At 40.8% G+C, this 260,004-nt stretch overlaps 1 protein-coding gene across 3 annotated transcripts; it reads left to right on the top strand.

The window, feature by feature from the left end:
• The first annotated feature begins 24,410 nt into the window (after positions 1–24,410).
• KCTD16 (potassium channel tetramerization domain containing 16) lies at positions 24,411–247,070 on the top strand. Of its 3 annotated transcripts, XM_037154089.2 has the most exons (4): positions 24,411–24,803; positions 25,154–25,231; positions 25,605–26,736; positions 237,945–247,070. In XM_037154089.2, exons 3-4 carry the CDS (start codon positions 25,905–25,907, stop codon positions 238,397–238,399), a joined length of 1,287 nt encoding a protein of 428 aa, XP_037009984.1. In that variant the 5' UTR covers positions 24,411–24,803; positions 25,154–25,231; positions 25,605–25,904; the 3' UTR covers positions 238,400–247,070. The 3 variants fall into 3 exon arrangements, with proteins under 3 accessions (XP_037009984.1, XP_053522479.1, XP_037009983.1); XM_053666504.1 differs by lacking the exon at positions 25,154–25,231; XM_037154088.2 differs by having other exon boundaries at positions 24,411–25,231.
• The last annotated feature ends 12,934 nt before the right edge of the window (positions 247,071–260,004 follow it).

Raw genomic sequence — 260,004 nt, 5'->3', positions numbered from 1 at the left:
AAAACTGTACTGGAAAAATAACTAAATAAAAATTTAAAAAAAAGAAATGGACAGGAGCCTGGAGATTCTTCATTCTCCACTCTCTGATTTTACAAATGAGGATCTGAGGCAAAGAAAAATAAAGGGATATATTCAAAGACCTCACTTTCAAGTGCTGCCTTAACATTTTTGACCCTTTCAGGGCCCCCAAACCTAGCCATGGGCTCCTCTGCTCTTGTCAAATGTGCCCCCTACCAGGGAGGAAGACTTCCTACCAGCTGAGCTCCCCTGTCCACTGTGCTAGCTACTCCCTACCTGGTCCTCAGCCTGACTGGTTTTACCTTCCTTCAAGCTGGTGAAATAATTCAAACAAATCATTTTCGCCCATCAGAAGCAGGGATCACCCCACCCTGCTGATATTACAAAGTCTGCCCCCCACAGCCCCTGCTTGCTCACTCTGTTCCCAAGCCCAGTTGCCATGTGGCCCTGTGTGGCTTGTGGTGTCCTCTTCATAGGGGCTGGGAGTGTGTGTGGTTAGTAAACAGCTGCCAATCTCATCTATTAAGTGTCAGGGTTGTATGTCCAGCCAATCACTTCTTCACCAATGGGATAAACAGAGGGTGTTCAGAACAAGGGATCTGATCAATTTTACTAAGATGGCTAATGTCAGATTCATCCTTGTATCTTTTTTGTGACTTTCAGATGGTAGATGACAAAAGGTGAGATGATAAATAAGTTGTTGTGACCATGTAATTACATTGGAAACTCTATTAGGAGAGTGGTCATGTTATATTTGCTTTGTGTCCCAACTGTAGGGTGTGGGAAAATGTTGTATTTGTGGCATTTATTCATTGAACAAATATTTATTGAGAATCTACAATGCACCCATCAGTATATATAACAAGCAAGACTCTGTGTCTGACTCTTGGTGTTTCCAGCTTAAGGAAACTGTGTTCTCCCATCTCCCCTGTGGGTTGGCTGCAAACTAGCCATCTTCAGACATCTGGAAAGGAAAAGGGAGCTAGACTCCAAGTTTTTTTTAAAGATTTTATTTATTTATCTTTTAGAGGGGAAAGGAAAGAGAGAGGGAGAGAAATATCAATGTGTGATTGCCTATCGTGCGTCCCCTGCTGGAAACTGGCCTTCAACCCAGGCATGTGCCCTGACTGGGAATTGAACCTTGATTCTTGGTTTGCAGACCCATGCTCAATACACTGAGCTACACCAGCCAGGGCTAGACTCCAAGTTTTGATAAAAGACTGTCAAAGATTTTTTACATGGTTTAAACTACCACTTCCCAATAGGATACAAGTGGAAAAAAAGAATAGTGCACATTTTCTTTTGTAATCGGAGACATACACATTAGTAGTGATGAAGCAGAATAAGTGAAAGAAAGAAAAATCCTAAATGTGTTAGATTTTGACATGTGAGTTGAGGGTTACTTCAAGAGTGGGCATGTTGTTTGGTGTTTGTATTTCTCTAGATATGGTATTATTATATGTATTTAGGGATGCTATTCCATTACTAATGAATTATTCTGTTTGTAAGCTGCTATTTCTCAAAAAAACATGATCTCTAAATCAAATGCTTTATTTATAGAATAAAGCACATTTAGATAACTATTCTGTACAGCTCTTTTCTTGAGTATAATGATGCAAACATTTGCTGCGTGCTTATTTTTGTCATGATGCAAAAAGATGGCTCCTTTTTGTTTCTAGAATTTCCCATCAGTAGAATGTTTATGCCATGCTCATTTTGCCCCCTTGTGGCTTCTTATGTCATCATTCCATATTTACATTTAATTTTCAAATCTTTTAGAATGCGAGAAGTAAAAGTACGTTTGTCCCCACCCTGCCATGCGTACCTCTTTTTACAGATGAGGAAATTAAGACCCAGAAAACTCTCAGGACTTGTCTGATGTCACACATCCAGCCAGGACTAGAAATGCAATACTGCTGTCCCATTTATTTCACTAGAAATAAGCCCCATTAGGGCTGTCAGTCCCATTCACTGATGAACAAGAATAGCGCCTGGCAAGTGGAAGATGCTCAGTAAATATCTGATAAATGATAGGAGTAAATGAATTAATGAATCAAGACCAGAATGGGCATCTATGGATTCCTTGCTTGACACTTTTTACTGTGAAATCTGTCTTATTAATCTCATCATAAATCTTTCACATGGCACTTGACACTCGATTCCATTTCCCTCCACGAATATTCCAACTCCTTGACTCCCTTGCCCTTCCCTCGTTTTGTCGTGAGCTGATCACATGATCCTTCCTTCACTCATTCCATGTTAGCACCAGCTGTGTCAGGTACCATGCTACCTACAGGGCTACAGAAAATGTACTTTAAATTTCTTTATTTACATTTTTATTTTCAATTATAGTAAAATATACATAAAATACATAATCTTAACCATTTGTAAATGCACAATTCAGTCGTGTTGAATATATCCACATCGCTGTATGACCATTCTCCAGAGCATTTTCACCTGACCTGACTGAAACTCTGCATCCACTAAACAGCTTGCCATGGTCCCTCTCCCCAGCTCCAGCCCCCACCATTCTGCTTTATCTTTTTATGCATTTGACTGGTGTAGATTCCTCAGGCAAGTGGGATCATAATGTGCTTGTCTACGTGTGACTGCCGCTTCACGTTAGCAGTGTGCTCAAGATTCATTCGTATTGTAGCACAGATGTCAGAATTTGGTGCATCTTGAGGACTGAAAAATGTTTACCCATCAGTGGACCCTTAGGTTGTTGCCACCTTTTAACTATAGTGAATAATGCTGTTTTGAAGACAGCCTACATGTATCTCATTAAGACCCTGATTTAAATTCTTTCAGATACACCCAGAAGTGGAATTGCTGGAGCATAAGTCAGTTCTGTCTTTTTTTGGAAAGCCGTCATGCTGTTTTCCACAGTGGATGTATCCGTATTCCCATCAACAGTGCACGAGGGTTCCTGTTGCTCCACATCCTGGTGAACACTTGTTCCTGTTTATTTGATGATAGCTATTCAATGGCTGTGAGGTGATATTTCATTATGGTTTTGATTTTCATTTCCTATTGAGCCTCTTTCTGTATGCTTGTTTGTTGTGGACCACTCTGCCTAGTTCTAGGAATTGCAACTCTCTGCCCCCTGTGGCTAAGGATGAAATGAATGAGTGACCTCTGGAATTCGAGCTGCGGGAGACAAAGCTTGTCTGTGGTAGGAAATGCTGCCTCAGTTTCCTCTCTCTGGCCCCAGAGCTTGGTCGGAAGTCAATGCCGGGTAAGATCCCTCACAGCAGGGAACAACCTAAGCCAGACTCCATCGCTTGGGAGGCCATCATGGAAGGACTCAGGGGCTGCAACAGAGAGGGAGCCATGGACTCTCGCCACCCTGTGGCTTTGACATAGCCTGAGTCCCGATGTCCTCTGGGAGAAACACTTCCTGGCTCTAATCCCCTTAAGCCTGAACACTTGATGGGGAGGGGTGCAGCTCCTTGCCTTGCTAGAGCATGTCCTAAGGAAAAATCTGGCATCACAAAGACTTCCTGATAAACCCGTGAAATCTGCTCTGCTGAGAGTGCTTTCATTCATATGATAAGGGTCTGAGCAGGAAATGAGTATGTCTCCCCAAAGTTCTGCAACCCTCTTTCCTGACAGACACTGACTCACACTAAGCCCTCAGATTTCTTCGAAATGTTACCTACTGTTTGATCCTTGCCATCCTGTATTCCTGTGTATTACAACCCAATAAAAGCCCCTGGAGGAAGGGGCTCCAGGCCTTTTTTCCCTGAGAAACTGGCCACTTCTCCTTTCCAAGCAGATCACATCCTGTCTCAGTCATGTTTACTCTCATCCATGGCACATGGCGGGGGGGACTCGCCAGGAAAGTCACCCCCACACTTGTTGGCAAGTGGAAAGCATATATCGTTTTTTTGAGAAATGTCTATTTGAGTTTTTTTGATACAAAGAGGCCCTTTTAATTTATTACTTGTTTTCTCTGTATACAAAAAAACTCTCAGCAACATACGAGCCATTTTCCCTTATTTTTCTTTGATACATTATATCACCATTTATTTAATACCTGGCTAATAATGATAGAATAATAACTACAATTTACATCACATCTGCACCTATTATATGCCAGGCATTGTTCTAACTGCCTTGTACATATTAATTTATGTAATCCTCAAAACACCCCTATGAGGTGGATACTATTACCATCCTCATTTTACACAGGAGGCACAAAGAGGTGAGTGGCTTGTCCAATTTGCTTCATTTTGAAGACTGGATAATATTCCATTGTATGTATATATCACACATTGTTTATTTGTTCATCCATCAATGGACCCTTACGTCATTAACACCTTTTAACTATGGTGAATAACACTATTATGAACACAGCCTACTTGTATCTCGTTGAGACCCTGATTTAAATTCTTTTTGAGAATATACTATGGCTGCGAAGCAGCAGAGTCAGGATTTGTACCTGGGCAGTTAGCTTCAGAGTCTGTGCACTGAACTACACATTATTTTGTCTCTCTGACACCTACTCAATCTTTTTTACAACACATGTTTTTTTGTCATATCTTCCTGGACATCTCTGCTGTATAACTTTGGAATGTAGATAACATAAAATGAAATGCAAATCATTGCATTGTAAGAAGGAATTCCTTTCCTACATGGATGGCAGGTCTAGGGCACATCTAGCTTCAGATATGTTTGAATTCAGTGGCTCAAACAATTTTATATCTCCCAATATCACAGCAAAAATTCTCAAATCACATCTCTTTGGCTCTGATTGAGCCTGTGGATGTTGCTGAAATAACCATGGTGGCAGGGAGCATGGATACTCTGATCGATCTGCCCGGCTAAGTCACATGCCCATACCTGGAACACAGGTGACGTCAGTACAACCTGAACTGCAGAAATGTGCGGAGGGGGAGGGGTGGTCCCCACTCAGTATTACTAGATTCCTGTTCACATTTTATTGGTGTTTTTTTGAAAAATATAAATATATATTTTTTGTTCCAAGTTTGCGCCAGGCACTAATATATATTTTTAAAGAATTGCTGATAGTCTTCATTCAAAGTCTAAGGGGAAAATTTTCAAAGTTAAAAAAAATTTCCCCGACCAGTGTGGCTCAGTTGGGCATCATACCACAAAGCAAAAGGTCACAGGTGTGATTCCTGGTAGGGGTGCACGCCTGTGTTGTGTGAGTTTGGTCCCCCAGTTGGGGCATGTGCGAGAAGCAACCAGTCAATGTTTCTCTCTCACATCACTGTTTCTCTCCCTCTCTTTCTCCCTCCCTTCCCCTCTCTCTAAAAAAAATAATGCAATCTTTTAAAAAAGTTTACAAGTATTATGCTATCAGTCAGAAGTTTTCATCATCATTAGCATTGACCATTGTATTTATAAGAACTTTGTAACATTCTAGTTTTGCAGTTAAAAAAAATATAGGTAAAGTACCTCTCATACATTTTTCATATCTTAAAGCAAAAAGAGTTTTTAACTAGTTTGCTGAAGCAAATGCAAAACTCTCTTTGCAGTTCCTTCTTTTCTCTTCAAGGCCCTCCCAATAAACAACACCCAAGGTTACATACCAAAGGCATGCTAAAGCTTTAATATCTTGCAAAGATTATTGTGGTAAGGGATTTTTAATATTTACTTCTAGAAGCATTGTATTTTAATGCAGTGATTAGAAAATTGCAGAAATTGGCAGTTCCTCTTAATTAATTGGGAGGAGGCAGAGGATCCTAGAGCCAATTTTCCCACTAGATGTGTGATATTAGCTTTTAGCTTTTCTTGGCTTCACTTTCCTCAACCAAAAAATGAAGGGAGAAGAACTGGAATGGACTTGTCCCAATTCATCCATTCACTCACCAGCCCTTTACTGAACACCTCTTCTGTGGCAGTCACGGTGCCAGCGCTGGGAATGGGGTGTGATGATGAACAGAACTAGGTGTGCTTCCTGTCTCTTCAGTGTGTACAGTGTCATTGGGGGAGACCAGCTTGATTCTAGCAGTCACTCATCACATAGTCAAAGGGCCGCTTAGGACTTCTCAGTTCCTAAACCCCATGCATTCATAAACATAAGGAATAGTTTATAGAACACAAGTTGCCTTATGTGCTTATTAGATCTGATAAATCTCATTTCATTTCTTAGATTACTTTTTTCCAGACTGTTAACCATGGATATTGAAAACCACTCATGACAATCTTCCACCTGTGAATGACATAATGCATGGTCTTGGATCATTATTATGACAGTTACTAGGCATATTTAATACATAATTTCAAATAATATTTTAGTTTTCACTTTTATCCCATTATTAAAAATGGTTTTTTCTGAACAGAGAGAGATTGAAAAATAATAGCATCTCACCCTGAAGTGTAAAAACAGTTGTGATGTCAATATTTTCTTCAAATAAAATTTAGGGTTTTAAGATGAGAAGGAGAGAAAGAGATGTTTCCATAGCTTTAATACAATATCCCTTGTGTTTTCCCTTCAGATTTAAATTTGGTTGATAGAACATAGATAAAAATGTAAAACAAGATGTCTTTACTGAATCATTGATAACCTGAGGGTAGCAGGAGCTAGACTTTTTAATTGCTTACTTGTTTGTTGAATTCCTTACTTGGCAGTTGATCTCTGGATTGCTTCATATAATTCAAGTCAAATTGTTAATTAAATGTTCTGTAAAAGTTCTGATTTAACCTGTAAAAACTATCATATAGCTTCCACAGGCCTCTAAGTTGGGCTGATGTGTGAGGGGAGGAGGCTATGTATTGAGAGCCAACCAGCAGCCCTGTTGGTAATGTTTTTTGTCAGCAGCTATTTGACCTTAGGCTGGATTCCATGAAAAGATAACTGTGCTCGTCTGCTTCAGTCCCCACTCCCTGACCTCAGCCCCACGGGAAGCAGATGCGTTTCATTCAGTAGGTAGATGTCTTTCCTCCGAGTCCAGCTTATGCATACTGCCAGACCGAGAAAGTGTGTATCTGGAGCCTTTTGTCACTGGGGCAAGCAAGAGGCTCTGATAGTCTGCAACTGTTATAGCTTCCTTGCTCCTTGTTACAGTAACAAGGCTCCTCTGATGTAGAAGAGTCGAGATACATTTTTTGGTTGATGAGGAACTTGTCCAAACCTTAAGATTTCATCTGGGTTTTCCTGTTGATGTGATCCTTCTCCAAGTAGTTCCCTTGGTGCTTCTGAAAAGCTAATACCTCCATTTTATTACTACCAGACTTACTGTTATCTTGGAGTAGAGAATTATCACGACCAAATTATCATCTTAGATTTAGTTTTTTTCTTAACTCCTTTCAGTATCATTAAAATACAGTCAGTTTTAACACTTCAGTTTTTAGTGGAAGTTAGAGTAATGCATCTGGAGGTGAGCTTTGTAGTCCTACACTCTTTTCTTAATCCTGAAAGGATACTTAATACAAAGAGGCCAGGCCAATGGGTAGCAGTTAGGACATTTCAGGCTCTGGCAAATCCTCCTTCAAGCAGCATAAAAAGACTGGAGTAGGGGTCAGGGGTGGAGAAGGGATGGGTGGGAGGGTGTGTGCAGCCTGATGATGTGAAACTGTCCTTTCCCATATTCATGCCTCCCCTGCCTCCCACCCCACACACAGGTGGGAACCAATACTGAACTAGAGCCTCAGAGAGCTAATCCTCTTACACAGAAGTGCCAGTAGAAGGGCAAAAGGTTGGGTATACACAACACAGTCAAAGGCAAGCCCCAAAGTCAAGGCTTTATACTCATATGGGCTTTGTACCCGGTGGCCCTGCTTATTTGTAAGCATTTGGGTAAAAACCAATGATATCAAAGCATTTGTCTGAACTTTTGGAACCTTCTAAATTATGCTGGACTCTATATTGCTCATATATTTCAATCTATTGGAATAGCAGCTCTCAAAGTGTTTAATGCTAAGCTCTTTATAATACTGTTTTAAAGTTTGCATGAACGGTGGAAATCTCTAGAAAATGCACCACAGTTACATAGAGCTTTACACACAATTTCAGGGGATTCAGAAATTTTGTACAGTCCATACATGGGCCAGGTTAAGAATTCGATGTTTAAAGCAAGCAATGCTAGGTGTGAGGATATGGCTTTTCTCACCGGGGGACTGTTGTCACCCACCTGCTCAACACAGGAGGGGCCCAGGCTTTTCCAGGTGGGTGGCCAGAGTCTTCTCCCCTTTCTTTTCCACTATAATATGGCACAGTCACCTCATTTTAATAAACCTGGTTGTCACATTCCCCACCCACTATAATATGGCACAGTCACCTCATTTTGATAAACCTGGTTGTCGCATTCCCCACCCTTTCCTTTTTTTTTTTTTTAAGATTTTATTTATTTATCTTTAGAGGGGAAAGGAAGGAGAGAGGGAGAGAACTGGCTTGCAACCCAGGCATGTGCCCTGACTGGGAATCGAACCATGGTTGCTTGGTTCCCAGGCCCGCGCTCAGTCCACTGAGCTACACCAGCCAGGGCTTCCCCACCCTTTTCTGAGTGAAGGTAAGGCAGATTGCTGTCTGGTTATTTTTCTTCCTTCTCCAGAATGACTTAAAGGCTTTATGTGGCCCCTGTGTTAGAACTACTTATTGTGTGCAGGATGAGGTTCACTAACCACAACCTGTGAAGACAGACTGGGGAAGTCCACCGGAAAGAGGCTTTGGAAGGTACTGCAGATTTGTTGTGGGTAACCAGGCCCAGAAAGAGCAATGAATTACATGAACACAAATGAACATGTCTGCATTTTGGGACACCCCCCCCAAATTCCCCACCCCACCCCACCCACAGTCAGGCACTTAGTCACTCTTTCCTCTGAGTCTTCTTAACTTTATTATACCTCGATTATAGCTCCTATCACTGCACTGGAATTATTTGTTTATGAGTCTGTCTCTCTTACTAGACTATGAGCAATTCCAAGACAGAGTGTATGACTTATTTAATCTCTGTACCCCAATCTAGTGTCTGGGTTAAGAGTTCAAGCTTTGGAGTCAGACCGTCTGCGTTCAAATCCATGTTCTGTACATATGAGTAGGATCTCTTGGGCAAGCTCTTTGTCTAAGCTTTGCTTTCTTACTCTTTCTTTTTTCTCTTCTTTTTCCTTCTTTCCTTCCTTCCTTCCTTCCTTCCTCTCTTTCCCTTCCTTAACCTCAATTTGATTTGCACCTAAAAATATCACACTAATAACATTTTTGGTTTATTGTGAGGAATAAATAAAATAATGCTTAGGACAGTGATAGTCACTATAGATAAAATAAGGCAGTACCTATTATTATATCTATTACTAGTACTATTGATTGTTGATTCTCTTTCCTTACTATAGCTCACCTGTCAAAAAAAAAAGCCCTTTTAAACTTATACTACTAAAGAACACACATCTCTCCCTCCTTGTCCCCTTTGCCCTCCCCTGCAGCATGGTAATTGATGTCCTCCTTATCTTACTTTACTTTTCACACTTGTACTTATCATCTAACATCTCATATGCTTATTTGTTTATTGTCTAGAATGTAAGCTTTGTGAAAGTAGGGTTTTTGGCTATGTTGGGTTTGCTGTTGTATTCCTAAAATCTAGAGTGGTTCTTGGCACATGGTGAACAGATGGACACACACACACACCTCAGTGCTCCTAAAGCATCCTCACTCTCTGCTGTAGGTGAGCCTCACTGATTGTCACTCAATGCCATGCACTTAACGTATACATTCCCTTACTTTGCCAAATGGGAATAGAGCAGCTTTTCCCTTTATTTCTCTTTCTTCCATGATTGGGGAAGGGAGGAAAAATATTTTCCAAAAGTGTTACAAACACTGACATGATGAGAATTTCAATGTCAAAGGCACACCCTTCAGTAGGGCTATTGATAGAAATCATTGAAGGGTAGGTCCTTTTTTTGAGCAGTGGGAAAGGTGACCACCAGGAGAAGGGTAGGTGAGTTTTCTATTGCCTTGTAGAAGTGGCTGCTATTGAAACACTTGTTTCTGTCATTTCTGCTAAAAACAACTTTCAATAACCACTCATTGTTTACAGGTTTAAGTTCAAGCTTCTTAGCAGCTCCCTTACTCTCTTCCTTCATGGTGCCTTTGGCTATAGTCAAAGTTACCCCAAGTTTCACCATTCACCATTCTTGCCCCAACTCCTACACACGCGCACACACACACACACACACACACACACACACACATACTTTCAACTGATTTTTTCCTTCCTCACAGAAGCTTAGCTTCCATTTTTCTTGATTCCATTGTCCCTAAGGACCAATTGTAACATTATCTAGTTTCTCTCCCATTCTTCCACCTTAAACTCTGAAGACAGCCAGTTGAGCTCTTTCTCAGGTTCCTTTCTTTGTGTGTGCTTGCCAGCCTTTTCCTATGTAGAGCTCTCTCTTGACTTATCTGTTAAGTTGTCTAGAGGGCTGGTACTGCTTCCTTTTGTTTTTCTATATATACCAAGCATTCAGCAAATGTGTTTGAGTAAGTCTCTGGGTATATATCTGCATACATTTATTTTCCTAGTAGTACAAAAAAATGTTTAAGGCCTGTTTGATGATAATATGCGAAATATAGAGTATTTTTCTAATATGGTCAGTACAGGTGAATTTCTTTCACCATTCATTCTGTAGAAGGCAAAACCAATAACTAATGTAAATACAGAGTGTGGTTTGTATTTCTTGAGCTCACAGTGAGACAGCATCTGTGGGGGTGACTTTCCTCACAAGTCCCCCTGTGTGCCACAGATGAGAGTAAACATGACAGAGACATGATGTGATCTGCTTGGGGAGGAGAGGTAGCCAGTTCCCCAAAGGAAAAAGGCCGTGAGCAGTGGCCAGTTTCTCAGGGGAAAAAGGGATTGAGCCCCTTCCTTTAGAGACTTTTATTGGGTTCTAATACACAGGAATACAGGGCAGCAAGGATCAAACAGCAGATAACATTTCAAAGAAATCTTAGTATGAGTCAGTCTGTCAGGAACAGAGTTTTAGAGTTTCCTGCTCGAACCCTTAACATATGAATGAAAACATTCCCAGCAGAGCAGATTTCACAGGTTTATCAGGAAGTTTTTGTGATGCTAGATTTTACCCCAGGACATGCTCAAGCAAGGCAAGGAGCTGCACCCCTCCCCATCAAGTATTCAGGCTTAAGGGGATTAGAGCCAGGAAGTGTTTCTCCCAGAGGACATCGGGACTCAGGCTATGTCAAAGTCGCGGGGGTGGGGGGGGGCGAGAGTCCTTCGCTCCCTCTCTGTTGCAGCTCCTGAGTCCTTCCATGATGGCCTCCCAAGTGATGGAGTCTGGCTTAGGTTGTTCCCTGCTGTGAGGGGTCTTACCCGGCATTGACTTCCGACCAAGCTTTGGGGCCAGGGAGAGGAAACTGAGGCAGCATTTCCTACCACAGACAAGCTTTGTCTCCTGCAGATCGCATCCCAGAGGTTGTAGTTTGCCCTTAGCCACAGGGGGTTGAGTTACAATTCCTGAAACCAAGCAGAGAGGTCTGCAACAAGTCATTTTCTCAAAAGGCGTGGCAGGGCGTATCTGGGTGGTAGATCAGGGAGGAAACTCATTGCTCACTTTGTTTTGAGTCTTGGCGCTTAACAAGCAAAAAAACAAAAAAACAAAAAACAGGCAATGAAACGAGCCTTACTTCCAGATCCTGCACACAGGGAGGAACAGAGCTACTCTGCACAACTTTTGTTTCTTTTGCATCGAGTCCATGTAAGAGGCTGTGATAACACTGCCCTCTTCTGTTACTCTGCATTGTTAATACTGGGGCCTCCTCATGTCTGGTTTGATGAACCCGGCATGAATTTTCAATTTCCAAAAAATGCCTGCTTGATGCAGAAAGAAAAGGAAATTATATATACAATGTAAGGCATGATTTTATTCTATCAAGTTCTCCATTTTAACAGTTGACCATTAAACTTTATTATGAGGTATTCATTCAGTTGCATTATAATTGGAGATCAGATTTCAGGAAGTGTATAAAGTCAAGGATCATAACAAATTAACCAATTTATTTATGAGTGTTTGAAGGGGTTACTTAATTTCTTCTAGTTACTAGAACTTCCCTTGGGTGTTAAAACATCACTCAGTGGGTTGGTGCATTGTGGCTTTTTTGTTTAGGAATTAACTTCTCAGATTAAGAGCAGGTTAAAGAGTTATGAATTATGGTTCTTCACATATCAAAAGCCAGCACCACCTTCTGTGAGTAGCACTGTCTTGTGTAATGACATCTCAGAACTTTTGATCGGCTTTGTTATTATTTCCTTTTTCTTACAAAGTCCCTCTGTATGTATCTTTAAAGTATTTGAGGCCACATAGCCTAGGATTTAGAATCTATACAAAAAAGGGTAACCAATTAACATATCTGGGTGAAGGGTGGCGTCCTTTGAGGGTGACATCATTTGTGTTGAATGAACTGAGATGGAAAAGCTTGGAAGGAGGGAAAGCCTTGGCAAATACATACAGTAATACTGTCACCAGGACCTCCACAATGCACCCAGAATCCTCACCAGTGTCTCATCATCTATCCTCCCTCAACCCTAGTCTGAGCCTCCAGCATCTATCTCTTGGATTCCAGTAACGCTCTGCCCCCTGATGGCCCTGCAACCAATCTTGCTGTCCTACAATTCATTCTCCCCACAGCAGCCAAGGTCAGCTTTAAAAAACAAGTAAACTAGAACATACCACTTAACTTTAAATGTATTAATGACTTCCCGCCCTGGTGCACGAGGCCCAACACAGTGTGACCTCTGCTTCTGGGACCTTGGGCCTGCGCTCCCGCCTCTGCTCACTGCGCTCCAGCCCACTGACTCTCTTGGTTACTTGAACAAGCCAAGCAGAGACTGACAGACATTGGAACGTTTATTTTTCCTAGTCCATCTTCTTAACACATTCTGTTCTCAGAACTTCACATGGCTGGCTGCTTGCCTCAGCTTAAATATTCCTTCCTCAAAGAGTCCCAACCTGTCACACCTCACCTGCTCTTTGTCGCTCCCCTCCCGGCTCAGACATGCTTTTCATAATACCGTGTTCTATTTTATTCATATCCCATGTCACTATTTAAAATTACTTGTTTACTTATTTAAAATCTGTGTTTCTTGCCTAGAATGGAAGTAGCATGCAGGCAAGAACCTGTCTACCTTGTTCATCTCTGGGTCCCCAACATGGCAAATGCTCAGTAATTACTTACTGAATAAACAAATCTGGGTAAAAGGTAACGAGCAAGAGCCAGGCAAATAGGAATCAAAGAGAAGAGATAGTGGAAAGAATTATAACAGAGCTAAAGTGGATTAATTTGATTATTAGATATTAGGAGCCAAAGAAAGGGAAGAGTCAAATGATAGGTTTTCACTTAGATGATAGAAAAGTGCCAGTGATACCATTAACTCAGAGAGAACTTGGTGGACTATAATGGAAGGGAGTGGCAAATGGACAGTGGCTTTGAACTTGAGTGACCTGAGCGTGAGATGCTGATAGGTCTACTTGAAAATGCCTAACAGGTATGTAGAAGTTGGCAAGAGGCCAAGGCCAAACGTTTAGCTTTTGGAGTCATTTCCATAACGATGACAGTCCACTGAGACTGAGTCAGGCAAACAAGGGACAGCAGGTAGAGGGGCAAGAAGGGAATTTTTTAAATGTACAGATTTTTGCCCAAATGTCATTGTATGCCAGAAACCATGCTGGAGTAAATGACATCTAACACACGAGGAGCAAGAGCTAATGCTTCATGGGGCCAGAGATAATGACACGACGATTTGGCAGTAGAGAGCGTGTCAGGCAGACCAGGAATATTGTAACACTGCCACATGGTGCCCTTGGACCTGCCCAGTACATCTCTCAGTAGGAAGCTCTGCATCTCAAAGGGAGTCTGTGTAACTTCTCTGGTTCTTTCCCTGCTAAATCTGTAACAGGTCCAGAGTGAGGACTGGCTAAGGTTAATGATGAAGTTCTACCCTTTGATCTAGGGAATAAATAATTAAAATGGTTTGGCAAAAAATATATTTAAAAAGCTACATTTCTTGAGCACTCACTACTGGCTTGGTGATGACCTGGGCATTCAACATGCATTTTCATATTCAGTTCTCACAAAATGTCTATAAAGAACAACAATTATCACCTTCTTTGCAGATGAGAAACTGAGGTTGGAAAGGTAATGCAACTTTCCCAGCTGGTAAATGATGAAGTTGGACTTCGGCCCTAGAACAGCCAATCTCAAAGCCTGCACTTTTCACCATGATGCCCTAATACTTCCCTACACAGGTAATAATCATTATGAGTACTTAAATTTTGTTTCAGTATTTCTCTGTATGTTTCTTTCCTTATCCATCTCAATGTTGTGGATATCATGTTAATAAATCAGACAAACTTTATTAGTAGAAATGGAAGGTGTCTACAATTACTCAGAAAGCTGTCCTTTTGTGCTGAACAAAATTAACTTTTGCTCTTTTATTAGAGTTCCTCTGTGTTACACAATTGCCTTAAAGAACTGCTGTTATGTTCAGAAAGTCAACTTCCCTAAACCCTCAGGATATCTTTAATTACAGGGCTCCGAGGGCATCTGAAATAGAAATAGTGTTTTAGATCCTCCTCCACGTCCACTCCCAGCATTAAATCATAGGCATACCCCGTTTATTGTGGAAACTTGTTTCTGGAAACTATTACATTAACTAAATAAGTGCTATGAGGATTATTACACAATGATACCTCGAAGATTTGCTACCGATGTCATACTCTGGCAATTGTCCTTATTTGTCTTCATATCCTCTGAAGTCGTGATATGCCCCCTGTTAAGATTTCTGTCTATTTCTATTTCTTCTGTCTACTCTCTGTACTGTTGTCACTCAGTTTTTCTGGACTGCAGGGAGGCTTACGCTTTCCTTCCAGTGTCAAAGGATTTCTCTCAGGCGGCAACAGTCTACCAGTGTGGGCTGCTTGGACCCTCTCCTGGGGGGCATCAGCAGCTGCTGCAGGGAACGTTGTTCACTGTCATCCAGAACCTTCCTTGATCTTCTGTAGAACTTCAGCATTGTAACTTATCAGCCCTCTCGAGCCAGTTTCATTGGCACACAGATGATGGCAGAAAGAGGGACCTGGTAGAATAAGTAAATGATTGGGCTGGGCCACTCAAAGGGCTCTGAGTCCCCTTTGGCTGAGAACCAAATATGGATTAGCTGTACAAACTAGTACTGCAATGGGCTTACATTTATGTACAACCATAAAATATTTCTGAGATGGAGAGAACTCTAATGAGTCAGCTCAGTTGGGGGAAGTCCTAAATGAACTCTAAATGAGTGCCTGACTTCATGTCCGGTAAGTGTGTGGTGATACAGGGTGGCACTTTCTTTAATCCTTCAATAATTTATTAATGGGCACTTTGTGCTAGGCATGATGTCCCTTCGGGTTTCCAACAGGACTTCATTTTGGTCAGCTCCATGCTTCTCCCATAAAACTTTTCTACTTAGCAGCAGTCCCCACCTCTGTGCATCACTCGCCTATCTCCAGCTCAGACACAGAGTGAGTGCTTTCCTTTGCTTTGCTCTGTGGATTATCAGTTTACTGGGGGTAGGTCTCATGTCTGACTAATTAGTGCATTCTCTACAGAGGCTAACATAGTTCTTTGTTCAAATAGATATGTAAATAACTGAATAAATGAATGAAGATGAGACACAAGGAGCAGAAGAGGTGTTTTAAAGGAGCTCAAAGCTTCTTTTCTTGGGCTCCAGCAACTTAAGTTGTTAATGATAGGGGAAGGACTATATGCTGACCTGATGAGTCAGAGGCTCTGCAGGTAAACTTCGGGGAGGTGGGAGTTATTCTAGTAAAGCCCTGATGTTCTCCATGTGGACTTTGTTGGTCACATTCACTGGGAAGCTATTTTCTCTCTTTTTCCTTATAATTATTGGCAAAAATGTCTCTGGGCAAAGTGGCAATAAAAATTTAGAGTACATTTGCTTACTCTCTGTGCACATAAAAAATCCATCACTTCTCCATCCCTAGACCATTTATCTAATTTTGTATCTTAATTTATGATTTTATTTAATCCTATCGAGGGATAATCTTAGCTTCTGTGTCCAGTATAATGGCACTTTAACACAATAGATGTATGTATGTATGTAACTGCCCTCAAAATCTCATTTAAGTATATGAAAAATTCAAGGGGCTGGTCAAGAGACACCAGATTGAGTCCAGTTTCTATCAGATATATAAATCTTTTGGGAGTCCACCCATTTGTTCATCGGCATGGTTTTTCCTGATGAATGTCAATCGGATTGATCACATTGTATATCAGGAATATATACAACACTGGGTGCATTTCAAACAATTGCCTGATATTATTTGACAGCCACTGGAACCACACATTGCAAGTGAGTCTGTCATTTTGAGGGTAACTGTGAGATGTGCTTGGGGTTCAGATCATTGTCTATAAAGGTAACATGCAATTTCCTTGGCAGAAGCTGTGCAAATGTGCATTGTACAGCAACAGAGTACAATCACAGAGTGATGTTTCCCAAGTCACATTTCAATTGTGTGCTTTGGCCCCTTAAATTTTGTGTCCAGTATGTGTGTCTGTACAGATTAGTCATTACCCGGCTTTCCAACCCCCACCCCACTCCATACACACTTTTGGAAAAGATGCAGAGTGACTGATGCCTAAAATAAATGGATTAGGATTGCCTGGTAAGATAATTTTTAAGTAAATCATATTTTTCAGCATTTAAACACCTTTTAAAAACCTAGGATTATTGTTCTAAGGGAGCCTTATCTCAAAAGCAGTTAGTTTGTTTCTAAAAGCTTCTAAATTCTGGAACATAAAACACATACATTATATTACTTATCCTTTTGGATTCATGAAGGGCCAATTCTGTAATGCTGTGATTACAAACTTTTTTTTTCATCTTTGGAATCATTTTCCTATTTAGACCAACATTTCAGGCATAAAGAAAATTAGACAAGCCACATGAGAGCAGACTCTTGCTATATCCAGTTAAAATTTCTGGATACCATTGTCCCAACTGATAGTTCATCCGTCTGTCCATCCATCCATCCATTCATTCACTTGTTTGTCCAAACAAATTCTTGTAGAGTACTTTCTCTGTGCCAGGCACTGAACTAGGACTAGGGATATAGGATGATCTATGACAATAATGTTGTTGCTCCTGGTTCTGTGTGATGTCAAATCCAAATATTGGGGGCCTATTTAGGACAGTTAATAAAAGGAACTTTATTGCTGGATAAGTTTCAGGTACTTATAAGGGGGCTTTGAGATTAGGCAAGCTGGGTGTGACCTGTTGTTAATTACTTAACCTTTTGGAGGACTTTTTATTCTCCCTACAATGCCAATAGTTGAGGATTACTGTGGGAATTAAAAGAGATAATGTATTTGAAAATGTCTGGCAGAATTATTTGTTAATTTCATTAATTTGTTTGGCCACAAATGCAGTCATTTGTGCGTTTTGTGCAGTCATTTGTGCAGTCATGGGCGTTTTGACTGTATTAGTGTCAGTGAAATTGTGAAACTGGAAACTTTTTGATTCCTTACTCTTCTAAGGATGTTTCTTTTAAGGATCTTTCATTTTCCCATTCTGGTTAGACATCATACTGGGCACTTGAATGACCTCAGCTGTGGTGAGTTACAAAAGGCTGGGTTTTGCAGTCAGCTCTGGGATGTGACCAAGTGAAAATGTCCCTGCTCACAAGGAGAACTCCATGTTTTGAGAAATAAACTGAAATTAACTACCACGTATTTTCAACCAACAGCGCACTCTGACATGACCCTGGAAGCTTCTTACATACCATTTTCTTGGACCATTCTAGGAATATTCTCTTGTTCCTGCAATTCAATTCAAAAAAAACATTTATCAAGCTCTTCCCAGATGCCAGAATGCATGATACCTGGGATACCAAAATGAGTGAAAAACAATTCCTGCTTCATGGATGTTTTAAAAACAACTCAAAAGGCAAGGGAAAAGGTGTCTGAATGCCAAATGGTATTCAGAGCATATCTGAAATTACCAACTTTGACTTCTCAAGTCTTCTAGTAAAATAGTTCAATTTTGTTCCTTGAGCTAAATCTTTAAATTTTTCATATGGTCTTTGCCCTTCTCTGTTCCTGCTCTTCCCCGTGTGCAGATGCCACTGGTAAGATTCATTTCAACCTACAAGTGTGTGTTCGGATTTCATTGTGAAAAATGCCTTCTACAATCACTACACCACAGTGACTGTGCTGAATCACTGTAAAATGGTAGGAGATATTTTTAATAAGTCAGCTTGTTCATTGACTTTCCTCCATTTATTTTTGAAAGGTATAGCTAATGTCTAAGGCAAGAAAATGAACTAATTATCTATCTCCAAGGACAAATGTGCTCAGAGTCCCCAGTATTTCCCAGTATCCCTTTCCTTTCTCCTATTCCCCTCCCAGCAGCTCCAGCAGACTGTCAGAAAAAGGACCAGTCTCATCAGCAGCATGAATGAGTAATATGGTGCCCTCTTGTCCACTCATTCACAAACACCCATCGGGTGTGGACAGAAAGCAGGGGAAGAGAGGCAGAGGACTTGATCGAGCCAAGCATAAATATCATCACATTGCCCATTACTTATTGAATATTGCTGTGGACCAAGCACTTTCAGAGCATTATCTCTAACCCTTACATCAGTCCTGCATAGTGCATATTCCTATTTCTAATAATATGTACACAGAGAGACAGTCCTCACTGAGAAAAAGTGGTCAGCTTGTCATCCCATAGCTGGTGGGTGCCTCTTTCAAACCCTGCTCTGCCGATTCTAAAACCTGCTCCTTTTCATTATAACCTGAATTTTTCAACTATATTTCCTGCAAGTTGCTTCTGAAGGTTCAATAAATTTCACTTATACATGCATAAAACTATTGAGGAAAAAATCAAAATGTACTCTAGAGACCACTGATATATTATTGCAATTTTTGACTGATGGTTTTTACATAAGTGTTTTTGAAATTAACACCTAAGCTTATTCTGCTTTGATACAGCTTGCATATTTTGGAATGACAACAAAGATGCCATTTGAAAAATGGGGTTCCTAGGTAGGAGATAAAAGGGTTACAGTTACTGGTCTACAAGTTACATTCCTTCTTTACCAAGAGGTATATTACATACTACCTAGCAAACTTAGTAAGAACTCTGCTGACATGTAATGCACTGTCTGAACCAGCATCAGACGGCGAACAATGCCATGCCGCACAGCACGTGTATTTGCTGGAACCAGCTGTTCCATAACTGGGCAACTGATTCCACTTTTTTCTAATTGGCCAATCCTTTGTAAGAAATAGAGTCTGTATTCCTGTTGCTTAGGTTTCATACCAATGAGGATCACAGTTTTTTTATTCTTGTCTGTTCTATTATGGTTGTCTGTCCCAATTTTTCCCCCTTTGCCCTCCTCCGTCCAGCCACCCCCTGCTCCCACAGCCCATCTATATGTTGTTGTCCAATTTTAACACACACACAGGGTGAGGTAAAAGTAGGTTTATATTGTGAGTTCATGAAACAGAGTTTATTCTTGGATTATTATGTACAAATTATTGTATCATTTTCCATATTAACAACTGTAAACTGAATTTTGCCTCACCCTGTGTGTGCGAGTTGGTTTTATTTACCTTCATGGCCACATTGTACACTCATGACTTGAACCACTTGTTCCAGAAAAAGTTTCCTTGTTTGAAGAGAAACCTAAAAGGTGGCCACACATGTGTTCCTACTATGAAAATGTGTATATTTCCTACACACACACACACATACAACCTTAGACCCTAGTAAATAGTCAACAATGTCACCTTCGTACCTGAAGAGCCAAACTTCTTTTTAGATCAGCATAAAAAATATACAGAAACTCAGCTCTCCAAATGACAGTTCACATGGAAGAACTTGATTCTGCAGATTTCCATTCAGAGGTGCTGCAATGATGCAAACAGCTCCAGGTACTATTCCTGTTTTATGAGAGTTCAAGAATATTTTCAGGGAGAGTCTATGAGAGAAGTGACTACACTGAATTTTTGCTGTTGCCCCAGACTTTAGGTGAATCTGAGGCTGCAGTGGATGATCCCAAAAGGTCTCTCTCCTCTTTCAACTTTAAGATTACACAAGTCTAATTCCAATTCTTCCTTGGAATGTTTTGTATAACAAGAGAGAACACTATTTGTTGGTTTCTTTTCTGTTTCTTACCTAACAAACTACTTTCTAGTATGTCTCTGAAGATTTGACAGTTGTATTCTATCTTTATTTTGCCACCAGACACAGTATCTTTAGAAGGGGAGACGACTTCATTGTATGGATGTGGAAGCAGAGACCACTGGAGGTCAAGTGGTTTGTCCAAATCATGAGCGATCTATGTAGGGCCAGTAGCTGAATACAGCAGTAAGTGTCTTTCTGCAAATAAGAGGCAGTGCTCAAAAATCTAGGAATTTTTAATCTTTGTTTTCCATTCATAGGATTTTGAGTAGGAGTTGATATGTATTTCTATGTGGGTGTTTGAGTTCAGAGGTTGTATGAAATTTGGTATTTTAAGTACCTAACACTGTGCTGGTCATAACCCAGACACTTCATAAATCCATGTGGAGTGAATGAAAGGACACCAGAAATGTAACCTTGTCTGGCAGAAGGTAGTGGCATTTTCATTTTTAACACTGTGGAACTGATCGTTCTCAGTTTCTCATTTTGCAACCCTAGCTCCTTGCCAAAGCCTGAAACCCCACCCCCATTATTAACAAATACATCTGTAATAAGCTACCACGTTTAACTGAGGTTGCATGGTGGGAAGAGTGATTTCCAAAGTAGAACTGAATTTCAGTCTTTGGACATCTTTGGTAACTTCTGCATGCCTTCACTTGAATCTACTTGTACTGCTACTTCTGCTGTCATGAATACTATTGGTCTTTACTAACCATTCACCTAGAGCCAGGGAATGTGCCAGGGGGTCTTACATGCATCATAGTATTTAATCCATCCAACACGCCTGGAATCCAGTCTTATGGCTTCCATTTTACCCTGCCCAGAGACACTGAGTCTCCTGTCAATGTTACACAGCCAGCTGGGCAGCTGGAAGAGGAGTAATGACTGTTGAGAGAGCTTGAGGCCACACCTTCCATCTCCAGTAGCTTTTATGATAATACGGGAATCCTTGGGGCACCTAATACAATGAGAATACAGCATCTTAGATGAATTAGTTTATGAGATCAATTTCTTCCCTCCCTGATAACAAAGACAGTCAGCATAAAAGCTGTCTCTGCTCAAGGGAAGAGGAGTCTTAAAGATGGGTTGGGGATAGAATGTGGGAAGTGATCTCATTGTTCCAAAATTAAAATTGTCCTTTTGAGAATGTACTCTTCAACATTCAGCTATGGGGGAGTGTGACCATGGGGAACAGGAAACAGTCTAGGACACATTTTAGGATTTCCACAATTTACCCAGGGTGTGTCTTGATATGCTATGTAGGCTTGACTATTACTAAGCACAGGACAGAACATTCTTCCTTGGTCTGCCCTTAAGAGAAATCTGTTGCTATATGTTTAGCCTTTGGGCCAGTGCGGCATCCCGCAGCGTTTCGGTGGAGAGCTGGCAGAAGAGAATCATAGCACTAGCAGTGTTAACTGCTGACACAAAGGACAGGAATAGGCTTACAGCCTAGACTTGGCTTCTTGCCTCTCGTTAAGGCACCCAGCAGCCAGCCTTACTGACAACCTCCCTGAGACATGCTTGCTTACTCCAGCACTATTCGAATCTCTCCATGTGTTATATTGCTTTGTTTCTTTCAAGGCTATTATCTTTTTAATCTCAGTTCTCATTTGTTTACCTCCTCAATACCAAAGGAACAAGAAAGAGTACAGAACAGAGGATGTTAACCAATCTTGAACCAAACCCCTGATCTCTCAAAAAGGTGGGAGAGAGGCATTCTCCAGACATTCTCCATTTTTTGAGGCTTCAGGTAGATTAAATTAATTAAGTATGCCTAAAGGGGGCTAGCAAAAACAGTTGCTTATTTTTTACACACTTTACTGAAATAAATGAACACTTTAGCACAAAATAATATAAAGCAATTCTGTGCAAAGAATAGGATATTTACAGTAGTTATTAAAAATATGAATTCAGGTTGTGTGGTCCAACCAGGGGTCACAAGGTGAAGGTTAACTAGTGTAGCTTTTATTTTCCCAGCCCTCAGAGAGTGTATGTGTAATCTCATTTCAAAGAGAGAGCTCATAGTCAAAATTTGCAGATTGCTGAAAATGCGCGTCCCTGGTTCCTCTCTTTACAGCTTTTCCCGAGTCTCTGCCCCAGACATGGGATGAAAACTTTTATGTTTGTGTTCATTTTCTAGATTTCAAAAGCTTCTCCAAGCAGTCCATTCTTCAAAAATGGTTAAGAACTATTCTAAAAGATTAGCATAACCTATGAAACTGGGATCAATGATCAGAGCTCCTCATTTTTGAATTTCAAAGTACTCTTTTTTATTACAAACGTTTTTAGCCTTGCATTCTAACTTGATATTAAAGTCTTTTTTAATGACTCGGTCTTTTTGTTCTCAAATGTATAGTGGCTCAAATGCGTAGTAATCTTAATTCTTTTCTTTTTTTTCCATTGCCTCTCCTCTATCCCTATTCTAGGATGTATACGTTAAAAAGAGGACATTGATCATACTGATCAGGCAGTGGTCTCAACTTCATTCACCCTGCTGTGCCATGGCTGTGTGACTCTGCAAAATGCTCTCTCTCTCTGGTCCTCAGTTTCTCTAAGATAAGATGGCGATTTCCATTCCTCAAGTTCCTTTTAATCTAAAAGGCTACAGTTTTTCTTACTCCCAGCTTTCACTTCTTCTCAAACTGTCTCTGGAATTTTAATATCCAATCTCCAAAGCTCTTGTCATGGTACACTGGCTGGCCTACTTTGTCAGAAATAAAACATTTGTTTACTTTTAACCACAACCAAACCCAATACTTAATAGCATGGATTCAGACTTATTTTTCCCTTGACCTGATGGAAACTAAATGTTTATTTTGTTATCAAGGTGAATGGAGTGTTTCCTGTATTAGTCAAGTCAGTAGAAAAACTTTAAAGTCAAGAAAAAAAATCTAACTTGGCCCAGCTAAGCTGCCAGATACAGATCGGCACTGACAGCTTAGGGACAGTAGATGGCGATATGAGTGCATCAAATAATAAACTTTTCCTTGATTGGTTCTTGATTAATGCCAATCATTGGTATTAATATCCCAATGATTGAGGCCAGAACAGGTGATAGGGTTAAAAGAACAAAGGCAGATACAATCAGATGTTAAGAGTGCTAGCTAACACTCTGAGTGTGTTTCAGTGACCTGATAGTCACTGAAAGAAAAGATTGTTAACCTAGAGATGCATCCCGTTGCTGCATCTGTATTCGAGCTAAGTCTTCAGATGAGAGTTGGCAATAAGCACATGTATCCCACAAAATGTATCTAATTCATATTTTCCTATCCATTTTTGGTGTTTATATTTTTTAAATAGCAATTTTGGGGGATGGAGTGTGGCTCACATATATTATTCATAGATGAAGTACTATGTTCTTACTGAGAATGGGAGTCCGAAAACGCTGGGGTTTTGAAGGGGAAATGGCGGACTTACTGTAAGTTGTTGGCTGGGCCATTGTTGACTGGCAGGATCAACTGGAAGCACTTTGTTAGTGGATTAGGTTGCCCTGGAAATGCCTTCCTGAAACTCTAATGATGCACTTAAGGGAGTCCTCTGGGACAGGAGCAAACTCTTAGCAGGCATGTCTTCCACCAGAGACCTCTGAGGCTGAGTGCGGAGGGCGGGCCTGGGGGCACACCCAAGAAGATGCTCAGTGGGAAACCGCCCCAGAGAAAGATCGCACGTTACAATTTCTAACAGGTAAGTTAAGACGACGACTTGGTGGTGCAAACTGTGAGCTTTCTGAGGGTATCAGTGCTTCATGTATTGTTTTGAAAAAGCACGAATTCCGGAGAGACTAAATATTTACTTATTTGCTGGGGGCAGTGGCGGAGAGATGGAGCAGGAAGGAAAAAAAGAGGGGGGTGTTTGAGAGAACATGGTTTAATCCCTTGGTGAAAAAACAAACCCCAAATACCAGCTAATTTATAGTTTGAACCTTGGGATCATTCGGTGTGCTTTGAGGGGGAAAAAAAAAGCAAGCTTTAGAGGGGAAATTTGCCCTTCTGCAAAAATTCAGTGATCTCTCCACTGGTTTGGGCTTGTTTCGGGGTTGCAGGGAGGCGGCGGAGGTATAAAGAGAAGAAAAGACTAAGCAAAGGCCCTGGGAAACTACAAACGTCCCAGCCGGCCGGGCAGGGAGGGAAGTGGCCGCGCCGCGTCCCCGCCCCGAGCCCAGAGCGCTTGGGAGTCGCGTGCCCACGGCCGGCGCCCTGCGTCCCCGAGCAGTCCCGGCAACCTGTCACCGAGGAGGACGTGACTCGGAGCTGCCTCCGCTTTCTCCAAGCCATATTCCTTTAAGATGATGTAATAGTCATTTCCCTGGATGGTTTTTTGCCTGCACTGCTGAAACAACAGCAGTCCGACTGCACTGGGAACTGTGGAACCGCCCAGCTCCGTCGCCCGCCTTATCAGCCAGAGCCCAGGATCTACCGGCATCTCCGTGCTTCGGCGGCACCAGCTCCCACCCGCTCCACCGGCTTCCACCACCTCCCACCGTCTCCCAACGGCTTCCAACGGCTTCCAACGGCTTCCAACGGCTTCCAACGGCTCCCAACGGCTCCCACCAGCTCCCACTAGCTCCCACCTGCTCCCACCTGGCTGGGAACATGGGAGCCCCTTCGCCCTTGCCCTCAGGTGGGATGGCTACCTGGGACCGCAGCAGGGCACCTCTTTCTGCCTGCGTCTGGGCTTTCTGAAAAGCTACTAAGTCCTGGTACCTCTTGCAACTAACTCGCTTCTGTTTGAAGGATTCTTGTTGAGGCTTTGATTTTTTTTTTTCCCTTTCTGGAGACGCTTTGGTTGAATATTTGCCTCTGCTTTTCAACCCAATCACCTCTTACCACTGTTTAACTTTTTTGTGACTTGCTTTAATGAGATTAAAAGTGAATATATATGTTCATACATGCAAATATACATTTATATAAAAATATAATCTTTTCTGAGAGCACACCTCTCTACACCTCTCTGGCACTTTTCATTAATAGGCTCCATGTGGCTGTGCATTCTGACTGCTTTGAAAATGGGCATTTCTTCACAGGACTGAGTTTCCAGCACTCAATGAGGTAAGTAAGTTCTGAGGTTTATTGATTTTCCTGTCCAGCTGAAAAAAAATCCCCTTTTAGAAGTTGAAAATTGCATATTCCTTTTAAATGCAGAAATACAAATAGAAATGTTTTTAATACTAATTGCTGGAGACAGACATATGGATAAACATTGTAGACACAAAATAGCTTGAGAGAAGCTAGTGCATTGGAGAAAGGCTGAAATCAGTAGTTTCAGGGCTGCTTATGTAAAATTATCTCTCCCTCCCTCACACCCTCCCTGTATCCCTCCCTCTCCCTCCCTCCCCTCCCTCTCCCCTCCCCTCTCCAGCAGCTCTCTCTTTTTCTGACTCATACTGGGTTTGAGGAAATAATTTTCTCTTTTTTCCTTTAGACAGATCTCTGACTAACTGGGACTTGGCCTGCCTTCTCTACTGAGCCTGGGGGAAGATCAAATGGAGATGAGTTGATTATATTCCATGAAGTAATAGCTTACCACCAGCCAGGGTTTAAACTACTTCACCTGTGGACTCTTCTGAATTTTGCTTTCTTGGGGAAAAATACGGGGTTAGGGGAGGTCATTTTTAATACGTGTGCATCCTTCTCCCTCCCTAACAAGTTGATGTGAAGGGTAAGGCTGTGCGTTCTTGGGATTGCACCTTCAACTCAGAATAGGAGGAAGAAGAAAGGGACAATGGCTCTGAGTGGAAACTGTAGTCGTTATTATCCTCGAGAACAAGGGGCCACAGTCCCCAACTCCTTCCCCGAGGTCATGGAGCTGAATGTTGGGGGACAAGTTTATTTCACTCGCCATTCCACATTAACAAGCATCCCTCACTCCCTTCTGTGGAAAATGTTTTCCCCAAAGAGAGACGTGGCTCAGGATCTGGCCAAGGACTCCAAGGGAAGGTTCTTCATCGACAGAGATGGATTCTTGTTTCGTTACATCCTGGACTATCTCAGGGACAGGCAGGTGGTCCTGCCTGATCACTTTCCAGAAAGAGGAAGACTGAAAAGAGAAGCTGAGTACTTCCAGCTTCCAGACTTGGTCAAACTCCTGACCCCTGATGAAATCAAGCAAAGCCCAGAGGAATTCTGCCATAGTGACTTTGAAGATGCCTCCCAAGGAAGTGACACAAGGATCTGCCCCCCTTCCTCACTGCTCCCTGGCGACCGCAAGTGGGGTTTCATTACTGTAGGTTACAGGGGGTCCTGCACCATGGGCAGAGAGGGGCAGGCAGATGCTAAGTTTCGGAGAGTTCCCCGGATTTTGGTTTGTGGAAGGATTTCCTTGGCAAAGGAAGTCTTTGGAGAAAGTTTGAATGAGAGCAGAGACCCTGACCGCGCCCCAGAAAGGTACACTTCCAGATTTTATCTCAAATTCAAGCATCTGGAAAAGGCCTTTGATATGTTGTCAGAGTGTGGATTCCACATGGTGGCCTGTAACTCCTCAGTGACAGCATCTTTTGTCAATCAATATACAGATGACAAAATCTGGTCAAGCTACACCGAATACGTCTTTTACCGTAAGTGCAAAGGGTTGTTTTTATTTTTCCTGTGCACCGATTCTCTTTACAGATGTGTATGGTCTGCATGTTCAGTGTCTAAGGAATATTATTTAGGAATTCTTTAAAAACTTGAGGTATAGCTAAAGTATTAGAGGTTGTTATTCAACTCTCAAGTCTTATCTAAGGCAATTTTTATGTTTTTCCAATTGAAGTCACAGAATATTAAAAGGCTGCAAAAATCACTAGATGCAAATGATATTGGTATAGGTATTATGAGAGATGAAAACAGACATGTATATCTGTTTGCCAGATATTGAGTTGTGAAGAAAAGTGATGATTAGAACTTGGCCCTTGGTCCATGGAGGTTGTTAGACTCAGAATGGATGAAGTGCTGCTGTCTGTTTTTCTTATCTAAACTTTGGGGGTCTATTAAGCTAGTTGCTGAAGACGTGCTTTCATCAGGGGCTTTGAAAACACAAGTGGATGTTGTACTGAATGACGTGGTTTTGGCTAGATGGCAGTCTAGACTGATGAAAGACCCCCTTTCTCCCTCTCATGATTCTTTCCTAGTTTGTACTGGGACTTGACTTGCACTGCCGACTCAATTAAGCTGACTTCATTTAAGTTCTATCTAAAAGGAGCTAGATCCTTGAGAATTGTCAGTCACATGCAAACATCCTCCAGTTAGCTGAGGTGGAGGTGGTAGAATTACTGACATACAAGGGAAAAAAGGGAAGGAAACTATAGTATGGAAGCTTTTTAACTCGGTTTCTTAGAGGTCAGTCCATTGCTTAAATGACAACTTTCAGCACAGATTGCCTTCTTTTGGAAAATGGCATATTTTAGATGAATTATAAGCCATTCACCTTTGAAAGGAGGGCAGTGAATCAGTCGTAAAGTTTAGTGCTTGATTTAACTGCTTATGTTCAACAGGCCTGGGAGTAGAGAAGTGAATTCCATAAAAATGTTTCCATTGTTAACATTCTATTTTCTCTCTTATTTTAAGGCAAACCCATACATTTAGGGGGTTGAAACGCCAGAATTTATTTGAATATAAAGGTACAAAGGAATTTCTTAGACTGATTTTCGCCTACAGTTGTGCTTATTTCTTTGTAGATGGTGCTGGGAACCTTGGTGAATTGGTCAGTGGGAAGTCAAGTTGTTCTGTACTGAGTTGTCACATGCTGGGCTTTTTAGAGGTGAAGTCATGTGGGTTGTGTAGAAAGGGCAGCCTGTGGAGAAACATGAAATCAGCTCTTAGTTCTGAAGTGTATTGATATGTAGTAACAAGCATGATTTGGTCTAATAACCCCATCTATGGCCTTTATCTGTAATCTGTATTTCCCCTGTGCTAGAGCTCAGTCGCAGATACTGTTCTTCTTTCTGGTGAATTTCCCACTAGTGTAGAGGTAAGACTCTAGCTTTTTAGCCTTCTGTGGAGGAATTTGACATTATCTGTGATCCTGTAGGACAAATATCTTTCCCTCACCTTTTGGATGAAATGTACTTTGGAGTTCAAATCTAGGTTTCTGATATTTACCTTGTTCTCCTATTTGAGAACAGCATCTTAAAATGCTTCAGCCAAATAAACATACTAGCTCTGCCCCCCCTCAAAAGACTATGATAGATTTCTAATCATTTGTTCATTTAAATGAGGCCCAAGCCCTGAAATGTATTTGCCTGCTAGCTCAGTGTCATTTGTATGTCCATCAAAGACTCATCATGCTTCTGACACTGTGCCCTCTTTACACTCCTCTAGACAGGCTCTGTTCTCTTGATCATATAATTGTTCTTGCTATGTTAGACCGCTGAGAGGTTGCTGAGGAGCATTTTGCTCTCCATCCCTCCAAGGACAGACTAGCACAAATTCACAGAAACTTTATATTGCATAGCATGTACGTTACATATAATATACTTCCCCTGCGTACCTAACATCCAGAGCTCAGGGTTAACTCTTTCTCTGTCTTAGGACCAACAAATCTGACAGCTGGCTTTCTAGGGTGCATAACAGCTTCTTTGCAGCTGCTTAGCCATAATTATTTAATTAGAAGCTGCCAACTGTGCCTATATAAGCATTAATTCATCAAGCTGTTGTGCTCTGGTTAATGGGCTGAAACTGTTGGGAGGTGCCCTAAAGCTGACTACATGCAGTCTTTGGCAAGCCAGTGCTAGCCCCACAGAGCCCCACCAAGAACTACAGAGCCCCAGGGTAGTGTGCACAAGTGGAAGAGAGAACTTGGAGAACTAGGGCTCCTGCCTTCAGAGGGCTGAAGGCAGGAGGCCTAGCCTTCCAGATTTGAAAAGGCAGCATGCATCCCAGGTAGTGCCCCTGCATCCTTAAAAAACTAACTGGCACACACACACAAAGATGCTCTCTGCAGAGCAACTCGACTTCTTCTTAGGTTAAATTATATACACACATATATATGTATATATGTAATATATAAATTTTATATATAAATAAATATGTAAGTTTTATATATACATATAGAATGATTATATGCAATTTTATATATAATTCAAGTTAAATTTATATTATAATATATAAATTATATAGTGATAAATATATAAATTTATGTATATAAAATTTATGTATACACATATATACATGTATGTGTGTGTATATATAAATATATATATACAGAGAGAGAGAGAGAGAGAGAGAGAGAGAGAGAAACTCCTTAGATCCAAGACCCAAGGAATAAACTCCACACAATCAGACTCTTCTAAAAACCCAGGGATAATACAGGGTCACTTTGCCTGGATCCATATCTCCAGTAAAAAATAATTAATACATTGCAGCAGCTGACAGTCATGGGGAGAGACCGCTTCTTTCCCTCTTTACCCGATTTTCCCCCAAGTTCTCCAAGGGACAATTGGGAGACCAAAATCTCCATGTATTATTAACAGGCTAGATTCTTGTTTCATTTTATCTTCGTGTAGACCTAGAATTGATGGTCAGCATCAGATAGTTTTGACTGAGTATTAATGCAGGATTATGAGCAAGTCAAGTCAACAGATGTCTATACTGTGTGCTTAAGGGGGCAATAAGAAATGTTTGTCTACATTGCTTACACACTAAAATATGATATGTGAAGTGCTATGGATTATGATTCACATATTAGCAACCAAGAAAATGTGATATGGAAACATAAAAACACTTATATAGGACTGCCTCACGAAGCATTTTAGATACTTACTTTGTTTTAACTTCAAACGAGAAAGGTACCTTTCCTCCTTTCCCACCCAACTAGTTAAATAATTACCTCTTTTCTCTTCAAGTGTTTTATAGAAGGCAATATCATAAACATCAGAGAGTGCCTTCTTGAATCTCCTCTGAATGAAATGGGAGGTAAGTAATTTGCAAAAGAGAAGTCCTGCTTTTGAACCAGAAGCTCAATAGCTATTCATACCACTTAGGAACAAAATCACAGGTGCATGGAAATAAATGAACCTCTTATTTAGAGCCGTCTTCCAGTCCCAGAGAGAGTAGGAAGATTGTTCTTGTTTGGAGAGAATTATGCACTTTTCCTTAATCCTACTCATGAGTGAGTTACTTTCGACAGATGCCTGAAAGCACTCAGATTGAAAGGCATTTACCTCTCAGAGAACCTTGATAACATGACCTCAAGTAGGAAGTTGAAGTCATAGGATGCTTGTTCTGTGAATTATAGAAACTGATCATCATCTTTTCAACACATTACTTCTTGTAGGTACATTTTAACCTTTCTTCTCTTTACTTTGTTTCCTTAAATTTAAAGGGTTGTTGCCACAAAAGTCTCTAAGACTTTTGAGGTGAAGTGTTGGAGAAAAGTAGATCAGGAAATAATTTCTCAAAGATTTCAGGGGCTCAGCCTTGTATTGGGAAAGAATATATGGTTCTGGCCACTGAATAATCAATCCAACACTGACTTTAAATCTTCAAGAAGTAAAATCATATGGTATTTATTTGTCTTTCCCTAAGTTTTCATTTAGCTTAATACCATCTAGGTTCATCCATGTTGTCATAAGTGGTAAGATTTCATTCTTTTCTATGGCTAAGTAATATTCCACTGTGCTTATGTTTGTGTGTGTGTATGTATGTATGTATGTCTTCAATATATCACATCTTTTTTATCCACTCATCATGGCACTGCAATATGTACGGGTGCATATATCTTTTTGAATCACTGTTTTGGATTTCTTCAGATAAATACCCAGAAGTGGAATTCTGGGTACTGAATATCAATTGTTAATTGAAAAAAATTTTTAAAAGCTTCAATAACAGAGTGTGTTTTTCTAGGAAAACAAGGGGAAATACAGCTTTCCTGAAATGATTCTAGCTCTTTTTCTCCTGGTTACTTGAAAGAAAGCAATGATAACTTCAATTTATTGCCCATAGAGATATATGATATTGGCACATTCAGAATGAAACAATCAGTGTAGTCAAAACTGTGAAGGTTTGGTCTTTACCACCACAGACATCTCTGTCTGCGATGACTTTTGCCTTATCTACATTTTTGTCTTACATTTTCCTCCATTTTAGTCATTCCTGCTTTCAAGTTCATTCTCTCTATGCTCTAATCAACACTTGTTGCCAGTAAAAATTCTGTTCTGTTATTATATTTAGAATACTTCTAAGTCATGGTGTTACTTTTCTCAGAGTTTTTTGTCTTTTTAACATAATAAACCTTTTAAGAGTTGTAGATCAAGTGACTTTGTTTCCAGAAGGTAGTGTTCTTAAGGCTTGAGGTGTTTTATAATTTAAAAATATAGCACAGTTTATGTGTAAGTCGGCATCCAAGTCATTTAGACCTGTGGTTGGGCAGATATGGGATGGTGATGGTGATGATAAAGGGCAGGGATGGTGGGTGTGACTTCTTCTTTCATCTTTAAGATGCTGTGCTCTGATCACTGGGCTCAATATAATAGTGATATATGAATGTTAGTTAAATATTTTATTATATTATTATTTTTTATCATGCCAAACAAGATGTATTAACTAAGCCCATCTTGTGGCAGGTGATTGAAGTATTTTCTTCCTATACCTATAGCAGCACTGAATGAATTTGTCAGCAAAAGAAGTGTCTACATGAGGCTAGAAGAGGAAGGTCTCTGAGATTGCCCCCCAAAGGCCTTGATATGTTTAAAAAGAAAAAAAGAACATGACTGGAAAGAGAAGACAAAATGCTCCTGATAGCCTAATGAAGAAGAGGTTTGAATTTTAAAAAAGGGATTAGAAGTGGAAATAGCTGATAATTTGCCACAAAGCAAATTATCATTTGCCACAAAGCTCCATTTGTAAGACCTCCAGACACAAACTGTGGAGAGGAGTGACTTGCATGGGAGAGAGTCAGTCCAATGCATAACAAAGTTCCTTCAGAAATTGATAGATGAATGCTCATTTCTATATCATAACTGACTGTTGCTCTTTTTCTTTGATCTTTGCTGGAGCTTTCCGCAAATACGGGATTTCTTGGCAAGTCAGTTAAAAGATTTAGTGCAGAAATCTTTATATGCATCCAAATGTCAAGACACAAGCTCTAATAATTATAATTATCATTATAAGACCAATCTTGTATCATATCTATTCTTACCTACTTTCCTTTCTATCTGCACTAGATTATTTTGAAGCAAATTTCATATACCTATTATTTCATTTGTCTACAAATATTGTATTATATGTTCCAAAATAAAATAAACTGAAAAACCCACAGTATAATACAGTTATCATATGCAAAATTAATACAGTGAGTCTTCACTTAACATCATAGATAAGTTCTATGACTTTTAGTTGAAATGTGTGGCAAAACCAACCTTACCACAGACTAATTGATATAAACAAGGGTTAAGTTCCTGTGGGATCTCATCACCATCACGACAAAATGATGTTGAAAAAATGACATTATTTGAGGACTTGCTGTAATTCTTTACTATAATTTAATATCTAGTTGTTCAAATTTTTGCTTTTCTCACAATATTTTTTTAAAGTTGGATTGTTTGAGTCAACATCCAAATGAGTTCCATTCATTACCTTTGGTTGCTATTTTTTTCGCTTTAAAAATAAAAAAAAATAGTGTGTAACTTACATTCAGTAAAGCGATAATATGTATATCTTAAGTATCTTTTAATCTCTCCCTTTCTTTTCCCTTTTCTCCCCTTGCTTTTCCAATTTGTTTGATGAAACCAAATTGTTTATGATGTTGAATGTCCCACATTCTGGGTCTCGCTGACTCACCTCTATGATCTCTGTGATACCATAAACATATTTTTCTGACCCCTGTATTTCCTGTGAATTCATTTTATCTAGACTATAGATTCCAGAGACTTTATCAGATTCAAGTTCATTGTTTTCAGTAAGAAATCTTCATAAGTGATGAGAAGTTCACATGTAATTTGCTTTGGCAGATTGAAATGCTATGTGATATAAGGGCAAGGAAGGACATCTTTTTATGGTTAGTTTTAAATATCATATAGATAAGTAGCAGCTGGGATCTATTTATTATCTGCATTGTCCAAGTTAATTCTGATGATTTGGCAAGCAATGAAAGAGACTCCTGTTTGTCTTCCTGGTCATTCATGCACTGTCTACTATTCCACTGCCGGGGTCATCATTAGGTTGGTCTCAGTGAGCCTGCCCAGATGTGTGCACTGGGCCTGCACTGCGGGGAGGAATCATTTTGGTTGGAGGTTGCAGCCTGGCTGTTCTAATTTTGTATTTTTGGATTCTTTCAACTATGCTGATGCTTCACTGACCTTGTCATCTGTTTTTTTTCCCAAACCACTTCTTTCCCCATGTTCTTCATCTCCATAAATGACAATTCAGTCATCCAGTTGCCCAGGGAAGAATAAAACCTGGATGTCATCCGTGACTCTTCCTTCTACCCAGCCACTATCTCCAATCTGTGACAAGTCCTATTGGTTCTTCTTCTTCCCTCTCAAGTCCATTCATTTCATTTCCACTGATGCTACTACTCTGGCCGAGACCACCAGCACTGCTTTTCTAGATGACTGCAAAGACACTTAAACATTCCTCCCCACCTCACATCTGGTGGTGCTCCTTTTGAATCTGTTCTGTTGGCTGCAAACATGATGGGATTTCTGTAATGTGAGTCTGACCATGTCACTCGGCTGTCTACAGTTCTTCCCTGCCTTACACTGCCCTTAAATTTAATACGGACTCTGCCATGCATCACAGCTCCTCATGACCTCTACTTTTCTTCTCTGAATGTTCTGTTGCCATACTGCCCCTTGGATTTTTAACTTCAGCTATATCCATGACTTCTTTCAGTTCCTGGATGCTGTTACACACTTGCTTATTCTGCGAATAGGAAATGTGACGTTTTCTATCCTGCCTTCACCTGCCTTGATTAGCTAAATACTCCAGGACCCATTATAGAGGTTACTTTTGGGGGGATGCCTTTCTTAGTTATTGTAGTTGGATTAGGCATCCCTTATCTTTGCCCCATATGGCCCTATTTTTCTTTACCATGACACAGATAACATTATATCACATTTGCTTATTTAACTCTGTCTTTCCAACACGAAGACTGTAAGCTCTGGCAGTAAAGGAACTGTGTCTGTCATGTTCATCGTAATAACTGGCACAGTACCTGGCAAAAATGTATGTCCTCCATAAATAGTTCTCGAAAGGACAACAAATGAATGCTCACTGCAGAGTTCTGTTGTGGTTGCAATATGGCCCTGCCGTGACTGTGCTGTCATGTTAGCCCTTAACGGAAGAATGGAAGAGCAGTGGCAGTGTGATGGTGCATTAAACAATAGTAGTGGCATAGTGGTATCTCCTCATACTACTCTGTGCTTCTGGTACTGGGCTGAGCACTTGAATACAAACTGGAGTTCTCACCAAAAGATGCTCTGCTCTTCGCACATGCGCAGAGATTCTAGCTCAGGAGAATTGAGAAAAACATGAGCAGCAGTCTTCTAGTTGGTTCACCCAAGCAGGAGCATGTAGAAACTGCAGGGAGGCCCAGATTTAAGGAGTAACCCAGTGGGGATGCAGGATTCAGAAAAGTGCTACAGGTGGAGAAAAGAGCCCTAGTGGGAAAAGAAGCTTGCTAGAGTGCAAAATGTGCAGTGAGAATGACCAAATCGCCTTCTTAATTTTGTTACTGCTAAAGTATTTCGTTTCTTCCTTTGCTCCCTTCTATAAACAGTAATGGTCATTTATTAATGTCAGAGGCAGCATAACATGGTTTTGGAGCCTACACTGCCTGAGGGTGAATCTCTGGCTGTTTGATCATTGGCATATTACATCTGTGCCTCAGTATGCTCATTGTAAAATGGGGATGGCAATAACAGTACTTGCCTCATAGTGTTGTTGTGAAAATCAATGGCTCGATAGGTATCGAGTGCTCATGACAGTGCCTGGCACCCAGTCATTGCCACGGAAGTGTTAGTACATAATAACAAATATTGGATGAGACATCTGTGGTTCCTCCTAATTACTCACCTGATTCTTTCTCCTATGTCCTCTTGGATACTTTGCCCAGTTTGTTGATTCTATGCATGTTGAAACAAACAAACAAAAACTGCCCCACATGATGAAATTTTTACTTTTCTACTTTTAGTCCTCTGTCCCATTCCAAATCAGAAAGTTCTAGTAATTTAACCCCCATAATTTATAGAGACCTTTTATTCTGAGTATATCTACTATAATTTGATAGTGAATTAGTTATGCTGATGAAAATAGGAGGCAGCCCATTTTACATGGCTCAGTGGCACATCTAAGAGACTTTCAGACAATTGTATACTGTTTAAAACAACAATGTAGACTGTCCAGATTAACACTTCTAAACAACTAAATAGAGAAAAGGATAACTAGGCTCTTGTAATGGTGACTTTTCTGTTAAGTGGGCCCTAGAGCAACAGAGAAATTCCAGTGACTGGAAGAGGGGAAATGGACACACGGATGTTAGAACGTGGCAGAGGCATAAAGTTAAAACTAAGGGAATGCTCTAGGCTTGGAGAACTGTTGCAGAGTCCTGAATATACTCCAAACAGAAAAGGAGCTGGCCTGCAATGCAAAACACATCAATCAGCGGTCAAGCATCATGGCTAATTTTCTTCCAGTCAGGTGTTCAGGTATATCAGGTGCAGAAATTTTCCTATGGGCCTGTGCCTGCAAATTTGCACTGTATTGCAAATGGAAAATAGATTTCATTTTTCATTAAGTTGCTTTCCAGCTAACTAGGTGAAATATCTTTTTTTTCTCTTTAAACAGAGGGATACCTGTGTGGAGTTGTAAAATTTTCCAAGCTGCAATGAAATAGGAAAGTATTAATCCTACTTGTGTAAGAAAAGTATGCCTTAGAAAATGAGCAGCTCTGCCTGGGTTTTCTGGATAGATATTCCTGTGGCATGATGAAGTAATGAGTGATGCTATAATGTGTGAAACTTGCAACATTTTAAAGTCCATTTTTAGGCCCATGGGGGCTTGGTAATGTAAAATATTTGTTGGAAAAGATCTGATTGCTTCACATTTACTGAGGACCTGCTTTATTATATAAAGTACCTTTTTTAGGGTTTTTCAGTTGAGGTAGATAAAAATGTATCAGTATATAAAGAATCAAGATATTTTCCCCATTTACCAAGTGCTTTTCTTTAATTTTTAAAACTTTTCCAGTTACAGTTCACATTCAATATTATATTAGTTTCAGGTATAATCTAAATAGCTTAACAAAGTGACCTCCCTAAGTCTAGTGCCCACCTGATACCATACATAGTAATTACAATATTATTGACTACATTCCCTGTGCTGTGCTTTACATCTTTGTGACTGTTCTGTATCTACCAATCTGTACCTCTTAATCCCTTCACCTTTTTCACCCCCCCAACACCCTCCCACCTGGTGAACATGAGTATGTTCTATTTACCTGTGACTCTTTATGTTTTGTTCATTTGTTTCTTAGATTCCACATATACATGACATCATATGGCATTTGTCTTTCTCTGACTTATTTCACTTAGCATAATCCCCTTTAGGTCCATCTGTGTTGTCACAAATGGTACGATTTTCTTCTTCTTTTTTCATGGCCAAGTAATACTGTATACAAATACTGCATCTTCTTTATCCACTCATTTATCAGTAGGCACTTAGGTTGCTTCCATATCTTGGCTACTGTAAATAATGCTGTAGTGAATATAGGGATACATATGTCTTTTTAAATGAGTATTTTGCATTTCTTCAGATAAATACTGAGGAGTGGGATTGCTGGGTCATTAGGTCTATTTTTAATTTTTTATCTCCTAGTGCAGTACATCTCCACAGTCATCCAGGGAAGAAATTCACAACGTGCTCAGATCCAACTGCAGGCCCTTCCCACTTTTGTTCATCTGCACCTTTCTGTAAGATAAATGTGTGTGCGTATATCTTATTTTTCTTTTTTAAAGATTTTATCCACTTATTTTTAGAGATGGGGAAAGGAAAGGAGAAAGAAAAAGAAACATCCATGTGTGGTTACCTCTCACATGCCTCCTACTGGGCACCTGGCTCACAATCCAGGCATGTACCCTGAGTGAGAATTAAACCAGTGACCTTTGGTTTGCAGGCTGGCACTCCATCCACTGAGCCATAGCAGGCAGGGTTATCTATCTTATTTTGTAACAGATCTTGATATTCCTTCATCAGAAGGACCTCCTTTCATAGGCAAATTTAGGTCTAGCCTCAGTTACTTCTCCAGAAATGTTTGCTACCTTCTGTCCATGTGAGTAAATGTGAGGCACTGCTTTGACCTTGCTATGCCCTTTGCTTTCATGTGTTAGCTTCCTACAACTCTGCAGTGGTTGACTCAAACACTCCTCCTAGAAATATTAATTGAATACTTACTCTGCACTTGAGACTGCATGCAGTTCCAGAGTCACCCATGAACAAGCAGCATTTGGTCAATGTATTCATTGAACAAATGGTTAGGAAAAGTTTAGACAAGTAGGTGGCCAATTTCAGTCCAGTGTAATGGACAAGTGTAAACTGGTATGAGAATGGAGAGGGGGCTCCTAATCTGAACTTGGGATATCAGAAAATTAAAGCAGATTTTATGTTAATGCTAAGCAAGAAAAAAATGCCTAAGTCTTTAATGCATTGCTGACTTTAAAATACTAGATGGCTGATGAAATCATAAATGTTATAGCCCAGGATGACTTAGAAGAATATTAAGATCATTAGCAATCATTTCATGTCTCATCAAATGGGGTTTTCTCCAGTGGTAGCTGTGTGAATGATTTAGTTTCTCTGGGAACCAATACTTTCTTTTCAACTCTTTAGTTCTCTCTTGCATTCAAACCTTTGTCCTGTGAAAGTGCGATGTGCAAATCCAGGAGCCACACTATAGCCTTAGATGACCAGTAACTCATTTTAAATACACTTTACAATTATGTTTGCAGTCTCCTTTTATGATGATTCTCAAAATGGTATGTGTCGTTATTATTTTAACCTTATGGATTCGTTGGTCTCACACACAAGAAGTCATTTTCTATAACTGCCACAGTACTGAACACAGGGGTGCTTAATAAGCATTTATTGAATACATAAATTTATAACACTACATTTTAAAGCAAGAAAATGTGAAATGTAAAATGAACAAAATTTGCCCCCAGTTTTACTTGATATTAAGCTTTAACCAAGGACATGCTCTATGAGAGACAGTGAAAATATGGTTGTATACACTGACAACATTAGACCTACCTGGATAAAAATCTTAGTTTTGTCACTTCATACACACACATACACACACAGGTGTAGATATACAGGATCTGGCACAAATGACACCTCTTTTTATTATAAAACCTTTTATTACAAAATCATAAGCATGTAATTTGGTAATATAACAATATGAAACTCAAGCACACCATATAACATTTTAAGTGAAATGTTCAAATTAAAACTATAAATGATAACACTTACATTACTGCCCTACCAACCACACTGAAGCAGGTGTTACTTCTGCTGGACCCTGTATATTTAAGGGGAGATTAATCTCTGGCTACTATAGTAGACATGATTGAGGGGAAAGAAGAAAAGAACAACTTAAACACTGAGAGAGAGGATAGAAGGTATAGACAGTAGCAGAAAACTGGCTTTAATGAGTCACTTAACCCCTGCAACCCTCTGGTACCTCAATTGTGTAACAAGAATAGTGGACCTATTTAATTACCTCATAGGACACTGAGTAGCAAATGACATGACATATGAAGTGACTATGGTGCTTGATTAGATGTCTGCTATTAAGACAGATTTTATCTCAGCCCGAGAGAACATCTAGAGAATGTCTTAAGGAAAAGTGACCACACCCAAGAAGAGGGGGATTAAATGCTTATTTAGAAAGTTGTTAAAGCATTCAGACACAGATGGTCACAATAAGAAGACAGGTTTATGTGGGACTGCAGCGCCTGCACTGCTTGGGTCTTCTCCACTTTTGTAATGATCATCCACTTATGCCTGGAGGTGCTGGCCGAACGGATACAAGCAGATCCCTATGGGAGCCCCATCAATGGTAGTGTTGAGTGGGAGCTGGAAGCATATCTTTAATGCTAGAAGGAGTACCAACTGGATGTACAAAATCAGAGCATCCTGGGTGGTGAGGGAATCTCGTGATTTCATGATCGCTTCCTCTCTTTGAGCCTCCGGGCTTTAAACGGAGGTCTTGATGGAAGCCAGCATACAGAATCTTGACAGTGGTGGTGTTTGGATTGTAGTGGGGATTGGGTGTGAGTAAGATACTCTTCCCTAGTCCTTCTTTCTTTTTTTTCTGGTGGCCCTTGGGAAGGTTACAGGAAATCTAGGGCTCAGTGGCACTGTTTGAAAAATCGTATCCCTGACATTTTAATCAAATGTTGAATTTACATCTTATGAAGAATTGCCTTTCTACATTTTTGATCAGGTTCTTAGCTGTGTATTTCTTTCTACTTCCTTTATTTTCATTAGACTTACACTAGTACTCAGGACCTAAGTTTCAGTGAAGGGTGAACTGGAAAAAGGCAATTATTAGAAAAAGTAAAGAGCAAAACTAAATTAATTTTGCTTCTATCTTAGGTATGTCACAGAGAAGCCACCTTAATTGTCCACTTTACATCTCTTTTTTTGGGGGAACACTAGCAATGAGAGTTATTGCAATGGAAAGAAAGCATGGACAGTGGTCTTCACAACCAACTTTATGTGCTTTCTACCTAGTAGTTTGGAATTGTTTCCTAATAAAGCCTAAGGCTAATATATTATTCTATTAGATCAATATAATGTATATTTCCTCCACAGAGCTTAGGGGACAGTGGTAAAATCTCTGATTGAAATGGTGCTTCCTATCCTGACATGCAGAATTAATGGTAAACAAAAGAGTATTTTGGGGGTGTTTGCAAATAATCCTTCATACCAGCCATATTCTTCTGTATAAAAACACAGGACTACTGTCTTTTTATCATAGCTATATTTTTATGTTGTTTATAGCCTGTGAATTGCCTTGGTAACTTGCTTCCTTTTATGGGAAAACAAATTTTCCTCTAAACAAGCAGATGCAATGTAATCAAATAATTGCTATCTTAATTTGCAGCTGAGATCCTCCTGAGCAGACATAAAATGTAGGTAAGCAGTGGCATATATTTAAACTCTGAGATGTTAACAACAACGATCATAGCTATCCTGTATTGGACTCTATCTACATCAGGTATCAAGTCAAGGTTTTCTCATTTTATCTTCATGAAACCTTGATGACAAGAATCTGAGGCTCAGAGAGGTTTCACTTGCTCAAGGTCACAGTTAGTGGCTGCTACGGAATTTTGTATGGGAAAAACCTAGTAGTGTTAAGTTTGAGAAAAGTTCATTCATTTATATCAAGAATGGAGGTACCAGTAGACTGATGGCAATCAAGGGTGTGTGATAGATGGGGATGAATTTTGAAATAATCCTCCCTACCCCATAGACCCATGTTCTTGCTACGTGATCTCCTAATTGATGAAGCAGAATTCAAACCTCGGTTGCCCTGACTCTACTTCCAGCACTCTCGACTGTTATGCCATATCTGAAAAGATAGAAATGCCAGATGGCAGTGCTATCTTTTTCAAACTGCCAAAACCAGCTCTTCAAGAGAACTGCCTCCCATGATTAAGTGAGGAGCCCACACAGCCTCCAGCAGGGGTGGGATGGCAGAAGGTGCTGGACAGGCCTGGTTTCCCGTTCTCTCTCCCCTTCAAATTTCATGATTCTCCCCATGATACAATCTTAAAAAATTAAAGCAGATTGGGCTGAAATCTGCAGATTTGTCCTCAGTTACCCACACAGAACTTCTGGGATACAAACTCTTTTTCCAGAGACTCCTACACAACATTATTTTTAAGAATTTGATTGCCTAGGTACCACATATGTGAAAAGGCACAAGATTTCATAGTACACAAAGATGTCAAAAGAATTTGAAATGGAATAGGAAAGACTAATTCTTGTTTCCTCTACTCCACCAAGTACCCGAGAAAAGTAAAAAAAGTAATAAAAATAATAAAAATGCTAGAGATGCATTAGTAGTTTCTGGTTCTAGAATCAGTAGCACAACCGAGATGAGTGAGGTAGTCCTAAACAAGGTTAATCCAGATGCCCGGACAGGCGCTGTTGGTCCCCAGAGAAAAGGCACACTCAAGCATGAACCTGTGACTAACCTGAAACTCTGTTTCAGTAATAAACATACTGCAATGAGCTGCTCTTTTAACAGCTTGCCTAGTTTTAAATTTGGGGAGAGATACTTAAGAATATAATTTTGGTTATAAGTATTTTATGTTACTTCAGAATTATCTTTCCATTATACAACAGCAAGGCTACAACCAGACCTAAGAAACATGATTTTTGGTTTTAAAATCAATTGACCCTCTCAACCCCTTTCCATGTGAAATCTCAGTGAAAATTCTAAAACCCTAGAGATGAGGAAGTCTTGTGTGGCACCATTTTTTATAGTTTGTGTTTTTCTCTACGTAATTGTTTACTTTTCTCAAAATCAATTTAAACACTGCTGACTGAGGGCACATCACATGGCAGACATAGCACTTTGTAGATACTACAGTGTTCTCTCTTTAGAACAATCTTAGGTGAGGATTAGTTTTTCTGTCTCACAGATGGAAAGGTTGAGACCTAGGGAAATCTCAGGCTCACAACTAGTGAATAATAAAGTCAAGATTCAGATTTTGGTCAAATATCTGACTCTGAAGACTAAATGCTTTTTAATTGCCAAGTTACATCAGATTGTCTAGATAATACAAGTATTTTTCTACAAAGTGAAATATAGAAATCAGAAATATAGAAAATGGGATCAAAAGAGGATTTTTTAAAAGATGGCAGAATAGCACATTTTTTGTCCAGTGGGTAGGGAAAAATCAACAATACAGGGAAGGAGAGAGAGAGCTGGAGTGTTATCCTTGGGTAAGTAAGAACAAATGGGATCAAGTGCAGAAAGAGTTTATTCTTTGTTACGAGCCTTGTCAGTTCATCTATAGGCTATGTGAATACAGAGAGGATGTGTCATAGATGTAATAATAGCATTAATATAACAAGTAGTAATAGAACATTTGGGTACAGACAGTTAGTTGACATGGTTTGGTGGCAGCTTGTTGATGATTCCTTTAGTTTGCTTCTATTTGCTGAGGAAAATAAGCTGAAAGACTGAGGATGGAGAAGGAAGTATTGAGGTTTGAAGAGAGAACCTCTTCAAACCTATATACCTATACCATCTGGTATAAAGTAGTCATCTAGGACTGTGGAAGAGTGAATGAATAGGGAAGTGAATTGACCTTCCCTGAAGCAAATGGCCATGAATTTAAAGTGAGCATGGCTGTACATTTTTCTCCAGCCAAGTCCAGCTGTGGGGAGCAGGCCCAGATTCATCCTACGTAGCAGGCAGAAGACTTGAAGATGTATTCAAGAGTTATTAAAATATTGACCATTAAATTTCATTTCATAAAGAAATCCAGTGACATGAAGGAGATGAAGGTCACTATGGAGTCAACGTGTAGTTGGAATCTAGTACTTGAGAAAATAAGCTATAAAGATAGGAGGAGTTGGTGGGATGTTTGCAACTGAGCTTACAGAGGGTCAGTCAAGCAATGAAGAACAGTTCAGGGTATATGACCTTGAAAGTGAATGGCTGAGGGAGTGAGGAGGATGTGATTGTGGGAAGAGAGAGTGGTTGGGAGAATTCAAAAGTCTGTGCAGATGTAGGAAGTGCCAAGAATTATGTTATTTCAGCTTCATAACAAGTCTTGTTATTCTCCTTTTAGAATGAAAATTGAGGCTAAGAGTTGGTAAATTAAGCCCAAGATCCCATAGGTAGGAGGCATTAGCACTTGCAATTTGAACCTGGTTTGTATGACTCATCTCTCTTACCCACAATGTGCAATGGTTCCTATGTGTGGTATGTTTTTCCCTGCCTCTAAGTGGTGCCTAATTAAAAGGAGTTGAGGGGGCACTTGGAGTGTTGTCCTGTACACCAAAAAGAATAAGGTTGCAGGTTTGATTTCTGGTTGGGGCACAGCCCTAGGTTGTGGCTTTGATCCCTGGTTGGAGAACGTATGGGAGGCAAACAATCAATCAATCTCTCTCTCTTCCCCCACACCCTCCACCTCTCCCCCCTTTCCTCTCTCTCTAAAATCAATGAATACATATCCTCAGTGAGGATATAAATAAATGAATGGAGTTGGGGTATTTTCACATGTTTGTGTCATCTGTATACCAAACCACTCACTCAGTGACATAGGTTTTATTAAGCACCTACAGTCCCCCAAGTGCCACGTTGTCCCGTGTTCCAGTACTACGGGATGAAAAGTATTGTATGCAACTGTAGTTGAGAATTCAGCTTCAGCTGCATTATTGTCTGTCAGTATGAACATGCTTGAATATTTGAATATTTTATTGCATTTTGCCCTTATTATTTTATAAAAAATGAGTAGAGAATAGAAAGTGAAAATACTGATATTGATGGTAAGAATCATATATCTCATAAGCTTAATATAATTGACACAAGGATGGAAATCTTTAAGCATGCTGAAAGAGGCAAATTTTTAGCCTCAGGTGAATAGCACTGAGTGTAAGCCGGTTGAGTGAGTTTTCAATTCAGAAGGGAAGAAAATCTTAGTTAAGAAAGGTATGAAATATAAGAACTCTGTTATAAAGATTCTGTCAAAAATGAGCAGTATAATTAGGATATTACAATTATTTTTTTCTTTTTTGGCAGTGTCCATCATGTAAAGTGCAAATCTCCAGTTTGATAGATGCAACTAGACATTTACATGTGAGTTAAGGGATGTATTATGTATGACTATGTGGAACACTTGTCTAATAAAGCAATGACACAGGTATTAGAAAAAACAGAAAAGGAAATACGTAGTTCAGTGGGTGATTAGGATGTCTTTCCTGAGGAGACAGTTCTTGAGCAAAGTATGAAGAATGAGTTTATCAGGCAGACAATATAAGGAATAGCATTAAAGGCAGTAGGACAAGCAGGTGCCACAGCCTGGGAAAGAGATCGAGCATGGCTTGTTTTCTGAAAGTCAGGGCTAGAACTTCAGGGCAGGGAGCAGACAAAAATTTTCTCTAAAGCTAAGTAGAAAGCAGATAGATGGTGAAGGACTGTAAATGACATGCTAAGCTACTGAATGTTATCCTAGATGGTGGGAGATCTGTAGGCACCTAGTATCCATATAACATTCTTATCAGTGTCCTCCTTCTGTTTTCATTGCTAATTGAATGTTAGCTAAATTTACATCACTGTTGCTTGATGCTTATGTAATGCCCTGTGATACCTGATTTGTGGTATACTTTTCTGGTCCTGTTCTCATGAATTTCTTCTTTTCAGAAATATGGCTTACTGAGTCTCTCTTCATTCATTTATTTGATAAATGTGTATGGAGTACCTGCTTTCTACCAGAGGTGTTCTAAGTACTAGGGATTCAGGCATAACAAAGTTTCTGTTCTCATGAAGCTTACACTTTAGAGGTGGACATAGATTGTCAAATTTACATGCAAATATTAATGTTATTTTAAATTGCTATTTCATACTAATATTGTAATTCCTTTCTAACTAGGTTTTAACCTAGTAACAGGGTCCATAGTATTTACTCCTATTCTGTAGGTTGGAAAAGCCAAAACAGTATAAACTTAAATCACTATCCATAAATAAATACTGCTTATAGGGTTTGCATAGGCTGAATAGACGGAAGCTGACAAAGTCACGCCCCATCCTCTGATGCACCTTTGCTCCCTACTGCTGTCAAAAGTGTTCCAGAAATAGAAGCACCACAGGAAGAAAAGACAAAGGTTTTATCTAACTCTTCATTAAGAGAGTTATTCTCAAGTTGTGCATGTTCTTGCTACTTTGATGGTTTGCCAGAGGATAGACTGTTATTTCCTTGCAAATTCATATATGGTCCATTTTCTTATCTTCATATATGAATTTTTTAAGTTCATGATTTTTAAGTTAATGTTTCTTAAGTTCATGTTTCAGACAATCTCCTAATGTTCAAATAACAAAACTTCTGCTAATGACAATAACAATAGTAATAGCTAATATACAGTATGGGGCAAAAGTAGATTTAGAGTCATTGGTATGGAAAATAATACAATAACTAATAAATAATAATACAAAAATAAAACTTGTGTTTCACAGACTCACAATGTAAACCTACTTTTGCCTCATCCTGTATTCTGAGAACGTGCTTGCAATGTTAGATTCACTATCTGAACACTCAAAACAGTGGGCTCGAACTGGTTCAGCTGCTTGTCCCAGGTCACACAGCTAGTAAAAAGCAAAGCTGGGGGCAGATCTGAGCTCTGGGTTTCTAGAACCTGGGCTCTCAACCACTATGCAATGTATGACTGTGATGCCAGAAGGCCAGGCTACCAACAGTCTTTTCTTTCTGGCAAATTAACACCTTCTGATGGACTCTAAAGTAGGTTACTCTCTGAGGTAGATCCGCAGTCTTTAGAGCAGCACTCATCAATAGAAGCACTAAGTGAGCCGTGCAAACAGTTTTACATTTTCCAGTAGTCACATGAGAAAAGAAATGGTAAAATTAACTTGAAGAAAATATTGTATCTTGCCAATATATCAAAAATATGATTTTAATATACTACTAAATATTTTTATTGTTTCACATTTTATATTTAAAATCACTAAAACTAAATGAAATTTTTAAATTGAGGCTTTCAGTCACATTTGCTGTGTTTCAGTGCTCAGTAGCCACGTGGGCTAATGGCTACTGTCTAGGAAAGTGCAGCCGTGGAGGGTCCCATTATAAGGAGCCTCAGGCTGTCCCCTGACATCATATAGGGGTTTATGTGTAGACCCTGAGATTTCGTAGTTATTTTTTAATATGAGATTGAAAACATGGAACCTTTGTTTCAAGCAGAGAAGTTGTTTTTTAGTCATTGCAGAATTACGTCTTCTAGATTTTGATAAGTGCTTCGCCATATTTCCAGCTTGAATAGGCCTCCAGTTTCATAAAGGAAGACATATCAACTGTTAAAAGAAAGTGACGTCAATTTTGAAAGTTGATGGCTTTTTAAATTTGTTCTTATAGACACAGGTGGAGTTAAGGGCTGTGATCTTTGTCATTGTCCTTTGTCATTTTGCCAATCCCAAGAAGAATTCTGATTCTATAATTTTAAATTCATTACCTCATTATGTTAAAATCTTCATTGTGTGGGCTTGCTACCGTCAAGGTCAACTCTTTCCATCTAAATTTTAAACCAACATGTTGAGAGGTTAGAGGGAGTCTAACCTCTCAGCGCTTTCCTCCTGAGTCTGGGAAAGAGAAAGAAAAGAAAGAAAAGAGATGTCTGAAGTCTGTGTTCAGCCCACCTCTTTTTTCTTTCCTCCAGCTTAGTCCCTCTTTATTTTACTGTAAAAGACACAGAATTTAGTGATAATAACTTCAAGTTCTGCCCATAGTCCTTTCCCTAAAGGACTTTGCTATTACAATATTTGCATTTTAACTAGAATCCATAGTTACAGTTGGGTTTTACACCCTTTAGATCTTCCAAAAACAGGACAGATAATAAACATAAAAGAACCCAGCTTACCTAGAAAGAGAAGGCAAAACTGCCCAGGTGTTTGGATTGTGCTGACCAGTTTTATCTAGTTGTGATAAATCCTCTCCTGTCCTGGTAGTAAGGGGAGGGAGAAGAGGAAGAATCAAAAAACACTAATTAGTACCCTTCATTTAATTTCTGCAGTATCTGCTTTGCACCCAGGAAACCATAGTATTTAGTAGACAAAAGTCTCTAAGGATTAAATGCCATTGTAATATTTTCTGCTTAGGCAAAAATAAATAACAGCAGGAGGAGATGGTGTATTGTGAAGAATATAATCTTCAATTATTGTATTTTGCTTTGGTACAGAAGCCTTTGCCCTCCTAGTCATCTGATGCCGAACAGGTGCCATATTAGCAGCCAAGTTTTAGTAATGGGGAGGAAATTAGTTGCTTTTGCTTTAGATGTTGCCTTTGAATGTTCCAGATTCAAAAGTCAAGATGAATTGTTCCAACCTTCGAGACTCTGGCCATTTATCTCTAAAGGTAATTCCCCAGCCTCATTCCACAGGAAGAAGTGCTGATTGTGACCCTCTTTTGAAAAGTGTAAACTATAAAAGCTTCACACATTTAAAAAAATTCGGTCTGTCTTGGTCAAATAGCTTCTATTTACTGCATATTCTTCTCCGTCCAGGATCACAGTTATTTAAAGAGGTACTGAGCCAATGAAGTAATTTGTAAGCAAGTTCATTCAAACCACAAAGGCACGTGAACACACTGGCTGTTTAGTAGAAGCTCCTGGACTTGGAATCAGCAGACTCGGGCTTTATACCCCAGTTGTGCTATTTACCAGCTTTGTGAGCAATGGCCAGGCTCTGGACCAACTGATTCAGATGTTCCTGCAAACAATGACAGCAAATCCACCCGCCTGCCCAGGTTGTTGCATGGCTCAAATAAGATGTCTGTAGGAAAACACTTGGTAAACTAAAACTGTGCAAAGCAGTTGTTAATTTATATGTAAACCCTACACATCACAATTTCTATGTTTTCTGCAGAAAAAAAGTTATGATGATTTAAAAAAGAGCTACTAAGGTGGGCCAAAAACCTATCTCTCCCTAAGGGAACCTCAGCCTTTTCCTCTCTCTCCTAGTGAAAACAAATACATCATCAACTGTCTCTTTGGATAAAATCTAAAAGCTTCTAATAAACTATGAAAAATAATTGCCAGGAAATATACATACTAGCCTTGCTAAAACCAAGTTCAATTTCCACCCTATGAAAGTGCACAGGCACACCTAGCTGATGGAATTAAATGTTCTCAGTTTATGCTTTTAGGTGGAATCATTTTGCATAGGTGATAATCTTGTTTTTATGAACAAAGCTTGGCCTAGTGATTCAGTGATTTCAATCTTTTAATAATGAGTTCCTCTGGATTGATAAAAGTCTGATGCTTCCCCTTTCTTTGGAGGTTCTAGTGCCTTTCCTAGGGGTGTGGCTTCTCTGTCCTTAGCTAAGAGAAGCAAAAGTCTTCTAATTCTTGATTAGCCTAGGTAGCTTTTGTGAATTTGTTGAGCTCTTGACCTGATGATTTTTGTTGTTTTGTATTTTTAACTACAGTGGGGCTATGGAATCAACCTGACGGGGTCACAACCTCGTGCAGCCACTTACTCTTCGTTTGACCTTATGCGTACAACTTACTTAAACTCTTGATGCCTTAGTTTCCTTGTTTATAAAGTGAGAATGATGACAGTATCTACTTTATGGTATTGCTGAGAAGGTTAAATTAAATTATGAATATAAAGGGCTTAATGAAAAACCTGGCTCATGGTAAGCCCCCAATAAATATTGGCTTTTATTTTTGTTAATATTATAGAAATGAGATGATTTTCTTAGCTTTTAAAATGGAAAATTAGAGCATAATGTTCTCTATTTCTTATTAAACTTCAGGCAGTTCTTTTGAGATTTACTTTTGAAAATTCATCTCTCTGGAAATGAGGCTCATGCCCTTTGGAAGTATTTTAATATTGGATTCTTATTTGAAAGGGCATAAAATCTACTGTAGGAGCTTAAGTAACTCCTCATTTTACTTAATAAACATTCTTATTTTTTCTCTGTACCCACAAATCTTGTAATACTTTAGGGCTACTGACCCAGTACTTACTGATCATAATAATTCTTATCCCAGGTCATTGTCAATGTTTGGAAGCTTGATCAAGAAAAATGGTGTAGCCCTGGATCATGTGGCTCAGTGTATTGAGTGCTAGACTGGGAACCAAGGGGTCAGTGGTTCGATTCCAATTTGGGACACACACCTGGGTTGCAGGCCAGGTCCCCAGTAGGGGACACATGAGAGGCAACCATACATTGATGTTTCTCTCTCTCTCTTTCTCTCTCCCTTCCCCTCTTTCTGTAAACAAATAGATAAAATCTTTTAAAAAATGGTATAGATCTTGGCAATTACTCTGTTATAATACTGACATCATATGACAACAAAACATTTACCTATCATATGCTGAAGATATGTAAAGCCCTGTCTCTGCTTATGAGGTGTTAATGCTCTAGAAGAGATGCAAAAACAAACACAATTAATTATCAGATCATTTATTAATGTGGTAGCAGTGGGAGAAACGGGTTCTTTTAGTTGAAGTCAGTAAAAGCTTTGAAGATGAGGCAATGTCTGAGTTGGGTCTTCGAGGATGAGCAGGCGTTGGGCTGCTGGGCTGGGGTCTGGAAAAGGGGGAAGACCATCCAGGAAGAAGGAACAGCATGTGCAAAAGCACAGGACTTTGAAAGGTTGTCATATGGCATTTTACAGAATTGGTGGTTAGTGTGGTATGTCCAGAACAAAGGATGATAGAGACTGTGTTCTTAATTATACTTACCTAAAAGTTGTGGACATAGCTCTCCCATAGTGATGTGGAGATAGTATAAGTCACACCAATTTTGAGAAATAGTGCTGAAGATTATGAAAGATACCATCTTAGCAAAAAACAAAACAAACAACTTGCTTCTAGGATAGTAAGGTAGGAGGATTTAGGAAAGGCCTCAGGGTGCATAGCTTGAAAAGCACATGGCTATTTTGGTGGGGAAGGGAAGATCTGTACAAAAGCCTGGAGCTTCTGGGACTCTAGGGGGCAGGCATCCTAGAGGGTACATGCATTGGTCTGGGAGAGAGGAGATTTATTCTTCTACCGACTGGGTGGTAACCTGAGAAAGTGGCTTAACCTTGTGGGCCTCAGTTTCCTCCTTTGTAAAGTATAGGCTTTGGACTCGGTGATCTTCAAAGTCTCAAAATTTAAGAATTTATCATATTTGCAGTAGCTGTCTGTGTAGGACTGAGTCTTGATGTCTTGCCTGCTCTTCACTGAAAAATACCCTGTGGCTAATATATGACAGTAGGTCAGGTGGTTGGGAACCAGTGACTAGCCCTAGATGATGGAAGTACTATTAAATCTCTGCTTTGATTCTCTGCCTTCACTGCTCCTCTTCATCAGTCCTGGGTTCTGGGGTGTGCTGGGTTCCTACCCAGAATGTTTCTCCTACTCTGAAAGTCTGGTGGCTTGTGGCTTTGTTTCTATTTGGTCTTAATCAGGGTGAACATGAAGTACTAAAATAGTGACCAGCCAAGTTGGTTTGGCTCTAGTTTCTCATCCTCTTAAAGAATGGTCAGTATTTAGATCATATGCCACAAGACTGCTATCCTTGCATTTGTAATTGTGATTTGGCATATTGATACAGTATTACATTCCAGTTGAGCAGATGGCCCCAGGATTTAAACTTATGCTTATCAGACACAGATGGTCCAAACAGTGAACTTTTCTCTTGGTTATTTATATTTATAGCAGGTTAAACATAAATGACTTTGCATCATTTTTCTTTCATGACTTTTGTCTTTTTAATGATTACAAATAATTTCTCTTACTCTTTATCTTCTTTTGTGGACAAAGTATTTTAATTAATACATATTTTCCTTCAATGATGACCCAGATTGACTCCCCCCACGAACCTGTTTTTGCTGTATTCCAGTTTTTCTGGAATATGGGAAAAAACAGTCCACACTGTTAGTCTGGAAGAAAAAGCTCTGTGGTTGTTCAGAGTTCCTGATCACATGCCCTCTTCCCCCTGCAGTGAGGGTGATCAGTAGCACAGCAGAACTTAGCACCCAGCATCTGAAAGGGCCCATGATCACATTGGAGATAAAAAAACAAAACAGTATCAGAGAAACAGGGATTTGTTTGAAGTCACCTTGAAGTGTGTGGAAGAGTCAAGGCCAGAACTGTGTCTTCAAATTCCTGTTTGGTGTTTTTTTCAGACAACGCACAGCCTCCTGGAACCACTCTGGTTGCTTAGCATCAGATACTGTTACCAGCAACTCGCATTTTCTCCATATGGGGAAATTGATGCCATCACTATGGAGAACAAACAATCAGCCAACTTTCTGAAAACACACAAGTTTGCAAATGTTTCATGACTCTGATTCTGAACGTGGGGCTGGTACAACCAGATGCCTATGGATTGAAGGAAGGGGATGCTGAGATGAAGAAAGTGGGAGACACAGTGTTGATTTAAAATGTAGGATAACAAGAGAAGTAAGGATACTACAACTATAAAAAAGAAAAAAGAAAAATAAAAAAAAGCAAAACTCAGGAGGGCAAATAGTTTACGTAGATTTCCATTGTCTTTTTGAAGATGTTCTTCAATGACGAAAGACTTCTGGAAGACACTTAGGAATCTATTTCAGTATTTCATTGCCCTGAGAGTCAGTGAGCTCCTCTCACTTTCATTTAGGAATGCTAGTTCCATTCAGTTTGGCAACTCTAAGTTAAAGGTTATCACTTCTGTTCTTTGGAGGAGGCAAGAGTTGCCCAGGGAGTGTGACAGAGCTGTGATTGACACCAGTCAGGATAAAGGGCTGTGTCTGGAGCGTGTGTTAGTAACCAGGCTTTACCTCATGTTTCACTGTGGTCACTTGGCCTGGTTGACTCATCTCAGTGATAGGCTTTATTTCTTCTGCAGGAGTTCAGTGTGTTAATTTCCCACCAGCCATGCTCTCTTTTGGGAAGAATTGGTTTATAAGATGCTAAGATCTGGAAAAGGGATGATGTAATTTACATTAATTCAAAATAATGAACTTCAGCTCTTTTTGGAATAACCATCAGCATCATTTTTTGAGTTGTCCCCTTCATCTGTTCCCCCAAGTGCTTATTGAGTGCCCTCTTGGTGCTAGGTACTATGGATTCACCTAGGGCAAGACAGGTACTTGCCTGCATGGAGCTTATAGTTGAGGGGATGATGCAGACAAGTAGGTGGATGATAAAATCCTTCCTGATAAGCACAACATTAGGATAGGAGCAAGCATGTGGGGCTGAGGGAGCACACAGGACAGGGGAGGCCTATGAGAGACACTCGTTAAATGCTTGTGGAAAGAGAGAATAATTCTAAATCACAGCTTAGTAATTGTGTGATATTTTGCTAGCCTGGGCCTTGGTTGTCTTATCTGCAAGCTGGGAATAATAATACTTTCCAGACAACCACTTGGAGTTTTTGTGAGAATCAGTTAAAACAATACACGTAGGAGCACTTAAGAAAACAGAATGCTACATAAATTGTTAAAAGAAATGATGTGTTCTTCTTGGTGTTGTGTATGGTCATGGTATCTTAATATGAAAGCTATTAAGAATTTTGGGTTGATTTCCTGAGAAAATTCATTTCAGCCAAAGAAATGTGTCTATGGAAGTCCCAGAGAGACTATATTGTAAAGTGTCTTTTTTTAAAGTTGTTGTTCAATTACAGTTGTCCCCACTTTCCATTTTCCCCCATTACTCTCTCTTGCCTGAATTTTTTTAATTGTTCTTCTTTACAAGATAAAAACACGTGATATAGACCCCAGAGAGAGTTGTGAAGAATCTAGTTTGAGTTTGGGGTAAAGAGGATTCTGAAAGGCTTTTATTTCTTTTTTAAAGTGATTTGAAGGATATGTATAACTCTTCAGGTCCTGTTTTGACAGGCCTCTAACATTCCAGTGATTAAATACATGCGGTCACCAGATTCCCCTAGAAAACTTAAAATAGCATAATCATAGACTACCTTGCTTTCTCAAATGTCTATTATGTGCTCAACATTGATGCCAAGGAAAATATAAGAAGAAACAAGGTGGTCTTTACTATCAAGTATCTTATAGTTGAATTGATGGGACATGACTACCACACATAAAATGATAGTGAATGATAACTATGTAATACACAAATTGCATACAAATTGGGGGCTTGAGAACTTATAGGTTTATAAAGTCATTGAGACTCCATGAGCACTTGGAGGATGGATAAGATTTGAGTAAGGCTGCCTGGAATGGAGGGATTATTAATATTTCCAAATGAAAGGTAGGCATAAACTCTGGACATTTTTAGAGTGCATGATGCCAGTTTCTGTGGTAGTAATAATGACTTTCATTTATTAAGTGCTTTTTAGATGCTAGACATGTGCTAAGAGCTTTACATGCATTATTCCATTTAATGATCAGAACAATCCTAGGAAGTTGGTACTATTCACATCCCTATTTTAAATCTGAAAAATTGAGTCAAAGAGAGAGGAAGTAATGTGTCATTAGACACATACCTAATAACTGGCAAAATCAGGTTTTAAACTAAGATATATCTGATCCTAGAGTCCGGGTTGTTAGCTACTATACTAGGTCACCTTCAGAATACATGAATCAGAAGTGTTTCAAGTAAATAACTCTCATCCATTGAGGAATTAGCATTTTTGAAACTTCACAGGTATCTCTTTTATAATTTTCCTTCCTTCCTTCCTTCCTTCCTTCCTTCCTTCCTTCCTTCCTTCCTTCCTTCCTTCCTTCCTTCCTTCCTATAATATGTTGTACTCTGTATTTTAAGTTAGTTTAAAAAATTCTAAGATAATTTTAAGAGTTGAAAAAATAGTACAAAGTCCCCATATATCCTCATGCAACCTCTCCATATGCTAGCATTTTACATAACCATAGAACATTTACTGATACTAACATGTTAACCTTAGTACAATACCATCAGCTAAAGTATAGGACCCACTTGTATTTCACCAGTTTTTTTCACTAATATCCTTTTCCTGTTAAAAGATCCATTGCACACTACTCACATCTTCAAATTATTCTTCAGTCTGTGACAATACCTAACTTTTCCTTGTCTTTAAGGAACTTGACACTTTTGTTGACTGGCCAGTTATGTTGACGAATGCCTCTCTGTTTGATATTCCATATCTGACATTTTTAAGTGATTAGATTGAGGTGATACATTATTGGGAAGGATACCAGAGAAGTGATGTGTCCTCATCAAAGCCTCACAGGAAGGGCTACTTGTTGACATCAACATATGGCTTGAAGATGTCCCTCAGGGCTACTAGATGGTTTAGGTTAGTGAGGAGCTAAAAGAGGAAATGTATCTCTGAGGAGAACACAAGTTGGGTTGGGCCACAGGGGTTGGAAGTGGGAGGTGCTGAGCTCTCCCCACTCCCCAACCCCAGGCCTTACCCTCCACGCCTCCAGGCTGCTGCAGTGCAGACCAGGACAGAGGCCTCTGTGAAGTCACTCATGGTCCCTGAGCTCCCCTCCTAACTCTGAACTTCACTCTGAAGATCTCAGCTCATGTCTGAACCTGGTTTTCTGCTTCAGTAGCCTGGGGAGAATGAGAGTGGGAAGATGGGCACTCAATGAGTAACAAACTTCCCAAGTTCGCAAATGTTTCATGGTTCTGATTGTGATTCCTCTTCTGACCTTATCCAAGCTCTGAAAACACTGTTCAGAAGCATTAAAAGACAGGCTTGAAAATTTGACATAGAAATTTTATTACGGTTGGGGGGGAATTTATACTGAAGGCACTCAACCTGTCTGGACATACCAGCATGTTATGGTAGAACCAATCTCCTCACAAGACCCTTTGAATTCTGCACAGAATGTAGATAGAAAATTGCAATCCAATCAATCAATTAAAGGCGCATTGTATTAATTCCCTAATCACTGATTTTGGTGGATATTTTGTTTGGAAGGCAAATAAGGCTTGTGTGTGAATAAAAGTGAAAGGATTTGAGTATCAAGACTTCATTGTTAGTGTTCCCTTTTGAGTACAGTGATTTTCTGATTTTACCTGATCTGAAATGAATCGTAAGCCAGGGGCATAAGAGAGCACAATACAATAATTCAAGGCACCATGTTTGCCTACAAAGCATAAATACTTGAACATTTGCATTGCTGTTTCTGAATGAGTAGATTAAGTAGCTGTGAAATATTAATTCATGTTTTTCTGGGTATGATTGAAATATTCAACCTTTACCCCGCCAGGAAAACTGCCCCCTAAATCCCTGTGTTCTGTAAAATGTTTTTAAAAAAACTCATTTCAATGTCTTGACTTCATTTAATTGGTGCCAAGTGTATGGTATGACATGGCAACCTCACTGCAGTTGGGAATTTAGGATTTTTATTCTATTTTTGGGAGGAGCAGTACACAGTTGCACCTCACTTTCTCTACAAGTTGTTTGTAAATTGAAATTTATAAATTTGGAAGTAGAGTTGGAAACCTGAAGAGTTTGTTTTTTGTTTTATTTCTTTAAGTGAAGGTTGTTTTTGTAATGTGTTTTATGTTTTATAAGCTTATTATTGTAAGTATAAAGAGCTATTAAAGCAAGATTCGTTATTTGGACTTCTAAAATCAGAATCCTTATGTGTGTAGGGACCATGTACTGACATTCTAGTTCATATTAATCTTATCTGTAAAAAAATAGGTCTTATCAGGTGTTTTTTTAAAAAAAATAGAACATAATGAGCATTTTAACATCATAAAATTATTATTACTGGATAAACAATACAAACTATAGATAATTATATACTTTTTTCTTCACAGATAATGCATTTGCCAGCATCCCAATTAATATGCTGCTACTGTCACATAATTCTACATGTATTTTAAATCTCATCAGATATTATAATAATTTTTATAGTCAATTTTTATTAATTAACCAATATTGATACATTTTATTACCTAAAGTCCATTCAGATTCCCTTAGTTTTTGCCTAGTATCCTAATCCAGTTCAGTGATGCCATCCAGGGTAGCATATTACATTTAGTTGTCTTGTGTCTGTAGGTGCCTCTTGGCTGGTGTTTTTCTCATGATGAGGCTAGGGTTGTGGGCATTGGGGAGGAAAAACACAGGGCTTAAATGTCATGTTCATCATGTTGTATCTGCAGGACTTAACCACTTTTGATGTTAACTGTGATCATTTGACCTAGGCAGCAGTTCCCAGGTTCCTCCACTCTGAAGTTATTCTTTCTTCCCCTTTCCACCCTGTGCTCTTCGGAAAGATGTCACTGTGCATGGCCCATGGTAAGGAGTCAGAGTTATGCTCCTCTTTAAGGGCAATATCTCCATAAATTATTTGGAATTCTTCTGCATTGGGGTTTCGTCTCTTCTTTCTCATTTATGTTGTCATTCAACCATTTATGTTTGTGGATATTTATTTTATATTTTGAGTTATAATGCAACTTTGCATTACAGCTTTATCTTGATGCTGAGGTTGTTCTACCTTTGACCATTAGGAACTCTTTCAGCAGGCCCCTTCAAGATAACTTCGTTCTTGCAGGTTTGTTGTTCTCGTTGTTGTTCTTTTTTTTTAATCACCTCATTATTTTCTAGTACTACACGATTCTGCCATAGGCATCTTTTGAATATTTTCTGCTCCAGTCCTAGGAGCAACCATTTTTTCAAAGAGTCCTGTTTTCTTTTATTGGATAATGGTATTATAAATGAAGATCTGGGTGCAAGTTATGCTCATTGCTACCATAGAGACATTGATTTTGGTCTCATCTGACAGAGCAAGAAAATATATATTTTATATATATGTTTATTAACCTATGTGTGTGTATATATATATATAGATAGATAGATAGATAGAGAGAGAGTCAACAATATATGTACAAATCTTTACAGATAGTGTAACTACCATCTGTTTCTATATGAAGCTAAACATGAGTTCATACTAGTGTTTCTACTGTTAACACATGGATTGTTCTAGCTTTCTCCCTTGCTTATCTGTAAACTTCCTCTCCAACAGTGAGAAACCAGCAGTGAGAAACCTGTTCCAACTGCCTGCCATTCATTTACTTAATTGTTCAGTTCCTGTGTGCATGTATACAAATTCAGAATAGTTAACCTGTGTCCCGTGGGACACAACTTTACCAACTGAAGAACAGTGCCTATGTACAGTTTCTTTTGCTTTCAGTATTGCCAACTGTTCATTTCCATGCTACTCAGTTCAGTACTTTTCCCTCCATCCTCTTCAGTGAGGATTTTTTTACGCATTTGTAACATGATTGGGTTGTTTTGGCTATTCTCTATTTAAAAAAAAATCCTCTTGCTTTGCCATGTTTTATTCTAGATATTTTTCTCAGACCTATGTTCCAGTTCATTGACTCTGTCTTCATCTGGGTTAGCTGTACTATTATAAACCAGAGAGATCTTAATTTTGATTATATTTTTGTTATGTGAGGGGGGAGGCTCTGCCAGCAGAGCTCCCCCATACACCATGAATGAGAATAAGTCTACCAAGATGTGATTTTCTTGAAGAGAAAAGGTGGCCAATCTCTCAAAGGAGAAGGTCCTTGAGCTTGTTCCTCAATGGGCTTTTATTGGGTTTAATTTGCACAGGAATACAGGTAAAGCTCATCAGTCATTGTCAGGCAGTGATGACCAAACCATAGATAACCTTCAAAGATCTATGAGGGCTTATTCTGAGTCAGGTTCAGATAGCTAAAGGGCCATACAACTTTGGGGAACAAATTCATTTCATGCTTGGACCCTTATCATTTGAATTGAGGGTATTGGCAAAGCAGGTTTCACAGGGTTTTATGCATTGCTTCTTTTTTGCATTGCTTCTTTTTATGCATTGCCCGGGGAACCAGCCCTTTCCAGTGCAGGGCTCCACCCACCTCCAGCATTGTTTCAGGCTTAAGTCAGGCAGGGAAAGTAAGGTAGCCAAGAGAAGAGGAGACTTATAGCAGACAGAATGAGGACTCGGGCTATGTCAAAGCCAAGGGGCCAGGATCCATCACCCCCTCTCTCTATAGCTTCCCATATCCTTCCCCGAGGGCCCCTTCATGATTGTGCCTGTCTTAGGTCGTCCCTCCCTTGAGGAATTTTACCTATCATTGGCTAACCACTCATCTGCAGTAAGCAGAGGCAGTGCCTCTGCCAGGGAGATAAGCTTTGTCTCCTTAGTGGCTTGTTGTCCCAAGGTCTCTTACTCAGCCTTAGCCATGGAGGGTTATAGCTTCTGAAATCAGGCAGGGAAGCTCCCAACAGTTATATATTTTTCAGCAATTTTTTAAAATAGTTTCTAGCTCCCTGTCAAAACATTTAGTTATGCCTATTATCTCTTTGAACATATTCAGCATGACTTTGTGTCTCATGAGTTTGTTACCTACATTCCATTGAATTTGCTTACTTTGTATTTTTGCCTCTTCATTTGTCAACCCTTTGTTTTATTTCCCCTTCTGCTTGGTTAAATTTGTATTGAATTTCAGAAATTATATTCGAAAAAGTAAAGTGAGGTCTAAGATGGTTTTAATCCAGAGAGGATGTATTTTTGCTTCCAGCAGGGAGCTAGGGCCACTAGAAATCCTGGATAACCTTAACCTAAACTTGAGGGTTGAGATGATTTGAAACAGGACTTCTACTATTGTGAAAATTTACTGTTTATTGTGTATAGCTCCTTGGGGGTACCCAAACCAACACATGAGGAGTTTCCAGGGTTACTTTTCTGTGGTGTACTCAGAAGTTTAATTGTCCTTCTAACTTAATACTCTCAAAATCTCTGCTCAGCTTCTCAGTCATCTCTTCTGAGACCTAGTGGGGTCCAGTGACCTCTGTGAAAAGAGGCTCAAACGATCCATAAGACTCTTGAGTACAGGGCACTGAGTTGTGCTTGGACGGTTTCTATGTATTACTATTTTACTCTTCAGTCTAAAACTATACATAGGAAACACTGAGAGCCATTTAACTAGTGAAGTGCCAAATTGCACTGCATAGACAAATAGAGAGCAGGAGTCTATGGTAAGTTGGTGCTTATGGAGTGTAAAGAGTAAGCACAAAACAGATACATAAAGGAGACTCAGTGACGGTTGCTTCTACGCCATGGAATTGGAATGATTGACTTTTCTTTCCATTTGTGTACTTTCATATCAGATGTGCTCCCTGGTTAAATAGATATGTGACCCAATCTAACTCAATTTTAATAAAATAACCCTTTTAATACATTAGATCTGTGTTCTTTATTGGGGTTGGAGAGATACCTCTATTCCTAGATGTCTTTCTCTATGGGCCTCCAGAAGGGGACCCAATGTCCATTTCTTCATCTTCCCTTCTCAGATCTTCTGGGAACCTTGGTGTGGTCAGCATTCCAGCCTTAACTTTGTGTCTCACTGATATGTACCATTTTGAGCTGCAGATTCTTTAGCAGTAAATTGAGTGACATGTAGAAATGAAAGTGAAAGCTCATGAAAACTTAAAATCAGATGTAAATTACGTATTATTAGTGTTTGGGGGGGCATGTCATGAGATGTGGGCCATTGAGATAATAGGATTAGAAAGCCTGGATATGGGAACATATGGTGATGTTCTGTTAAAAGCTGACTGATACCCTCTAAAACCCTAATTGTGAGTTTTTGTCTTACTTACTTTCTTTAATATTTATTCATCTACTTATTTAACAAATAATTACTAAGTATCTTAAATGTCCTGGATGTTGGGGATTGGAGAAAAGTATGCACACAATCTTTGCCCTTGTGCAGTTTAATGAGTGAGATAAAAGTAATCAAAGAATCAAACTAATAAATTTAAATTCATAACTGTGATAGATACTTTGAAGGAAAGGACAATGTTATTATTAGACCCTATAAGAAAGGGATGCAGTGTTTGACCTGCTGAGTGAGGTCAGGGAAAACATCCTCAAGGAAGCTATGGTTGCTGTGGGACCTGAGGTAGAGGAGTTATCACAGTGTATGGGGGAGGAAGTAAGAGTAGTTCAGGCCAAAGGACTAAACTGCAAAAATACTCATACAAGAAGAAGGAAGATATGTTTGAGGACCTTAAGGGAGACTAGAATGTCTGGAAGGCAGCAAAGAGGAAGTGGGGCCTCAGATGGGATTGAGAGGCAATGTAGGGTTCAGACTGTGGGACTGTGGTAAAGGTTCTGGTCTTCATTCCTAGGGCATCGGGGAAGCCATTGAAGAGGATGTAATGATGAGGTTCATCAGGCTTCATATTAACTAGTTGAACCCTCCATTCCCCATCATTGTGTTTATAGGGATGGGGAAGAGTAATTTAATGTGAATCTTTTACTACAAAGAAGGATTTGTAAGTTTATGCCTAGGAGTGCATTATCAAAAAGGCACTGAGTAGAATTCCAGATAGCATAAAGAAAACATCAGATTATATCCATTTTCTCAATGAATAAATAGTGGCTATTTTGCAGCAGTCATTAGAATAAAAATAAGCCAACTTTTGGCTTTGAGCTACATTTATTGTTTATTTAAAAAGCAAAATACTGTTCTATACAAACAATCAAATTCCTACCTCAATTAAGAATATGAATTTCAGCAAAATCCTAAAAGAGGTGAAAGGGAAAGCCTTATGTATATCTAGAGAGTATATTGTGTGCAGTAGGGCCAGGAAGAGCAAAGCCCTCAGGTGGGAAAGTGGGCAGAAAACTGGCAGGAAATGTGGGAAGAGAGGAAAGTGGGAAAGGTGGTTTCAAGCCTCCTAGGGTATTGTGAGGACTTTGACTTTGTGAAGTAAGAGGACAATGAAGGGTTTGGGCAGAGAGTATCACCTGACTTTTATGTCAACAGGTACCCTCTGGCAGCTGTGTTGAACAGGCTGAAGGGTGGAGAGAAGGGAGATGGTTAGGAGGCCAGTGCACTGGTCTGGGCAGGGGATGAGGATTGGGGCCTTGGTCATAGCAGTGAATAAAGAAGGTGAGAAATGGGCTCAGACTTTGCTGACAAGTTGGTGAATCATGGATGGGTCCGTGGTTTTTGTTCTGAAAACTGGAAGCGTATAATGACCATTTCTGAAAGAGGGAAGACTGCTGGAGAGAAATCTCAATTTTCAACATGCTGAGTTTGAGGCGTCTGTTAGCTTTCACTGTGGAAAACTTTTTAAAGCTAAACATCACCTGTCTGTTTTAATTAAAAAAAAAAACAGTATTATAATGTTAACAAAGACTCTGCTTCTTTCCTTGGTCTTGTCAAAGGTTCTGACCATGCAGGTCAGGTTAAGTCACTCTCCTACTTAAAACTACCCAATGGCTTTCCACTGAGTTTAGAGTAAAATCTAAATTCCTCACCACAATCTCCAAGACCCTCCCTACCTGTCTCATCTGCCCAATTTACCTTGTTAAACCCTCCTCTTTGTTCATTATATTACGTGTGTACGGACATTATTTCTGTGTCTGGGACATGCCAAGATCATTTCGGTCTTAGGAACTTGCTGCTGTCTCTTCCTGGACCACCCTTCCCACTGTCTTCCTTCTGTACAGGAGGCTGTGTATGAGTGTTCAGGTTGTAGCCCTCATGCTGTGTCCTCATAAACCTTTTTTGTAATCCACAACTCATACTCTGAAATTGCTCATTCATTTATTTACACATTCATTGACTGTCTTCCCCTCCCTACCCCACAAGGTATCTTACCTGGCCAGTTTCCCCTGGATTCTCAGCACCTAACACAGTGTCTGGCACACATTAGGCACTTCTTAAATATCTATTATACAGTTGGGTAGAGGTGGGAGGAAGAGGATTAGGTGGAGAGAGAAAACTCTATTCTCTCTTACAATCAAATAGGTTGCTATGTTGGCTACAGTTTGCCTCTATTGATGAATTCATTTATGCTGTAGACCTTACAAATTTCAAAGTACTTCATGTGGGATTTTATATTAACAGTAGAAAATCAATAGGTCAGACTGTTCCCATTTAACATATAAAAATAAGGCTTATTGGGAACAGATAAGTTCCTTGTGCTTACTGTGCTTTTAAGTGACAGTCTGATCTGACCTTGTGGACCCTGAGAAAAAAGATACCTATAGAGAAGGGTTCCTGGTGGCTTAACTGGGCTCAAGTTAAAAAGACGATGACAAAAACAAACAAGCAGACAAATGAGCCTAGCAGTCATTTCCACACAGGGGCCTTTCACCCAAACTGCACTTCTGGGAGAAGCTAACCCTGAGCTGTGTGCCTCCACTGTGTTTCTGCCATCTGAGCCAGCCTTTGTAAAGGAGTGCCCAGAATCCTATCTCTACCAGGCTGGGGTGTTCCCCATTTTTTTGGACCTACACAGCTATTTCCCCATCAGCTTCTTACCTGATCAGAGTGGCGCCATCCTGACCAACCAGGACAGTGCCTTTTGGACCAATCAAACTGCGAGGATTTGGAGTCCTCATTTGCATGAGGATGGATCAGTCAGGAACCAGGGATGGGGACTTCTGTGTATATAAGTCAGCTTTCCTCTGGCTCTGAGAGCACACATTCCCTTTCCACCAAAGGCTGGAGATTACACTTGCGTGGCTGGAGCTAACATACTGAAGATGTCTCACTGGAGCAGAGCAGAGTGAAGCAGACCAGTGCAGGGCACCCAGAGCAGAGCAGGCTAGCCAGTGAAGGGGTCTGGCCTCAGGGATCCTTGCCCCAGGCCCTCCTGGCCCTGGGCCTGCCTAAGAGCAATGCTGTTTCCACAACCGTGCTGTCATAATTGAGATGGGTCACAGCTGTTCTATGTCACAATTGAGCTATTTGCACAGAATAAAGTGTCCTTCTTTACCATGTTCCAAATTGGGGGTTTCTGTTGGTGTTCAACTGATGCCAATGACCTTCTGTTGACATTCCATAGTGATGAGGATGGGACTCCAAAACAGTGTTCCTTCACCTGGGAAGATCCCTTACTTTCTAGGCACCCTCACTCCTTGCCTGTCACCCTGCCTACCCTCTACCTATTTCCCCTCCCCCATCTTTGTCTCCAATGGGCGGCAGCCATCTAATGCTCAGGCTTCCCCTCTGGAGCTATTTTTCAATCTTCCCTCAGGAAAATTGGCCCATTTTAAGTTTCAGGCATTTGGTACCATTCTCTTAACTTTTGGAGCTTCCAACTTTATTGTAAAGACTTGCTTTCTATTCCTTTGGTGATTGTTAATAAACACACCTTACAGAGAAACTTTAGAAATGAGAATCTCAAACCTCTCAGAGACCATGGAATACATTCTTTAATTAAAAATAAAACAGCTTTAAAGGAATTCTTACAGCATGAAAAACTTTGACCATCTGAGCAGAACCTCAATCTAATGTACTTTTGAGAAAACGTGTTTGGATCGATATTTTTCTTTTTGGTTTTGTATTGTGCTGTTTATGTATGTCTATGCATGTCTGTTTATAGATTTGGTGTATTTACATTGCTAAATGGAACTGCCAAAAATTGATTTGTAAAATAAAATTTAGATTGTGAAGGGCTCTATTCAATTGGCTTAAAACAAATGAGCACCTATGCAAACTGAAGAAATAACAGACACTAAGGCAATTGCTTTTGTAGTGCACATAATCTAGTATTAATCTTTAGTGAATCAAAACTAGCTTGAGGATGCTGGTTTAATTAAGGACATGCGGTTTCCCACTACTCTCTGGCTTTGGAGCTGACAGACCAGATAGGAAACCAGGGTAGTGAGTTTAGAGACCCTAATGTGTCATTTGACAAGGCTAAGAGGGCACAAGGTCCCTCAGATTAAGACCCAGATGTTTGTGATGAAGCCCATTAGGATGTTAGGATGACAGAAAATAGTGCAGGTAGAGAATAAGGTGTGTGTTTGGTAAAAGAAGGTATGAGCAATGGAAAGACATTTTTATTGAAGGAAAAGAAAATATCCTTGTCCTAAAGTGAATGATTGTTCTAAAATTAAAAGTGGAAAAAGATAGGACAAAGATAAAAAGCATACAAAAGCTGCAGAAAGTTTGTGTGTGTTGCAGAAGCTTCATGGAAAAGGAATCTTGAAAAAATAATCTTATGTTTGGTCAAACTAAGGTTGGAACGAATTTATTTAAGTTTAAGTACAATGATATACAGAATTGGATGTGGTTTCTCTCTGTGTTAGAAGGACAGAATTTTCATTTTTTTCTATATTATCGGTATGCTCTTAATAGAAAAATATAAACATACAGCCTCACACCACATCCACATTCCTGGAGACCCAGACTGTAGCTCTCCTTTTCCCCATCTTGCCTGCTCCAAAGGCCAAGTGAAGACAGAACATGCATTTTAAAAAGGATTTTTAATGAATCACGTTGACTAAATAAGTAGTTGGCCATATATTCTTTTGTTACTCCACACTCTTCTATTTATGAAACACTTGTTTCCACTCACTGTGCCAGACACAGGGAAGATGATGGTCATGCATGGGAAGGCCAGACAGTAAACAAGAACTGGGTGCTCTGTGGGCTCACTGTGAAGATGTCAAATGAGTGGGCTGGTTGAGGCAGGTGGGAGTGGAGGGGTCAGGGAAGGTTTTCTCTAAGCAGGTGATACTTTGAACTATGACGTAAAGCATGATAATAAGATATTTTATTTTATTTTATTTTCTGTCTTACAGATTTGTATTTCTAATAAAGTAAACATTAATCTTTAATATCCCACATAAACAAAAAGCTCTTTTTGGGGCGTCCTTTTCTTTTTCTTTCTTTTTTTTTTTTTATTCCTGAGCTAAAGGGTCTTGAGACCAAAAGTGAGAAAACCACTGTAGTTTACCCCAAGCCATGTGTGGTCCATGTCTTGCTCTGACCTCATAAAGCACCACTGTGATGGAGTCACACACTGCTCCCATATATAGGGCCTGGGCTGGGCTGAGATTTTTGTCCGTTGATGCCCAGGAAGCTGATTGTGGTGACCTGTTGGACTTGGACTCCTTAGCATTGTTGTTGGCATTGCTTTTCCATCTTGTTTTCTTTTTCTTATTTTTTGTCACTTTCGACAGTTTTTTTTATTTTCCTTTATTTTTTTTAATTTTTTTGGTTTTCTGTTAGTTTCCATTTTTTGTTTTAATTTGTTTTGTTTCATTTTTGTTTTAATTTTTTTCTCTTTTTTTTCTGTTCTTATTTTGATGCTACCATGACTAGTGATCTTGCAGCCACCTCTGGCATTAAGGAGAGCTTTATTGGAGATTACACCCCCCTGAACACCATTGGCAAGGGATCCTTTGCCAAGGTGTGGTTGGCCCGCCATGTACTGACGGGGACAGAGGTGGCTGTCAAGGCCATTAGCCAGTGTGGCATAACTAGGTATTTTGAAGAAGCCTATTGCCTTAAGAGATTAGATCACCCAAATATAACAAAATTATTTGAGGTGATTGCCACCAAGGAGAAACTTTATCTCATTATGGAGCATGTGAGTGGAGGGAACTTACTTGACTACCTGGAAAATCATGGCCCCAGGGGTGAGAGGGAAGCCCAAGCCATGTTTCGGCAGCTGATATCAGCAGTTCACTATTGCCACCAGAAAGGAATCGTCCACCGGGACCTGGCACCAGACAACATACTGATTGATGGTGAGCGGAATATCAAACTCGCAGACTTCGGCTTTGGTCGGGAATTTACCAATTATAAACTGACCACCTACTGTGGCACTGTACCTTATATGGCCCCAGAGATATTGCAGCATCAAATCTATAACGGCCCAAAGGTTGATGCTTGGAGCCTGGGCGTAGTTTTGTATAGGATGCTAGTGGGCGATTTGCCATTTGTGGGGGACACCTTTGGGAAAATAAAGAAGAAGATACTGTGTGGGCAGGTCCGTACACCATGCCAACTATCCAAAGAAGGTCAACAACTTTTAAAAAAATTACTGACCCTTGACCCCAGGAGAAGACCAACCCTTGAAGACATAATGAGTGATCCGTGGGTCAACATGGGCCAAAAAAAGGAACTGAGGCCATATAGTGAGCCGCCTGGGGGTGATATTGACCCCCAGATGACAGAAATAATGAAGGGCATGGGATTTAGTGAGCACGAGATTCAGGAGTCCCTAACACAGAAAACATATAACAGGATGATGGGAACGTATCTGATCCTTAAAACAGTGAAAGCCCAGATGAAGGGCCGTACCATTCGAGTAAGGCCCAGACCCTCCCCTGAGCCCAGCAGCAGAAAGACGACAGAAGAGCCTGCAGTTCCCTCAAGCTGCCTGGGGTCGAGGATGACCACTCCCCCACCTGGCCTGGCATCCTCCTCCTCTTCCTCCTGCAGCCAGGAAGAGAGGATTATGGTTCCCCCACCCAGCCTGGCATCCAGGGCCAGCACTTCTCTGCCCAGCCAAGAGTCTAGGATGGCCACCCCCAGCCTGGCCGTCCAGCACAGCCCTGGGGGCTCCCCCACCACCCATAGCAGAGGCAGCCCCAGCAGCAGTAGAGGAGCCACAGATAGAACCACTGCTGACATCTGCCTCCAAGCAGAACAGCCCATTGGTGGGACCCCAGGTTCTTGCCCTGGCCACAGGCAGGACCAGCAGGGGGTGGCTCAGAGAGCCTTCAAGCTCTTCTTAAAATGCCTGTGCTGTGGGCCATCCACCACCAAGCAACATCACAAAAGGACAAGAGTCAAGCCCAAATAACTTAAAATTGTGGATGGCACAGTCAGACCCACAGTCAAACTCTGGGGAAGTCAAACCACACTCCCTTGCTGAACCTGAAGGTGCTGAGCTCCAGGGAGCCCAGCCACGTGGTACAGGAGATGAGCCGGAGGCTGGGTGCAAGCAACTGCAGGAGAGATGGTGCCAGAATCACATGCCGTGCTACATGTAGGTGAGAGGACTTGGTCCAGTGGACGATGGAGGTGTGCAAACTGCTGCAGCATTCTCTGCATGGGATTTACATGTCGGGGGTGTCTGGCTTCTCCCTGGCTTTCCTGCTGAGGGACAAAAAGAGAGGGCACCCTCCCTGTGGGCTCACCCCCTCAGCCCCCACCTGAATGGATATTTCTCCTGAGGCCTTTCTTCCCTCCCCTCCTCTCCTTTGCTCCCATTTGGGGGGACTTCTTATTAAAATACTTGTTTTGCCAAATTTTGTAATAAACTTGATGATTCATAAAGCTATATTGGACACTTTGTTTTTTATCCTCTCTGCACAGAATTGGGGTGGGTCATCCTGTAGTCCGAGAAGCACGTAGTACTGTAGTACACACTCGGGCTTTAATACGGGAACTCCCAACAGTGATGAATGTGGTGTTGCCAGGGAAATGGGCGCCGGGCAGGTTCCAGACACCAGACAGCAGGGGGTTGAGAGGCAGAGTCTCTGTTGTCATGCAGCTGATAGCCAGGGTGCTTTATGACATCAGCAGGAACCCCCTCTCTTGACCTTTTGGCCTTGCCTGCTTCCCTCTGGGTGTCTGTCATTCTCAGGGGGCCTGTCCCCCTATGCAAGTCAGACTAGTAAAGCTCTGGAGGAAGAGTGCTCCAGGCAGAGGGAACAGCCAAGCCCCAGGCAGCCCGAACTTAGTGAGCTAGAGTGAGGGCAGCAGGAGCTGGGGCTGCAGACAAAGGGCAGAGCTCCTGGGCCTGGGGAAGGGGTGTGTGGGTTTGACACTGGGAACAATGATCAACCCACAAAGGATTTAATATGATCCAATTTATGTTTTAAAACTAGTAAATTGTGAATATTCTTCCTCTGCAAACATTTTTATCTACTTCTATGTATAAGATTCACAGGCAGGGCAGGTTTTCGTGTAACCACTAAAGAAATATGAGTCAGAAATTGTGTTTTTCTCACTTTAATCCCTTACCACCCCAGTTCCTTGAGCATGTAGGAATGCAGATTAATACACTTTAAAAGGGAAAGCCCTACCTGCCTCTGTAGAGCTGACTCGTTGTTCTTAGCCACTGATTGGCTGACCTTCTTGCCCTTTGCAGTGAGGAACCTGCCATGTGCCTTTATCTGTCGTCCTGCCCTGAGATCCCAACAGCATATGGCATAGACCTTAAGTGTGAGTCTCATCGCTTGGTGGTGTCATTAAGTGGTTCCCTCCCTCTCCTTGCCCTGACCTCCCATTCCTGAGTTCTTTGGGGACTATCTTGTTCACCTGTGTATTTCCAGTCATTATCAGAAAGCCAGATCCAGAGTAGGTGCTTGGAAATGATGGAGAGTGAACCACCAACCTGGTGAAACCACAGTGGACTGACTGTCCCAAATCAGGACGCATTGGAGTGCAAAAGGGAATGTGATGAATGATTATGCTGTGACAACAATGTAAAGCTGGACTGGGTTTGAACTGGGATGTGTGTGCCTCAGAGAACATTGAAAAACATTATGAAATAGTGAAGTCTCTCCAGTTCTGGGGATCTGTTAGAAGGTACTCACTCTATTTGCTTGAGCTGCTTTAGACCAATGGTCCCCAAAGCGTGGGAGACAGCATAATATAAACAGAGTTTGTAAGTAGCCAGGACATTGAGATTAAGTAATACAGATTCACACTTTCACAATGTAATTCCCTTTTCAATTCTACTTTAGCATTTTTATTTATCACAAAAAGAAGCTCTCAGTTTGGTGGTGGATTATCTTTAACCCCCCTCAAATTCCCACTAATCTTCACTTTTAAATGAAAAATAAACCTCAGGATCAGGACCTTTGAGTAAGAAATGGTATTTGACTAAAATTCAATGTTACTGTGTTAATTATATTTATTTTATGCTTTTCTTCATGGCAAGTTATGGTCACTTTCCAGGTAGGATTGGGATATAGAATTTCACTTTCAATTAGTCTTTTGAAGTAAAAAAGATAAAATTTGAAATGCATATGATACACAGATTTTGACAAAAAAAGCATAAAGTTGGTGTAAAGTGACTGAATTTTGGGAAACTTGATCAGATATTCACATACTTATTTAGGAAAACAGATTTATTTGTATAATCTTTTTCTCACGATAAAGACTATGCATGCTTCTTGAAATATGACCCTGGAAAAATCATAGCAGCAAAAATATAGTTAAAAAGTAAAAACAAAATAACATAGAATTACACAATTCAGGGAAAAATTTAATGTGAGTTTCTAATTTACTTCTTTCAGAAATATGATAATTTAAAATTTTTAAATATTAATGCATGGTTAAATCTGAATTTTCATAAGATAAATGTTTTTTAAAATTAAAATTAGCAATAGATTGACTATAAGTATCAAACCTTTTCTCATGTACTTAAAAGTTTAATTGACTCAGAATTTATATACAAATAATATTTAACCCCATACTTATCCAGTAATTTAAGACACATCTTTACTGAATAAAATTTCATACAATTTCAATTATGATGAAATGAGTGAAGTTTCTTTTTGAAAATTGTGCATTTAAACCCCTGCTTTTCTTACTTGCCAGAGACACACTTTCTAGCTCTTTGCACACTTACCTTTCCATTGTAGAAGAATAAAAATGTAGCCAATTGAGCTGTGTTCTAATTTTCGGTGAGAGGAAACGACTTTGCTCTATTGCCCTACCAAGCCAACAGGTGTAAGGAGATAGTTATCCACCTGTAAGAGTGGTACAGGTGTTTACAGTACCTATTTCCATGGTTTTCCAAAGCAGAAGGTCAGCATGGTGTAGCGTCATTACCTTAATCACAGACAGGCAAGATGATTGGAAAAAAACAACTGCAACAACAGCCGCAGCAACAACAGCCGCAGCAACAACAGCCACTCCAGGAGATAACAATCTGCTGCCCCCTCTCCCGCCCCGAGGACTTCTCTGTTCCAGAGAATGACCCCACCATCACTCAGTTTTGATGTTACGAGGTGACAGAGAGGTGGTGATTATATAATCTTATTAGAGTACTTTGTCAGGAAACATAACGAAGCCAAGGGGGCAACTCATGATCTTGAAACAAACTCCTGCCCATTCCTACCTGCCCCCTCAAGCTGAATACCAACAATTTGAAAGACTATTGTCTCCACAAAGACTGGGATTCTGTGGAGTTGGCTGTGTTCACTGTGCCTTAAACAGTGCCTGGTCCTTAGGGGACTCATTACTGTGGTTGAATGCATGAGCCATCTTCATAATAGCTATTTGTAAATCCTACCATGTATTTGGTGCTCTGATTTACTGTGCCAGCCCCAGGAGTTAGTATTATCTGCATTGTCTCACTGAGGAAAAAGGCTCAGAAATGTTAAGTAATATGTCAAGCTCTCCCAGTGATGGGACTGGGATTCAGAGCTAGATATATCTGAGGCCAGTGCTTCAGTTTTGTTCTTCTGCAGAATGGGAAAGAATTACATGACTTTAGAATGGGCTTCATGTGTAAAAAAGGAAAGCTCCAATAGTGCAAATTTAGATTCTTTTGTGTGGTCTGATGATAGTAACAGTACTTAAAAAACAAACCAACCCCTGCCCCCTCCCAATACCCCAAAGAACAAAAGATAAAAAAAAGAATCCATGTTTATTCTTGGGGTTGTGAAAAAGATTTTTCTGAATGAGTTGGCTCTAAAGAGAGAAAAGCCTTTGGTGAGTGGCAGTCATTAATACTTCTAGAGTTTTTTTGGAAATGATAACACGTACATACATGAACGTATATGTGTCCGTTGTCTTAAATCTTCTTTTGTCACTGTGTCGCCTCTCTTCACCCATCTGGCAGCTGGGGGCAGGCACTAAGGGCTCAGAGAGACATCTTGACCAGATCCCCTATCCCATCCTTTGCCCATACTGAGCAGCTGGTCTGCCTTTTGCAGTGAACAGGCAGCTGTAGCCAGACAGAGCTCAGATACCTGAGGAAGGGAAGCGGAGGGTGCACCAAACAGCCTCCCAGAGATGGGACATCAGAAAGATTTGTTCTCCAGGGTCTCCAGTTCCTGGAGCCTCATAAATAATTCGCTTGGGTAATGTTTTACAGAGAACTGCACAATTGCCCCCAAAGCCTGAGAAACTAATGGGCACTTAAAAAATCTTAATGAGAAACATCAAAGCTTTGGCCAGACACCCTTCTCCAACCTCAGTATATTTTTTCCTTCTTGGAAGAAACTCAGTAGCACACAAATGAGTGTGTTGTCATTGCCCACCTAGTGTGTAAAGCTTCAGCTTCAGTGTCAGTGTGCACAGAGTGTATGAACCTAGTGAGCACTCGAGGTTTCTCTTTTTTCTTTCTCTGTCACAGCCTGCAGTTGGGAAGAAGTTATTGAGTCAATTCTTTACTTGACCTCTTTGCTGACTTACATTCCCTGTCCCATGACAAAGATATTTTAGTCCATCTGCTCGTTATTGAGCATGAATTTCCCCCATTGCATTTTGAAGCCACTGGTTTGTGTTTCTTTCTTTTTTTATAGCGTATTTTAAATTTTAATTTTAATTTTATTGATTATGCCATTATAGTTGTTCTATTCCCCCCTTCATTCCCCTCCACCCTGCACCCCCCACCCCTACCATTACCCCCTTTATTTTATGACCATGTGTCTCAAGTTCTTTGATTCTATATTTCCCATACTATTCTTGCCCTCCCCCTATCTATTTTCTACCTACCTTCTATGCTACTTATTTTCTGTACCTTCTCCCCCCTTCTCCTCCCACTCCCCTGTTGCTAACCCTCCACGAGATCTTCATTTCTGTGGTTCCGCTCCTGATCTAACTGTCCTTTTAGCTTGCTTTTGTTTTAGGTGTGGTTGTTAGTAACTGTGAGTTTGCTGTCCTTTCACTGTTCATCTTTTTTATCTTCTTTTTCTTAGGTAAGTCCCTTTAACATTTCATATAATAAGGGCTTGGTGATGATGAACTCCTTGAATTTGATCTTACCTGAGAAGCACTTTATCTGTCCTTCCATTCTAAATGAAAGCTTTACTGGATAGAGCAATCTTGGTTGTAGGTCTTTGGATTTCATGACTTGGAATACTTCTTTCCAGCCCCTTCTTGCCTGTAGGGTCTCTTTTGAGAAATCAGCTGACAGTCTGATGGGAACTCTTTTGTAGGTGACTGTCCCCTTATCTCTTGTTGCTTCTAGGATTCTCTTTCATTTTAATCTTGGCTAATGTAATGATGATATGCCTTAGTGTGTTTCTTCTTGGGTCCAACTTCTTTGGGACTCTCTGAGCTTCCTGGATTTCCTGGAAGTCTATTGCCTTTGCCAGCTTGGGGAAGTTCTCCTTTATTATTTGTTCAAATAAGTTTTCCACTGGTGGCTGTTCCTTCCCCCTTCTGGTACCCCTATAATTCAGATGTCCTGGAGGTTCCTAAGCCTCTCCTCCTTTTTTTGAATTCTTGTTTCTTCATTCTTTTCTGGTTGGTCATTTTTTTCCTCCTCCTGGTCCACTCCTTTGATTTGAGTCCCAGTTTCCTTTCCATTACTATTGGTTTCCTGTGCATTTACCTTCATTTCAATTAGTTTAGCCTTCATATGTTCCTCTAATTTGTGACTAAAATCAACCAGTTCTGTGAGCATCCTGATCACTAGTGTTTTCAACTGTGCATCTGAAAGTTTTGCTATTTCTTCGTCACTTAGATTTATGGGCTCTGGGGCTTTGAGATCTTCTTGAGCCATTTTTGGTCTGTTCGCACCCATTAAGTTTGAGGAGCAGAGGCTTAGGGACGGGGCAGGGCCTGGGGGGGGTGTCACTGGGTTGTGATGCTGTATGTGGGGGCGGAGTCAGAGCCGGGAAGTGGTGGCCCTCAGTGCTGCCTCCCATAGCTGGGACCCGCTGGGTCCCGTCTCACTGCCTACTCCCTCGGCGGTCTATCTTCGCAGGAATGCGCCAGCACAGTCAACCCACTGCCCTTCACTCTCACCGGATCCACCGGTCGCTCACTGGGTTACTCACCTGGGATCCGCGTGCCTGAGTCTGTCTGACCGAGTTTTCCTGTGCAATCCCGCTCTACCAGCTGCTGGTTTCGCCCCTCTTACCAGTCAGGCTGAAGCATTTGTTGTTATCAGACTTCCAAAAAGTTCAATTTTCTGTGTTCTGGCTGTGTTTTCTGTTGCTAATATTTAGTTTTCTCTAAACTTGGTTGTGTGAGAAAGCACGGTGTCTCCACCTATGCCTCTATCTTGGCGGAAGTTCTGGTTTGTGTTTCTTGAGACACATTTCTTACATATGCTAATTGTGAAATCTAGTTCTCTAGCCACAAGTGAAGGAGGCCAGAGAATGTGGATAATTTATGAAACTCGATCATCACTCCCCAGGAGAGGTGGTTGTTTTCAGAGGCGAAGGAGAGGACTAACTGAATGGTTAGAGTGTGGGCTCCAGGGCAGGTGGCCTGCTTTGAACCTAAGCTCCACCACATGTGAGGTGTGTGACACTGATCATCGTCGTTGACGTTTCTGTTTCAGCTGCCATGCTTGTTAACTGTAGGTACAATTGTTCCTACCCGAAGGTGATTGTGAGGATTAGGTTAATAAATAGAAGGCACTTGGGGCAGGGCTGGCCCATGGGAAACACTTTAAAATCTTAGCTTTCCTCAGTTATCATGCCTTAATACACTTGCCAGGTGAGGCTCTTCTACCTGGCATGCAGCAAATATTAACTGGAGAAATGAATATGTGCTTTCTGGCATTCCCACCCTGGAGCTGTGACTGTATCTACTTCTCTGTTTTTTATTCTGCTTTCCGTTGCTGTAGGTTGTATTTAAGGGGTTGGTGCTGCCCTCCTCCTGTATCCTTGATTCTCCATGCAGGATTCCCACTGAGGATGCACATGACCAGCAGAGGAGGCAAAACAAAAGGCAGTTTGTCAAATTAGGTGCCATTTTTTCCCCTGAAGTGACAAATCTGTAGTGATCAATCTGAGCTGATACAACTGAGTTTTTACTTTTCTACTTGCTAACAGATGTCCCTCTGAATTGTTAAAAGATAAACTGAGTCCTATTAAAACTTTGTAGAGTTTATTTGAGCTAAAATCAATTTGAATTGGGCCAGCATTCAATCTAGCAGACAGAAAGGAGGTCTGAGGAGCTGTGCAAAAAGTCCTTGATAGGCAGGAGGGAGTGAGGAGAAGGAGTCATACTAGACAAAAGGGAGGCTAGTTATTGCAAGGTTCCTGCCCTTTAGGGGGCAGGTTACCTCACTAGTGCTGATCAGGTGATTCCTGATTGACTGGTGTAAGATTTCACTTCTGATGGGCTCAAACTGTAATTAAGTCTTCATTTGGTGACATGGGGCTTAGCATGACAATGACACAGAAAGTCAGGAGAGCACCCAAATCACACAATAGGGATGTGAAATATCAGGGTCCAAACTGCATGGCCAGCAATATGCTAAGGTAGGAAGGTTATGCTGGGGGTAAAGTCCTTGTTTTCCTGGTTCTGCCTGTTGGCAAGCACCCGAGGCTTTCTGTCCTGGGGACCTTCTGTACTAAGCCCATCGTCCTTGCTCTGCCCTTATCAGTCTAACTGCCTGCCACAGATAGAGTCAAGAAGGCTTGAAATGCCAGGCCATGGTAGGGTAACCTGGAGTCGCTGAGGATGAGGAGGCAGAATGAGATGTGTATGTTTTACCATTCTTTTCTCTTTTTATTGTATTTTTTCCATGATCATTTATCCCCCTTATACCCACCTCCCCCCACAGTCACCACCCTGATGTCCATGTCTGAGAGTCCGTTTTCCTTTTTGATTGATCCCTCCAACCCCCTAACCTTCCACCCCACTCCTGCCCCCAGCTGTCAGCCTGCTCTCTATCTATGAATCTGTCTCTACTTTACTTGTTAGTTCAGTTTGTTCATTAGATTCCACATGTGAGTGACTGGCTTATTTTACTTAGTATAATGTTCTCCAGGTATATCCATGCTGTTGCAAAGTAAATTTCTTTCATTTTTACAGCTGAGTGCTATTCCATTGTGTAAATATCCCATAGTCGTTTTATCCACTCATCTTTTATCATTCTGAATGTGAGGTCATGACCTCATCAAAATTTCTCCAGAATCCACAAAAACTGATGTATCCATTTAAAGCCCTGATTACTCCTGTGAAAATATTAAATGGAAAGGGGTAGGCAGAAACATCCACTCTACACTTTGTGGGGATTTGACCTGTCTCTGAATTTAGCCTTCAAACTTCAGCTAAGAAGAACAAGAAACAACCGGGAAAGTTCTACCTTCCTATTTTCTGTTTCAGAGGATCTTCATCTCTTCTAACTAACCAACCTTGTGTACTCACTTCTCTGCTTGGATTTCTCTGCTGATGGTAGAATCAATTCTACCTTTAAGGCCTCCTGGATCTGAAGGTTTCCTTTTTCTTTCAGACTTTCTGTTTTACTGGGAACTTTAAATAAAGTCCAACAAAGCTTCTGAAAGCCAGATCTGTTTAAATTTTGCCCAGGTAATTATAATTTATTTAACAGTGGCCATTCCTCTGGGAATATGTGTTCATGCTAAAAAAAGATATTTTGAAGTTCGTTACATATTAAAATGCAAATTGGTCTTCGTATTAAAGATTTTTGGAAGTTCTCTGACAACACATTTATGTGAGTTGCTGAAGTGTAGGTGCTAAAATTAAGATTGGAAACATGATACACCTCCACGGAGGGGTCAGTGCTCTAACAGCAGAGAGAAAGCAGTGCTTGAGGCCCATTGTATTGTCATCACACAGTTGGTCAGTGACCAGGTCTGGACAGTGGTAGGGGGAAACATCCCCCACACTCTAGTCATGCCTGTCCTATCCACACTTAATCCCGCAAAATGGATCTGAGCAGAGCAGACTCATTGCAGCCTGGTAACCAGTACCCAATGTTGCCTGGACAGACAGGGGCAGGCAAAGCTCCTGACCCACTGGTATGATGTACTTTGCGACTCTGCCTTGCCCTACTCACAGCCTTGCTCAGATTTCTCCCCTCTTTCCTGATCTCCCCAGAACTGGATTTTTACAGGAAACAGATCCCCATGGCAATGATGCAAACTGATGCTTTCTTAATTCTGCTTTTGCGACACTGCAGGACCCTTCTTATTATTCCAAAGGGTGTCACAGGATTCTCAAACAAAATTAGTTTTAATTCTCTCTAAATTTGTAAGTACATATGTGTCATTCCGTGGTTTGGGGCCTCTGGGAGGTGGAGGATGTGGGATGTCAGTTAGAAGGTGGTAGAAATGAAATTAGTGATTTGCTCAAAAGATTCAAACATTTAATGTTAGCAGTCATTTTCAGGACTGTGTGATTACTTAAGAACAATGTGGAATGTGCTCTTAATTCCTAAAACGTAGCTCACAGGTAAATATCTAAAATAGTCTGGGCCACGAGGAGAGCCTTTCTTGGCAATGCCGACCATTCTAGCCTCTGGCCTTGATTTTCCAGGTGATATGTCTCTAGGACCTTTCTACCTGGCCATGGGAAAATTTCCATGTGAACTAGGTCTCTCTGGTACTCTTCATTGAATTCTCTGTTTAAAGGTAATGTTTTGTTACACAAATAATACATGGACAAATTTTCCTCCAAGAGCTCTTTTGTTTTAAACCCAGTCCCCTCCTCTTTAAAGTCAACCTTTGTTGCGAATTGAGTATGTACAATTCTAATATATACCTTGTCTATGTATATATACAGGGTGGGGCAAAAGTAGGTTTATAGTTCTTTGTATTGAAAATAATACATTAATAACAATAATAGAATAAACTGTTTTATGTACTCACAACTGTATTATCTTGATGATATATAGAACTATTGTATATATTTTTAAAAAAGAAATTACACTCTATGATATGATTTTTGTCTCTTAATATTTTTAGGGGATTATCACGTTTGATGTTTGAAGCTTTAATATTTGCTTCATGATTATATTTTATTTTACATGATTATATCACACTTTATTTAGCCAATTCCTTAATGGCAGACATTTAGTTATGTTTTTTACTATTACAAGTAATGCTACAGGGAATACTTTTCCATGTGGTTCATATTAGGATAGATACTTAGAGCTGGAATTACTGTGATCCTAATGTGTCAGAGGATTCGCCCCTTTCTCTTAGCCCTCTATATCTGTCAGAAACCTAGAAACATTCCTTTTTGACTAATAGGTTGTGGTTTTCTGGAGGAAGAGATCTTATTCCCTATTGCAACTCTATTTCATAAATCTGCATAATTAAAAAATAACAGTATTACAAGAAATTACATCACAATGACAGACATATCCTGTTTTGCAAATCCACAGTGCAAATGACAAGGTGTGAAGCAGAGCTCTGAGTGATAGAGTTAATGTTTATTCAGGGTTGCTGCACATCCACTGATTCTATAGTCTTCCCTGAGGATGAAAACCTCACTATATATTCTTCCCCTAAGTGTTGTGTTTCTCTGTGGAAACTTTGCTATAGGGCAGAAATAAAATCTGCAATTGTATCATTCTTAGTGTTCTTTGGTGAGTCTCAGTATGGAAATACTGAGTCATCTGGTGAAGTCAGGCAGTGTTGATAGCTCCAAGTTGATGATGACGGCGATGCTCCATTGGGCTCATTGGAGTCCTTGCTGAGGAAACGAGCACCACAGACTAAATGCTGAATGACTTCCTTTTGTAGAATGCACACTGAACTTAGAAAATAGTCAGGCATTTGTGTGGGGGAAATACCAATCACAGGCAGCTAAGCTTGGAAAAAAACTTAGACCAATACCTTCATATTTCATCCAAAAAATTAGATCTCAGAGGTGATATATCCTGTCCAAGATCACTTAGCAAGATAGGGCCAACATTATGAACCAGAGTTTTAAGAATTAACATTTTAGATTTTACATATAGTAACAATTCACTTTTTTTCCTTTTTGGTATACAGTTCTATGAATTTTGACAAATTCACCAATACAATGAAGATATAAAACAGTTCCATCACTCCAAAAAATTATGTGCTGTGTTTTTATAGTCAAATCCAACCTCCATACCTAACCTCTAGCAATTATATATCTCTGAACTAGTGCTATTTTCATAATTTTATATAAATGGGAGCATGCAGTATTTATTCTGGGTAATTTTATTTACATAGAGATTCCTTCATGTTTTTGAGCTAGTTAGAAATTCATTTCTTTTTATTTGTGAATGCTATAATACAATCAGAAATAATGTTATTGAGTTGTTCACTCACACACTGAAGGGCCATAGGATTGTTTCTAACTTTTGGTGATTATAAATAATGCTGTTCTATATATTTGTGTTGGGAACCCCTCTGCCTGGTTTTAGGAATTGTAACTACCCCCTATGACTAAAGATAATGTGAGCCACAAGCAGACAAAGCTTGTCTCTGGTAGCAAACACCACCTCAACTTCTTCCTCCTGCCCCCAAAGCATGGTCGATGTCCATGATATGTAAGACTGCTCACAGCAAGGGGCAACCTAAGCCAGACATGATCACTTGGGAGGCCATCATGGAAGGATTGTGGGGGGGGGCTGTGACAAAGAGGGAGCAATGGACTCTTGCCCCTCCGCTATGTGACATAGCCTTGAGTCCCCATGTCCTTTGGGAGAAGTGCTTCCTGGCTCTAATCCACTTAAGCCTGAAAACCTATGATGGGGGAGGTAGTGCAGCTCCTTACCTTGCTAGAACAGTATTGGGGTAAATCTGGCATAAGAAAGAATTCCTAAAAGTCCTGTGAAACCTGCTTTGCTAAGAGTGCTTTCATTCATATGTTAAGGGTCTGAGCAGAAAATGAGGATGTCTCCCAAAGTTTCTGCAACTCCCTTTCCTGACAGACACCGACTCAGACTAAGCCCTCAGATTTCTTTGAAATGTTATTTACTGTTTGATCCTTACCATGTGTATTCCTGTGCATTACAACCCAATAAAAGCACCTGGAGGAAGGGGTTCAAGGCCTTTTTCCTCTGAGAAACTGGCCACCTCTTCTCCCCAAGCAGATCATGTCTTGGTAGTGTTACTTTCATCCATGGTGGATGGGGGGACTTGAGGGCAATGTCACACCCACATATTTGCATACAAGTTTTTGTGTGAACATAGGTTGTATTTCTCTAGGATAAATAAGTAGAAGTAGGATTGTTGAGTCATATAGTAAGCATATATTTAATGTTATAGGAAATGACCAAACTGTTTACCATTGTTGTAGAACTATTTTGCAGTCCCACCTGAATAAGAGATCCAGTGATCTGCAGCTTTGCCAGCATTTGTTATTGTTGGTGTTTAGAGTTTTGCCACTTTTATAAGTTTGTAGTGGTATCTCATTGTGGTTTTAATTTTGCATTTACCTAACTCTAATCAACTTAATAATCATTAGCATAGATCATAACCCAGGGATACCAGAAACAAAAATGAGAACTCAAATTCCTTGATGGAAGTAGAAAAGAATCCTAGGGGCTTATTTTCTGAAGGCCATGTCTCAGTGGGGCATGAAACTGTGTTCCTGAACAAATGAAGATAAAGTCAGAGCTCTGATTACCTGGGGGGATATAAACCAGGTAGGCTGAATCAGGAAGTACTGTTCTGATTATGTTCCCAGAAATCCAACACTATCTGGCTTAAGCTGAAAAGTGTTTGAAAATTCAGGGATGATTTGGCATTAAAAGTGGCTAGATCCAGTTACTCAAGTTTTGAAGCCAGGAATCTGTCTTTCTTCTTTTCATGGCTTTTATAGCTTTGTGTTGGCTTCATTCTTGGGTAGATTCTTCCCATAATGTGGCAGGGTTACTAGTAATTCCAGATTTATAATCCTTTCTTGAAGCAACTCTAGCAAGTTGAGCCTCTTTCCAAAAATTGTATTTGAAAGTTGAAGATTCACATTGATTGGCCTGGATTGGGCTATATTCCCATCTCTGGACCACTGACTGTTATCCAGATTGTCCAGGCCTGGGTCTGGAAGCAGGAAGTAGGCCAGCCCTTGATACAGTACAGTCCACAAGTAAGGAATGAGCAAACCCCATAGGAAGTTTGAGGTCCTATGGACATGAGAAGAAAGTCTTGATTCTAGAAGGGCAAAATGAGAGCTACCTACATAGGCAATGTTGAAGAAGCTAGGAAAAGAAACCTTTCCCACTTCTCGAGCCTGACCTAGAAGCCTATTTGTTTGAGAGGGAAAGCTCAAATGCTGGTTTTATGTGACTGTAACAGTAAAAATTCTCTCAAAGGGAGAGAGTGAATATGCTGAGTCTTGTAGTTGCTGATTTTAGTGCTGACATGTATAGTCAATGCCATTCTCCAATGATGTCAAATGACATACCTTTGTATGAAAGACAGGTCCTGGCTTTTTAAAAACTAATTACTACCTGCTGTATTTTGTTACATAAACACACACACACACACACACATACACATAAACCTTATATATATATATACGGAAGGAACAGATTTCAAGTTTAAAGGATTGGTTTTCAAGTTAAAAAATATAGCAGATACACATTTTAATGTCAAAATCTTTATAGCTAAGGGGAAAATGTCACTAAGAATGAAAAGCAGAACACTGGTTGAAGAAAAGATTTTGGAAAATGCAGAAGATAGGCATTTCTAAAGCTATGGGTGTTCCTCTTTCCTATTTCCTTGGGTCTCAGGGTAGAGTGTCACAGCCAGAACCCCTAGGTGGTCATATGTAATACACAGTCACAGGAGCACTGCCATTGTCCAGCGGCCAACAGAGCCACGGGGCTGAGAAGCTCAGAGACAACATTGCTTCCCAGAAGCCTGAGCCTCTACCCATCACGGGGGTGTTTGTTTGGGGGGAGGTGTGACAAAGGACTCCACAAGGGGTCATATGTGGTTGCTGCTGAAGCAACTGCTTCACAAAGGTAAACTTTCCTGGGAGCCGAGAAGGAGATCAGAGATTAGGCAAGTTTCTCAACCCACTACAAATACCAGGACTGTTTAGCACTTGAGAGAAAAATCTGAGAGCCTAAAATTAGCCCTCAATGTCTTTGGGCTAAGAAGAGAGATAATGAAACAAATGCTTTTAACATTTCATTTAAAGTCTGACATGTTGAGTAGTGGTATAGATGAAACCTTTATGCACAACTTTCTTAATATTCTCTCCTTCTGTCACTTCTCCTACCCTTCCCATTTTCCCTTTGGCTTTCCCCGCTGTTGCCACTTCCTCTAGCTTTGGTAGAGCCAAGGGGACTCAATATGATTTGTGTGCTCCAAGTATCTACTTTGGAACTCAGTGACTTGGAGTTTGTTTTTCTGAGCACAACACAAACATACCATGGATTTTTCCCCACTGGGTTCTACTTAAAATACTTACGTGATGCACAAAATCCCCTGTGCTATTTCATCCCCCAAAATAAAAACTACTGGATCATGAAAGAAGCATTTCTATTTTAATTCAAAAATGCATTCTACATGTCTATTTTGCACACATATGGCCGTGGTTTCAAATGATAGTATTTTGGAGCTGCTATTCTGATGTTCTGACATGACAGCAAAGCTTTTATTAAAGGATCAATCCCTTTGTAAGAGTTTTCCCATTTTTTCAAAACTTAGAATACCAGATAGAATGGCTTTTAGATGCATGGAATTCTTGTGTTTTAGTCACAGGCCTGAGTGGAATACATGTGCTTATAATAGTAGCTGTCATACTAACCTTTTTCCTTCCTTCCAGCCTTCTGCTAGGGGTGATGATAAATGACTATTTTTTTTTGTGATAAAAGATTTAAATCATTGGCATCATCACTTGATGTTTCTGGTAGGAATGTTTTGATTTTGTTTTGAATCATTGTCAATTTCCAGGCCTAATTTAATATAAAACATGGAGGTGGTTTAAGGGGTTTTTTGTTTGTTGTGTTTTGTTTTTAAATAGATGTTTTTATTTCTTTATGTTTCTGATGCTTTACCTGAGAGCATAGTCAAACATCATATACATCACAAGTGTTTGAGTGAAGATGTCTTTTCCCCCTAAAAAAATAAAAAATCTTTAGATTTATCCCCAATTTGGTGAGTTGGAGGTGCAGGTATGAGTCTGGACGAGCCTGTGGATTTCCCAGCAGAGACATCATCATGATTGTCACTGTTGTTATGGGTAATTGGCTGACTGGTACTTAACCCACAAAAGTGTATGTCCAATTTCAAAGGGCTCTGAGATTTATGATGGAAAGCAAATCACTTAATAAATAATATACTCCTACCTCTTCTACTGCAAGCCACAGATGAAGCTGCACAATTTAACAGTTCAACTCAATGAATAGTTACAGGCAGCCTCTGTGGGAGATGCTGGTGCTGAGATGATGAAGAAGACATCGTCCCCAGGGTTAGGGGTTAGGTGTTGCGGACAGATGCTGTTACCGATGGACATCTGCATTGTGCTTTAGAGTTGTTGTTTCATTTAGTTTTACTTTAAAATATAGTTTTGTGAGGCAGGATTGTGCCTTGATTTCTAATTTTAAGACTATCTACAATGTCCTTTTATGCAGATTGAGTTACCTAGAATTGAATTAATGATATCATAGTGTTTACTTAGCATGGCTGAAAAATCTCCCTTCCATGATAACTGTGGTAAGGCCAGTAGCAGTAGCAATAATAAGGATAATACTATGTCACATCCTTACTGAGCACTCATTATGTACCAGGTATGATTTTAAATGCTTTACTTCGCTTTATCCTCATGTATTAGTCTAAGTCCTCCCAGAAGCAGATGCCAAGACAGGATGAAACACACAAACATTTTGTAAGTGGCAGTACCTGAGAGAAAAAATGAATGGGGAGGGAGCCAGAAGAGGTGGGAAGGTCTGGCAGGTGATGATGCAAGTTTCACCTCAATTGAAACAGAGAAGGAAGGTTAGGTGCAAGGCTCCTAGATTGCCATCAGTCTGAGGAAGGGTATGCGAGATGGGCAGGGGGCCTTGATTCAGAGTTAGCCATTAAAGCGATTTCGTATCTTAGTCTAGAGATGGGCCTGCCTTAGTGTTCTTCCTGTGTTCTGTCCTGGGCAGGGGGGGCATTGGTGCAAATGCTGCTGCGGCTTTCAGAGCACAGCTGCCAGGGCCCTCAGTCAATTGATCAATTACATTCCCTGTGGTCAGAAGTCTGTAGATGCACTCATACAACCAGCACACCTCCCAGTTCCATTTTACAGGTGGGAAAACTAAGGCACCTGATGGATTCAGAAATTTGCCCAAGGTTAATCCATCTTAAATGACAGAGCCGGTTTTCCAACTCATGCTGTCTGGTGTCAGATTCTATGTTTTTAATCACTGGATCACTTCTCAAGATATGTTTTAATAGTCTTTGATACTATTAAAACAATGATTAATGAACTGTGAAGCATCATTTGGGGATCTATGGCAGTGCATATCTTAAACTTGAGCCTACATGAAACCACCATGGGACTTACTGAAGATGCAGATGAGTTGCCCTTCACTCTGCAGGTTCTGGTTTAGTAAGTCTGGGTGGGACTTCGGGGTTTACATTTTTAAGGACCATCCCTAGTGATCCTTTCCAATGACCTTTGAATCAAACTTTCATAAACACTGTACTTGAGAAAGGATACTGGGCTTGGAGATAACAAAGTGTACTCAGAGCTGAGGGAACAGAGTGAGCAAAGAAATGGAATTAAGCATGGACTGTGCACAGCCTCTGATGGCTTCTGGATTGGCATTTAAAACTCTATAATATCTGGCTGAAACCAGGATCTCATCTTTATCTCCTGGTCTTTCCTTTTCTTTCTTTTCTTTTTATTTGTTTTGTAGGTTAAAGGAATAAAATTTTCTTTTTCAATTACTGCACATTTTACGATCTAACTGTTAAGGGTCTTTGTAAGAGTTTTATTTTTTCATTGAAACATAGTAGATGTATAACATTATGTACATTTTAGGTATATACCATGCTGGTGTGATACATTTATATAGTACCATGTGATTACTACAGTAGCATTGTAGCATTAGCTAACACCTTTATCACATCAGCTAATTATCATTTCTTGGGTTGAGAACAGTTAAGATCTAGTCTCTTAGCAACTTTGAACTTTATAATACAGTCTCGTTGGCCATAATCCCTGTGTAGTGCATTAGCGCTGCAGGATTCATTAACCAGTTACTAGCAAACTGTCATCCCTTTCAAGCACCTGAGCTCCTGCTGTGCCAGCTCCTGCTCACACCCTGATCTTTTGCTCAGATCGTGGGTCCCCTGTGGTACCTCCCTTGGCTATCCCAGACACGGTTCATGGTTTATGGTTCTTTTCCTGTACTTCCTTAGAGTTTAGGAAGTACTAATAGTATGGCACCCAGCATATTGTTCTGATTTATTTAAAGATGGATTACTCCCAGTAGACCATGTGACCTTTAAACCCAGGTTTTGTCTTGAATTTCATGCCTCATATATGGTGAGTACTTGTTTGCTAAATATTTTAACTGAATTGCACTGTATGCAACATGACAAAAATAAAATATTAGTTTTTAGAGAGGCAAGCATATTCGTACAGAGACTCCAATAGGTATACCTTAAAATCGCCAGACCAAGGACTATAATAATGAAATAAAACTCAAAGAATCTGGAAACTTGATTGGGAAAAATTTTCATTAATCACCATCTTAAATCTAATACTTATTTTAGTTATGAATTATACTAAGGACTATAATGTTAGCAGTATCTCTGACTTCTGTATATATAGAAATCACAAATATTTTGTATCATATCCATTACTTTAGATTATTGAAATGTTGCTTAAGATCCTTCTTCAAAATTAGAGTTATTATTAGACTGCTGCTAGATATTGCTATTTAATGCATCATTGAACATGGTCATATATTTCCATACTGCTTTAAAAGATTTTCTTAGGTATTTTTCATATAGTTGGTTTTCTTTGTAATGCTTGTATTTTATTTTATGCATTTAAAAACCTGATTATGAGAAAAGGTTCATGGGCTCTTCTTCAGATTGCTGAAGAAATGTTTGGCACCAGAATCGTTAGGAGCACTTGAACTCTAAGCCCCATAAGGGCAGGGCCTATGAGCGATGTTGGCAGTGTCTGTGCAAACTCAGGTCAGGGCGGTGCTATTTTGGGACATGGCATGTCCTTTCTGTGGTGATGAATTTCAGATTGGAGGCCTGGGTAATCTGGGATACTGTCGAGTAGATTTTGGTTTGATGAAATTATTCTTTTAGGAAAACGGGTATGGGTGTTCTATTTAGGAATGGTTGGAAAGTCAAATTCATTCAGAACTCTGTTGTAGCCCATGTATGTGCTGAGGAGGCCCAGCCTAAGGTGGTGGCCGCTAGGATCTGAGATGAAGATACGGACTGGCCTACACAAGAAGTGAAATAGAAGAAACCTAGAGAGATAAAACTTGGAAGTGCTGTTTGGGGTGGGAAAGGGCAAGAGTTCAATTTTGATTATACCGTGTTTGAGCTAACATAAAAATCTTGTAGGTTTTGATGCTGGTATTTTGATGTGTAGCTAGGAATTTGAAAGATATCAGTAGTACAAAGAGAAGAGGTGAAATGAAAAGAGTGAAAGTTTATTAATGGGAAAAGTAGAATGAGGGGAGAGGCTGAGGGGTTGGCAGAAAGAATCAGAATCATAGAAAGTTATCAATTTCCTACCTCTTGGCACCCCCCCCCAGGGCTCTCCTGCCCAGGTGGAAGTCAAAATCTTGAGATCCAGCATTGTTCCTGCACTGCACAGAATTTAGGAGAGAGCTGTGTGGCCCAGGGAGGGCCAGTGTTCAGTGGGGACCAGGGGCCTAGGTTGGCCAGAAACTCCGAAGCCTGAAATTCCTGTGCCTTTTTGAACAGAAGCTCAGTGACATCAGAGGCCAACCCCCAATGCATGTGGTTACTTGACTAAGAGCTTGGCTGTTTCTCTTTACCAGCCACACTCCACCCCCTACTCTCATAGCATCCACATCATACTCTTGTTTAAGGCTGCTCTCTGGCAGACCTCTTCAATTCCTTTTTGTCTTCCATTGCATTCCTTCTCTCCAAGAATTTTCCTCTCTCTAGTAGATAGGTTTGACTGTTTTTCAGCATGTCTGTCTTTTACAATCTTGTACTAATTTTTTTAACTTTAAAAAGTGTTTACCATGTTATGGACACCTTCAAACCTTCACATATGGCTGCTCCCTAATTTGTTCTTTTTGTGGACATTTAGGGACCATACAGATATCTGCTCTTCAACATATTTCCTATCATTTAATAATTCCTGCTTATTGCTTCTATTATGGCTGTTTTAGAAATTTATAACTTTGTTTACAAAGGTTTGCTGTTACAAAGATGTGTATGTCATATGGTTTCTGGACCCATCCATTGCTGAAATTGAATTTGAAGTACCTTATAATTTTGACTGAAACCTGATGTATCTATGGAGACATTGAAAAACATGCATATTAAGCAGGAAAGATGGTAACCTACCAGTAGACTGCATCCAGAATACAAATTCCCTTTAGGTCCGTACCAACTTCACTGATGAAATAAACACAAAAGCATTGTTTAATAAAATGAAATATCCATTTCATTAGTCAGTTTTATGGAATTAAATGAGATGGCAATTATATTTTGCATATTATGTTGAATGATTTTTAAAAGCTTATCTAGTAATTTAGAATATAAACTCTGCATCCTCTTAAGTTAAACTTGTTGCATTTTTAAAATTAATAACAACTTCATAATTTTGCTTTTGCTGACACTGAAATGAAAATAGTGACAGAGGAACCCAAAATAGATTATCATGAATTTTTAAATAGCTGTTGACTTACTTTTACTTGATATCTATCAAAGATAACTCTATAATTCAGTATAACTTGCCTTTTTAACACTTTATTTTTTTTTTAGGGAAGTTTAACAATCACAGCAAAATTGAGCAGAAAGTACAGGGATTTCCCATGGGTCCCCTGTGGCCACCCACGCATAACCTCCCTGTTATCCATGTGCCCCACCAGAGCCATAGATTTGCTACAGTTGTTGAATCTGCATCATAGTCACCCGAAGCCCATAGTTTACATCGGGGTCCACCCTTGGTGTTGTACATTTTGTGCACTGGGCAGATGTGTACTGTCACGTATCCATGATTATGGTGTCATGGAGTGTTTTTACCGCCCTGCACTCCTCTGCATTTCACCTGTTCTCCCTTCCCTCCCCAGCCCCTGGCAGCCAGTGATCCTTTTACTGTCTTTACCATTTGTCTTTTCCAGAACATTGTAACATTGGAATTATATCTGTAGCTTTTGCAGATTGGCTTTTTTCACTTAGTAAATATGCATTTAGGATTCCTCCATGTCTTTTCATGGCTTGATAGCTCATATATTTAAAAAAATTTTTAGCACTGAATGATATTCCATTGTCTGGGTTTACCACCATTCATTTATTCATTCATCTACTGGACATCTTGATTGCTTCCAAGTTTTGGCCATGATGAATAAAGCTTCTGTAAACATCTGTGTGAAAGTGTTTATGTGGACATAAGTTTTCAGCTCCTCTGGGTAAATGCCAAGCACAGCTGCTGGTAAGAACATGTTTAGTTTTGTAAGAAACCACCAAACCATATTTCACAGTGGCAGTACTGTTTGGCATTCTCACTAGCAATGAATGAGCATTCCTGTTGCTCCATGTTCTCATCAGCATGTGCTGTTGGCACTGGTCTGGATTTTGGCCATTCTGATAAGTGTGTGGTGGTATCTCATTGTTTTAGTTTGCATTTCCCTGATGACATATGATGTATAGCATCTTTTCATACATTTACTTGCCATCTGTATATCTTCTTTTGTAAAGCATGTCTTAAGGTATTTGGTCCATTTGTTAACCTGCTTATTTATCTTTTTTATTACTGAGTTTTAAGAGTTTTTTGTATATTCTAGGTAGCAGTCCTTTATCAGAGTTATGTTTTGAAAATATTTTCTCCCAGTCTGTTGCTAGTCTTTTCATTCTCTTGATGTTGTCTTTCGCCAAGCAGAAATTTTTTGTTTTAATGAAGTCCAGCTTAATTATTTCATGGCTGCAGCTTGCTTTCTAACTAGACATTTAAGATGTATATTTTCTAAGATGCATACAGATCCTTATTGACACATCCCCAGATACCTGGCTCTGGGTATGTTTTGTATGTTTGCTTATCAATGTTATTTTTCTTATGGGGAAGTTTTTGTTTTTTACATTATCATATTCTCTGACCCAAATTTTGCAAATCCATCCACAATTGATAGAATTTCTCATAAATATGAAGAATCCTTCAGGAAGGAAACCATTCCTCATTCTTTCTATGTAGAGTCTTCAGCCCTATGTTCTTTTTTTTTTCCTTTTTTTCACTGAACTCTGTCTCCAGAGTTTTTTTTAATGTATTATATTGATTATGCCATTACATTTGTTCTATTTCCCCCCTTCATTCCCCTCCACCCTACACACCCCTCTCCCACCATTCCCTCCCCCCCTTTAGTTTATGACCATGTGTCTCAGTTCTTTGGATTCTATATTTCCCATACTATTCTTGCCCTCCCCCCTATATATTTTCTACCTACCCTCTATGCTACTTATTTTCTGTACCTTCTCCCCCCTTCTCCTCCTCCCACTCCTTTGTTGCTAACCCTCCCTGTGATCTTCATTTCTATGGTTCTGCTCCTGATCTAGCTGTCCTCTTAGTTTGCTTCTGTTTTAGGTGTGGTTGTTAATAACTGTGAGTTTGCTGTCCTTTCACTGTTCATCTTTTTTATCTTCTTTTTCTTAGGTAAGTCCCTTTAACATTTCATATAATAAGGAATTGGTGATGATGAACTCCTTGAATTTGATCTTATCTGAGAAGCACTTTATCTGCCCTTCTATTCTAAATGAAAGCTTTGCTGGATAGATCAGTCTTGGTTGTAGGTCTTTGGATTTCATGACTTGAAATACTTCTTTCCAGCTCCTTCTTGCCTGTAAGGTGTCTTTTGAGAAATCCGCTGACGGTCTGATGGGAATGCCTTTGTAGGTGACTGTCCCCTTATCTCTTGCTGCTTCTAGAATTCTCCCCTTCATTTTAATCTTGGCTAATGTAATTATGATGTGCCTTGGTGTGTTCCTTGTTGGGTCCAACTTCTTTGGGACTCTCTGAGCTTCCTGGAGTTCCTGGAAGTCTATTGCCTTTGCCAGCTTGGGGAAGTTCTCCTTTATTATTTGTTCAAATAAGTTTTCCACTGGTGGCTGTTCCTCTTCCCCTTCTGGTATCCCTATAATTCGAATGTTGGAATGTTTAAAGATGTCCTGGAGGTTTCTAAGCCTCTCCTCACTTTTTTTAAATTCTTGTTTCTTCATCCTTTTCTGTTTGGTTATTTTTTCCCTCCTTCTGGTCCACTCTTTTGATTTGAGTCCCAGTTTCCTTTCCATTACTATTGGTTTCCTGTGCATTTCCCTTCATTTCAATTAGTTTAGCCTTCATATGTTCCTCTAATTTGTGACTAAAATCAACCAGTTCTGTGAGCATCCTGATCACCAGTGTTTTGAACTGTGCATCTGAAAGTTTGGCTATTTCTTGGTCGCTTAGAGTTATTGGCTCTGGGGCTCTGAATTCTTCTTGAGCCATGTTTTGATCTTTTCATGCCTGATATGTATGAGGAGTGGAGCCTTAGGTGTTCACCATGGCTGGGCTACCCAGGTTGCTGGCTTGTGACACTGTATGTGGGGGCGGGGTCAGAGAAGGACAATGGCATTCCCCTCTGCTGCTTCCAGCCAATGGGGCCTGCGCGATCTGTCTCATTGCTCGCTCCTTCACCAGTTTATCTGTGCGTGAATGTGTGACTGAGGGTCAGCCTCAGTGGGTCCGTGCCTCGCACCCTCAGTGGGTCCACCTGCGTCTCCACACCTGGGATCCGCCCACGGCTGCTGGTGCACCTGGGTCACGTGCCCCAGTCAGTCTGGTGGATCTGGCCTGCCTGACCCCGCTCTGCTGCTGGCTCTGACCCTCTTACCAGTTTGGCTGAAGGGTTCTATCGTCAGACTTCCGTGAAGTTCAATTTTCTGTGGTTTGGCTGCATTTTTGTTGCTAAAACTTTGTTGTTTTTAAACTTGGTTGTACGAGAAGGCACAGTGCTTCCACCTATGCCTCCATTTTGGTGGAAGTCCCCTATGTTCTTTTTGAATTGAACAAGTAGAGTTAGTTAGGTGGTAAGAGAGTATAAGAAGAGCATGGGCTTTGCATTTGGAAAAACTGGATTGTAATCATTGCTTTACTATTTATGATATACACACGCTAACTTAACCTCTCCACACACCTCAGCTTCTTTTACTTGTACTGTTCAGTCCCTCGTTCAACTACTGATTGTTGGGCATTTGCTATATAGACAGCACTATGGAAGCTGCTAGGAACAGACATGGTTTTCAACTTGATGGAGCTTACATGTAAGTGGTAGATAATTTGTTACGTGTCGCATGAATTTCTGCAAATTAACTGATTAGCCAGAACAGTACAAAGCAAAGTGCCAGACACATAGGAAGTGTTTAATAAATGGTTGGTCTTTTAAAAAATGTTACTGCTATCGTCAGTTTATACATCTCCTGCCCAGCCAATGTTGTCTTGTCCCAATGTCTAGCATGCCTCTTAACACATATCAGACTTTTGTCACAGGTAGGGTTCATCAAAGGCAAACTCCAAGAGAAGAAATTGTGGGCAAATAATTAATCAAAGTTCACCCAGGAGAAGCTGGTAAATAATTAGGGAAAGTGGAACAAGAAAGTAGAAGAAGCCAAGTGAGGGTGGGATTCAGGCAAACTCCAGTGGAGGTGACACCTTGATGGCTCAGGAGACTCTGGAGGGGAAACCAGAGCAACCTCAACCCAAGACAGGGGAGGGGATTATCACTGTACCTATTAATCATGGAGTAAGAGCTTCATGGGGGGCCGGAATGGGCAGAGTAATGCCCCCCCCAAATTTCCAATATATTACCTTCCATGGCAAAGAATACTCTGCAGATATAATTAGAGGTATGAACTTTCAGTTAAGGAAATCACCCTGGATTATCCAGATTGACTCAGTGAGGTCACATGAGCCCTTAAAAGTGAAGAATCTTTCCAGCTAAGGTCAGAGAGAGATGTGATGACAGAAGAAGGGTCGGACAGAAGTGATGTTGTTGACTTTGAAAATGGAGAAGAGGGGCCATAAGCCAAAGAATGTAGGAGGCCTTGAGAAGCTGAAAAAGGTAAGAAAATGGATTCTCCTCCATGCCTCTAGACATGAATATGGCAGGCCAACATCCAGTGAGAACCACGTCTGATGTGTAACCTACAGAACTGTAAGGCAACAAATTTGTGTTGTTTTAAGCCACTAAGTTTGTGGTAATTTGTCATGACCACAGTAGTAAAGTAATGTGGGGACATAAACTCCTAGGCATTTCAGGCCCTGTACTCTCTGTTCTTATGTACAAAGCAACTCCAATCACCTGTGGGAAGTTCTTCAAAGATTATTTGCAGGTACAGGAAGTGGAGGCAAAAGTATACCACAGTAGAATGAACTCAGAAATTGTAATAAAGACCCTAGGAGATCTGGGGAACCAACAGTGTTTGCTACAGTGCTCAGTAAGTATTTGTTAACCAGATGGATGGATGGATGCATGGATGCATGACTAAATGAACACATTTATGTTAACTGCTAGAGCAGAGAAGTTGTACAAGAAATGGCAGCTTCTCACAGGTAGACATATTGGCAGTTCCCATTTAAACAGAATATTTGGCAATTAAAACATCCTTCTACATTAATGCCTTCCCTTGTTTTCAGGTTCTCCAAGGGGCCAGTGGACTAGGAAAACAGAACTGTTCTATAACCATGATAAAAACAAGCAAACTTGAAAGCTACATCTATGCTGCAGAAATCCTCCAGAAAATTCAACAATTCTTTGGAGAATTTCATTGCATTCTAAGTACCTGACTTGTAAACTGCTGTAACTAACCAGCTGGAGAATTCATCATCCTCTGGAGCATTTGGCTTGCTTAGCAGAAAAACAAAACAAATTTACCAAGAAATGAAAAAGGAGCAGCCTTTAGAAGCAAATGTTTTGGAAAGTCAATTTCAAGAAAAATAACCTAAAGGAATATTTTCCATTTTTCCATGGTTATCCTCCTTTCTTACTTTCTCTTTCCTACCTTTTGTTCCTAGGCAAGAATTCTAAATGAATTTTCTTTATATGGCTAAATTAGGTTATATATATATATATATATATATATATATATATATATATATGAATAATTCCGTATCTATATATTAAGGAGTCAGAGAAAGACAGCTAATTGGAATATCAAACAATAGAAATGAATTTGCTAATGTCTTGAATTTTGAAACATGATTTTTCATAATTTTACATGATTTCAAATCACCTAATCCTAAGGGATGCTTTAAATCTAGTAAGATTGGAAATGAGATTATGGGAACCAGCGTGAGAGATCCTTCTAGAAGTGTCAGATCAATTCTTACCCTGGCTCCCCCTTTTATCATTTTTGAGTGGCTTTTCCTTTTTTTTCTCTCCCCCATTTTTAGTAATGTTTTTATTGCTGAGTGAAGAGTAGAACTATACCATGATGGGTGTGCGCTTTTAGATTTAAATGCTCTAACAGTGAAAAGGGTTTTTGCTGCAAATAAGAAAAAAATACAACCCAAAGAGGCTTAAACAATAAAGGATTTGTTACATCCAAGTGGAAGATGGGAGATGGAGCAAGCCCTGGATTGGTTGAATGATGCATGAGGACCCAGGTGTTTTCCATAGTTCCACTGCCCATGTGAGAGAGAACTGGACCACATGGTCCAGGGTGAAAACATTACCATGTCCAAGAAACAAAGAAGGCTTGAGACTTGAATGTCTGTAGCAGTTATTTTCAGCCTTTAAAGTGGGAGGCCAGCCTGCCAGCAAGGAGGAGGATGAAAGGATGGTGGTGATGCTATTGGATATGCAACCCTGGATACTGTTAGCTACCTGACTGTTGTGGACATGAAATGAGGTAATGCTGGTAAGTGCTATGTATGGTGCCTTCAAGTGCGCCTGGTTTTAAGATGCTGTCTGGGACATTGATTCCTTGGGAGGCTTTCTATTGTGTTAGTATTTTTGTAAAAAGGTTTTCACTTTATATATACTTTATTTTTGGCCTCTGTTTATTTAATTATTTAACTAAAACATAGAATATTCAATTTAGCAATAACATCCCAGGGAAAGGTATTTGTCCTATACTTGTAATTATTACAAATTAACTTAAATTATAATTTTACATTGCAATGGAGAATGGTTTCTGAAATAATGATCATGAAATCTGTAGTATTGTCAAGTGTCTTCTACTACAACATTTAAACAAATCGATGAGATGGCATCCTCAAGTCATGTCTGGTTTTTTCTAGAAGACTATCAGACTTCAAGAAATATTTTTTCCCTGCTATTGACTATCTTCTTCTTGTTGGCAATAAAGCAGTCCTTGTAATTATTTCAATTATTTTAAGAAAAAGTATGTGTTTTGTATGTAAATGTTTCCTTTCTACTCTTCTGAACTATTTATTTTTCTTGTCATCAAAGTAGTCTTCATTGAAAGAGAAAATGAAAGCTACAATTTTTTTCTGGTACAAAAAAATTCCTAAAGCTAACAGGTACCCTGGTAGACAGATTTGCTAGGCTTCTCTTGCTTTTGAATAAACCTGGAAAGGAATACAACACAACTCAGTATAGAAAAGGTTATGTTGGTAGAAAGTAACATACAAACATCTTTATTTCTTAAAGAACAGGCTACACTATAAAAACCTGCCACTGCACTGTTTAACCAAGAAGATACCTGAGGCCCATTTAATGATAGTAATAATGACACTCATCAATAATTTCAGAAATACAAAATTGTCCTGAAATAAGACAAACATGTTAATGTATAAAGAAGTAATTACCTAGAGCAGAGGTAGCAAACACAAGGCCCGTGGGCTGAATTCAGCCCTCCACCTTGTTTTCTATGGCCCATCACCTTGTTTCTACCTGGCAGCAGTGCCCAGCTCTTGCTTAATTGTTAAGGAGTAGTTATATTCATACAGTTCTAAAGTTACATTCGGCCTTTGAAGGCAACCATGAGGCTGATGTGCCCCTGGTGAAAATGAGTGTGATACCCTGACTGGAGGCTGAGAAATTACTATCTCAACCATCCTGACATAGTCTCTCCTATAGAATCAATGTAGTCAAAATGATCAAACATAAACATTTGAATTTATCTAACAAAACTCATATTATTCATGATGAATAGTTTGCTCATTTTTCAAACAGTTCTATTTTTTTTCATTGAATTCTTCCCTTACCAATACTGGGGGGAAATAGCCTTTGTATATAATGCATTATGCATATGTTTTAAGCCTTGTGTATACTTTGACATATTTTTTCTGATACTACAAATCAATATGAAGAAATTAACTACTGACTTTGAGAACCACTAATGTTGATATTGATACAAACCACATTATTATGAAATAAGCAATATAAAAACTAGAGTCCCTGTATATGAAACCATTCTTTGAAATCCCAGAGACAAAACCTAATTTAAAGCAACCATAATAGAGAGCATTTTTAAACAAACCCTTTTACAGGACATGGAACATAGTTTTCTTGCTACTCAGTTTTCTTATTTATTTCATAATTTTAAACCCATACATAAATACATGTTAAATCCTTAGAAATCGTATCTAACTAATCTGAAAGCTCTTTTTCTTTCTCTTTTTCTCCCTTACACCTTCCCTCTACCTTCCTTTCTTCCTTCCTTCCTATGTTGGTACAAGAAAGAAAGGAAAAGAAAATGGTCTTAATTGTTTTTCTAGGTGACTAGGTAATGTCTCCCCTTTTGTGTAGATTTAGATCAACTTAACTCTTGGTCATCATCTATTTAGAATGTAATTTTCCATGAGATAAACATCTTAACTATACTACATCAGGCCAATGAAAATAATTGGGAAAATGTTCTAAAATTTGACTTTTCTTCCTCAGTCTTCCATATATAAGTCCAAGTATTTTTAAGTATATGTTTACTAATGCAAAGTGATGACTAAGCATCTCCTAGAGCAAGAGGAAAGAATGAATACCAGTGGCCTGGTTTATAATCAGCACTTTGCCTCAAAGCTCTCAGGTTTACTTGACAGCATTACGGGGAGGGAAAAGGAAGTCATAACCACGAACTGTGGTGAACTAGATACCAAGCACTGAGTTAGTCTTTCTCTATCATTGTATTTAGTCTGTGTTGTGGTAGATTGTAATGTTGGTCCCAAGCAGAGCTCCCCTCTTTCCTTTAGGAGGATTCTGTACCCCAGTGTACATTGCTGGGCAACTTCAGTGTCTTCTTGCAAGAGGCATACACTTTCCTATCCCACTGACGTGAAGGTTGGCTGTGTGACTTGCTCAGCCAGTAACATATGAACAATGTGATAGTGTGCCAGTTTCAAGAGGCTTTTGAAAGCATGGTGTGTTTCTGCCTGCTCTACTTTCCTTTGTAGTGAAGGCATATCCCAGGCGGAAGCAGCTCCTTGCACTTGTTCTTACACAACTGAAGAAAATGAAAGAACATGCTTCACTTGGCCACTTTGCTTTAGCTGAGATTCACATTCTTTAACTGTAGTGGTCAGAGAAGATGCTTGATATGATTTCAGTCATATTAAATTTATCAACACTTGTTTTGTGTCCTAACATGTGGTCTATCCTAGATAATTTTCCACGTGTGCTTGAAAAGTACGTTTATTCTTCTGCTTAAGGGTGAAATGCTTTGAAGATATCAATTAGGTTCATCTGATCTAGTGTGTCTTTTGAGGCCATTATTTCCTTGTTGACTTTGTATCTGGAACATTTAGCCATTGATGTCAATGGGGTGTTAGAATCCCCTACTTTGACTGTATTCCTGTCCATCTCTCCCCTTATGTCCATCAAGATTTACTTTATATGTTTAGGTGCTCCTATGTTGAGTGTGTAAATGTTTACAAGGGTTAAATCCTCTTCTGGATTGCTCCCTTTATTATTATGTAGTGTCCCTCTTTATCTCTTACTCTAGCCTTTGTTTTAAAGTCTATTTTGTCAGATAAAAGTACTGCTATTCCAGCTTTCTTTCCCTTTCCATTTTTACGAAATATCTTTTTCCATCCCTTTATTTTTAGTCTGTGTATCTTTTGTTCTAAGGTGGGTTTCTCATAGACAGCATAAATATGGGTCTAGTTTTCTTATCCATTAAGCTACTCTGTGTCTCTTCTTTATGCTATTTTTAAATTTAAAATTGTATTTAATAAAACTGCTTTCAAAGTAGAAAACTTTTGGGAAATATATAGTGATATATACCATCACATATATAGAACAAATAATATAGGAATGAAAAAAATGATTTCATGTTCTGTTACAGTTTTAGAATTTTGTTATTTCTGTAGAGGAAAAATATTTAACTCTCTTAACTTTTAAAAACTGTTGTTCGAGTACAGTTTTCTGCCTTTTCCCCCCACCCCTCCCCACCACCTCAGCCCTCCCCACTGCCCTCCCCTGTTTCCACCCCCTCTTTGTTATTGTCCATATGTCCTTTATAATTGTAACCCTTCACCCTTTTCCTCCATTATCACCTCCCCTTTCCATTCTGGTCACTGTCAGCCGTTCTCAATTTCAGTGTCTTTGGCTATACTTTTCTTGCGTGTTTGTTTTGTTGATTAGGTTCCTGTTAAATGTGAGATCATATGGTATTTGTCTTTCACTGCCTGGCTTATTTCACTCAGCATTATGCTCTCCAGTTCCATCCATGCTGTTGCAAAGGGTAGGGGCTCCTTCTTTCTTTCTACTGCATAGAATTCCATTGTGTAAACATACCATACTTTTTTTACCCATTCATTTACTGATGGACAGTTAGGTTGCTTCTAGCACTTGGCTATTGTAAATTGTGCTGCTATGAACATCAGGCTGCATAGGTTCTTTTGCATTGGTGTTTCAGGGTTCTTAGTATATAATCCTAGCAGTGGAATTGCTGGGTCAAAAGGCAGTTCTATTTTGAGTTTTTTGAGGAAATTCCATACTGTTTTCAATAGTGGCTGCACCAGTCTGGAATCCCACCAACAGAACATAGGCGGGGAAATCTCAGATATTTCATGTAGCAATATTTTTACTGATATGTCCCCTAGTGCAAGGGACATAAAGGAAAAAATAAACAGATGGGATCTCATCAAAATAAAAAGCTTTTGCACGGCTAAAGAAAACAGCATTAAAATGAAAAGAGAACCAACCATATGGGAAAATGTATTTGCCAATGATACCTCAGACAAGGGTTTGAGCGCCAAAATATACAAAGAACTCACATGACTCCACTCTAAGAAGACAAGCAACCCAATTTAAAAATGGGCAAAGCACTTCTCCAAGGAGGACATACAGAGGATCCAAAGACATATGAAAAGATGCTGAGTATCACTAGCCATCAGAGAGATACAAATTAAAACTACAATGAGATACCACTTTACATTGGTCAGAATGGCCATCATAAACAAAGTAACAAACAAGTGTTGTAGATGTTGTGAAGAAAAGGGAACCCTAGTACTCTGCATCTCTTGGTTGGAGCATTTAAGACATTTACATTGAAAGTGATTATTGATAAGTATGTATTTATTGTCATTTTCTTCTCTTAACTATGTTTTTCTGTGCTTCTTCCTTCTTCTTCTTCCCTTTAACATTGATTTTTAGTTTCATACACTATATCCTGTGACACTTATTTTTTTAATAACTGGAGGTTTGTTCCTGTTATTCCCTTTCACCTTTTCCACTCATCTCCTTACCCCCACCCCCTGGCAACCATTAATCTGTTTTATGTATCTATGAAGCTCTCTCTTGTTTTGATTTATTTGCTTTTTATGTCTTTAGCTTCCACATGTAAGTGAAATTATATGTTATTTGTTTTTCTCTGTCTGACCTAATTCACTTAGTGTAATACCTTAAGGTTCATCTATATTGTCTTAAATGGCAAGACTGTATTCTTTTCTATTGCTGAAAATATTCTATTGCATATATATATGCAATAGAATATATATATATATCACATCTTCTTTATCCATTCCTCTATTCACATGGACACCTAGGTTGCTTCCATAGCCTGGCTACTGTAAATAATGTTACAGTGAACATAGGTGTGCACATATCTTTTTGAATTGGCATTTCTGTTTTCTTCTGATAAATTCCCAGAAGTGGAATTCTTTCACCAGTGGTTTTATTCTTCTTTTGCCTTCTGCTTAACTGTACCAGCTGCCCTCTAAGTTTGAAAGGAGAATTAGTTACATCTACCATTAGTTTTATCACTTTGTCTTGTGTGTATTGTCTGAAACAAAGTGCTCAGGCAGACCCTCAAATGCAATAACAAGTCAACTAGTACCCTGTACTTTGGGGACAATATTGCTGATTATGCCTTTTAGGGGTATTCCAATCAACAAAACTAGAGGCTGGGTAGAAAATCCAGGTCCCTTTATGTCAAACACATTATATTACCTGTTTTTTTTAAATGTGAAAACTCTACTCATATTTTCTACTGCTTTAGGACAACTAGATCTTAAACAGAGAGATGTGTATCTGAGTCTCCTTTGGGACCTCCACTGATTTCCTTTGAAGGTCAAGGCTCTATCCTTTGGAGTTAGATGTTGGTTCATTGGAAGGTAGTGGGCATGTGAGGAGAAGGTGAAGGGCTTTTATTTGCTTTCCATATAACAAGGTAGAAGGATACCATTTCTGGCTGTGGTTTATCAGGGAGAATGCCTGAAAGAAGAAACCTGGGCCCATTTCCCTTGACAATGGTCATGAGATGAAGGTCACACACCAGAGTACAGGAGGCAGAACACACAGGGTGTGTGTGGAGGAGGAGTGCCAGGAAACCAGGACAGTTTTTAGTTTTTTATTTATCTAAGATTGCACCTGCTTGAAAGTTCTTTCACAGGAGGAATTGGGGCATTTCTATGTATTGGAATGGAAAAGGTTGTTTTTGTTGTTGGTTTTTTTTTAAGTTTGAGTTCAGGCAATGTTGATAAAAATAGTATCAAAAAATTGGTATACCAAGCATTTCACATAAATTATGTAATTTTTATGTAAGCATCTGATGTTGACATTATGATTATACTATTCCCATCTTATTGATTAGGTAAGAGGTTTAGAGAGATTATGTAACACAGCTGATCCTAACTACTCCATTAGATGCCCTCCCTAACATGCTGTTAGGATATATCAACATCTTTATGGAGACAGTCATTGGAAAATGTGCAACCAAATACAGATGTCCTCATTGAAGAAATTCATTTTCTAGGACCAAAGCATTCATATGTCAATGGGTTATCTGATTCATTAGAATCCTCTATTGAAAAATAAAAACTGTTCCATTTTTTTCAGCTGTATAAACATTAAGTGGTAAATTTTTGTTTCTTGTGACCATATTCCTTGGCATACTATTTTGGATAATGTGCCTATTCTGGAATTAGAATAGTAGAAAGGAAGAGACAGAGGGTTTGGGGAGAATTTAAATGAAAGGAAAAATATTTACAACTAAGCATAATTTAAAGTTTTAAAACAACAAAAATGCAATTAGATGTATTTATCTGTCTTACAAGGAAAATGAGAAACCTATAAATCTGGCATTATTAGCACAAAATTAAGTTTTATTGTACAGGTAGACATGAAGGGATTGCAACCTGGTCAGTAATCATTCATGGAAGGCTATTTTACAAATCAATACAGATTATTTCATGATCGAGGTAACTGCCCTGCTTCTAAACCAGTCAAGCCTAGCGGCTGTGGTTGACTTAGATGAAACCACCCAGCCACACTCAGATGTGACATAGAACATTCTTGTATTACTACCAGGACAGTTTTCAACCACTTAAATGGGCGAACATTGAATCCAGAGCAGATATGGATTCATTTGAAAGTGTAGGGAAGTAACCCTGTTAGGTTCCTGATATAGACAGGTACTCCTTAGGCAAAATAGATCTAGATAGTGTATGTCTGGCATCACCTGACATCTATGCTTCCCTGACACCTTTCAAATTCATACTGTATACAGATTCATAAATCTTGACCCATTGGTTTTTCTTTCTGGTAGAATCAGTTCATATGACTCGAGCTTCCTGCATACTTATAATTGTATTTCAAATACAGTATCAAGGAAAGAGTAACTTTACTGTAAAAAGCCTGTTTTTCTGGTTCTGGGTCTGAGATTCTCATATCCAGTATATTAAAATCTGTTCTAAAAATAACATGAGAAATTATGCCACAGTTGTATGTGAAGGGTAGACTGTTTTTATATTTAGCACAGACAGAATAATTAGAAAACCCACTCTCCTCTTTCTTCTTCATTGTTCTGTCTTTTTAAATTTGGATCCCTTTGGGTTAGCTACAACCAGTGAAGACAAATGCAGTCTGTAGAACGAGCAGCAGGGTATTGTGGAATGTGGAAATAATTTCTGTATTGTAGAGGGGAAATCTAATTACCTCTATTGATCATTCATCTGGCCTTCCTTCCTGTTTTGTTTAGTATTCGGTTATATAATTGGGATCATTAGAGCATTAGTGCCTCCTTTCACAAGGCATATGGTTGCTGGTCATTAGCAATCTTGATAGACATGTCAGGGAGAGCAACCTTGGAATGCAAGGGAACTTTCTCTCCATAGCAGGGTAGCTGGCTTTCTCTAATTAACCTATATTTTTTTCTGCAAATGTCAATGGAGTTATGTTTCAGATGCAAGCGCTCAAAGCTTCAACTGACATAGTTACCTAAGCCTTGGAAGCGATTCTTCCTTTACAGTGGCAGTAAAGCAGTGTTTTACAGGCTCACGAGATAGATGTTTAATCCATTATGATTTGTTAAAAACTCAGCACTTTTTTTGGTGGGGGGAGTATGAAATCTTTTTTTTCTTTTTATAAAATGTGTTGGGAAATTTGGAAAGACACATGCAAAATAATGAAACTTGCTATTTGTAACCATACATAAAAATTAACTCAAAATGGATCAAAGACCTAAATATAAGACCTGAAAGAAAATCTCAGCACTTTTAAGATTCTCTAGGACCTCCAGCTAAGGAGAGGTAATTCAGAGATAGAAATAGAACTCTGGGCCTTTGTGTGGCGAGGGTAATAGGACTGGTCCATGGTTGGGCTTCTTGTCAAAAATAAAAGTTTCAAAAGTAATTGCGATTTTTCTGCTCATTATGTCAGAGTGATCTGCACCTGTTTGGTTGTCACAAAAATCAGTCGAAAATACTCCAGACCCTTCTTTACTTCACTCCCCCTTTCCCCAGCCATTGGAAGGGCTGATAAACATGGTGATGGGGGGGAGAGGGTCTGGAGTGAGGAATGAGGAACTCTGGGTTGGGGTTCAGGCTCCCCATTCAGAAGCCCTGTGACCCTGGGGAGGGTCACATTTAACTCTCCAGTTCCCACCTTCTGCTTCACGTGAGTTGGATGGTTTTGGGAGTTTAACCTCAAATGCCATTAGAGTCCTGGACAACCAACATAAGACAGAAGGAGGAGAAGAGTTCTGTGGCAATTGGAGAGTATATGTCATCCCGGCCTGAAGGTATTATAGCCTCAGACACACTTAAAAATATCCTGTCACAGAAATACATCTATGGGCAACAATTGACCCCTAGCTGTCAGTTTGCCACTCCTGATTATGTATTCTATCCCCCCTTTTTATTTTTGGTCTAAATTTTCTGATCTTCAAAAGAAATATAAAAGAGGGAATGAAAGACCTAAATGATATGCATTACAGTAAAAGAGGAAAAAAGCAAATTATGTGAGGACAAAAACATACTTAGCTTTGATGGAACCAATGTAACTTGGATGTGAATAGCTAGTGTGAGTGTACTATGGTGGGGAAGGGGAAGGGTAGCAGAGCCCCTAAGTGCAACATGTCACGTAGTATCAGTGAGTAATTTTTCCACTGTGCTCAGCTTTGGTCTGACCTCCATTGTAAAGATTCCAGATGTGGTCAGTGACCCTTAAAAGGGATATAAAAAAGCTAAGAAGCACCCAGAGCTTAAAAGAACAAAAATTGTTTCTTTTGAGGAAAGGCTACAGGAATTTGGGTTAATCAGCCTAGAGAAGAGAAGGGAAGAATTTGGGTTAATTACTCTTTCAGGGCAGGATGTATTTTCATGTGGAAAAGGCAAAGCAGTTTTCTCTCTGTGAGTGAAGACATTAGCCAGAAGAGGGGAGCTTAAATGAAAGTGATAGAGATGTGAATTGGGTATTGGGAAGAATAAGAGCTCACACAGAAGGGTGGCAAAATGCTAGAAGTATCTACTGAGAGATGTCACAATGTCGCTGTCCCAGGGGGATCCTGAACTGGAGAAAAGGCAAGTGATTGATCTGGTTATCCTGAGGGGAGGAGCAACCTTTCAGCAGTCCGGTCTGACACTGTCTGGATTGACATCACCATCCCTCCTGACACCGCGGCCACCTCTGCCACCACCCTGTGGCTGGCTGCCTCCCTTAGCCTTAGCAGATGGCTCTTCCAGAACATGAGGCCTGATCTCTCTTGAGGTCCTGGGACAGAAACCTCCCAGCCCCTCTAACAGAAGAATCTTTTTTCCCCTGACCCTTGCTTTCCTGGGCTAGTAGACCTCATTTTTCATTCCCATTTACCTGTTCTGTCCAGTTCATCTGGCATATGTGAAACAGCATTTAGTGCTCCTTAGAGCAAGAGGTCAAAGTGACTGACCTGTCTTAATCCCAACCCCCAATTCCCAGCAGGAAGATTCTGTTATGTTTGTCTTGGGGTAAGGGCCCCCCTTCACTGAATATACTATACCTCAAGGTAAGGTGAGAGTTACTTGGTAGAAAGACCTGCCAGCATAGGTGGTATGATAGGATGATGCATGGTGTGTACTGCCGCGCCCCCACCCCCACCCCGCCACCTGCAGATTCTTAATGCTGAAGTTTTAAGCCCCAATGTCTCTGAATAGGATTCTCTTTGGAGATAGGGCCTTTAAATAGATAACTAAAGTAAAATGAGATCAGTAGGGTGGTGGGTTCTAATCTGATTTGACTGGTGTACTTCCAAGGAGAGGTGATTTGAAGCCAGCAGCAAATGTGCATCAAGGACAAACATCTGTGGACACATATAACAAGAAGGTGGCCGTCCACAAGCCAAGGAGAGAGACCTCAGCAGAAACCAAACATGCTGCCACCTTAATCTTGGACTTTCAGCCTGTAGAACTGTGAGACAATAAATTTCTGTTTTTTAGGACACCTAGTTTGTGGTGTTTTCTTATGGCAGTCCTAGTAAACCAGGAATAGTAAAATTGTAAGCTGAGCAGCTAACCCAAGAATTCTCCTCTGTCACTATAAGCACCTATTCCAATAAATCATGATTACACAGACATGTGTAGTTATAGCCCTCCACTTTCTAGGAGTGCATAACTGGATCCAAGTATTGCACAATCCTAAGACTGGGACAGAGAATGCAGCTGCTCATCCTTGCTCCTAAATCATTGTGAATATTCTCCAGAGTGTACTTGCTTGGGGCAGGGACTTATGGGAAGGGGAAGTGCATGCTTTTGCAACTCTGGCTACTCTGGTGAGATTTCCTAATAGAACCATCCCCATTACCCACCATGTAGAATCCCAGGCACTTCAAGTCTTACCTACCCTTTCTGCTTCCCCACTTCTGACTATCACTATGCTCGGAGTGAAGTTCACACTTTGTGTCAGTGGTTGCTGTGGGGGCAGGCTTTACCATGCAGTGGGTTTACACATTCGTCAGCATGTGAACTGTAAGGACTATGTGACTTACCCTCGGCCTGAATCTCTCACATTACTTCTTTAATTCGCTGCTTGACTTGGGCTGTGGGGACCTGCCTTGGGTTTGTCTGGTGGTTTAGGGCAATTGTTAGCATTCATGAATCTCACCTTAAACTGAAGTTCCCCTCAGGATTTCACCTGTTTGCTAACAAACCTTTCAAAAGATTCCAAAAATAGGATTGGGTACTCCAGCTGTTGTTTATGGAGGTCAGAGTTTCTCCCTCCTGGGAACTTCCTTGTTGTGTTGTAGGCAAAGCTATTCAATTACATCGTTATTCTTCACACATACCAGAGCCAAAGGAAAATTCTGTCTGCTCCGATCTCAATGGTTGTTGGCTTTCTACTACCTACAGAATAAAGCCCCATTCCTTACTGTGGAATCCAGAGGTTTTTAATTAGACTTCAGATCCCCTTTCTGACTATATCCATACTCACACACCAGCCTCCCAGTCTACCTGTGTTACTAAGTCATTACTTCCCATGTCTTTTTTTAAATTAAATTTATTGGGGTGTCAGTGGTTAATCAGATTATATAAGTTTCAACTGTACAATTCACAGTGTGTCATCTGTATATTGAATTGTGTGCCCATCTCCTAAAGTCATATCTTTTTTTGTCACCATATTTTTGACCCCCTTTACCCTTTACTACCTTTCTACCCCCCTTCCCTCTGGTAACTACCATACTGTTCTGTGTCTGTGAGTTTCAGTTTTATATGCCACATATGAGTGAAATCATATTGTTCTTTTTCTCTCTGACTTGTGTTGCTTAGCATGATATTGTCAAGATCCATCCATGTTATCACAAATGGTAGTATTTCATCTTTTCTCATGGCTGAGTAGTATTCCATTGCATGTAGGCACCACATCTTCTTTATCCAATAATCTAGCAAGCAATACTTCGGTTGTTTTCATGTCTTTGCCACCATGAATAATGCTGCCCCTGCCTTTGCTCATGCTTTTTTCTCTGTGAAAAATGCCTTTTTGTCTCATCACCATCTCTTTAAATTCTATCTTTGGAATCCTCCACTAAACTTGTTGAGGCCTCTGGGACAGCATATTGTTGCAACCCCCAGGCCAGGACCCATCCCATGCTTTGAGAATAACAATTATCATTTATCGAGAATTTCTTATGTGCCAATATGTGTGCTAAGTGTTTAGTCTGCATTATTTTATTTAATAAACAACATATTTTTTGAAATGAAACCCCTAAGACAGAGAGGTTGAGAAACGTCCCCTGATCACACTATGTGCCTAGGGTGGGGGCAGAATTGGAACCCATTTCTCCCGCTTCTCAACACTAGTATATAATGATGCCTGTCAGCACTCAGTACATGAATGCTGAATTGATTTGAATGAAATAGCCTTTCCATTTCAAGAACTTATTTATGTTAAGGTGAGTTCATGGAACAGCCCCCAGGCATGATTGCTATTGCTACAGCTACTGCTCCTGTTACCAACTTCTTTCTGCAACTCCCAGCCAGGAAGGTTGCCTAACAGAGGCTCAGGGAGATGAAGAGCCCCAGAGTGTCGTTAAGGATCAAGGTGCATTGCTGATCTTGGCCCAGCCATACGGTATCCGAACAAAGGTGATGTATTGGGTGCATTTGCCATGCTAAGGAAAGAACAGCTCAATGTTAACCAGCACATTAATCATGCTGACAGATGGTCTGCCTGGCTGGGGCTTTTGAGCAGACTCTTCCTATCTCACAGGCTCACTGCTGTGTACCTATTAGTCTGGAAGGAATAACAGAAGACACAGGTTTACATGGGGAACCAGGGCAGTATTAGTAATAGCTAGAGGAATAGGTTAGGTTCTCTGACATTTTAATTGCCTTTATATGCTGCTTGCCCAGGACACTGACCTCCTTCTTTCTAGCACAGAGGCCCACCCCCACGTCACTGCCATTTAAAAATGTGCACTCCCATTCTAGTCCCACACCCAAGATGGTTCCCTTTCACAGCTACACACACAGCTCTGAAAATGGCTACCGCCAACAAGTCAGGTAAGCATAGCTGCTGAAGAAATTTGCCATCCCTTGGCGTTATTTCTGTTGGCTCAGTGGGCAGAGTCTAATTCGAACTAGGCAAAATTTAGCCAGCCTGGGGCTGGTGGGCAGGTGTTGATTTTTGTGACTGGGATGCTTGAATCACCAGGGCATCCAGATATTCCAGGCTGATGTCACATCAACAGGAAACTCCAAATTCCATTAGCTTGGAGTCTGGGGTCTCAGTGAATCCCATCTTGCACTGGTTTGACTGACAATGTCCTGACCTATCATTTGTGGAGAAATATAACTATATAATGGTATTGATATCTGTATGCATATGTTTATCAGTCATTGATCCACTCAACTCAATGGGCAAAACATAGTCAGACACAAAGATAGGTAAACTTGCCTCCATCCTCAGTTTTTTGAGTGGACTACAGTAAGGAGGGAAAAAACTTGATAAGAAAAAAATCTAGTGAAAGTAAAAGAGGACAAAGTGTGACAGCTTCTCCTTCCTCCCTTTTGTTTCTTTAATAGGAAAGAGAATCAACATGTATTCAACACTACTCAGCGTTGGGCAGTGCTCACATGAGGTCTCATTGAGCCCTGACAGTGGGCCTTTGACATAGCTTTCCTTGTCCTTTTTTCTCAGGAGGGAAGACTGAGAGCCAGAGTGAGTAATGCAGCCAAAGTCTAAGAGGCTGTAAATGCTGAGTTGGGACCTAGTATGGGTTATCTGGTCCTGAGCTCACCTCTGTCTGCCATGGTGAACAGCAACATTTCTCAGCATATTTCAGACTGCCTGTCCTCTGAAACACACCAGTTTGTTATGACAGGAGGCGAGGGAACAGAGGGAATCAATACATTCTCTTTTGTGGTCATTTCTATGCCAACTGCCCAAAGCACTTTATTTACTCTTAGCAAGTACCCAAATTTGAAACTTTTGATCAATACTTCCTATACTCCAGGACTGGCAATATCCACTTATAAAAACATCCTCTTGACTAGATACCTAGGGCATCTGTGTCCCCTCTGAATTTTTTCAGACAGAAAAGATAATAGTGGTTCAAAGTTGAGCCAATCGCTTGTAAAATCCAGGATGTTCAATGTGGGCTGACACATTCTTGGCACATTTTAATGAAGTCTTAAATTTATTTTAAATTAACATTTTGAATGGTTGTTAATATTTGAATTTTTCAACCCTTTTTAGTTTGGGAAATGGGCTAGGTCAATGTGTAATCCTGTTGACACAGTCCTGAAACCAGACAAACTTCTGTTGCTGTTTTGGGTCCAAAATATTAGTACTTAATCCCCTAGAGGTCTGGATACAGATGGCAGAATAGACTTCACAGGCATATCCTGGAGGCTACAGATCATTTAGTCAATCCACAAAGCTGTGGCTTTTTAAACAACTCATGTGCTGGCCCTAAGTTTGAGAGCCTTCCAAGGAAATCCTCAGAGAATTGGGCTATTTTGGGGTGCATTGAGTGGATGACACAAAGACACAGTTCTCTGGGAGAGTTTATCTCCTTGGGAAATGACCAAAGAACAGGGAAGCAGAAGAAAGGAAGGTGGCAGGAGAGAGGAGGACAGGACAATTTGTATACACTGCAGCTCAATTTATTTTTAGTTTTACATAGTGTCATTGTATATATTTATAAAATAATTTGTGAAATCTTTTTTGGTCTTTCATAAAAATTTTTCTTCCTTCCCAAATGTCATTTGTCTTAAGCCAGCAGAAATACAAGTTTTGTTTTTGAACAGTACTTGTCATCTTATGATTTAAAACTTGATGTCAAAGTCTGATTCCCATGCCTGACCTCTCCAACATGTAGAGCAGTTCCCATAAACTTAGAGTCAAGCTCATTGACTTGGCTTATTCTTTTTTCTGTTTCTCATTTTATGTGGCTGTGAGGAGTTAATGCTGAATTGGTTGGTAAAGTGAAAAATTGTCAAAACTTAAATGTACTGAAAAACCTCAGACATTCTTTCTCCCTCCCCATTGGGCAGCTTTTGGGGAGTGGGAAAGTTCATTCCCATAAGATAAGGCACATTCACACTCACAAGACTGCAGTGGAGGCATCTTGGTCTTTTTAAATAATAGTGTAGGGTGCACTGTGGTCAATTTTCCGTCATCCGTTGGAGGGTTGGTTGACCTTCACCGAGTCAGTCACAGCAGTTCTATGTCCTTTGCCATTGATTCCATTGATTGGTTTAGATGTGGGCCAGCCAAGTCAGTTGGGTCTTCTAAGATTTGCCTGAGGCTCTTGAGGTGCCAGTCTCTCTGAGACTTAGTCTCCCATCTGCCAAAGGAAGACAGTAGTTATATCTAAGTCATGGAGTGTTGTGAAGGCTGAGTTATTGCTTAGTAAATAACTGGCACGTGGTAAGCACTGAGTATAAGGATTATTATTGTCCTTTAAAATTTTTCCACCTTTTGATTCAGAGATCAAGATATTCTACTTCTATGAAGTATGTTGAAAACATATTTAGAGATACATGGGAAGATAAAGAGATATAGACAAGACATGCATCATAGTATTATGATCCAAACCCTAATTATTTCAAGAATTGTTCAAATATTTTCCACTCCAAGAAATACTTTGAAGCCATTAAATATTATGTAGTAGAATATTATTAGTGAAATGAAAAGCAGTTTATATTATTTCATAATGACCAGGTTGCTTTACAAAGATAGATATAGAAACAGATAGATAGAGATAGAAACAACTACAAATACACATACAAATACAGGTATAAGGAGACAGGCAGGATAGCTGCCCAAAGTAGCAGAAAGAAGGTATTAAAAAGTATAGGTTTTTGTCCTGGCTGGGTGGCTCAATTGGTTAGAGCACTGGCTCATAAACCAAAAGGTTGTGGGTTCAATTCTTGGTCAGGTCACATAATGGGGCAGCCACTTGATGTTTCTGTCTTTCTCCTCCTTCCTCTCTAAAATCAATAAACACACCCTTGGGTGACAATTAAAAATATGTTTGTGTGTGTCTGTCTCATGTCTCCTCAACTCTTAAGGCAATGGGCAGCTGGCATCTTGTCCCAGACTAATCCCCTGAACCTGTTCCCAAAGCCCCCTTTTCTCTGACTGCCCAGTGAACTAAGGCAGCCCAGGCCAGGCTCTCCTGATGGTTCTTCTGTGCCAAGCCCTCCCTTGTTTCACTGCCCTCAGCTTTAATAAATGCACCCTCATAGTTACAAAAACCACAAACAATTATAAGTTTAAAAAGCTGTGCAAGCAATAATATATATTCAGCTGTATTTTTAAGATAAAAATATAGATATTAGAGAGAAAAATAAAATGACTTCTAATCTTATAAAATACTAACAAAAATCTGAGAAAAATAACTTGTAAATCTTCAAAGATGATTTCTGTTTTCTCTTTTCTATAAATATTTTCAAATCTTTCTGCTATGAGCAGACACATAGCTTATATAACCTTTAAAGCTACCAAACATGTGTGTTGTTAGAACCATTTGCCACAGATTTCTGCTGAGGCCCTGGTGCAGTTTCTTTTGGCAAATATTTATCAAGAGCCTTCTAGAAGCCAGGCACTTCACTAGGTGGTTCACAAAAGCATGTGTACTCTCCTCTCTTAGAGTTGAGACTGGGTCAGACCCACCCAGAGCAAAGAAAAGGGAAGTTCCTTTGACTTGGTTGTTTCTGTTAACAGAGTTGGGAACCAGGGCTTCTGCCTCCACAGGTCCTCCTGCCCAGTGCCCAGTAGCTGAGCCACAGGCTGTTGGATGAACACTGAGCCTACCAGTGGTGCCCATCAGCCTTCATTGTTAGCACTGGTCATTCTGATTAAACATATATGATTGAAGTAAAAATAAAATGACTTCCAATGTAACTTCAAGGTAGGTCCACTAACCTCCCCATCCAATCAGATTGCTGTCCCTTGGCCCTTCCCATTCAGAAATTCAGGAACTGTCTCTCCCTGTGGGAGGAAGCCAGGGAAGGGCTTCGTTTAGTTTGTTCACTGCATTGATATGTCCTCAGATGGAGTGCTATTTGCAGCCTAAGTTTTTAGAATGAGCACGTAGAAGAAGAGAAGAGGAGAAGGTTCTCTGTCTTGATTTTGTTCTTAGATAATGCACTGTGGGCCAGTGCTAGGGGCATCCAGCCTCTTGGCATTTCTGTGCCACGCTGGAAGAAAAGTTGTCTGGGGTCACATGTTAAGTGCATTGCAACACATAGTCACAAAAATATCTCATAATGTTTTAAGTAAATGTATGATCTTGTGTTGGGCCACATTCATAGCCATCCTGGGCTGGACGCCCATGTGAGGAGCCTCCACTGGGAGGAGGTGGAGCTGGAGCTCACTGTAGAGACGTGGCTGAGATGGGAAGTGGCAGGCAGGGGGAACTTGCTTCAATTCTTGAGAAAAGCTGTCACATTTATCTCTCTTACATAGTCTTTGAAGGGAGGTTTTTTAATAACTCTCCTTCCACCAATTGCCTGAAGTTGAAAGTGTAGCTCAGAGAGGTACAAGTGGTATGGGAGTCAGGGGGACCCTTGAGAGGAGTGAAGAGAAAAGGCACCGAAAGCATGGTGGCAGTGCTCCGGTCTGTCCTCAGGGCACTTGTGGGGCACTGCCCAGAGCTGACTAGGCATGGTTCTCAGTCAGGGATGGGCATGAGTGGGAGTTCCATTTTATATGGCTGTGATGAGAGGAGAGATCAGTAGAAAATTAAAAGCAGAAATGTCCAAAATACTAAAATAAAAGAACATGTGAGCATTAATGGATCAGATTCACATCCATCTGTCTGCTGCTGGATGTGACTATTCATAAAATCTCAACTTTTTCCAACAGAAAATTTCTGCCAAACTCGGCCTGTTGACAGTGTCTTAAGTTAGAGGTGTGCAATGTCACTGTGGTGGTCTTTAGGCCCCTGCTACATGAAGTAGCCTTAGATTGTCACCTATGTGGAGACACAAAAATGCTAACCCTGCCGTGAAATTTTGTTACCATAGAGTAGATCAGAATTTAGAAAGTGCAGCTATAGTTTAATTTTTTTATTTTTCAGTGACAGTTAACATTCAATATTACATTAGTTTCCAGTGTAATAGTGGTTAGATATAGCATACTGGTTAGATATTTATATAACATAAGAAGTGGTCCCTCCATAAGTCTAGTACTCACCTGGCACCTTACACAGTTGTAGTTTCTTCTTAAAATTGCAACAGAAGCAGCTGCTTTGGATTTATGAATGCTTTTACTTTAATTTAATGTCACCCAAGATGTAGTTACATTTTATCAATACTACTCTCCCCTACTTGGAAACCAGGGAGGGATGGCTGCCTTCTTTATAATTATTACCACCTCATTATGGCGAGCTGAAGATTTATGTGATAATGTTGATACATGTGGATTGTCGATACAGAATATTCAGAGCCTCCAGAAGTATATTTATCTCTCAGTAGTAGTTGTTGTAGTAGGAGAAAGAAACATTTATTGAGCCCACAGCATGTCAGACCCTGTCAGTGATTTTCACATTGAAAGGTCTCTGGAAGTCATGTTGGGTATGTGTTGTCTTATTTTGTCCTCACAGTAACACAGTCAGGTCAAAAGAGATCAGTTAATTTGTTTGGGATCATACAGAGGTGAAAAGGGGATTTTGACTTAGAAAGTCTAATATCAGGCACTGTGTCAACATATTTACTGGAATCACACAAGAGGCTGCTGGAATTGTCTGAATACTTTTTCTCTCTTTCATTTCACTGGGAACAAAAGAGATTTGGTAATGGGCAGGTTTAGTAACCAATGGGGATGATTACCACAAATATTATCGTTTGACTCCAAAGTATTTGGGTGGTAATGGAAGTCCTTTGTCCTCTTTTGTGTGTTTGTCTGGGAGACACGAACTCCTGGGAACATTGGGAATGCTCAGCCACAGCAAACTGAGAAGATACCTGGCCTGGAAGTAATGAAAGCTTGGGCTGAGGAAATTTCTTGTACAAGTTTTAGGCTGTATCATCCACTGCTCTTGGAATCTAAATGCTTGACAAGCCCCCAAATTGTGCACGCTCTTCTGGATTAGGAAAGGTTTGTCAGGAAACCCCCAAAACAATACTTGCTAAAGGCTGGACTGCAAACTCAGAGAGCCCCCTGTGCCCAGATCTGGGTTAATCACCCAGCTGGCATCATGTTAGGCACCTGGGGCTTGTTTTGTGGGGGCAGGGTCAGAGAGATGCAGGTATGATGCCAGGATGATATATGAAGAAAAATCTGGCTGTGTCCTTTGCTTAGTTGCACTTCTTTTAAAAATAGAGAAGCTATTGTTTTATTTGAGTACACAAAGCTTTTTGTTATATTTATTTCCTGAACTGTTCTTAACACGTGCATGAGTGTGTATGTGTGCATGCACACACACAGAGATAATTGGAACATTTAAACCTTGGAGGCTTTATACTGAAAAATTGGTGTGAAACTGATGGACTAATGAAAAGAACCAAACCAGACTTCGGGTTTATTAAAGCTTCAGTAGAGATCTGTGGTTAACAGTGAAGAAGTACATAAAGTAGAAATGGAAGCTCCTTGCCACCTCATCCTAAATACAATGATGATTATAATTAAAAATCAGCCAAGGCTGGTGTGGCTCAGTGAATTGAGTGCCCATCTGTGAACCAAAGGGTGACTGGTTCGATCCCCAGTCAGGGCACATGCCTGGGTTGCAGGCCAGGTCCCCAGTCAGGGGCATGTGAGAGGCAACCACACATTGATGTTTCTTTCCCTCTCTTTATCCCTCCCTTTTCCTCTCTAAAACTAACTAAATAAAATCTTTTAAAATATTATCTAAAAAATCAAAATAAGATTATTAAGTGCTGTGTGCCAAGCTATGCTTTTAAACTTTGTAGTTTCAGCAGATATCTCCCTCGCAGTAGTTCTGTGAGGTAGGTACTATTACATGAGGGAACTGAAAGATAAAAGGTTGAAGCAACCTGTACAACACCAAACAGGTAGGCAATAGTGAAGCCAGACCCCAATTACTATATGCCCTAATTATTGAAGTTTGTGCCCTAATTACTGTATTAAATGAATCAGGGCTAATCACTGATTTAAAACATTAGATGAAAAATCATAAAGTATAAGTATGCACATTTCAGTATTTTATGTTAACTTTAATGTAAATCATTTATACCCTGATATGACACAAAGGCCACTCCTAACTATGGCTGTACCAGTTGGCATTTGCTTTTCATAAATAAACCACAGTCATTATATAATTTTCAACTGCTGTAATTTTACAGTGAGTGGTGAGTTCTTCAGAGTGCTTTATTTTTTAGATAGTCTTCTTTATGGAGTCTTCCCAAAGCAATTAATTTAGTTGTCATAGAAGAAGCAACTCTTTTTTGTTGTTGTTCTTGTACTTTACTAATTTGCGTAACTTTGAAAGAAACTGGGTCATTACAACAAGTATAAAACTGCCCTTAACAAATCTGGGGACAAAAGCCATTGATGTATTTTTTTTTAATTTTTCAAACACAGTTTACATTCAGTATTATTCTGTGTTAGTTTCAGATGTGCAGCAAAGTGGTCAGACAGTCATGTACTTTACAGGGTGGTCCCCCGTTGCTCCACGTGCCCACGTGGCCCGGTACACAGTTACCTCGGTATTAGACTGCTTCCTGTGCTGTGGTCTCCATCTCTGCAGCTGTTCCGTGACTGCCGGTTCCTGCTGCTTAATCCCTACACCTTTTCACCCAGTCCCCCAACCCCCCGCCCCTTTGCCCCTTTGACAACATAAACAATATATGTAACAGGTGAGACCGAAAGTGCCTGCCCTGGGCATCAGCCTGAATTTTTAAATAGAGCCTGTAGGTACCTTGGGAAAGTCAATTAAGTTGAGAGAACTTCTTTGCAGTGGAGTTATCAAGCATGCTGAGAGGCACCCTTGCAGAATTCATTCCTTGAGGGGAATTTCTTTCTATTTCCCATGCCCCATACATCTAAGGATATGAACTTATCAAAGCCTATTACCCCCTTCTTTTTCATCTTTTGTATGTAACTTCATATACCTCTCTGATTTCAATTAGTCTTGGCACCCACACCTTCAAAACATGAAGATTAAAGAGTACAGTAAATTCCCCAAGAATTTCTAATATCACTCCCCTGAGACTGGGCTGACACTTGAAAAATGAAACAGAACTGAAGAAATTAATAGCATAAATCCAGCATTAAGAACTGCCTTTTTCTTTTTTCCAGAGAAAGCCTGAAACTTATTAGCAGGGCCTGTAGGCCCCATGTGATCTGGCCCCTGACTTTTCATTTAGCCAGACAACCTATTACGCCCGATCCGGTAGTGCTAATCCTGACATCCATTTCTCTGCTCTGCTTCCTTCCCTCTTGGCATGTGTGCCTTACCTTTTCCTCCACTACCCCACTAGGAAAAGCCCTTCAAATCCCTGCCCGCTATGCTCTTCCTGATCCCTTCCTGGACTTCTTAGCTCCTAAGACTAAGGGATTTCTTCACTACAACTTCACTGTCCTTCCCTGCACTGAACTTTGTATTTCTATTTCAGCACTCACCACCCAACCCTAAACTTGCATGTATGTCTGTCCTACTACAGTGTGAAATGCAGGAGGCCAGAGATGGGGTTTTATTCATTTTCTTTCCCCAGAGCCTATCCCCATGCTTGGCAAATGATGGCCAACAAATACTTGATGAAAGAGTAAACAGATAATCTGGGGACGGTGCTTGGTCTCCCACCATGCTGAGACTGGGGGGGATGAAGGTTCCTGAATAAGATGTATTCTCCTTTCTGTAAGGCTTCAACCCTGAGGAGGAAAGTTGAAGGAGGAAACTTCTTGTCAGGGCATCCTCTTCAACATCTCATTCTACATTGAAAGAGCTTTCAGAGAGGCACAGTCTTGAGCTGCCCACTGAATTCTTTGTTACTACTTCCCCTTCACAGCTAGGGACTGAGGGGGACTTTCTGTATATGTTACCACAGACTTTGATCTATCTTGGTTTGATGTGGTTGGTACCTTGTTCACAGTACAGTTCACTTTGCCAGTGAGACTGTGATATAATGCGATAAGGGGCCTGTCTGTATGACAGGCAGGTGATGCTGAAATGTGTGGATTTATTTTATTAAGATACTGGTCTGCATGCATAATGTGATTCTCAAGGTGCCATGGCAAATACTCTGTTAGAGTAAGGTAATTACATTACCTGGTCACTTCAAGATTCAGCAAGGGGAAGCCGGAGCCCTCCCATCAGCTGACCATTCAGTACTATTTTCCTGCAGTCACCTTTCCATCAGCCAGACAGCTGGACCCTAAATGCTTCTTAGCAAGAGCCTAAATGTGCCCTCTGTGGCTGCAGAATTTGCTTGGCAAAGAAAGAAAAGCTCTGTGAGACCAGAGAGACTGCCTTCACAGTCTCCAAAGTGAGACGCGCTCACTACGGATGATTTTAGGTAATTCACAGGTAGACACACGCATTTTAATTGTTATATGTTTATGTTAATATGTATTAGGAAAAATTAAACTAGCACATAAAACCTGTGGTTTCATAGATTTGATGTTTAGAGAGGCGCCAAAGTAGATACTGAGGTAAATCAATTTAAAGAAAAAGTTAAATTTCAAGTTTCACTAGGAGAGTGAATTTTGGAAATTTTCATCACAAGAAAAAAATTATAACAACAGTAGTCCCCCTTATCTGCTGTTTAGCCTTCCACAGTTTCATGGTCCAAAATATTAAATGGAAAATCCCAGAAATAAACAATTGTAAGTTGTGCACCACTCCAGTGGTGAGATGGAATCTTGCGCTGTCTGCTCCATCCTGTGCAGGACCAGAATCGTCCAGTGTGTCCACGTTCTAGATGCGTCCCACCTGCTCATTACCTAGAAGCCATCTCGGCTATCAGATCAACCATTGGGGTAGCACAGTGCCTGCGTCCCTTATTTTATTTAATAATGACCCCGAAGTACCAAAGGAGTGATACTGGCAATTCCGATATGCCAAAGTGAAGCTTTAAAGTGCTTAATTTATGTAGGTAAGCAGGTAACAGTTTTGTACTTAATAAGGAAACAAAAGATTGTTTCTGAGGTCAGTATGATCTATGGTAAGAATGAATCTTCTATGAAATTGTGAAGGAGAAAAAAGAAATTTGTGCTAGTTTTGCTGATGTATCTCAAACTTCAAAAATTATGAAGTTTTATAACTTACCGCAGTGTGTGGTAAGTTTTTAGTTAGGATGGAAAAGGCATTAAATTTGTGGGTGGAGGAAAGACATTATTATGGCTTGACGACCCTCCTCCTGATGTGGTCAGAGGTCAGTAGCAGCCTCCCGCTGCAGCACAGTGCTGACATCATTCACTTCATCTCCCCACGTAGGTGCTGTGCCAGCTCCCATCACTGCAAAAGGAAGGCTGACTGCAGTGTGATGGGATATTTAGAGAGAGAGAGAGACCTCATTCACACACTTTTACTATATTATTATGATTTTATTTTATTAGTTATTTTTGTTAGTCTCTTACTTTGCCTATTTACAGATTAAACTTTATCATAGGTATGTGTGTATAGGGAAAAACAGTCTATATAGGGCTCAGTACTGCCCTTGGTTTCAGGCACCCACTGGGGTCTCACTATGTGTGCCCTGTGGATGAGGGGGAACTGCTGTGTGTGGGAGCGATGTTAGCAGGACGTATTGTGGTCATCATTTTGCAGTATGGGTACATATAGTGTCATCATGTTGTACACTGGAAACTAATATAATATTATCTCAATTATACTTAAACAAAAAAAAAGCTAACAAAATAGTACTAAAAATGAGGATAATGTGATAGTCCAAAAACTAGAGTGTGAAAATTCTGTGATATAGTACAGTTCCTGATACATAGTAGGTGCTTAATAAATATTTATTGGATAGAATGAATGAATAATAAAGGTAGTAATAGCAGCTAAAATTTGTTATATGCTTATTTTGTGCCAGTCACTGGGCCAGAAGTGTTCTACATAGTATGCCATTGGATCGTGACTTGTAGTTTGTCATTTTATCTTTATTTTGTAGAGGAAGGAACTAATGCATAGAAGGTAACTCACACAAAGCCACACAGCTAGTGGTGGTAGGTCTACTCTTTGTCTTTAAACCCTAAGCGGACATCTCCACATCCCTAGGGAATAGATTCTAAAAGATAAAATGGAGCTTTTATTTCCAGTTCCACCTGGGTTTCCTAAGGTGGTAAAAATATTCCAGCACATTAAAGGTCAGCTCAATTAGCTCTGTTGTGATGAGTATGCCGCCAAGGTCGTGCACTTGATGATGAATGTCGGTGCTTGCCTGGTTGAACAGTGTGTGTTTTGGGAAGCCTTGGAAGTCCCTGAGCAAGCCTGACTTTTAGCCTCCTCCACCCCTTCTCTGGAACTCCTGCTTCCCTGTCCGTGTGAAGCATGTCCTGTCTTGGCGTAAGCTAAGGTTTCTATGGAGTTCATCTTCCTGCCCTGAGCACGGCTCTGTCTCAGACGACTTGCATGGCAGTGACCACATGCTGCCTCGGACAGGTGTGTTGTTTGACTCAGAGAGTGGCTGTGATGGTCACCACCACATCTGGAATGTCAAAGGTGCATGTGAAGACTGTGACAGTGAAATGAGTGTTTTTAAATTACCATTTTTATTGGTGATTTCACGTATGAATGCACATTTATTTGTCTTTTATTCATTTTTCCAATGCATTTGACATTCAGTATTATATTAGTTTCAGGTGTACAGCATAGTGGTTAGACATATGACTTATACAGTGATCACCCCATAAGTCTAGTACCCACGTGGCACCATGCATAGTTACATATGTGTACATACTTAAATGTTAAAAGTTGATATTTGTCTATTCACTCATAATGCTAAACAGTTACATTTAAGTTGACCAAGACCCTCCTCCACACCCTTTGCTTTGTGTTTGCAGTGTGTCTCTGCTGTGTCCAGCACAGCGACCGTCCAGCACAGTGACCTATGAAACAGACAGTGGCAATGGGCTAAATATTGATTAAGTCTCACAACTTCATAAATACAACCTGGTCTCATGCTTGGAAGTCATTCTCAGATATTTGGAAAATCTCAGGATACCAGTAGCTTCTAACTTACTGCAATTGTAAACTTTTTTTTTTTTTTAATTTGGTTACTTTTCAAGTACATTTTTTTTTCTCTTCCCCCCCCCGCCCGTTCTTCCCCCTCCCTCCCGTTCCCCCTCCCCCCAGTCCTCATCTCTGTGTCATTCATACTTGTTCCTCAAAATCCCTCCCCCTTTTTCCCCTTATGTTCCCTTCCCTCTCCCCTCTGGTCGCTGCCCACTTGTTCTCAATTGTAAACTTTTTATGTTTAAGACTATGTAGGTTTTCTTTGAATAGTCCCCACCTGCGAAATCAGAGGGCTGAGAGAGGAAAAGCATTTGGCAGAAAACTCACAGAGTCTTCTTAAAATTATAAGTTGTTCCTCACATATGATTTCTTTGGTGTGACTCATGGAGTGCTACGGTTTGGAATAATTTCAGAGCTGAGTGATGTTTTATAAAAGCGGAAAATGGTTATTTTTCTCTTTATTTGCTTTTCACCTTTTCCACGCTAGTTTCATGGAAGAGAAGCGTCAGGCCATAAGTAGATGGTGGGAATCAGGGCATTTCACCCAGAAAACAAACGCCACTTCCTGACAGAAACCTCTCTGCTGCATTGGGGAAAGCCAATGATCTCATCATCAGTCATTAAGACAGGAAGGGACCTGTGACTTTTTTTTCCCTTAAATTCCTCAAATGTGGCCCATGGACCACCAACTTCAAAATCACCTGTGTTAAAAAACACACGTTTCTTATCTCCACTCTAGACCATTTGAATTAGGGTCTCCAAGGGATTCTAGGGGACACAGATTCCTCATAAGCTCCATAAGTGATTCTTATGACACTAGAGTTTGGTAATCACTTTATTCCAACCGCCTCATAGCACAGGGAAATTGAGGCCCAATACAGGGAAGTAACTTATCAATGGTAAACTAGACAGTAAATAACAAATCACCCTTCTTCGCTATTCAAAACCACCCAGGTGAGCTGCAATTTTAAAATTCATTTGACATGCATCTTTCTGCCTCAGCTGTATAGTTATGTAACTTAATTACTTCTTAGCTTGATTTGATGGCCTTATTCTATTAGATAAGATGTGTTAATTACTCTGATGACAATATGTGGTAATAGTGGCTCAGTGTTACATTAATAATTTCAAGATCATGAATAAAATCCAACACCTCTGCGTCTGAGCCATTATTAATTTGTTTCACCAGTGCTGAAGTGTTTAAAATTCAGTTTCAAGCATGTCTTCTAAGAGAAAAAAAGAATAATACATGTACTGAAAACCTCCCCTTTATTCCACTCTTAACTCTGTCCTTGCTACACAGTTAGCTGTATAGTATACCTAATTAGTGAGGTAAAAATCCAATTTCATTTTATTTTTAAAAATGCAGGTAAATCAAAGCAAAGTCTTTGCTAATAAAGGAGGAGAAAGTAGAAGCAATATAAATCTTATGAAAATGTATCAGTTATAATGAATCTCAAGGGTAAGAATAATTCTATAAGTAGAATTTTTTATTAGCCTGCATTTTTGAGTGGACTCAAAAGTCCTTAAAGTCACCTTTCCTCACCTAAAAAAAATTTTCATTTACATGATGATAAAGCAGTTGCTACCTAGGCAGAAGAGAAGGCAGTGGCCACCTGCTCTGTCTGCTGGCCGAGTATCCATTTCTTTCCTTTGGCACTAGCAACCTAATGGAGAATAACCATTTCCCTAGTTGGTGTGGGAACAGCCCTAAGTGGCATAGTTGGACAGTCAGCATAAGACTGACCAATCAGCATAGTCCACCCTCTTGTGAGTTGTGATTGGCTTAAAGATGGCACAGGGTACCCAACCTTTTGGCATCTCTGGGCCACACTGGAAGAAGAAGAGTTGTCCTGGGCCACACATTAAATACATTGCAACATGTAATTACAAGAAAAATCCTGTAATGTTTTAAGTAAACCTACGCTTTTGTGTTGGGCTGCATTCATAGCCATCCTGAGCCACATGCAGCCTGCAGGTCGCAACTTGGGTACCCCTGGATGATAGAAGTTGGTGGAATCAAAGCTCATTCCAGGACTTTCCAGGACAATTGAGAGAGATATGTACTGCAAACCTGGAGCATAGACTTGGGGAAACTGACTTCCATCTTGCCACTGTAAAACGAAAGTCTATCCCCTGGCTGGTATGGCTAAGTTGGAGCATCATTCTGTGGACCAAAAGGTTGCAGTTCAATTCTTGGTCAGGGCACAACCCAGGCTGTGGGTTCAATCTTTCCATCCCCAGTTGAGGCATACAGGAGAAGATACTAGGTGTATTTTTCTCTTGTGTGTCCATATATATTTTTTAAAGATTTTATTTAATTTTAGAGAGAGGGGAAGGAAAGGAGAAAGAGTGGGAGAGAAATATCAGTGTGTGATTGATTTTCATGTGCCCCCTACCAGGAACCTGGCCCACAACCCAGGCATGTGCTCTGACTGGGAATTGAACCGGAGACCCTTTGGTTCACAGCCTGCGCTCAATCCATTGAGCCACACCAGCCAGGGCTCACATCAGTATTTCTCTCTGTCTTTGTAACTCCCCCTCCCTTCCTCTCTCTCTTCCCCCTTCTCTTCCTCCTTTCCTCTCCATCCCTCTCTCTCTCTGAAGAGCAATGAAAAAAATGTCCTTAGGTGAGGATAAAAAAAATTTTTAAGAAAAAATCTACCATTTTAGAAAAAAGAGGGGGAGGGCATGAGACCAATTCCTGGTGACAGATTTATGTCCCCGAATCCAGCCAAACTTAAAGTTACTTACTATTTTTTTTTCACTATGCAATCAAAATACTCTTTTTAGCTTAAGCCCTTATGAGTTAGGTTTCTACCACTTTCAGCAACAACAAGAAGGCACTAAATTGTTTTTAAACGTTGTAAACGCGTGAGTTTCCAGGCATGGGAGTGCCTGCACTGAGCTTGCAAGTGTCCCCCTAGGTCTTCACTGCGCCCAGTGGGGCAGACTAGTAGTTGACCTGCATCAGAGGCAGGGTGACCATATAAGGTATTACTCAAATCAGAGTACTTTTTCCCCTCTTATCTTTGTATTAGGGAAAATTTCAAACCTACCTAAAAGTAAACAGAATAGTATAATCAGCCCACGAACCCACCCGTAACCCAGCTCCAACACCACCGAGGCACTGGCCAGTCCTGCCTCAGTCATGCCCCATCAGCTCCCCTCACCTCCAGTATCCTGTTGAAGTGAATCCCAGACATCATCATCTCATTGATGAAATTTTGAGAGGGAGACGAAGGGACTCTTACGACAGGAGAAGAAAGACTATCTCAAAGGGCAGACTATATTGAAAATAAAGGGATCGGAGTCTGTAACCATAGTACTGTACTCCAACCACCTGAGACAGTGGACCAACAGGAGTGCTAAAAAGCCTTGAGACCTTTTCCTTTCTAGCAGCGCTTTTTAGTTATATAAATGTTTTATTCGGTACTATTTAAGTCTGGGTCTTCCAAGAAACAGATGCCAGAACAGGATAAAATGTGCATGAATTTGATTAGGGGAACATCCACACAAAAAAAATGGGGAAAAAGCCCAGAAAAGTCTGGGAGAACAATTAAACTACCAGGTAAGTCTGACCCCAAGGGAAGGAAAGAGGAGGAAAGTGGGTGTAAGTGTCCCAGAAGCTGCAAGGCTGGGAGGGAGTCCTCAAGTCAAAGTCAATTGTGATTGAAGTCCCCTGGTAAGCCCCCCACTGCTCTCAGTCCTAGGTTGGAAGCAGCCCATGGAAGCAGCATCTTATTCTGTCTCGGCTGCTGTGATAAAGTACCGTAGAAGGGTGGCTTATAGACAGCAGATGTTTATTTCTCACAGGTCAGGAAGCTGAGCAGTCCAAGATTAGGACTCTGGCAGATTTGGTGTCCAGTGAGGTCTTGCTGCTTGGTTCACAGATGGCCTTCTTGTTGTGTCCTGACATGAAAGAAGGGGTGTGGGAGCACTCTGGGGTGCCTTTAAAAGATTTCTGTTATCCTCACCTGAGGACATGCTTATTGATTTTAAAGAGAATGGAAGGGAGGGAGGGAAATATCACTGGATTGCCTCCCATACACATCCCGACCAGGGTGGGGGGACTGAACCCATAAACCTTTCTGTTTATGGGACAGTGCTCCAACCACCTGAGCTACCCAGCCAGGACTCTGGGTCCTCCTTCATTAGATCACTGATCTCATTCAAGAGGGCTGTCTCCCCTCAGGGCATAATTACCTCCCAGTGGCCACACCTCCAGTGCCATCATAAATGGGGATCAAGTTTTAACACAGGAAGTTTGGGTACACAACATTCACTCTGTAGCACACAGGGAAGGGTTTCAGAGCAGCTGAGACCCTTGGTTGATTTTGCTCCCTTTAGTTGAAGTCTGTGAGGCATATTTTTATGGCACATACCAACTTTTTTCTAAATATCGGCTAGGTAATGTAACATAGTGGGTAAAGCATGGACTTAAGAATCAGAGCAGCTCTGTTAAAATCTTGGCTCTAGTGCTTAGTTCAGCTAGTGCTCTAGTTCAGCTGTGGGCTGATCACTTGAGTTCAGTGTACCTACCACAGGAAGTGGAGATAGAGATAGTCCTTACCTCGTGGGCTGTTACAAAGACCGAGTGAGATAAACTACACTCGGGGCCAGGCAGAGTGTACAGCCTATTTAGCAGGTGCTCGACTAATTGTTAGTGGTGATGATGATGGTAACAGACAGGAAGAGTTTATGAATAGGCTTGTTTCTGGACCTTTAGTCATAGGTTCACATTTTTAGAGACTGTATCTAAAGAATGGATCTAAAGTGACTAATTTATACCATTCAGGAGTTTGACTTAGTCTTCCGAGTTGGTCTTATTTTCTTCTGGTATATCAAAGGCATCTTCTTGGTGCCATTCCTGAGCTGTGCACTCAGCATTTCTGCTGCCTGAATGACTTTCCCCAGTCTCTCCTTTATCTACCTGCTTCCTACTCATCTTTCTGGTTTCAGTTTAAGAATAAATTAATTAGGCAAGACATCTCTGACCCCACAGTCTAATAAAGGTTCTTGTTTTTAATATAGCCTCTAAGAATTGTGCTCCTAAAATTGCATTCCTTTTCTAGCTAGGACTTCTGTTAGTAATTAGACATTTATTCATATTTGATCAATGGTTGTCTTTCCCATGTGAGAGCAAGGATCATATCTGATTTTGCTTTCAATTTAAATCCAATGCCTAGCATAGCACTAGCTCGGAGCACAGTAACACTTGTTAGCTAAATGAATAATGTGTATCTACTCCTCAGAAATAGTCAGGCCTTTGTCAATTAATTGTTTCTATGTGACTCAGAGGAGACTGAGCCATGAAACTAGCTTGGCAACAAATTACTGTAAAAAGGAGGAGGCATTTGACTAGTTCTCTGGGCAAAGAACACCATGTCCTGGTTTTATTTTTATTTTTGTTATTCCAAGTTGTTTATTTTGATTTGTTTGATAAGAACACTTGACGTGAGAGCTCCCCTCTTAATGGATTTTAAATACACACTTAACAAGTCCAGGCACAAGGGTGTGCAGCAGAGCTCTAGGACCTACTCATCTTGTGTAACTGATGCTTTCTGCCCATTGAACAGCTCCTCATCTGCCCCAGGCCCCAGCACTGGTATCCACCCTTTTACTCTTTCTGGGAGTCTGACTGCTTTAGATACCTCATATTAGTAGAATCGTGCAGTATTTTTCCTTCTGTAACTGGTTTATTTCACTTAGCATAATGTCCTCCAGGTTCATTGATGTTTCATGTGGCAAAATTTCCTTTTTTTTTTTTTTATCCTCACCTGAGAAACACTTATTGATTTTAGGAAGAGAGGGAAAAGAGGGAAGGAGAGAGGAAGAGGAACATTGATCAGTTGCCTCTCATACAAGCTCTGACCAGGGATTGAACCTGCAACCTAGATATGCGTCCCAGCTGGGAATCAAACATGTGACCTTTTGGTTTACAGGACAATGCTCTGACCAACTGAGCCACCGCAGGGAAAGATGTCCTTCTTTTTAAGGCTGAACAATAACTCCACTGTACCTATACACATTTTCTTTCACTGATGGACACTTGGGATGTTTCCATATCTTGGATATCGTGAATAATGCTGCATTGAATATGGGAGTGCAGCGACTTCACGGCGTAGGGCTGCCTCACTGCAGGTTTGCGCTTCTGTGCTCCTGTAGTATTGTGTGTAAGGAAGGCCTCACTATCACTGCAGTGACAGCAGCTGTGTCTGGGGATTCAGGATGCTAGGTTAACGCTCTAATTTGCTTCTCCACCTTAGTGACAGACAGGTTCTGAGTGACTTTTATTTCTCACCTGCTTCTTAAGTCAGTGTCTTTCCAGGGGTCGAGATTTGGGAGTGCTTTCTAGAGAAATGGTTGCAGGAGACAATGCTATCTTCTCTCTCAACTGCCCCTCCCATCTCCTACATCTGCTGCAGTGTAACTAAGTAGGACCACAAGCTCCAGCCAGCCTCAAGCAGCCTGAGAGTCAATGTCCATGTTTAATTTCCACCTATGAAGCAGTCTGATGATTGCGTTTATTTACCATAAGCAACCAGTCAGCTGGGCTTATTAAGCACTCACCAAAAAGACTGCTTTACTATGCTGTCTGTGGGTGCAATCACAGATGTTTATAGACCGGATCTCTTCCCTTTGATAACTTGGATGAAAAGTGATGGTGATTATACTAAACACACACATAGGCACACACACGCTTCTTTTCACCCCTTCATATCTCATTTTATCATATATCTCTTTATTGAGCTTCACCAGTGTTGTGCTTTTTACAAATTAAGGCAAGATGCTCCACCAGCAAAAAGATTGTTTGACTGCAACACTTGCTGTGTTGTGGTGGTCTGGACCCCAGCCTGCAGTATCTCTGAGGTCTGCCCATGTAACAGTACAGGCCACTGATGTCACTTGCCAAGATTTCTGTGGCAGACTCTTTTCCAGCCTTTTTGGGCCCAGGAGATCTGGGTAATGGAAGATCTCAGTCCTACAGTGGGTTCTCATTGTTCTCTAAATATTGCCTGAGCCCCCCAGCAGCATATAAATGTCTTTCATGCTCTTTGCTTCCATTTCCTCGTATTCCCTCCCCACATCCCTCTTCCTCCCATCATAGATTCCAGGCCATGGCCACACTGAATTACAGGTCATGTGCTTTCTCACATCCAGGCTTCTGAATAAACTCTTCTCTTTGACTAGAACACTTCCTTCTCTCTCATTCCCTCTTCTCTTTCAGGCTTGTTATAGATTGTTCTCCTTAAGTCTCAGCTTAGATGAGACAACCTTTAGGGACCATTCACTGACAATATACCCAGAAGAAGCACCTTGCCCTGGGGCTTCCAGAACACCAAGTGCCTTCCCCTCAGCCCTTGTCACCTCCCCTCAGCTGTGAAGACCATGAACTTAGGAACTCTGACTTGTTCATTGCCAAATTTCCAGTGTCTAGAGCAAGGCTTCACACAGTTAGCATTAAATAAATGCTTGTTCAAGAATTTTTGAACAATTTCTGTAGAGACTCTGCAATATATAAACAATTTTTGTGTGTATTTCATTTCATTTTCATAAAGAGGCATATGAGAAGGGTATTAATAGACACATATGAGAGGGTGTGATGACAGCCCTAACCAGGTTGCTCAATTGGTTAGAGCACTGTCCCAATAAGCCAAGGTTGTGGGTTCGATCCCTGGTCAGGGCACATACCAGAAGCAACCAGTGAATGCATAGATAAGTGGAACAACAAATCGATGTTTCTCTCTATCTTTGTTGATAGAGGAACAAACACATCTATCTATACTGTAAGATTTTTAAAAAAGTTTATAGCCTTTTCTATCAAGAATGCTAGTTTGTGATGAGTTGAAATATTCTGCCCTCTAGCTTATCAAACTCCACTCAATATGTGTGACTCAAAGCATTTAAATTAAAATGGAAACACTTGTGTCACAGATCAGATTGGACCTTGTAACTTATTAGGCCTCCTAATTTCAGTGCTGCCTGCCATTCTCTCCCTGACTCTACATGACTGCACGGAGATTTTCACGGCTGCTTCTAACCCAGACCTTCACCTGCTTTGAAAGTCAGTTTGGATTCACAGAAAAAGCGAGAAAAAAAAATCCAGTTCTCTTTATCTGCCTCCAGGGTCTAATTCATTTGGAGAATAAATGAATTCTTTCTTATCCTAAGAAAGAATTTTGGAAGACAGGCAGTTCACAAATTTTTTAAAAATCTTTTTTAAAAATTCTATTTTACTGGAGAGAGAGAAGGAAAGGAAAGAGGGAGAGAGGGGGAGAGAGAGAGAACATCAATTTTTAGTTCCACTTATTTATCACTCATTGGTTGATTCTTGTATGTGCCCTGACTGGGGCTCAAACCTGCAACCTCCGTGAATCAGGACAATACTCTGACCAACTGAGCTACTCAGCCAGGGATTTAACACCTTTAACTCTGGTAATAATAGAGTCTACAAAACAGATACATCCTGCTTATAAGCAAAAACTTTCCTGTTATAGTATAATGTTATGGTCAGCCTTTGACATTTTTGAACTGCTTATAGTATGGCTAGGTCCATATTGTTTAGAAGTTCTGATGAAGGTTTGAGGAAGTTTAGGAGTTTTGAGGAGAATTGAGCATAAGAGAGCTAGGGGATGAAACCACCCACTGTGGATTTGTTTGTGGAAGCAGAGGTATTTAGAGCAGGAAGTGATGGTTTGAGCCATGGCAGAGATTTTGCTCTGGGGCCCTGCATGACGGCGTCTCCTCAGACAGAAGTATGTAGTGGTGATTTCAGAGCTTCCCAACACTGGCGACCTGCAGCTGAGAGCATGTGCTCTGGTGCTTTGCAGACTTTGGAAGTTACCCGTTTCCAACTGAGACCTCCTCCTTGCTCTGAGAGATGGGCTTCCTTGCTTTGAGAGCTCAGTAGTTCCCCAGAGATCCATCTTCTAGAATGCCTTTGGGACTTTCTCTTCTTCAAGTATAAGGGTGACACCTTCAGCCGTTACTTTTTTGGGGAGCTTTGTTGGGCTTTCTTGTCTCTTTCCATTAGAATTCAAGAACCCTTTCTTCTGTTCCCACAGCATCCACGGTAAGAGCTGTATGCCCTGGCCCCACTGCATTTTTAAATAATCAACATTATTTGGTGTTTTTTCTACATACCTCAATCCCTCTTTCTACAGATTATCACTGTGTTGACAGTTTCTGGTATTTCTTTCCATAAAAAAGAAATTTTGCAATATGTGTAACTAAATATAAACATGGCTTTTAAGAAATCATATAAAATTATATTTTTGGCAGTCTTTTTCACTCTGTTTTTACTGATGTATTTTGGATATGTTTTTATTAATACATGCAGGCCTGCCTTATTGTTTTAACAATTCCATTTTATGAACGTCTATAATTTATAATCACCCACGCTCCCAGTTATGAGCATGTTAATTTATTGCAGCATTCTGTTTTACTAACATCCCAGTGAGGAATCCGCAGGATTGAGAACTGGTGAATTTCTGCAAGCATGTCTTCAGGATGTATCCCAGTGGGAGTTCTGGATCAGAGGGCATGTGCCTGTTTTATATGGGTGGATTATCTCTGCATAAATATTTCACATCAATTAGCCTCCCACCAGCAGCATCCCACTATGTATAAAATGGGTTCATATCTCTCTTCCCCTACCTAGAAGGTGAGAAAATTGAGTGTAGGGACTTGCTTTCTGTCCCTTGATCCCTGAAACACCTAGCGCAGTGCTCAGTAAATATTTGCAGAAGGAAGCAATGATGAATGAAAAGTTCTGCTCATATTTTAGCCTGTGTGAACACTGTCAGAGTTATGTCAGAGGTAATATTAAAGTCACACGCTAATGTGACACTAAGGCATGTTAGATAATTTAAGGAGAGGTGTGTGCGTGTGGTTGTGAATTCACCAGGCAGTCACACAGTTGCCTCATTAATCTTCTTTAGTGACTTGGGAAGAGAAGAAACAATAATTCCATTATCAATTTATATCTCATTTTTTCTCAGAATTGACTGTCCCCTGGTACCAGTAGATGTAAGGTGGGTGATTGGAGTGTATGGATGGGAACAAGAAGGGAGGGGCGACTTCTGTTCTTGGTCCCCAGCAGAGAGTGTGTTCTCCTGGCAGACTATGGCCTGAAACCTCACTCTCCTCATGTCCTTTCTTACATGTGTTCCATCATACCTGTGCAGACTGGTTGTGTATCCTAAGGGCCCAACAGGTAGACTCAAAACTCTCCACCCTGACCATCAAGGCCCTCTGTTGTCAGACCTGTTCCTCCCAGCTATTGCCAGTTACTCCCGGCCAGCTAGAGGCATCTGTGGGCTTGGCCAGCCTGCTGCCAGATTCTTTGATGCCAGTCATTCTTGGTTCAGGTTGGCTGCCATAGTGATTTTTAATCTACACCCACTTTTTTAGTGAGTGGACTGTAAATATGCCACCCAACTATATTGTGGCCTGGAGACTCAGAACAGTTTTTTTAAAGACCTCCAATGCCTTCCAAGGCACACGTATTTGAAAACTGTATGCACCCCATAATTCTGACACCTCTGGGGGGAGATAAGGTGAAATCTTAGAGGTATTTACTACTTTCCCCTGACTGCTCACCAGGCTGATGTCTCTTTGGCTGATCAGCACTGACTGGCTCAGTGCAGGTGTAATGAATGTCTTAGATTACCCAGTGACTTTGAACTTTAATTTTTATTAGCTTGGCTCATTCACAGAGCACCTCTGTGCTTCCCTCATCTTTAGGATGCCTCCTCTCTGCAGGCCCATGGGATTTATGGCTCCAGGGTTGGAAAAGCATAAAAATGAGATGGTCCTCCTGAGAGGTTTGTCTCTTCAGGTTAGTGTTAATGTAGAAGCCAGTATTTACCCACTAGTCATATTTACCCACGGCCATAAAAAGTACATCCACAGCAGAGTGCTAAAGGATGGCTCTTGTTCAGAGCCATTGCAGCATCTAAAACTGACATTGCAATCAATGAAAACACTTTATTGGCCCTCTCGGGTTTTACTACAGAAAATTGCAAATCTCTATTATGTACCAACACAGCAACAGATTTTGTTGGTGGCCTTAAATCAATCTGTTAGATATATTTGAAGGAGTAGGGATATTACTGCAGTTGGATAGGAATTCACAGGTGGTCCCAAGAAATAAACCTCTACAAATAAACAATCAATCAAATAAACAAATACACAGACATCGATATTTGCATAGGTCTCACGAGCCTGCAGAATACTTTGGCATATATCATATGTTCAGTGCACCAACCCTAGAAATGAGCAGTTATGATTCATAGTAACTGCATTTTAGAGATGAGGGCATTTGAAGTTCAGGGGAGTTGAGCAATCCGAGGATGAAATTTTTATGAGTGGCTTTGGTGGCTCTTGTGTGTGTTACACTCCAGGGCTTCCAAAATTACCAGCAAAGCTATAGTTGCTTCAGCTCTGAATCCACCAAGTCCACGGAAGTAGGCTGAGTATCTGGAGTGAGAAATAAACTCATCATTTATAAGATACTTAGCTTATAGGAATAACAAGTTCAATTCATATTCTTGCAAACAAACAGTAACCAGAGGGGAGATGGGAGAGGAAAAGGGGGGAGGCAGAATCCCATACTGTATAGCCTGTTTGCAACTGTTCCTTTCCATCCTCTGCTCCCTGGTTCATGGTCAGAAAGAGGAACAGAAAACCTAGTAATAAACCTGGAGGAATGAAAAGTTGTAGAAACACAAAGTAGAGGAAACCAGAGAGGACTTAATAGATGGAACTTAACTTGGGTATTAAAATGGCCACAGAAGTTTTCTAAGGGGAAGAAGAAGGCATTCTAGGAAGAAAGGAAAACACAGGCACAGTGAAGAGTTTCCACTTCAGGCTGCATAGAGAGTACTCATCACTTACCAAAAGTTTATCGCATCCTCATGAGTTTACTGCACTGTTTCATTTGCTTAAGGTGTTGACTATGCATTGTCTTGTTAGTACTCTTGCTTTAAGCTAGAAAGGATTCCTCAAACTTTTACAGTAATGAGGCCACAGAGAACAGCACAGTCACTGAAGTAGTTGTTTCAACAACACACAGCAGTATCCTGAGCTGATGAATTTCAATGACTTGCTCTCTCTCAGCCTTCTGCAGTGTGATGATTGCTACTTAAATATGCAAAAAAGACTTCAGGTCTTCATCTCATTCATGCAGGAGAGACAGTAGCATAGCCTGAAAAGCAGAGGGTATGTAATTACCCAGGAGAAGGGTGAATGACAGTTGTCAGCTGTCAAACAATGTGTTACCATAGATGTGATGTCTCCTTAAAGGTGGAAGGTGGTGCTCCATCCATTTCTCTACAGATTTGAAGAATTTGAAGTCTCTTAATTGAAAGTATGATGTTACCGTCATTCATCAATATTGGTATCATATCACCAAGAGTCAGAGAAAATCCTAGCAACACCCTAGGAATATGCTTTATTCTTAAGGAACAGTAGGAAAGTCCCAGAGCTTATGTGAATGTGTTGAGTGTGATTATCTGTAAAAATGCTTTGGTATAGTTGAACTCAACTCTTGTTTTTGAACTTAAGTTTCTCCGTCCCTTGTATCCTATTCAAGAAGCAATTGAAATAGTTCCTCTATGTCTTTCACAGTTAGAGAATAATTCCTATGCTCGGAATATATGTAATTGTGACCTTTTGACTGCTAAGACTAAAGGAAAATGCAAGGGATTTTATTTTTTATTTATTTATTTTTATTCTTTAAAAGTATATTTTATTGATTATACTATTACAGTTGCCCCATTTTCCCCCTTTATTCCCCTCTCCCTTCTACCCCCTTACCACCAACATTCCTCCCTGCCACCCTAGTTCATGTCCATGGGTCATACATGTAAGCTCTCTGGCTTCTCCATTTCCTATACTATTCTTCACCTCCCCCTGTTTATTTTCTACCTGCCATTTATACTCCTTATTTCCTGTGCCTTTCCCCTTATTCCCCTTCCTCCCACTCCTTGCTGATAACCCTCCATATAATCTCCATTTCTGTGATTCTGTTCCTGTTCGTTGTTTGCTTATTTGTTCGTATTTGTTTTTGTTTTCTTAGGTTCAGTTGTTGGTAGTTGTGAATTTATTGTCATTTTACTGTTCATATTTTTTATTTTCTTCTTTCTCTTAGATAAGTCCCTTTAATATTTCATATAATAAGGACTTGGTGATGATGAACTCTTTTAACTTGACCTTATCTGGAAAGCATTTTATCTGCCCTTCCATTCTAAATGATGCTTTGCTGGATAGAGCAATCTTGGTTGTAGGTCTTTGGATTTCATGACTTGGAATACTTCTTTCCAGCCCCTTCTTGCCTGGAAGGTCTCTTTTGAGAAATCAGCTGACAGTCTGATGGGAACCCCTATGTAGACAACTGTCTCTTTTTCTCTTGCTGCTTTTAAGATTCTCTCCTTATCTTTAATCTAGAGTAATGTAATTATGGTGTGCCTTGGTGTGTGCTTCCTTGAGTCCAACTTCTTTGGGACTCTCTGAGCTTCCTGGACTTCCTACAAGTCTGTTGCCTTTGCCAGATTGGGGAAGTTCTCCTTCATTATGTTTTCAAGTAAGTTTTCTATTTCTTGCTCTTTCTCTTCTTCTTCTGGCACCCCTATGATTCGGATATTTGTAACATTTAAAGTTGTCTTAGAGGTTCTTAAGCCTCTCCTCATATTTTTGAATTCTTGTTTCTTTTTTTAAAATATATTTTATTGATTATGCCATTACAATTGCTCTATTTCCCCCCTTCATTCCCCTCCACCCTGCACACCCCCCTCCATTCCCCCCCTTCAGTTTATGACCACGTGTCTCAAGTTCTTTAGATTCTACATTTCCCCTACTATTCTTGCCCTCCCCCTATCTACTTTCTACCTACTGTCTATGCTACTTGTTTTCTGTACCTTCTCCCCCCTTTTCCTTCTCCCACTCCCCTGTTGCTGACCCTCCATGTGATGTTCATTTCTATGGATCACTCCTGATCTAGCTGTCCTCTTAGTTTGCTTTTGTTTTAGGTGTGGTTGTTAATAACTGTGAGTTTGCTGTCCTTTCACTGTTCATCTTTTTTATCTTCTTTTTCTTAGGTAAGTCCCTTTAACGTTTCCTATAATAAGGGCTTGGTGATGATGAACTCCTTGAATTTGATCTTATCTGAGAAGCACTTTATCTGCCCTTCCATTCTAAATGAAAGCTTTGCTGGATGATAGATCAATCTTGGATGTAGGTTGTTGGATTTCATGACTTGGAATACTTCTTTCCAGCTCCTTCTTGCCTGTAGGGTCTCTTTTGAGAAATCAGCTGACAGTCTGATGGGAACTCCTCTGTAGGTGACTGTCTCCTTATCTCTTGCTGCTTCTAGGATTCTCTCCTTCATTTTAATCTCGGCTAATGTAATGATGATGTGCCTTGGTGTGTTCCTTCTTGGGTCTAACTTCTTTGGGACTCTGAGCTTCCTGGATTTCCTGGAAGTCTATTTCCTTTGCCAGATTGGGGAAGTTCTCCTTTATTATTTGTTCAAATAAGTTTTCCACTTGTTACTCTTCCTCTTCCCCTTCTGGTACCCCTATAATTCAGATGTTGGAACGTTTAAAGATGTCCTGGAGGTTCCTAAGTCTCTCCTCGTGTTTTTGAATTCTTGTTTCTTCTTCCTTTTCTGTTTGGTCATTTTTTTCTCTTTCTGATCCACTCCTTTGATTTGAGTCCTAGTTTCCTTTCCATTACTATTGGTTTCCTGTGCACTTCCATTCATTTCACTTAGTTTAGCCTTCATATGTTCCTCTAATTTGTGACTATAGTCAAGCAGTTCTGTGAGCATCCTGATCACCAGTGTTTTGAACTGTGCATCTGAAAGTTTGGCTATTTCTTCATCACTTAGATTTATCGGCTCTGGGGCTCTGAGTTGTTCTTGAGCCATGTTTTGATCTGTTCCTGCCTGATATGTATGAGGAGCGGAACCTTAGGTGCTCACCAGGGCGGGGCTACCCAGGTTGCTGGCTTTTGATGCTGTATGTGGGGGCGGGGTCAGAGAGGGACAGTAGCAGTCCCCTCTGCTTCTTCGTGCCACTGGGGCCTGCATGGTGCTGGGGCCTGCTCGCTCTGTCGCATGACTTGCTCCTTCACAGGTTTATCTGCACGCAAATGTGTGACCGCAGTCCGCCCTTAGTGGGTCCACAGCTTTGCGCCCTCAGTGGGTCTGCCCGCTACTTCACACCTGGGATCCACCCACAGCTGCCTGCTTGCCTGGGTCGCGCACCCGGGTTAGTTCAGTTGATCTTTCTTGCCTGACCCCACTCTGCTGCTGGCTCTGCCCCTCTTACCGGTTTGACTGAAGGGTTTGTTATTGTCAGACTTCCATATAGTTCAATTTTCTGTGGTTTGGCTGCATTTTGGTTGCTAAAAGTATGTTGTTTTTAAACTTGGTTGTGCGAGAAGGTACAGTGTGTCCACCTGCACCTCCATCTTGGCGGAAGTCCTCGAAAATGCAAGGGATTTTAGAGGAAGCTTGCATATATTAAAAAAATAAAGGAGAGGGCTTTTTTGGCTAAAAAAAACACAGAAAATTTAATATACAGGATTCCCCCCTTCTGTTTCTTATTAAACACCCCTAATGACAAAAGGGAGTAAAATGTCATAAAAATACAAGGACAAAGAGGATGATACAGAAGATGGCACTAGATGAGAAATGTCGATAACACCTTGGAACTTAGAAAGTGGAATAACAAGTGGTAACTGGCTTAGAAGAGAAGAGAAAGCTGATCCTGTGTGGAGGAGAAAAAAAGAAGCTGAGTCTGTGACCCTGGCAAGGCCAAAGAGACCAAAGATTCCAGGCTGCTGAGGACATCAGAGGGGGGCAGGGCTGAAAACAGAGGCATGGGAACACTTAGGCTACCTGGTAAATCATCCACTGTGCAAGTGAATAATCCACTCTCCCTGTCCTGGCTGGTACAGAGAGAATTGTCTTCAGATAAGTGAACAAGCAAGGCTTTGGACTCAGACAACAAACCCAGTGGATGGTGATGCTGAAGTGCTATACTGAAAGTAGAGAAGTAAGTTAAAATCTACACATTGACTCATAAGACCCTCAACTTCCATCCTCTGCCTATCTCCCAGAACTCTAAATAGCTTGTTAAGAAATTGGAGGGATTTCTCCCTAGAGAAACCAGTATGCCCAACAAGGAGTGGTGGGAAGGCACTAAAAATACTAGTGCTTGACATTCCCCAAAGAAACAGCCAGGTCTCCATTTGATCATGAGACTGTAAAACTTGTGAATAAAAATGTTATAATTCTCTGTGCCATTTTCTATAACTAAGAAGATTTTTAAAGGTGATTTCATTATGCATTTTAGGATTTCCAGGATGAGACAGTTAATATTAGATAATTTCAGTAATCTACTCCACAGAATTGGAATCACTGGACTTCCTCCTCTTGAAAAATAATATGTATTTATTATTTTAATGTGGCTTGTCTTCTGTTCTTATCACTTGGTCCCTGGTGTATCAGTTTTGTATTGCCACAATAATGCTGCATAAGAAACCACCACAAATCTCATGGCTTAAAACAATAAGACTGTATTTAGCTTAATTAAGAGTGCAGTCTGGTTAGATGGTTATTGTGGTGTTGGCTGGTTTCACTCAACTGATTTGTGTGTGGTTAGCTGCAGGAGGGCCTGGCTGTTCTGCTTGTTTGTTTGTTTTCCCTGCAAGTCTCTTTGTATGTCTGGGCATTACCTGGCTGTTGGTTTGTCTAGGATTGTTGAGGTTGGGGTGGTTTCAGACAACTCTGTTCTGCTTCATGTGTCTCATTTTCTTGCAGTCTAATTTGGGCGTGTTCATGGTAAAGGTAGAGGAGCAAGTGTGAAAGCAAGCCTCGGTGCGAGTTTCACACCTCTGCTCACATCAGGTTTGCTAATGTCCCAATGGCCAAAGCATGCCACATGGCTGAGTCCTGAGTCAAGGGCAGTTGAAGAATTGGGTCTACCAATGCCATCAGTCTGCCACATCTGACCCCACATTATCCTCTTCTCTCTCCTTTGTGTATGGACTTCACTGCAATTTACGAAGTAGAGGTTTTGGGAGTTGCCCTTATCCAACAGTTTACTCTTTGCTTAAAGGAGCTCCAGCTGTATACTTTTATTAGTTTACTTAAATGTACAACACAGCATGAAAAGAATGAATTTGCCTCAGAAAGCTACTGACCTAAAAAAGGAATCCCTCAGAAGGTGAAGGGAACCAGTTTAAACAATATACTTCCTGTTCTTTGAAGTGTGGTTTTGAAGGATTTAATCAACATGGGACTGGATTTTACCAATTCCTATTCAAAGTCATAGGATCACTTAGGAGCTTCCTCTGATCCATTTTCAAAGCCCAAATACTTGGACTCCATGTAGGGTGCTGTCCTGGTGGAGTACGTATCTCAATGCGTGGTTTCAAGGCTTAAGCTGGTAACCTTGAAAAATCACTCAACTCTGCTTCCTTCCTTGAGAAAGTCTAGTGATTACCCTTTTTCAAGAAAACCTATCTCATAGACTTAACGATTAAATGACACAAATGGGTGATGACACTTATCGAACCATATAAAATTCTAGGTTAATTAAAATGGTTATATTATCATGCTGGCAAAAACTTGAACTTACTCTGTGACAGCATTACAACAAAAATCGTGGCTTTCACTTGCTTTGTGGGTCGTGTGTGCTGGCACTACGATCAGCACTTTACCCCCATAATTTTATTTTATCTTAACGGGAATGCGATTATCCCTGTTGTACAGAAAATTGAGTTTTAAAAATGTCAGATAACTTACCCCATGTCACCTGGTATGGTGGGGTGTGAAACGAAAGGAATCTGGCAGGTGGATTCTGGAGCCTTTCTCCTTAATTGCTCTTCTCAGGCTGTGACATGGTGGCAGTCTTGTGCAATTGTGAATCTTCTACACTGTCCAAAGTGCTCACTCCACAACTAATTCCCATGATGTAGCAGCTTGCATTAAGTAGAAGAGATGGTACTGTTATTAATCTTTATCAAACATTTATTGTGCATTAAGAATGCTGGCCTCATTCTCTGGCATACTGCTTAAAGTAAGGGGATAAGAATATGAATGAGGAAGAAGACTTAAAAAATGTGCTCCATCCCTAAAAAAGTGAATACCTCCAGACAGCATGGGTGGAAGGGAGAGCAGACTGGAGTGCTGTACATGTGAAAATGACTTTTGTTTGTCCAAAAATCATGTATTGGAAGTCTATGAGGAAGGTTCAGGGGATCGAGGAATGAGTGAGGCAGGCCTTGCCCTAAAGGAGCTCAGGTCTAATAACACACATGCAAACACACACACAGATGATGTAGCATGGCCAAGGAGTCTAATAGAGACCTTCATCATGCGATTGACCTTGATTTGGTTATAGGGTGTAGGGAAAGGGTCTCAGTCCAGGGAAGGCTCCATGGAAGAGGCGACAATGAACTGAGTCATAATGAATGAGGAGGAACTCCTCAGAAAGAAAACCATGAAGGGGGAAGGGCTATTCTACTGCATGTAAAGTGCTAAGAACTAAGCAGGCCATAGCAGGTGCAAGGAAAAGCTGAAGGCGGGGGGGGGGGGGGGGGGTGGCACACACACTGGAGAAAGAATGTCAGAGGTGTGCAGGGCTCAGATCATGAAGGGCCATGTGGAGACAATGGAGACGTTGCTTAGAGAATGGGAAACATCAATTTTAGGAACCTATAAAATCCATCATTAAGTGAGAATTAAAATGGTAAAATGCTTTAGTACCCATGTCAGGCAGGATTTATCTCAGTTTTCCATTAGGGCTAGTGGTAGCACAGGGTGGGGCTGCCATTGGTCCCATCCGTCCAGCTGGAAGGGTCTTCCTGGGAGACCACATGGCATTCCCAACTTGAGAGAATCCAGGCAGACAGGCTGTCCCACCCACTGGCCCTTGCAAACACAGAGCTGCTACAGATTTGTTTCTGACAACTTCTAATTCTTCTTCCCTTTTGCCCGGGCTGAAGAAGCAAGCTCCTGGCACAGCTGTGACCCCACTCTCAGGTACCTGTGACAGCAGTATGGGCAATGAGCAAGCAAAAAGGTGTGTGTGAATCAGAACCCCAAGCCACAGTTGTGCACCAAGTCTGCTCCTCCAAGACTGAAACAGGTTGTGAAAGAATGAAGCAGTACAGGAGCCAAGAAGAGCATCTGCATTCTCATGTGTGAATCACCAAGCAAGCTGCTGCTATGATGCCCTCTCATGTCATCTGTTGTAGCTGATAGCATGAACATAGTTCAGGAACATCTCTGCTCCTGGTCCTGGGCTGAGGACCTGGAGGGTATCCCTTATATGCTCTAGTGACATCCAGGTAAGCTCTGAGAAATGTCCACTTTTTTTTTTTAATTAAGGAAGTTGCTAGGTTTCAACAGTAGGTGCTTGGTAAACCTGTCTCTATGGTTTTGTCTAGAATTCAGGGGTGTTCAACCTGCAGCCTACGGGCCACATGTGGCCCCGGGATGGCTATGAGTGCTGCCCAACACAAAATTGTAAATTTACTTAAAACATTATGAGATTTTTTTTTGTGATTACATGTCATAGTATATTTAATGTGTGGACCAGGACAGCTCTTCTACATTCCTTCTACTACTCTTCTTCCAGTGTAGTCCAGAGACACCAAAAGCTTGGATGTTGGACACCCCTGAAGGCAAACTGTTCTACCAGAGTCCCAAAAAACAAAGTGTTTGTTCACATGTTATGGATCCACTACACCCATATGCTCCCTCCTTCCATTTGAAGTCTGCTCCTGCACCCTTGTACACACATCATATTCACACGCAAACCCACAGCCTCATGCATGTCCCTTTTATTTGCAGAATGACATGGAAGGTTACTGAGATCTGGGGGATGTAGTTAGAGCAAACTCCATTAATATTAATACATATGATATCATCATATGATACATATATTGATACATATGAAAATATTAATATATAATCGTTATTATATATAACCTTATAGTTTACTTTATTCAGATAATGTTCATAGATATTTCACAAATTTCTTCACTGTCTTCATGATTAATATCTTAGTGACTATTGTGCAATACTGCATTGGATGATGTATCATAATTTACTTGTAGTCTAATTTTGGACATTTCAATTTCAAATACTTGTGATTATAAACAAGGCTACAATGGATCTCTTGGCATTTTTCACTGTAAAATGATTTCTCCAGAATAAGTGTCCTGGAGTGGAGTTATCATCTATGAAATTAAATCTATTTAAAACTTTATAGTAGTTATTTTCATGTTGCCTTCCAAGACAGGTAGTACAAACTTAATGTCACTAGGCATGTGACCATACCAACTTCTCCAGAATGTTCCCAGTAGTGTGATATGACTTTAAGATTTTTGTTTTGTTCTACAAATCTATTAGGTATAAAATAGAGCAAATAGATCTTAATTTGAAATTTCATAATTATTGGGAAGCATGAGTATTCTCCCAAGCTACATCTTTTATATATTTGGTGTCTGTGGATTTTTTCTAATGAAGTTTAATGGGTTCATAAATGGCGTAGCTATTAACCACTTATATGTCATGTAAGATATTTATACCCAGTAGTAATTGACTTCCTTGAAATGTTCTTCTCCCACTTTTTGCAAGACTGGCTCTGTACCATCAATCAGCTCTCTCTCAAATGCCAGCCTTCTAGAGAGAGCACCTCTGACCTCCCTGCATAAGAGTAAGACGGGGTGAGACCAGAGCTCTGGGGCCAGACCAGTGGACTCTTGATCTTGACTCTGCCCAATGTGAAATGGGGATAATAATAATAATAATAATAATAATAATAATAATATCTATTCCGTAGGGCTACTATGAGGATTAGAAAGATTGGTGTAAGAAAAGTGCTCAGAGCCCTGCCTGACATAAAGCAAGAACTATATAAATATAGTGATTATTATTATTTTAGGAGTATGAGTATGAGTGTGAGGGAAATAAGACCCAAGTCTCTAATGGGTGGAGAAGAGATAAGGAAGTACACTTTGACCCTCTTTCCATTTTTTTCCCACTTCTACCCTGGCTGGTTATGGTCCTACTTTATATTTTAATGAACACTAATCAAAAATGTCCCATGCCAAATCACTGTGATAAATTGCTGTATCTAAGGGGAAAATGCTTTCAATAATGTGGCCTCCAGTGGCTTTAGGTCAAGAGTTAATAAACATATGTGTTAAATGATAGCATGTGGAAGAGTGGATAGAGTATGGACTTTGGAGATGGGTTAACCTGAGCTCAACCTAGTCTCTATTACAGACTAGCTGTGTAGCCTTGAGCAAGTTCCTTGACCTTTTGGATCAGGTTGTCAAACCTGTAAGTTGTCAGGAGAATTAAATAAGTGGAAATATATATATTGTAGATGGCATGTGGTAAACATTCAATAAGTTATAATAATAATTAGTATTGTAAAGAGGGTATGAGCAATTCTTTTGGGGGTGAGTGGGATTTCTGTTCTGTCCAAAGAAAAGTTTTATGCTTCAGAGAACAAGTGAGTTTGGATGGGTCCTTAAATGACAGACTAAAGGGTTAGAGAAAGACCTTCATTTGGGGTAGCATGACATGATGCAAGACTTCTTTGTAGGAACATGCAGGCTTACAGGAAAACATAGGATGAAAGCCACAGAAAAGGAGCTGAAGGTCAGGCTTGGGTTATTATGCTAGAAGCCTAAAGGGTGGGCTTCTGAGATGCACTGACATGATTCCGAGCCCTGTCACTCATATTAGGACCTTTAGAACCTGGGCAAAGAGGCACTTGGAAAGCACAGAACAATCTGCTTATGGTTAACATGGGAGAGGCTAGCATTGCGGTCCTATCATACATAGAGAGAGCATCTCTACTTATCCGTTCCCTGGGGCTTGAGACAACTGCTGTTCCAGAGGAATTCTTTGACCAATCCACAGAATGACTGTGAGCCTCCTGGATTAGCACCACATTTGATCAGTCTCATCACGCATCTGTTTACGGAGCACGTGCTCTGTAAAAGCTATTCCTTCTACTACTCTTAGTACAGTATGTGCATCACCTCATTTAACCTTCTGAGTTGCCCTAAAATCATGTGCTCATTATATTCACATTTTACAGAGCGGGAAACTGAGTCCTGGAGAGTATACAAAGCTATTAAGGTGCTGAGGCCAAATTTGAACCCAGGAGTGTGCATCTTCCAAACCACTGCTCTTTGCAGTCTCTAACACCAGCTTTATACTGTCTCTCTGCACAATTACTGTTCATTTGCTGCCTTCTCTCCTTTCTCCCAGCACATGCCATTTCCTTCCTCTAGTGCATGCCATTTCCTTCTGCCCAACCTCTCCTTTCCTGCCCTTGTCCTTGTCCAAGTTCTGGCTTATGCACTCAATCTCTCAAGGCTTATGGAACACATATAGCATGCCAAGCATTCTGCTGAGTGATTGTTTCTCTGTGTTTTTATTTCTCCATAATGCCTGATGCACTGCTGGAAGAAAGTACTCAGTAAATGCATGGTGCTGTTACGTGGGTTGCGTGCCCTCAAGGACTTGAAGAAATGCAAGTTATTTTAGTGGACACTCCCAAAGATGGAAAGCACTTTGCCTGCTTTTCTTCCTCTTGCTCCTCTTCTGCCCCTCATCTTTCTTCCACAAATATTTGTCTATACCAAATACTGTGCTAGGCCTAGACATACAAATAAAATGCACAGTGAGGTGAATATAACTAAAATCTGCTTCTAATCCAGTGTCAGGCTGCCATGCGTGTTTCCTGGGCTTCTGCTCAACACATACTGCTCAATCAACAATGAGTAAGGTAATGCTTTTACTGCTGCCTTTTATAAATATCCCAAACAGAACCAAACTATAGGACAGGAAAGGGCAGCACCAAAGATTAAGTGAAGATGGAGTGGGTGGGGGAGGGTTGTGTTTGAATAAAAATTCTGTCCCATCCACTAACCAGAAACTGGGAAGCTGGGCAGGTGGGATCCTGTGGTCATACTTATGAATCTGGATCTGAGAGGCAGAGTTAGAGAGAGGAGTCTGGAGAGGACCCCAGGAGCTGGAGGAGGCTGCTCTGGGGCAGGAAGTGTGCAGCCTGAGTGTGTCCAGATTTCTCCAGCAACATGACCAGATGACTTCTGGGAAGGACTAACTCTTCTTTGAACAGGCAGCCCTCTTTTTTGCATCTGAGTAGATAGGTTGTAGGTATAGAACAGTAACTGAACATCATCCTGAGCAACATGCTCTTGCTCACTTGGGAGAAACAGTATTTTCCAAACCAAACACACACATCAGGGGACATTCAGATTGAGACTGGGCAGTGAGTTCCTCTTCAGGCCCACTGCCATTAGGACACCATGGACCCCTCTATATTGTGAACTGAGGGCATAACAGAAGACCTTCTATTTTCTTGACAGAGATATGAATATCTGGAATGAGCAGGCCTCAGTTAGAGAGTGGATTAGTTTCATTACGAACTAAAAGCACTGTCAAAAGAGTATGCACATTGTTGACTGTTTATTTTAAAAAAGCAGATTAACTTGTGTAAGTTCACTCACTTCTATCTAGTTATTTAATGCATTATGAAAGGAGACCTCTGCAACCCTGAGCTAATAATTCTCAGCCACAGTAGGACACAGAATATGGATTTTAGGGCTTAAGATATTCCCACTTTCCTGAAGCATAGGCTCATATATTTACTAAATGAGCAATCTGAGCATGCCTAGCCCCGTAGGAAATGTAAGTGCTATTCTGTCATTCTTTGCCACCCATTAATGGTGCACATTTGTGTAACAATGGGATCCATAAATTGGTTTTATGTACTTTATTATGTAAGTTATTTCACGGAAGTTTTCCAGTAGAGCATTACTTTTACCTTCCTTTCAGAGATCTCCTGGGAATATCTGAGGTATGGAACTGGCTTCAGAGTTTTGTTATGGTAAGAAATTTAATTAGTAAAAAATGCAATATAACACACATGTCACACATTAATTTTTAAAGGCTGCATGCAGATTAAATATTGAGAATTTTGGGATGATTTCAGTCTGCAAGCCCATTTTTCTCAACCACATTATTTTTGTTTTATTCTTACCTGGGATGGCTGTAAGCTCCTGGGGGTTATCCTTGCCCTCATTTATTCATTTATTTGTACAGAAGATATTCCTTGAGCGCCTGTCTATGCCAGTCACTGTCTCGGTCAATGAGAATACAGCAGTGAGCAACATAGGTAAGGGCACTTGCTCTTTAGAAATTTACAGTGTAGATCAGTACTATCCAACAGAAATTTCTGATAATGAAAACGTTGTAATGTGACTAGATTAGATGACGTTAGGAAATGATTTGCCATCTAATATAGTAGCCACTAGCCACATGTGGCTCTTGATCACTTAAAACATAGTGCAAATTGAGTAGCTGAACTTGGGGAATTATTTAGTTTTAAAGTATTTACTGTATTTTTTCAGACCATAAGACACACCTAGGTTTTAGAGGAGGAAAATAGGAAAAAAATTTTTGAAGCAAAAATGTGGCAAAATATTCAATAAGATAAATAACATAATATTTTACCAATGTAAGTGTAAACAGAACTGAACAGCAGCATTAACAGTCATTATTCCTCCCAAATTTGGGAGGGAGTGCGTCTTATAGTCTGAAAAATATGGTAAATTTAAATAGCCACACATGACTAATGGCCTTAGTTTGTTACAAAGAGGTGGTGTTCAGGAAGTTTGGAATATGCTTTAAACAATTTAGAACAATTGTTTAAAAAATTAACTGATATTAAAATACTAAAATTTTAAAAATTCCACAGAGGGCTCTTGGATCTCCAAGTTCATTTTTGGCTGGTTTCCTTGAGATTGAGAAATACTGATCTGTGTTTGCATGTTTTCTCTGGTCCAGGGTCCTGTTCAGAGATGGCAGACCCTTTGTCCATCAACTCTACACTACCTCCCAGTAGCCCAGCTGCAGGAGGCTGACTTATCCTATGGGAGAGGTGATGACAGGGCTGTAGGCGAAGGCTCCTCAGTCTTGCGCTGTCAGAACTGGGCTGTGACTTCTTCCTCCTGTCCCTGTGGAGGCTGGGGTTCACAAGAAGAGTATTTGTGGACTGTTATGTCAGTCTTGGCCAGAGGAATCAGACTGTGGTCCTGTTTTTGGACCCAAAGAGTAAAACTAATTAACATTTTTTATATCACTCTAAGTCTTTCATACACATTGAAATTAGTAAAAATATTAAAAAGCATCCTGGGAGAAAGGATCTGTGTTAAGTCTGAGAGGCAGTGCTATGTGTTGTTTCCATGTGTGGCCTCTGCATTTGGACTGCCTAGGTCTAAACTGTGGCTTTATCTCTTAGCTAGCTGTGTGAACTTGGGCAAACCTACCTCTCTGTGCCTCAGTTTCCTCATCTGTAATGGTTCTTACCACAGGATTATTCAGTATTAAATGAAGCTCATAAGTGGTTCATGAGAATGCTAGCTATTATTATCTCCAAAAAGGTGATAGATTGCTATTGTCAACTGATGGTAGTTGGTGCCCATTCAGCTCCAGCAGGAATCCCCTAAGTTTGGAGTGCTGTGAAGAAGAGAACTTTGTTCCACACAAAACAGCTCAGCTGTGATACAGCCTGGCTGGGAGGCAGCCCTGGGGCCTAGTCGCCCCTCTCTGGCTAGACAGCTCTGCTTTGTTTCTCAGTGGTCTGCTTGGTAGGTAGGTGTCTTCTTTCTCAGGGTTCCCACTTTATAGTGTAAGAATAGCATGACTATTGCTTTTCCTGAATTGGATTAAATGGAACTGAAAGCCTCATTCACCAAGACTGCCAAGAATATCCAATATTGGACACTTTCATGGATCTTGTCAACCCTTTGTATTCTAAGTGGCCCCAGGACTTACTTCAGAAGATGGAGAGAGTCTCTGGTCTGTGTGGTCCTCATAGTTCCCACTGTCATGTCTGCCATGATGAATGCTGGTCCTCTCCTACCCATTAGGCACTGCCTTGCCCTGGGGTCCTATCTTCTGACCCAAGGCTACCATGCACCATCCCCAACTGAGCACCTACCTCCTCTTTATCATACTCTACTTTACTACATTCAGTAGAGGTCCAGGACTCTCTGACCAGAAATCCTGAGACCCTGTCCTGCACCTGCAAACTCTTTTCCTACACTGTGACCTCATTGTGAAACTCGAAGCCACACATCCTCCAGGGAAGTCCAACTTTTTACCCTTGATGGGACCCAGCAGATACTCCAGACAGGCTGCAATATGCCAAACTCAACACAATTGGTTATGTTGTTCATATGCTGACATTAATTGTTCTTACAGAAGAGAAGTCTGAGTTATACAGAGTTAGTGACTTGCCCCAAATTCCTTGGTAAATAGTGCAGTTTTTAATCCCATGCCACCTTCTGTGTCATAGTAAATTCCTCAAAAATGAGGACTTCTTTGTTATAGCCACTTCATGTGGAGCTACAGAATCTTGGTACTCAGAGCACTGGGGGTGTGTTGTCTGGGGAAGAAAACATTACTCGCTGTATTGAGCAACTGCTACCTTGACATTATGGTATTTCTATTTTAAGGTAAATCTGCATGGGTGCAGGTTTTCTTCTTCTTTTTAAATTTCCTGGTATTTCCACAGACAGCAATTACTATTGGTTCTTTCTGTTACACGTGGCAGTTTGCTGAAACCCTAAGACATTTTCTTTGCTTATTAGAGAATTCTGAGTGGCATGTAGCTTACATAAATTTTCTATGCTAAATACAACCCCCTTAAGTCTAGTTATGAAAGAAAAATTAATTGCTAAGAAGGCACTTGTATTTAAATTTAAAATTAAGGTCTGGACACCACTGAAGTAAAGTATGCTTTAAAAATAGATTATGAAGAGGAATAGAGTATGTGTAACTGATGGAAAATATGATCAGCAACCCGTGGTACTTACATTAAAAATGTTTCTCTCTCTCTGCCCTCATCTCCCACACTTTCACTCATTTATAAGTGTGTCTTGGTCGCCCTGTGAGAGGTGTAGGGCTACAGAGGGCTGGGTCAGACGTGGCTACCTGACTTGGGGCATCCGCTCTCTAATGAACAGATGCACTGCACAGACTGGCTGGCAAATGGTAAAACTTGACTTAGCAAACAAAAGCAGTGATATGATTAATGTGTCATTTGGACGAAGAAAAGGACCATTTCATTCTTTTATAGGAAGTTGTTCCAAGGAGTTGGTATTGAACATGGGCCTTGGACAATAAGCCTTTAGCAGATATGGAAGGAAAGGTTGGGAAGAGGATTGTAAGCTGAGAGAATAACATGACCAATTATCTAAAGACATGAAAGTGCCTATCATTTTTGAGAACAGGGCATTGTTCATTGTGGCGGAGAGGAGGCAGTGTCTCAATAAAGGGCAAGGAGCAGTGACTCTGGAAATGGAGAGTAAGAACCAATGGGAAGGCTTGTCGGTGCCATGCTAGTACATTTGTACATCGTTTTGTAGGTGATAAGGAGCTAGCAAACATTTGACAGCAAGAACATGATAACGGTCATGTCTACTTCCTAAAAATATAATAATGTCAATGACAAATAAATAACCTGTGGCTTTTGATTCCATTTATAGCTTGAAGGCTGCTACCAGGGGTAAGAAGAAGGTAATCAGGGTAAAAATGGAAAGGGACTGCTGATGATAGAAAATAGGCAGAGGGTGATATCTGAGCAAAGATAAGGGAATTAATGGTGTCAGCTGATATGCTGTACCACCCAAAACACCTGGGACTCTCATCCTCGCTCCTGAAATTGGTGCTGCTTAGAAAATTCTTTTGATTTGTTCTTTTTGTCTCCAAGTCTTTCATTCCAGGTTTTCTGCCCTATAGCCAGTTGTTCTTTGGTTTCTGTGGTAGCAAAACCTACCAAATTGAGCCCTGAGTTGTGGACATTAAAATTTATGGTAGAGCAATTTGGTTGTGCCCTGTTTCCAAAGAAATGGAGATATAATTTTTCATCCGTCTCAGTGTCAGCCCTCGCTATGATTTCAGATCAAAAGGCGGTGGAAAATTATTTTTGAATCATTTTAAATCACAAAATCTAAACACTGGAGTGATTTATGGAAATGAATAGTCTGACTTGGCACTAACAGGTTTTTGAACCCCGTCTTCCACCCATTTATATTTAACCTCTGAATATCCTCTGCTCTGTTGCTACCGACACGTACTTTTGAAGCCAGTGAGCTGTTTGCTTGTAAATACTGAATCAACCAGCAAGTCACATTTAATTAGGCTTTGTTCATTCTACTTAAGTTTTATATTTTATTTTTTTAATATATTTTATTGATTATGCCATAACAGTTGTTCTATTCCCCCTTCATTCCCCTCTACCCTGCACACCCCCCCACTATTCCCCCCTTTACTTTATGACCACCTTCTCTCAAGTTCTCTAGATTGTATATTTCCTATACTATTCTTGCCCTCCCCCCTATCTATTTTCTACCTACCATATATGCTACTTATTTTCTGTACCTTCTCCCCCATTCTCCTTCTCCCACTCCCCTGTTGCTAACCCTCCATGTGATCTTCATTCCTATGGTTCTGCTCCTGATCTAGCTGTCCTCTTAGTTTGCTTTTGTTTTAGGTGTGGTTGTTAATAACTGTGAGTTTGCTGTCCTTTCATTGTTCATCTTTTTTATCTTCTTTTTCTTAGGTAAGTCCCTTTAACATTTCATATAATAAGGGCTTGGTGATGATGAACTCCTTTAACTTGAACTTATCTGAGAAGCACTTTATCTGTCCTTCCATTCTAAATGAAAGCTTTGCTGGATAGAGCAATCTTGGGTGTAGGTCTTTGGATTTCATGACTTGGAATACCTCTTTCCAGCCCCTTCTTGCCTGCAAGGTCTCTTTTGAGAAATCAGCTGACAGTATGATGGGCACTCCTCTGTAGATGACTATTCCCTTATCTCTTGCTGCTTCTAGGTTTCTCTTCTTCATCTTTATCTTGGGTAATGTAACTATGAAGTGCCTTGGTGTGTTCCTCCTTTGGTCCAACTTCTTTGGGATTCTCTGAGCTTCCTAGACATCCTGGATGTTTATTTCTTTTGCCAGATTGGGGAAGTTCTTTTTTTTTTTTTTACTATTTGTTCAAATAAGTTTTTCACTTGTTGCTCTTCTTTCTCTTCTGGTACCCCTATAATTCAGATGTTGGAATGCTTAAAGATGTCCTGAAGGTTCCTAAGCCTCTCCTCATTTTTTCAAATTCTTGTTTCTTTCTTTTCTGTTTGATTGTTTCTTTCTTCCTTCTGGTCAACTCCATTGATTTGAGTCCCAGTTTCCTTCCCATCACTATTGGTTCCCTGTACATTTTCCTTCATTTCACTTAGTGTAGCCTTCATTTTGTCATCTAATTTGCGACCAAAGTCAACCAGTTCTGTGAGCATCCTGATCACCAGTGCTTTGAACTGTGCATCTGATAGGTTGGCTATCTCTTGGTCACTTAGATGTATTGGCTCTGGGGCTTTGATCTGTTCTTCCGTTTGAGCCACTTTTTTGGTCTGGTCATGCTTGTTATGTAATGAGAGGCGGAGCCTTAGGTGTTCACCAGGGCAGGATAATTCCCCTGTCTCTAGGTTGTGACACTGTATGTGGGGGCAGGGTCAGAGAGGGAATAACTGCACATGCTCTGTTCTTGTATTTCAGTCCCTTCCACCGCTTCCCACAAGCAAATTGGTCCCTTCTGTTGCTGTTTTCCTAATGGGTGGGCTTGTGTCCATTCTAGGACCCTGTTGGTTTCTCCAACAAACTCTCCTGTGAGGCTGGGAGTCTCTTCTGGCACCTCAACCCCCACAAGTGTTTTGAATTGGTACTTTTAGGCTTTATTTCCCGAGCCTGGATCCCTGGGTTGCCCATTTTTGCCTGGTTTATGTGCGCAGGAATGTGCGGCCCGCAGTCAGCCCGCCACCTTGCACTCCTCACTGGGTCTGCTCGTTGCCAGCCCATGCCCAGAGTCTGCTGGCCACCACCTGCATGCCTGGAACTGCCAACCACCACTTGTTCCTGCCACAACCCCTCTCCAAAGGCCCCTGACTCTGTCCCTCTTACCAGTCTAGATGAATAGTTGTTGGACTTCTGTACAGTTCAATTTTCTGTCAGTTCTGGTTGTTTTTTTGGTTCTAAACTTTGGTTGTGCACAGAGGCACAGTGTGTCTACCTATGACTCCATCTTGGCCAGAAGTCAAAAATCTTAATTACGTGTAGACCAAGTATAATGTTTGCCACCTGTTTCTGCCAATCCTGTAGAAACACTTGAAAATAGTTTCTGCCTCAAAGGGCCATATTCAGATCCTGGTACATTCTGGGGGTGGGGGGTAAGCAGAGCTAGTGAGCACATTTGATTTTGCAGGATCTTTAAATGAAGTCCTTACACTGGTCTGCCCCGTGTTATTGCTCATTATTCCTCTGTTTGGGGGAGCACTTCAGCTCCATCACAGGTGAACACAAATAATTATTTCTAGGAACAGTTATACTATTTCTTTGATCAAGGAGAGGGAGCAGTGCAATTGTTAAAAATGAAGCTTTAGTGCTAGCCACCATTGATTGGAGCATTGTCTAATACACCAAAAAGTTGCAGGTTTGATCCCCACTCAGGGCACCCAGCATACCCAGGTTGAGGGTTCAATCCCCAGGCCAGGGCACCTATAGGAGGCAAATGACCAATGTTTCTCTCTCACATTGATGTCTCTCTCTCTTCCCCCCTCCCCTCCCCCTCTTTCCCCCTGCCCCCTCCTCTCAGTAAAATCAATAAACATATCATCGGGTGAGGATTTTTAAAAAATGAAGCTCTAGAGGTAGGAGGAGATCTACAAAATTCTTGCCACTGCTTCAGACTAGTTATAAGACTCAGCATAATTTTTAATCTCTAAACCTTGGTTTCTTTATTCATAAATCAGGCTTGAGCTACTGAACTTACTTTATGTCATTATTGTGAAAATTAAATAAGAAAATGTGTGTAAAGTGTTCAGACCAGTACCTCACATATTGTAAGAATGCCCCAGTGAGGTACATATTATTGTCATGTGTTTGTACTGACGTGAAGTTATTTAGGAGGTGAAAGTCCTCTAGCTCCAACGTTTCTTGGTTGTGCTATTTTACCACTGGAGAGCTTTCCTCTGTTTAAGGAAACAGCATGTAGCGATACTGAATAATATGCAAATATATGAAAATGCTGAATTTCTATCAGTAGAAACACATTCCTGTAACCTAGTTTATTTTATTCCATGTTATATGAAATAAAATTAAGAGGATTAAAACCTATATACTCTGGTGGTTGTTATAAAGGGAAAATTCATAAAAAATTTGCTTCTTGAAAAGAATTTAGCCAATTTAGAGGTACATATACTCTATGTCTTCTCTTTTAATTTTATTTTTCAATTATAGCTTGTATTTGGTATTATTTTGTATTCGTTTCAGGTGTATAGCACAGTGATTAGACAGTCTTTACAAAGTGTTTTCTGTGATATCTCCAGTTTATACTATATCTTCTTCTGTACTTGAACTCACCCTCAGTTGCGAGACTCATCATATATTATAAGGGTTTTAGGAAGTGAGGGAGCAAAGAAATACTTAATAAGGTGCATATTTTGATTATGTGGTAACTTCTGAATTCATAAATATTAAAATATAGAGAAAAAGCAACTTACAACTGAGAAAATAGGTCATTAAAATGAATAGTCATATATTAGTTTTACTACCTAAAGATAATCATTATTAACCATTATTACTTGGAATATATTTTCTAAGGTCTTTAAGATATATACATAGTATATACTCACACATATGTATATACAGAGTTTTACTGTATAAAACATATTCTACATGTGCTGTGTATAATGTCTGCTTAGAGATACTACATTTCGTATGTATAAAAATATGTACCATAAATATCATTCTGGGACTTAAAAAAATAATTCCAGTGCTGGCCAGGTGGCTCCACTGATTGGGATGTTTTTTCATACACCAAAAGTTGTGGGTCTGATCCTTGGTCAGGGCACATACCTAGGTTATGGGTTCGATCCCCAGTCGGGGTGCTAACAGTAGGCAACCAGTCGGTATTTCTCATGCACATTGATGTTTCTCTTTCTCTCTCCCTCCCTCTCTCTAAAATCAATAAGTATAGCCTTTGGTGAGGATTAAAAAACTATGTGCTTTAAAAGTATAATTTCATAGCTTGCTTTTATCACAATATATCACAGACATTTTATCAATGCCATTACATATAGATATACCCAATTATATAAACTGCTGCTGATTAGTCTATTATCTATATGTACAGTTACTACTCCTGTCATTCCTTCATTGATACTGTTCAATAGATCTTAAGTTTTTATTATCTAAATTCTTCTGAGAATCTGATTATAGCTATGAATCCTTTCAACCACCCAAAATTTACATACACTCTCAGGGACTTTATAGTACTCCTGGAATTCACCCTTAGCTCCTTTCCAGCCCTCCCCCATGTACTGAGGTAAGAAGACCCTTGGAGCCTTTAAACAAAAATGATCTGCTATATGTAATCACATATAAAAAGAATAACTGTAAAATACTAAGCTTTAATGTATATTGAAATTAAATGATCTTAGTTCTAGATATTATGATTGCAAAACTCAGAATACACTCATTGAAATTGAATGATGTCATTTATGGGAATTTCTGCTTTGCTGGGTTTAAAGTATACATTTGGTCTATCTATTGGTTAATATAAAAATAAGCATGTGAACCAGGGAGCAAAGTGAGTTACTGAGTGAATTTCATATAAGATTTACGGATGAGTACATATTCTGCCACTCTAGGGTATATACCTAATTTTCAAATTTTCTTTTAAAGCACTATGTATTTAAAGTCATTATAGCTAATAATAGCTAATATTTACCTAGGACTCAAGATATTCTAGGCTCTTTATTAAGTATTCAATACTTCACATGCCTTGTCCTATTCGGTCTCTACAAAACTGCCAGGACGTCGTTGGTTTTATTAACTGGATTTTATGCATGAGGAAATATAATTTATACAGATTAAGTAAATCATCCAATACCACACATCTAGAAAGTCCTGGAGCCAGAAAACAAACCTTCCCAATGAGAAAACAAACCATTTCTGTGGCCTGCTTTCTGTCCATCCTTTAGATTGGGCGTCCACCTTCAGATGACGACAATGTTGACTGTGTTTTCTGAGATCTAGTCCTCCAGTCAGCTGCTGTTCGTAAGGCCTTAAATTTGCAAAGCAAAACCAAAGTATAAACTACATCAAAAAAGAAAAAATATGTTTATGTTTTTTAAAATGTATGTTCTCACTATTCATTTCAGAGACTTATACAAGGAATATTGAGGAAAAGGCCATTTGCATTTGAGAAATATCACATCTCCTGACACTGAAACTTGCATATTATGTTAGGAAATGTGAAGACTCTGGAGGAGGGCCACCCATTGGGAAGAGACAGGTAGTGGGCATGATAGGTTGGCAAGAAGACCTGCTTGAGGTAGTGTCTCTCTTACCTCACCCTCTGTGAGCCTTGGTTTCTTTCCATAAAATAGTCATCAATGATACAATCCAACATCCACTTATAGTTCTCAATTAATGTGTCCTCCTACCTACCTTCATTTTTAACCTATCATTTTCCTGTAGTTTCTGACAATTGGTTCTTTATAACCATTCTCCACTCTGCCTTTTCCTTTCTTTGACCCCAGTTTTGTTCAGGCCTGTCTCAGGTATGTATTAGGAATATACCACACTGATTTCTGGCTTCACCTTTCTTCCTTTTTACTCTGGCTATCCCCTTACCCAGAATGTTCTCCCTGTTCTTTTCTTTTTACTAGAATCCTATCTTTTTTTTTTAACTTATGAATTGTTTATTTCTGGAATTTTTCATTTAAAACCTTTGGACTTCTGCTAACCATAAGTAACTAAAACCACACAAAGCAAAACCATGGATAAAGGGGGACTACAGTACTCAAGGTTGTGCCTCCAGTAATTTGTCCTTCTCTCTTGTTCATCATTAATCTTCCCCTCTCTACTGAATCCAGTAATTCTGGATCATTCCAATTATCACCACACAAACACATCAGGAAAATTCTATCAATTTTTCTAAATCAGCTTATGTTGAGTAAGGTCAGCCCATTTAAGATAAATATCTCTGTAGCTTCTGAGACATCGAAAGGAGAAATTTGGGCCATTGTTGACTTCCATTTCGGGAACTTGTAGAATACAAACGGTCAGTTCTTCTGTGTTTATGGCACTCTTTTTTTCATATGTGAGTGTCTTCCCAAGAAGACTGCAGCAATTTGAAGGCAGGGAAAATGTCTTATGTTTGTATAATTCCCACATAATTGAACACACTTAGAATCTATTGTAGTCTTACTCAATGAAATATATGTTGCTGTGGTCTGAATGTGACCCCACAGTATTCATCAGTGGAAATCCTAACTTCCTAAGGCTTTAGTAGGTGGGCCTTTGAATGGTGATTAGGTTAGGAAAGTGGAACCCACATGATGGGAGTAGTGCACTTAGAAAAGGGTCTCAAGGGACATTCCTTAGTCCCTTCTGCCACGTGAAGATACAACAGGAAATCTGCAACCCAGAAGAAGGTCCTCACCTGACTATGCTCTCAATTCCCTCACATCTCAGGTGTCATTTTGCTCCAGAATGCCATCTTAGCTGATGACATTCCCCTATGGGTCAGAGTATATGGCCTTTCTTGAAATTTGGAATCTTCTGGGAATAATTGCAACAGAAAAGAAAATGTTAAAATAAAATACTATACCCATCAAATTTATTGAGTATGTCTGCTATCAGGCACTGAATAAATAAGTTATACCTAAGGTTTACTCTGTCTCTCCCGAAGCTCACAGCTCAGGGGATGCTGCAATAACTGATGGAACAGGGGTTGCCTAAAGGATTTTGCAAGGAGGTGGTACTGAAGCTGGGCCTTGAACACTAAGCATGAGTGTGTTAGGTGAGAAGGAAGCAGAGGAAAATGTTTTCGCTTTAACTTTCCAAGTCACCCACAATTCTCTCTCTCTCCCCTTGTGTCTAATATCCTGGAAGATAGCTTTTTCCTTCTTCTCTCTTTAGCTGAAGTCCTGCTTGTTAAAGTGTGCCCCCTGGACATGTGCTCAGAATCTCCCCCCAGGGTGCTTGTTAAAATGCAGTGTCTCAGGTTCCCCCCAGACTTACTGAGGTAGAACCTGTAGGGGTTGGATACAGGCATTTAATTTCATAATAAGTGGAGACTGAGAGATGGTAAGTTTAAACTGCTTAGATCCTGGCATGTTGAAATTGAAGAAATACCACAATAGAGGTACAAAACCTGTGGTTTTTAATATGCTTACATTTAGTGCATTAATTATTTTAAATGCAAGATTATGTGATTTTATTAAAGTGTATGTGTATGATATAGGTGCATTTGTAGGTAATCTCAATCCATGATAGCACAAACAGTTAACATTTGAGACCCTTTGTAAATGTGGGACCTTGGGACAAATGACACTACAAGCTCCTGCCCCCTCCCCCATTAGCCCTATTAACAAATTCCTCAGGTGTATTTTAGGCACAGTGCCAAGTGCTAATCTGAAGACCTACTTTTGGGATTTGCAGTGTAGTTGTCTGCCCTTAGTATACAGAGGAAATGGAGACTCAGAAGGTTCAGAAAGAGAGACGTGTATATCTGTATATATACGTATATATCTAATCTATATCTTTATATATAATCTTATCTGCCCATGTCCATATCTACATATGGGTATCTATACCTGTATTGATACCTGTACCTATATTTGTACCTGTATATATATTACACACATCTTAGTACAATCACAAAGTTTTATGGCCTGAAAGAACCTTTGAGATCACATGCCCATTTCCTCATTTTCCAAATGAGAAGAACATGCTGAGGATGCAGTGCATGTCTAAGAAATACTTTGTTCAACTGGAAACTACACTTATCCATGTGCATGTTTCCAGTGTCTGTGGGATTGATTATAAATGGAACAGCCTTCCAGAGTGTTTCGCCCTGTTTAGGTTACAGGTTCTCCTCATTACTAATACTTCAGAATGTTTTTTGTGCAATCATTTCCACTCAACACCTGTCAGTCAGTGGCAGGACCCAGGAACTCTTCAGTGGAGCCAGGTTCTCCCAAGTCAAAGTCATTTGCCTTCGTGTGTGAAGAGAATGGTTGCATCTGTCAGGAAATAAGAGCATAGGCAGATTCAAAGGGGAGAGTTCCGCAATTTTTACATGGCTCAGCTTCACTTTGGCTAAACTCTAGTTTGCTTTGCACTATCTACTTTTTATTCCTTATGTGAGAATTTCATGTCCCTACTTCTAGAAGATTGATCTTAACTGGGGGCAGTATTGCCCCTAGGGACATTTGGCAATGCCTGGAGATATTTTGGGTTGCCATAACTAGTGTTGGGGTGCTCTAGCATCTAGTTTGTAGAGGCTGGGGATGTTGTCAAATGCCCTGCATCGCAAAGGACAGTCCCCAATGACAAAGTGTTATTCAGTACAGAATGTCGATAGTGCCAAGGCTGAGAAATCCCACTCCAGAACCAGGGCTTTTATTCTGGGGGTCGTATTCAACAGTTCTGGAGTCTACAGATGGAGTTCAAGGAATTACAGACCATCCCCCAATAAACTGTGCAAAATTTTGTATGTATGTTCCTCGTCTGAAGAAGGTTTAAGATTTCTATCAGATTTTCAAGTCCCTCAAAAGTTACAGTCAAAACTTCTGTCCCTGTATTTCCCATGCCAAGAATGTTTCGCCATTGCTGCTTTTCAATCACACCTCTTATTTTGATTGACAACTTGTTTAGCACTGCTCTGTAAATGTGTCCAGATGAGTAGGGCAGCTATTTGTCCTGAGATGCTTGGGCAATGCCAGCTCTAATTATTAATAACATTCCCATTTACTTTCAAATGTGTCTGATTCTGCTTTGGATAGTAAGTTATAAGGTCACTAGTCAAATGTATTGTGTCCATTTCAAGTCTCCCTATGATTTCAGGAATATCTTACTGCTGAGGCATAAACTCTAGGTTTTTCTTTCTTTTTTCTTAATCCATGCATGAAAAATACGTCAATATATAGAACCCCTTCATTGAAGACTACCACCTCAGGCTACATAATCCTCTTGGGGAATAGGAGGAGGAAAGACTATATGACAAGTGCCACAATTACATTAAATATTTAGCTCATATTTCTATACTAAAAACAAAGAAAATTTAGGAATATCATTATGGATACAAAACACTTGCCAAATTAGGGTATGCTCTCATCACAATATGTGGCCTCTGTAGCTAAAAAAATGTAATAAATTTAAAATATGCATAAAGCTTGGTCCCAGAGAAGCACATTTTATATCTATTTACTTTAATTATGAGGCTACTATTAGTGTGTGTGAGGTGCGTGTTACACATTTATCTAGAAATTGCTTCTGGGCAAGTCAATTAACATTTTTCTGAATCCAAGAAGTGAATTCTATAAAATGAGGTCATTGGAATAAATCTCTCAAGTCCCTTCTAGAATTCCATGTTTGTTCATTCATTCATTTTGTCATTCATCTTCCCAAAGTGCTTGAGCATCTGCTCTCAGCCTTGTCTTGTACATGGCTCAGCGGGTAAAGACCTCAAAAGTGTCAGGGCCTGTTAGGGAAGGAGGACAAGTCCATGGCCAGGCTGCTGTGGGAGCGTGGAGGCACAAGTGCAGCCAGGGGAAAAGGAAAGGAGATACCTAGGAAAAGAGAGGCGAGGTGAGCATTTACCACGTGAGTGTGGCTTGGTCAGGGATTCCTGTGGGAAGGCTAGAGCCCCTCCACTGGATTAGAGACCTCTGTTGGGCAGGAAGTGACCTCTTCCCTTTGGGTTTCCAGTAGAAGAGTGGCAGAGGGTGGTGATTTAGGGCACAGGCTTTGCTATTCAATCAGGGTTTGATCCCAGCTCTAGGAGTTACTGTAACATGCTGAGCAAAAGAGTTTACTCTGTTAAGGCACAGTTTCCTAATTTGTGGATTACAGATTTTAATAGAATTATCACTAATTATTCAATAGGATTATTTAATAAGGATTGAACAAAATAATATGTATAAAGTACCTGGCACTAGTAAGTATTTATAAAAGTTAGTACTATCAAGTGGTGTTGGATATGGGTGGCCTAGTTGAATGAGCATGGGGTACCAATGTCTGACAAACGAGTACAAAGCCCTCCCACTTCCTAAGTAGGTGATACTGGGAAAGGGGCTTCATCAGTCCCAGCCTCAGAATCTTTATTAGTTAAATGAGAATGGTAATACCCACCACACAGAATTCTTACAAAGATTAAAGAAGATGGTGTATGTGGAGAGATTGGTACTTAGTCATAATTTCCTTCAGAGTCTCTTCTCTCTTAATTCCTTTCATTCTTTGATTTACATTGCTCCTTGACTGAAGACTTCTATAGAGTCCCTCATTCATTCATTTACTTACCTACTCATTTTTAAGATGTCTATTGTTTACTAAACTGAATCCAGACCTCGAGGTCAGTCTTCAAGGATACTAGCACCAATATTGGATCTGATTTCTCACATTGCCATCTTTCTGCTGTGGCAGCCTGTGGTAGTGGCCTTGGCTCTCTGTCTGTCTTGGCACAGGTATTGTCTGCCCTCACCTCTCCCTGCTCCTTTGCGACAGGCTCTTTTCCACGAGACAAACACTTGACAAGTTGGCACGTTCTCTGCTCCAAGGACATCAGGGGCAAACTGTAAAGGAGCGAGTTTTCAGAGAACCATGGCTTCTGGCAAATATGTGTGGCCAAGGGTAGGAGGTTGTGTTGCTAATTTGTCCACCCTCATTTCATCTGCACCTCACCTGTGCATGTCAGGATCTGTCCCTCAGTGTGACACCTCTCAGAAAGCACCAGCAACTGCTGAGAGAGCCATTTTCTCACTCTTTGTCATCTGCCTCCTTCAAGCTCTTTCTGGACCTATTTGTTTCCTTCAGTTGTTTGTAAAACTGAATTGTGTGTAGTAGGCCCTGTATAAAGCAGTTTGATGGGCTTTATTTGGTTTGGTGATGACAACTTATTTTATGCAATTCAGGCTTTTATTTCCATAAAGGGAAACTTTTAAAACCCCATAGAGGATTGCATCTCTAAGCTCTTTGTCCTCAGATACCTGATTCCTTTTTTCCCCCAAATATATTTTATTGATTATATTACTACAGTTGTCCTATTTCCCCCCTTCATTCCCCTCCACCCTGCACACCCTCTCCCTCCCACATCCCCCCCTTTAGTTCATGTACATGTGTCTTAAGTTCTTTGGGTTTTACATTTCCCGTACTATTCTTGCCCTCCTCCTGTCTATTTTCTGCCTGCCATCTATGCTACTTAGTCTCTGTACCTTCCCCCCTCCTCCCACTCCCCTGTTGCTAACCCTCCATGTGATCTCCATTTCTGTGGCTGTGCTCCTGATGTAGTTGTTCGCTTAGTTTGTTTTTATTGTAGGTGTGGTTGTTAGTAATTGTGAGTTTGCTGTCATTTTAGTATACATGTTTTTTATCTTCTTTTTCTTAGATAAGTCCCTTTAACATTTCATAAAATGAGGGCTTGGTGATGATGAACTCCTTGAACTTGACCTTATCTGAGAAGCACTTTATCTGTCCTTCCATTCTAAATGAAAGCTTTGCTGGATAGAGCAATCTTGGATGTAGGTCCTTGTCTTTCATGACTTGGAATACTTCTTCCCAGCCTCTTCTTTCCTGTAAGGTCTCTTTTGAGAAATCCGCTGACAGTCTGATGGGAACTCCTTTGTAGGTTACTATCTCCTCATCTCTTGCTGCTTCTAGGATTCTCTCCTTCATTTTAATCTTGGCTAATGTAATTATGATGTGCCTTGGTGTATTTCTATTGGGATCCAACTTCTTTGGGACTCTCTGAGCTTCCTGGATGTCCTGGAAGTTTATTTCCTTTGCCAGATTGGGGAAGTTCTCTTTTATTATTTGTTTCAATAAGTTTTGCACTTGTTGCTCTTCTTCTTCCCCTTCTGGTGCCCCTATAATTCAGATGTTGGAATGTTTAAAGATGTCCTGGAGGTTCCTAAGCTTCTCTTCATTTTTTTGAATTCTTGTTTCTTCATTCTTTTTCTGTTTGATTGTTTCTTTCTTCCTTCTGTTTCACTCCATTGATCTGAGTCCCTGTTTTCTTCCCATCACTATTTGTTCACTGTACATTTTCCTTCATTTCACTTAGTGAAGCCTTAATTTTTTCATCTAATTTGTGACCAAAATCAACCAGTTCTGTGAGCATCCTGATCACCAGTGTTTTGAACTGTGCATATGTTAGGTTGGCTTTATTGCTTAGAAATATTGGCTCTGGGGCTTTGAGCTGTTCTTCTTGAGCCATAATGTTTTGGTCTGTTTGCACCAGTTACGTATGAGGGGCAGAGCCTTAGGTGTTCACCAGGGCCAGGCCACCCAAATCTCTGGGTTATGAAACTGTCTGTGGAGGCAGGGTCCGAGAGGGGAAAAAATGGCACTTTGCTCTGCTCTCTGTTGCAACTCAGCCTCTTCCGCCGCTTCCCCCAAACAAATTGAGCCTTTCTGATGCTAATTCCCATGTGGGTGGGTTTGTGCGCATTCTAGGACCCTGTGGGTTTCTCCAACAAACTTTCCTGTGAGGATGGGAGTCTCTCCCTGTGCCTCAACCCCACAGGTGTTTTCAATCAGTGTTTTGAGGCTTTATTTTCTGGTGCTAGGACCCTGGGTTGCACAATCTCTCTTGCTCCCCAGTTATCTGCACATGAATGTGGGACCACTGTCTGGTCAGCCAACCATCTTGCGCACGGTGCCCTGCTTCTCAGTCACCACCTTGCTGGGTCTGCCTGTTGCCACCCCATGACTAAAGTCTGTCCATCATCGCCTGGGTGCCCAGGGTCTGCCTGGTGCCACCTTGCATGCCTGGGGTGCCACGCTTGCCCAGTGTCACCGCTTCCTGTGCTGCTTGGCCAACGACTGTGCCCCGCCTACTGGTCTATTTTAACTTCCTGGTTGTCGGACTTCCATACAGTTTAATTTTCTTTCAGTTTTGGTTGTTACTTTGTTTTTGAATTGTTGTTGTCCTTATTTTGGTTGTTGGAGGAGGCACAGTGTGTCTACCTGTGCCTCCATCTTTGCTGGAAGAAGACACCTGATTCCTTATGGTCACTTTTAGAACCAAAATAATATTCTGAGATAATAAACAACACATTTGTGATCCAAAATTAAGTGCAAGCCTTTTTCCTGCCTGGAAATTGAGGCATTTAGTGAGCAGTGATTCTGTGAGCGTGAGGCTGCAGTGGCCCTTTCCAGCCCCTGCACCTGCAATTCTTCAGTCTAAGCCACAGCTGCTGAGGTGCCATCGAAAAGGATACATGCTCAAAAGGAGGTTTAGAAACACGTTTTACTTTGCAGTTTTTATTTTCTCTCTGCCCTAGTGAGTGTGCTTGGATGAGATTGAGAATTGGTGGGAAGTACCGAATACACATTGTAGTCCATTGGCTTCCAGAAAGCCAAGCAAAATGATGCGCTCAACTCCAGAGGTTAACACACAGAGGTCGATCAGATGGCATTTTATTGCCCAGGGCTCTGAAAGATAAAGAAGGACTTATTAATGTGTAATGACACAGTCATTGCATCGTTATGCTCTACAGAGTACATAGTCAGAGCTACACCGACTGTATCATTTATCGTTGGTCAGTGTGGTTAAGACTGTTCAGGTAACCATGTACTGTAATTATGTAGGAATTGCTATTCTTTGAGTAAAAGTAGTAATCAATAAAGTGAAAACTGGAAAGTAATTGTCTCATAATTATTTTGGGGAAGGGGTTGTTCCAAGTAAAACAACAGGAGATAAGAAGATGCCTCTTTTGTTTGAGAGGTGATACCAGCTAGCTATCAGAAGCCCTGCAGTCATATCAAGACAAATTCTATGCTATTTTTATTTATTTATTCTTGCTTATTAAGCAATCTGGGTAGCAGAATAATTTCCACAGAATAAATCCTACTTATGGACCTTTCAGTGGTTGTTATTATCAGCCGATGTCAAAGCTGGGTACATACTAATTCAGAGCAGAGAAGAAAACTTTTTTTTTTTGCATCTCCCTTAGTTGTTTCCTTGAGGACAGCTGTCATGACCACAAACACAGCAGTGAGCTTATCAGACCCAGGAGAGTTTCTATTTGCAATTTTTAATAATTACAAGAACAACTCTTTTTATGCCCAAACCTCCTTTTTTGTGAGATAGTCTTTCTAGAAGAGGGTTTTAAAGATCTCCCATGGAGATAGTCTGACTTGCTATAGCTACTGACATTTGCTACTGGAGGGTGTGGAAAGACAGACAATTCATTTACTCAAGTGGTCCTTCTAAACTGCATGTGCTCTACAAATGTGCAGTTCCTTTATTTAATATTTATATATTTATTTCATCACACTTCTAATTATATAAATAGAGGACTTTTTGTTGCTGTCTGAAGCTGTTTTTTTAAAGATAGCTGTCAACGAATTAACCCACGTCAGCTGAACCTTTCTTTTCCCTCTTGTTTCCCATTCCAATTGGAAATTCAGGTCTCATAATTGCCTGTATTTTCAGGAACTACATCACTAAGGATCAATTCTTTTTATTAGTTGCTTGAGGTTACTGTAGCCTTTTTCTTCCCTGAAAAAAATCTTGGTGTTGCAGATAATGTCAAGGGCAGTGGGATGTGCATAGAAATTAGATAGAATGGTGGCGCTTTTCAAGGATGTGCATGAAGGTGTTTGTTTGCACTAAGTTTCAGTCAGTGGAAAGGATTAGATTCTTATTTTCTATTTGTTATAAAGACCGAAGGATATTCTCAGTTTACTGTTGAGTAAAACAGACTGGTAAAGAAATGTATGAATATTATTCTGCCATTGGTATAAAAATAGTGGGCTCTTGACCTGTGATTGTTGATACAAACACTATTGCTGGAAGGAAACCCGAGACACTGGTAACAGAGTTGGCCTTCGGGAAGGAATCATGGGGTTGGGGTGAGAGGAAGCATACTTGTTAATCAATGTATGTACTTTTATATACACTCATTTTACTTACTCAGAATATGTATATATATCTACATGTATCTTTACATGGATTAGAAGAGCACCTCATAGTAACAAGTGCTCAGTGAAGATTAGCTATTACTGCTGTTGTGATCAGTCATCTAAAAGCTGACCCATGACAGAACCTAGGGCAGAATTTGAGCCCCCTGACCTTTCCCCCCGGTGTTACACTCATAGATATCCTATGTTTCACAGCAAAGGGAACTGGCAGTTGTCATTCAAGTTACTAATCAGTTGATCTTAAAGTAGATTATTCTCGATTAGTAAAATGGGCCCAGTTATGTGAGTCCTTAAAAGTAGAAGAGAAAGGCAGAGAGAAGGGGGACACTGAGAAAGACTCTCTGTGGCATTGCTGGTTTCTCAATGGAGAGGGGTTCGGGAGAAGGGATGTGTTTGCCTTGCAGGAGAAGAAAGTGACTGCAGTTGACAGCCAGCAAGAAAATGGGGACCTCAGAATGCACAGTCAGAAGGAACTGAATTCTGCCAACTACCCAAATGAACTTGGGAGCAGATTCTCTCTCAGAGCCTCCAAATAAAAGCTCAGTGCAGCCAACACTTTTATTTTGCCCTTGTCAGACCCTGATTGGAAAACCTCCTCAAGCCACACTGTGCTTGAACTTCTGACCCATGCAAACTGCGAGATCATAGGTAGGTGTTTTAAGTCATCGTGTCTTTGTAATTAGTTACGGTGGTGACAGCAAACTAACACTCTGTGCACCAAGCACAGTACCAAGTGCTTTCCAGTCATTCCACCAGGATCATCAAGGGTCCCTAGGAAGTAGAGACTCTTGCATCTCTCAGTGACATATGAGGAAATTAAGGCTCAGAAAGATTAAGTAACTAGTTCAGAATAATAGCGTTCAGTAATTGATGGAGCCAGGATTTGAACCCAGCTTTTTCTGCAAGAGGCCCAAATCTAAGTAGTTCACCAACTGACATGTTAAACTGTAGCCAGTAGGAACTGAGAGTTGCCCCATCATCCTGTAAGATTCAGTGAATCTCATGGACCATTATCCAGGTATATAGCTCATATTACCCCTCTATGCTTGCCTATCTGAGAAAGCAGCGGAGCCAGGCAGTAGCCTGGCACCTGAAGGAAGTGGCTGCTGGCCTGCCCCACAGGGCCCATTTAGCTCCACAATCCATGGCAGGAGCTCCTTGGGGGCCTGGCTTCCACCCTGCTTGGTGTCCTGAGCACTGACCTGGGTCATAGTTAGGGCTCTGAAGTGTGAAATGGGGTTTTGTGCTAAAGCCTGAGACATGGTGCATGGAGTTTGGTTTGGCCATTTTTCCCCTCACTGGTTGTTTTTTGAGATGAAATAAGGGCACACATGAAAAAGGTCTCCCAGGTCCTCTCTACAGTTTGGCAGCCAGTGGAGCAGGCAAGAATACAGAATAAAGCGAGATGGGCTGGCTCTCTGAACCCCAGCATGTAGTCCACATCCAGTGTGTGGCCGTCATTCTTGTTATTATTACCAGAGCTATTACTACATGATTATTTCAGGGGTATGGAGAAAAACTCCCAGCCTCCAAAATGTCTGGAGTCACAATTAAGGGATCTTTCCATTTCTTTGTTTTAAGATTAATGTCTTGTAACATGTTTATCGTCCACCTCTGACACCTTGGAATATAGGTTGTGAGCAAATAGAACTCAGTTAAAAAGGTTTAAGGGATTTTCATTTGACCTCAAGCTAATACCCCTGGAAAAAGACATTTGTCATTCATATGATAATAAAGCAGGGGTAAAATGCACACCACAGGGGGTAGGAGAAGTGATTTTAGGTGATTTTCAAATGGACATACAATTTTAGTAGGTATGAGTTTTTAAGATGGATTAGAAATAAACACACACAATACATTGTGTGATTTCTAATGAGGCTTCAGTTGGAAGTAAGTAAAAATTGTGTGTCTATTGAATAGAAAACATCATGTAGTAATTACACAGGGAACACAAAGATAGGGAGACAGTATGAAGGCAGTTTGTAGGTGATAGATACCTGGAGTCTCTGCACTAGCATGGCTTCTATTCAGTTCATCAGATGAGCTCCAAAGAGGACAGTGAGAAAAGAGAAGAGACACAAAGATCCTGGTCCTGTGAGGGATAAACAGAGGACAGGTTGGAAGTGAGTGTCGAGGCCACCAGGGTCTGCCGCAGAGGACATAAAAAGCCCCTGACAGACACGTTTGAAGGCGTTCCTGTCAAATGTGGCTTCTCCATTTTCTTTTTTCCCTAGTTCTACCCGGACTGAAAGAAAAATGAATGTGATTCCTATCGGTCTAAGAGAGTGACTGTGGCTTTCAAAATTGCTTTACCTGCGAGCAGACCATGCACTGAGAGATTCATTTATCTATTTTGTGATGGCAAAGTGCTCTTTGTCTCCATTTGATGGAACAATAGTTTTCGGCAAATGTTGGTGCCAGGGAGACCTGATTAACCTCATCACTTTACAGAGAGAAAACCTGGAACATGGAGGAGTTAATTGATTTCTCCAAGGTCTTGCAGATAGCTGATGTCAAAGCTCAGACCACTGTCCCTGTCTTGTGACACTTCCCAAGTGCACTTGGCCTGATGCTGCTGATGTCAAAGGCAGAAAAGGAATTTAACCTCAGGCCCTGCATTATTTGGTGGGGATGGGAACAATCCCTAACTTCTGTCAGTCTCCTGCCTTTGCTTTGCTTTGCTTTTATGCTACTCCCTCTTACGCTCCATCATTCTAGTCTCAAAAACCATTAAAAATGTTTCATATTTTAAATAGTTGAAAAGCCACTTGCAGACAATGTAGGCAGTGCTCTTCCTACACCACCCCCACCCCAGTTATAATTATGCATATCTGCCCTGGTAAAACTTTGTTTAGAGGATGTCTGATATGGTATTTGGGAGTAGGCTTTTAAAAAGCTCCATAAGCCAGGGAGGCTGAATTAGTGTGTGACTGAGTCCTGTTAGAAATAACACTCTTTCTACTACACTTTCCTGTGGTTGCCTTTCCCATATACAAGAAGGTTGGAGTTCTTCAGCTTGTAGGAGCAGTAGTTTATAAAGGGAGTAATCTGCTGCAGATCCTTAGGCATCTATTTGCAGAATAGGTATTACACAAATTCTTATTTATGGGAATATAAATTGCATTTATAAGGCAATAAAGATAGGAGGTGAATTGGCTAATGACCTATAACAGCTCCCTTGCTTATTGATATTACCTCCATTGTACTTCAGAAATAAATATCTTTTCAAGAAAATATAAATGTTGCTGAAAAGCTACAGGGGATTTTATTATCCCATCAGCCATCTGTCAGAGTCTTAATAACAAAAATGGGGACTTCCATTTCCTCATGGGTGACTTCATTTCAGAAACAAAGGTGGAGAGATTTCTGCCAGAATTGAGTCTCTGGTTGTAACTACCCTGCCTTCTATTTCCTTCCCATTTGGTGTTGTGAATTTCTAAGTTCTCTCTTTTGAGTGTAAGACAATTGGGAGTAGTTTTAGCCACCAGCATCCAAAATTTTAGCTTCTCTCTGGTTTGACAAAGTGGGCATTCTATAACTATTCTTGACCCAAATTCTCTGTACTGACCAGTGGTTTTAGGCTTTTGAGGTATTTCTGGAAATATATTTTTTTCCTCAAACCTTGATCTGAAACGGTGACTTCAGCGGTACAGCATCATGGAAACTGCCCCCAGTTAGCCATTTCTACTGTGACTGAGAGCATGTCGTTCAAGCCTCTTCTGGGATTCCAGAGCCAAACACTGAATTGCCATGCAAATTTGCTCAGATGATGGCCTCTCATGCCTTCTATTTCTCTCTCCAGATGAGGATGTATTCTCTGCTTCTCCCACATGTCTACCAGGCAAGGTTTCTGGAGTGTTTCTTTTTCCTAGGCACTATGCTCAGCAACCAGAAGCTGCTGATTCTATACATGTTACCATACAGAACTGGTTAATGAACGCTGCTGGAATTAAAAACCTTCTCTTGAAGTTCCATGGCTTTGATGTCCATGGAAAAACTCCAAGGAAGCTAACAATGTGATGAGGAATTGAAATTCACCTTGGAGGCTGTCTTCATAATTTAAATCTAAGAAATACTTGATCAAAACCATTTCTTCTCTCCTGTCACGCCTTTTGCAGGATAGCTGCTAGGCAAGACCCACAACTTACTATTAATGAATAATTAACACTCTACTTAATAACACAAAGCCTCTTTTTCTCTTCTCCCACTAGCTGTCAGTGGGTTCTCACCTATGCTGTGTTTAATAACATCTCTCCTCACTTTCTCATTCCATTGTCAGAGCAAGAAGGAATAAAGGACAGTGTCCTGGACACACATGTCTCACTAACAGGTGAAGGATTATGCCAGAGCTCACATGTTGAACACAGACAAAAAAGGTCAGGAGGTTGCCCTTTCTTTCTTTCTTTCTTTCTTTCTTTCTTTCTTTCTTTCTTTCTTTCTTTCTTTCTTTCTTTCTTTCTTTCTCTCTCTCTCTCTCTCTCTCTCTCTCTCTCTCTCTCTTTCTTTCTTTCTAGGTAGAAGATAATGTTACAGAGTCAGACTGTCTCAGTTTCTCTGCAATTTCTAAATAGGTGAATTTGGGAAACCTATTTAATCCCTTTGTGTTTTTGTTTTCTTATTTATAAACTGCAAGTAATAGTAGCACTTGTCTTACAGGTTTCTTGTAAGGATTCAGTTGGAAAATGTTTCCATTATGACTATTACAGAGTAAACCTCCAATAAAAGTTAGCTATTCATTCATTTACTGATCCATTTGGTCACCATTCTTTAAATTCCTTTTTGTGCCAGACATTGTGCCATGTGCAGGGGGATACAGAAATAAACAGAATGCAGTGTTTTCCATAGGAGTTCATTGGTTGCACCAAGGTGAGGCTGCGGATTCCACACGTGGTCAATTACAAGATAATGGCACGTGTTCCCGTCTACAGCTACATACATATCTCACTAGGACTTACTAGACCTTACTAGAGGTCAAAGACTGAGAAGCCTAACTTGAGTGAGCCTTGACAGAGGAGGTATCATACTTGCCAGATCTGGCAGGGTGGAGAGGTACTAGTGCATAGACCAGGTGGGCATGCTAGGCAGAGAAACTGTATGCTTAAAAGCTTGGCACCTTAAAGAGAAGTTCTATGTTACTGTAACAGTTGGATGCAGAAGGCCTTGGTTGGGATGAGTAAGGAAAAATAAAGATGTCCAGAGGTATACAGATCATTAAATTCTGTGCCAGGCCCTGTGGAGGGTGTTTGGCCCAGAACAAGGAGCCTGTGAAGATTTAAAAGAAGGAGGACCACAGCTTTATTTTTATTTGACTTTACTTATTTATTTTTGCCTCTGAAGAGGGGAGTTGGGTGAACACATTTTAGAATTAATTAATCCACCTAGAAGGGTATTACATTAGTCTGGGGAAGAAATGATCAAGCAACCTGATCCAAATTTATTAAATGGGAACAGAGAACAAGGAATAGCTTCAAGAGAAATTAAGTCTAGAATGGGAGAACTTGGTGACTGATGGGATGTGGGAGGTGCAGAGGAATTAAAAATAACCCTGATGTTCTGGCTTAGGCACTGGGTAGGTGGTTGTGTCATTAACAGAAATAGGGGGAAACTGGAGACAGAACTGGATTAGGAAGAAAACTGGAGGCTCCTCTGTGAAATTCTGTGGTACTCCCAACTTGTGAATTTGCCTTTACTTCTCACATGAAACAGATGGATGGTGCTGTTGGTAGTGATATGACAGAAGCAGAAGGACCCTAGGCAGAAGAGTGGGGGAAGAGACAAGACAGGTAGCAGGTACAGCAATCCTGGATGGCCATGGGCTAAGTAAAATTTTTGGGAGCAAAGAAAACCTTACTTTTGTCCAAGAAAGAAAAACCTTCCTGGATTTTCAGATCATTAAAGTAATAAATTTTCATCGTAAAAAAGAAAAATAGACCAACAGAATTGCAAGAAGGGAAGGTCGTCCTGAGAGGAAACCCTGCCATCTAAAAATAAACACAGCAATCAATTTGGTGTATATTCTTCCAAGCTGCTTGAGAAAAGGCATACTCAATTTCTGTATGTTTGCTGCTGCTTATTATTTTTTACAAAATATATTATCTATGTACATCTCAGCCCCTAGGTCAGTACTTGCAGATCTTTCTCATTCTTTTTAGTGGGTACTTGGAATCCTATTGTGTAAATATTCTTAGGAAATACTCCTAGACATAGAGTTGCTGGCTGAGGCATTTACAGATGGCAATTTAAATCTTCCTGTTTGATTTATAACTGATAATTGGTCAAAGATAAGATTGATTAGCCCACTGATTACATTGCTAATTGAGAGAATTTGTGTCTGAGTTTCTCTTTGCTGCTGTAACAAATCATGACAAACTTAGTTGCTTAAAACAGCACAAACTTATTATCTTACAGTTCTGGAGGTCAAAAATCCAGAGCAAGTCTTAAGGAGCTAAAATTAGGGTATCAGCTTAGTTGGTTACTTCTGGCAGCTCCAGGGGAGAATCTGTTTCTTGCCTCTTCTAGCTTCTAGATGCTTTCAGTGGTCTTTGGCTCCTGGTTGACTCACTCCAGTCTGTGTTTTAGTCATCAGATCATATTCTCCATCTTGCTTTTTTCTTATATGGACCTTTAGGATTACAGTGTTTTTAGGAAGGATAATAATATGGGTGTAATAATTTATAGTTTTAATTAACTGAACATTTCACTAAAATGTCATATGGTATGCTTGAGTGTGATATTGTTATATTAAAGAATTACATGCTTGTGATTTTGTAATAAAATATTTTGTAATAAAAGAGGGGATTTATTTGTGTGGGACTCTGTATATGGATTTTATTGGGGTGCTGTTATCCAGTCTACCACATTACAAATATTTCAAAAACAAAATGCTAGAATTTCAGTAAGAAATGACTGAGATTGGAAGCGTCATCTAAACTAGGACCTGTGACACTGGATGACAATGAATAATGTCTGATGTACCTTTCTAGTTACTCGGAGACATAGTGGAGATTCTGAGATAACCTTGGCTCTGAAGACATTAAAGTCTAGTATTTTAATGGGGGAGGTGAAAGTAAGATTGGATAGCAAGGTTAATATTGGAAATGGTAGCAAGATTTACATGATAAAATTGTATATTCTGTTAAATGTGATACAAGCTAAATGGTGGAAGAAGGTAAAAAGAATTCTGATTTCTTTCTAGGTTTCAGTTTTCTTGCTAGAATGAGATCTCACACTAGAACTTTTATTTTCATTTCTTTCTAACAGAAGAAGAATGTGCCTGTGTGTGATAAGGAAAGCAGAGGAGTATTGAATGATGACCTCTTTGACTCCTTTCTTTCAATGGCTTGTGTTCTTTATGTTCTCCCAAGAAACAAAAATAGCTTTGTTCATTTTTGATAATGTTCTACTCAGCTAACATGAATGATATGCCTGTAGTTCTCATTACCATCTATTTTCTGTGCTAGGCTTTACACTGGAGGCAGGTTTATTTTGACTCTACTGTCTCAGTTTCTACTCAATAAAAAATAGCCCTGGCTGGTGTGGGTTAGTGGATTGAGTGCCAGCCCGGAAACCAAAGGGTTACTGGTTCAATTTCCAGTTGGGGCACATGCCTGGAAATTGCCCCTCGGCACATGCCCCCCAGTAGGAGGCATGTGAGAGACAGCTACAGATTGATGTTTCTCTCTCTCTTTCTCTCCTGCTTCCTCTCTCTCTAAAAAGAAATATTTTAAAATATTTTTAAAAAAGCGAAATCTCCTTCTCAGGGATTTTCACTTTGGGACAGCGTTTGTATCCTGGTCCACGCCGTTCTCTCTGTGCTCCCCAGCAGTAACACCTGTATTGCACTACACTACTTCTCAGGTCAGTTGTGTAGTGAACTTCATTGCTGCCTTTGTTCCAGACAAGAGCATTGACTGCATCCACATGGACAGGTCGTGGTCTTCCTAGAGAAAGCCTTCATTCAGAATCCTTTCATCCATGTCCTGAAGTCTTAATTTCCTCCCAGTCCCTGATCTTCTTTGCTAGCTCTTTGAGAAGAGGGATATGATAGAGAAGGTTGCCACACTCCGAGGCTAGGACCCTGACATGATTGGCCTAGCATGTCACCTCTAGCAACCATCTTACCTTCTTGATACCCACACCAGTCTATTCATAGTCCCTTGAAAAGTATAATTTCTTCTTTTTCCATTAAAATGGAACTTCAGCTGAATGACTGGAGTCTACAACAGCACATTTCTCTGTAGAGAAGTGGGGAAATGGGACCTAATTCTTACCCATGTAGGCACGTGTGATAAAAAGTTACTTGCTTAAAAGGAAAATGCTGGCTCGGGCTGCCTGTCTGTCTCCCTTCACATGATCAGGGACACGGATGGCAATGTCATGTGACCCTGCAGGAGAGGACAACACCCCAGGTGATGGGGGAACTACCAGATGGGTGAACTTGGGTGATGGAAAAGCTTCTGTGTGCAAGGAGGAACATCTTTATTTCAGCAAGCGTGTTTGTGCAGCTTTTTGTTACAGAGAGCTTTCCCCTCTGAAGATGGGGAAGTGGACCCCAAGGTGTGTCCTAGGACCAGCATCTGAGGACCACCATGTCAGGCACTTTGTTTAGCAGCACCTTCATTCTGACTCATTTCTATCTTTTTCTTTGTCTTTTTACAAATTCTTTTTCCTTCCTTGGGACATCTAGATCCCAATACTCTTTATTTATAATTTAGCTTCCTGAAGGTTGATAGCTAACTGATTATAGATACATTTCCATTTTATTCTGTATGTGTAGAAGATACAGTCTTTATCAAAAAGAAATATACTGAGTATATGTGTAATGATAAGGATAAAAGGTTATAATCTTGGTGGTTAGTTTAGCAATTCTTTTTTTTATTTTTACATGAGGATATGTTTTGATTGACGTTAGAGAGGGAGGGAGGGAAGGAGGGAGGGAAGGAGGGAGGGAGGGAGGGAGAGAGACATCAATCTGAAAGAGAAACATCATGTGGTTGCCTCTAGTATGCACCCAGAATAGGGATAGAACCTTTAACCTAAGTATGTACCCTGACTGGGAATCAAACCTGCAACCTTTTGGTGTACAGGATGATGTTGCAACCAACTGAGCAATGCAGCCAGGGCTGGCAATGATTTTATAGTGAGAGATAGGCATTGCTGGAACAATGCTATGATAAGACCTCCACAAGGGAGAAATGAGTCTCGGGGTTCCAGGTGAGTCTGGCACCCAGGATTCATGCCAAGAAAGGAAGTTACTGTGTATAATAGTGGAATGAAAGGAAGAAAGAGACAGTTCCAGCTCACAGAACTGGGTTCGATGTGTTTTGGACCCTGATTCACAGAGAATCTGGAGACTCTGGAGAGAAGGAACATGTATCACAGCTATTTTTCTGAGTGAAACGCAGTACACAGGAGGATGTGCCTTCCTCCCATGAATCCCACTTTTCACTGAAGCCTTGCATTGTTCTCCATCTCTCTCAGATAAGCCAGTTAAAAAGCCAAGCTGTATGTTAAGGATGGTGAGACATTGAAAGTTATAGATTGGGGATTATTATCTCCTCGGCAGTTGTCCCTAACCAAGGAGAGATGAGGGGGATTCACATCCTGGTGGGATCTCAGTGCTGTGCTCCTGTGGCATCGAAGACTGAGCAGTCTATTAGCCACTCACGCTCACAGAATACCTCCAGCAGGACACCCATTATTGAAGATGGGTGCATACACCTGCCTGTTCAGATTGGGGGTGACATTGGATGAGGTGGGGGAGTTTAAGGAGTAGTTTCTCTATGTTCTTCAATGTATTTCCTGCCTCCCCTCCTCCAAGAGACCTTCAGTCTTAGCTTTCCTGTGCTGGGCCCCCTTCAGGGAGTACTGCTTTGCAGGGCCAGGCAGAAGTGAGGCCTGCTGGAGTGTGGTGGGTGGGGTAATAGTGTGGGTGTGATGATTTCTAGTTTTAATTTGAACACTTCACCTAACATGTCACATGGTGTGCTTGAGTGTGGTATTGTTAGGTTACAGAATTACATGCTCATGATTTTGTGATAAAAGACTTTGTAATAACAAGGAGTGTTATTTGTGCCAGACCCTGTATTTGAGGAATATTCCTCATTGAATTTTTACTCTCTCATGGGTTCCTTAATTATCTTAACCATCACATCCTCAGATTGAGGGTTTATGGAAGTGCTGGAAATCCCACATATTAGTAAAGTGACTGGATGTCAGACTGTAAGGACTTGGTGACAATGTGGCAAACTGGCTAAAGGGGCAGCTGGCACTCAACCCAGCTGATTACTGCTGGGCAGGCAAGTGGGCATGTGTAGCCAGATCTGATTTTCAACAGAATGTGGAAGTTAGAAACTGCATGTGATATTTACTAATTTTTTCACATTTTACAATTACAAAAAGCATCTGTGGGGTCAAGAACCAGTCCACGGTTCATCAGTGTGTGACCAGTCCGTTCTCTACACTCTCCTCACCTGCTTCGTGCACTTAAGATTCTTCAGGTTGAAGAAGGGAGAGGAGAAGCCCTCCCTAAGTTTAGGCCTCTAGGAAGATTATCTAAAAATCAGTCAGCCCTTTCACCTGGGAAGAAGGCATCCTGCTGACAAGTCTCCCACAGGCTGTGGGAGGTGGGTTCCCAAGTCCCCAGACTCAGAGCTGAGTAGGGACATGGAAAGAGAGACCGTGGTGACCCTCCCACCCCACTATACCTGGCAGGTTTCCATGTGGTGCCAGGGTGGTGTGCAGTTAAGCAGGCAATTGTCTTTCCCATTTTTTTATACTTTGTTTTTCTTCCTCCCCTTAAAACCGGGTGATGTTGTGAGTCTGTTAAGTGAGTGCGCACATTCTCTCTTGGGACCATCACATGGAATCTGCTGGGGGTGGTGTGGGGTTGGCAATAATCATGGGGGAAAAAGAACTTAAACAGCCATCCAGCCAAATTTCCATGCTTCGTTTGGGGTTTAAGAGCATTTTCATGGATTTCAAAGGGAATGGCCTCCCCTCCTTCTTTGCTCTGCCTCCTCTTCCTGGGGGCTGAGAAGGAACACTCCTAGCCCGGAGATTGGGTCAGGAAGCTGTGCCTAGAGATGCAGGAAAAAATCTGTGGTGAAAAGTAACAGAGGAACTTATTAGAGCTGAGGAATTCTAAACATAGGAGGGGAATAAGACTGATGTGCGTGTGGATAAAAATCAATATATATTAACAAGTAAAAAATACCAAATCGAATGTCTTGCTTTTTGAGATCATTGAAAAGTGCATTATAGAACTTAAATCAATCTTATTATTTTATTTCTTAGATACTACATCTGAGCCATTATAAGCTCTTATTTTACCAAAAGCTTGTATCTAGCTTATCGCAGAGTAGTTTTCATTTCTGTAATAAAGTTAGAGAAATAATTACTTAGCTTCAGCTGTGTGCAGATACTCTAAAACCAACCTGCAGTGTTTTTTCTTTTTTCTTTTTAACCACTTTGGAATTCAGCTTTATTGACTGTGATATTTCTCTGCCTTTGTTACTCTTATGTGTAATTTAAGTAAGATGTTTTAAGTGCATTAAAATCATTTCACATGTGTCACCAATGGCAGATTAATGTCATTAGGTTCAGCTCTGGTCAAGGCAGCAGAATAGATTGGTGTTTTTGTATTATTCAAGTAAACCGTTAATGTACCAGGCAGAGACTGAGCTGGACCAATGTGTTATTTGGCCCATTCTCTTGGCTTCACTGCCCATAGGCCCATGATTGCCTTATCTTAGATGACTTTTTATAATGCATTGATCTTAATCTAACACTCATCATAGGAGAAAATACAAGTGTCCATGAAATGGGATTTTACAGTATTAATTATAGGCTTTCTCTTAGGTACCTGGATTCAAAGCGAATGTTTGTTTACCCCACCACCCCCCACACAGAGAGAGGGATCCATACTTTGGGTATTGCAGAAGAACATTCTATCCTTAGTATGCCTGCGCTCAAAAGGAGATTCAGATGATCACAAAATGTTCAAAGCAGGTATCTGCCTTTAACCACTATCCCACTTCTTCCTCACCGGTGGGTTAGGTTTTCCCATTTTTATGGCTGTCCTGTGACCACACTCCTCAGGTGTTTCCACTGATGACAAGAAAATCATGGGAAGGAGGCTCGTTTGTTTTCTTTAGCTGTGTTTCCACATTGATTTGGACTTCGGATGAGAATTGGGGGGTTAGTAAGTAGATAGATCACTCATGTCCTAAAGATGGGCTTAGATCTGTAATAAGATGAACTGAGGTGTTCTGTAAGGAGGCTGTGTGACCATAAGGGTCAGAAGAGGACAACGTGCTGTAAGGGAGGCTTTGGAAGATGGTTTTGGAGGATATCTTCAATACGTCATCATGACAGATAGAGGCAAGGAGGGCATTAGGGGGATTTGCCACATGCCACAGTCCTAAATATACTGATTTCGTTTACAGAGATAATGCTACTGACAATTTTCCAGATAGATTTATTCATGCAGGTATGATGGAAAGTACCAATATAGGACTATTTACTCTTTTAATGTTCCACAAAGATAGCCCCTATAAAATACACCATATCCAATTATCCAAGCTTTCCTCCCTATGGTTATTGCTTGATATTGATAATTTTAGCTAGAGTGCATTAGTGGTTGTAACCTTAAATCCTCACCACATTTTTTTATTAATCTACACCAAGGGTATGTATATTGATTTTACAGAGAGAGAGAGAAAGAGAGAGAAAGAGGAGAGAGAGAAGCATCAGTGTGAGAGAGAAACATTGATCAGTTGCCTCCTGTAGGTGCCTCCAACTGGGGATTGAACCTGCAACCTAGGTATGTGCCCTAACTGGGGACTGAACCCACAGTTTTATGGTGTATGAGGCAACATTCCAACCAGCTGAGCCACCTGGCCAGGGCAAATCCTCAAAAAATAAACCAATCATCCGAGTTTTTTTTAACACTTACATATACTATATCATAAAAGTAGTCTGTATGCTTAATTTTTCTCACTTTCCTCATGGACAGACTCTATGTCCCAGAATGTGCCAGTTTTGGGCACACGTGCACTTGCAAAGTGTGGTTTTTCTGCCTGGAGTGCCCTGCAGCATGATGCAGAATTTGCCTTTAGAACCAGCTCAGAACCAGCAACCCCAGGAAGCCTTCCTGGATCCCATGCCCCTTGCCCCTGACATCATAGGTCCTCTTTCCAAGCTTACAGTATTTAGTTGCTCCATAAACATGTACTGAATAAATGAATGAATGTTGAATAGATATCTAGCCTTTCTCCCATATTAGTCTACAAGCACCAAGAAAACTGGAAATTTCATTCATATCCACATGTCTAGCACCATTCCCAACATATAGTAGATACACAGCAGCCAAATGATGGATGAATAAATGTTTATTCTTGAGAAAACAAAGTCATTTTTCACAGCATCATGTATCCACTGTAAAATCCTCAATGCCCGTGCCTTTTTAAAATATATTTTATTGATTATGCCATTACAGTTGTTCTATTCCCCCCTTTATTCCCTTCCACCCTGCACACCCCCTCCCCCACCATTTTCCCCCCTTAGTTCATGACCACGTGTCTCAAGTTCTTTAGATTCTATATTTCCCATACTATTCTTGCCCTCCCCCTATCTATTTTCTACCTACCATCTATGCTACTTATTTTCTGTACCTTTTCCCCCCTTCTCCTTCTCCCACTCACCTGTTGCTAACCCTCCATGTGATCTTCATTCCTATGGTTCTGCTCCTGATCTAGCTGTCCTCTTAGTTTGCTTTTGTTTTAGGTGTGGTTGTTAATAACTGTGAGTTTGTTGTCCTTTCACTGTTCATCTTTTTTATCTTCTTTTTCTTAGGTAAGTCCCTTTAACATTTCCTATAATAAGGGCTTGGTGATGATGAACTCCTTGAATTTGATCTTATCTGAGAAGCACTCTATCTGCCCTTCCATTCTAAATGAAAGCTTTTCTGGATGATAGATCAATCTTGGATATAGGTCTCTGGATTTCATGACTTGGAATACTTCTTTCCAGCCCCTTCTTGCCTGTAAGGTCTCTTTTGAAAAATCAGCTGACAGTCTGATGGGAACTCCTTTGTAGTTGACTGTCCCATTATCTCTTGCTGCTTCTAGGATTCTCTCCTTCATTTTAATCTTGGCTAATATAATTATGATGTGCCTTGGTGTGTTCCTTCTTGAATTCAACTTCTTTGGGACTCTCTGAGCTTCCTGGATGTCCTGGAAATCTATTTCCTTTGCCAGATTGGGGAAGTTCTTCTTTATTATTTGTTCAAATAAGTTTTCCACTGGTGGTTGTTCCTCCTCCCCTTCTGGTACCCCTATAATTCAGATGTTGGAACATTTAAAGATGTCCTGAAGTTTCCTAAGCCTCTCCTCCTTTTTATGAGTTCTTGTTTCTTCATCCTTTTCTGTTTGGTCATTTTTTTCCTCCTTCTGGTCCACTCCTTTGATTTGAGTCCCAGTTTCCTTTCCATTACTATTGGTTTCCTATGCATTTCCATTCATTTCAATTAATTTAGCCTTCATATGTTCCTCTAATTTGTGACTAAAATCAACCAGTTCTGTGAGCATCCTGATCACCAGTATTTTGAACTGTGCATCTGAAAGTTTGGCTATTTCTTCATCGCTTAGATTTATTGGCTCTAGGGCTCTGAGTTGTTATTGAGCCATGTTTTGATCTGTTTGTGCCTGTTACATATGAGGAGAGGCGCCTTCGATGTTCACCAGGGTGGGGCCACCCAGGCCGCTGATTTGTGATGCTGTATGTGGGTGCAGGATCAGAGAGGGAGCAATGGCGGTCCTCTCTGCTTGCCCGATCTGCCTCACTGCTCGCCCCTGCCTGTTTATCTGAGCACAAATGTGTGAGCCCACCGCCTTGCACCGGGGCCTTCTCAGTCTGTCTCAATGCTCCTCTCTTCACTGGTTTATCTGCGCGCCAATGGGTGACCACAGACAGCCAGCTGCACTGTGCCTTCCCTGGGTCTGCTTGTAGCTACCCCGCACCTGGGATCCACCCCCTCAGCTGCCTGGGTGCATCCCTGTCGGGGGATCCTTTTTGCCCTACCTGCTCTGCTGCTGGCTTCGCCCCCTCACCAGTTAGCTGAGTGGGTGGTCACTTTCAGACTCCATATTGTTTGATTTTCTGTGGTTTAGTTGCGTTTATTGTTGTTAAAGCTTTATTATTTTTAGATTTGGTTGTGCAAGGAAGCAAAGTGTTTCAGCCTACGCCTCCATCTTGGCGGAAGTCCTTTGCCCATGCCTTTTATTCTGAATTTTCTTATACTGTGTTTTGGAGGTGCATTGAGTTGTTCTAGGTGCTGTCTATTCGGATCAAGAAAATTAGACTTTGATAATGAAGTTACCGCTAAATCCCACAATGCTTTGTCCAGCTTGTGCACACCTTGCACACTATTCCCTACATTATTTTCTTTCTGTTCCCAGCACTCAAAGTGCTCCTACTGAGCATCAGGTAGTTTTTTTCACAGATCTCTGATAAAATAGCTTTGGCACTTTACCTGCACCCTTACCCCTCCTTACTGTCATCTCTGCAGTGAGGCAGAGACCTTCACATTCACTTCCCACAGATCAACGGTGCAATTTCCCCTTCACTGGTGTCTCACAGATAAGTTTGAAAAAGGACAGAAGAAACTACAGTTGAAGAGAACCTGGGGACTCTCTTAAATGATAAATGAGAGTTGAGAAAGTTTCCTACCTTAGCTGTAAACTGCACTTGCTGAGCTAGCTGAGGAATTAAAGTGCCATCTCTCCTCCCTGGGAGCTGAGGTCTCTCTGAAGCCAGAGCTGCCATCTTGACCTTTCTTCTTGGCCTCTTTTCTTTGAAATATTCAGACCTACCTCTTTTGTGGGACAGATTCTTTGTTTTCTCCCCAGCATTTTCTCATGCCACTGAACTGCATCATGTGTTAATAAGCTTTTTACTGTGCTAAATTGCTTTGTTTTTCTAGCTGATTTGAAGGCAAAAAGGCCCTAGAGGGTGAAGGGGGAAAAAAAGAAACATTCTAAAGTAATTAGAATGCCTATAGCAGCTGAAAACATTAGCAGCTTTACTAAAACTGCATTATTTTGTCAGGAGATTTATATATATAAATATAAATGTATATTTTAAAATATTTTTTTTCTTTGCAATAGCCCGTGAAGCTCCAGGACCAGTGTTTGCAAAGCAAATTATAGCTGACAATTTTTTTTATGATGGAGCTGAATGAGCGGCATCCACTAGAAACTTTCAACCTCATTATCATGACCCTAGGGTTATCTTGTTCATCACATATTTGGCTGCATTTATGGTATCTGCCCTCAAGACCATTTGAGCCAGAGGCTTAGCAGTTCTGATGCGACTGAAATACTTGGTTAAAAATCAGTCCTTGATAAATATATGTAAAAATCTATTCATTAAAAATGGTGAGTTGTAAATATCTCCTTGATCAAAAGAAACAAAAGAGCAAATGAAAAGATGATTTCCCATCAGAAATACTAGTTAGTCCTTGTGTGGTAGAATAAATAGCAATTTTTTTTCCAGGAAAAGCTGGGTTTGCTTTTCCAACTGAGTAGAAGTCAGCACAGCTAGAAAGGGCCGAAGCTGAGAGTGTCTGCACTTTGCACCTCTGCTTTCTCCCATGTGCAGCAGGGAGCGCACAATGGCTCACTTCCAAATGCATTCCAACCTCTGCAAAAACGGGTGTCCGTCATTTTCTTGTAATGGACATACAAATTTTAGGCACATCACGGCACTTTTTGTGGGTTTGAAAAGCTGTCGCAGGGGCAAAAGTTAGATTTCTGAACTGGAGGCTGAGGAAGAGGGTGGACAAAAGCTTGGCAGTCCCTTGCTTGCAGTCCTTCTTTGTCTCTGGCAAACATCTGATGGAAGCAGCTGAAGACATTCATACCTCACAATGACATGTTCAGCAGAAATACGTCTTCCATGTAACTTTGAAACTAAGTTCCACTCGGAATGTAAATCTTTCAATGTATGTTACCCACTTTGCTAGCATCTTAAGACAAAATATATTGAACATAATTTAACCTTTTTCTGATGGCTTAGGGTAAGTTTTACAAACATGTAGTAATTCTGTAGGCATTTCTAATGCTTGTGGTTGCATGTCTGGCTTCCAGCTTTTGTATTTTATTGATGGCCATTTGAATGCTCTTTAAAGTTTTAGGAAGGATAAATGGATAATTGGGTGTGTAAAATAAGAGGACATGCAAAGTAAGAGTATAATTGTAGGATGAACCCTTTTGTGGAACAAAGTGTAGACATTTGGTGATGTCTCTGTTGGCTGTTTAGAAGTCCATTCCCTTTTGGAGTGTGACATCAGATAAGTGGGGTGCTGTCATGTGTGTTTGGGCTGAAGGGGCCATGTCTGCAGCTGGGAATAAACAGTAAACTCATGAATCATGATTTCCTTCACAGTTCATCATGGAATAATAATGTATGAGCTTAAAACAATCTGCCTTGATTATATCCTCTTAAGGATACTCATTACCTAATCTCAGCATTAAAAATTCTTATCAAGACTAATGACTCTAAAGGGAAATGTTGATTGAGGCTATAACTGTTCAATATAATAGGAGGTACATGAATTCAGATAAATATTTTTGTGTACTCACAGGTGCTGATGACTTCAGTGAAGACATATTGCCTAATATCAACAAATCATTGATAGTAGCAATATCATCAGGAACATGGCATTTATTTGTTACTTATTTTTTCATACTTAGTTTGGAGTCTAGCCATAGGGATTTGTCTTTGGTCTCCTTCACAAGTATTTCTACTTTTTCTGGGTGCAGCATTCTGTTGTTTGGAATGTGACTTCACCTTCACTGACAAAGAGTGAAGTGGACCAAATGAAATAATCTTTTTCCATATTAAATCTGTTTCCCTCCCCACCCCAGACATCTGCTACATGCCACTGCATGACCAGGAATGATTTTCTCTGCTTCCCATTCTCACATTGGAAAATACAGCCATTCTGGGTGCCCACATTCACACATCACTTGTCCAGGCACCCAGAAGGGACTCAGTTAAGTCTTTTTTTTTCATTTAATTATTTTTCAAGTACAGTTTTCTGTCTTTTATTCCCATCCCAGCCCCCCCCATTCTCCCTCCCTCCCTCCCATTTCCACCCCCCTTAGCTGTTGTCCATGTGTCCTTTATACTAGTTTCTCTAAATACCTCCCCTTTTTCCCCTGAAATTCCATCCCCTCTGGTTGCTGTCCCCCTGTTCTCTATTTCAGTGTCTTTGTTTTTATTCTGCTTGCTTGTTTATTTTGTTGTTTAGCTTCCTGTTTAAGGTGAGATCATATGGTATTTGTCTTTCAACACCTGGCTTATTTCACTCAGCATAATGCTTTCCAGCTCCATCCATGCTGTTGTAAACGGTAGGAGCTCCTTCTTTCTCTCTGCTACATAGTCTTGACACCAATCCCAAATGTTTAAGAGTATAAATCTCTGGACCAAATTTTCAAGAATGGAAAGCTCTGAACCAGAAAGCTCTTCCATGTGCAGCGCTCAGATTGAACAGAAATGTTGCGCCCACTGAAATCATAGAAGGGTGCATGTATGTGCAGTGTGGGGGCAGGCTCCCCCTCCAAGGAGAAGGGGTTTATCGAAAATGTCTGTCACTCCCTATATGTGCCTAATAGAGGCTAATATTATCATTTATTTTAAAAAGGCATCAAGGTTGCCTTTAAAATGTTTTTCATGCCATCTACTCTTCATTAAAAATATTGGTGATGGATAATGAGGCTGAACTGTTAGTAATTGTTGTCCAGGTTTTAAAGATTGTCTTAGAAGGTTTTCACATCATCTGGCTGCCACTCAGAGGTAATACATCTAGAACTGTGTATAGACAGAAATTGATAAAGTGGATACATCTACTGGATTGGCAGAAAGACTCAAGAGCAGGGCAAAGAGTTGTTCATCTCTTCTCTGCAGAGCTGAACACCTGCTGACTTTCCCTGTCAGTTGGTTGTAGAAGACCCTTTGCATTGAAGTAACTGAGAGTGAGTCTGGGGTTGGCATGTCTCATATTCCAAGTGGAAGCTCCACCTCTGAAACATCCCGGTTGCACAGTAACCAACCTCAGCAAACCCCAGATACCCTCACGGGGTTAGTGGCCGGAGGAGTTTCTTAAGTATATACATGCTTCTGGAGATTTTCAGGACTGTAAAAAAAAAAAAAACTGATGATTGGTGATTTGAGATTGATGCATTTCCTATTGTTCTTTGGTAGGGATTGACCACTTTGTGGTTATACTCTGGTACTGTGGTCACATTTGTTTTTTTATTCAACTTCTTACTTTGAACTCTGTATTTGCTCCTATGACTGTGTAGTCCATTATAAGTGCTCAATACTGATTTACTAATGAATGAATATGTGTGTTTACAAAGGACAAGGGGACATACCTTCCTTTTTTATATATCCTAAGTTTATTAGCTTAATACAGTGCTTTAAAAAATGATCGGTTAATACATAGTGGGTGAAGGAAGGAAGAAATAAAAAGACACATTCTAAAGTGCTTTGGAAGCTTTATTTGGAAATTAAAACTTGCCATTTCTTAAAAAATCAGAAGTGATTATGGGAACTCAGGCTGTATCCATTTGAGTGAATCAGTGAACATGAGAACAGTTTGTGAGCTGCAAAGGGATATTGCTGTTATCACAAAGGACAGCCTGGCGGCCCACTGGCCTGAAATAGTCAACATCTGTAGAGCCCTTTACCAACTACAAAGCACTTTCATAAGTGATCTTCCTCTCACTTTTCTCAGCAACCTCATGAGAGTGCTGTTTTATCTCATTTTATAGATGAAGAAGGTTCATTGAAAGAACATGATTGGTTTGAGGTCACATACTTAATAGCAAAGTCAAAGTTCAGGCTCTGTTTTTCTGAACCCAAGTCTGAACTTCTTTCTCCACACTACACTGCCCCAGGGTAATAATGTTCTATTTTAATGAGTGATTGTGCTTGTCACCTATTCAAAGTATAAAGAATTGGGTGCGGCTTTGCTTCATGAGAAAGGAAATTCACCAAACCACAGGTTTTGGAGTCATTCATGCACCGTAGGCCAGGCATGGAGGTATTGGGTGAGAGCTGAGGAGTTAAAGCACTCAGTAGAATTTGTCACTCTCACAAATGACTTTGTAGGGGTGGCTTTCCAAGTGGATTTCTTTACTGCTCAAACTGACCCAGCAAGAGCTTTGCCTCCAGGTGGGCACAACTTCTAAGTCCAGCCTGTGAGGGGTATGTACTTTAGCAATAACTCTGTGCCTTAGGCATTTATGAGTGATCACTCCCATTTTATATAATCAGTTCCGTTGTCAGGGAGGCTTAGAGATTTACTAGGGACACAATGCTAGTAGGCAGCAAAGCTACCATTTCTCTCCATTAATTTCCTCACTTTCTTAAGTCAAATAGCATAGAGAATACATTATTTATTGTTAATCAGAAAACCAAGCCAGATTCAAACTTTAGATCAAGCTTTTAAAATAAATTAATGTCTTTTTTTATCATCGCTCTTTATTGCTAATCTTTACCTTTTCTTTTATTAATTTACTCTGAATATTGTCTTGAATTTAATACATTTTCTTGACATTTTTATCTTTAACTTTACATGTTGAGAGTTGGACACCATAGAATATCCACCATTTAGCACAGAAGCAAACTTCTCCCTTAACCTTAGAACTGTAATTCATGCAGTCTCAGCTGCCTGAGCAGACTGTAGGAAGGTCTTCATTTACAGAGCACTCCATGATTCAGAGTTGAATGGAATTGTTTCTTCTTGGCTATTTATTTGGCCTGTTACTTTGTCTCCTCTTTCCAGCCCTGCTGAGAGATAGCAACATGAAGAAAATATTTGACCACTCTCAGATAATTATTGAATACATGTAATGTTTGAGATGCATTGTTCAAGACACAGAGAATATATCTGGATTAAAAAAAGACCTTGTTCTTGTGATATTTTCATTCTGGTAGTTTCAATAAATAAATAGATTCAAGTACATGTTATATGCCTATGTATGTGTAGAGAATGTGTGTGTGTGAGAGAGAAAGAGAGAGAGTGTTTATGAAGGCTAGTAAAGGCTCTAGGGAAAAATGAAGCTAGGTAAGAGTGACGATGAATAATGGATGCATGTGGAAACTGTATACAGGGTGGTATGTTGGTGTTCTATACAGGTGGCCCTCTCTGAGAGCTACTGGAAGTTACCCTTTGAGGGTGGATTCCCTGTCTCCTTCACAACAGGCAAGTGGGAAGGTTTGCCTGTTGCAGCAGACTAAGCTGGTCTGGGGGTAGATGGACATTTCTCTGTGAGCAAGTCATTAGAAATCAATGGTCACCGAAGACAGAAATCAACATGTACGGAGCAGCCAGGAGAGCTGTAGGAAGAATGCCCAGGGTGTGATGTAAAGGCTCGTAGATAACAATTCTCTTGATAGTATCCAGCTTCCCTTTCTGTTGATTATGAAAGATTCAGGTTCAGAAGGGATTTGATCCTTTCCTTGTTAGGAAGAAACAAAAAGTAATTTCTCTTTCTTCTAAAGGTCTTGGCTGTAGCTAGCTCAGTGACCTAATTAAAATTGGGTTCCAGCATGTGAACTATCTCTGAATGTGCATTATCTTCTCTGGAGCCTCTTAAGAATATTCATTACCTAATCTCAGCATTAAAAATTCTTGTCAAGACTAATGACTCTTATCATTTATCTCTGAAGCAAGTGGCTACACACAGTTAATATTTTATGCAGCTCTTCTGTGTGGATGTGAATGAAAGTGTAGCCAATCTAACTATTTAGTACCCTTTTCTGTGTGTGGTGAGTGATCATGGCTGTCTGCCCAGTCAGGTGGATTTCCTTGTCTGTAGTTCAGCCCTCCCTAAGAGTGGTTTTAAATCTCCTTTTTGAGAACTTGGAGAAGTATGCACTGGGGGCACAGTGTGGCAAGCCCTGGGGTAGTGTTGTGTTCAAAGAAAGGGGGAGGTTGGAGCTGGAGCCCAGAAGGGAGAGGGTAAGGCAGGAAGAGGGTGTAGCTCCAACTGGTGTTGAAAGGACCTGGGCAGGGGGGGTTGGGCACAGAGCTCAGTTTTACAGAGGCTGAAAAACTAGCTATTAAATCATTCAGTAAATTCATGAGTAAAACTCAAACAGGCTATTTGAAGTGTTCTTCTCAAAGCAGGATTGAGCTGCTCCATCACATCTAAGACAGGATCCTCTTTTCTCTTTTCCCCATTCCTTTCCCTCCTTTTGTTTCTTCTTTTTGTCCCAGAGTGGTTGGAGTGTTTGGGAGCCTCCTCCCACCCCACTCCCAACCGTTACTGCTCATTTCTTGTCTCTCTCTTCTTCCATGGGCTTCTACACTGACCTTTCCCATACTTCTGTAATTTTTACTCTTATTGAAACACAAGCTTCTGGGCTCCGTTCCCAGCTAACTTGGTATATTACTTCATGTACAGCCTCTGGCATTCTGTAAGTGCTCAAAATATATTACTTGAGTAAATGTGGTCATAGCTTAATATGTAACCCCTACTGAATACCACAGGTATTTAATAAGGTTTCTCAGAAACATGCCTTCTAATTGGAGCATTCAAGGTCCTCAGGGATGCCAGGGAGAGGCATATGTGTACAGAGCCGCACCCTTGATGAAGTTCTTTTGCCCAATCAATTCCTTAGGGCAGAATTCTGAAATGCACAGTGCGATTGAAGGTCATCCTTTGCATATCTATTCAGAACCTGGCCCAGGTGTTATATTAATAAGTCTTTTTTCATTAGCACTGTCCCCATATGCATACTTCTAAGGCTGACCTTCTTGAATCCCCAGACCAGAGGGCGTGTGGAGACCGAAGCAGGTGCACAGTCAGAGTCTCCTGCTCACCCTCCAGCTCTGCCCCTTCCCAGCCGCGTGATGCTGGGAAAGTCTCCATCTCCCTCAGTTTCAGCTTTCTCATTATGAGATGGTAACTCCATCAACAGACCTACCTACTGTGGATTTGAAGAACTGGTTTTCATACTGGATGTGAATCTTCTTTCCAAACTCTGAATTGTTGACAAAGGCATGGAGGCATGTTTAATTCTAATGTTTGCATTTTTACTTTAAATCTCCAATTAGTGGCTTTCTAGTACACATGTCCCAGCTGAGTTGTTGATCTTTAGTAGACATTAGTTGTAGAGTTGTGCCAAGTTTACTTATGCATGTGGTTGTCAAGCACCTACCATATGGCAGGTAGTGTGCTAAGGGCCATGTTCTAGATGGTTAAAAACAAAAAACAAAAAAAACAACCTTATATTTTCCTTTGGAGAGTTTACAGAGAGAGAAAGATATTAAATAAACACACAAATAACCATATAATTAGACATTTATAATTAAATTATGTTAGTTGCTATGTGTAAAAGAAAGGATCTGGTATTGAAGGAATGAGCAGGAATAAGCCAGGTCACGAAGGTGGAAAGGATGCAGAGGAATAGCAAGCATGTGAGCAAAGCTTCATAAATCTAAGAAAATAAAAGGCCAGCATGGTCTCATGAGTGACGTGGGAATGGGAAGTGCTTTGACTGGATCAAATACTGGGTAGGAAGATGAGATCATAGATGCAGGCAAGGGTTAGATCATGCAAAGCCTTGTAACCCAACCCATGGTTGAGATGCTTGATCTCACTGCCAGTTCACTGCAAAGCTACTGAGGGTACTGAGGTATGAAACTTATAGGACTTCTAGATTTATGTTTAAAAAAAAAGAAAGAACCCTTCACTCTCACTGCATGCTATGTGAGTTAGGTTAGAGGTAAGCCTGTGTGGAAACAGCTGGACTGGCTAAGAGTTTATTGTGGAAGTCCAGGCAAGAAACAGGGGGATTGCAGCTGTCACTAGTGCTGTTCACTACCTGCTTTTAGTTCTCCCTCTTCTGGGAGCACTGTAGGATTTCCTGCTTCAATTCCTTTTAAGGTTGGGCATGAACTTTTTAAAACTTACTTTGGTCAGCAAAACAGAAGTAACTTGTGTCACCTCTGGTCAGAAAGTTTAAGAATAAATGTGTGATTTTCTTTGTTCCCCGTCTTCCTCCTTGATGTGCATGGAAATGCATATCCACATGGAGCTTCCATTGGTTTTAGTCCCTATGTAAGTGACTATCAGAGTCCACCTGCTGACCAGCACTGGGTACAGTGGGTGCAAGGAGTGCATCTCTGCAATGTACCAAACCATTGAGATTTGGGGGTTGCCTGTTACTACAAGGGAAAGTGTCCTGACAGGTGCCGTGCTTACACATAAGCATACTAATTAAATTCAAATGAACTTTCCATTTTTACAAGTGTGTTGATACTATAATGAATGACTTTTGCATTCTGTTGGTGGAGCTACAGCTCATCTCTGTTGTACTTGCTTTATACCGTATTCTAATTCAGAGAAATATTCTTGTAATATTAATCAGTGTAATATATCAATAGCCTGGTCTTTGAAGGAGCACCTTTTCAGGACTTCGGTAATCATTTTAGTTACCTCCTTTTGTTCATTATCATTTGTATATGATCGAGGGCAGAGGTAGAGTTGAACAGTCAAATATATGGCAATTTTAATTGTTATATTCTTTAATTTGATTTTTAAATTGGTGGTGAACTTGTAGTTTTTCTTTGTGAATGTTATTGAGATCCCTGTGAGATGCTTTTCTAACCCTGTGCAGTTTGACTACACCAAGACGGTAATTTGGGAAATTCACATATCTGTTTTTAGTTTCCTGTGCCCATTCAATATGTGGGTAAGCATATAGCTGTAATACACATATACATATACACATATTTATGCATGTATACACTTGTGTGTGTATATTTTACATATATATATATTTATATGTGTATATGTAACAGCCAAGTTGGTTCTTCCTTGCCACCTGCATGCCCATTTCTTAACTACACCACTTCCCCACCCATGGTGAAGGAATGAGTAGGCTGTGTGCTGAAACCATTCCTTAGCAACCTGCATTCTGGGGTTCAAAGGGTTTGTAGGCTGCAGCAAGAACAGTAAGAGTTAATTGCTGGCTTTATTTTGTTGGAAGAGGCAGCTTTCATTTCATGTTGATTTTTTGCCTTCTTCCTGCCAATTTGCGACAGCTTATTTCTCAGCCCCACATTTGTTTAAAGCTTCCTAACAGACCGATTCTATTTTTTTCCCCATGATTTTTTTTTTTTAACTTAGGAGAGCATGTCTTTGCACATGCTTGGGAACCCAGATAAGGCCCTCTCGCTGCATACTGTGATTGGCAGCTCCCCCTGTCGTGCAGATGTGAAATGAGGAAAGCTAATTTTCCCATCGACTTTCTAGTTTCTATTACTATTTGTCATTTCATATTGGTGCTCATTATAGCCATCTTCTTGCCAGATGGAAATCTGCCTACTCACTGGGTGTCTATTTTCTGCCACTCATGGATCATGACAATGTCAGACAATATGTCAGTAAATTCCTTCAATATCCTTTTTCTTTTTTTTTTTTTTTGCACTGGATAGATTGGTGACATTATGTAGAATACTTTCTGCTGGCAGGCAACTACTTTCATGTTGTATGTGAGCAAGGGAAAGGCAAGTCCAGAAAATCCAGGTTCTTTGAGAAAAGTTGCCCCTGAAACCAGAAGAATCAGGTGGTATTGGCAGCACCGATGAGTCACTTTGTGGCCATAAATGTGCCTGAAAACTGATCTGAGTGACTAATGACCCATGTGAACAGCTCAAGTGTTGGTACAGGCCCAGCTAACACTCGAAGGTCCTATTTCTGATGAGATGACAAGTCTCAGTTGGAAATCAGGCTTGGCTTAAACTAGGGTTCTCAAAGTGCCGTCCTGGGCCAGAAGCATCAGTATCAGAAGCAGGTTCTCAGGCCCCACCCCCAGAAGAATTTCTTCAGTGGGGGCCAGCAATCTGTGTTTTAAGAAGCCCTCCAGTGATCCAGTGCCCTATTTCTTTACCCACATCCAGACATGGATAGGGGATGTTTTGGTGTCTGATATAGTAAACCAAATAACTTCTAGAATGCAATCAACAGGGGGCCTAGGTGAGGCCCTCTGTTCACCCAGCTGAGCTGGCTGTGGTGGGACCTCTAGTGTGTAAACTTCTTCCTCCTCCTCACTCACAGCCTCCCCGTGCAGTGCTTGCATTCTCTGTTTACATCCTTACATTCTGGAAATTCCTTCCACAATAATTTCCCTTTTGGGGTTCTAGTGCTCTTCCACAGTCCTTCTGGGAAGAACTCAAGCAGTTGCAAGCTGGTTTTCTCTCCCCAACATGGTCATAACCTAGACCAGAGGAAACGCTCCAGTGTCTTTGCCAAGAGCAGTATTCAAGCAGACTGACAACAGTGCAGCAGCCACTTTTGAGTGAGCTGTGCTTGCCCATGATGTGACATCTGTCAGCCTCTAGAGCATGCTCTGTCAGCTTCTAGATCTGATGCTGGTAAACTTTGGCCCATGGGCCAACTCTGGTCTGCTGCCTGTTTTTTCAAATAAAGTTTTATTGGAACACAGCACACCCATTTGTTTACGTATGTCTGTGGTTGCCTTTGCACTATGACATGAAAGAGACACCATGGAATACAGAACCTAAAGTATTTTTGATCTGGATCTACAGGAAAAGTTGCCAGCCTTTGTTTTAGATTTCTGGTGGTGGGGGAAGGGGGGAAAGGAGAAAGGGAACATGAGGAGGAAACAGGAAGTCAGACCCTAGTGCACTTTTCCTCTCAAACTCCAGGGATTTATCAAGTTCTCTCTGTGGTCTCCATGAAGGATCCCTACCTCTCCCTTTCCTTTAAGGAATGGAGCCGCTCTCTCCCAGAAATCCCTGTAGAAATCCTCTCTTTATTTCTTAGCTCCGAAAACCTTTATCACCTTGATGTAAGTGAGGACTCCAGAGTCATTAAGCCAGTCTGGGCCAACCATTTTGAAAATACACAAATTATTTTGGCACCTCAAAGTGAGGTTTGGCACCTCACTTTGGTGTCTGATACTTACCACCTGAGGTAATTGACCAAATTCATGATTTAAATTGTTTAGGTGGTTAAATAAAACTCAGGTGACTGTATCTTGATTTGGAGAGATGTGGGAAGCTATTTGTGGATTAAATTATAATAAAAATTATCTGATATTTTCTTGTGTAGCTGATAATTGAGTGTCAGAGACTTAAAGAGGTAAACACAGAAACTTTCTGAGATTAGTTACAGGTGACTTTCCTAAACTATATGTTTTAGTCACTTCTCAAATTCACATCAGGCTTTTGGATCACACCTAACATCACAAATTGAAGAATCCAAGTATTGCCTCCTCCAAACAGCTCTGGGCAGGCTTCATGCTGATCAGTGTTCCTGTGCATCAGAGAAAGATCAGCCTGCTTTCCAATTTCTGAGATCCAAACTGACTGGCAACATTTTCCAGTCAAATATTTACATCATTTTTAGATTGTTCGATGGACTTGATAGATTTGTCCAGTATTAATTTGGAAATGATGGAAACATGGGCAAATGGCTCATGAAAAAAAATTGATTCCTCATGCAATATGGAGAACATGTCTGAGATGCTCCTTGAAATGAATGAAAAAGTAAAACAACCATATGATTGAAAAAAATAAAATGACCATGTTGGATGGAACATGTCACATGAGGCCTTAAATCCCAACCCTCACTGTAGAAACTGATTACATACCATGTAGGTGAGCTGCTTTGATGAGCAAGTAATAAAAATAGATGAACCGTGAAACCATGGGTTTGATTATTTTGTATTCTTAACTTCCAAACCCGATGAACTCTCCGATGAACTTACCGCCTTAGTGCTTTGCCATAAATGGATATCCCACAGCAAAACCTGTCAACTGTATTTTACATAGGTTTATTTTACAGTATCAAGTAGGTATTTTGCTAATTTTTTAACTTTAAATATTTTATCTTTAAATAAGAGTTGACATTCAATATTATATTAGTGTAGGGTATACAAACCAAGTGACTAGACATACATAACTTACTAAGTGATCATCCCAACAAATCTAGTACCCATCTTGGCACTGTACCTAGTTATTATAGTGTTATCGACCTTATTCCCTGTGCTGTGCTTTATGTCCCGGTGACTGTTCTGTAACATCCAATTTTTAGTTCTCAGTCCCGTCACTTTTTTAACCCACCTCCCTAACCAGCCCCCATCTGGTAGCCATTAAAATGTTTGTATCTATGAGTCTTTTTCTGTTCTGTTTACTTATTTTGTTCTTTGGATTCAATTGTCGCTAATTTATAGTTTTAAAAACATTCAGTAATGTGTTTACTAGCACTTTTTCATATTTACAGTGAAATGGTAGTAGTACACCCAGCAATAAATAGAACTGCCTGGGCCTGTTATTATATATCCTTTAACATTTTTATTACATCCTGATTTTCCTCAGTCTTCTTATGTTTACGTCCAGTCTGATTTATTTTAGCTTGAGATGATATGAACTCATGCTAATTTAAATAGCCAGAGTACAAGGCCAGTTGTTCAGAGAAAGTGAGAATTTTCTTTACTTCATGGTTTACTTCCCATTAGGTCCTTTCAGCCTGAGCTCTAAAAATATTAGTTATCTTACAGCCCCAAGTTGTTTCTAAAATTCATCCGCAAGTCTTGAAGCTTGACTAGATGTGAACATGCCTCCTTCTATAAAGAGGTTTAGAGTAGTTAATACAAATGAACTCCTGGTATAAATACTTTTGAATATATTACTTACACACACACATTTATATAAATTCACCCCAGAGAGAGACTCTGGTATAGATTTACCTGTTTTAACTCTGTATTTGTTCTACTTCTTCAGAATATTGTTATTTCTTCAAGATTTAGGAAAGGTCTGCAACCATGTTTTCTGCTGTTTTATTTCAGTAAGTCTTCGCATTTATATTCTGTGTACCATAACTCTTTAAAACCTTTGCTGGAAGAGAAAAGTATGAGATTCTCATTTGGTTCCTGTCATCTAAAGTCTCCATGTACATCTGTGGGTACCAGAGGAAAATGGCAGCATGTTTGCTAATACAGGGGGGCAGGGTGCTGACTTGTACTTTATTGAAGCATATGTTGGCTGAACTCCTACTACGCATGAAGCATGATGCCTGGTGCCAGAGGGATATGAAGATTAAAGTGACACCGCTGCTCTGCACAGTGAACCCAAGGAATGCTCTGACGCAGATGTACTGTTCTGCCAGAGTTATCTAATGTATGTAGAGGATCCACATAAATGATGTTGTGTCCCCAAGTTACCCCAGTCATTGTTCTTTTCTCTATTCCTTGAGTACAAGTAGCTTGCTATTAACTGGGAATTTTTTCTCCCCCCAAAATTTTTTTATTTTTTTATCGTAGAATCGAGCATTAGTGCAAAGTCAGAACATCACTTTTTAAAAGACAATACTTAGGATTTTCTGGCACTTGTACTTTGTTGTTTCTAATCATTTCAAAATAGAATTAGTTTTCAGTGAGCAAAGTGATCATGTGGGGGCTGCCAAATCAATTACTAGTACATTTGTTGAAGTGCAGTCATTTGAATAGATAGTAAAAATATACAAATATTTTCCTCATTCTAGAAATCTTATTCAAATGTGGAGGCATATTTCATTGATAGCCATTCCAGTCCATGAAATACATTCACTGTAAGCTTCACTAGCCTGATTGATAAATCAGATGAGCAAACAGCATGTCGTACATAGAAATAAGTTTCTCATGAATACAGCAGCAATCATTATGGTCCTCTTAGGCTCATCTCGTTTTCTCATCCTCTGTCCTTCTTCTGGCATCAAAGGTGTACTTCTATATGTTGTAAACTAAACATAAGACAAGATCTAAGATGATTCTACCTCTAATAGCAGAGAACTGAGGAATTTGGGGAGCCAAAACCTCTGCTTTGGGAATCTGTAAACTTGAGTTCAAATCCTTTATTGTTTCAGGTTTTCCTTGAATATATGCTCCTATTTTTCCCATTTATAAAGCCATTGCCATAAAAGAGACACAGCTGTGGCCTCGTTGTCTCTTCCCTTTTGAATTTTTTACTTTCTAAATATATTGATAGTTTCCTGTGCATGGTGCAAACTCATTCTTGGTCTCCAACAAGAAGAGCTTCTCAGTTCTGTTTTCAAGCTGGTGAGGCTGGTTTGACTAGGGTCCTCACGGGAGTTGGCACGTACTGGACAGGGCAAGGGCCTTATAGGTTTGGAACAAGGGAGGATGTAGGGGCAGTCTCCAGTAGAGAAGCTCAAACAGTGGCCTCACGTAGGTGCTATGTCCCTGCTCAGTGGTTTGGAACAAGGACAGGGTCCAGAGCCTGAGCGAGAGGAGGAGGTAGCCAGCTGGAATGCTCTAGCAGCCAATTAAGAAGAGTTCCAAAGCCCAGTACTTGTTCCAGAACCTCCGGTCCAGGGCAGAGCTGCAAGGAACCTCCCACTACATGAACCCTTGGGCAACACACCAGTGTGTTTGTCTAACTGGGGATTTACTGTTGGTCACAGTGCTTTGGGTGAATGGAGATGTAGAATGAGTGGCAGTAGATTTTTAACATGATACAGGATGTTGCACCTGGAAGGAACCTTAGAAATCATTCAACACCATCCATGTGCCAGGTACTGTTTTTGGTGCTGGGGATTCAATGATGGGTGAGGCAGATAAGGTCCCTATGTGCATAGATCTTACAGACTAAGAAAAAGAGGCAAACAATAAAAAAAAATCCAGAAAGTATTAGGTGTGCATACATATTGTAAGGAAAACAAAACAAGATCCTGGGGTAGTAATTGTAGGGCAACTTTAAATTGATTGGGTAATCAGAAAAGACCTCTCTTTTTTTTTTGAGCTGTCACCTGGAGGTATTTGAGCTGTCACCTGGAGGTATTTGAGCTGACATCTGGTGAAGGAGAAGGAGCTAATGATAGGAAAATTTGAGGGAAGAGTATTTCTAAGGAAGAGGGAACAGGTATCATGGCCACGCATGAGCTATGAAAAAGCTTTATGTGTTTGGGAACAGAGAAAAGGCTAGTTGGTTGGGGCAGAGTGAGTGGAGGGAAGAGTGCTTGGCCAAAGTTTGTATGCCAAGGTAAAGATCAAATGTGAATGACTCCTATTTAAAGATTAAGGAGCTCAAGTTCAAAGAGGCAAAATGCCCTGACCAAGGCAGTTTGTGATAGATTGGGCTCTCATGGCTGCTCTGACCTCTGTGTTACATTCACACCCCTGTCATGGGTGGGGTTCACTTAAACTTTTATGTAGTATGTTGATTCTTGTCACAATGGGGGCTTGTAGCACCAATCATATAAAAATTTTAATAGAAATATTGCTAAGAAATGAAAGAAGTGAGAGCACTCCCAGATGAGAGGCAAATATTACAGATTTGCATCATCTTCTTACTTATACATGGTGTAGGGATTATATTTGCTCCTATGTTAGACCAAAACACACACAGATACAAACACAAACACGTGACTGTGTGTGAAAGGAGGCAAAATCATTCCAATCATACTTTTAATTTATTTCCACCTAACTCTGGCCTAGCTGGTGGTCCCTGGGAAGCCTCTAGTCATTAGTCTATCAACAGCACTGAGAAGTGGGAGCAAGCAGGACTTCCTGAGCCCTCTGCAACCCTTTGCAACTTTAGCACCACTCAGGAGAAACACAAATATTTTCAACTTCCCTTTACCATCCATTCATCTATTCATTTACTCAATGATGGACACTTATCAAGAAATAACTTCTGTGCAGAACCTCTGGCTGAGTGTGCTATAATGCTCTACAAGTCAAAGTCATTGCTGCTCAGATGTTAAATCTGTGTCACACAGATGTGCAAATGGGCTTAACAGAGCTGATACTAGATGGAAATGGGGTCTGGATCTAAGCATACCTGACTCCTGTTTTTGTTCATTTGCTAAGCATTTCTGGAACATTTACCTCCCAGAGACCATGTTAGGTCTTGAAAGCAGAAGTGAAGCATCAGACATGGTGCCCTTACAGAGCTCAAATCTTTGATGGGCAGCCTTCCAGTGTCTCAGAAACAGCCCAAGGAAATGGGAAGAGGATGATTTTCTCTTACTCAGTTTTTAGAACAGTTCAGCTCGGTGCACAAGCCAGACTTCCCTGGTACAGGAAATGCCCAGGGATCTTACTCTTTTGCCAGTTGGAAACTGGCACCATTAACTGTTCATTGGCTTTAGAAGAGGCTTTGATGGGCTGATTGATTATTTCACAATAATATTTGTTGCAGGAAGACATTTACTTGGCCTCTCTTAAACCACCTCCCTGGAGGTGGCCAGACAAACAAAGGCTGTTTCTTTTGAAGGAAGCAAATGACAAGTGTGGGACTTTTGCAGCCTTTGTAGACCAGGCTTTCTGTCTGGTGTTCAGGGAAGGAAGTCATTGATCTGACTACAGATGGGTGGGAGAAGAGTGTGGCTTAATGATAAAAATGTTATGTCTCGGAGTCAGATTGATCAAATTATGACTCCCCTGTTTACAGGCTACAAATTATTTAATGTTTCTTGACCTCAATTACCTCAGATTTTTACTAAGAATGATAAGAGTACCTACTGCAAGGGGTCTATTTGAGGAGTTCAAGAGCTCCTCCCTCAAAAGGCTTTGCTGAATAGTGTAGCTGGTATGGGTTTGTGTCATGATTTGTGGGTTCAAATTCTACAAATCACTCATGGTATGGTAATTCATCTTCCTACCCCTCCCCTCCAGTGCGGGACTCTATGGTAAAACGTACCAAAGCATAAGTTATAGTTCTGGAAATAAGGGAATATGAAGATTTCTAAATCCAAGTCTGATCTAAGTAGGTATGGTAAAGTCAGGGTTCACTTACTCTGTAGTGTGCATGTGTAATGAGCTCACATAGCATAAGAGGCAGGGGGCTGGGCTGGGAGGCAGGCATTGGGCACCCCCTGGGACCTTACGACATGGGTTGTGCCCTGGAAGTGCAGAGAGTAGAACCTGATCTTTAATACACAGCATTCTCACCCACCACTTGAACACAGCCTGAAAAACATCTCAGATCTAAGGGATCCATGTGATAACACTTCTTTAGGGGCAAAGACAGTAGGAGGATGGGAAAAGGAGTTTGGAAACTTTCTACATAGCAACCCCCCTTACCCATTGGAAGAAGGGGAGAAATGCTATTCCCTAAGGGTTGATATGGAAGCACAGAGTGAAATGTAGAGAAGCTCCTCACCCTGTCAAAAGTAATGAACATCTAATAAACAGATATCAACTAATATTGATAGGATTATCATCATATTAACAGCTATATTTTGCCCTTCCCCACACTCTAGTTAGTTGACTATCTGGCCATCCTCCAATTTCAAAGAATTCTTCCCCACATCCATTTGGAGAAGTATACAGTCTGGCTGGTAAACACTCTGGTAATGGGGAATGTCCCTCAGCAGTCATCTGGGTATGGCGGCTCCTTTTCCATCTGTGGCACAAGGTCACTAAACCACACTACATCTGAGATAGCAGATATGGGCATGCTTTGGAGAGGGAAAAGCAGAAATGTACTACTACAGGGGAAAAATGAGGAGGCAAAACCAGTGGGCCTTCATCTTTGCTGAGAAGCCAGAACAGGGAGTTTGGTATCATGGCGATGGGAATGGTCTATCACAGATCTCACTATGGCTAACAGCTGGTAGGTTTCCCTGATATTCATTATGTCAGTGGAAAAACTTGTACTGGAGACAAAGGTGGGCATGTTTGCCCGGTACCTGGATATGATAGATACAGCTGGATGCAGACGGGTTCACAGCTGAACTGCTCTTTCCTTCAGCAGATGCGAAGCTGGCAAGAATATAGAGCTGTCAGCAAATCCAGCCATTTGGCTATTTCAAGTCAGGAACAAATGAAACCAGATCTTTGCTGTATTATGAGTAGAATTTAGAAATGAATAGCAATAGTAATAATAATACTTAGTTGATATTTATTAAGTACTTTAGGGTACCAGTACTCTCTTAGGCACTTTAGACATTACTTTTCTCATGTGGAAACTGAGGTTAAGTAATTTGCCCAAGACCATCAGATGTAAAATACCAAAGCCAGCATTTGAACCTAGTACTTTCTAACTCCATAGGCCAAGCTTTACTATCTTGCTATAATTGCTTCTGGGAATAAGTAGTTTGTGTTAAATAAAACCCATTGGGTTTGGGTACTTTCTCTATGAAATGTAGTTTGGAAATTATGGTAAAATCAACAGAAAACTTAAGTGTGGTTTCCTGTAGACCATATTTTGCTGGCTATTGGGGTGAATCGAGGCCAATGAGAATGTTGTGAGCTGAAAAGACTTTCCTCGAACCCTGTGATGTTTAGGAAATTACTTTCTGGGATGTCTTGATGCCTGCTGTCACAACGTGAGTCTCATTCCTCTGTTCTGTCCTCAGCAGAGAGGGAGACCTGCCAGGAACTATTTTCCACAAAATAAGCCTTCGTTGTGCCTGAAGACACTTCTCTGGACCCCTGTTGTAGTTCCCTTTGTATGTAACACATGAGAAACCTCACCCTGCTAAAGCGGGGACTTAGGTTCTCTGCTTGCCAGGTAGCTCTGAATTCCAAGCTCCAGAACCAAATGTTCTGGCCAGCAGCACATCTGCAGGGAGTTGCTTCCCTGGTGATGCTGGTTTTGTTGTCCTTTTGTTGGAAAACAGTGCTGTTTTTTATGCAGTTGATTGAAATGGCAGGAGGGACCAGGGGGATCTCTAGCAGAAGCACTGGAAAAACCACAAACAATAAGGCTTTCTGTTCAGGCTGAGTCTGTCATCTCCCTAGTAGCCGTTTGGACGCTACTGGTGGTGCGGAGCTTTATGGGAAATTCTACTTAAGTCTGAGTTTCTGAGGGAGTGGATGAAAAACCAAACTGATCTGGATTCGATTTATTAGGCAGGTTTTCTGAAAAGTCAGAAAATTATTGATACTCTTTTTCATTCTGGTGAAATAGGGGAGATGGTTGTTCCTAATGATGTTGTGAGTACCCGGCAAATGAGGCTGTTTGCATTGGCAAATGATGTGACTCTCCTGCCTTCTTGCCTGTCTACACTGGGACTTACTTAGAGAAGGAGAAAGCCCCCTGAGAATCCCCAACACTGCTTTAGCCTGAAAAAAGGAAACCCACACCAAGCACACAGCATTTCAGTTTGGACAAAAGGTGGTCCTGGCTCTAAGCAGTGGTTGAGGGGCAGTGATTGATGTTTTCCTACCACGGGGCACAGTTGGTTTGTTTCTTTGTCACAAATTTATTGTCACTGAAGGACATTAGTTTGTTACAATATGCCAAGAAAGAAAAAATAAGTCCATAAAGGTCAGATAGTTATTTATGACTTGAGCTGAAGAAAAGATTTAAAAATCAACTCCATGATAAGGCATCTTTCGAATATCTTAACAATGATCTGTTCTAAAAATGTCTATTTATAAATGGCAGGTTTTTCACCCTAGTCGTCAAAAGGCAAGATTTCTTGCCCTCCCTATTATCCTGGGTCCAGGTGCACTAGTTATGGTTCATCTCATTTCATAATAACACACACATCACATTGGTGCAAATAATCAAGCAGGCACCTGTTTCACAAAACCTGGCCAACAACACTTATTCAGCAGCAACCAATGGAGGGGCAAGTACAGTCTGATGGTGATGGAGTGTGAAAGCTATTAGTGACAGAAAAAGGCAGAGGGTTTAGACGGGAGCAAGTCCAACTAAGCCAGTACTGTGCCAACCAGTACAAGCTTCTCCTAGGACCTGTCCCTTACCTGCCACCTGCCTCTCTATGCAACTGCATGGCAGGGAAACTGATTGGTCATTCTCAAACATAAAGCTTCTCAGGATTCAGAGGCTGAAATGATCTTATCCCTGATCCACTTCCAAGTGACCAGTTATTCTTTATCAGTAAACACTATTTGACTGTCTCATAGAAGAACAGGACTTTTAGCTGATCTTTAAAAGGAGAGTTTGGTTCCCTTGGCCCTGGGGTTAGGAGAAGGCTTTCAGCAAAGCTGAAGAAGGGCCCTTGAGCGGGCAAATTCACTGCTAAGTCTACCTTTCATAGGAGGGTGGGGGGAGGGAGGACAATGGAAAAATGGCTTGTGTAGGGTTACTGGAGTTTCTAACTTTTCCTCCTGTTTCTTTTAATTTTATTTTTATTCCACCAACCAAATTTTGGGTCAAAAATATTAGAATAGATAAAGCAGAAAATATTTTCACTTAGGAGTTCTTTAGGTATTCACCACGCAAATTTATTAAGTTCATGTTTAATGTAAACTGGAAGTTTGAGGCCTTGAGTAACCAGGTATGTTTAAGGGAAGGTATTAAGATCTCAGCTACATTTCCTCACCATTGCTCTTGGGCGCATTGAGTGGCTAGGGGTAAAGCACAAAGCCAGGAGAAGAATGGTTATTTGAATCATCTCTGTAAATCATCGCTGTCTCTGTGTGTTGCTGGCAGAGAGAACCCTCACCACAACCCCATTTGGGGTCCTACAACTTGGTAGAATTTGCAAGGTCTAGTAGCTCGCTGAGTGGTTTCAGCACCTGTGTTCCAGTCAGACCACTCTCAGAATGCCTTTTCATATCAGTGTATATACATGTAACCACAAAACTTCCTCTTGTTTCTGGAAAATAAATTAGAAATGAGTCCTTGGCCAATTTGCTATATTAATCCTTAAACGTTTCACCTCATTCACTTCTCAGTTTAATAACAATGCCCGGGTAAATCAAAGACATTGTGCTTTGGTGGGAAAGGTCTTGGAAGTAAAGATGTATCAGTGATTCACTTTGTCTCAGAGCTTCCTGGTGCACTTAGAATAGATCCACACTGCTTCCCCCGGCCTCAGCCTCGGGGGCCCCATCTGAGGTGGCGCCTGCTGTGGCTGCAGTTACACCCCTGCGCTCCCACCACTCCCACCCCCTTTCTTTCACTCCAGTGCTCCGAACTTCCACCTACTTTGTTGCATGCAGGGCTTCCCATGGATGATGCTTTCTTCAACCTCAGGTCGAATACCACCTTGTCTGAGAAGCCTTTAAACTTGACTATTTTATACAGCATCAAGCTCTCAATTGTATCATTTTAATTTAGTCTTGGTAATTCCGTTTTTACCTATTTAATGCCTATCTTCCTTCACCAGAATATATGCTTTATGAGGGTGGGGTTCTTACTCTTCTTATTCACCCTAATATTGCTAGTGATGGGCACATATACATGTTGAATCAATACTGTTGAATAGTTGAATGAACTGGAAGTCAAAGATCTATGTTCTGCTCCATCTCTACCATTATTAAACTGCGTTAATTCCTAGAATTTTCCAGGCCTCAGCTTCATATCTCTAAAATGAAAAAAATTAAAACAGACCCCTAAGGTTAGTTTCACATCTGATTTAAGTTTTTACATTGTTTGTGCTTCACTGAATGAATCCTGTTTCACTTTATGAACATAAAAGACTATTTCCATAAAAGTATACCATACATATACCTGTAAACAGCTCCATTGACTGTGACTTTGGCATAGTTTTTGGGACAATCATATCGCCCATTTCTCATTCATCAAACTTCCTTTACAATTCAGGCACAGTGCTAGGCTTTGGTAATACAGCAATGAGCAAGACCTTCTCTGCTCTCAAGGTTCTTACATTCTTACGAAGACAACAATTGGAGTAGGCAATTTCAATTCAGCAATGGGGGAGTGTTCTATAATGGCCCATTAGAGACACTGGGGAGATGCCACAATCCTGTGACAGTTCAGATAAGACCAGAATGGTAGTGTGGCCCAAGTGAGGATGAGGAGGGTATTCCATGGAGATGTATTAACCTGTGTGATGGCCTCCGGGGGAAAGAGAGCATGATATGTTTCCAGAAAGCTTTGCAGTGAGGCTGGCTGTAGCAGAGGCTGCAAGGAAATGACTGAGAAGGAGCTGTGTATCACTGTGCACAAGGCTTGGGCAAAGCAAAGGGAGGGTGGTCTTAGGTTGTTGGGTTCTCTGGTCCTAAAGAAGGAACCAGAGTATCTTCTTAGTGCCTTGATTAGTGTCTTCTCAGACACAGGGTCGAGCATGGACCAATTGTTCAGTTGATGCAGCCATTAAATTATTTATTTCCCATGACATAAGCATATTAAATATGTTTCTCTAGAAGATAAAGAGAAGACTAGTATTGCCTTGCCATTTCATTTGACTCTTGAGAAAACACCCTTCATGTAGCTTCATGTTTAACAGGGGTAATTCCAGAGGACTGTTTGCAGAGCAGTCCCCCCTTGTTTTCCCCTTGTGGAGTATAAAAAATAATACTGGATGATACGGTGGATTTTCAAACTTTGCCATTTCCCAGTAACAGTCTTATGTGTTTATTCATTCGTTTTGTGACATTGAGTCTTTATCCTGTTTGGTCTGTAGCATCAGTTTCCCTGGGTGCTCAGCCCACGTTGTCATGGTACCAGGGATTGGGTATCGGGCAATAAATTGTTGGGAAAAGAGCACTTTAGAGGTCGTTTTCTTTTCTTTTTTTTCTCCAAAGAAACTAGATTGTGTCTATTAACACAAAAGAAGTTATGTTGCTCTAATTTGTAAAATTCTGATTACTTGAAATTTTGTTCTTAAGATGTAACTACAGCTTTGCTATGGACAGAGCATTTGAGGACTATGCCCTCCTCCCCATATGTTGTAGCACGTCATGTAATAAGACCGTATTTGGAGATTGTCTTTAAAGAAGCAGTTAAGGTTAAATGAGGTCATTGATCCAAGGTAACAAGTGCCTTTAAAAAAAGAGGAGGTTGGGGTTCAGACAGGCACAAAAGAAAGTGCATGAGAAGGCAAAGGAAGAAGATAGGCACCTGCAAGCCAAGGAGAGAGGCCTCAACAGACAGAATCCTGCTAATCCCTTGATCTTGGACTTTAGCCTCTAGAACTGTGAGGAAATAAAGTTCTGTTGTTTAAGGCACACAGTCACAAGCTTATATAAGCTGTATACCATTTTTTTAAATAAATAAATTGAAGATTGCATGTAATTCACTCATTTATGAACTAGGCATAGTATGTCTTTTATTGATTTGGAGGGTAAATGTTTACATGTATTTTTCAGGGATGTAGAAACATTACTGTTTGCTGTCAAGATCATTATCAGCTTCCTCTGATAAGTCTACAAAACCTTTAGGGGTAGGAAATAAGGGAATATGTGAAGGATTAAAAAAGTGAATTATTATCAGGTGTTTATTATATTGTGGTGTTTATTATATTAACACTAGTCAGTCATCCCATCTTTGGGGTGTGGTCAAGATGGAGAACTGTGAGCTGAAACTATACCATATGCTTTGGAATGAAAATATAGTTTATGGTTTACAAAATTTCTAAGTTCTCATTTAAATGGCCAGGAATCAAACTAATGGTTTAACCAGCTGGTGTTGTTAAGTGAGCACTGGCATCGAAACCTGGAGAGCCAGGTTCTGGGCCGAGGCCTGTCACGCGGTCCGTGGACTCTCCAACACTCCACTTTTCCCTGTGGCTCATGCAGGCATCACTGTGAGCGTATGGGGCAGTCCTGGATGACCTTGTGGGCCCATTCTGTCCTCCATGTGCAGTGCAACTATGTGTCCCCAGGGAGTAAATGTGGCTCAAAACCATTTCACACCTTTTTAACTTTCCGGTGGGTTTAAAAGCAATCCATCTAGTTACAAGTATAGAAGTCAATTTGTAAAAAAAATTTAGCTCCGCTACCAAACTTTTAAGGTGTTAGCAGCGGCATTATAAACAGTGATTTCTTTACTGTCACTGCTAGTTATTTCATCCATATTTTCCTCTCCATGGGGTCCACATTGTATAGGATTGTAAAGTAAATCTATCTCCTGATTAATAGTATAAAAAAAGCTACATACCCTCAGAATCCAAAGAGGTTGTCATGGCAACTGATGACATTTCTCTCCTGCCGAGTGTACTCGGAGCACATGGCCTGTGTGTCCCTGAAAACTATTTCATGTTGTTTTTATGGGGGAAGCTGGAGACAGTAATGGTGTGAAGGTAGGAAGTTATCCAAACTGAAATTTTCATTTCATAGGCTTAACTTGGGCAGGGACGATGAATTCTTAATCACTGAATCTCTAATCCCCACATTAAAGTAGGCATTTAATACATGATTTTTACATAAATGAATAGATACATATCAGAATCTTGGTGGTACATGACCTCCAGCATAAAAGATTTAGCCCATTTATCTTTGGAAAGTTTTATGTATAATTGTGCAGTAGACATTTGTAGGGTTTGCTGACTAGCATTTACTTACACCCCAATTTTCTTCTGGGGCTTTACTCCTTCTTCAACACTCCGTCACTGGATTTTGGGTTGAAGTTACTTTTCTACCAGCCACAAGAGTGGAAGAGTGACTTAGGCTTGGCCAATTAGAGCATCGTGTCCTTGTGGCCATAGTCCCTGGTTTGGGAACAGACATGTGAGCCACTTGTGTTGAGGCACTGCTGAGAGAGAAGCGCACGTTCCGTTACAGCTGGTCTCAAATCTCAGTGTCGATTGGTCCCAAGCTGTTGGCAGCCATGTAACCATCAATGTGGCTTGAGGATGAAGTTATTGTTAATCAGATGTTCAGGGATGTGGATCTGGTGGCATCATTTTAGACACTCCTAAAGTCAGACCTTTCTTTGATGTATCATTGTGATGAATCAATAGATTTCCTTGTTTAAGATCCTTGGGTTTGCATTTCTGTCACTCGCAACAGACAGTATTTCCATAGAAATAGACCCACAGCAAGCTCTGAGGGACAGTGGGTAGAATCCTGGTCCATAAATTCTTGACTATATAATTAAGGGAAAGCACCTCTCTGAAAATGGGCCAGTTATCCTAAACTGTCTATTTTTCATGCTTATTAAGAAAATTAAACTTGAAGATATATTTTTGAAGTTTGTTATAAAATATAAAACTCCTCTATTGCTGTTAGCTATTAAAATTTTGACAGGAATAGGACTAAGGGAGGTGACAAGGGAATTCCATTCAGAGGGTATTGTACATGCCCAGACTCACTGGTGGCAGAGAGCGTGGTGTCTCTGGGAATTATGAGGCCTGATCTAGCTGGAGTGGGCAGGAGGAGGTGAGAAGTGGTCAGAGCTGCAGCTTGGGTGTAGGGCAGAGGACACGTCGTAATCTGGTATTTTATCCTAAGAAGTAAATACTTTTTTTTTGTAGGCATGAGCAGCCTCTGAAGGGTTTTAAGCAGAACTCTATCTTGATCAGATTTGTACTTAATACCTGGCTACAAAGTGGCGGATGGTCTGGAGAGGGCACCACTGGTTAAGATGCTGCTGCAGAAACTTAATCAAAGATTCTATAGCTGAGGCCAAGGCACTAGTAATGGGGATAGAAAGGAAAGGAGCAGCTTATGGTGATATTTAGAAAGTGGCATTGATGAAACTTAGTGACTGATGGGATCTGGGGGTTGAGGAAGAAGGAATCAAAGATGGTTCCAAAGTGACTTTCTAAAGTAAGTGTGTATGTGTTTCCTCTTCCAGATACCAGGGCAGCTGTAGTTTTCTTGTAAGGACTGAGAACTGAATTCATATTTGAGTGTGCCGAGGAAAGGGAAATGCCTTTCATTTCCATCTTGGGAGGGACTGCACTTAAGAGCCTAATGCATCATCTACAGGTGTATGTATGGCTAATGCTTGAAGGCTGATAAAAATCCAAAGAGAAAACACCTTGCTTATAGCAGCCTAATATATCCTGGAAGGTGATATCTTTGGGGACCATATCAAAAGAGAGAGACTGGAGCAAAATAGCTGTCTTGTGCTCACTGATAACCCTCAAAGTGACTTCACACGAGACACAGATTCGGATTGCCCTCTGGATGTGAATTTCATGCTTGGTGAAAGTCAACTCAAAACCAATGAAAGGAATGTGGGCAGAGGAAATGAGATTTGTGTAATCTGCTCTGGCTTCCATTATTCTATCCTATCAACTCAGGCCTCTCTTGCTCCTTCTCCACCTTCATGGCTTTAACCTCCACTTTGCTATGCTGGTTTCTCAGACCTTTTTCCAGCTGCAGTGTGGCAGGCCAGAAACACAAGCCTAGGCATATATTGGCCACTTATTTTTAATTGGAAAATCTTGTTCAACATATGCATGAAGAATTTGTTGTTAACTCCAAATGATTTAATGTGGCTGTTTCCTGACTTAGATTCTCAAAATCAGACAGACCATTTGATCTCAACCTGAAATCAAATGATTCTCTGAGACCTGACTTCTACCTGCAAGGAGGTGATTTACGACATGGACTGAGAGGGTGTTGTTCCCCTGAGCTCAAACTTGTATTTACAGTTGAGCTAAGTGTGAATCTGTTGGCCTGGAGAGTCAATCAGACATCTATGTTCATGGGTTGCTTTATATGTGAGTTACTGTGTGTTGGCTAAAGGAGTAAGAAGACTATTTTATGAGCCGAGAGCCTGAAATAAGACAGGATGACATGGCATGAGTACTCCCTCTGTCATCTTAGACTAGATTTGAATGCTGGTGGAGTAAGAGGATGAGCCAGAGCTGAAGGGATTTGTTTTCGAAGGCTTAAGTGAGAAACAATGACAGACAGAGAGAGAGAGAGATGACCACTAATGTCTACCACTGCACGGACATTACGCTTGCAACTGGCAACTTTGGGGACATTTGGAGCAAACATAGATATCCGGACAAACCATGGACATTGACTATAGGAAAGATAAAGATGAGAAGCAAGAATCTACTTGTTGAGCACACCTCAGTCCACTCTGAGGATCCCCTGGAAGCAACTGAGAGAGATTCTGAGAGCAGGACCCAAAGTCTTCCATAATAAGTGGACAAAACTTGAATGGGGTTTAGGTAATCTTACTTCATTTATGGTGAAAACAGCATGTGGGGCCTGGGATGCTGGCTTAACCCTAAAAGGCCTGGGCAGGACAACATTTGTTGACATGCATGATAAAACTTTAATCAAAAACCTGGAGTGAGTCCCCTGGTAGAATTTCAATCAATGCTCCTTGTCTACTTATCCCATTCTCTAAATATCATCAAAGATCACTGCTCTCTGAGGAACAAAGAAGAGTATGTGAGACCAGAAAAATTGTCCAAACTCTGGGCTGCTTTGTATATAACATCCAAAAGTGCCATTAACTTTGCTAAGCTGATAATCATCAAGGCTGGGGGCTAGTGTTGGTGAAAGGCAAGCCAGGGCCAGGCTCTCTGAGCTGCTGACTTCCATCTGAGTCTTTCTGTTTGTGTGTTGATTTGGGGATCTCTGTGGTGTGCCATGTTCTCATCTTCCCACTTTCCTAGGCAGCTTAAAGTTAGAACATCCTCATTTTAAAGATCTCAAAGAGATCCACAAATGGAAGTATTTATGCTCCCCTATTTCTGTGAAAAATACAACAGGCTGTACTGGAAAATTTTAGCAAGTGCTATTTATTCTTATTGCTTGGCACAGGTCTCTCTCAGCTCTGTCTCCAAATAGTACAGCCCTATTATGTGTTTGATTTGAATGTCTGGTTGGGGATATGAGTGATACTATTGAACATCAAAAGTAAAATTTACCCATCATCTTTGTCTACTAAATAAATGATAAATGAGCTTGTGTAATGGGAGAGAAAAGAAAACAAGTTAATACTCAACAACAGGGAATGTGTTAAGTAGGCCATGGCAGTCGATAGAAAGACACCATTGAAAATGAAGACATGGTTACAAAGAACATCTAATAACATGGGAAGATGCTCACAGTGCTGTGCAGAGTGCAAAGCTGGTTACAGAAATGAATGTACAGCTCTGTGCATGATGTTCCCAGTCCATGCTGAGTGGCGGCATTAATGTTGTCCATGCGTCATGTATAGGTAGCGAAGGTCTTTTTCTCTTCCTTAGACTGAATGGAAGTATGACAACTTAGTTGGCAGTACCCCAAAGCTCTGTACCCCAGGTATAGCTTTTTCAATGAGAACTTGCATTGCTACCTGTTCTGTCTCAAGACCATTTGAAATAGAAAATATAACAGTCACCATTCTTTTCTGTTGCTTATCTGTTACTCAGCATTTTGAAAACAGATCTAGACACCAATATCCTGCTTGTCTTCCTGGTGCCAGCACTTGTATAACGGCCAATTACAAGGCATTTGTCATTGTTTTTATACCATAACTTAGTAATTTTATTTAGACAGGGGCATTTTTCTGGTGATAAATCTAGGGAGATTACCAAGTCAGAATCCATTTATTAAAACACCAATTAGATCCTGCTCCCTCATCCATCACAAGACCTTTAATTCTTGTGTGGTTTCAGCAGGGTGTTCTAAGGACCACGTTTGCCTGAGTGAATAACTCAAATCAAACTGGCATTTTACAAGGCTTGCCTTATCTCAGAATTTCATGGCAAGCCATTCTTTATGTACTCTATGAATAATAAGCAATATTGTTTTTCAAGCCTTACTGCTGTATTGTCGGGATACAGAAAGGAAATAGCAAGTCAGGGAGGCTGAAGCCATAAGGTGATTATTTTCCAAAGGGATGCCATCTTCCAAGGTGCCTGCAGAGTTAGAAGTAGTGTGCCAGTGACGTGAGCACTGGGCAAGTTGAATCAGCAACAGTTACATTCTGGAAGAAGAGGTGGGGCCAGCTGGAGGAGCAGATGCTGCTTCCTGAATGGTTGTTTCGGCTGTTCTTAAGCTGAACACAATGTCCTTTCCCTCCTCTCTCCCAACTTTTGTCTTCTGCCAACATCAGTTGACAAAAATAATGTTTCTTTTTTCCTGAAGTATCTTTTTGGGGTTGGATATTCTGGTACCAGCTACCTACCATGGACATTTGGTGTGAAAACTTCTGCAGCAGGTGCTGGTGAAAGAGTTCTTCCTGAAGGAGGAAACAGAGAAGAGAACAGGGGTTGTGCGGGAAGCATGCTAAAATCTAAGGAAGTGAGGATGAGAAAAATGGAGTAGGCTGCCTTGGAAGGAAAAGCCCTCTTTATTGTGTACTTATTTAGGGCAAGGCATTATGAATATATTTGTCAAAAACTTTTGGTTGAAAAGTGTCCACAATCCAACTCAAGCAAGCTAATGCAAAAGATAGAATTTACTGGAAGGATACTGGTATAGCTTACAGAATATCAAAGACACAGGAAGAAGGCTGGGTTCCTTGTAGCTTCTTTTTCCTCTGCAAGTTGCTTTCATTCTCATCAGCCATAGGAGATTCCCTCCTGAGCCAAATGAACATGCCCTCAGGCAGTGATTTAACACCATTTTATTTGAGTGACCAAGAGTGGAATTTTCTGTGGGAACTCAACTTAATATTTGGAAGGACTCCAACACAGCTTGGGTCATGTAACTAATCACATGGCATGGGAGGGGTGGCAGGGAGTAGGCTGTGATTGGCTAGATCAGAGTCAGACACCTACCTCTGGCTGGTGGCAGGGTATCATGATGGATAGTCACCATGAGAAACCACATGTTTTGAGTTGGATGAAAACTGTTCCCCAAGGAAAGTGGATGGCAAATTGTTTCCTCATATGCACCAATTCTTATCAATTAGCAGTGAGAAGGCTTGTATTTGGATTCAGTGAGGAAGACTGCAAGCAATGAGACAGGTAACATGTTAAGCCATCATCTGTCGTCAGTGCTTTACTTGGATTGGCTTGCTAGGATTTTTCCATCTGACAGGTGTGGTGTTTCCCCACCCTGGGAAAGAGTAAGGGAAAACTGCCCCAGACTCCTATTCCTCCAACCAGAGTCTCTCTGCTTTTACTGGCAGCATCTCTGGAATGATTTTTCTGTACACTACTTTCCCAGGGTTCATTTTATGGTGGGTTGCAGCTGTTTTTTGATGCATAGACCTCCTTGAGAATCTGATAGTGACCATGGACAGTCTACAAAACCCATATGTATCCCATATTTTGCATAAAATTCTAAGCACTTTCATAGTTCTTCTGAAGACTAAATGTGTAGCCCCAAGGAGACTCTTCAGAGCCAATAATGTGAAATGCAGTGTTACTTTATCATCATGTCAAAACACTTCTAATTATAAGTTGTAGAATTAGGAAAACATCTCATTATGTATTTAAATGAAGTTGCCTATGTCAAAACTAAGTAGCAGCCTACACGCATACACATATAACATGGTTAGTGCATTCACTAGAAAAAAATCGGAAAAATGTTTGCTTTTTTAAATGACTGTTTTTTTTTTCAGTTAAGTGTGATAGCAATTGACTTAAGTAGTCAATCACTTTAAAGATTTTAGTTATTTTTAGAGAGAGGGAAGGGAAGGAGAAAGAGAAGGATGGAAACATCAATTGTTTGTCTCTTGCTTGCACCCTGACTGGGAACCAAGCACTCACCCCAGATGTGTGCCCTGACTGGGAATTGAACTGGTGATCTTTCCCCTTGCAGTACAATGCCCAGTCAACTGAGCCACACCAGTTGGGATGGTAGTCAGTCATTTTAGAGAGCTGAAGGGGCTTTAGTTTCTGCACAAGTACAGTGAGGTGGTTGGATGAATGACTTCTAAGGCTGCTGTCAGTTCTGATGCTCTGCATGTTCTGGGATTGAGTCCAGCTCTTTCACACAGTTGATGTTAGAGATGAGTGACTCTCCAACCTTAGGGGTACACACATCATCTGGTGTGTTGAAGTGGAGATTGCCTGGTCCAGACTGCAAAGTTTGGAATCCCTGAGTCTATGAGAGGAGGCAAAAAGTATGCAGTTTTAAAATGTGCTCTTGATGATTCTGATGCAGATGGTCCTAGGATCACACTTCAGGAAACACTGCACTACAGACATATAGGGTGAGGCAAAAATCCGCTCTTGTTTTTATCTGACGCAATACTATGCAGAAAGTAGATACTGAATATACGCTCATTAACTTGAATTTATTCCTGCTTTCGTGAATCATTGGGAAAATTGCCTGGGCTTGGAAGCATTTTGCAGAGCATTGCACACCATAATATATAAAGTAATGGAAAATGTTCACACTAAGCCATATGTCTTAGCAATCACAACGGAATTTTCTATATGATGTTTTTTCAATATGTTGATCATTTTAAGCTGCTCATTTTCTTATCCTTTGAAAGAAGCCAGTACGTTCTATGAAAATGAAATATATAATGTGGTAACTTCTTTCTTTTTCTATTATTCTAATGCGTCTTAGGAATAGATGCTTTTAATAATATGTACATTTAAATTACCTTAGTGCCATTTCATCAGTGTTTGAAGTTACTCTGATTTTCATTTAAAAATAAAACCAGTATCACCTTTTTTTCTGTTTAAACTCTGAGTAGTAGGAAGGTTTTCAAATGACGCCTAGAAAAAAGGTGAATGGAATCACCATGCGTTCCATTCTTTGGTGTGCCGGGAACACTGACGAGCTCTGTAGATGCTGGGCTGACCTCGCTTCCCCACAAGCCCGTGAAGGAGCACTTGCTGTGTGCCCTCCTTACAGATGAAGAGACACAGCCAGGAAAGGAAAGGTGATTGTTTCAGGTCACCCAGGTGGTGGTCAGAAGGGCTAGAGACTGTTTTTACCTAACATTTTAATGACCCCTTTCCAGCACGCATGTTATCAAGACTTACTGAAATGATTCCTTTGAAAAAAATTTCATGTATTGGTGACTATAATTTTGTCAGTGGCCATGTGGGCCAGAGAGAATGGTTTATATTAGATCAGATTTATACCCCAGTGGCAAACACTAAAAGCCTGATTATATAAATATATATGAAGCTCCTGGATATTTTGGAGAAAAGTAGATTATGGATAACACTCTTCAGTTTATCCAAACAAATTGGTCTCCTCTGCTAGTCTAATTGTATCTTCTAAGTCAAGCCCGATTTTCTTGAATCACCTCAGCTTTCTCTTCCTACCACATTTTATCTCCTCATTTTATGCCAGTACACAGGTGTGTGCACACAAACAGTGAAGCTTCATCGTTTGACATAGTAAATAGATCTTATAGCCATAAGTATTCCCATTTTAGTCATGGAACCTCAGATTTGTATGAGATGAAATGGTTTATTCAAGGCCAAACAGTGTGAAGCGGAAGAATCAGGATGTGTTCCCATGTGTGCCTGACTTCAAAAGCCCATTCTCGTAGCTTCTCACCATCTGTGGCCAGTGTCTAAACTCAGGTGCCCAGACAAGCTAGCCACGCTGTGAAAATGATGGCAGCCGGTCAATAAAAAAGGGAAACGTCTCGCTCACCCTTGTGTTTCCCACTTTGTACAGGGACCTGGGTACAGAGAAACACTTCTCCCCTGTTGGAAAAGAAAGGTCAAGTGCAGTGATACAGTTCAACCGATGTCCATCCCTGGCATTGAAAAGCAGTAAGAGATTCTGGTGAGCGGGCCTCTGAGAGGAGCGGCTGTGGCTCCCCTGATGCCAGAGGCTGCACGGGGATGTGATGACCCCATGGGACCAGATTTTCTGAGTTTTCAAGACCAGTTGGAGCTCTAGATTTTTATGTAATATCTTTTAATTTTTATAAGGTGGCTTATGGTCTTTAAAATTTTTTAAAGTGTCAGGTAAAGAATATGCTTGAAGGCCAAATGAAGGTTCTATACCATTTGTTTCTACCTCTGTCATTAATACTTATTTGACATTTAAAAAAAATAGAAAACTAGCATATGAAGCAGCACCCTGCTCTTCTGGTTTCCCTCGTGGGCTGTGATGCACTCCGCCTACCCTGTTCTGCCTGTGTGCCCGGCAGTTAGTGTGTCTGCAACAGTAGTGTTTGAGGTCCTTAAAAAGTGGTCTTTTCTGCTCTCAGTACTGTACCACACCTTTTGCGCGTGAAAAAACAAGGTGGTGGGAACGGTTATTTTGTAGTCATCATACTTGCTGTCTGTCCTTGTTACCAGAGCCTGGAGATGGAAGTGCTGCCTCTGGGTGTCGTGGCGCCCTCTGCTGGTCCACTGGTCCACAGAGACTGGGTTCTTGCAGCACACCACAGTTGCCACACCACTGGCACACAGAGCCCTCAGGTCTGCTAACCTGTGAAATTGTTTCCCACTTCCCAGTACATTAAAACCTGACTGCTTTCTTCAATGAAACAAAAGCATCCAATGAGGCTGTTTGTTGAGCTGGGAGGCTCCTCATCTGTGATAGTCAACTTTTCTCTGAGGCTGTTAAAGAAGTGTTTACTGTTCTGACAAAATTAACCTTAAAAAGTGAATTCGCCATCTGGGCATCTCTACCTTTGTGGGTGATCTTTGTCTCTTAACTTTAAAACATGAAATCCACTCTCTAGCTAATAAGTGATTTCCTGTTATTCGGTATTAGTAGTCATATATTTATGGTCGATACAAGAATTAACAGTTAAATGAATTGCATTTCACAGAGGACATGACAATATTAGTAAACATACTGTTCAGCATGTGGATGTTAAATGAGGGGAGGATGTGTAGCCGAGGGATACTGTGGCTGAAATGAATTATGGTAATCCTCTTAAAAGGCCAGAGGGAGGAAAGATTAAGCCCCATTTGGCCTTAGGCTTCATCTCATTTACTGAAACCATGCTTTTCAAGTTGTGATGTAGTGCTGTACATCACATCCTTTTGGACAGGGTGTTAACTGCAACTGGATAAACCAGATGTTTTGAAAGAATCACCCAAAGCCAACATCTTCATTCTAGGAGAAGTGATTAGGATCTTAGCCTAATTAGTATCTAAAATGCATGTCATAACACAGTTGGATCATAGTGGTAGTTACTGTTAAAATAAGTCACCTAAAACACTTTGCATTTTTAATATAGTGCACACTGTAGAATGAAATGAGCGAAGGAGCCTTTAGTCTGAATATCAATATGTATTTCCTTCTGATGAAGGCTGCTGGCTGGTGGGACCGTCTGCCTGTCTGGGTAATGAGGGAGCAGAGTGCTTCCTGTCATTTCAAAGTGGAACAGCGAGGCATGCTAAGATGGGACTGAGAAGTGTGCTGTGGCGGTTAGGTGGGAGGCGGCCAGAGGTCGCATACAAGAACCTGTGGGTTCCTAGTATTTTTGGCTTCTTAAAAATATTTTTATAGTATTATTTTCTTTGTTCCTTACTTTTTTTAGCTTCATAAAAATGATAGTTCAATGAAAAAACAACATATGGAGCTGTACAAAGGGAAAAAACTGCTAATTGACCTCTCCATTCTGTTGAACAGATCTAATTTTGCTTAATAAATTTTAACTCTCTGTAACCTGCTTCATTTCTTTAGCTGTAAGTTAAAGAAAACCATAGTGCCATCCTCCTAGGTTTGTTGCAAAGTTTAAATGAATTAATGTATGGAAAGACTTTATAATGGTGTCATTACAGATTAATGTATCTATGTGTCTATTGATCTAATCTATGTAAATACTATGACATTATTCCTTACTTGCTTTTCCCCACACCAATTCATCAGGAATGTCATTTCATGTGCTCATATATAGAACTGTCTTATTCTTTAAAAGTCTACTTTATCTTTCAAAAAATAAGTATACTGTAATTATCAGTCTCCTTTTAATGAGTATTTACATTATCACTATTATTAGGCTATTGCAAATTCTGCAGGAAATATTCTTGCACATGCACCCCTCCATATTACCAGAAACGGCATTGCCAGATCAAAGGACCTATGCATTTAAGTTTGACAGATATTGCAGTTGCCTTTCAAAAGAGTGGAGTTGACCTACATTATGCTGGTAGTTATCTGATAGTTCCCTTCATCCCACATGTTCGCCAGCATCAATGGAGGTGATTTTGTTGGGCGGTGGCTGTTGTTTTGTGTAATTGTGTGCTCCTGAGTCTTCCGTGGGGTGTGTGTTGTGTCAATAGTTTTATTGTGACTCCTTCTCCAGCACATTGCTTTCGACCACTGGCCATTCACATGCCCACAGGGCCAAAGCCCTGGGTGTAGGAGCCTATTTACAGAGCTTCTCTGTCTAGCTCCCCATGGAGACTGCTCTGGTTTTAACTAGATGGCTTGTTGTGCTCATGTGACTCCAAAGTGGAAGCTGTCCATGTCTCGACTCTTTTCTTCCTCTCAGTTGGGCTAAAGCTCAAGTCCTGTGGGACTTCAGTGAGAGTTTTAACCCCTCAGACAGGCACACCGGGCTGGTGGCAGGTGGAGTTGACTCCCTGCTGTCTATTTTGATTGTGTGGCTCCCTAAATATCCCTCACACTGCTCTGCCGTAGTGCCGAACATTCTCCTTTTAGGATTTAATTTTTAGGAACCACAAGAAAACCGTGCACTTTATTTTAACCCCTTGTCCTCATTTAAAAAGGCCACTGTTCGTGGCCTAGGGAAATGGAATCATGGAAAGAACAGTGATCTTGGGGTCAAGAAACCTGGATTTCCCTCTCAGGATAGCAGGTAGTTAAGAGACTAGAGGTTTGGGTCCAAACCACGCTCTGCCAACTACTTCCATGGAAACATGGAACTTTTTAAAGATTTAGTCTCTTCCTGTGTAAAGTGGCTATAATAACACTTCCTACTGGTATAAATCGAGGTTCTTGATTGTAGATAATAAGAATGGACTCTGGATGGTGTAAGTGGAAGAGTATTTATTGTAAAGACAGTGGGACTTCCCCAGTAAACAAGAGGCCACAGATTTAGTGCTGGAAAACTGGAGTTCAGGTCCTTGGCCAGCTAATCCACTGGCACAATGTGACTCGAGTTTCCCTGCTGCTGCCCTTGACCTCTGCTGTAAACAGATTCTTACACCTCGTTTGTATTTACACCGCTTCCCCAGGTTTGACTGTCCGAGTGGGAGCAGTCACCTGGTCAGGCCCCTGTGAGGCGCTCATGCCCAGGCTGCCAGGGACAAGAAGGAGGAGTGGTCTCATTCGGCCTCCAGGGGGAAGCAGGACACTTCCTCCAACAAGCCCACAGAGGGAGATTAGCAGAGTGGTAGACAGTGTGGATTTGGGTGCCAGGTGCCCGAGTTCAAGTCCTGGCCCCATTACTGACCCCACTTGTGCTTCATGGATAAAGTGGGATGACTATGACACCTCCTGAGGATTATTCTGAGAACTGAATGAGTGGACCTATAATAATCTCACTAGATGTTTTCTCTGAATATTATTAATTCCCCAGATAGAACGGAGTTCATACTGGTTAGCCAAACACAACACAAATACAGAAACTAACAAACCTAACCCACCAATATCAACACACACACAATAAGCATTCAATACTGATAGTTATTTTTCTTATTGATATTTTGAATTTAAGCTCTGAAACTAACTTGCTTTTATCAGTCTAGGCTAGTATCACGTTTTTTTTATCTATAAACTGAGAGTGTGGGCCACATGACTTTTAGAGTATCTGTCAATCCTTAATACTCTGAATGGGATTTAAGGAGGAGGCAGAGACACCTTGTTGGGAGTAGGAAGGGCTTGGCTGAGCCCTCTGGTTGCAGTGGGAAGGGTGCCCGCCACGTGTGGCTGCTGAGCACCGGAAACCAGGCCAGTCTGCGCTGTGCTCTGCACAGTAGAGTTCAAAGGCTTCATGCAAAAAGAAAGAATATATTCTAATAAGAATTCTAAAAATTCTGATTCCATGTTGAAATGACGTTTTATATGTATATTATGTATATGGTTATAGAAAACATATTACTGATATTAATGACATATATTTCTTGTAACTCTTTAAAGTGTGGGTACTAGAATATTTTAAATTATATATGTAGCTTACATAATATTTCTGTTGGCCAGTGGTCAGCTAGTGCAGCTGTAGAGTTGAGTACTGGAAAGAGTTTAATGTTCTTTGACCCCTGTATTAATCAAGATACTTTTGTTTTCAATTGATAGAAATCTAACTCAACCTACTCTTTAAAAAATTGAAATATAATGGCTCACACATAACTGAAAAGTACAGGAACTGCCTATTTTCACACTTGACTAGATCCAAGAATTAAATGAATGCCGCTCACACTCTGTGTGAATATGTATGTGGACTCTGTAACATCTCTCCCTTTGCTCTCTTTTCAACTGTGTTGGGTCTCAGTTCTAGGTGCGTTCTCCTTCCGTGGCAGCCACAGGGGTAGTAAGTCAATAGCCTTATACCTTCTGGTCCAGAAGAACAGGAGATGGCCTCGTCCCCTCAGCTCCAGCACACCTAGCTCAGGTCTTATGCTCATTCCTGCTCTAACCACTGGCACAGGGCATATTAGGGTTTGATTATCCAGGCCGGGGCCATCTGATGCTCCCTGGAGCACAGATGGAGACGTACTGGAACCCTGTGCACTGAGGATGAGAGTCACCAAGAAAATACTTGTTACCAGGCCAAGTCAGAATGACTGCTGAGTAGGGAGGGTTGGTCATCAAAGTCTGTCGGGCGGAGGAAGAATAGTCCTTTTTCCCTGTTTTTTATCTCATGCTCACCTGAGTCATAAACCTGGAAGTTGTCCTCTTTCTCATACACGTCATCCAGTTGGTCACCAAATCCTATTACTTTGCTTTTTCTACAGCTTTACATGTATATGGCAACTTCCCCTGCCTCTTGTACTAACTTCCTATCTCTTCTGCCTGGTTCTATCCTCATCTGGGTGAAATCCAAAATCTATCCTCCACACTATTTCCAGAGTAATTATTTATTTTATAATAAAAAGGGGTTTAAGCTTCCAGGGATGTCGAAAACTATGCAAAACAAAATGCATGGCAATGAGTTATTCTGAAGGAAACATTTTTGTAGCCACCACCAGGTTAAAAAATAGAACACTGCCAGACACTCTAGAAGCCCCTTCCATGTTTCCCAATCCAGATACAAGCCCTTTGTTCCCAATGTAACAGCCTAACTTTTACTCTAAATTTCCTTGACAGTTTTGTAGTTATCCCTCCCTCACTTTCTTTGCCTTACAGCTAATCTGTTGAAAACTCAGGCTGTTTGAACTGTGGAGTTTCTCCGAGTTTGGATGTGGCTGAATGTGACTACATTGTGTGATTCAGTGTGTTCCTGTGTCTTCTGTATTTTCTGTAAAGTAGCAGCCAGATCCAGAGACTGGATCCCACCGGAGGAGAGTCCTTGGCTAGATTATGGCAACACAGATCTGGTTGTTCCTCCTTTGGTGATTAGTAGCTATTGATATCTAATGGCTATATCTGTTAATTCACTGTAACTTGTAAAATAATGGCATGCTATTCTTCTATTTTATTTTTAATTATTATATTTATTATTAACCCTTTATTGAGGTACAATTCACATATCATACAACTCATGCATTTAAAATATACAATACAAAGTTTAAAAATATACACACAAGGTTATGAAACTGTCAGCACAGTCTAACCCTTAAATGAAACCCTGTATCCATTAGGAGTTACTTAATATCCCACCCTCAAGTCGTAGGCAACCACTAATCTATTTTCTGTTTCCATAGATTTGCCTATTCTGAACATTTCATATAAATGGAATCATACTATATGTGTTGTCTTGGACTTAGTTTCTTTCACTTAGCATAATGTTTTTAAGGTTCATTGATATTGGACCATTGCATGGATAGACCATATTTTGTATATTTATTCATTAGCTAATGGGTATTTGGGTTGTTTTTACTTTTTGGGTGTAATGAATAATGCTGCTATGAACATCCCTATACCCATTTTTGTGTGGACATGCGTTCTAATTTCTCATGGGTAGAATTGTAGGTTTGTTATAGTTGGGTTTGTTATATTATATAGTAACTCAATTTAACTTTTTAAGGAACTGCCAAACTGTTTTTCCAAACTGGCAGCACTGCTTCATATTTCCATTTCAAATGTATGAGGGTTCCAATTTCTCTATATCCTTGCCACCACTTGTTATTATCTGAATTTTTTATTACAGCCATTTTACTGGGCATTAAGTAATATCTCATCATAGTTTTTATTTGTATTTCTTTTAAGACTAATAATGCTGAGCTTTTTTTGATGTGCTGTTGATTATGTCTAGATGTTCTTTGGAGGAATGTCTATTCACATCCTTCGTCCATTACATAAATGAGGTATTTATTTATTTATTTATTTGGTGAATTGTGAGAATGTTTATATATAAGAACCTAATCAGATATATAATTTGCAAATGTGTTATCCAATTTGATGGGGTTTTTTGCTTTCTTAGTGGTATCACTTACAGCTCAAAGTTAATGATCTACAGAAGAAATGAGTACCCTTTGCCATTGAATTGCATTCTTATATATAAGAATACATTCCACACTTCCATACATTCTTGGTTCAGGAGCTAGAGGAAAAGAAGTATATTTGAAAGGAATTGAAGGTGTTTAAGACCTGGCTGATGCCAGAAACCATGCTGTCAAAAGGCTAATGATGATTTTATATTCTTTCTTTAATAAGCTACATGCTTTTTCTTTTCCTGAGTCATGTATACATATATTAAATAATTAAATTTTCCTGGTTTATATATTTTTGGTATTTTCTCTGTTCCCTTGATATACTTTTCTTTTATAGATGCCTATTATCTATTTGTTAAATTTACCTATTTTCAATATTTGTCATTTTACCTAGAACCCTCTGGTTTCTTGTTTTTTTTCCTTTTTAAATTTTCTTTAGATATTTTTTTCATTATCAAAATGTATAAATTAATGTCATAATTAAGTGTTTATTTTTAGCTATATAAACTCTAATCAGTTTTGTTTGTCCATTTAATTAATGATTGATTGTTCCTATAGCAGCATGTTTCATTTTCTTAAATTTTATTTAGTTATTTTTGAAGCACATTTTTTGTCTATTTCTCCCATCCCAGCCCCCCCACCCCATGCTCCCCACCTCCCTCCCATTTTCTCCCCCCCTAGTCTTCACCCCTGTGTCCTTCATACTTGTTCCTCCAAATCCCTCCCCTTTTTCCCCCTTAAATTCCACTCCCTCTCCCCTCTGGTCACTGTCCCCTTGTTCTCTATTTCAGTGTCTTTGTTTTTATTCTGCTTTCTTGTTTGTTTTGTTGTTTAGCTTCCTGTTAAAGGTGAGATCATATGGTATTTGTCTTTCAACACCTGGCCTATTTCACTCAACGTAATGCTTTCCAGTTCCATCCATGTTGTTGCAAAGGGTAGTAGCTTTCTTGTTTTTATAAGTATTAAAGCCCTTATGGCACTTTTCACAACACAGGCACCCAGATTGTACTCCAAAGCAATTAACCAGGAATCCTGAGGGTGTGACCAGGCATTCACAATTGTTAAAGCTTCCCATGTAATTCCAGGGTTTGAGTACCATTGGTTAGAAGACTCTTTGCAGTCTTCTGGCTGTGGTCTATTTTGTCATCTTTCCCTGTTGATGTCTCCTGACAAGCCCACAAACAAACCATCCTTCAGGCATCTCAGACTACTTATAGTACTGAAATTGATTACCCTGTTGCTTCTCAGTCTCTCTGCATGTACTGTTCTCTCTACCTAGAATTCCTCCTCTGCTACAATGACTCCTCACCTGGTAATTACTGTATAGCTTGTAGGTAGCAGATCTGAAGATTAGTACAAGTATCTGGTTTTAACACAGCAAGTGAAATGGCCAAGTTATTGTAAATTTAGGGGTTTTGTTCTCTGTACTATCCCCAGTTGAACCCTAACTGTGTGAGAATAGGGCCAGTTCTTGAAAGTGAGCCTTCAGCTCTCTCTGGTTATCTCTGTGAATTTCTGGGAACTAAGTTTTGGTCTTTGGAACGTTTATTGAGAAGGATGAATTACTGACAGGGGCACCTCTATATGGTATTTGCTTCTCTGGGTGATGATTTATATTCATAACACTGAGGCTGAAGTTGGAAATTAGGCCTGCCATTTTAAAATATGCTTAGTCTGGCCCTGGCATTGTGAGGAGTGGATTCTTATCAGTGGTTGCATTAAAACAGCATCAAGAACAAGAGCAAGAGTGTTTTTTAAATGATAGCTCTAAGAAGCCTTCCTGTTTTAGATTAAATCATGATTTCAAAGGCTAAGCCCTGGATTGAAGATTTTGATTTGTCTCCATATTCTTCTCTTAATCAAATCTGCTTTTCTTAATGCTTCTACCCTTAGGAAAAATGAGAAGCCACTTCTTCCTAATGGCTTTTATTGTCTCACATTAGGTCCCAGTAGACACCAAACAACTCATCTTGGTTTGAAATAAGATAAACTTGTGGTACAATCAGTGAACCACCATGAGACTGTTAGAAATAATGCCATGGATCCCTCTTTACAATTTGGAAAGATGACAATATAGAGTCTTGGAAACTTTCACACCAAAATATCAAAAATAGTTACCTCTTTGTGATGGAATTGCAGGTGGTTTTGTTTCTTTCATTTCTTTTGTTTTCTTATAATATCTGTATGTATATATGCACTTAAAGAAGTTAAATATAGTTAGAGGATCTTCCTCTAAGAAAGGTTGCCTTTTTCAAGGCCATTTGAAGACTCTGGTAGAATCTGTTATTCTGTCTGTATTTTTCATCTGCATAGCAGAAACCAAAGAGTCTCTTAAAGAAACTCAGCCTGATTCCTTTCTCTCAATTCTGTGGAGGTCTCAAGTTACAATTCCCAATTAAAGGAAAAAGTTTTCTTTTCAGTAGAATAGTCAATTTATTAAAGTTGTTTTTATTCTCCAACCTACCCCTGGGGTAGGTGGCCCCGGAGGACACAGCCCTGGCCAGCCTGTGGTGCTGCGTCTGGTTGGTGCGGTGTGGGCCGGCCGGAGGGCTCAGCTGCAGTTGGGTGGCTCTGCCCCACCCAGAGAGAAGGGCTAAGAGGGAGATGTCAGTTACACGTCGGAGAGGACACACCAGTACAATGACAAGGAACTGAGACACACATCTCGCTGGGGTTTTTTTGGGAAGCTCTATTAAAATCAAACTTTAATCATGAATTGTGAAATAGAACACAGGGAGTTGGAAGCTTCTAAAATATTAACACATCTATTGGAACAGGAGCTCAGGCACTTTATTATCTTCATGACCAGCTCTGGGATTTCATAATTAAGTCTTTCAGTTTGATTTATTTAGACTAAGCAAACTTTTAAAGTGTGTTTGAGGGCCTTTGTACTTGGAACATGGAGGCGTTGTATTTCCCAAGGCCACTGGGAACGGGGGTTTCATTGCTTCGATGCCCTGGCTCAGAAGCAGGTGTTCTGAGAAACTTCTCTTGAGCAGCTTTCCTCATTAACTGTGAGAAGGACCTCGACAGCTCCCTTAGCAGTGTGAATATTCACAAGGGAGGGAGCGATGGAAACAGGTTCTACTTAGTGGAACAGTAAGAGCTGCAGCTTATTAATTTCTCTTGGTCTGTTCTCTTTGGTTTTACAAATGTACATTTCCCTCTTATCTCTCATCTAAGCCCTTAACTGTTTCTAAATATTTCCCCATTGGGTAGAATGAGTGGAAAGATGTACCATTTCTACACCTAGACACGTGATTCCTTTCACCCTCCAAGATGTACTGAGGAGCATTGGATCTAGCATGATTCTGAAATTTAACATGTGGCAAGTTCTCAGATAATATGAGCTCAAATGTGCTATGTAAACTTTAACCCATTGCAAGTTGCAGGGTCGGTGAATCAAGGAAGAGAATGGAATCTGAATAGATACAACTTAATGGTGGCATTTTTGTTCAGGCAGAGGAGGGAGGAAGATTAATTATGCAAGAAGGGAGATGGAGGGAGCTGGGTTGGGGGGATGGGTTGGCCCTGGTGGTTGAGCAGGGGAGTCAGGGGCTGTAGCAGCCTAGAAGGTCAGCAGGAGAAGAAAGGAAGGGGGAGGAAAGCATCCAGGCAGGACTGGCAATGTGTAAACAAACCAGTGGAGTGCTGGAGTGGAGGCTTTGACAGCCGGTGATTTTGTAGGAAAGGGGCATCCACGGATTGGACGTGCACTGGTCCGAGAATGCCTGAAGGGAGCTGCGCTTTCTCAGTCATGATTGTCCTGGTGTCCTGGGTTCACGCCCGACTCTGCTGAGACATTATTACAGAAGGGAGACTCGTGGCCCTCATTTGAAGGGCTAAAAATGCAAACTTGAGTCAAAGATAAAGCTGAAGCCATTGCTGTCTCTCATACTATATTGTGTTGTCATTATACCAGACTGGTAAGATTTTCTACCCATGGCAATGAATGTGCAGGTAAACACATCATCCTCAAATGGTAGGCATGGGAGTATAATTTAGAACTGACCTCTTTTCTCTGGGTTTGTCTGAAAAAGGCACCTGTAATTCTTTATATGTAGTCACTACTCTAAATTCTTTATATATTTGCACTCTTTAATTCTTTCCGTATGTCCACTCTTGCACACAAACAGAAAAGTGTAACCTTGCTTTGAATAATAGGATTGCATGAGAATAGTGTCCTTCCTTTGGACCTTTAACACTAATATTTTAACTTTGAAGAAAATGCATGCATGCTTTTCTTTTTTTTTTAATTTAATTGGTTTTTTAAAAAATTTTATTTATTTATCTTTAGAGGGGAAGGGAAGGAGAGAGGGAGAGAAACATCAATGTGTGGTTGCCTTTCGTGTGTCCCCTACTGGGAACTCGCCTGCAGGGAACCAGCCTGCAACCCAGGCATGTGCCCTGACTGGGAACCGAACCGCGATACTCTGGTTCGCAGGCCCGTGCTCAATCCACTGAGCTACACCAGCTGGGGCTTCATGCTTTTCTTTTAACTAGAATTAATCTGTGACTAAAAGCACAGCCTGTCTCTAAACTTACTCTGTACTTCATTCCTCTCCCTGACATGGTCTATCACTTTGTTCATGTCCATTCATTCCCTTTCCACTCACTGCCCGCCCCCACCCCCCAGACACTTTATCCCAGGCTAGACTCCTTAGGGGGTAATAATACAATTCAATTTGAGTGTCAAACTTTTGCCTATTTTTCATTCAGTTGAGGAAGGTAAGTTGCCATGGTCCCAGGTTTACTATTCATTTTTCTTAATGAGTGAGTCAATGACTCTGCTTAGGTGAATGCATTCATTGATGGGTGAATTTGTAGCTGGGTAGATCTGGACTTTTGAATTTGTTTTGGCAACACTATTGTTGAGACACCACCAGATCTCTTTTTCCCCCTGTGGATGCGAAAACAAACACAACAGCCTCTTGGAATGACTGTCAGGATGAGTATTTAAAAAGACACTTCAAAATTGCCTTTTCCTCAGTAGTCTCTTACAAGCCTTCTGCTATGCAGGCCGTTTTTATTCAAAGGTGGTACTTAGGGATCTGAGGGTGGGGAGAGAAGTTTTCTAAATAAATTATGCACATAGCCATAGATGACAAGTGTAGTGTAAGCTTCATGAGGGAGTGGGGGAAACAAATTAAGCTCTTTGCACAGATGAAGTACAAACTTAGAGAGGAAAGGCTGTAACCAGTGGGCCACAGTCACATGCCATGCAGTGACATTTCATTGATCATCTTGTATGATTGTGAAGGAGCTGAAAGATTCCTGTCATCTAGTGACATCATTGCGTTGGTGGTGTCAAGTCTGATCATAGTGTCTACACCACAAGCATGCCGTAACTCCCCAGGTGTCATTTTTGTATCTTTTACAGTGTAGTTTTTTTTTTTTCTCTGTCTGCAAGGTGTGCTGGAGTGCAGTGTACACAAGTAGTCTGCAGCCCACACGCCAACCGCGTTTCTGTGGGTGTGCTCTGTGATGTTCACACAAGGATGGAATCACCTAATGATGCATTTCTAAGGACATGGCCATGCCCCACATGTCCATGTTGCCCTAAGCAACACATAGTTGTGTATGTATTTAAATGAATGAGTATTCAATGAATCTGTGGTCACATAGCCTGGTTGATTAAAAGATGTTTCATACCATGATGGGCTCTCCCCTATATGCTGAATACTTTGCTTTTTGGGGGGACAGATGATGAATAAGCATGCTCCCTCCTGTTAAGGGGCCTAGAGTCTGTTGTAGGAGCCACTCACAGAGACAGCACGATGCTTCAAGCGAGTGCCCCAGGTGAAGTGGAAGGACAGGCAAAGGGTCATCAGTAACTTGATCTCCAGAGGCATCTGGGTTTGGGCATGGCAGAAATCAGGAACCTTCCTGGAAGAGGTACAAGTAGGCTGACTCTCCACTGATACATTCCCCAGGCAAAGGAAAGAGGGGACAGAGAAAGCATTTTAGGCAGAAGGGACAATCTGATGCAAAAACCTAATGTACAAACACTAATGAATAAATATAGGGGGTGGAAGGAGACCAGACTAAGGAGATAATTGAATATTGGATCAAGAGTCTCTTCTTTCCTTCTAAGAGAATAATCTCGGGCCAGTGAGATCAAACTGAAGACTGACAATAAGATGATAATACCCAAAACACAAATTCTGCTGCAACTTTATATGCTGTGTATATTTATTATTATTATTATTACTATTACATTTTGAAAAATGTCTTCATGAATATTTTCATTTGACAGAGAAAACTTAGCAAGGAGTAACGAAGTGATAATACTGTCTGAATTAGGGATGAGGAAAATACAGGACTTTTAGGAGTTTGGTTGAAGCCATGTAACTTGTTGGTACCAGAGAGGGCCTGGATGCAGGTCTGGAACTGTGACTGGTGCAGAAACACTGCCCAATAGTGTGACTGAGCACGTTTGCTCACTCATCACATCCTGACAGCCAGGCCCGTCGTCCTGTCTCCCGAGGGGCTGGTCAGGTGGACTGGTGTTTGGTGGAGTAGAGCAGAGCCAAAGCCACTGATGGGGGAAAAACACCCGTAATGTATGTGTAATTTATTCTTTTCACAGGAGAGAAACAGAATAAAGCACCATTTATAATAATTAGTAAGAGTACATTAAAATGACTACTTATAATTAGTAATAACATATATTGCTAATATGTTATTAGTTATAACAATAACTGGCAACAATGAAGAATACATCTGTCTCACGAGCCCAGTGCCAAGCAGAGCACTTTGCATTTCCTTCTCAAACAGCCCCATGGGCAGGCACTGCTATGGCCCCCGTTTTACAAGAAAGCAAACTAAAGTTCAGCAACTTGCTTAAGTCACACAAGTAAGAAGTACAAATGCAGCTCATTCTGAGATTTGTCTGATGTCACAGCCCAAGTGCTTCACCACAGTGTGGAACTGCCGCTTGATTCATACAACACCTGCGTTGTGCCATACATTAATTATTGGTATTCAATAAAAACACACAGATACTTTCTTTTCTGTTCCAAGAATTCTGTGAAGAGGCTGCTGTTCTGAGGATGGAGGAGCCTGCCCCATCCTCCAATGTTTACCAACCACTCCTTGGTTGTCTGCAGGATGGAGAGAGAGAGAGAGACAAAATATCTTACATCCTAATGGAACTTGGTTTTCTGTTTTTTTCCTAATTTAGTTCAAGGGCTGGGATGTAATGGAAGTCTAATAGACAATCTGTCCCTTGAATAAAAAAAAAACAGGTATAAAACAAAGGGATGCTATACAGCTGACTATACTGCAAACCTGTTAATTTTCAATCATTGGGGTCCTGTTCCCAAGAACCCACCAACGTGCAGGGCTGTCTTCTTGCATTTCCGTGTGTGCAGCAGCTATGCTGTCTGTCCTCGTGTGGAGAGCAGGACCAATAAAATGGTGTTGGTCCCATCAAGACAGCATAAAGTATATAAAACAAATTAAAGTCACTCATGGTTTGTTCACGAGGGAAACTACGTAAGTCAGAGAAGACACATCTGACAAAGAGACATACCTAAGATACCTGCACGTGTGATTGGAACAGCCGTGTCTGCAGAGCGGGACCACCCACGGATAGGCTCCCGGGGAAACTCCACACTTGCTAGCAGAGGTGTCAAGCAGAACAGCCATGTACCACCCATAAGCTCCTGGGCACATTCTGTACTTGACATCAGGGGTGCCAAGACATTTACTGAAAAGACCCAGGAGGGTGGAGTGCACCCCTTTCAAGGTATAACTGAGGCAGGTTCCAGACCACCCCCCCCAGACAGCCAAGCCCCACACACCAGAGTGCTGCTCCACACCACCCTGATCTCCCATGATACTGGCCACTGGAGGCTCTGCTCTGCTGGACTGAGGACTTTGTCTGCCCTGTGGCCCACCTGGCTCCAGAGATCCTTCCTTGCAGGACACTGACAACTCCCTTGCCCACCTTGCTGTCTCCCAAACCTGCAGACTGAGGCTCTGAGACTTGTGTCTGTTATTGCCTGTTGATTGCCGTGTGTATGCTATAATTGTCTTAGATTGTTAGAGTGTGATTAGGATATTAATGTATGTTGATGAGAACTTCACTCTGAGTGAACCTGCATTCAATAAAAGCTGAGCGAATAGGATAGTTACGGTGTATGACTCTTGTGTATTCCTTGGTGCTGGGCTGCTCAGCAGGCAGCTAGCCTACCAGTTGCTCAGATGACTTATAGGAAAGGCTATGTCATGAACCTACACTCCTGACACCCTGTTGTAGAGAACACACAATCAGGTATTAATATGTGACAGGATATTGGAAATGAGAGAGTGGAGACAGCACACAGGAAGGCAGTAATTAACTGGAATGCATATTTATCATCATCTGTCATTGTTTACAAACAATGTAATGACTCCTGACTGTAGAATTCAGTTCCAGGCTCCTAGTTTGTGAAGTCAGTCAGACAACCCCAGCAGGTGTAGATCAGCAGACTAACCAAGAAAGTGTTCCGATACACAGGGTAGAGCCAGAGACAGTGAGAATATCTTCTGTCAAAAACTGATTGATTGTCGAAGATTTGAAAAATCTTAATGCCTTAATCATTGGTATGACTATGGCATGGTGGAGAAGAACTGGACTTATAAATGGAAAAATTCTCTACTCTAATACCAAGCTCAGACAAATCATTTGCTTTCCTGAGCTTCCCTTTTCTTACCTATAAACCGGGAGCAAGGAACTCTAACTCAGAGTACCATCTCTCCATCTCCACTCTTAGAAGTCACCATCATCTCTAGCCTGGGCACCAGAAGAGCCTCCTAACCAGCCTCCTTGCCTCCATTCTCCCTTATCTATGACCTGTTCTCCAGAGAACAGCCAAAGAGAATTTGCAATAAAGACTAATTAAATCTTGTAATTTTCCTGTTGAAATCACTGTGCTTAATGCTCTAAAAATAGCTCAAGTGTAGCCTTTGAGGCTGTATGAGATTTGGTCCCTGCCTTTCTCCCCAGTGCCGTCTTCTACCATTTCTCCTCCCTCAGCACCTTTAAGCCACGAAGCTCTTTTTTTCTGTTCCTGGCACAGGCCATCTTATTCCTACCTGAGGAACTTTGCATGTGATGTTCCTTTTGCTTGTAATAACTTCTGCACGATCTTCACAGGCTGGCTTCTTGTGGAAATTAGGTTCCCACTCAGATGTCCACTTCTCTGGGGATGCCTGCTGACCACTCTGTCTATTGACTGCAACCTTCTCACCCCAACTTACTCCATCCTATCATCCTGTTTTAGTTTCTTCGCAGCCATCATCACTACCTAAATTTTTATTATCTTTCACTCATTTATTACTTATCATTATTACTGGAATGTAAGGATCCCTGTGGCTAGCAGAGAACAATCTAATATTATGTGAGTGCTGAGAGAATGAATACGAGGGTCAAATGAGATGTAAGGAGCAGAGATGGTTCTGTAATCTGTGAAGTGTTGTGCAGATCCTGGGTTTTGTCATTTCCATTCCCCTGCTGAGTCCTGGCTCTTTTCAGATCTTTGTCAAAATGGAGTTGAGCAGCACTTTCACTTAAGAACTCTGTCAACTGACAACTTACTTTCCAGGACTTTTAATTTAATAAAATACAAAATTAGCAAAAAGAGTAAAACAAAACTTTTAATGAAAAATTTTAAGACATCCTGTATTCATTGTGCTAAGGTTGGTTTTCTGTTTTGCACCATGCAACTCTATACAACTGTCTGGGTGCATATGTGTCATATAGAAGTATGGAAATAGAGAGATTTTTATAGACTTAGAGGAGAAGCGTGGGAAAAACAAGGAATTTGAAATAGTGTTTATGAGGAGAGAGACAAGGATTTATCGACTTGGATATTCTATAGGCCCATAATCATTCCCAAAGTTAACTCTTTTCCTTCCTCCTCACCCCACCTCCCGACCTCTTCCTCTTCATGGCAATTTTCTTGTACCTATTAGCCATTCTTATGCCTTTCCTGAAAAAAAATGTATATTCAGTTCCTGTGCTCCTTTTGAAATCAGATTGTTTGTTGCTTTTTTTTTGCTATTGAGTCATATGAGTTCTTTATGTATTTTAGATATTACCCCTTATCATGCATGATTTGAAAATATTTGTCTCTCATTCTGTAGGTTGTTGTTTACATTTTGTTGTGTCTTTTGCTTTATAAAAGTTTTTTAGTTTCATGTAGTCCCACTTAATTGATTTTTGTTGTTGTTGCTTGTTTTTGGTATCATATCTAAAAATTGTTGCCAAGACCAATTGTCAAGGAGTTTTCTCCTGTGTTTTCTTCTAGGAGTTTTACAGTTTCAGGACTTTCATACATTTTGAATGATTACAATCTCTATCAAAATTCCAATGTTATTTTTCACAGAAATGTAAAAAAATCCTAAAATTTGTTTGAAAGCACAAAAGACCCCAAACAGCCAAAGCAGTCCTGAGAGAGAACAAAGCTGAAGTCATCATGCTTTTTGATTACTAACTATGTTACAAAATGATAATAATTAAAACAGTATGATGTTGGCATGGAAATTAACACACAAACCAATGGAACAGATTTAAGAACACAGAAATACACCTTCTCATATATGGTCAGTTAATATTTCACAAGGGAGCCAAGAATGCTCAGTGGGGAAAGGGGTGGTCTCTTCATAAGTGGTGCTAGGAAAACTGGATAACCATATGCAGAAGAATGAAATTGGACCCTTATCTTACAGCACTCCTTTGGTTTTCTTTTGTAAAAGCTCTTTCCCATCTATATTTCAAATGTTAACAATTTAAGAGTGTGCTACTAGTGGTCTAATCATCAATACATGGAGAAGGATATATTTAGTCATCAGAGACCAAGCAATATAAAAATCAAATATCTCTCAATTTAACTTCCGTAGGAATCATACTATTTTTTTCCATCACCGTTGGTCTGGAAATCACGAGTGCTAATTTTTTGTTCGTAGTGTCCCTTTGCTTTTATTCCTTATTGGATACGTTAGTCAAACAATCCAAATGGCTGTTTTAAATGAATTACCATGGAAGTGTAACAATGGGCTCTATAGTTGAAGGATATTTCTTTCTATAAAAGAAGGGAGAGTTGGGCAATCTTATGAGGTTGTGCATTTGTGTGTAATAGATGGGATTTAACAGAAAAAGGCAAGTCATATATAATGGAATAACTATGAACCATCACCACAGTGCATAACTGATTCCTCTTTGAGCACTTTTGATTTACCTGAAAGTCACTACAGGTCAATCCAGAACCAGGAGGAGGAAGACTTATATATAAATGGATTTGTAAATCAGTAATATTTTCCAAAATGTTATTAATCCATGAAAATGGGATCAATTCTTTGGTACATGGCCCAGGAAGAGAGTAGAAAGTAGAGATACTGGTTAAGTAATATGAAGGTGGGCTTTGGGTCAACTGTCTATTGAAAGAAAGGCAGACAAAACAAGGAATTACCTATATTGAGAGTACTTTTTAAATAGTTCACATACTGTGACTAGTATTAATGTTTTGATTTTGGGTATCAAAAGTAATCAATTCTTTTTTAAAAAACTATTATTCAATGGGCACCGGATGTATTCTAGGCACTGTGATCATGCTGTGGATAGGTATTATTTCTCACCCTCCTACCAGAGAAGCACTGTGATTTCTACATTTTCAGGTGGAGAAACTGAAAGTCATCAGTAGATCTGAGTGCTGTTCTGCTTTCTTTGACTCCAAACCCCCATCTGAACCAGCAGACAGACTGCCCGACTCATTGGGAAAATTCTGGAGTCAGCAGCCCCAATTTGCATGGTCTCTCACAGCTGGTCTCTTAAAGACTTCGGGTTAGTTGCTTAACCTCTCTGTTCCTCAGTTGGCTCTTCTGTAAAATGTGAGTGACAGTGGAGTCACTTCATAAGGACGTTGTAAACCTCAAATGAGATTCCTCGAGGCATGGGCAGAACGACACCTGGCATAGTGTTGCCTGTGATTATGTGATATTCACCGAGGCTGTGGCTATGCGGGGAAAATCCTTGGTGAGAGTCACCTTTGTCTCATTTTGAAATCCTAATTAAAAGGAATGAATAGTAATTACCCAGTGACCAATTAGCAGAGGTACATACTCAGGCAGAGCTTCTAAATACATCCTGTAAACCTGTCTATTCTGTTCTCATCTGAAGACAGCCTGGTGAAAGCAAGGCATTCTTCGAATTTCAGGAAGGGTGAAAGGGCCACTCACTTCCTCCGTCTCCTCTCCCGGGCACTTTGTGGGACTTACATGAACGGAGCAGCTGGGCCTCCGCCAGGTAAGCTCCTTCCAAACAGTCATCCCCGCACTGGACTGTGCGGACTGGGAGGGAACAGGTGTGGATCTTGGGGTCAGAGCTACCAAAAATCAAGCCATAGTTCCACCTCTACTAGCTTTGTGGCTCATGGGCAAATTCCGCAAAAATTAGGGTATTGAGTTTCCTCACCAGTAAAATTGGAATAACGTTAACCTCAGAGCAGTGGCTCTCAGCCAGAGGCGATTTTGTGCCCCACCCCAGGGGGCATTTGGCAACATCCAGAGACATTTTTAGTTGTCTTTCCTGAGGAGAAGCAGTGCTACTGGCAGCTATTTGGGCAGAGGCCACCGCTGCTTGTACGCACCCTACCAGGCACAGGACAGCCCCACAACAACCACGGCAGCGTTGAGAAGCCCTGCCTTACAGAGTAACTGTTAGAATAAAGTGAAAATGTGTGTGAAGCACTCAGCATCACAGGTGACACATGGCAGGTACTCAACAGTTCATTAATGTCATTTGCTAGCCTTTGCCCACTCATGGGAGTTCTTGGGCTTTCTCTGCCAGCCCCAAGCATTTTGATCAGCCAGCTCGCAGTGAGATGCCAGACTTAGTTTTCCATTCTGGGTGTATGCTGTGTAAGGGAAGGGCTCTCCAGTGTTGATTCTGAGTAATCTCTGTGATGGAACGTCAGTGTCCTTGGCACCTGGGGAAGTTTGGTGCTCCCTAGGCTCCTAGTCACCCTAGGAGGTAGGAATCAGAAGGTGCAAATCCTTGCTTCTCTTTAATGGTTGTGAAAGTTCAATGAAATGATGCAGGTAAAATGTCTAGACTTGTGTTGACATCGGGTGAGTGCAGATGCAGGTCAGTGTGATCCCTGCTGTAGTCACTGGGGCTAATTCACTCTTTCCTTCTCCCCCTCCCTCTCTCTACTAGCCCTGTGGTCCTATTAGAGGAATCTGCTTTTCCCAGGCTGCTTTTTCCTGTGTTTCTCTTCACTGTTCTCAGGAATGGGCTCTTTCCCAGTGCCTTTCTTCTGTCCCTTTGCTGGACTGTTCACCTGTGGAACCCTCTCTGGTTCAGTTTGATTTACCCCCCTCTTGCCCACAGGGCTTTGCACCTTCCCATCTGTACCCCTGGCCAGTCTGAGGCTGGCAGGCAGAGCTCCAGAGCCAGAGTGGGGCTCTGACACTATCAGGCCCCAGAACCAGGAGGCTCTGCACGGTCAGCCTGGCTGGGCTTCTCCCGGCCATGCTTCTCATGGGCTGAAGTTCTCTGGTTTACCTCTCCTCTCTTCAAAGTAGTGTCTGATTTATATGTGTTTTGAGACAGTACTCTCTTTTTTTTAGATTTTTTTGATTTATTGGAGTGGCAGTAGTTAATAAAATTATATAGGTTTCAAGGGTACAGCTCTATAATACATCATGTGTACATTGGTGTTCACCACCCCAAGTGAAGACAGATTTTTTATTTTATCCGTGGTTACCATAAGACTCACAGGGTTCCCTAGCTTTTGAAAAATTGTTCTGGGCTAATTTGACTTTTTTTTAAAGTAGGGCAATCAATAGAATGCATTTACCAATAAATCGTAGATTATTATGTTGTGATGTTTCCCTCCTTTGAGGTAGCATCACATTGTCATTGGTTGGTTGCCGGAAATTCATTAAGCAGTATTGCAACTGTTAAACTCAGCTGGCAAAGGGCTTTTTCTCCTGTGCCAACTGTGCATGTCGGACACGGCTATGCTACCAGGGCGGCCCTGGCAGAACTGAAGAGCGATGGGAGGGGGGGTGTTGGCATCAGGAAGACAGCCTGTGACACCTCATCCTTGATTTAGTCCTTTCAGTTCTTTCCAGTGGACTGGGCGAAGGGAACTGAGTCAACACTTGAACCCTTCACACCAATTAGTATTTTGAAATATCTCTGGTAGAACAGTCTCATGATATTGAATAATGTTTCCATCAAACATAACAGAGGCTTTGTATCAAAAGAGACCTGGGGCCCTGGCTGGTGTGGCTCAGTGGATTGAGTACTGGCCTGCAAACCAAAGGGTCGCTGGTTCAATTCCCAGTCATGGCACATGCTGAGTTGCAGGCCAGGTCCCCAGTAGGGGGCGTGCAAGAGGCAATCACACACTGGTGTTTCCCTCTCTGTCTCCCTCTCTTCCCCTCTCTCTAAAAATAAATAAATAAAATCTTTTAAAAAAGAGAGACCTGTGTTTGAATTCCTAATTTGCCACTTGTCAATGCTACAACTTTGGATTAGATAATTAACCACTTTGAGCTATAGTTTCCTCCTCCATAAAAAGGAAAGAAGCTAATAGGGTTATTTTGAACATTATATTAGTTAAAGTGGTGAGCACAAATAACAGACCCATAGGACATCCTGAGACTTTATCTCTATCATTAATGCTCAGTTTCTGGTTTTGGAGAAAACAGGTGTTACCTTATTTACCATTGGAATAACTGTGTACAACAGGTGGCAAGAGAACTTTAGTATGTTTCTTGAGAGCATTCGTCAAATTTGCTGGGACCAGTGTAGCAGAGAGGCTACCATTCCAGAGAAGGAACAAGTCACCTGTCAATTAGCTTAGCCCCCTCCAGCCCTGGCCAACATTAGCGAGAGAACTGAAGAAGTGCTCAGAGGATGACAGAGATAGATGGACAGAAGTGTGTTCATATAAATTTGAGGTAGTGTTCAAGACTCTTACTGTAAGTAACACAAAAGTAAGCAAGAAGAGAATATCTTGGCTTATAAAATTGTAAGCCTAGGAATGGGGCCGATCAGTCTCTTGACTGTTTCTCGGCTTTGCCTCTTTTCCTCAGCCTCCTTCTGCATCCTGCTCTCCAGCGAGCAGAGAGAGGGCCACTGAACACACGCTCTCCTAGCCTGGCAGCCTCCTGCATCACAGAGCATATATTGCCCATAAGTTCCAGAATCGTGGTCGCAGTGAGGACTCTGATTCCTCTTGCTTGGGTCTCATGCCCATGCTTAAGTCATCCACTTTGGTTGGGAGGTGAGAAGGTCCCACGTGGCCACATGCCCTCTTCTTGTGGCTCGGCATGGCACCACCCTAGGCAGACCCTTCAGGACAACATGGAATCGAGAGGGCCGTTTTCTGAAGGAAGGGAAGGGTGTGTTAGTAATTTCATACCCATTTTGTTCTAAGAGACAAAAGACCCTTAGATACAGATGGAGAGAAGTTATAGGGGGAGTTGTTGTTTGGGGGACCCCTTCTTGTTTGTGAGAGATGGGTGGAGAACAGTGAAAAAGAGCATGGCCAAGATGAAAAGGCCAGGGCAGGAAAAGAGACAGGCTGCAGACTTCCCCATCAAATAGGCAAATGAGAGCTTTTGAGCAGGAGCAATCACTTGTGATCTTAGCTGAAGAGCATTGAGACTAAGACAAGGAAATACAATAAAGTAGAAGAAAGCAAGAAAAGGGCAAAAAGGACCTGGAAGATGGCATAAACGTGTCATCAAGAAACAAAAGAACAAGGCAGTCAGTCAGGCGGTCAGAGTTCACAATTCCTGGCCTCATGTGCAAACTGCTGAGTTGCTGTATGTTGAGAGCAACTGCACAGATGAGAAACCCGAGTTAGAAGGGTGCATCTGAGGATGGCCACACTGGAAAAAATTGCAGGAGCAGAGACCAGGGGTTGAATGGTTAGGAAGTTAAATTTTTACTTAAGTTGTATAATGCCTGTAGGGATTTTTACACATACTAGTAAATAATCATGAATGAGGATCAATGAAAAAAATACATACATACATATATACATACATACATACATACATACATACGTATATACACAGGGTGGGACAAAAGCAGGCTCACAGTTGTTTATATGGAAAATAGTACAGTAATTAATAAGTAATAATACAGGATAAACTATTGTGTACTCACAACTGTTAACCTGCTTTTGTCCCACCTGGTGTGTGTGTGTGTGTGTGTGTGTGTGTGTGTGTGTGTGTATATATATATATATATATATATATATATATATATATATGCACACATATACACTCATGCCATTTCTCAATTTTGGGTAGGCCTGTGGCTGTTGTCAGTACCTCTGCCAGTCAGTGTGTTTTTCTCACATGCATATTAAAGGTCTAGTGATGTGCTGAAACATTTTCCATTCCCATGACCTTTGCATGTCAGATTTTCTAATTCTTTTTTCCCCCAGTGGGTTGGTCACTATCTTTCACACACACTCTAAACAAGAAATCACTGTCTGTTCTCATATCTGTTTGCTCTCCCACTCATTTATCCTGCAGGTATTTCCTGAGCCCTGGAACCCTGACCAGTGTGGGCCCCAGAGTGTGCACTGGAATTCAGAAAGGCACAGACACAGGCCTTACAGACTGGTGTGGGAAGCAGACACTGAACAAATGAACCACGAGTGCACATGAGGGTGTTGGAAAGGACATGGGCTAGAGGTTGGGACTGGGTTGGAGAGAGGTAAGGCCCCTCTGAGAAAGTGAGCTGAAGCTGAGCTCTTGAGAACAACAACAAAAAAGGAGCTCATCAGGTGAAAATAAGAAGAATAAGGGTTGTTGGCAGAAGGAAGAACAAATGCAAACCCCTCAGGCATAAAAAAGGGCAGCGGGGCAGGATTGAGGTGACAGCTTGATTCTGCTCCTGTTTCCCAACCCCTCCACTGGAGCATGAGTCCCGGCAGGCTGGGAGCTGCGTCTCTCTTGTTCTTTGCATCTCAGGCAGGATGAGTGTGCTGTGAATAAGCTGTTGTCACTGAGCTCCAAACCCAGCACTATCTACTGTGCGGCTAGGGTGGGATTCAGCTCTCCACACTTGCCATCTGTCCCGGTGACTTCCTGTTAGCTTCTGTCCATGGCAGGTGCTAGAGGAAGACTGTGAGACATGAGGCCAGGAAGGACTCCTTGTCTGTTCTCTGCTCATCAGCTGCAACCCAGCTTTTATCTGCCCCAGAAGCAGTGGGCCCCAGTTTCCAATTTTGTTTTATTCTGTCATCCTTAGAGCCAAACCTGTTCAGAGATAGCGACTCCAGCAGGCAGCATGCCCACCTTGCTTGCCTGGGTCCAGCCTCCTGGGACTGTCTCCCCAGCCCTAAGGGTGGTAGCTGTCTCCTGCCGTCACTGTCTTTGTCTCTTCAGGGTCACCTTTTTGCATTTTCACTCCTCCAATATCTATGTAACTGATTCCTTAGAGTAATTTCTCCTTGTTAAGGTACCAGGCAGAGGATCTGTTTCCTGGTTGGCCTGGGCTGGTGCCTGGGTGGTTTCCCCGTCTCAGACTTGCTGGCAATTGCCCCTCTTATTGAGGAGCCCCTGCTGGGCCCATCCAAGGCCAGATGTCCACAAGGGGAAAAGGTCAACCAGAAGTCAGAAATGGTAATTGTCAAGCTCAAAGATGCATTTTTCTCACAAGTTTGCACGACCTGCCTACTCCCAGTCTACACTGTGCCACATCTTTTCCAAGGTTAGCAGAATTATAAAAACATTGATTTGGCCATTATTGACTTTTCTACTGGGATACTAAAAATGTCTTTTAGCAGCCCCAATAAATTAAATCCAGCTGCCACACTCCCAGACGGGCCGGCTCCTGCATCACTGACGGCGAGGACAGGGGAAGGCAGTTCCCCAGCTTTGCTGTAAGTGATGTGCACTGTGTTCCCCAGCATTAGCAGGTAGAGAATTTGAAGTGTGGGGAGAGAGCAGAGCTGCCTCTTTTAAAAATGCATAAGCACTTTGTGAGTTTGCAAAGTCATGTTTCGCTCAGCTCGGTTTGAATTTTTCATAGGAGAGAAATATTCTGTAGCCTTTCTTCTTTTATTTTTCCTTTATCAGCAAGGACTTCCACAGTTGGGGGTGTAGTGGAGAGGGGCCAAGTCCAGTCATACGGTTTGCCTCATTGGTCCTTAGTTTTTCTAAGGTAAAATGTTGGAAGATTTGGGTTTTTAAGGACTTGGAGCAATTGGGTTTCCCTCCCCTCCCAATTTAGTCCAAACTACAAATTTCTCTCAGCTTTGGCTTTAAATTCATGTGTCTTCAAGTAAATTTTTGCCTTGGAAGACTCATCCATTTGTGAAATTGTGAGCACTGTGCTGCAGAGGAACCTTCCTTCCGAAATTGTCCACTGGTTTCACAGTGTGCTAGACACTGTCCCTGTGTGGTTATTCCCACTCCCACACCAAAGTCAGACATCACTAAATGCCCAGCACACATTTTCCTGACACATGATGCTCCAACCAGACCTAAGAATTGGTTATGGAAACACAACAATCATCTCTGGCAAAGCTCCTGATTTGTTTGGTTTATGTATATCAGTGTTTGGCTTATGGTAGAACAAATAGGTATGAATGAATGAGATGCTTACTGGGTACCACAGACCAGGAAACGCTTTTGCATTAGCCATCTCATTTAGTATTCCTAAAACCCCTATGAGGAAGCTACTAGTAATCTTATTTTTCAGATGTGGAAACTGAGGCACAGAGTGGTAATGTAATCTACCCAAGCTGACGAATTGTGAGTCCTAACTCTGGAGCTTGAAATCTGCCCTGTTGTGTTATCCATTCAATGCAGTGCAACATATGTGTTTGGCTCATTCATTCATCCATTCATGCATACATCAGATATTCAGCAAACCTCTATTATGTACCAGATACCAAAAGTGATATACTAGCCAACAATTTCAGCAGTAGTTTATTTTAAAATAAGGTTGAGCAATCAGTCCCTTTGATGAGCAACTGATTAATAAACCCCCAAAGGCAATAAATAATTTGCTTTTTATGTATCAATAAATCAGACTTGTCTTGGAATAAACTGGTGTTCTCCCCATATCTGGCTAATCAATTGTATCCTATTTTCTCCTCAAGTGGAGAGAGTTATTATAGTCAGTATTGAAACCTCAACAAACTAGGAGCAAAAGTCCATTGCAATTTCCACCCTTTCCTGGAAGTTGCACACCTGTCGGTGGGACCGTTGGAGCAAAAGCTCCCAGCCCCCACCTGCATGTCACTTCTGAGCTCTGGTCACACATCTCAGTGGGAAAGGTGGTGGTTAGACAGGCAGTGCTTCCAGAACAGAAGTGAGTGGTTAGCTTCTTGCCTTGGATGTTTCTAAATTTTACTCTGACTCGTCACACAGCACTTCCAGCTGGACTGTATTAGTCCCCATCCTCTTCCTGGACTTCAACATAATATATAGACTTCAGGAGCCATCTTATGAATTATCTTGCCAAAGTGGTAAAACATTCAAATGTTCTCATAAAATATTGAAGCATGTGGTAATATAACAGGCTTCACTAAAATTAAGTTGTTCAATTTCCCTTTAATAGTGAGAGTGCCTAGAAGAAATGGAAAGTAATACTTGCTTTTGTCTGGAAGCTGGAGGAATCTGACTGGCATTTAAACCCAGGGTCATCCCCTCAGCAGTTGAGGGAGGGGGTAGCTGCATCAGAGCCAGGTCCTTGGCTTGGACCCGCCCTAGAGGGCTGCATGCGGTCTTCCACGTGGACACTCGGGGCTCCCTCCCATGTCAGTGTTTGTGTTGTCAGGGGGCTTTTTAGAAAAGCTCCTGGTCTCCCTCTGGAGTCCACAGCTGGAATGATGGTCCCATGAGGAAGGTATCTGTTGGGCAGAAAAACCCAGGGCTTGCCTTGCTATTGGTTCAGCAGGTTTACATCTGTATGTTTTTGTCTTCTTGTAAGCATGCATGTCACCGCATATATTTCTTCTCCTCCCTACACTCTTGCCTCTTTCTTCCTTTTTTTACAGTTAAGTTCAGTTTCTGAACTTTTCTCAAAAAGGATCAGATGAGAGCCACCCTGGGTTTTACTCGTTCTTGTCCCAAATCCTTAAAGCCATTTCTCCATCGAGTGATAATATGGGGATGGCCCGGTTTGGAGAGGCAGAGCCAGAGCCAGATTCTCCAGAAGGAGCAAAATGACCTCCTCAGCATCTGGGCTCTCTGGCCAGGTGATTCAGTTTGTTTGAGTGCCGTCCCATATACCAAAAGGTCATGGGTTCGATTCCTGGTCAGGGCACATGCCAAGCTTGTGGGTTTGATCCCCAGTTGGGTTGTGTACAAAGGCAACTTAGCAATGTTTCTCACATTTCTGTCTTTCTCTCTCTCTGCACCCCCTCTCTGTAAAACCAATAAAAAATGTCCTTGAGCGAAGATTAAAAAAAATTCAGGGCTGGCAGAGAGCAGCCATTTTCCATTGCATTACTCACGTCACCAGCTGGTGCCGGTGGAATAGTGTCTGTTGCATAGACACTTGTTTGTAACAGCTCAGGACAACTGGGACGCTAGTGCTGTGGTGGTTCCTTTGCCTAATCGGATTGTCGCACTTCATTTAATGGGCATATAATACGGTGATTACCATATTTTAAAAAGTGGTTTGAAAGAGAGAGTTCAAACTAGAGATACTCTTAGAGTTGTGATTTATAGGGATTTTGGTGTTTTACTCCCTCTGGAAAACTGCATCAAGATAAGTTGCTGTAAATAGTTAAACCATTTAGATATATAGAGGACAGGCATTGTACCAGAAGACAGGACATGACTTTCCTTGTAGTTCCCATTCTACGTTTCCTCTACTTCGACCGTATTTGAAAACGGCAGTGAAGTGGAATCTTATTATAAGTAACCCATTATTTATGAGAATAAGTTACAATGCACATTAAAATTGGGTCTCCTGTAAAGCACATAAAGATACTACATTATCCTTATCCCCAGTATTACCATCGTAAAGGGCCTTTGTTTCCCTTTATTTTTATGGCTTAAGTGCAGTGAACTATATGATGTACCCAGTGCCTAATGTATGATTAGCAGATAGTTTCAGGTGCATGACTCCAAGAAGACTGTGGCTGTTTAGAGTACATGGCTGGGAGTGGTGACTGATATATTTAGGAAATTGCTTTGCACCATAATCATGGATTTTCTAGTTCAGGGAGCTACCAACTGTGTATTCGAAAAAATGACTGCCCCCAAATCATGGAATTCAGTGCTGGAGTCAAAACTTGGGGAAATAGGGAGACAAGGTCTCACACTAGCTTAAATGAAAAGTCCATGGAAGGACCAGCTTCAGGTATGGCTAGCTCCAGGTATTTAAAAGTCATGTGGATAGTCTTTTATTGAAATTCTACAGTATTCCTTGGAATTACAACAATGGACATGCCTCTGTGCCCACCTCGGAGAGCTCATGCTCTAATAGCTGAGATGCAGAAGGTAAAAAAGAATTCTAAGGAATGTGATATGTGTAATAATAGAGACACAAAATGAAAACCATAATTCAGAGGAAAAAATGGCAAATGTTTCTTAGGAGAGGTAAACAAGAACTTCATTATGAAGTTAAACCTTAAATATTATTTTGAAGGAGAAGCAGGAATTTTGCAGACAGACAAATTGATGAGAAATGGTTAATTATCTTGGAGATGGCATTTTGGAGATCTGTATTTGAGTCCCAGCTTTGAGGGCCTTAGTTTCCTTATGTGGAACTGCCGAGTTCATGGGATTGTCATGACGGCCTGATGAGTGGTGGGTGCACAGAGCTTACACAGGGCCTGGCTTAACGTGAGTCCTCCCTACCCGACAGCTGTTGCTTCACTAGTGTAGACTGCCCTGTTGGGTCTGACTACTGACATGTGGAACTTTGAATTATGGATTGGTGTCAGCCATGGTAAAACAAGCTGGCATTTATTGAGTGCTTACTGTGTACCACATACTTCATTCAGAACTTCATTTGACTTATCAAATTCTCCCTACAACCCCAGGTAGCAGGAAAATCATTATCCTCATCTCACAGATGAGGAAACAGAAGCTTTGAGAATTTAAGAGGTCTGCCAAAGTAACCAGGTTAGTAAGTGGTGGCTGAGTATCCCCCTCCCCCACTGGCTATCTTATTCCAGTGCTGTGGGTTTAAGCATTATACTCTATGTCCTCTTAGCATGCCAATATTAATCCCCTCCCCTCTGTGGACTTGGCTCTGAGTGCCCCTGTTGACCCCTATTCTGGGTGCGACACCACTTCTTCTGAAGACATGGTTTGGAGTGCTCCAGTGTTTGTGTATGGTCAGGTGCTATGCTGCTACTTCAGACACTAATCTCCTGGACCCTGTGCTTCTTTGCAGGTGAGCCTTCTAGGTGGTCATCCTCCCATTGTGATTGCTGCTGCAAGAATGGCAAGGGTGACAAAGAAGGGGAGAGTGGCACATCTTGCAATGACCTCTCCACCTCCAGCTGTGACAGCCAGTCTGAGGCCAGCTCTCCCCAGGAGACGGTCATCTGTGGGCCTGTGACACGCCAAACCAACATCCAGACTCTGGACCGCCCCATCAAGAAGGGCCCTGTGCAGCTGATCCAACAGTCAGAGATGCGGCGGAAAAGCGATCTGCTCCGGACTCTGACTTCAGGCTCCAGGGAGTCAAACATGAGCAGCAAAAAAAAAGCTGTCAAGGAGAAGCTCTCAATTGAGGAAGAGCTAGAGAAATGTATCCAGGATTTCCTCAAGATCAAAATTCCAGACCGGTTCCCTGAGAGAAAACATCCTTGGCAATCTGAACTGTTAAGGAAGTACCATCTATAGGGCAGGGCTGGGGGGGTGGGAAGAGCTACAAACCGTGTAAGCATTTTGAAGTCAACAACCTAAATGAAATTCGTATTTGCAAAGAAAAACAACAACTGACAATACACATTTGTTAGAACACAATGCCCACTGATATACTACTGCCTATTTACCTGATTCACCTTAACACGTAAATTCACAGGGTAGATTTCTTTCCAGGCGTGGAAGTATAAGAAAACCTTTTTTTTTTGGCTTGTTTGTTTGTTTTGTTAACTTGGTCCCATGTGCTGACCACCTTACATATAACGAGAACCAGCTCCAGGAGAGTAGCTGAGGGGCCTTGGAATCATTTCCCCAAGACTGGTTTTTCTTTCATCTTCTACCTCCCTCCTTTGAATGGGAACATGGCAGAAAGATATCTGGCCTAATGGCATATGTTGGATTGTTTTCATTTCCTTTTCCAGTTCTTAATGGGGGAAGGGGGGATGGCAGATTTCTATGGCTTTTCAGTCCAATCTATGACATAGCAGTTTCTGTGGACTCTGTATGCGTGAGGGTTTGTGCAACACAAGTACAAAGAAGTATGTATACAGGCACACAGCGCACATGACCCCAGAGCCCAGACGGGAGATGGGGTACGCCTACTCCCAGCAGCACTGTCTCAGAGCCCCTCACACAGAGGAGCCTCTGCTCTTTTCTTAAAACCCTTCTGTGTTAAGATTTCCCAGCCTCTCTTGGCAACACTTTCTAGCATCATCCAGAAATAACCCTCAGCATCCAGAAATCATTTTATTTCAAAATTAATACCCTCAGGCTCCATTTTACTAAGTTGCTCTTTCTCTGCAATCAGAGGGAGTGAGAAGAGCTAGTCAAACATCTTTTGTATTAAACAAACATTCATATCCACAAAAACCCCTACTCAATGGCTGCACACTCAGCCTTCCCTACCCAGTGTTTTTCACAGTGTGGCCTTTGTCCATGGTCCACATTAAATTCTATGCACTCCCAGGTAATTGTGGAAGCAAGAACACCACACAGTTCACACTTGAATCAGGGTCCAGTCTTTTGCTTGTTTAAGAGGGAGTTGTAATCTAACTCCTCCTAGTAATCACTCCTAAGCTCACACACCTGCAGTGCAACACTGCTGCTTTCCTGTAAACAGCTGTGTGTGCGCTGGGATTCTGGGACTTGGCTGTGTCCATACGAGGACTGGCTGTCGTTGCTCTCATGTCTAAACAAATCCACTAGATAACTGGAGCTCCAAAGCTGAGGTTTTGACTTTCTAAACTATTTTTTGTGATTGCATCCTTGACCTTTATAGACACAGCCAAAAATAAACTGTTAATAGCCACCCAGCCATGTGACTCTGAGTCTATTAATGCACCAATAGCTTTTCCGCGTAGACTTGTGGTAAATGAAGATTAAGAGACAAGATTTTATTTTTGGCATTCCTCATGCATTTCAGTGGGAACTGAAAAATAATTGGTCAACATTATTTTTGTGCCAAGTACTCCTAATGTTTTAAATGGTGTGTTTGTATGTCTGTGTATGTATCACAGGTAATAAAGGCAACTGGATGATGTCTGTAGGGGGGAAAATAATGACCAATTGCTTCTTTTGGAAATCTCTTATTGTTACCTTTTTATTATGTTAGAGGCTCTGTTCTGGTTCCTATTATTAGTGCCCATTAGCATAGGCCTTTCTTTCTGAATTCTTGCCTTTACGCCTGTGCAACAGACTCAGCCAGTGTTTCCTTGTTGTGGTGATTTGAATAGAGTATAAAGTTTTACATAAGTGCAATAGAAAGGGTATTGGGGAGTTGAGTTGTCAAGAGAATTATGATTAATGAATTTAAGTGTTTTTCCTTTTATACATCCATATATTAGCAGACATTTGCTGTTAATTGCAACATAGCTTTGCAAAGCTTACCAAATATGTCTTCATTATTTTCAATGCTTCTTAACAACACATCAAAATACCATCCTATTCATAATAATGGATCCTGCAAAGAATCAAAGAACTTAATAGGTCAAGAAAAAGTTGAATTTGATGAAAATACCCTCAAATTTACTTTAGTCAAATGACTCTTGTGACTATCCTAGAAGTGTTGTCAGAGTCAGGCTTACACAAAGTGACCAGGGTCCCAGCCTCCTCCAACTTCAGACCCGAATTTAATGGCATCAAGATGAAGACACCCTCGTAGGAAGTGGAGAACTAATGTGACAGTAGTCAGCCCACTGCTTTGACTACGTACTTTAAACAGAAAATTAAATGCTTCAAATAAATTGTCATGGCATTATTTCTGTCCCTTGACCTGTCATGGTTGTTTTGTGCATAGGCACTCTGTACCCCCAGTGAACCCAACTAGGGTAGGAAATCTGTTTAAAACAAAACATCATCATCTGGTGCAGTCACCCACCCTACATAGACCAAACAGCTAAAACGACATGACGTTCATTTGCTTGGCTACTGGTCTAGAGACAGACATAGGTCTGGTCAGAAAGAAAACTCTGAGGAGGTGTCGAGGAAGTGGCCACCTTCAGACTGAATTTAAGTGGAGCTGTTATTAAGTGATGCGTATGCAGCCTGTGACATGGAAAATGAGTTCTGGGCGAGGGAGTTACAGATTAAATTCTCTAGTGGTCCTGGTAGTCACTGTGATTCAGGCCTGTTTTGCTAAACTTAAAATTCTTTTGAGAACTTTTAGTTCAATTCTGGACATAACAATATAGGTGGCTCGCTTCTTGAATATTGGTTATGATAAGGGCCATAAGTTGCTGATATGAAGAAACTAATAGCATCCAGTAGGTCAAGCGAATGAAAAGTCACCCATGTAGAGACCCAGCCCGGGTTGCCTCCTGGGAAACCCTGCTGTCTGAAATTTGGTGAACTTGAGTAGGTCGTCCCCTACATGTGTGTGGTTCTCCTGAAGGCAGACATGTATATGTATAAAGTCCTCCTATGCCCTGTCAAGAAGAGAGTGGCCTGTGTTCATCAGAAAAAGGGGAAGACAGGAGAACAAACTGTGAGATCATGTGGTAGTATGCTCACCCTTCCCCTCCCCTGCTAAGAAAAAGCTGCACTGAGATGTAGGCATAAAACGGCAAAGTGCAGTGGCTTCCAAAGTGCATAGTGATGTTATCCTTTGTTATTGTAGGCACCATTATCTTACTGGAAGTGTATGCATGGAGAATTGAAATAAAAGGGGAACAACGCACAAACCCTAAGTGTTCCCTTCACTCTTTCTTCCTCCTCAGCTATGTTTACCCTGAACCGATTCATTTGGGGGGAGGGTGCATATTTATTAAAGGGGAAGCAACATGGGGTTCTCACTTTTCAGTTGATCTTGTTTGATTCTGAGGCATCTTTCCCCGTGGGCACAGATGTGTGTCTTTCATTCTGGGTCCTCTTAGTTGCCACTGCTTGAGCTTCTGGAATACTTTTGCTCTTCTGGGTTTTCAATTCCTCTCTGATTATCCTTTGTCTATGCCAAGCAAAACATGCTCCAGTGATAAAATCAAAGGCATATATGGTGTTTTGCAAAATTACTTGTTTCCAGCTTCCATGAACGGGAGCCAAACTTTGATTCTCATACATTTTCTTTCACTACAGTTCCACCCCTTCCACTCTGTGGTTTACACACTGAATTAACCCAGAGAACTTTAACACTGCCATTTCTGCCGTGCCCTGGAAGATGTCAAGCTGTGGAATCTGACTAACCTTGGCCTGCTAGGTGATTTTTACTGGAATTAATAAGACTTTGTGAACTCTCAGGTGGAACTCTTTGTCACCTCCACTTGACATAGCAATTTTCAAGGGAAAAATGAACACAGTTATTTTTCCCTCCAGTGACAGTCTGGCAAATAAATGTTTTTTTCCCCAATTTGCATGCTGGGTTATAGGTGTAGCATGGACCATTTCTCTCTCTAATGTCTTGATATTGATGGTATCTTGCAATCTTGATGGCCCAGTGTTTCAATTTATTTATTTTCTTCTATGTTGTCAAAATACCACACTGGAGGAAGAATCAGAGTGAGCATCCTGTGTTCCAAGTTAACATCGAGTTAGGTGTCCTTTGTGTAGGATGGCACAGTGATTAATGTCTGCAGAGAAATTAGACCGAATGAAACCTGCTGGAATGAGTTTGATTTATATTGCTTTCATCATTCTGGTTCTCAATGAAGTGGTTATTGCTCTCCACCTTTGCTGAAAGAATAGAGTCTTAAACTTTGATAATCACAGTGTTGTGATGTGAACACAAAGAGTATTTGTCTTAAACGTCTGTTTTTTGTTTTTTTTTTTCATCTTGCCATACACATCAGAATGGAGGTTCTTTATTCAGTGACTTCCATCACAAACTTTCTGGCAGTGTTTTCAACCCTCAGTCTGCCCAAAAGTCACGTGTGGCACTTGTTAAAAATTCCTCCGCCCTAACCCCTGAAAGTTTTCAGAAACTTCAAGTAGTGCCAAGGAATCTGCACTTGGGTCTACTATTCTTAATAATTTGGATGGGACAGTCTGTGGACCTTACTTTCAGAAACTCTGCTATTTTAGAGACTACGCAGGGGTCAGCTTTTCTCTCACTTCCTAGTGGCACTTCCTTTCCACTACAAATAAGTCAAAGCATGCATTCCCTACTAAGAGAAAAGCCTGAAGAAGCCCATACCAGGGCTAGGGTAGAGTGAGTTTCCGAGATCCTTTTACCCTTTTGTCTGTCATCCATAACCTCTTGTCCATTTTTCTTGTGCTTGTATCTTTTGCTAATTTATTTGTTTTTACCAAACTAGAAGCCTGTATAAATAGTTTTGCCCCTGGGTAGAGGGGAGCACAGCTCTGAGTGAGATGTATCCTAGTAATGCCCAACAGGCAATAAAAATAAGGAACTCACCCAAGGAGAGAAGGAGAGTTCATCTCCAGGCCCTTAGGCAGTTGGAGTCAGGAGCTTGAGAGTGGTCTCTAATTCCATCATGTGGAAGGACCCATAAGTTGGGTCCATTATGAACATATGCACATGTCATCGAAAGTACTATGCAATGATCAGTGAATTTAGCTGTGTTTCACCAATAAAATGCATTGAGTTGCTATGTTTATCCAATTTGACTCACACAGGACTGTGAAGCTCTTAGAGAGTTGAAGACTCTGATCCTCAACATTAATTAAAAACTTCAAGCAAACCCTGGAGGGAGACTAAATATAAAAAAAGAAATAAAGAGTGAATGCAAACTAGTGGTCATATTCCATGTATAATGGCACAGAGTTCTGTAACTTTCTAGTCTCTCTGACTGGGGGAGATGGCCATACCCTGATTGTTTGGACAGAAACCTTTCGGAGGGCTTCAGTGGTCTGGTTGGTTCTGTCCCTGTAACAACTGGAGAGGCACCATTTTTCCTTCCACTGTAAGAAACAGAATGAATGGCTTAAATTCACATTTGTTGGGATTGTCAATGAATATTTAGGTAAGGCTGCTGCCAAAGGAAAGTGGACAATGGCTAGTGAAATGAATGAGCTTGAGCCACTAGTTCAGGTTACTTGGCCATGATTTCTAAAACTGGGATCTGATTCTGCTTGCCTCCCCTCTTCTACTTCCCAAGTGGGATCCCTTCACTGCTCCAGCTTTGTAACCTTTTAAAAAATGTTCCTCTTGTTTGTGAACAAATTATGTTGCTTATTGGTTAAAGAATTTTTGGTTCCTTAATTGTTCTTCTTGATTTACTTTGAAAAGGTGAAGAAAAATGTACCCTGGCCCAGCAACTATCAAGGGGTTGCTTTGGTGACAGGGACAGTAATTTTCCTGCTAATCAGCACTTAAGGCCAACTGGAGGATTTAGTAAGTCTCCTTTATCCTGCAGCCTCTTCCATCTTGTCAGTTTATTCTTAGCATTGACCTTTAAGGTAATTCACCTGCATTTGGACAATAAAAACCAACATATCTCCCAACTGTCTCCCTGCTGAAGTGGACTCCATCCATCACACATGGAAGCAGGATTGATGCACTAGTAGTGGAGAATTCTGGGTTGCTTTGTAATTGCACTACATGTGAGCGTGTGAGCATGTGGATGTGCATGTACACACATGTGCAGTTGTTAGGTCGGTGATGAGTCATTGGCTAAGGCCGGTGGAGACAGTCTTTAGTTACAAAGTTTCACAGCTTTTAATTCAGTACAGTAGTTCCTGCTGAGGGTGTTGGTCCTTGAGAATGTTGAGTAAGGCTGCTCTCTTGATGTGAAATTCAAACAGATTTCTGGGTAAAAGTCAAACTTGTTTTCATTTGTATAGTGAACTAGTGGTGCCTTCCTCAAAAAAAAAAACAAAAAAAAAACAAGAAAGGAACGAGAGAGAGAAAAAGAATGTTTTGAAATCTAAAACAAATTGAGGGTTCACGTGGATCATCCCTGGTCTCTCTCAGCTGCAGCCAGTGGTCAGTGGTTTGTGCCTGTATGTGAGAGACAGGGACAACTGCAGGAGACGCTGTCTCTGATTTGGTGGTTTATGTGCATTTAAGGTAGTGACTGTCACAGGGGGTTGCTTTTGCATCCCATGGGACATTTGGCAATGCCTGGGGACAGTTTTGATTGTTGTGACTTGAGAGGTGTTATAGACATTGAATAAAAAAAGAACAGGGATGCTGTTAAACACCCCACAGTGCACAGTAGAGCCCCCACAATGAATTATTCAGCTCCAAATGTCAATAGGACTGAGGTTGAGAAACCTGAGTTAAGAGTTGGCTCAAATTTTTCAAGGCATTCCTACCATGTAGACAAAGACCTTTAGGTCAAGAGATAGGATGAAGTAGAAGAAGAATTAATCATTGGTTCCACCTTAAAGCTGTACAGGGTTTACCTGATGTTAAATACAACTATCTCCTCATACAGATGTGACCACTGAGGTTTAGAGGGAGAACTGCATCCCTTTTCTCCATACTGTGGCCGTGATGGACAGGCCTGTGGTTTAGGCCTCTGCCTTCTGCTTCAGTCTCTCTCTGCTTCTGAAAAATGATACTTCAGTGAAGACAAAAACCTTTTAACAGCTAGATGTGTTTATTACAAAGCAGAATGGGAGTGCTTTCAGTTCACCTGACACTATCAGAGATGTTTTTAAACTGATTAATAGCAAACAAGAAGGTGCTCTCAGAAATGAAATAGATAAAAGGGAGAAACTATAGTTAGAAGATACCAATGATTTCATTGGCTTTAACTGCTCATTGTGGACTTTGTTTAAGCTTATCCCTCACTAACGATAACCCTTAGATCTTGGAAAACGTGATCCTCAGACTCACACAGGTGGCCCCATGCCCTTGTCTTCAAAGATATGAAAATTCCAAGCACAGATTCTGGTTGCTTAGCCTTATGTCATGTATATGCACTGATTTTATTAAGACACAAAACATATTTGTGTCTTAAATAATTTGACTTTTTCTTTTAATTGATCATACCAAACTCCCTGTGATAGAATAAAGGCTCAATCATTCTATCCCCATTGAATACAGGGGAAACCGAGGACCTAGGGGGTTGGTTAGCATAAATTTATTTATCTGTTCATTCATTGATTCAGCAGGTATTTGCTGCATGCATTTGATCCTGCAGGTGCCCGCTGTGAGATTCTGCTAGAAAATCAAACTTGGGATATCGAACTTGAATTCAGATTGCCTAAATCCTAGACTGACATTATTTCTTTATATAGTTCTGATCAACATTCTAGACTTATAGTTTAAATATGGTTATAAATAATGTATATTAAGGAGTTACTATTATGTACTGGAAACTCCACTAAGTGCTTCATACACCTCAGCATATTTAATGCTATCGTAACCCAATGAAATAGGCCCTGTTCTCATCTGTGTTTGCAGATAAGTTCAGGGAGGCTCAGATAGGTAAAGTGGCACATAATTCCACAGTGGCAGACTCAGTTTATTTTTTGGGTTAAGCCACTCAAAGGCTGATGGCTTAACCACATCGCATCACAACCTTTTCCCTTCACATTTCTCATTTCTTCTACTCCATGCAAAAGATAGTGAGGAAGAATCCAGACCAATGCCCTCCTGAAAATTGTTGGCTATTTTCCATGGCAAACCCCAATAGATAGGCATCTCCCCAGGAAATAAAGGAAAGGCAGACTTGGAGGGTTACTTTTGCCTAGCACAAACTGTACTTTATGACACAAGCCTGATGGAGGGGCAGCAATATTGTAGACCAAGCAGCTGGTGAGTACTGATACCCCGTGAAACCCAAAGTGGCCAGATAGCTTCCACGCCAGGAGGACTGCACCTGCCACCACTCACTGTGCTGTTTCCACATTATCAGGGCAAATTTCATGAGAAGTAGAATAGGCAGATGTGCCTGTGTGTGTGTGTACAAGAATGTATCTGCCATTGTCATCTTTTGGCTTTTTAAGCAATCATGGGCTTTGTTCAAGACAGGTCAGGAATCCAAGTGTGACTAGCTGCTCCCAGCATCTCATGACTACTGTGCTAAGTTGGGAAAATGAGAGACAGCTACAGAAAAGAGATGGCACTGAGATATGTGAGTGTGTGCAAGAGGCGTGTGTGTGCATGTGTGTTGCCTATGTGTGTTCATGTAGAAAATTTTGTGTATATGTGTATATATATTTGTACATCCAAATGTATATATCTATATCTATACTTATGTATACATACATAAATGAATCTCATAGTTTGTAACTCTGGAATTTTGAGTTTGACAGATGATGATTTATATTTGGTTTTCTAGATAGTTTAATACAGTTATATTTTCCAAAAGTCTCTTTAGGAGTGTATACATTTATTTATAGTACAGAAACTATAATTAAAATGCTTTGGTTTAACATCTATTGATACAAAACCAAACAAAAGTGCATTTGAGGAAAAGCCAAGCTTGTAAAAACTGGCTTTCTTATTTGAATCATTTGTTGGAATTTCAAACTGTGTATTCAAACATACTCATTCAAAAGAAGAACCATCCTCACTGAATGAACATGATGATGTTTAGGGAGAGAATAAGGACACACAGGTCTGTGACAGCACAACTCCATCCTGCTCATGGCACTTCACCAACACATTGGTTTCTTTATTCTCTCCCCACTGGTTTTTACTTCATCATTCCTGGGGGTCCCTGTAGCCCTACACACATTGTAGTTGGAACTAATGATCTGTTTAATTATTTTAAACCTATAGTAAATAATTTATAACATGTATATTGTAAATATATATGAAAGCTCAAGGGCACATTGTAATAATAACCACTTTCTGAACTCCTGCAAATAACCCTTTAAGCCTGTTTTAAACTGATACCACAATAGTTGCTCAAAGAAGGAACAAAATAGTGAAATGAAAGAAAATATTAATGATCTGTTTTGGCATCCTATGGACATAATGACCAAATGACTAAAATTTGGGTACTCTTAAGGAGACAGTAACATGTTTTCATTCATAGTAATGTGCTTTGCATATTTCAAAGAATGTGAAAGTGTTTTTGGTCAACCTATGCAAACCAGAGTGTCAGCACACAAGCCCAGGTCATCAGACCCTCAGCCTGGCTCTCCACCCAGGGTCCGGCTGAGAGTCTAAGTACAGAGTCCCCTCCTCCCAGGGACCTGTCAGGTTGGCTCACACAATCAGAAACCTTTACAATCTAATCCAATATGATCAGTCATTTTTTTCCCCATAAGCTCCCTGTAAATGTGATCTTAAAAACACATGAAAGAAAATTAGTTTCTTAGCAATCAAATGTCCTAATTAGGTTTAAGAACACATGAAAAAGAACTGGCTGTTTTTCTGAAAATTTGGAGAACAGAGGAAGGTTTTACATTATCTCTGGCTTCAGGTTTCTCTAACATTTTCTTTCATTTATTTATTTTTAATTCCAAAGGAGAATGTTAAATCAGGAGAATTTTCCTTAAAATATTATGCTTAGTTTGCAAACAGACAGACTCACATATTTTTGTAACTCATGGAGGGGGACATTGAGAGGTGGCGGTGCCCATCCTTCATTACCCTGTTTCTGATCTAAGGAAATGGTTCTGTGAACGAGCAGTGTGGCATCGTGCCTAATGCACACAAACGCAGCGGGAGCTGCATTGCTGAGCGTCCTGCTGGAGGCTGTTCATAGGATCTGCTGTGAATGAGTCACCACTCAGATTAATGATGGCACTCAGCTTGTTTCTCTTATGGGCACTTAGTTCATGAAATCAAAATTCTTCGTGTTGCCTGAAGGAATTGAACTAATAATCTTAGTTGAATTCCTGTTCTCATCATTCAGAACCAGCCGAGCACTGGGTCAAACCTAACAAACACAATAATTGGTCCAAATTAAATAGACATGTCTAAATATTATCAGCACCATTCTGGACACTCGCAAAGACCCTGTTGCTTAGGTTGAGTGGAGATCTCCAATACAATCTGCCAGGGAGTATCAGATTCCTACATCTATTCCTGACTCTGTGAAGGTGACGTCACCACAGCAAGAAGAGCCTGTGTTTTGCTGGGGCCAATACTGAGTGGCGTTCTACTGGGGCTTTGCTCATGTTCCTTTTCCCTGACCTCATTCAAGTGCTTGATGACCTGGGTCAGTTAGCTGCACATTGATGTATCCCAAGTGACACCCACTGAATTACCTCTTTTCCTTTACAATGCAGTTTGCTTGTACATAACTGTAATGTCAACTGTTTACAGGTTCTCTTTGTGTGTAATTGTGATAGCAGATTTAGCTAAAACTTTAAAGGAATCTGTTTACCGAATGGTGTTCAAATGAATGTTCTTATTGCAATATAAACATTGTTAATTCTGGACTCACACAAATGCATGTCTACATGTCACCAACTCCCAGCAGCTCGGTTATTCAGCAGTCTGTGAATAGCAAATATACATAAACTACTGTGACTCTGATAACTCAGTGACTGTTATTACCTTAGTATGTAACACTAGATTTTAGCCTGCTGTATTTCTTTCTTACCTATTTGTTTTTGCTAGAGAAACACGGTAAAAGATAGTACTACTAATTGTCCCAGTGGAATTGCACACCGTTTTGGTGACCATTGGTCCACCCAAAGGCAGCTGCCTATTGCTGGAACAATGGCCCTGAGCAACAGATAAATACATACATACATACATAGTATGTTTGCAACATCTACAATGCTAATTACTACCATCTATTCTCACTGCCAGTGGAACAAATTGCTATTTTCTCTGGAATCACTGATGGATATAAAAACCTTAATTTGCTATTAACTGCTTTCCTCTTCTGTTCAGTTGTTATAATATGGTAAATGATACAGGTGCAGTATCAGTATTGTAAAATGTGGTAAAAACTACAAAAGTTATTCTGTGGATATATTTTAAAAGGCAGACAAGAAGATATATTTCAGATTCCTTGTGTGAATATAATTACAGACATAGGTAACTATTTTTATGTGTTTCCATAAATGACTCCATTTCATATACATTGTAATTTAGCACTGATCATAATAAATCATTTGGTAACATTTAGTTGTTATATATCTATATCTATTTTCAATATACATAAGAGACTGATGATTCAACATTATTTCATGCTAACTCAAGAATTTTAGATGAAAGGTAATTACCATGGCAATTAGTTTATTTATGGTTTGCCGTGGCAGCTTGCTGGATGGGGGTATAAAAAAGGAGACTTAATAAGTTGGTTATTTAGAATTCAGGAATAAGACTGCAAGGAGGTGAGGTGTTGCCTCTATCTCTTCTCAGTGGGGTGGCTTTACACTGTCAAGCCTCATTAAACCTCAGTTTCCTCATCTGTAAATAGGAAATAAAAATAATAGATAACCTCATAAGGTTTCTGTGAGAATTATATAATTCAAGTAGAGCATTTAGTACAGCATCTGTTACATTAAATAAATGTGTGATAATCCCTATTAATCCCTTTTACTATTATCCAAAATGTACATTTAGAAAAGGAGTTCAGCTTCAACACTCAGAACATCTGTCTATTGTCTATATTTGTATCTCTATTTATATATCTATATAATCTATATCTATATTTCTCTATATAGTTTTTATCTTTAGCCTTTTAGGGCATTGCCTACAGAGCCAAGCGTTTATATATTTTGTAATCAAAAGGGAAAATTATAAGGAGAAAAAAGAGAAAACAGCTTGGAGGAGCTTCAGAAGTAATTTAGCCTTTCAGTGCCATGAGGTATAATTGACAGAACACTTGTCTAAAGTATGCACTGAAAACAGGAAGGGAATCAGATGATGTAAAACCTGGGAAATAGAACCTTTTGCACCCTCCATTTTATAATTTTGAAATGTGCCTTTTATTTAAAGCCCTAGGAGTTAGTCAGTGAAGGTGATTTCAATCCAGAAATCACCTTTATTTAACCCAGAATCTCCCAGACTTCCCTCAGCAAAGATCCTCCTGGTTTTGAGGTATACACATTGAGAAATTTATCCCAATCTCCTCTTTGTACAAGCTAAGGCCCAGAGAAGGGAAGGGAAGTGTTGAAGGTGTGGAGGTCCTGGGTCCAGAAGCCCCTCTCTCCACTCAGGCTACAGCACTTCCTCCCAAGCCTCTCTCCTGTCAATGACTGACAATGACAAGGAAAAGCCCTTGTCATTGGAAAGCCCTTCTAAATTCACAACATCTGTCTTGCACAGACCCAAGGTGAGAGTCCCATGTGGTATCAAAAGCCAGGCAGGTGCAAGGTGAGGACCCAGCGTAAGCATTTCTTCCTTAGACTCAGTCACCCCTGAGATTGATCAGGGTCAGGGCCTGCTTGGGCTGCCCTAAGCTATTATTAGAGATGGTTGCCATGGTGACACAGATGCTGGACTATGCTGTCCCTCAGCCACCAGAAAAATCTGAGCTTAGATAAACCAAAGTGGGAGAGGGGTTTGGAGGAGAATTTTATTATGAATTCTCCTGTGGGAAGCTGTGGATTTTCCTCCCAAAAACATAAACAGAAAACCCAAGCACTGAGAAATTGCTCAAGTAGAGCCAAAACATCATTAAATGCAGGTTGTCAGGAAAGGCTCTGTCCCCACTGTTCGAGACCAATACAGGCCATGAAGGGTACACACCAAGGGGAAGGTTGGCTACAATCTTACAGGCCACAGCTTTGAAGGGTGAGCAACAATGAGGAATTGATTTGTCCCCATTGTTCTGCAGCTAAGTGCTCTACAAATCAAAGGTCCCGGGAATACTCCTGGAACCTCTGCCATGTAGGTTGTAAGGACCCAAGGCTGTTCTGTCTACTGACCTGGAAGCCTGGATGGAAAGGATGGTGTGTGGGAAGCCTACCCAGGAATATGCTGTTGGAGAACCAGGAGAAAGGTTCCTCCTCAAGCTCTTTGGATAGACTTGGGTGGCATATGTCTTTATCCATCTCAGCTCTGTAGTTCCAAAGACTTACAAACAGCCGTCACCCTAAAACTCACTTATCTGATGAATTGAGTTGAACAGGACTTGTTCAGAAGGATTATAGCTTTTGGAAGGAAGGCAGTGAAACAGGGATAAACACCACCTTCTTGGATAATGCTTTCCCCTCTGATTGTAAGCCAAAGGCAGCCTTCCCTTCCATGCCTATAAAACACCCAGAGCCCTGTCAGTCTTGGCCCCCATGGCTGCAGCCACAGGACATGTCACTATTGGTGTTTACCCTGGTAGGGGTGGGTAACAACTCCTAGCCAGGCAGACACCCTTGGCTTCAAATAGACCAAACTTGCCTTGTGAAGCTTAAGAATCACGATGGGTCCACAGCAAAGGCCCTGGTTTCCCAAATGCTCCCAATCCCTGAGAGCTTCAGTTACATCCAGGAAGCTGTACCTTTGTCTCAGTAACCTTGCTGTGAAAGCATTAGAAAAAAAGTCTTTGGCTTGTTTTCCTTTTTCTGCTGGCCTGCACTATGGATTATGCCCCATCCTCGGGATTACAAGAAGGAAAACACTATTCAACTTAAAGGTAGATGATGTACTGAGTGGGACTGCTGTTCCTCTGTGATCAGGCCTGGGCTCCAATGTGCTGTCTGACCCCATGGACTCCCTGGTGTTTTGTGAAGCAATGAAATCTGCCACCTCCAAGACATAAACTCACAATACCATGCGATTCACAAACAAGCGATTCTTCTCTCTGTCTCTCCTGGCCTCTCCAATTTTGTTTGCCTCTTTGCATTCCTGTTTCTCTCTCTTTATCCTGTTTACACTTTGTATGTCTGATATACAAAGTCAACATGTTCCACAAACCACAGCACCCCTTATCTGACACCCCCACCCCCCACTTCTCTCTAGGCCTTTTTCCCTCGCCTGATCTGAAAACAAGGACTTTGGAGGTGACGCTTCTATGCATCGTTTTGCCATCTTTCTTCTCTGCTAACATTTCCCTTGTCTCTGCCTGGTCTCCCACTTGGGGGCATGGATGGGAGGGGGCAGAGGAGGCTTTGGTGGCTCCTACAGGTTGACCATTTCAGATTGTCTTGGAGAAAGAACAGCTGGTCTACTTAAGAGAGAACAAAAGACAAGCAGAAGGTAAGAGGGATGCTGGTGGATCCTTTTGAGTTGTGTCCTTCCAAAGTTACTGTGAATGGATCAGCTGTCCTCACTCTTCCTTCTGACAATGACACCTCAGGGGGTGGAGTGGATGTCCAAGCTTTTTCCCTGTGCTTAGGGACTTGTCTCCTGTCTGACCAGAGGCACAGCTTGTGTTTCAGCAAGCCTGGTGTGAATCTCCACACCAGGTGTTGTCTTCCACATGGGTGGATGGGAAGAGATTGTTAAGGGTGGACAAACAGTGAAGTAATGGATGTTGGAGATGTGCTTCTTCCCCCTGGCCCCTGGGAAAGAGTGTCTCTCAGTCCCTGTAACTAATGCACTGTTAGGTTTCTTTCATAAAGAGATGGCTGCTCCCCTCTCTCTGCCATGTGACATTAATGCATGCAAGAGGGTATGAAGATGGATACAGAAATGTCAATAACACTGGGTCTGTGTGCCCAAGGTGCAAGAGAGCTTTGTTTCTGCTGGAGTAAATGAGTTGCATGGTAATTATCTTGATCTGCAGGTCCCTTTGTAAACCTGCTTCTGTGTTCTTGCTGGGATGAAGTCTACACAGTCAGCTGACTCCTCAAGGTCTGCAGTGAGTGGTGTACTTGTTCACCTGAAGCTTCCAGAAGCAGAAGGTCAAGTTGGAAAGGATTGCCTATTTTCCTTGCAGAGCCATCCCTGAACATAGCTTTGCATGAGTCTGTGTGGTGATCACACACCTAGAATTGATATTGATGAGATTTTGAGGAAATGTTGGAAATATAACAGCATAAAAGTTAGCAAGACAGCAAAGAAACATGTTCAGTGCAGCCATTTCCATAGTTTGTAGTGTTCTCTTATCATTAAATAATTGCCAGTCTAAACAAAAACATTCAAGGGGTATTATCCGTCTCCTACTCTGTGTTCCACTCTGCTCTGGGTTCTAGTGGGAGGGGTGGACCCTCCCAGAAAAACTAGTGTTTCTAAGGCTATTTGAAGTCATATAAGCCAGTGGTTCTCAGCTGGATCCAATGTTGCTCCCCAGGGGACATTTGGAATGTCATTGTTGTCACTGGTGTGAGTGGGCAGGTCTTGCTGCCTGAATGTAGTGGGTAGGGGTCAGGGATATGTTTGGCATCCTACAGTACACGAAACACCCCTCAACAAAGAATCACCCAGTCTGAAATGTCAGAAGTGCTGAGGCTGAGATGCCGATAGGAGTGGACAGGAGAGTGTGTGTGTCTATGTTTGGCAGCAGTTAGTTTCAGCTCAGACCTCCAAAGGGGTACACAGATAAACAGCCATTGACGAGTTTCCTTTGCTCCTAAGGAAATTTCCTTGATGGAGGGCAGGTAGTGGTTTGGTTCATTCTACAGTGATTTGGGGCAAAAAACTCACATCATTCAAACCGATTGGTGCTGTGCTTTGGAGTGGGAGCACACACATGTATTAAGAGTTGGCCAAGATTCATCAAAAAATGTCAACCAAGACGGTCTTGTGGGAAACAGATTATCCCACAGGAGGCAGGTTGGCAGACACCTTCTAAGCTCTGTGTGAGGTCAGATGGCAGAACCTGGAGAAAGCGCCACTCAGCTGAAATCACACTGAAGAAGGAGCAGACAGTGGGAAGTAAGGGAAGGGGCCGGGGTCGGGGAACCCTGGTTCTCTCAGCTAACACAGGAGTCACCGGGGAACTCCGGGCAAGTCAGTTGATAGCTCTACAACTTTCTCTCTTATTTGTAAAACAAACTTAATACTTACCAGATACCTTTATGCAATAATTTTCTTCCATTTCATCCTCTCCATAACTCAATGACATAGATATTGGCACCTCTACATTATCTGTGAGGTACAAAGTGGTCAATTTGCCTGCCCGATGTCATGCAGTTAGAAAGTAGCAGAGCCAGGGCTTTGACTTAAGTGTCCTGGTGGCTGTTGTTTTCCCTCTTTCCACAGGTCCTGTTTTCTCAGCTTGTGAAAGAGACAATACATGAGTTTTTGTGTGAAGATGTCTTGATTTAATGTGCACAGCCTCAGAAGAATAGGAGACCTTTAATAAATGCTGAACGTTTTCTATCATTATTATTATTTTGATGCTCATGTTCAAAAAACATCCTTTCATTCATAAGAAGCAGCTTAGGAAAGAAATTCACTCATTAGATAGCAATTATGAAGTAAATGTATAGGGTTCCTTTGGAAGAAAAACTCCCCTGATTTCTCTTTTCTGGCTGAATCAAGAGAGTCTTGGGCCTGAAACCCTGACCTGGAGACAGAAATCAGGTTTGCCCCACTAAAGCACCCCATTTCCCAAGCAAGGGGTTCTCCTTACCTCTGGCAAGCAGGTGGGGGCAAATGAAGCCACTAATAACTCCATTAAGCTAAGCACCTCCTCCAAAACTCAAGAGTTGCCTCTCTCCTTGGTTATCAGAAGAGAGATTTTCATTCTCAAAAGACTCTCCAGAGATTCTCAACTATTAGAGTAAATGATCCCCACTGGGGAGGATGAATAATTCAGTATTAGTGGTAAATTGGGGTAAAACATAAGTGTGGCAGACACTCTGGGACACAAGTGGTACACAGAGGCAAGTCCCTGTTGCAATGTGTTTTAGACTCCTCCATCCCACTGGTACCCCCTCCCATCAGCAGCCATATCCACCAGCACCTGTCAGGCTGTCTGCAAGCCCTATCCTTAGAATCACACCTGTCAAGGCCTCCAAGACTCTTGTTAGAACGCAAATATGACTTGGGGAGCAATTAATGCATGCATATGTTAGTGTATATTAACACTCTGTTAGTTTGTCACATTAGCTGTCCCTCAGAGAGCAGATCTCTCTGGGATTGGGAGCTACTTTGCATTTACATTGGTGTAGAGAAGGATCACTCAGCAAGGTTGGGTTTCCATGTGGAGCTCAAGAGAAACACATTAGGACCTGTTTCAGTTTCTACAAACCAGCTCCTGGCTTGGCAAGAAGCAAGGCCCAGAGAAGTTGGGAACTGGCCCCAGGTTCCAGGACTGGGAGGGAGCAGGGCCTCCACTTAAAGCTGGGAGTCCTGGATCTCAATTCCATGCCAGCTGCTCAGAGGCTAGTTAGGAGGAAGGCAGGGGGTGCACTAGCCGTGGTCAAGAAAAGCATGGCCTTGGGTGCTTCAGTGATTTGGGCTTGATGAGGTTTGGGTTACGAGAAAAAGTGACTTTGTCTTCGTTTAAAGCAGACAGGGATAAGGTGGGAATGCATACATACATAATTTGGAGGGTGAGGTGGGGAGGGGAGGATATAATCAGAGGGGTAATCCTTTATCCAGAGCCTGCTGTGACTTTGCTGCCACTTGAAAAGAAGCAATATGCCTTGGGTGTGGGCTCTCAGTCCTTTACAAAGGGGAAACCCCTTGCCCTTGGCCTCATCCTCTCTCACACAGGCAAAGGGAGGGTGAGACTGGCCTTAAGGGAGATTTGCCACCCCTTGGATCCTTGCCTAGACCCTAAATGACTGGGACTGTCTTTGGTGCAACAATCTAAAAAGAACCTAACTAGCACAATATCCTGTAGGGAATATTTCATTGTACATATATATGTAGCGCAATGTTTTTAGTCTATTGATGGGTCCTTTGCTGCTTCCATATCTTGGCTATTGCAAATATCACTGCAATGGACATAGGGCTGCATATATTCTTTTAAATTAGTGTTTTGGCTTTCTTCAGATGTAGTCCCAGAAGTGGAATTATTGGGTGAATTTAAGTAAACCAGAGAAAGACAAATACCATATGATTTCCCTTGCGTGTGGAATGGAAAGAAAAAAATAACAAATGAAGTTGAAACAGACTCAAAGTTGCAGAGAACAGACTGCTGGTTGCCAGAATGGAGAGGGGTTTGGGCACTGGGTGAAAAATGTGAACAGATTAAGAACTACAAATTGATAGTTACAAAATAATTACAGGGATACTAGTCAATAATATTGTAATAACTACATATATGGAACCAGGTAGGTACTGGAAATATTGGAAAGAACACTTTGTAAAGTAAATATCCAACCACCATGCTCTACACCTGAAACCAGTACAAACTAGTATTGATTATGAACTGTAATTGGCAAATAAATAAATAACACCTATCAGGAAGGGCCTGGCACACAGCAGGTATGCATGGCTGGTGCTGAATGCTGGAGAAGTGACCTGGACTCCAACTCACAGTGGTTTTGAGACTTCACCCAGCCAGCCACTAAACACGGGCCCAGGCTTGCTCCCAACAGCTGTGAGTCCCGGGGCAGGAGTGCACATGGAGGTCAGCACATCACAGGTTGAAACGTTTAAAAGCAATAAATCACAGTTAAAAAATACTTTGTAAAATATGCTCTATCACCCTAACTTCACCTTCATAACTACAAAATAAAACTGTGTACAGCTTTGGTCTTTATGTAACTAAAAGTCTGCAAAATAACAAAAACGACTGAATTTAATTGTCACCGCACATGTCAGAGCACTTCTTAACAGGCCAGTAGCACTTGAGTGAGTCATAAGGTAAAGACATGCATAACTAGAAAATTAATAATGCTCATGCCCTCAGTGTTGTCCTTGGTTAAGTTCACTCCAAGCATTAACAACACTGTGACCAGATTGTCTCAAATAATTAGGTTTTATAATAGTAATTCTTTCAAGGTTAAAGATAAAAAGCATCCAAAATGTCCCCAATTTGAGTACATTTTCCTCAAAAGAGTAAATTACAATAAGCAATAAGTCATGAAATGCAAAAATAATTTTCATGTGTTTTCAAAGACATTTTTCTATATTATGCAAAATTGTGAAAATTAAGAGGAAACTCTCAAATTATTAGTAATAAACACTAGCACTTAAAATATAGTTATTTAAATTTAAACACTTGTAATTTAATTTTGATTAGAAATTTCATGACCTCTTATCAAACAGTTGTAGGTGTTAATTAAACTGTTCACAATTTTAGCATTCAATCAGCTAGTCAGTCCACGTGAGAAAAATCTGCAGCATGCAGTGGGAATTTAAGAGTGATGTGAGTTGTTTAATATTGCAGAATATTTCTCAGCCACCAAGGTGCATATACTGAACTGTGAAATTCCTAAGGACCTCTGGAACTACGGGTTGGAAAACAAATAGAAGTGCGAACATGGATGCACTCTGGGGAAAGTATGCTTCACTGTGCAGGGTCTGTGGCTTTCATACTACCTGAGAAAAAGGATTTGACAAGTCAATTAATTTGCTTTTCCTTTTACCTGAGCACCTCTGCTGCTCAAATCCAACACTCTCTGAAGCAGCGTCTGTCTCCCACACCAGCAGCAGAGAACCACAAACGTTCGCAGCTTTAGGACATGGTGCCTTTTTAGAGCAAATAGGGCAGGAGAGGTGAAAAAATGTTTTTGGGGGCTTGAACTGTATTAACCAGTAGGTGAAGAGGTGGAGAATGGATGTTTAGGATTTAGGGTCACACTGTACCAGGAGTGGGAGCTGGATTCTGAGTGCCAAAGCTCATATGCGTCCTTAAATTTATTTTGTGTGTGTTATTATGTACAAGATTTGGGCCAAGTTGTTTTCCTGAGCATTGCTTCTCTCCCTTGAGAAATGGGCACATTGCCTCCTGACCTACTCACACCATAGTGTTCTTGAGAGGAGTAAGACCGTCTGCATGCTCTTTTAAAGAATATCTTTATAATTTGGGTAAAAGCTTCAATTTGGCATTAAAGGAGCATAAACCTTCACCAAAAAAAAGTTATTGTTTTTCTCGGGTTTTTTGGCATATATGTATCAACAAAAGAATCAAAGTGAATTAAGACAGGCATTTATTCATAGGATTCTAGGAGTGCTTTATTCTTTGCATTAATGATATGCTAAGCCATTAAGAATTCTAATATCTGTAAAAAGTAAAATGGAGATGGCCTTGATCCTGTACAGTCACGTCCTGCAAATGTTTGGCTGATCCTTTGTACATGATGGCGACACCATCAGCTCCATCTTTCAGGGGGACAGGCCCTTTCCAGGAATCCTGCCTTGTCATTTCTTTCTCTTGCAGCATGCAGTGGGAATTTAAGAGTGATGTGAGTTGTTTAATATTGCAGAATATTTCTCAGCCACCAAGGTGCATATAATATAAAAATATATTTTTGTATACATATAATATATACAATATATATTTTATATATTATATAAAATATATTATATATTTTATATAATATAGAAAAATAAGCCACCAAGGCTTATTTTTTCTAATAAACCTTTCTAGGTTTTGAGAACATATTCAATGCCAGGCCCTAGGCTAACTTTTACATGTAGTATCTCATTAAGTCCTTGTAATAACCAGGTTCTCTATTATTATGCTGCCTTGTCCTAATATAAGAAAAACAGAGCAAATGATTTTCTCAGGATTGGAGTGAAAGGACTGGAAACAATGTTAGCCTAATTTCAAAGCTCAAGTTATAAACCATTGCAGTGGGTGTCTGCTCCAGAGATTGTTGAAGATGTCAGTCACTGAGCTTCCAGGTTGGTTTCTCTGGCTGCTGACTTCTCTGTTGGTACTAATGACATCATCTCAATGGCTCTGGGGTCCGGAGTGCTTTAGAAACCCTGTCTGACCCAGAAATCTGTGTGGAGAAAGTCCTGGCCTGACTTGCATGTTGCCAGTTGGGTTCGGATATACAGAGTGAGTGCTGATTCCGAGAGCTCTGGTTCAAGACACTGTATAACTTTGATGTGAATGAAAACATCAGCATGTTGTCTTGGGCACAGCTGTGTAATCAAAGCCACACAGCCTAGCTGAATTTCAGCTAATTTGTTCAGCAGAAACTTGCAGCTGGAACAGGATGGAGTGGAGCCGTCTGCCATGGTGTGTACAGACCAGCCCCACTCACGTTCCCTGGCCACCACTGAAACAAAAGTCCTACTTTTCAGAGGCACAGACTAGTGGCACACAAACAGCTCAGCTGTTTAACATTTTCAGACATTCATGGTAATATATCTGCTGTCAGTACACTGCACACACATTAGGGGGGATTGTGACAGTATTGCCGACACACTATTGATTCATGGCCTGGGCTGCTTATCTGCAACAAGAGAACATCAGCTGATATTGATAAATCATCTTAAGATCCTCACCTACTTGCACTCTATCAAGCTGAGTGAGGTA

Source organism: Artibeus jamaicensis, unplaced genomic scaffold (genome assembly GCF_021234435.1).
Source record: "Artibeus jamaicensis isolate MK-2021 breed Jamaican fruit bat unplaced genomic scaffold, CSHL_Jam_final contig_456, whole genome shotgun sequence".
Taxonomy (NCBI): Eukaryota; Metazoa; Chordata; class Mammalia; order Chiroptera; family Phyllostomidae; genus Artibeus; species Artibeus jamaicensis.
The sequence above is the reverse complement of the archived record's forward strand: the minus strand, read 5'-3'. Positions and strand labels throughout refer to the sequence as shown.

Bases quoted from the DNA above. Each gene is read 5' to 3' on its own strand.
- KCTD16 (XM_053666504.1), top strand. From the start codon at position 25,905: ATGGCTCTGAGTGGAAACTGTAGTCGTTATTATCCTCGAGAACAAGGG. The intron at 26,737-237,944 runs GTAAGTGCAAAG...GCTTCTTTGCAG, and splicing joins CACCGAATACGTCTTTTACC to GTGAGCCTTCTAGGTGGTCA.